The sequence below is a fragment of the Bufo gargarizans genome, chromosome 6, assembly GCF_014858855.1.
Source record: "Bufo gargarizans isolate SCDJY-AF-19 chromosome 6, ASM1485885v1, whole genome shotgun sequence".
Taxonomy (NCBI): domain Eukaryota; kingdom Metazoa; phylum Chordata; class Amphibia; order Anura; family Bufonidae; genus Bufo; species Bufo gargarizans.
In genome coordinates, this window is record NC_058085.1 from 326,506,804 (window position 1) to 326,795,161 (window position 288,358).

The 288,358-nt window shown below is 45.7% G+C and overlaps 2 protein-coding genes across 2 annotated transcripts; one reads left to right on the top strand and one right to left on the bottom strand.

Annotated features, from left to right (window-relative positions):
* Positions 1–42,657: 42,657 nt before the first annotated feature.
* On the bottom strand, positions 42,658–137,463 carry SFXN2 (sideroflexin 2). The gene is made up of 12 exons (XM_044297511.1): positions 137,328–137,463; positions 123,190–123,360; positions 105,523–105,693; positions 89,366–89,464; positions 75,582–75,657; positions 73,040–73,125; positions 71,381–71,441; positions 52,463–52,529; positions 50,424–50,473; positions 49,013–49,062; positions 45,353–45,400; positions 42,658–43,532 (listed from the first exon to the last, which is right to left on the bottom strand). The coding sequence occupies exons 2-12, from the start codon at positions 123,348–123,350 to the stop codon at positions 43,433–43,435; spliced, it is 969 nt and encodes a 322-aa protein (XP_044153446.1). The 5' UTR covers positions 123,351–123,360; positions 137,328–137,463; the 3' UTR covers positions 42,658–43,432.
* A 126-nt stretch (positions 137,464–137,589) lies between these two features.
* Positions 137,590–183,628, top strand: ARL3 (ADP ribosylation factor like GTPase 3). Its single transcript, XM_044297916.1, has 6 exons — positions 137,590–137,708; positions 150,072–150,215; positions 151,813–151,929; positions 156,849–156,899; positions 161,126–161,311; positions 179,011–183,628. Exons 1-6 carry the CDS (start codon positions 137,706–137,708, stop codon positions 179,056–179,058), a joined length of 549 nt encoding a protein of 182 aa, XP_044153851.1. The 5' UTR covers positions 137,590–137,705; the 3' UTR covers positions 179,059–183,628.
* The last annotated feature ends 104,730 nt before the right edge of the window (positions 183,629–288,358 follow it).

The following is a 288,358-nucleotide window of genomic DNA, read 5'->3' on the forward strand; positions in this document are numbered from 1 at the left end:
CGCACAAAAACGGAACACATACGGAAATGTCTTTTGTATCCTTTCCGTTTTTTGCGGAACCATCTATTGAAAATGTTATGCCCAGCCCAATTTTTTCTATGTAATTACTGTATACTGCATAGGGCATACGGAAAAACGGAACCCAAACGGAAACAAAAAACAGAACAACGGATCCAGAAAAAACGGCCCACAAAACACTGAAAAAGCCATACTGTCGTGTGAAAGAGGCCTTAGGCTTAGGGCTCTTTCACACCTGCGTTCTTTTCTTCCGGCATAGAGTTCCGTCGTCGGGGCTCTATGCCGGAAGAATCCTGATCAGTTTTATCCTAATGCATTCTGAATGGAGTGAAATCCGTTCAGGATGCATCAGGATGTCTTCAGTTCCGGAACGGAACGTTTTTTGGCCGGAGAAAATACCGCAGCATGCTGCGCTTTTTACTCCGGCCAAAAATCCTGAAGACTTGCCGCAAGGCCGGATCCGGAATGAATGCCCATTGAAAGGCATTGATCCGACGTTTAGCTTTTTCTGAATAGTTACCATGGCTGCCGGGACGCTAAAGTCCTGGCAGCCATGGTAAAGTGTAGCGGGGAGCGGGGGAGCAGCATACTTACCGTCCGTGCGGCTCCCGGGGCGCTCCAGAGTGACGTCAGGGCGCCCCAAGCGCATGATCACGTGATCTGACGTCACTCTGGAGCGCCCCGGGAGCCGCGCGGACTGTAAGTATACCGCTCCCCCGCTCCTACTATGGCAACCAGGACTTTAATAGCGTCCTGGCTGCCATAGTAACACTGAAAGCATTTTGAAGACGCTTTCCGTACACTTGCGTTTTTCCGGATCCGGCGTGTAATTCCGGCAAGTGGAGTACACACCGGATCCGGACAACGCAAGTGTGAAAGAGGCCTTAGTTCACACGAACTTTTTTTTGCGAGTGTACGGGCCGTTTTTTTTGTGTTCCGTATACGTTCCGTATACGGAACACAAAAAAAACGGCCCGTACACTCGCAAAAAAAAGTTCGTGTGAACTAAGGCCTCTTTCACACCATTCATTTCAATGGTTCCGCAAAAAAACGGAATGTGTTCCGTATGCATTCCGTTTCCATATTTCCGTTTTTCCGTTCCGTTGAAAGATAGAGCTTGTCCTATATTTGGCCGTAAATCACGGGTCGTGGCTCCATTCAAGTCAATGGGTCAGCAAAAAAAACGGAACACATACGGAAATGCATCCGTATGTCTTCCGTTTCCGTTCCGTTTTTTTGTGAACCATCTATTGAAAATGTTATGCCCAGCCCAATTTTTTCTATGTAATTACTGTATACTGTACATGGCATACGGAAAAACGGAACAGAAACGGAAACACAATGGAAACAAAAAACGGATCCGTGAAAAACGGACCGCAAAACACTGAAAAAGCCATACGTTCGTGTGAACTAGGCCTTACCCTCGCGAAAAGCTGGCCGCTGCTATCTTGATTGAAGATCTAGCGCACACAGGCTTTTGCTTGGGATCTTCAATCAAGATGGTAGCGGTCAGCTCTTCACGCACAAACGGATTAGATAAATATGATTGTTTAGTTTTTTTACCCTATTTCAGGTCGTTACCATGAAGCATGAGAAAATTCTGCTTTGCGGCGAATGGAATTTTCCCTGAAATTCGGATCGAATTCCACTTTGTGGAGTTCGATTTGCTCAACCCTAATAGCAACCAGATTCCAGCTTTCATTTTTCAAATGAAAATGAAAGGCGAAATCTGATTGTTTGTCATTGGGAAACTAAGGCAGTTTTCCTGTGCACCAATTTGATAAATCTCCCCCAACAGGTGCTATTTTTTTACATCTGTTATTCAGAAAAACTGCAGTTTTTATTAAAATGGCCGTTGTTATTAAAACGATGTGTGGTGGCCACTGAAAAAACGTCCATGCAAGGAATTTTTTTTCGTCTAAAATAACGCAGCTCAGATGGAAATGGCTAAAATGAATGCCAAATGTGCATAAGGCCTCATGCACACGACCGTTGTGTGCATCCGCGGCCGTTGTTCCGTTTTTTTCGCGGACCCATTGACTTTCAATGGGTCCGTGGAAAAATTGGAAAATGCACCGTTTGGCATCCGAGTCCGTGATCCGTGTTTCCAGTCCGTGAAAAAAATATGACCTGTCCTATTTTTTTCACGGACAACGGTTCACGGACCCATTCAAGTCAATGGGTCCATGAAAAATCACGGATGCACACAAGATTGTCATCCGCGTCCGTGATCCGTGTCCGTTTTTCCTATCAGTTCAAAAGCAAACTTGACTTAGATTTTTTATTCATTTTTCATGTCCGTGGATCCTCCAAAAATCAAGGAAGACCCACGGACGAAAAAACAGACACGGATCAACGGAAACCGTTTTTGCGGACCGCCAACTTAAGGCCTAACTGATCAGTTAAGGCCTAACAGGATCCGTTTTTTTTTTTATGTGAACCGGCCTGAAGTTTGTTTAGAACTGTCCACATTTTCTAGTACAATTATATAAGCCTAGGGAGTAGGAATGAACGAACCCAATGTGCTCAGGTTCGGGTAGAATTCCGTTATCACGGAATAGAATGGAATGCAATACAGAAACCTTTAACCCCTTATCGACATATGATGTACTATTACGCCATAGAAGTCAGTGCGTTCCCGCATCTTGACATAATAGTACATCATGGTGATCGGGCGGGCACCGGAGCGGTGCGCGCCTGATCATTGCAGGGGCCCGGCAGTCCAATACCTGGGCCCCTGCTGTATCAGCCGGCATCGCTCTTAAAGCCGATGCCGGTGGATTAACCCCTTCTATGCCATGGTCAGCACTAACCGTGGCATAGAAGGTGCATGCGGCGGGTGAGGGAGCCCTTCGGGTCCCAGCGCTGCTGTGGCGGGGACCCAATGGGTGACAAGGCAGCCCAATGCCTAGCACGGCATTGGAACCTGCCTTCTACGGGGGCCGAGGAGATCCAGCCCCAGACTCATCTCCTAGGCAACCTGTTAGGCCCCTTTCACACGAGCGTGACAGATTAGGTCCGGATGCGTTCAGCGAAACTCGCACCATTTTGCAAGTAAGTTCAGTCAGTTTTGTCTGCAATTGCGTTCAGTTGTTTAGTTTTTTTCCGCATGAGTGCAATGTGTGTTGATTTGTTTTTCACGTGCGTGATAAGAAACTGAAGGTTTACAAACAACATCTCTCAGCAACCGTCAGTGAAAAACACATCGCACCCGCACTTGCTTCCAGATGCAATGCTTTTTTCACTGAAGCCCCATTCACTTCTATGGGGCCAGGGCTGCGTGAAAAACTCAGAACATAGAACATTCTGCGTTTTTCACGCAACGCACAACTGATGCGTGAAAAACAACGCTCATGTACAAAGACACATTGAAATGAATGGGTCAGGATTCAGTGCGGGTGCTATGCGTTCACGGCACGCATTGCACCAGTGCGCCAAACCCGCTTGAGTGAAAGGGACCTTAGGCTAGGTCTACACGATGACATTTGTTGCGCGACAAAAAGTCGCGCGACAAATAGGGCGCAACATTTGTCGCACAACATTTTGGTGCACTAATGTCGCGCGACAATTTTTATAATGGCAGTCTATGGTGTCGCAATGCAACATGCGACATGCTGCGACTGCGACGCGACAGTCGCAGAAAAATCCATCTCTAATGGATTTTCAGCGACTGTCGCAGTCGCAGTGCGACACCATAGACTGCCATTATAAAAATTGTCGCGCGACAAATGTCGTCGTGTAGACCAAGCCTTAGGCCCCTTTCACACGGGCAAGTTTTCCGTGCGGGTGCGATGCGTGCGGTGAACGTATTGCACCCGCACTAAATCCTGACCCATTCATTTCTATGGGGCTGTGCACATGAGCAGTGATTTTCACGCATCACTTATGCATTGAGTGAAAATCGCAGCATGCTCTATATTGTCCGATTTTCACGCGACGCAGGCCCCATAGAAGTGAATGGGAAGCGTGAAAATCGCATAGCATCCGCAAGCAAGTACGGATGCGGTGCGATTTTCACGCACGGTTGCTAGGAGACGATCGGGATGGAGACCCGATCATTATTATTTTCCCTTATAACATGGTTATAAGGGAAAATAATAGCATTCTGAATACAGAATGCATAGTAAACTAGCGCTGGAGGGGTTAAAAAAAAATTAAAAATAATTTAACTCACCTTAGTCCACTTGATCGCGCAGCCAGCATCTCCTTGTGTCTCCTCTGCGCTGAACAGGACCTGGGGTGAGCTTCTGCATTAAATAGAGGTTAAGGACCTTTGACGACGTCACTCCGGTCATCACATGGTCTTTTACCATGGTGAATCACCATGGTAAAAGATAATGTGACGTACCATGTGATGACCGGAGTGACGTCATCAAAGGTCCTTAACCTCTATTTAATGCAGCAGCTCACCCCAGGTCCTGTTCATCAGCAGAGGAGACACAAGGAGATGCCGGCTTCGCGATCAAGTGGACTAAGGAGAGTTAAATTATTATTTATTTATTTTTAACCCCTCTAGCGCTGTTTGACTATGCATTCTGTATTCAGAATGCTATTATTTTCCTTTATAACCATGTTATAACGGAAAATAATACAATCTTCAGAACATCAATCCCAAGCCCGAACTTCTGTGAAGAAGTTTGGGTTTGGGTACCAAACATGCGCGATTTTTCTCACGCGAGTGCAACGCATGACAATGTTTTGCACTCGCGCGGAAAAATCGCGCATTTTCCCGCAACGCACCCGCCTCTTATCCAGGCAAAAAAACCTGACGCCCGTGTGAAAGAGGCCTTAGTGTTTAACTCAGTGTAATACACTAATAGGCAATTAATTAATTACAATACAGATGTATTGTAAAGCATTGCAGAGGGGATCAGACCCCAAAAGTTGAAGTCCCAGAGTGGGATAGAAATAAAGTTTAAAAAAAGCTATAAAAGTGATTTTAATAAAAATAAATTACAAACTGGATTCCAAAAAAGTTGGGACACTATACAAATTGTGAATAAATACTGAATGCAATGATGTGGAGGTGCCAACTTCTAATATTTTATTCAGAATAGAACATAAATCACGGAACAAAAGTTTAAACTGAGAAAATGTACCATTTTAAGGGAAAAATATGTTGAATCAGAATTTCATGGTGTCAACAAATACCCAAAAAGTTGGGACAAGGCCATTTTCACCACTGTGTGGCATCTCCTCTTCTTCTTACAACACTCAACAGACGTCTGGGGACCGAGGAGATCAGTTTCTCAAGTTTAGAAATAGGAATGCTCTCCCATTCCTGTCTAATACAGGCCTCTAACTGTTCAATCGTCTTGGACCTTCTTTGTTGCACCTTCCTCTTTATGATGCGCCAAATGTTCTCTATAGGTGAAAGATCTGGACTGCAGACTGGCCATTTCAGTACCCGGATCCTTCTCCTACGCAGCCATGATGTTGTGATTGATGCAGAATATGGTCTGGCATTATCTTGTTGAAAAATGCAGGGTCTTCCCTGAAAGAGATGACGTCTGGATGGGAGCATATGTTGTTCTAGAACCTGAATATATTATTCTGCATTGATGGTGCCTTTCCAGACATGCAAGCTGCCCATGCGACACGCACTCATGCAACCCCATACCATCAGAGATGCAGGCTTCTGAACTGAGCGTTGATAACAACTTGGGTTGTCCTTGTCCTCTTTGGTCCGGATGACATGGCGTCCCAGATTTCCAAAAAGAACTTTGAATCGTGACTCGTCTGACCACAGAACAGTCTTCCATTTTGCCACACTCCATTTTAAATGATCCCTGGCCCAGTGAAAACGCCGGAGCTTGTGGATCTTGCTTAGAAATGGCTTCTTCTTTGCACTGTAGAGTTTCAGCTGGCAACGGCGGATGGCACGGTGGATTGTGTTCACTGACAATGGTTTCTGGAAGTATTAATGAGCCCAATCTGTGATTTCCTTTACAGTAGCATTCCTGTTTGTGGTGCAGTGTCGTTTAAGGGCCCGGAGATCACGGCATCCAGTATGGTTTTACGGCCTTGACCCTTACGCACAGAGATTGTTCCAGATTCTCTGAATCTTCGGATGATGTTATGCACAGTTGATGATAATAGATGCAAAGTATTTGCAATTTTTCTCTGGGTAACACCTTTCTGATATTGCTCCACTATCTTTCTGCGCAACATTGTGGGAATTGGTGATCCTCTACCCATCTTGGCTTCTGAGAGACACTGCCACTCTGAGAAGCTCTTTTTATACCCAATCATGTTGCCAATTGACCTAATTAGTGTTAATTGGTCTTCCAGCTCTTCGTTATGCTCAAATTTACTTTTTCCAGCCTCTTATTGCTACTTGTCCCAACTTTTTGGGGATTTGTTGACACCGTGAAAATTTGAATCAACGTATTTTTCCTTTAAAATTATACATTTACTCGGATTAAACGTTTGATCTGTCATCTACGTTCTATTACAAATAAAATATTGACATTTGCCATCTCCACATCATTGCATTCAGTTTTTTTTCACAATTTGTTTAGTGTCCCAACTTTTTTGGAATCCGGTTTGTAATAAAAACACATATTAGGCATCGCCGTGTCCATAACAACCAGTTCTTTAAAAATATCACATGAACTAACCCCTCATCTGAACACCGTCAAAAAATAAAAAAACAGTGCCAAAAAAAGCCATTTTTTGTCAGCTTACATCACAAAAAACACCAAGCGATCAAAGGCGTATGCCCCCCAAAATAGTACCAATCAAACCGTAACCTCATCCTGAAAAAAATGAGATCCTACCTAAGACAATCGGTTAAAAAATAAAAAAGCTATGGCTCTCAGACTATAGAGACACTGAAACATCATTTTTTTAATTTAAAAAATGCTATTATTGTGTAAAACTTAAATAAATAAGAAAAAAGTATACATATTATGTATTGCCACGTCCGTAATGATCTGCTTTATAAAAATGTCACATGACCTAACCCATCAGGTGAATGCTGTAAAAACTAAATAAATTAAAACTGTGCCAAAACAACCAATTTTTTTGGTCACCTTAACCCATAAAGTGTAATAACGAATGATCAAAAAAATCATATGTACCCAAAAATTGTACCAATAAAAACGTTAACTCTTCCTACATAAAAAAGAGCTCCTGCACAAGACGATGGGCAGAAAAATAGATAAATATGACGTTCAGAAAATGGAGACACAAACATAATCAAAAATAAAAAAATGGTTTATTATGTAAAACTGAAACAAACAAAGAAAGTAGACATATTTGATATAATTCTGTCCGTAACAACCTGCTCTATAAAAATAGCACATGATCTACCCTGTCAGATGAATGTTGTAAAAAAAAAAAAATGGTGCCAAAACAGCCATTTTTTTGGGTTACCTTGCGTCACAAAAAACATAATATAGAGCAATTAAAAATCATATGTACCCCAAAATAGTACAAATAAAACTGGCACCCCTAGTTTCCAAAATGGGGTCACTTTTTGGGAGTTTCTACTGTAGGGGTGCATCTGGGGGGCTTCAAATGGGATATGGCATCTAAAATCCAGTCTAGTATAATCTGCCTTCCAAAAACCATACAGTGCTCCTTTTCTTCTGCGCCCTGCCGTGTGCCCTTACATCAGTCTACGACCACATGTGGGGTGTTTCTGTAAACTGCAGTATCGGGGTAATAAATTTTGAGTTTTGTTTGGCAGTTAAACCTTGATGTGTTAAAGAAAAAAAATGGATTAAAATGGAAAATCTGCCCAAAAATTAGAAATTTTGAAATTTCATCTAAATTTTCCTTTAATTCTTAAGGAACACCTAAAGGGTTAACAAAGTTTGTAAAATGAGTTTTGCGTAACTTGAGGGGTGTTGTATCTACAATGGGGTCATGTATGGGGGTATCCACTATGTAGGCCCCACAAAGTGACTTCAGACCTGAACTGGTCCTTAAAAAGTAGGTTTTGGAAATTTTCTTAAAAATTTTAAGAATTGCTTCTAAAATTCTAAGCCTTCTAATGTCCTAAAAAATGTAAATGACATTTACAAAATGATGCCAACATAAAGTAGACATATGGGAAATGTTAAGTAATAAATATTTTATGAGGTATCACTTTCTGGTTTAAAAGCAGAGAAATTACAATTTAGAAAATTGTTCTACATTTTTGGTAAATTTGAGATTTTTCATAAATAAATGTGAAATATATTGACACAAATTTATGACTATCATGAAGTACAATGTGTCACGAGAAAACAATCTCAGAATGGCTTGGATAAGTAAAAGTGTTCCAAAGCTATTTCCACATAAATTGACAGTGATTTGCAAAAAATGGCCCGGGGTAGAAGGGGTTAGAGGCATTCTGTTTTGCATAGAAGTCTATGGGAATCATAACGGATCCGTCTGGTTCCCGTTATGCAGAACACAAAACAAAGTCCTGTCCTGTATGATGGAAACCAGCCGGATCCGTTATGCTGCCCATAGACTTCTATTATAATGGAATGCAAAATGGAAGCCTTTAAAGAGGACCTTTTACCGCTCCTGACTTTCCTGTGACGTCACAGAGCCGGAGATGCTGTCACACAACACCAGTTTCCACTACATGCTCTTTTTCCTTGCTTTACATCCACTCCTGATGATTCTTTGATGAAACGCGTCGAGCAGTGACGCAGCATATTTTGTTAGTGGTGGGCAGGTGGTGAGGTGTTTTGAGAGTACTCCCATTTCAGCTGTGTGTTGTCATATATAACCAGCCGGTGGGTAACATATATAAGGGGTCAGTCTGTAGGAGCTGGTTATATTCCAGTGAGCAGAATACTGACCATCAGGAGCTCTCGCACTTACCTATAGACACCATCCACCCTATTTTGTTTTGTAATCCACCTTAATATCGGCATTAGGCGTGTAAAATAGACCCAACCCGATTATTAGGTATCTACGTTAGAAGAATTTACATATGAGTGAATTATGTTACACAATTCCCTTGGTTTTTAACTAGTTTTAATAAAGTATATTAGTTTTAGCGTCTCAGAATTCCGTGATATTTAGTTTCCACTGAGACGTATACCCCAAAAGATTTTTTTACAGACAATAAATTATTGGTGTGTACCTGCACAGTCTGAAGATGGCAGCACTGATTGGATAGAGTCAGACTGTGCAGGTACACCCCCCCCCCAACTTGTTACCTCCCCCTGTGCCCTTACTGCAGACTGCTAGCAATTCATTCAAAACTTCTAGTGCAAATAATAAAGAAATGGCACAACATAGAACCATCAGAATAGATGCTCTGAAATTGTTATTACAGGGGATGCATGGAGCTATTAAATCAGGAATGTCAGGAGAGGTAACATAGTAACATAGTACATAAGGCCGAAAAAAGACATTTGTCCATCCAGCTCGGCCTGTCATCCTGCAAGTTGATCCAGAGGAAGGCAAAAAAACAAAACCCTGTGAGGTAGAAGCCAATTTTCCCCACTTTAGGGGAATAAAAAATTCCTTCCCGACTCCATCAGAGTAACTCCCTGGATCAACGACCCCTCTCTAGTAACTATAGCCTGTAATATTATTACACTCCAGAAATTCATCCAGGCCCCTCTTGAATTCCTTTAATGTACTCACCATCAGCACCTCCTCAGGCAGAGAGTTCCATAGTCTCACTGCTCTTACCGTAAAGAATCCTCTTCTATGTTTGTGTACAAACCTTCTTTCCTCCAGACGCAGAGGATGTCCCCTCGTCACAGTCACAGTCCTGGGGATAAACAGATGATGGGATAGATCTCTGTGCTAACCCCTGATATATTTATACATAGTAATTAGATCTCCCCTCAGTCGTCTTTTTTCTAAAGTGAATAACCCTAATTTTGATAATCTTTCAGGGTACTGTAGTTGCCCCATTCCAGTTATTACTTTAGTTGCCCATCTCTGGACCCTCTCCAGCTCTGCTGTGTCTGCCTTGTTCACTGGAGCCCAGAACTGTACACAGTACTCCATGTGTGGTCTGACTAATGATTTGTAAAGTGGTAGGACTATGTTCTTATCACGGGCATCTATGCCCCTTCTGAATCAACCCATTATCTTATTGGCCTTGGCAGCAGCTGCCTGACACTGGTTTTTGCAGCCTATTAGTTTGCTGTTTATTAAAATTCCTAGATCCTTTCCCATGTCAGTGTTACCGAGTGTTTTGTGTTTTATCATTTAGTATGTACTGGTGACTTGCATTATTCCTTCCCATGTGCATAACTTTACATTTGTCAGTGTTAAACCTCATCTGCCACTTATCTGCCCAAGCCTCCAATCTATCCAGATCCCTCTGTAGTAGTATGCTGTCCTCTTCAGTGTAAATTACTTTACACAGTTTAGTGTCATCTGCGAAAATTGATACTTTACTATGCAAGCCTTCTACAAGATCATTAATAAATATATTGAAGAGAATATGGCCCAATACTGACCCCTGGGGTACCCCACTAGTGACAGTGACCCAATCTGAGTGAGTACCGTTAATAACCACCCTCTGTTTTCTATCACTCAGCCAGTTACTTACCCACATACAGACGTTTTCTCCCAGTCCGAGCATTCTCATTTTATATACTAACCTTTTATGCGGTACAGAGTCAAACGCTTTCGAGAAGTCCAGATACACGACATCCATTGATTCGCTGCTGTCAAGTCTAGAACTTACCTCCTCATAGAAACTGATTAAATTAGTTTGACATGACCGATCCCTCACGAAGCCATGCTGATATGGCGTTATTTGCTTATTTCCGTTGAGATACTCTAACATAGCATCTCTCAGAAAACCTTCAAACAGTTTACCCACAACAGATGTTAAACTTACCGGCCTATAGTTTCTGGGCTCTGTTTTTGGACCCTTTTTGAATATTGGCACCACATTTGCCATGCGCCAATCCTGTGGGACATTCCCTGTCAATATAGAGTCCGCAAATATCAGAAATAAGGGTCTGGCTATGACATTACTTAATTCCCTTAGGACACGGGGGTGTGTGCCATCCGGTCCTGGCGATTTGTCTATTTTAATCTTTTTAAGTCACTGTTGTACTTCTTCCTGGGTCAGACAGGACACTTTTAATGGGGAATTTATTTTTACATTCTGCATGTCATCTGACAGTTTATTTTCCTCAGTGAATACATTGGAGAAAAAAATATTTAACAGCTTTGCTTTCTCCTCGTCGCTCTCTGCGACTCCCCCCTCATTACTCTTTAAAGGGCCGACACCTTCAGATTTATACTTTTTAACATTTATATAATTGAAGAACATTTTAGGGTTAGTTTTACTCTCTTTGGCAATTAATCTCTCGGTCTCTAGTTTGGCCGTATATATATATTTTTTTTTTAAACCAAATTTTATTCATTTTGATTTATCAATCAGTTACATTGTACATAATCCAATGTTTACAAAATCATATTGCATAGATCCATTGATAATTGTTACAAAGGATTATTTAACAGAGCCCGTTACATCACAGTTCAAACTCCCCCCCCCCCCCCCAGCTTCAAGAAGATCAGGTACCATCCCTCACTAGCCTAACTTTAACTCCCCTAGATTCCATGATAATCGACTTCCTATTGAGGCTAATAGAGGTCTTACTGTTCCAATTTACCTAAAGTACCTTTCATTTGCTCCAGTAAGTACCAAGATGTTTGTTTTAAAGGATTCATTAGCGCTCTGATCTCAGTGGGTCCTAGAACATTAATAATAAAGCCCTTCCATCTGGCCATCAGTCTTTGCAGAGCTTTATCTGTATTATTTGTTTTTTTACATGTGAAAGGTCCTCTTTAAAGGCTTCCGTTTTGCATTCCGTCATAGAATTCCGTTCTATTTCGTGATAACGGAATTTAACCCGAACCTGAAAACGCCGGGATCGCTCATCCCTACTAGGGAGTCTTTGTTTACACAACAGCAAGTCAGATACATGTGGTGCAATCAAAAATGCGTGTGACTAGCTATCATTTCATGGTGCAATCTGGCTGGGTGTTAAGTGTGATTTTGGATTTGCAACACCTATTAATTAGACAGTAATATAAAATGCAGACATGTTGCAAGTAATTCACAGTTGCATGTCATTACATTGAAGTCTATGCTAACAAAGTCACATGTGACTTCAGAAATAAACCCAGAAATCCAGCAGGTGTGGATTCTTTGCTAATGTTGAGCTACAGTGGCCGTATGCTACATACTGCAATGCGACCACGTCCACAATCATTACTGGTCATCAGTGATGGCCAGTTCGCATTGTTCGCCCGTGAACACATGCGGGCTGCCATCTTTTCTCACAAGTCCAGCGAGGCGCAGGTAAGTCCTTACCTGTGCCTGTGCGCGAGACGGTCTGAAATCAAATGTGGTCACCGGGAGCAGGCAGTTCCGAGAACAGCCCAATGAAGGCCCCCGCTGGCTGTTCTCGGAACTGCCTGCTCACGGTGACCGGATTTGATTTCAGACCAGCTCGCGCACAGGCACAGGTAAGGACTTACCTGCGCCTCGCTGGACTTGTGAGAATAGATGGCAGCCCGCATGTGTTCACGGGCGAACAATGCGAACTGGCCATCACTGCTGGTGATGCTGCAACACTGCAATATACAAAGTGCAGTGCAGCCCCAGTCTAAGGGCTCATGCACACGGCTGTTGCCTGTTTTTGCGGATCTGAAAAACACGGATACCAGCTGTCTGCATTTTGCAGAACGGAATGGCCCCTAATGCAACAGTCCTATCCTTTTTAGCAATGCAGACAGGAATAGGATATGTTCTATAATTTAGCGAATGCCACGGAACGGTCCTGTGGATGCGGACAGCGCGCGGTGCACAGTACGCATATTTTGCGACCTCACTGAATTGAATAGGTCCGCATCAAACCCGCAAAAAAATTTGTCTTGGATGTGGACCCATACCACGGAATTGTGCATGATTTTTAGCCTGGAAACCAACCATACTTTTGAATGTATTTATACCAGAAAACCTGTGTGAAGTTATTTTCACACATAGTCCCTGATTCTGTCACGAGGGTGTCAAGAGCCACATCTGACTCCGTTATACCCGGGGTCAGGAAGTCGCAGCGGGTGGCTGCGCACTCTATGTCTAAAGATAGTGCTGTTTCTTAATGGTAGCTTTCTGGGTTTGCCTTGCAATCCTTTTTGTCTCACTCAGGGATCCGTAGCTTCTTCTCCTCAGCTGTTTCTTGTCCAGCACTCCCAACATCCTTATATTCCCCTCTCCCACTTCTCTGGTTGCCAGATATAGAGCTTCCTGCCTGGACTTCTATACTGACCCCCTGGAGCTGTGTAGCTGTGATTCCTGGTTGTTGTTCCAGAACGTTACCCTCCGGATCCCTTGTTGTCTGCTGTTGTCGCCCACCTGGGATTATATGTATTGTCTGTCCTCTCCTTGGTGTTTTCCTTTAGAGTTAGTGGTGCGGACTAGTGTTCCCACCGCCCTATTCACTATGTAGGGCTCATCTCAGGGAAAGCCAGGGTTTAGGCACGTGATCGGCGTACGGGTGAGGAACCCGTCTAGAGACGTCAGGGCAGTCAGGTGCCAGCCTCAAGGTGAGTTAGGGGTCACCACCTTTCCCTCTCCCTTGGACAGGGCCTTCCCATTTCCCTCCCTTTGCGTCACGTATGTGATCGGCACGCTGGTCCCTGAGCTTTTTTTCCATTCAATATACCGGATCAGTCCTTCCAGTCTGCGCATGCGCAGACCTTTAAACATAGAATGTGTTGGCAGATAAGAACCATTTGGCCCATCTAGTCTGTATACTAAATACTATGGATAGCCCCTGGCCCTATCTTATATGAAGGATGGCCTTATGCCTATCCCATGCATGCTTAAACTCCTTCACTGTATTTGCAGCTACCACTTCTGCAGGAAGGCTATTCCATGCATCCACTACTCTCTCAGTAAAGTAACACTTCCTGATATTACTTTTAAACCTTTGCCCCTCTAATTTAAAACTATATCCTCTTGTAGTAGTTTCTTCTTTTAAATATTCTCTCCTCTTTTACCTTGTTGATTCCCTTTATGTATTTAATAGTTTCTATCATATCCCCTCTGTCTCGTCTTTCTTCCAAGCTATACATGTTAAGGTCCTTTAATCTTTCCTGGTAAGTTTTATCCTGCAATCCATGCACCAGTTTAGTAGCTCTTCTCTGAACTCTCTCCAAAGTATCAATATCCTTCTGGAGATATGGTCTCCAGTACTGCGCACAATACCCCAAATGAGATCTCACTAGTGCTCTGTAGAGCGGCATGAGCACCTCCCTCTTTCTACTGGTAATGCCTCTCCCTATACACCCAAGCATTCTGCTAGCATTTCCTGCTGCTCTATGACATTGTCTGCCTACCTTTAAGTCTTCTGAAATAATGACCCCTAAATCCCTTTCCTCAGATACTGAGGTTAGGACTGTATCACTGACTTTATATTCTGCTCTTGGGTTTTTACGCCCCAGGTGCATTATCAACATAAAATTTTAGATGCCAGATTTTTGACCATTCCTCTAGTTTTCCTAAGTCCTTTTTCCATTTGGTGTATTCCTCCAGGAACATCAACCCTGTTACAAATCTTTGTGTCATCAGCAAAAAGACACACCTTACCATTGAGGCCTTCTGCAATTTCCCTGATAAAGATATTAAACAATATGGGTCCCAGAACAGATCCCTGAGGTACCCCACTGGTAACACAACCTTGGTCTGAATATACTCCATTGACTACAACCCTCTGTTGCCTGTCCCTCAGCCACTGCCTAATCCATTCAACAATATGGGAGTCCAAGCCCAATGACTGCACTTTATTAATAAGCCTTCTATGTGGGACTATCAAAAGCCTTACTAAAATCTAGATAAGCGATGTCTACTGCACCTCCGCCCTCTATTATTTTAGTCACCCAATCAAAAAATTCATTAAGATTAGTTTGACAAGAAAAAAATACCGGATCTGTTTTGCCTGATGACTCCAGAAAAACGAATCCGGTATTGCAATGCATTTTTCAGACTGTTCAGGCAACGGAACTGCCTGCCGGAATCAAACAACGCAAGTGTGAAAGTACCCTTAGGGTACTTTCACACTTGCGGCAGGACAGATCCGACAGGCTGTTCACCCTGTCGGATCAGTCCTTCTGCTATTTCGCCTATAATAGGGACTGGGGGCGGAGCTCCGGCGCAGCACTGCATGGCGAAAGGCTGCCGGACTAAAAGTCCTGCATGTTCGACTTTAGTCTGGCGGCCTCTCACCGTGAACTGCAATGGAGCTCCGCCCCGTCCCCATTATAGTCAATGGAGACGGAGCGGCGGCATGGCGAAATAGCGGAAGGACGGATCAGGCAGGGTGAACAGCCTGTCGGATCCGTCCTGCCGCAAGTGTGAAAGTACCCTAAAGGGCCTCATGCACACGACCGTTGTTTCATTCCGTGTCCGTTGTTCCGTTTTTAATGATTTTCTGCGGACCCATTGACTTTCAATGAGTCCGTTGAAAACTCGGCTAATGCACTGTTTGTCATCTGCGTCCGTGATCCGTGGTTCCAGTCCGTTAAAAAAATATAACCTGTTCTATTTTTTTTCACGGAAAACAGTTTGCGGACCCATTCAAGTCAATGGGTCCGTGAAAAAACACGGAGGCACACAAGATTGTCGTCCGCGTCCGTTTTTTTCCTATCATTTGCATGGCAAACTTGACTTAGACTTTTTTTTTTACTTTCCTTCATGTCTGGTGATCCTCTAAAAATAAAGGAAGACACACGGAAACAAAAACGGATCACGGAACAACGGAACCCCATTTTGCAGAACGGAACAGAACAACGGTCGTGTGCATGAGGCCTAAGACAGGCTGTCTATAGATGTGGCAGATTTATCCTACAACTTGAGCCACTGTGATAGTTCTAGTGAATTTAAAGGGGATTTCCAGTTTCTTAAAATTGATGGCCTATCCTCAGGATGAGCCACTGATATCTGGCTGGCGGGGGTCAGACATCCTGCACCTCGCCAATCAGCTGTACTGCAGTAGCCCTGGAAGTCAGTGTCAGAACAACAGCTCTGTCCTTTGTGTGTAGTGGACGGAGTTGTTACAGTAGTGCTGCTCCCATTGACTTCGCTCGCTTTGGGGTAAATTTGCACAAACCTATCCCCTTTCCCGAACTACAGGTCCTTCTAAAAAAATTAGCATATTGTGATAAAGTTCATTATTTTCTGTAATGTACTGATAAACATTAGACTTTCATATATTTTAGATTACACACAACTGAAGTAGTTCAAGCCTTTTATTGTTTTAATATTGATGATTTTGGCATACAGCTCATGAAAACCCCAAATTCCTATCTAAAAAAATTAGCATATCATGAAAAGGTTCTCTAAACGAGCTATTAACCTAATCATCTGAATCAACTAATTAACTCTAAACACCTGGAAAAGATACCTGAGGCTTTTAAAAACTCCCAGCCTGGTTCATTACTCAAAACCACAATCATGGGTAAGACTGCCGACCTGACTGCTGTCCAGAAGGCCTCAAGCAAGAGGGTAAGACACAGAAAGAAATTTCTGAACGAATAGGCTGTTCCCAGAGTGCTGTATCAAGGCACCTCAGTGGGAAGTCTGTGGGAAGGAAAAAGTGTGGCAGAAAACGCTGCACAACGAGAAGAGGTGACCGGACCCCGAGGAAGATTGTGGAGAAGGACCGATTCCAGACCTTGGGGGACCTGCGGAAGCAGTGGACTGAGTCTGGAGTAGAAACATCCAGAGCCACCGTGTACAGGCGTGTGCAGGAAATGGGCTACAGGTGCCGCATTCCCCAGAAACAGCGGCAGAAGCGCCTGACCTGGGCTACAGAGAAGCAGCACTGGACTGTTGCATGTCATTCGGAAATCAAGGTGCCAGACTCTGGAGGAAGACTGGGGAGAGGGAAATGCCAAAATGCCTGAAGTCCAGTGTCAAGTACCCACAGTCAGTGATGGTCTGGGGTGCCATGTCAGCTGCTGGTGTTGGTCCACTGTGTTTTATCAAGGGCAGGGTCAATGCAGCTAGCTATCAGGAGATTTTGGAGCACTTCATGCTTCCATCTGCTGAAAAGCTTTATGGAGATGAAGATGTCATTTTTCAGCACGACCTGGCACCTGCTCACAGCGCCAAAACCACTGGTAAATGGTTTACTGACCATGGTATTACTGTGCTCAATTGGCCTGCCAACTCTCCTGACCTGAACCCCATAGAGAATCTGTGGGATATTGGGAAGAGAAAGTTGAGAGACGCAAGACCCAACACTCTGGATGAGCTTAAGGCCGCTATCGAAGCATCCTGGGCCTCCATAACACCTCAGCCGTGCCACAGGCTGATTGCCTCCATGCCACGCCGCATTGAAGCAGTCATTTCTGCAAAAGGATTCCCGACCAAGTATTGAGTGCATAACTGAACATAATTATTTGAAGGTTGACTTTTTTGTATTAAAAACACTTTTCTTTTATTGGTCGGATGAAATATGCAAATTTTTTTAGATAGGAATTTTGGGTTTTCATGAGCTGTATGCCAAAATCATCAATATTAAAACAATAAAAGGCTTGAACTACTTCAGTTGGTGTGTAATGAATCTAAAATATATGAAAGTCTAATGTTTATCAGTACATTACAGAAAATAATGAACTTTATCACAATATGCTAATTTTTTTTTAGAAGGACCTGTATGTGTATAAGGATAGGGTTCTTTTACATAAAGCAATTTCAGCTCCAAACAAGTGCCAATCGACGGTATACAGAAGAAAATACGCCTTCTGGAGTGGCCCAGTCAGAGTCCTGACCTCAACCCGATTGAGATGCTGTGGCATGACCTCAAGAAAGCGATTCACACCAGACATCCCAAGAATATTGCTGAACTGAAACAGTTCTGTAAAGAGGAATGGTCAAGAATTACTCCTGACCGTTGTGCACGTCTGATCTGCAACTACAGGAAACATTTGGTTGAAGTTATTGCTGCCAAAGGAGGTTCAACCAGTTGTTAAATCCAAGGGTTCACATACTTTTTCCACCTGCACTGTGAATGTTTACATGGTGTGTTCAATAAAAACATGGTAACATTTAATTCTTTGTGTGTTATTAGTTTAAGCAGACTGCGATTGTCTATTGTTGTGACTTAGGCTACTTTCACACTTGCGTTCGGAGTGGATCCGTCTGGTGTCTGCACAGACGGATCCGCTCCTATAATGCAGACGATGGGATCCGTTCAGAACGGATCCGTCTGCATTATATTTCAGAAAAAATTGTGAAAGTTAGTCAGACCGATCCGTCCAGACTTTACATTGAAAGTCAATAGGGGACGGATCCATTTGAAATTGAGCCATATTGTGTCAACCTTCAAACGGATCTGTCCCCATTGACTTACATTGTAAGTCTGGACGGATCCGTTTGGCTGCTGCGCTGTCTGTGACCGGCCGGGAGCTCCTCCTACTGGTAAGTGACAGGTCTGTGCGGCGCATTGCTAAATGTACTGTCACTTACCAGTAGGAGGAGCTCCCGGCCGGTCACAGACATCGCAGCAGCCAGCAGGTAAGCATGATGCTTCTAATTTTGCTAAGTAACCATGGCAACCAGGACTGCAGTAGCGTTCTGGTTGCCCCATGGTTACCGATTGGAGCCCCAGCGATTAAACTGGGACTCCGATCAGAACTCTCCGCTGCCACCAATGATCGGGGGGGGGGGGGGGGGGAGGCCGCACACTGCCACCAATGATATAAATACAATAGAGGGAGGGAGGGAGGGGGGCCGCACTGGCCACCAATGAAATTGAAACTGGGGAGGGAGGGGGGTCTGCCCCCTGCTGCCTGGCAGCCCCGGATCTCTTTCAGGGCGCTATGATACGCACAATTAACCCCTTCAGGTGCGGCACCTGAGGGGTTAATTGTACGGATCACAGCCCCCTGAAAGAGATCAGGTGCTGCCAGGCAGCAGGGGGCAGTCATGTACACAGTTCTCAGTATATTCTAACTAGAAGCATCCCCATCACTATGGGAACGCCTCTGTGTTAGAATATACTGTCGGATCCGAGTTTTCACGAAGTGAAAACTCAGCTCTGAAAAAGCTTTTATGCAGACGGATCTTCGGATCCGTCTGTATGAAAGTAACCTATGGCCACGGATCACGGACACCGATGCCAATCTTGCATCCATGTTTTTTCACGGACCCATTGACTTGAATGGGTCCGTGAACCGTTGTCCATCAAAAAATAGGACAGGTCATATTTTTTGGACGGACAGGATACACGGATCACAGAGGTGGATGACAAACGGTGCATTTTCCGAGTTTTCAACGGACCCTTTGAAAGTCAATGGATCCGCAGAAAATTATGGAAAACGGAACAGCCACGGGTGCACACAACGGTCGTGTGCATGAGGCCTTAGGCTGAGTTCACACGGGCGTGACGGATTAGGTCAGGATGCGTTCAGTGACACTCATACCATTTTGCAAGCAAGTTCAGGCAATTTTGTCTGCGATTGTGTTCAGTTTTTTTTCCGCACGGGTGCAATGCGTTTTGATGTGTTTTTCACGCATGTGATAAAAAAACGGAAGGTTTACAAACAACATCTCCTAGCAACCATCAGTGAAAAACACATCGCACCCACACTTGCTTCCGGATGCAATGCATTTTTCACGCAGCCCCATTCACTTCTATGGGGCCAGGGCTGCGTGAAAAACTCTGAATATAGAACATGCTGCGATTTTCACGCAACACAGTGTGAAAAACAACGCTCATGTACACAGACCCATTGAAATGAATTGGTCGGGATTCAGTGCGGGTGCAATGCATTCACCTCCCGCATTGCACCTGCACGGAAATCTCGCCCGTGTGAACTCAGCCTTATACAGGTCCTTCTAAAAAAATTAGCATATTGTGATAAAGTTCATTATTTTCTGTAATGTACTGATAAACATTAGACTTTCATATATTTTAGATTCATTACACACCAACTGAAGTAGTTCAAGCCTTTTACTGTGGCACTGCTGAGGTGTTATGGAGGCCCAGGATGCTTCGATAGCGGCCTTAAGCTCATCCAGAGTGTTGGGTCTTGCGTCTCTCAACTTTCTCTTCCCAATATCCCACAGATTCTCTATGGGGTTCAGGTCAGGAGAGTTGGCAGGCCAATTGAGCACAGTAATACCATGGTCAGTAAACCATTTACCAGTGGTTTTGGCACTGTGAGCAGGTGCCAGGTCGTGCTGAAAAATAAAATCTTCATCTCCATAAAGCTTTTCAGTAGATGAAAGCATGAAGTGCTCCAAAATCTCCTGATAGCTAGCTGCATTGACCCTGCCCTTGATAAAACACAGTGGACCAACACCAGCAGCTGACATGGCACCCCAGACCATCACTGACTGTGGGTACTTGACACTGGACTTCAGGCATTTTGGCATTTCCCTCTCCCCAGTCTTCCTCCAGACTCTGGCACCTTGATTTCCGAATGACATGCAGAATTTGCTTTCATCCGAAAAAAGTACTTTGGACCACTGAGCAACAGTCCAGTGCTGCTTCTCTGTAGCCCAGGTTAGGCGCTTCTGCCGCTGTTTCTGGTTCAAAAGTGGCTTGACCTGGGGAATGCGGCACCTGTAGCCCATTTCCTGCACACGCCTGTACACGGTGGCTCCAGACTCAGTCCACTGCTTCCGCAGGTCCCCCAAGGTCTGGAATCGGTCCTTCTCCACAATCTTTCTCAGGGTCCGGTCACCTCTTCTCGTTGTGCAGCGTTTTCTGCCACACTTTTTCCTTCCCACAGACTTCCCACTGAGGTGCCTTGATACAGCACTCTGGGAACAGCCTATTCGTTCAGAAATTTCTTTCTGTGTCTTACCCTCTTGCTTGAGGGTGTCAATGATGGCCTTCTGGACAGCAGTCAGGTCGGCAGTCTTACCCATGATTGCGGTTTGGAGTAATGAACCAGGCTGGGAGTTTTTAAAAGCCTCAGGAATCTTTTGCAGGTGTTTAGAGTTAATTAGTTGATTCAGATGATTAGGTTAATAGCTCGTTTAGAGAACCTTTTCATGATATGCTAATTTTTTTAGATAGGAATTTGGGGTTTTCATGAGCTGTATGCCAAAATCATCAATATTAAAACAATAAAAGGCTTGAACTACTTCAGTTGTGTGTAATGAATCTAAAATATATGAAAGTCTAATGTTTATCAGTACATTACAGAAAATAATGAACTTTATCACAATATGTTAATTTTTTTAGAAGGACCTGTTGGCCAGCAAAGGCATGCAGAAATCAGGAGACATGGGATGGCTGTATTTGGGACCATGTAAAACCCTTTTGGAAGGCTCTTTAAAGAAATGGTAGAATTTGGCCACCCAAAACAGAATGTTTCTGTAATTCAAGGCACCAACAAAACAGACCAGTGAAGATGAAGTCAAGGGGTTTATAAACAAAGTCCAGGCAAAACTTCACTGGAGCTAATATCAGGCATACAAAACAAAGGGAAGCCAGGAGTAGTCCCAATCTGTGCAGAAGTCCTTGTGTAACTTGCCAAGTGAACGGATGCAACATGGAAAATCCCGGGTCCTGGGTCCCACTGGAACGGACGGAGTCCAAGCAAACTTCAGTCAGCAGCAAGCAGTACTGACCTGCACCTGGATGAGGGAAGATAACAGTGGGCACTGACCAACCTGGGAGGCCACCTTTTATGTGCCTGCTAACAAATCCCAGGGCGCCAAGTGTCCACTCCCCATAGGTCATGATCCTGCCCTACACCTGTGTACAAGGCTTTGGTCGGTCATTAGTCAATTAGACCAATGCCGTCCCCCTAATCTGCTTTGAACTTGCAGCCAGGTGCTATTCCCTTCGCTGGTCGGCGAAGCGCATAGGAAGCACGTACACGCGACCGTGTATCCCCTTGCGAACCCGTTTTCGCACGTAAATGCGGAGGCACGTCAGGCTCTTCTAGAGTGCGTGAGCGCGGCGACATGGACACCAGAATGGAATCCGCAACAGGCACCGGAGACAAGCTCGGCCGCAGCATACTGCCACTAGCCTGGCCAAGCTATCCCCGAAAGCCATGCGATTTTCCCCTCCGGCGCACATGCGAACACATCCCCGCGTCGGTTTGCAAAGGGGTCGGAGCTGGTGTATCAATGGAGACACGCGTAACCTGTCCCGCAGCTCCACGAGGACCGTTTTTGGTCACACCGGAGTGCGAGACAGGTGAGGATCTTACAGTTTAGTTGGAACTGTTCTTTGAGGCTGATTTTTTTATTTTTCGCAAAAGTGACTATATAATATATAACCCCATGGTGGCAACAATAACGCAGCAAACAACATTTACGGTAATATTTATTGTAAAATGATTTAAAAGAATTGTTTTTTTTTTACTTTCCTGTGCAATCATCCAGTTATGACCTCAAAAATGATATGTAAGTCGGTATCTATAGAGGTTGCTTGTCTGATGTTTATTTTCACCCGGTTGTGTTTTGGCTTGTTTTTCGGCAGTGTTTTTGCTCTGATAACAGTGATCTGTGACTACAGTTTAACTACAGAACACACAGGGAGTCAGAGGTAGTCGGAGACATACCTCCTGCTGCCTCATCTTCAGGTTGCTGCTTTGCTATAAACTAGAGTCTATGGGCAATCGCCTGCTCGTCAGCGGAGGAGACCGCTGCTATTACATGCAGCAATCTCCTCCACAATATAGGGAGGAGCGATCACTAATGCCATTGCTCGTCCCCATACTGACTTATTGTTTGCCGGCAGCAGATCGTGATTAGACACCACAATCTGCGCCGCAAACAATGATTTTTAGGCTTGCTTAGAAATTCTGATTGCCTGATGAACGAGCGGGTAATCGGCGGCACTATCACACTGCCAGACCATTGCTGATGAACGTTCCTAAGAACGACTATCAGTCAGTGTAATACAGGCTTGCCTCAGTCTCCAGGAAGTCAGTGCATAGAGGTCAGAGAAAATAAGCCTGGGCAGGGAGAGTAGGTGGTGAGGTTGGTCACTTTCTGAAAAAGTCTCAAAAATGACATAAACTTGTGAGCACTGTCCTCCACAGCTCATGGATTCTGCCATCTTGATTGCCATGGATGTGGCAGCCACCAGCATCCACCATTTAAAAACGTAATCAAAGTGAATCGGGAGCCCTGGATCAAGGTGCTTTGCTAGCGTGGAATTTCCTATGCTAGTGCCCAAAAATGTATGGCATTTTAGAGAAAAGTAGCCATAAAAGTGGTGAACGCCTTGGGCATATGTACTGAGTGCCCTCCAAATAATCTGGCTCTGTATTTGGGTTATAGGAACAGATGTTAAAGGGGTTTTCTGGGCTTCAGATATTGATGACGTTTCCTAAGGATAGGTGATCAGTATTGGATTTGTGAGGGGTCTGACACATGGCACTCTCACTGATCAACTGTTGACTTCTGGTGTCGGAATTACAGCTCCATTCAAAGTGTAGTGTCATTGACTGGTTACTGTAGCTCAGCTCCCATTCAAGTAAAAGGTAGTTCTGGGCCGGAGGATGCAGGGAACAGCTGATTGGTGGGGGTGCTGGGTGTTGGCATCCAAGTATCTTCCTCTTTTGCTTCCTCTTCCTTTTCACAGAATCTCAGTCTCAAAGAGACTGCAGAATCATCTCCCTCCTCCCTCTTCTGTTTGTCTCCAGGTACTGTTTGAATCTAGACAAGTGTGTGGTTATTACAAGAATCCATCCCAATCACTTCAATCACCTGATCACTGGTGCGATGTCAACAGCGAGTAGGTAAGCAATGAAGGGAAGGCTGGCGCTGGCACGGTGCGCGGCATTCTCTTCAACCAGCCGGCACTGATCCGGTATTGATGACCTATCCTCAGGATAGGTTATCAATAAAAATATCTCGGAAAACCCCTTTTAGAAATTCCTTCAAAGTTAGCCCCTCATTTTGCACACAATAGAATAAACATTTTAAGGGCAAGAATAGGTCATCAAAATGCATTGTGTTGGGTAATTTCTATGTATTTATACTTTACGGTCTCTACATATGTCACTAGTGTTTGCTAATGTCTTCATTAAAGGGAACCTGTCATCAACTTTGTGCTGTCCATACTAACGGCATCATAAAGTAGAGACAGGTGAGTTGATTTCAGCGATCTGTCATTTATAAGTTAAAAGTAAGTGGTTGCTGAGAACCAACATCACAATCATTGCAGACTGGGCCTGGAAAAGAGTCACGGCCACCAGAGAAGAGTCCTGGTTATCCATGAATTCCTGCTCTCCTGCCCACCTGCTGATGACTGACAGTCTTCTACCTAGTTTTCTCCCTTTCTCTCTAGGAGAGAACTGCCAATCATCAGCAGATGGGCGAGAGAGCAGGAGATTATAATAACCAGGACTCTTCTCAGGTAGATTTGACTCTTTTCCAGGCCTGGGCTGCAATGGTTACGATCCTGGTTCTCGGCAACCACTTACTTTTAGCTCATGAGGGACACACCGCTGACATCAGCATTTCTGTCACTATTTTATGCTGCCCACATTGAGATCAGCATAAAGTTGATGACAGGTTCCCTTTAAAGATTCCAGCACTGTGATTATACACTCAGACCTACTTTGCTAGAAACTTGATAGGACACTTTATTGGAAACGTGATAGTTATTTAGTCTGCAACATTGTGTAATTCTTTAGTGCAATGTGCTGCTTTTTTTGCCAAACACCATTTCACATTAAGATCACTGGATATTTATATAGCCGAGGCTGGGAAGAGGTGGGGGGCGCCTGTTCATGCTGCTGAGCCAGTTTCCTTAAATGACAAAACATTAAATAAATACACAAGTCACATATAGATAAAGGACAACAAATAGGGGACACCACTGGAACCTGAAATCTTGCACTTTGTTAGGTTTTTATTCTCTTTGGTGGATTGCAATTTTCCTTTTTTATCATAATGAAATGAGAAGTCACTCCAGAGTCATACAGTGCAGTTTTTCATGTGTACCTTTTAGGCCTCATGCCCATGACTGTGTACTGGTCCACATCCGTGATATGGAGAGCACATGGTCGGTGCCCATATATTGGAGACGAGCAATGACTGTCTACATGAGCCCTTAGGCTGAGTTCACACTTTTAGTTATTTCCATCAATTATTGGGAGCCAAAACCAGATGCAGGTCAAAAACACAGAACAAGAGGAAATCTTTCCATTACACCTGATCTCTGTGGAGGCTTCACTACTGGTTTGAGCTCACAATAACTGATGGAAATAACTGACCAAACAAACAAGTGTGAACTGGGCCTTACCTGCTTCCTGACAGTGGCTCTCGGCTCCAGTGCTCTCCGACCCCTGCTCAGGTCCCTGGATGTCATCATCCATTTTGACGCTGCCTGCAACCAATCGTGGGCCACAGCGGTGACTTCTCCCCTTGCGTCGAGTGAATAAATGTGACTGTTTACAGCCGTCGACGAAATTAAAAGCGGGACCCAAAGTTCTTACAGTACTTCCGAACTTTGGGCCCCGCTTTTAATTTCGTCCACGGCCACATTTTGTCTAAAACCGGCCCTGGATGGCACGCATGCGCAGCGTACTATTCATTCACATCAGGGCCCTGTTCCTGCAGCAGGTCACATAGGTGGGAACTGTACCTATTGGACATATACGGCATATTCTGTCGATATCTCATAAATGTCTAGATCGGAATATCAGTTTAAGGGCTTGTTCACACGACCGTGGCGTTTTTTTGCGGTCCGCAAAAAAAAACGGATGCCGTCCATGTACCTTCCGCAATTTGTGGAACGGAACAGGAGGCCCATTATAGAAATGCCTATTCTTGTCCGCAAAACGGAAAAGAATAGGACAGGACTCATAATTTTTGTGGGGCCACGGAACATAGCAACGGATGTGGACAGCACACAGAGTTCTGTCCGCATCTTTTGCGGACCCATTGAAATGAATGGTTCCGTATACGGACCGTATGCAGAACGCATAAAACGGTCCGTATACAGAACGCAAAATACGTTCGTGTGAACGAGTGTTTGACCGCCTTCTGTCACTACAATCAGTTAAAGGGATTATCCAACTATTTGTAACTGATGATCTATCCTCTGGATAGGTCATCAGCATCTGATTGGTGGGGGTCCAACGCACGGGACCAACGCTGATCAGATGTTCGAGAAGGCCCCAGCGCTGCTGTGAGTACCACATCCTGATTACCCTAGGCGCAGGCACAGCTCACAGTAGCTCTGGGGCCTTTTCAAACAGACGATTGGCGAAGGTCCCCGTTGATCAGATGCTGATGACCTATAAACAGAATAGGTCATCAGTAACAAACAGTTGGATAACCACGTTAAGTTCACATCCAACAGAAAAATAGCTAAGGGTCTATTCACACGACCGTAAGTTTCTTTCTAAAGTCTATCTCTATCTACAGAATTCAAAGCGGGCTATTAACGCTTCTGTAATCCCTAGGCTGAGGGGTACAGATGTAAGATACAGCTGGCCATACTGTCTCAATGTGTGGAAGGGTGCATTGACAATATTCCCTCTCACAGCAGCAAAGTAAGGTATCTATCAGCCTTAAACAAGCACAGTACCTTGCTGTCTGACTCCAGTTTATGGCCTTGCAGATTCTGGACCTTGTAATCTTCCTACTCTTTCTAGAGCACTTTGGATAAAGTGGCGTCTTCAGCTATAAATGTCTTGGAGATGATGGTTCTCTGAACTCAGGCCTAGTACTGAAGAGCAAGCACATGTAGAACCTCTAAGTAGCTCTGTTTCTTTCTAGACTAGTAGGAACCCTCTCTAGGGTTGGACCCAGGTCCATCTCCTGACAATCTAAAGGGTAGCATCTTTTGCATTGACACTTTTCTGGGGTACTGCACATGCTGGTTTCAGAAGTGTGTCATTTATGAGCTAAAATTAGCAGTTGCCGAGAATCAGCATCATAATCATTGCAGCTTGGGCCTGGAAAACAGTCACGGTTATTCATGGGTCCCTGCTCTCCCTGTGCTCCTACTAATGATTGACACACTTCTCCTTAGTTTACTCTCTAGGAGAGAACTGCCAGACATTAGCAGGTGGGCAGGGAGAGCAGGAACTCATGAACAACCATGACCCTTTTTTCAGGCTTAGGGCTCATGCACACGACTGTATGTATTTTGTGGTTTGCAAAATGTAGATCCGCAAAAAATACAGATGACGTCTCTGTGATGTCTGTGTTGCGTATTGTTTTTGCGGACCCATCGCAACAATGCCTATTCTTGTTTGCAAAGCTGACAAGAATAGCACATGTTCAAATTTTTTGCGGTGCTGCGGAACGGATATACGGATGCGGACAGCACATAGTGTGCTGTCTGCATCTTTTACAGCCCAATTGAAATGAATGGGTCCGCAAAAAATGTGAATCGGATGCGGACTGTTATAAGCTGCTCACAGACATAAAAGTAGTTCTAACGCTGACTGGTCGCACCTGAAATCACCTTTCCACAACTCTTTTGTTTGTGCATTGCTGTTTTTCTAGTAAATTGTACCTCGCAGGGATCCAGCCGTCATACTGCATTGTTCAGTATCCTCAAATCACCTGTACAGCCCATTGTTCATGAGTCATAAAGAAAAAACAGCATCCTCACCCAGTCACCTGTCAGGCAGTGCCTGCCGCCAAGCCATTAAGACGGAAATCAGCCACCAACAATTACTGGATGTTTGCGGCAGACTGCCTATGGAAAAAATGGGTTGGTAAAGATAAAAGATCTGATGTATTAAAATCTCTTGATTTATCACGCATACTTGCTTCTTCACAATGGGGTGCAGCTTTGCTATCAATTATGTGACTATAAAATATAAGAGAGTCTTCCATTGTTATCATAGTAATATATATTCTGCACTCATCTGTTTGCTCATAAAGGGAATCTGCTCCAAAGCCCCCGAAAACTAATGTGCATAGTGTAAGTGGCGCTGAGATCGGGTATGTCATTTTAATCTTCATACTCACTTGCGTTCCGTTGCTCTGCTCCCACAAACCAGCAGTTAAATGCACTTTAAATCCTCTCCATTATGTCCTCTTAATGTATTTTACTACTGGTTAGTTCGTCATTCAGACAACCATATCTGTTTTGCGGTCTGCAAATTGCGGATCTGCAAAACACGGATACCAGCTGCGTGCGCTCCGCATTTTGCAGAATGGAACGGCCAGGCCTATCATAGAAATGCCTATTCTTGTCCGGACAAGAATAGGATATGCTCTATTTTTTTTTTGCGTGGCCACGGAACGGAAGTACGTATGCGGACATCACGTGGTGTGCTGTCTGCGTCTTTTTCAGACCCAATAAAATCAATGCAGACACAAATATACGGTCGTCTGAATGAGCCCCTAGTCTGAGCACAACTTCGGAATGGGGTTGTGGAGCTGACAGATTCACTTTATATCTTATACTGTATGTAGTCAATCCTTACTTGTGTCCATTACTTACATTACTCTTCTCCAGGTTTCATCATCGATTAACCTAAATGTGGACATTTATGGAAGCCCATGGAGTGGCCAGTAGTCTCCATATAGAGCATGGGCCCCATAGCTAAGTTCAAGATTTAATCACTTTCACACTCTGCATTTAGACTATGCGAGGAACAGCCAAATGTCGGGAAGGAAGCGTTCCTTCCCTACAATCGTCTGCTCGTTCAGTGAAGATGAAGAAGACCTGAATTTACATGCAGCGATCACCTCCACAGTATGAGGACGAGCAATCTCTGCTGCTATCGTTCATCCCCATACAAAATCTTTGCTCCTGGGTATCAGACAGCGCGTTCTGCTGCCCGGGAACGATGATTGAGGTGTCCGCACTTCAGATCATTTCACGGCACCTTTAGTCAGGCAGATTATTGGGAATGAGCGTTCGTAGGAACGTTCATTCCAGAAAACAGGCCCAACTATCGGGCCATGTAAATCCACCATAACTGTATGGGCAAGTGCTCCTCATCTCCAGTCCTCAGGGACCACCAGCTGGTAATGTTTCCAGGATTTCCTCAGTATTGAGCAGATGATATAATTAGTGTCCATTCATGAGGACTTACCACAGGTATTAATTCTTTGGGATATCCTCAAATCATGACTGGCAGGTGGTCCCTGAGTAATGGAGTTGAGGAACTCTGGTACAGGGGATTATGGTTCCTCCATCCCATTGTCATGACTACATTTTCCACTTATGAGCGCCCGTTACACTATGTATGGCCTTGGGTGTAGATATGTTCCCACGTATATCCATCGTATGTTATTTATCCCACAGGTGTGGGCAATATCCTTTGTCATCTGTTACATGTTAGAAGCACCTATTTTCTTGCACCAATACTACACATTTTAAGAAAACCCCCTTCTACTCCAAAGTCAAATACATCTGGACTTTAGCACTTCTTGTTTACAAGCCATGTTGTCCTGGGGTGTCAAGGACATATCATATGACATCAATGTATTAAAGGTCTTCTACCAAAATCAATAATTCTAAAGTCAGTCTGGTATTGCAGACCACAGTACCATATAAGATTAGTATAATTTTCTACCATATGCTAGTTGAAATGAAATAAATAGGTGATAAAAAAAGACTTTCCAGATGTCATAATATACAAGCGCTATAAACATGTTACACCTATTATTCAAAAATTGAGCTATTTTTAGGTAGGATCATTTAGAAGAACCCATTATAAAGAGAGAAAATTACCTTATTGTATGTTTGGATTTTTATTACTGCACGGAACAAAGCGTTTCAGGACTCGGATACCAATAAGCTTAGAGGCATGCTCCACAGAGCTCTATTGATTTCCCATAATTTGCTGGGCTGCACGATCAGATTCCACCGTTCTCAGTGTTGTTCGTAATGGCGTCAGCCATTCTGTGGCCTGGAATAACATTGGGTACAACTTGCCAGGTGAAATGACTCCTGAATACATCAGTGTCAGCCATGGAGAGGTCTAGCCATGTCATCAGACTGTCTGTCTCTCTGACAACAGTCCTGACTTTTTAATGGAGAACATTTTTCAAGAAATGGTGATCATTTTACGGCAATAGTAGTATATTTCGCGATCACGGTCTATTTAGGATCGCTGGCGGGTATGCCTACATATTTCCTGTGCGGTACTGTCCTCATATAGTTATACAAAGCAGGACCCGGTATAACAAGTAATCATATGTTACAAGATCAAAATGTAGGGGCTGTGTATATCTTTGCATCCAAATCTTATAACTCAACGAAACAAGTTTACAAATAGTCTTCAATAACAGATACAATACAGACTGATTTGTCGTCATGGTTACAGACATCAAACAAACCCTGTGTAGTCTGATCCTGTATTAGACAGGCAGATAGTCTGCCAGATAATCGCTAACGGGCCTTCATAGTAATGATCGTTAGCGATGATTCCACAGTGTAAGGCCTCATGCACACGACCGTTGTGTGCACCCGTGGCCGTTGTGCCGTTAGACGTTTTTTTCTGCGGCTCCATTGACTTTCAATGGGGCCGTTGAAAACTCGGCTTGTGCACCGTTTTTACACCGCGCCCGTGACCCGTGTTTCTAGGTCGTGAAAAAAATATGACCTGTCCTATTTTTTTCACGGCCAACGGTTCACGGGCCCATTCAAGTCAATGGGTCCGTGAAAATCACGGATGCACCCAAGATTGTCATCCGTGTCCGTGATCCGTGTCCGTGATCCGTGTCCTGTTTTTTCCTATCATTTCAATGGCAAACTTGACTTAGAATTTTATTTCATTTTTCATGTCCGCGGATCCTCCAAAAATCACGGCAGACCCACGGAAGAAAAAACGGGCACGGATCACGGTACAACGGAACCACGTTTTGCGGGACGTTAAAAAATACGGTCGTGTGCATGAGGCCTTAGGGTCCATTCACACGTCCGCATGAATGGGTCTGCATCTGTTCCGCAATTTTGCGGAACGGGTGCGAACCCATTAATTTTCAATGGGGCCAGAAAAGATGCGGACAACACACAGTGTGATGTCCACATCCGCACCTCCATTTCGCGGCCCCAAACTTCTGGTCCGCGGCTCCACCAAAAAATAGAACATGTCCTATTCTTGTCCGCAATAGCGGACAAGAATAGGCATTTTCTATTATAGTGCCGGCCATGTGTACATGGCCGGTGTCAGTGTTTTGCGGATCATTCACACGTCCGTGTCAGTGCTTAAATCCATGAAAAGGTGGTCAGTGATGCCTCTGTGAAAATGTCTGTGATGGATCCGTGTCTGTTTTTTGCTGTCCGTGTGTAATCCATGTTTCACTGACACTGAACAGCTATTAGCAGCGTTCTCCTCCGCTAATTAGCAGGCGATTGCTGGGAAGGAACTCCTCCCTCCCGACAATCACCTGCTAATCCGCAGGTCTAATACAACCTATACTCATTTATTTATTATCCCCACTTATATAGCGCTGACATATTCCACAGCCCTTACAGACATTAGCATCAAGCTGTCCCCAATGGGGCTCACAATCTAAGTTCCCTATCATTATGTCTTTGCACTGTGGGAGGAAACCGGAGAACCTGGAGGAAACCCTCGCAAACACGGGGAGAACATACAAACTCCATGCAGATGTTGTCCTTGGTCGGATTCGAACCCAGAACTGCAGCGCTGCAAGGCACCAGTGCTAACCTAAACTGATAAACTGAGGATTTTGTGACTGCTCATGCCCTCTTGGATATGAGGGGTTGGGAGTAGTTTTTTACTTCCTCCTTGCAGGGTACATGGGCACCATATGTGATTAACCTGTCTTATGTACCATGATTTATTCTGCTGACTACAAGAATTGTTTGTTTTTCATTTTCTTCTTTTCGCCGAGGTGTTATGGTCAGGGAAAGCTGCAGCGGGCAATACATTTGCCATGCAGTGCCTGCTGCTGGTGAAATGTAGCATGACAAACTGGCCGATTAAATGAATGGTTGACCATGTAATACGTGGCTCCACCAAAGCACTGATCTCACTGATAAAGCTGCCTCACAGTACAGAGATAATTTACTGATGAAATGTTACGTCAAACATACACCAGTCTGGCTAGTACTTCGGACCCGAAGCAGAGTTCCGTTTCAAGCTTTAAAGGGAGTTTTTCACCAAATATGACCATTACAGGCCACTCAGATCAGGCTCTCCATTACTTTCCCCAGATTACTATGGTATCTTTCATATTGCAGTTCATTGCCGATTTGCTCCAAAAAACACTTTTATACCATTTGGTAATTAGGTTCTGAAGGTGCCCAGGGGCGGCGTTCATGCGGCCGGTGCCAAGGCCCCTCTGCACTTTGCTTACCAAACCCCTTCTCTTTCACCCCTCTGGCCCGCCCTTGTTTAATCTGATTACCTCCTCCTCTCTGTCTGAAATCCCACGTCCTCGCCGCTCCACACATTCCCGGCGCGTGCGCACTGCATTGCCCATTATGGGCAGAGGAACAGAGGTTGTCAATGCGCAGTCATCAGCCTGCGCAACCTGATCTAGCCGGCGGAGGCACAGGATTTCAGACGGAGAGGAGGAGGTAATCAGATTAAACAAGGGCGGGGTTTTGTAAGCAAAGCGCAGAGGGGCCTGGGCACCGGCCGCATGAACGCCGCCCCTGGGCACCTTCAGAAACTACCATATGGTATAAAAGTGTTTTTTGGAGCAAATCGGCGATGGACTGCAATATGGAAGGTACCATAGTAATCTGGTGAAAGTAATGGAGAACCTGATCTGAGTGGTCTGTAATGGTCATATTTGGTGAAAGAGACTCCTTTTAAAGTGGTTTTCCATTTTAAAAATCAACTACTGAAGTTATTTAACAAAGTCACGCGCGACTTCGTGAATAACTTACTTCAGCTCATCGGAGCCTATACATTTTAATACTGTACGGAGACGAATCTACATACAGTATTATTCCGAAGTTTTGAACGAAGCGACTTCGTTCAACACTGGACCTAATGATGTCACGGCACAAAGAGAATGTACCCAGCCCATGTTGTACCCATGTCGTAGTTTTATTCCGGCCGCCTCTCGGCATGTTTGCCGTGCTGCTGCCAGAACTCCGGCCCGCCACCATTATAGTCAAAGGGTCCAGAGCGGACCTCCGGTGGCATGCGGGCACTAATGGCAGCAGCGAGAAGGCTGCCGCTAGTGTGAAAGTAGCCTAAGCCGGTCATCATAAATTAAGCACATCCACCAGCAGTCCATGTGCTTAGATTGCACAGGAGTTTGCAACTTTTTCACGCCAGAAAACCAGAAAAAGGGTCTTGGGGGGGGGGGGGTGATAAATCTCCCAACATGTGTCAGCTGTATTTTTCATTGCTTCTTTTAGTAGAAAAATGCTAATTTTGTGCTCTTTTGGCTACTAGTAGTATGGAACTGTTAATATAATATGCCATCCTGCTGCCTGGAGTGTGGGAGGAAACCGGAAAACCTGAAAGAAACCCACGCAAATATGGGGAGAACATACAAACTCCATGCAGATGTTGTCCTTGGTCGGATTCGAACCCAGAACTGCAGCGCTGCTAGTCACCAGTGCTAACCTAAACTGATAAACTGAGGATTGCCCTCTTGGATATGAGGGGTTGGGAGTAGTTTTTTCCTTCCTCCTTGCAGGGTACATGGACACCATATGTGATTAACCCCTCTGATGTACCATGATTTATTCTGCTGACTGGAAGAATTGTTAGTTTTTTCTTTGCTTCTTTTCGGCCGAGGTTTTATGGTCAGGGAAAGCTGCGGCGGGCAATACATTTGCCATGCAGTGCCTGCTGCTGGTCAAATGTAGTATGACAAACTGGCCGATTAAATGAATGGTTGACCATGTAATACGTGGCTCCACCAAAGCAGAAGCTGCTCATTTCTAGGGTCACAGAGATGGGTCTTGTACATGGAACTCCCCTCTATGATGTCCTCATAAAGCAGGTGTGCAAAGGTGGTCATCAAGTATTTTCTTGTGCTCTACATGCAGTAGTGGACAATGGGGGAGATTTATCAAACTGGTGCAAAGTACAACTGGCTTAGTTGCCCATAGCAACCAATCAGATTCCACCTTTCATTTTTGACAGCCTCATTGGAAAATGAAAGGTGGAATCTGATTGGTTGCTATAGGCAACTAAGCCAGTTCTACTTTACACCAGTTTGATAAATCTCCCCCAATGTCTTGTATAATTCATCTACAATGGAGACAGCATTCTCTTTCTCATGGTCGAGCTACTACTTGTACTAACTAAAAATAATTTGTGGCAGCCATCCTGTGCCTGGGGTTTTCTGGATATTTAATACTGATGACCTACCCTCATCAATATCAGATCAGTGGGGGTCTGAAACCCAGCAACCCCACCGCGAGGAGGCCGCAGTGCTCCTATGAGCACCGTGGCCTCCTTGCAGTTTACCAAGCACATCCTTGTACATTGTATATGGTCTATGCTTAGTATTGCAGCTCAGCCTCATTCACTTGAACAAGCTTCGCCTAGACCAGGGGTGCACAACCTTTTTCTGGTTTGGGGCCACATTGTCAGCCTGAACCAATTTCAAGGGCCGAAAATAAAACTTAAATGGGTATTACCAACTGAAATATTATATTTATGGCATAATGAACATACAGTATATACACTCACTTAAAGAATTATTAGGAACACCATACTAATACGATGTTGGACCCCCTTTTGCCTTCAGAACTGCCTTAATTCTACGTGGCATTGATTCAACAAGGTGCTGATAGCATTCTTTAGAAATGTTGGCCCATATTGATAGGATAGCATCTTGCAGTTGATGGAGATTTGAGGGATGCACATCCAGGGCACGAAGCTCCCGTTCCACCACATCCCAAAGATGCTCTATTGGGTTGAGATCTGGTGAATGTGGGGGCTATTTTAGTACAGTGAACTCATTGTCATGTTCAAGAAACCAATTTGAAATGATTCGAGCTTTGTGACATGGTGCATTATCCTGCTGGAAGTAGCCATCAGAGGATGGGTACATGGTGTACATGAAGGGATGGACATGGTCAGAAACAATGCTCAGGTAACCCGTGGCATTTAAACGATGGCCAATTGGCACTAAGGGGCTTAAAGTGTGCCTAGAAAACATCCCCCACACCATTACACCACCACCACCAGCCTGCACAGTGGTAACAAGGCATGATGGATACATGTTCTCATTCTGTTTACGCCAAATTCGGACTCTACCATTTGAATGTCTCAACAGAAATCGAGACTCATCAGACTAGGCAACATTTTTCCAGTCTTCAACAGTCCAATTTTGGTGAGCTTGTGCAAATTGTAGCCTCTTTTTCCCGGTGGGGTCTTCTGCTGTTGTAGCCCATCCGCCTCAAGGTTGTGCGTGTTGTGGCTTCACAAATGCTTTGCTGCATACCTCGGTTGTAACGAGTGGTTATTTCAGTCAACGTTGCTCTTCTATCAGCTTGAATCAGTCGGCCCATTCTCCTCTGACCTCTAGCATCAACAAGGCATTTTTGCCCACAGGACTGCCGCATACTGGATGTTTTTCCCTTTTCACACCATTCTTTGTAAACCCTAGAAATGGTTGTGCGTGAAAATCCCAGTAACTGAGCAGATTGTGAAATACTCAGACAGGCCCGTCTGGCACCAACAACCATGCCACGCTCAGAATTGCTTAAATCATCTTTCTTTCCCATTCTGACATTTAGTTTGGAGTTCAGGAGATTGTCTTGACCAGGACCACAACCCTACATGCATTGAAGCAACTGCCATGTGATTGGTTGACTAGATAATCGCATTAATGAGAAATTATCTAAATTACCTTCTGGCCCTTAATTAAGAAATCACCAGCGCAAGTTAAAACAGAAGTGTTCCCTAGTGCTGGAGATCATTCAACCCAGATCGCCTGAGGACTACTTTTTAATAATATAATTGGCTGAGAGGGCATCTTTTCTTGACTTCAACTAGCGAGACTGGCTAAACTTGTTTATAGACTTGTTTGTTGCCACTACGGTTGGTGAAAACCACACAGTCCTTACGAGGAAAAACAGAAATACTTTCAGAGCCTACAAACTTCATACATTCACAAATTCTAAAATAAAATCTATAGTGATATACCTCTTTGAGCATCAAGCTTTTTTTGTTGGTCTTATATTTGATCCCCGTCGCCCATGGTGGGTCAATGGTAGAGGGTCTGCAGCTGCAAAATCCCCACCAAATGCTGCAGGTTTTCTGCAGATTTCATCCTTCTGCATCGCAAAAGGTGAAATCGGTAGCAGATATACGCAACATAAATGACAAACTCCACCTGGAATATAACTAATAATCATGGGTCTCATAGCAAAATCTTCATTGGAACCCCCCTCCACCATGACAGCCTTTAGTAGGCGGTTCAAAACAGTTTCTGATTATGTTAGTCTGTGGCTTTTCCTAATGAACACGGATCATGCATACAGTGATGTCACAGTACAACAATAATACCCAGTAGAGATACAGGGGGAAATTTATTAGAACTGGTGTTTCATATGCCAGTTTTGATGTATTTCGGCTGGAGTGTGATGCGCCTAATTTATTAAAAGGGATTTTCCGAGATTTTTTTAACTGAAGACTTATCCTCGGGGGAAGATAATTAGTATCTGAACGGTGAGTGTCAATGGGGCTGTCATACGTGACATCATACGGCCTAGGCTAAGGCTACTTTCATCTATGCGTTTTGGTTTCAGGTTTTTAGATCCAGCAGAGGATCTAAAAACCTGACCAAAACGGGTCAGTTTTGATTACACATCAGTATGCATCCATTCTTGTCGGACGCGGTTGTGTGAAATCGAAACGGAACAAACCAGATCCGTCACTAAATACATTGAACGTCAATGGGTGATGGATCCGTTTTTTAGGATCCTAAAATACAGATCCGTCAGCACTGACTTACATTGTTATTAGTGACGGATTCGGTTTGTTCCGCTTCGATTACCGGACACTGCAGCTTTTGTGACCGGACATAAAACGGAATGCTGACGGAATGGAAGGCATCTGGATGCATCCTCAACAGATCCCTTTCCATTCAGAATGCATGGGGACAAAACAGTTTTGGCCTGGTTTTGAGATCCTCTGCCGGATCCCAAAACCGGAAGGCCAGAACGCATATGTGAAAGTAGTCTAAGCTGCGAGAGTTGGTGCCTTCTCAAACAACTGATCATTGGGGGTTCTGGGTGTCAGACCCCAACCGATCACATACTCATGACCTATCCAGAGGAAGCCCTGAAAAACCCATTGATAAAGCTGCCTCACAGTACAGTGATAATTCACTGATGAAATGTTACAGCAAACATACACCAGTCTGGCTAGTACCTCGGATCCGAAGCCGAGTTCCGTCTCAAGTTTTAAAGTGGTTTTTCGTTTTAAAAATCAACTACTGAAGTTATTCAACGAAGTCACGCGCGACTTCGTGAATAACTTACTTTGATTCATCAGGGCCCATACATTTTAATACTGTACGGAGACGAATCTACGTACAGTATTATTCCGAAGTTTTGAACGAACCGACTTAGTTCAACACTACACATAATGACGTCACGGCACAAAGAGAATGTACCCAGCCCATGTTGTACCCATGTCGTCGTTTTATTCCGGCCACCTCTCGGCATGTTTGCCGTGCTGCTGCCAGAACTCCGGCAGGAAGTGGTGGTCATAAATATGAGGGACTCCTGAGCTTGAGCACTGTATCAAGCAGACTTACTGTATTTTTCACACTATAAGACGCCCCCCTAAAAGTCGCATGAAAATGACAGTGCATATTATAGGGTGAATACTAATAAGCAGTTCCATTATGGAAGCGCTCATTAGTACAGTAGGACTGGGGAGCAGTGAATACAGCGCTCAGCGTGCCTTATGCTGGCTGTACTCACTGCTCCCTGGTCTTCTGCCAGCTCCAAATGCTGTGCCGTGACCTGCACACAGCATAGTCGCACTGTGACCTCACTCCGCGCAACATCTGGTCATAGCACAGCGCGGCAGGAAGAGCACTGGATTTCCTGAGTGGCGGAGACATCCGGAACAGGAGAGGTGAGGTATATTTATTTTGTCTGAGCTGAGATATGATTAACATTGGGGTTAGAGCTGACCTCTGACTAACATTGTGGGTCAGAGCTGAGTACTGATTAACATTTGGGTCTAATTGGGGATATGAGCTGTCTGATGAAAAATATTTTATTAAATCCAGATGCGTCTTATGGACAGGTGTGTCTTATAGGGTGAAAAATACAGAAAGTGCTTGGCATGCTGGTGCTATTCAACAGTGGTTTTAGCAAAACAACTGGTGAGAGATTTTATTTAACCTGATACATCCGCTTTAAGAAAACAAAGCTATGAAAATGTCTGGAATCTTTTTTTGCATATATTTTTTTTATACTTTGTGCTGTGCTATAGTTGATGTCCATGGATGCTTGCATTCCTAACAACATTGGCTACAGAACCAGTTGTACTGGTGAAGATATTCATTTTAGAGATTTACAGAGGGCAGCGTCCCTTACTTTAGTAGACTCATGTAATACCACATTTCACCTGTGGTCGATGTCAAAGAGGAAACATTCTCCGTAGTGCTTCCGTTCCGCACCATTCCACATCTCCGGACCCATTCAAGTGAATGGGTCCGCATCCGTAATGTCCATGGAACGGCGCCCGTGTATTGCGGGCCGCACACGCCAGTGTGAAAGAGGCCTAAGAGTGACAGAATCTAAAGATCTTACCCTCCTCCCGAACTCACGTCCCAAATCCCGCGCATGTGCAGAACCAGTAACCTCACTCACTGCTGAAAAAAAATCTAGAATATTCGCGATTACGAAGTGCCGATATTCGCGCGATTAGAATATTTGCGATCAACACTACTGCTGATCATATAATGTATACTGCGCAGCTACAAGACTTGGAAGAGAAGGGGTGGAGATGAGCAATCGTAGAGAGTGAGAGAACGCTGGACTCATCTCTGAGGCATGGAGGAGACAGGACTCATCTAAGGTGCATTTACATATATGGCAGGAACATTTATTTTAGGTTTTTCTCTGAGAATTGATTTTTAATATCATTATTAACATATTTATATAAAAGTGAGTGGATAAATAGGATTAGAAAGTGATGACAGGTTTCCTTTAATCTCTGCCCAAAGAACATGGCCGACTTTGCTACGAAATGTAAACCCGTTCATAGATCTTATTTGAAATATTCATGTTAAAAAAGGATTTCTGATTTGTAGCAACCACAAAAGACTTCTCCAGCAGTATGTCATTTAATATAAATCTAGTATTCCATCCAGGGTTCTATAGATGCCAGAAGAAAGATAGCGAGTTCAAGGCGAGTTATTTGATGTGGAAGCTAACAAGCTACACGCTTGGCTGAGAGGGAAGATCTTAGTGCTGGATAGGGAAGGTCATTCTCTGAATACATTTAGGAGCCTCTTATTTCAGATAATGGGGAATGGTTTCTTTCTGTGGTCCATGTCATGAAGTCTTTACTTAGCCAATCTAAATATATAAAATCACAGGCAGGTCGCTTTCATCAACTGGGTTGTTATGAACTAGCACAAGGAGAAAAATAACAGGAATAACCTATGATTGGTTTCCACTATTCTTCGGTCTCTTCCCATGTCCGTGACAAGTCTGCAACAAGACAATGAGGGCCATTTACTACAGTGTTTGCGCCACTATTGTGGCTTTAAAAAGTCGCAAATTATGGCGCATGCTATAATTGCGCAATTATTTGTGACTTTCAGTCTTGTCACTTTTTTCAAATTAAGAGGCCTGCACCTATTAATAACTTTGGCGCATTTTGTGCCAGCGAACTTTCTAAGATTGGCGTAGTATAGTCTTAGTATATCTCCCCCCACTTTCTGTGAAGGGTTCATGTTCGGTGAATATATATATTTTTTGTCCTCCGCGTGACATCCGTATGCCACGGTGCACTGCAAGGCTGAAATTAGATTTCTGGAGCATCTGCTACCAATGGTCCGTGAATACGGACGCCATCAGTATTCAGGCAATGGTTTTCATGGACTATAGACTTTAATGGGTGTGTTTGGTTCTCATCATTTGTAATGTAGAGCTACCTGACCACATCATATGATAAATTGGAGCCATTTTGAAATTATTCCCTACGAAAACTTTTCTGCTGCTGTGCCAGCTAGATGCACACCATGGGGGTCATTTACTATTTGCCTAATTTAGCCATATTTTAGGCACTATCTGTGACTTCGCCCCGCTCACACCAGGTCTAAAACCGTGTGAGTGGCGTAGGCAGCCCTGCCTGTCTCATTCACCGTTTTCTATGCCTGTTTTAGGCATAGAAAATGGTCTAAATGTAAGACAGCAAGGAAACTGTCTTACATTTAGACCGTCAGTGGATGCGCCGAAGTTATGGAGAGGCCTGCGCCTCTTCATAACTTCGGCGGAACCACCGCCAGAGCAGGGGCTTTATTAAGACCGGTGTCTAAAACGACGGTCTAAATAAATGTACCCCCATGTTTATATCCTAAGGCAGACATAAACCTAATAAAAGTAGAGAGATGTATACTGAACTTTAACCATAGGCTTCTATTAAGAAGATGTATGCCATAAAAGAGTGATTTGGAAGAAATTCATATATATATATATATATATATATATATATATATACACATATATATACACAGTACAGACCAAAAGTTTGGACACACCTTCTCATTCAAAGAGTTTTCTTTATTTTCATGACTATGAAAATTGTTGATTCACACTGAAGGCATCAAAACTGTGAATTAACACATGTGGAATTATATACATAACAAAAAAGTGTGAAACAACTGAAAATATGTCATATTCTAGGTTCTTCAAAGTAGCCACATTTTGCTTTGATTACTGCTTTGCACACTCTTGATGAGCTTCAAGAGGTAGTCACCTGAAATGGTCTTCCAACAGTCTTGAAGGAGTTCCCAGAGATGCTTAGCACTTGTTGGCCCTTTTGCCTTCACTCTGCGGTCCAGCTCACCCCAAACCATCTCGATTGGGTTCAGGTCCGGTGACTGTGGAGGCCAGGTCATCTGGCGCAGCACCCCATCACTCTCCTTCATGGTCAAATAGCCCTTACACAGCCTGGAGGTGTGTTTGGGGTCATTGTCCTGTTGAAAAATAAATGATGGTCCAACTAAACGCAAACCGGATGGAATAGCATGCCGCTGCAAGATGCTGTGGTAGCCATGCTGGTTCAGTATGCCTTCAATTTTGAATAAATCCCCAACAGTGTCACCAGCAAAGCACCCCCACACCATCACACCTCCTCCTCCATGCTTCACGGTGGGAACCAGGCATGTAGAGTCCATCCGTTCACCTTTTCTGTGTCACACAAAGACACGGTGGTTGGAACCAAAGATCTCAAATTTGGACTCATCAGACCAAAGCACAGATTTCCACTCATCTAATGTCCATTCCTTGTGTTCTTTAGCCCAAACAAGTCTCTTCTGCTTGTTGCCTGTCCTTAGCAGTGGTTTCCTAGCAGATATTCTACCATGAAGGCCTGATTCACACAGTCTCCTCTTAACAGTTGTTCTAGAGATGTGTCTGCTGCTAGAACTCTGTGTGGCATTGACCTGGTCTCTAATCTGAGCTGCTGTTAACCTGCGATTTCTGAGGCTGGTGACTCGGATTAACTTATCCTCCGCAGCAGAGGTGACTCTTGGTCTTCCTTTCCTGGGGCGGTCCGCATGTGAGCCAGTTTCTTTGTAGCGTTTGATGGTTTTTGTGACTGCACTTGGGGACACTTTCAAAGTTTTCCCAATTTTTCGGACTGACTGACCTTCATTTCTTAAAGTAATGATGGCCACTCGTTTTTCTTTACTTAGCTGCTTTTTTCTTGCCATAATACAAATTCTAACAGTCTATTCAGTAGGACTATCAGCTATGTATCCACCTGATTTCTCCACAACCCAACTGATGGTCCCAACCCCATTTATAAGGCAAGAAATCCCACTTATTAAACCTGACAGGGCACACCTGTGAAGTGAAAACCATTTCAGGTGACTACCTCTTGAAGCTCATCAAGATAATGGCAAGAGTGTGCAAAGCAGTAATCAAAGCAAAAGGTGGCTACTTTGAATAACCTAGAATATGACATATTTTCAGTTGTTTCACACTTTTTTGTTATGTATATAATTCCACATGTGTTAATTCAGTTTTGATGCCTTCAGTGTGAATCAGTGGTGAGTCAAGGAGACCTTCAAAGGGTGAGGCTAAGTAGCCCACAAGACCCCTGCTGTAGGGCAAAGTCACCCTGGCTTTGGGTTCCACCAAACCACAAATCTCAAAAGCGCACCTAACATCTAGTCTGAGAAACTAGACTGCTCCCCAGTAGGTATTAACTTTTATACGATCTCCTGCTAACAAAAACACCTGCGTCTAGTTTCTGAGACCACATGGATCTGTTCACATTGGGCAGTAATGTATAGTGGCTGCTGTTGCTGTGGGTTAGTGGGGCCCAGTGCCAGGGTGGCTTGCATCAGGGTTGTTGCAGGGGCTGCTGGATCTTCCCACCTGCAGGTGCTATGTTGCAGAGGTGGTGGTCACCATATGGCGCTGCGCCAAAGTAAAGTAGGGACTCACTCAAAAAAGGACACCTTGACGTGGTGAGTGGACTTCTGCCTTTTGATTAAAATGTATACAAAGTGCCCAATGTACATGTTTATGTTAAGAAGCATTAGATCAATGCATGTGGATGTGCAATCCATGTTTCTTTTTATAACAATGTGTCAAATTAATAGATGTTGTTTCCACAAGAATGTTGATATCCACCTTTGGTTTATTGCTCTGCAATACAATGAATGGAAAGGAGAGACCATAAGCAACACTTTGTCTGTAGTTACCACACTTCTAGTGGTCTACTGGTGCTCTGTTCATCACACCATACACACAAAGCATTTCTCACTGTGATCAGTAAATGGATTGCTTAGATCATGTACATTTTTTACCACAAATCTAAAAAATATCAATGGTTCAAATATCTGTGTTCTCCACGCGTGCCCATTCATTTTAATGTGTGTGTATTCACACATCAGTATTTTAGCGCGGTCCGTGGGTCCGTTATTTTTAGCACTGATGTTCTATTTTGTCCGTGTTCACGGATCCATCACGTCCATTATAGTCTATGGGTCCGTGAAAACTACGGATGACATCCGTGTTGCATCCGTGTTTCACGGATCATTAAAAAGAGATGCTTTGAAAATTATTTTTCAGCTGTGCAGTGTCAGTAAAACACGGATACAACACGGACAACAAAAACTGACACATGGACCCAACACGGATCCTTCACGGATGTATCACTGACACCTGCTCACGGATTTGAGCACGGACACGGATGTGTGAATGAGGCTTAACTGTATACAAATGCACTGGGGACTATCAGTCAGCTTTAAAAAAAAAAATGTCTTTTCCTGTATTTTTGCATATTCAAGGTTCATCTCCTATGATAAGACTGTAACATCATTTTCTCTTCAGAATGCAACTGGTTTCCAAGGGTTTACTTCCAATGGTTACAAGCCTTTATTAAAATAAACATATTGAACTTTGTCTCCATATTGGTTCCTGATGGAATCTCGAAGCTCAGGTTCCAGACTGTTCACGGCCATTGAACTGAAAAAAACAGAAAGATAATACAGAAGGTTGTCAACCTATTCCAATTGTATTAACCCTATTAAGGGCTCATTCATATGACTGTATCCATTTTTGTGGTTCGCAAATTGTATGCTCTATCTTTTTTGCAGGCCCACCGAACAGAAATATGAAATGAATGGGTCTGCATTCATTCTGCAAAATTGTGAAATTGATATGGGCAGAAATATACGTGTGAATAGGCCCTAAAATTTATATTTGGGGTCTCAAAGGGGTATTCCCATCTCATCTATTCATGGCTGAGATCGGAATATCTGTTTTACGTAGAGGCAAGAAACCAGTGTAGCACTGTGAGCGATGCGGTTTCTCGGCGGAGATGTTGAGCATGTACAATAAAGCTTTCTCAATCTCTCTTCACTTGCTCAGAGAAGCAGCTAGCTCCCTACACCAGGCATCCCTCTCTATACCCAAAGGAGCAGAGAATTTTTGTTCCGATTCTCAGCCACCTTAAAAAGGGCCCTTAAGCTTTAATTACCGGTAATTGGTTCCACAAAGTAAAACTATTCCAGAAGGCACACAGAGTACTGGCAAATTTATACCACACAATTGTCAGAGGATCAAATGTTATTATGAACGTGTTTCGGATAATATGCCCGTGTGAAGGTGCTGCAGATCACCTGAAGAATGAGTAAAGCGCTCGTTCATCATTTCTGGGCAGCAGATCGTGCAGTGTGATCAGCCGTCTGTTCCCAGAAACAAGGAATCTGTTTGAGGACAAGTGATAGCAGAAGCCACCGCTTGTCCCCATACAGTGGAGGTGATCCCTGCAATGTAAAAGCAGCTCTTTCCTCCACTGACGAGCAGAAATTTATCAGGAAGGAAGGGTCCCTTTCCGATAATTGCCTGCTCCATCTAAATCCACAAAAAATGCACTAAAACAGCAATAAATAGTGTGGATTTATGTGCAGTTTTTTGTATGGTTTTGTTGCAGATTTCATGTGGATTTTCTCCACCAATGTGCAGGTACCCCGAGTCAAACAACAAACGCTGAGGTGCGATTCTGACACCACGACACTGCACGTCATCATGGACCATTACACTGAATTTGTCAATGAACGGGTGCAATGCAAATATTAGCGGCAATAGGCTCTTGGAGCCAACGGCAATAGGTTTCTAGGGCCACATGAATATCTAGTAATGCTTAAAGGGGTATTCTGGTTAGAGAACGGACAGGTGATAACTATTAGTTCGGTGGGGATCCTACCACTTGGGACCCCCACTGATAGCCATTTCCCTATCCTTTGGATAGGGGATAACTTTCTGTGACCGGAATATCCCTTTAAATTACACCCATTATTAGCTATTCAGCAGATAACTCATAAGTAGCTATTGAATATATAAAACTTTTTATACAGTTTTGATTACTACAAAGCTTACTATTCAATTTAAAGGGTTTGTCTAAAATTGTTATAAATTTGCCTATTGCCACACAATGCTTTATAATAAAAAATCATTGTATCCTCACCATCTTCTCCTGTGCCGCTCGTTTACAGACTGCAGCAGTGGCATACAGATATACAGCATGTGACCGCTGCAGCCAATAACTGTCCTCCTTGATCTCGCGCTGTATACTGCAAGGACAGCGATTGGCTGCAGTGGTCATGTGCTGTGTGGCAGCGGGAGAAAGATCGGCGGCACAGATAATGATGCTGGAGAAAGAGGTGAGGATATAATGATTTTTTTTTTATTTTGAAGCTCTCTGTGAAATGGGGCAAATGTATAATTTTCTCGGACAACTCCTTTAACACACAGTCTGCTGAGTTATTAGGGAAAAATCTTACCATCGTTGTGGAAACAATGAGCAGGCAACGGGAACCATGAATAGCAAGCTGTAAAACAAATAGCAGGTCATTACACAGTGCGAGGCCAGCTCGGACAAAAAAAGAAATCTTGAAATCCTCTCTGTGACACAATAAAGAATCCATAAAATGACAAAAAGTAGCTACCAAATACCCTCAGTGCCTGGGATAAAAGTCTGCTCCCGCTGCTTACAGCCACATACTGGAGACATTTCTTGGCCGCGTTCACATACACGCTGTTGACTGTATCCGGCGTAGCTCACTCTCACCAATCCCCCACTGCTGCTGGTCTGACACTTACAGGGTTCACACTGACCCCCTGCTTTCAGGCCTGGGCTTAATACACAGGAAATAATAAGGAGATGACTGCGGAGCCGGACACTGGACAATCTTGTGGGAACTGGTGAGGAATTATAGATATTTTTTTTACACCATTTGAACTTGGCTAATTTTGACCAGCTGGCCAACCCCTTTTAAAGGGAATCTGTCAGCTCCAACCCCCCCCCCCCCCCCCAACCACAGTAAGAGGTGTATATTGCAAGTGACGACTAGTCCAGTTATGTAATTTTTATCTTCATAGTCACTTGAATTCCGACACTGCTCTCCCACAAACAGCAGTAAAATGTATTGAGAGGACTCCTCTTTGAGTTCTCTCCTCTATGTAACAATATAATAACATTTGCAAAGACAGGTGCACTCTGCGGTCTTACTAAACCCTCATACTGATGTTAAAATTGAGAGATTAGCCAACATATCCTACTGTGGAGGACATGTCTGAGCCCGAGCACCGCGCCAAGGTTTCTCAATTAGCTCGGGTCCTAACACTCACCTACCTGTGCCATATGGGCAAGTAATGTAATTTGCCCACTGGCTCCTGGTATTGCCCATATGGCACAGGTAGGTGAGTGTTAGGACCCGGGCTACATGAGAAACCTTGGGGCGGTGCTCCGGCTCAGACATGTCCTCCACAGTAGGAAATGTTGACTAATCTCTCAATTTTAACATCAGTATGAGGGTTTAGTAAGACTGCAGAGTTCATCTGTCTTTGCAAATGTTATTATATTGTTATATTGGTTATCACATCCACATAATTGCCATCTTGTGTAGGATGTCTATTGTGGTACTTGTGGTCCGCTGCGGGCATCCTCCACTGTATGCATTTTTGCTGGGGATCACCATTAGCAACGGGCTACAAGTGCAGGATTTGCTCCCCTGTATACACATGCACAACTGCATATGGGTTTGAGCACTTTCTGCGTGTTTAACACCACGCCATTTTTCAGTTGGTTTCCTCTCCTCTATGTGCGTGAGCTCAGGAGTCCTCTCAATGCATTTCACTGCTGGTTTGTCAAAGCATAGCATTGGAGTAAAAGCGAGGATGAAGATAAAAAATTACATAACTGGACTCATCTTACACTATACACCTTCTACTCTAGTTTGGGGGTATTTTGGAGCTGACAGATCCCCTTTAAATTTCCCAAAACTGGCCTGCAAGAACCATACAGTAAGTGGAATATGGCCTGCCTGTGATTTTTACAGGATTTTTTTTTTAAAGACAGCATATAGCATCCTGCAGTTTAGGGCTTATGCACATGACCATATGTATTTTGCGGTCCGGAAAAAAACCGGATCCGCAAATAATATACGGATGGCGTCCGTGTGCATTTCGGAACAGAACAGTTGGCCTCTAACAGAACAGTCCTATCCTTGTCCGTAATGCGGACAATAATAGGATATGTTCACTTTTTTGGCGGAACGGACATATGGAATCGGAATGCACATGGAGTAAAAAAAAAACACCCAAAAAAAACGAATGGACACGGAAAGAAAACACGTTCGTCTGCATGAGCCCTTACAGTCAGCTGATGAACTCATCAGGGTCGCCAACTGTCCAGAAATTTCTGGACAGTCCGTAAAAATAGGCGACTGTTTTCCCTGTGTCTGTGAAAAAAAATAGATGTGTCTGAGATAAAAAAAAAAATTTGAGGCTGGTTGTTTTGGAAGTAGTGCTCATCATTTTACAGCTCACAGTAAATGCTGGTAATGAGGTCTCGTCAGTATATTTAGCTATAGACCTGTATAATCTTCATCATTCATTATGGTTTTCCAGTTTTTTTTTTTTTTTTATCAGATCTTTTTTTATTTAGAAAATGTACTTGTCATACAATATCAGACAGTGCCAATCAATGTACCTTTGAGATGATAAGTACAGGAACTTCCATATCACATTATATGATACCATCAGGAAATCACAAATAAATGACAATACAACTGATATAATCTCCCCCCCCCCCCCCCCCCTAGTCCAGTGTCGGTTAACTAGTTATTACTACCAATAGAGGACACATGTTCCTTCCAGGAATCCCATAATTTTCCATATTTGGCGGGGCAGCCTCTTTTCTGGAATATAATTTTTTCATATGAAAGCATAGTATTAACCTTGGACAGGTATTCTTGAAACCCTGGCGGTTCAGCTCGGATCCAATGTTGCGTCACTAATTTCCTTGCCACATATAACAATCGCCCAATTGCCACTTTGCTAACATCATCTGTACTTAGTTCTGCGGTGTACCCCAATATACAAACTTTAGGGTCTTTTGATATATGCACCCGGTACGCTTTCCTAACACTCTTCAGTACTTAGGAAAGCGTACCGGGTGCATATATCAATGGTTTTCCAGTTTATCAGTAAAAAATGTTGGCTGTCTGTGATTTGGGGATAAGAAAAATTCGGGTTGGCAACCCTGGGACTCATATGGTGATAATTCATGTACCGCATACATGTACAGCATATTTACAGTTGTAAGAAGTGCTAGGTAACAGGCAGGGACAAATCAGTTAAAAGAAGAAAATCTAATAATAGACAGTAAATATACAGAATGACAAAAGAGTAGTATAAAGGCAAACACAATACTGAGGAGGTACAAAGTCTATAGATATGGATTTCAAAGGTGAGCGTTTCTAGATGCTCATAGAAGGAAGGACACTGAGGGTGCAGAATCCTAGAATGAAGGGGGTTTCCCGGCTTTCAATCGGACATGTCGTAACAGGGGTTTGTTTCTAGGCAGTGTATACATAGAATACAGAATATACACGGAAGGTGAGAAAATATTGTAGCGTTTATGTTCAATCAAATGATCAATAAAATTTAAAAACTCCAGGTAAAATGTATGTAATGTGTTATACGTAGTGAAGAGCCTGAAGCGTTAGTGCATCGCTTCCATTCTTAATGTTTTTACTGGACTATTCATTTACGAGAAAGTTCAGAAAGCAGAAAATGAAAAATATGGGGATCATTTATTAAGGCCGGCGTTTTAGACGTCAGTCTTAATGAGCTCTTGTACTGGCCTCTCCATAACTTCAGCGCATCCAGCGCCGGTCTAAATGTAAGCCAGCTTCCTTGCTGTCTTCCATTTAGACCATTTTCTACGCCTAAAACAGGTGTGGAAAATGATGAATGAGATGGGCCTGCCGGGCCTGTCCCCTTCCCCGACCATGTAGACCTGCAATGAGCGGGGAAAAGTCGCACATTGCAGTGAAAATAATCTTTGTGCCACAATCTGTGCCAGAATTAATCCTATATAGGCATATTTCTGATCATAAATGACACCCTATATATAAAGTAATATATAATTGACTTACAATCCACCAGCCAATGTAACTTGTAGAGGAGCATGGAGAAAATGGATTCTCTGCAAAATAAAATAGAGAAAATATGCAAAAATGGAGAAATACGTTCAGCATTGTAAAATTTCAATCACCATACAACCAACAGAGACGAATAAAGAGCTCTTTTGGACTTCATTGGGCTGGTATACATTGGTATAGCATTCTTAGTGTTGCTGTACAGAATCGCATAATCTACAGTATGTGTTTTTGGTTTTGTTGTAATGGGGGAGGCTATGGGCATGCAAGTCAAGGTGTGTTGACCACATCTTTTGTAGCCCCATTGAAATTATTGGGTCCGCATCCAATCCGCATAAAAAATGCGGATCAACTGTAGACCGAAAATACGGTCATGTGCATGGGACCTTATGCTGTGGTTTGGCAGAGAAGGGAGACTGGAGGTGCTGTGTCTCTCTATCAGAGGGTTTTTATAAAGGCTATGAACATTATATTTTTTTTTATTTAAAGGGCTTGTTCAGGCTTTTACTATTGATGACCTATCCTCAGGATAGGTCATCAATATCAGGTCGGTGGGGGTCCGATGCCCGGGACCCCCACCAATCAGCTGTATGAGGAGACAGCGCACAGACAGTAAGAGAGACGGCAGGTGCGCACTGCACACGCAGTCTCCTCATACAGCTGAATGGCGGGGTGCCAGGTGTCGGATCCCCGCTGATCTCATATTGACGACCTATCCTGAGGATAGGTCATCAATAGTAAAAGCCCGGACAACCACTTTAAGTTTACTCATTTTGGGCGAAAATCTTTTTTTTTCAATTTTACTAATTTTCAGCAGTTTTTGTTCTATATGGTTAAGTTTCAGTCTATCTGCAGAGTATTTTGCTTTCAGGTTCACAATGAGCGTCAGGTCGCTGCTCTGATGGCTTGATGTATAGCCCTTATTTCTGAACCCCTGACAGCTCATAAACACTCATTTAAGCCATATTCTTATCAGTCTGATAAGAATTTAGCTATAATTAGTGCTTAGCCATAAGATGGGGGGGTGCATAGAAAGGGCACCAACAGGGCTGCAACCAACCTAAAGGTAGCCATACAAGTTATATAGAAGCTGGTTGATGGTTGAACAGAAGTTGAACAAACATCTGATGAATGTTTGTATTGCAGATCTTGTGGGAGCGTTCCTTCAAGAATATTTTTCTTTGAAAAAAAAAATTCTTTCATGATGAAAATATTAACCTTAACCTCTAAAACAATCGTTTGCTGTTAGGTTTTACCCAGCAAATTATCTTTTTGGTTCAAATTTGTTTGTTTTAATCAACTTTAGACCAATGTGTACGGCAATTAAAAGGCCCGCTCTATCCGCTAATGAAAAATACGTTGCTCAGAAATTCAGAATATCAGCTATACAGTGGGGTTTACCACTCACCTTCATAAAGGGAAATGCCTCCAGTCTTTGCATCAGAATTGGCAGCAGTACTGAAATGAAACAAAAATATTAATGACTATATTCTAGAAAAGTGTTTTTTTGGGCCATCAGTCCTATTCCTATGTGAGTTGATGTTGGCACACTTTCATGCATGTTGGTAATGAAGTCCAACCAATCATTCATTTAGCGTTCAACATAATATTTTGTAATATGTAAGGGAGTCTGTCACCAGCATTTCACTTTTTTTAACCCTTCCCACAGCTCCCTAGCATTCTTACAGTTAATAAAAACGTTACCTCTGGCATCAATCCTGGACTTATAGAACCATCAAAAACGATCTTTATAAGATATGCAAATGAGGGCTCGCAAGTGCCCAGGGGCGGCGTTACTCTCTTAGGTGCCTTGCTTGCTCAGCCTTTTCATTGCGTCCCCCCCCCGCCCCTTCCTACCCTCCGCCCGCCCATCCTTTCCCCTTTCTACTAACTTGTTAGTCTGCCGATATCCCGCGCCTGCGCACTCATTCCTTTGGCTGTCGCATGCGCACTGCGATGCCCATTCCTTGTACGGCATCACAGTAATTAATGCGCATGCGCCGATGGACCGCCTCCTTTGTTGTGTTTTTGTGTCATTAGCCAGCGCATTCGCAATAGTTACTGTGATGCCGTACAAGGAATGGGCATCGCAGTGCGCATGCGCCGGCCAAAGGAATGAGTGCACAGGCGCGGGATATCAGCAGAATAACAAGTTAGTAGAAAGGCGGTCAGAGGGTAAGGATGGGCGGGCGGAGGGTAGGAAGGGGCGGGGGGGACGCAATGAAAAGGCTGAGCAAGCAGAGCACCTAAGAGGGTAACGCCGCCCCTGGGCACTTGCGAGCCCTCATTTGCATATTTTATAAAGATCGTTTTTGATGGTTCTATAAGTCCAGGATTGATGCCAGAGGTAACGTTTTTATTAACTGTAAGCGTGCTAGGGAGCTGTGGGAAGGGTTAAAAAAGTGAAATGCTGGTGACAGGCCAGGTTTCATCAAGTGTGTTATACAGCTTCTACAGAGACCCAAGTGCCTCCACAGTTACCCAACACAATAAAACCCTGTGCAGTGTCATCCTGCAGTCATACAGCCATCAATCTGTCCCCTAATTCTCTCTAATCTACAAAATGGAAGCAAGGAATGGATGGAAGTGGATCAGACTACACAGTCTGTTACCACAGAGGCCCCTAGGTTTGCACAGGAACAGAAGACACATAACATAGGACATTTTTTAAGAGCATGTCACCTGTCATCAGATTATATCGTTGTGGTGAAAGTCTTACTTTTATTCTTATGGAAAAAAAAGGTGCCTGGAGCACCAAGGGGCTGGCCTAGTCCCTCAGAGTACCACTCTTCTCCCCTGTCGCCACTCCTCCTCATGACCTGATTGACAGGGCAAGACAACCTCACTCTTTGGATCATTGACCCTGAAATCTCTTAAATGCATGAAAAAAAGGAGACTGGCATCATTGGGGATTGCACAATGCAGATCTCAAAATAGGTATTGCTATATGAGATCTACTGCACATATGCCATGTGAACCCTCGCCGGCACATACGTGAGGTTTCAGGCCCACGCACCCCATCAGTCAAGGAATGACACAGGAGAGAAGGAGGAGGTGAAATGGTGCTCCATGGCGCTAGTCCAACCCCTCGGTGCTCTGAGCGCCTGATTTGCATAAAAATCAGAATTTCACTACAAATGGTATACTAGTTTGCAGCAACAGAGGGCTCAATTTATTCACCGATGCAGACCTATGGGCCTCCATGATAATACACTCTGTAGTTTGTCCGGTGACTCATGCTCTTTAAATCAGTTGCGAAAGTGGGCCATCCCTTTTAAAAATGGGTGTGTTTAAAATGGCAGATTCCAAAAAGTAAAAGGTTGTTTATAATTATTATAATTTTTTTTACAACAGACTTTAAAATGTTATATATTTTTTCTCTTACAATACACAAATGAGCCAGCAGTTTATTTTCTTGTGTCTCACTGTGCCATTAATCATACTCACTCATCCCAGGAGCAGCCATGGCAATTCTGGAGACAACCACCTGACTAATACCCTTGATGGCAGCTTTCTAAAGTCACAAATGAAATGAAGACATAAAGTTAGCACAAATGTAGAAATACATACTGTACATAAATTACGGTGTACAGCAAAATGTATTTTTTCCCTCTAGGGGGAGGGGAGGCAGCGTGAATACAGAATAATCTATTATATTCTTTTTTAGCGGCTATTATGCATAAGGCACATTATTTGTCTGTGCCATGTGGTACAACAGTACAGCGGACCTGTCCATATAATATGCTGCCCTTGTATAGAGCAGAATTTTTTTGTGATAGATCCTATTTAATTGTTGGTATTGAACATGAAAAGGATATTGCAGTTGTAAGGGCTGTGGCTGGCACTGTTATATGGATCCAGCAGCACCCCGGAAAATAGCTGTGGCCGTACAATGAGCTGTATACATGTGTCCTCCTTTGTCATCTCCTAAAAGGTGGGAGTTGAGCAGTAGAAATTCTTAAAGGTATATCCCAATCTTAGATAATTATGGCATATCTACAGGCTATGCCTTAAAGGGAACCGTTCATGCGATTTTAACCCCACAAAACTACACTCTCGCATCAATCAATGTAGTTTATTAGGTCCCTTAAAGGGAACCTGTCACCTAAAAAATGCCTCCCAAACCGCCAGCATTACCTTAAAGTAGCCAGCAGTATGTTCCTAAAGATCCTTTTCTTCCTCCGGCCAGATACACCAAAATCTTGAAAAACAAACTTTAATCCCCTGCACGCGCTATGTAACAGCAGAGTTTGAAGTCAAGGGGGCAGCGGCCTCCTCGCTTTAAATCAAGCTAAGCCCGTTCCTTACCCGTCCTCTATTCACTGTGATTGACATCCTGCTGTGAGGCTGCAATCGTGCAAGTCTCGCACATACGCGGTGTGCGCTCCTTGTCACTGTGCAATCCCGTCTCCGGCTCCCACACTCAGCTGGCTGCCTTCCTCTCGCTGCACATGCGCCAGGCTTTTCCATCGTGCGCATGCGCAGAGGGAGAAAAGCGGCCAGCTGAGTGCGGGATCCGGAGACGGGATCGCGCAGTGACAAGGAGCGCACCGCAAATGCGCGAGTCTTGCACGATCCCAGCCTCACAGCAGGATGTCAATCACAGTGAAGGGAGGACGGGTAAGGGGCGGGCTTAGCTTGATTTAAAGCGAGGAGGCCGCTGCCCCCTTGACTTCAAACTCTGCTGTTACATAGCACGTGCAGGGGATTCAAGTTCATTTTTCAAGATTTTGGTGCATTTGGCCGGAGGAAGAAAAGGATCTTTAGGAACATACTGCTGATTACTTTAAGGTAATGCTGGTGGTTTGGGAGGCGTTTTTTTTTTAAGGTGACAGGTTCCCTTTAAGTCAAAATATTATCACAGTGCGGAATGCTTCCCTTCAAAATTGATCTAATTACATGTCCCGTGCTGCATGACCTTAAAAAGAGTCTAGTGTTCCAGGGTGAATCAAGTCTAACCAACGCCCATGAGCGCTTGATTGACATATGACCTGACCCCCTTACTTCCTTCCAAATCCTGCACCTGCGCAGTATATGCATTTGTTTGCACAGTAATACAATGAGGCTGCAGAAGGACGAGAGCATACTGGGAGGAAAGCACACAGAGATTATAAGCAAGACTTTGAAAGGTCTATTAGGAGGTGTCATTATTGAAGAAAGAGGATGGGCTACAATGCACAAATGATTGCGATTGTGACGTCAAAAGATCATTTACCGTATTTTTCGCCCTATAAGACGCACTTTTTTCTTTCTTATAGGGCAAATACTAATGAGCGCTTCCATTATTAAAGCGCTCAGTAGTGAAGTAGTACTGGAGAGTGGCGAATACAGCGCTGTTTGTTTTCAAAAATGAAAATGCATAGAATATCGGCACCTGAGGGGTTAACTGACGCTGATCGTAGCTTCCTGTAATATAGGCTGGGCACCGCCTCCTGTATTTGTATAAGACGTTAATTATCATTGGTGGCGCAGTGCGCCTGCTCCTCCTCCTCCCGTCTCTCCTCATTGGCAGCGCGGCACAGGGGGAGAGAGAGAGAGCCTACTTCTCCCCTGTGCTGCTGAGGGAACGTGAGCGCGCTGACATGTTCTGTGATAGCGCGCTGGACGCATTATCGGCAAGGTTAGATGCCAATACCGATAACTTTAAAAATCATGAATATTGGCCAATAATATCGGTAACTCTGATATAATCGGTCAATCCCTACAAACTAGTACAGAAGGAGAGAGAACCCTTCTCGCGAGGGCTTACATTCTACAAGGTATGGGGGAAGGACACAGTAGGTGAGGGTAAAGCTAGTCATGGCGATATAGCAGCAGCAGGCTTGTCTGAAGAGGTGGTTTTTCAGGTTTCTTTTGAAGGACTCCACTGTAGGTGAGAGTCTGATATGTTGAAGTAGGGAGTTCCAAAGTATTGGGGATGCAAGGGAAAAATCTGGGAGGCGATTGTGGAAAAATATGGTAAGAGGAGAAAAAGTCTTGTGAGGATCGGAGATTACATGTGGGGATGTATCGGGAAAGTAGCACAGAGATGTAAGGTGGGGACAGGTTATGGACGGCCTTATATGTATTTGTTAGTATTTTAAACTGAATTTGCCGGGCAATGGGGAGTCAGTAAAGGGACTGGCAGAGGGAGTGTCATGGTCTTACCTTCTTACCACTCTCCTTCGTTTGACATGTGCTGGCGGCCATCTTGGTTTCTGGGTTTCTTGTAGCCTCCCACCCTGCGGCTTCTCCTTCCCACTGGGAGGAGCTGGATGCCTAGCTCATATATATAGGAGGTCTGTGGCTTCAGTTCCTTGCTTGGTCCTCCTGTGTTCACATACTTCTAAGACTGCTGCTGCTTCTGGTTCCTGATCCTGGCCTCGTCTGACTACCCCGTTGGTTCCTGATCCTGGCTTCGTCTGACTACCCCGTTGGTTCCTGATCCTGGCTTCGTCTGACTACCCTTCTGGTTCCTGACCTCTGTCTCCGCAAGACCCTGCTTCGGTTTAGCCATCCGTTTGGACTTTTGCTTACGGCTTGCTTTTCAATAAAACCTTCTTATTTTCCACTTATCTCTTGTTGTACGTCTGGTTCATGGTTCCATGACACTAGGACCAAGCCATGAATTCTGACGGTACAGGGCCATCCTCGCTACCTACGCTGGTTGCCAGACTTGATCAGCAGGATCACCTGTTGGGTCGGTTCGCTGTGGCGTTGCAAACCCTGCTTGAACGCACGGCTCATTTAGCTTCCGTTGCCGATGGGTCGGTTGTCGCTCCTGGGCCCGTTCCTACTGCCGCTCCGGTTGTTGCGCCAGAGTCTACCCCGACACCTGTTGCTGCGCCTGCGGTGTCTCGTGGTATGACCGGTTCTGCCCCCCTTCCACAGCGCTTTGGGGGAGAGCCAACTCAGTGCCGAGGTTTCCTTAACCAGGTGGGCATTTATTTTGAGTTGCTGCCACATGCCTTTCCTACTGAGAGATCAAAGGTGGGCTTCTTGATCTCGCTGCTCTCGGACAAGGCCTTGGCCTGGGCCAGCCCTTTATGGGAGAACAACAATCCGGTGGTTGCCGAGTTTTCCGGTTTTGTTGCTTCTCTTCGGAAGGTATTCGATGTGCCGGCTCGTGCTGCCTCTGCTGCGAAGCTCCTTATGTCCATCAGACAGGCCATTGAGTTTCGTACCCTGGCAGCAGAGGTGGGCTGGAATAATGAGGCTCTGGTCGCTGCTTTCTCTCATGGTCTTTCGGATGCTTTGAAGGATGAGGTTGCAGCTAAGGACCTACCAGTGGAGCTCGAGTCTCTTATTTCTTTCCTGATTTTGATTGACACCAGACTCAGGGAGAGACCTTCCTTTAAGGAGAGCCTGCGGAGGTCTTCTAACAGATTGGCGCCTACGTTTGCTGTCCCACCCGTGCCTCCCTCTCCTCCCACGCCTCCTGGGGATGACTTGTCTGGGGGTGAACCCATGCAGCTGGGGTTTGCTCGCCTGTCCGAGGGGGAGAGGGTACTCCGGAGACGCGAGGGCCGATGCATGTACTGTGGTCTCGGTGGGCATTTTCGGTTGGCATGTCCGAACCGTCCGGGAAACGCTCGCACCTGAGATCCTGTCGGGGGCAGATCTTGGGTGGAGTCTCCTCGTCCCCGGTTTCCCGTGTTGACAAACCACTGATCACTGTTGTCCTCTCCTGGGTCGGGGGCTCGGTGACGACCCAGGCGTTGGTGGACTCTGGTGCTGGTGGTTTGTTCATTGATAGTGTGTTCGCTGCCGCCAATTCCATTCCTCTGCAGCCTCGAGGTTCCCCACTGGCTCTTGAGGCGATAGACGGCAGACCCCTTCTGCCGCCACACGTGACTCATGAGACCCTTCCAGTGGGGATAGCCATTGGTGCCGTTCACAGAGAGTCGGTCTGTTTCCAGGTGATTTCGTCTCCACACTACTCGGTGGTCTTGGGGTACCCCTGGCTCCAGAAGCATAATCCGACTTTCGATTGGAGATCGGCCGAGATCCTCTCGTGGTCACCGCAGTGTGGGGCTAGTTGCATCCATGGGCCTGTCAAGTTGCTGTGTACTTCCTCGGACTCTCTGTTGCCTCCTGAATACGAAGAGTACCGGGATGTATTCGATAAGGGGCGCGCGGTTGCCCTACCTCCGCACCGCCCATACGATTGTGCCATAGAGTTACAATCCGGTGCCGTTCCTCCTCGTGGCAAAGTCTATCCACTGTCGGTAGCGGAGAATGAGGCCATGGAGGAGTACGTGAGGGAGGCGCTTTCACGCGGACACATTCGCAAATCCTCGTCCCCGGCAGGGGCTGGATTTTTCTTTGTGAAAAAGAAGGGCGGTGAGTTGAGGCCTTGCATCGATTACAGGGGTCTCAATCGCATCACGATCAAGAACGCTTACCCGATACCCTTGATTTCCGAGCTGTTCGATCGCCTCAAAGGGGCCACGGTCTTTACCAAACTCGACCTGAGGGCGGCCTATAACCTGGTAAGGATCAAGGCGGGCGATGAGTGGAAGACCGCGTTTAACACCAGGACCGGTCATTATGAATCCTTGGTTATGCCCTTTGGGTTGTGCAATGCGCCCGCAGTCTTCCAGGAATTCATCAACGATGTTTTCCGTGACCTGTTGCAGCAGTGTGTGGTGGTCTATTTGGATGACATCTTGGTATATTCTGAATCCATGGAGGCCCACATTATGGATGTCAGACGAGTGTTGCAACGGTTACGAGAGAACAGGCTGTTCGGTAAGCTTGAGAAATGCGAATTTCACCGATCCCAGGTAACCTTCTTAGGTTACATCATTTCCGCTGAGGGGTTCTCCATGGATCCTGAGAAGGTTTCGGCTGTCTTACAGTGGCCCCAGCCCAGTGGTCTCCGTGCCCTGCAGCGCTTTTTGGGCTTCGCCAATTATTATCGGAAGTTCATCAGGGACTTTTCTATGCTAGCCAAGCCGCTCACGGATCTGACCAGGAAGGGCAGTAATTTCCAGGTCTGGCCGCTCGAGGCCATCCGAGCGTTTGAGGCTCTAAAGTCCGCCTTTGTGTCGGCTCCGATTCTGTCGCATCCCAACCCTGGGTTGCCCTTTGTCCTCGAGGTGGACGCGTCTGAGACGGGAGTAGGCGCCCTCCTGTCTCAGAGTAGAACACCAGAGGGTCCTCTGCTTCCTTGTGGGTTTTACTCCCGGAAACTGTCTTCCGCGGAGTGCAACTATCAGATTGGTGACAGGGAGTTATTGGCCATCGTGCAGGCCCTTAAAGAATGGAGGCACTTGCTCGAGGGTTCGGTGGTTCCGGTTCTCATCCTGACGGACCACAAGAATCTGACCTACCTTTCTGAGGCCAAGAGATTGACACCACGTCAGGCCAGATGGGCTCTGTTCTTGTCACGTTTTAATTACGTGGTCTCCTACCTACCCGGTTCCAAGAACATCAGAGCGGATGCCTTATCACGGCAGTACTCCGAGCTGTCCGGGGAGGAGTCGATTCCGACTTCGGTCATACCTCCGAATCAGATCCTGGCCGCCATTCGCACCAGCCTGACCTCTCCCCTGGGTGAGCAGATTTTGGCGGCTCAATCTGGTGCTCCCTCTGGGAGACCCAACGGCAGGTGTTTTGTGCCTGAGGAGTTGCGCATTCGGTTGTTGCGAACCTACCATAACTCCAAGGCCGCGGGGCATCCTGGAAAGAATCAGCTGTCCTGGGCTGTTTCACGTCTGTTCTGGTGGCCTTCTCTACGTTCCGACATCGCCGCATATGTAGCGGCATGCTCCGTTTGTGCCCAGAGTAAGTCCCCTCGGCACCTTCCGTTGGGCCTTTTGCAACCCATAGCCACCGGGGAGCGCCCATGGTCACACCTGGGGATGGATTTCATTGTGGACCTCCCTGCATCCCGAGGCCATACGGTCATTCTCATGATTGTGGATCGGTTTTCCAAAATGTGCCACTGTGTTCCTCTCAAGAAGTTACCCTCTGCACAAGAGTTGGCCACGATTTTCGCCAGGGAGGTCTTCCGGTTGCACGGTTTGCCCAAGGAGATTGTGTCGGATCGGGGGAGTCAGTTTGTGTCCAGGTTCTGGCGCGCCTTTTGCTCCCAGTTGGGGATTCATCTCTCTTTCTCCTCGGCCTACCACCCTCAGTCCAATGGGGCCGCAGAACGATCCAATCAGGCCTTGGAGCAATTCCTTCGTTGCTATGTCTCCAATCACCAAGACAATTGGGTTGACCTCCTGCCTTGGGCTGAGTTTGCCAGGAACACGGCAGTGAACTCTTCCTCTGGGACGTCTCCCTTCATGGCCAATTATGGGTTCCAACCTGCCGTGTTACCGGAGGTATTCTCTCCCCAGGATATTCCGGCTTGAGGTCCCTTGAGGTCTCTGCACAGCGCCAGAGACTCCAGGCTGATCGCAGACGAGCGCCCGCTCCTTCCTACCAGGTCGGAGACCGTGTATGGTTGTCCACCCGCAACCTCAACCTTCGAGTGCCCACTCCCAAGCTGGCGCCTCGTTTTGTTGGTCCCTTCTGAGTGCTTCGCAGGGTAAACCCGGTAGCCTATGCCCTTGCGCTTCCTCCTGGCATGCGGATCTCCAACGTGTTTCATGTCTCCCTGTTGAAGCCATTGGTGTGTAATCGTTTCACTTCCTCGGTTCCTCGGCCCCGTCCGGTCCAAGTGGGCAATCGTGAGGAATATGAGGTGAGCAATATCCTGGACTCACGCCTGGTCCGCGGTCGGTTGCAGTTTTTGGTCCATTGGCGTGGTTATGGTCCAGAGGAGCGTTCCTGGGTTCCCTCCGCAGATGTCCATGCTCCTGCTTTGCTCCGAGCCTTCCACGCACGCTTCCCTCAGAAACCGTTCCTTACTCCGCGGAGGAGGGGCCCTTGAGGGGAAGGTACTGTCATGGTCTTACCTTCTTACCACTCTCCTTCGTTTGACATGTGCTGGCGGCCATCTTGGTTTCTGGGTTTCTTGTAGCCTCCCACCCTGCGGCTTCTCCTTCCCACTGGGAGGAGCTGGATGCCTAGCTCATATATATAGGAGGTCTGTGGCTTCAGTTCCTTGCTTGGTCCTCCTGTGTTCACATACTTCTAAGACTGCTGCTGCTTCTGGTTCCTGATCCTGGCCTCGTCTGACTACCCCGTTGGTTCCTGATCCTGGCTTCGTCTGACTACCCCGTTGGTTCCTGATCCTGGCTTCGTCTGACTACCCTTCTGGTTCCTGACCTCTGTCTCCGCAAGACCCTGCTTCGGTTTAGCCATCCGTTTGGACTTTTGCTTACGGCTTGCTTTTCAATAAAACCTTCTTATTTTCCACTTATCTCTTGTTGTACGTCTGGTTCATGGTTCCATGACAGGGAGTAAGCAGAGGAGTGACAGGATGAGAGGTGGAATAGTCGGGCAGCAATGTTTAGGATAGATTGGAGGGGTGCAAAAGTGCTAGATGGAAGGCCACAGTATGTTACAGTAGTCTAGGTGGGTGATGATGAGAGCATGTACAAGCATTTTTGCAGACTCCTGGTTAAGGAAGGCGCAGATGTGGGAGATATTTTTGAGTTGGAGGCGGCAGGTGGTGAAAAGGGCTTGACCGGGCAGAATCCAAGTGTCACAACCAGACATCTGAGAAGCTCTAACAGATGCCTTTCAGAACCTCCTCCTTGAGTTTTCTTTGTCTGGGTTTTCAGTTCCTCATCTCGTTAGCCTCTCTCAGCTGTCTTGTAGTTGGACTGATTGCATCCCTTTAAATTCCTCCCCATAATGCATTAGTGTGCGGCTTATACAACTTCCTGGAGTGTGTGTGCATGCTGATCCTATTTCCCAGTCTTCTACAAGCTAAGTGTTGTACATTAATTTGTGATTTTCTGTTTGCTGGATCCCAGGTGACCCTGACTTCCTCCGTGTCTAGTGTAGGGAGCCGGTGGTCGTGTCCCCTCACTATTGTAGGGTGTTCAGGTGTTATATAGTCGAGGTACGTGGATATGCGATCATCCACCATTGGGGTGTTCGCATAGGCTGAGCAGTCAGGGAGAGTGCCAGGTCTTATGCAGGGGTCTCCCTTTATGTTCCTTAGTTTTGGATCCAGTGAGTCTCATATTCATTTTGCATTGTCTTGTTTCCTGTACACCTTTCCGTGACATTATAAGCCGCCAAAACCGTCTCAAGCATGGATCCGGTTTCACTTTTGACTGAACGTTTCCAGGGTCTTTCATTGGAGGTAGCTGATCTCCGTAAGACTCTTTCTCAGTTTCTAGTGACCGGTTCAGCTTGCGTTCATGGAGTTTGTTCTGAACCTAAGATCTTGCTCCCGGATACGTTCTCCGGGGGTAGTGAGAATTTTGTGCGTTTCAGAGAGGCTTGCAAACTCCATTTTCGCCTTCTTCCCCATTCCTCTGGTGATGAGGAACGGAGGGTGGGGATCATTATATCGCTGCTCAGGGGTAACGCTCAGTCGTGGGCCTTTCCGCTGCCGGTGGGGGCACGGCCCCTCCGTTCAGCGGATGAATTCTTTTTAGCCCTGGGTCAGATGTATGATGATCCGGATCGTGTTGCTTTGGCTGAGTCTAGACTACGTCTATTATGCCAGGGTAAACAATCCGCAGAGATATACTGCTCAGAATTTCGGAGATGGGCAGCTGATACTGGTTGGAATGATGCTGCACTTCGAAGTCAATTTTGCCATGGTCTTTCAGAGGGATTGAAAGATGCATTTGCCTTTCATGAGAGGCCTATCTCCTTGGACTCCGCTATGTCTCAGGCTGTTCGTATTGACAGGCGTCTTAGAGAGAGAGGAGAGATCTCTCCTCCCTGTCATACTCAGTCCCAGGACAGTGCAGCGGTCTCATTCTGGGCGCAGGGGTCTCAGTCGCTGTCAGCCCCTTCTGAGCAGGAGCCCATGCAGCTGGGGTTGATTGCCTCTGACAATAGAAGATTCAGCCCGCATGGGAAGGTTTGTTTTTGTTGTGGAGGTATAAATCATTTGGCAAATGTTTGTCCCTCTAAGAGATTCAGGCAATTTTCTGGGAGTAATAAAGAAACAAAAAGGAAAAAATCTTTTAAAAATGTTCCATCTGTTACTATTGGCGGGGTTGAGGCGGAAATTGAAGGTTTTCCGTTTGCCTGTAGTTCCTGTTTTGTCCTGCCTGCCAGGGTGGCGCTAGAGAGCAAGAACATTTTTTGTGAGATTTTTGTGGATAGTGGAGCAGCTGTCAATCTCATTGATAATCATTTTGCGATAACTCATGGTTTCCAGGTATGCACTTTGGGAAAGGATATTCCTGTTTTTGCTATTGATTCCGCTCCACTTTCTCAGAAATCATTAAAGGGCATAGTTCACAATATTCGTTTAATTGTGAGTGATGCTCATGTTGAGGATGTGTCATGTTTCGTTCTTAGCGGATTACCTACTCCTCTTGTGTTGGGGCTACCCTGGCTCACTAAACATAACCCCACCAATGATTGGCAACCGAGGCAAATAAATGGTTGGAGTGACTTTTGCAGAGAGAATTGCCTCCAGACATCTGTTTCTGAGGTTTCTACTAAGACTGCACCACCTTTTCTCTCTGAATTTTCGGATGTCTTCTCTGAGAGTGGAGTTCAGGATTTGCCCCCGCACAGGGAGTACGATTGCCCTATTAATCTCATCCCAGGCACCAAGCTGCCTAAATCTCGTTTATACAATCTTTCCCAACCTGAAAGGCTCGCTATGCGTGCTTATATCTCTGAAAGTCTGAGAAAAGGACACATACGACCCTCGAAGTCACCTGTTGCCGCTGGTTTTTTCTTTGTTAAGAAAAAAGATGGTTCTTTAAGGCCTTATCTGGATTTCAGGGAGCTGAACAGTATCACTATTCGTGACCCTTATCCGCTTCCTCTGATCCCGGACCTGTTTAACCAGATTGTTGGGGCTAAAGTCTTTTCCAAATTAGATCTTGGTCAGGGTCAGAGAAGGAGACGAATGGAAGACAGCCTTCAATACCCCTGAGGGCCATTTTGAGAATTTGGTTATGCCTTTTGGTTTGATGAATGCTCCAACCGTTTTTCAGCATTTCGTGAACAGCATTTTTTTATCATTTAATGGGAAAATTTGTATTAGTGTATTTGGATGACATTTAGATTTTTTCTCCTGATTTCAAAACTCATAAGGAACACTTACGTCAGGTCTTGCTCATCCTGCGCGAGAATAAATTATACGCGAAACTGGAAAAATGTGTGTTTGCGGTTCCAGAAATTCAATTTCTGGGGTTTCTTCTCTCCGCTTCCGGTTTTCGCATGGACCCCGAGAAGGTCCGCGCTGTGCTTGAGTGGGAGCTTCCTGAGAATCAGAAGGCGCTGATGCGTTTTTTGGGCTTTGCCAATTATTACAGGAAGTTTATTTTGAATTATTCCTCTATTGTTAAACCACTCACTGATATGACCAGAAAGGGGGTAGATTTTTCTTCCTGGTCGGTAGAGGCGCGTAAGGCCTTTTCTAATATCAAGGAGAGTTTTGCTTCCGCTCCCATCTTGGTACAACCTGATATTTCTCTACCCTTCATAGTTGAGGTTGATGCTTCTGAGGTGGGTGTGGGTGCGGTCTTGTCTCAAGGTTCCTCTCCTGCCAAATGGCGACCGTGTGCCTTTTTCTCGAAGAAACTCTCCTCCGCAGAGAGAAATTACGATGTGGGAGATAGGGAGTTGTTGGCCATCAAGTTGGATTTTGAGGAATGGCGCCATTGGCTAGAGGGAGCCAGACACCCTATTACCGTGTTTACTGACCATAAAATTCTGGCCTACTTGGAGTCAGCCAAGCGTCTGAACCCGAGACAGGCCAGATGGTCTTTGTTCTTTTCAAGGTTTAATTTTGTTGTCACGTTCCGCCCTGGGGTTAAGAATGTGAAGGCAGATGCCCTGTCACGTTGTTTTCCTGGAGGTGGGAATTTTGAAGACCCGGGTCCCATTTTGGCTGAAGGTGTCGTGGTCTCTGCTCTTTTTCCTGAATTGGAGGCAGAGGTGCAGGCAGCCCAGTCAGAGGCTCCTGATCTTTGTCCTCCTGGGAGGTTGTTTGTGCCTCTCGCTTTAAGACACAAGATTTTTAAGGAACACCACGATACGGTCCTTGCTGGGCACCCGGGGGCAAGAGCCACAGTGGATCTCATCGCTCGGAGATTCTGGTGGCCTGCGCTTCGTAAGTCGGTTGAGGGTTTTGTGGCAGCCTGCGAGACTTGCGCTCGTGCCAAAGTCCCTCATTCACAGCCATCAGGTCCTCTCCTTCCCTTACCCATTCCTTCCCGTCCTTGGACACATCTGTCCATGGACTTCATAACGGACCTGCCTCGTTCCTCGGGAAAGACTGTGATTCTGGTGGTGGTGGACCGTTTTAGCAAAATGGTGCATTTCATCCCTTTTCCTGGTTTGCCCAATGCTAAGACGCTGGCGCAGGCATTTATTGATCACATTGTCAAATTGCATGGTATTCCTTCAGACATAGTCTCTGATAGGGGCACGCAGTTTGTTTCCAGATTCTGGAAGGCTTTCTGTTCTCGCTTGGGGGTTCGGTTGTCATTCTCTTCTGCTTTCCACCCGCAGTCGAATGGCCAGACTGAGCGCGTCAATCAGAATCTGGAGACATATCTGCGCTGTTTTGTGGCGGAGAATCAGGAGGATTGGTGTTCTTTTTTGTCCCTTGCTGAGTTTGCTTTAAATAACCGTCGTCAGGAGTCCTCTGATAAGTCACCATTTTTTGGTGCATATGGGTTTCATCCGCAGTTTGGGACTTTCTCGGGAGAGGGGTCTTCTGGTTTACCTGATGAGGACAGATTCTCCTCGTCATCTATTTGGCAAAAGATTCAGGATAATCTAAAGAGCATGAGTGAGAGATATCAGCGTGTGGCAGATAAGAGACGTGTGCCTGGTCCGGACCTGAATGTTGGTGATTTGGTGTGGTTGTCTACCAAGAATATCAAATTGAAGGTTCCCTCCTGGAAGTTGGGTCCTAAGTTTATTGGGCCTTACAAAATCCTGTCTGTCGTCAATCCTGTTGCCTACCGTCTTGATCTTCCTCAGACTTGGAAGATCCATAATGTTTTTCATAAGTCCTTATTAAAACCTTATGTTCAACCCATTGTACCCTCGCCTTTGCCTCCTCCTCCGATTATGGTTGATGGGAATCTTGAATTTCAGGTCTCTAGGGTTGTGGATTCTCGTGTTGTCCGCGGTTCTCTCCAGTACCTCGTTCATTGGGAGGGTTATGGTCCTGAGGAGAGGATGTGGGTCCCAGTGACGGACATTAAGCCCTCTCATCAGGGCTTTCCATAGGTCCCATCCTGAGAAGGTGGGCTCTGAGTGTCCGGAGTCCACTCGTAGAGGGAGGGGTACTGTCACAACCAGACATCTGAGAAGCTCTGACAGATGCCTTTCAGAACCTCCTCCTTGAGTTTTCTTTGTCTGGGTTTTCAGTTCCTCATCTCGTTAGCCTCTCTCAGCTGTCTTGTAGTTGGACTGATTGCATCCCTTTAAATTCCTCCCCATAATGCATTAGTGTGCGGCTTATACAACTTCCTGAAGTGTGTGTGCATGCTGATCCTATTTCCCAGTCTTCTACAAGCTAAGTGTTGTACATTAATTTGTGATTTTCTGTTTGCTGGATCCCAGGTGACCCTGACTTCCTCCGTGTCTAGTGTAGGGAGCCGGTGGTCGTGTCCCCTCACTATTGTAGGGTGTTCAGGTGTTATATAGTCGAGGTACGTGGATATGCGATCATCCACCATTGGGGTGTTCGCATAGGCTGAGCAGTCAGGGAGAGTGCCAGGTCTTATGCAGGGGTCTCCCTTTATGTTCCTTAGTTTTGGATCCAGTGAGTCTCATATTCATTTTGCATTGTCTTGTTTCCTGTACACCTTTCCGTGACACCAAGGTTACTCCAAGGCAGCGGACTTGGTTGACCGGGGAGAGTGTGCAGCCATTGATCTTGATAGATAGGTCTGTTGGGGTGGGGTTTAGCAAGATGGGGGAAAGATGATAAATTCTGTTTTATCCATGTTAAGTTTTAGAAAGTGAGAGGAGAGGAAGGAGGATATAGAAGATGGGCATTGTGGGATTCTGGATAGTAAGGTGGTGATGTCTGAACCAGAGAGGTAAGTTTTTGTGTCATCAGCATAAAAGTGATACTGAAAGCCATGGGACTCTGGGAGCTGTCCCAGGTCAAAAGTGTAGATTGAGAAGAGACAATTGGGGGTCTGAACTGAGGTCTGATTGGGCGTCTGATTAACACTGGGGGTCTGGTGTGAAGTCTGATTTGGTTCCTATAAATATGGTCAAAATGAGCCCTGTGGAAAACATTGCATATTGATTTTTAAGTATAGGTCATGTTAGTTGACAGGGTTAAAATCACAAGCAAGGTTCCCTTTAAATGAGATGCAGGCCCCACATAATGAGAGGACCGAGAGATCCAGTTGGGGATGAACAGAGAGGTCACTTTCATGGAAACAGAGCTGTAAATCCTATAGAAGTGCACAACTCTATTCATTCCTGACCTGGATCTGGCAGCTGGTGGCGGCTGGGTATAGCTATTCCCATTAGGAGGCGGACACTAAGCACACAGTGTCCTCCCCTTCAGCTGTACCCTTCCTACAGGGACTAAGCTAAATCAGTTAGTGCAAAAGCAGTAGGAGAAGTAAGACAAAAAACAGGAAAACCACACTATGTACAAACACAGAACCACACAGGCCAGAAAAGGCCCGTAAACAAGAGAACGGGTGGGACCTGTGTCCCCCAATGAACGGAAGAGAAACAGATTTTACGGCAAGTACAAAAATCAAGTTTTCTCCTCCGTATTATTGGGGGACACAGGCTTGACCATAGGACGTTACAGAGCAGTTCCAAGGATGGGCATAACCAGAAAGCCTCCTGCCAATCAGAGAACCGCCATCTGGAAAACTCTACGCCCCAGAGAAGCGTCAGAAGACGCAAAGGTGTGAACTCTGTAAACCATGGCAAAAGTGTGCAAAGACGACCAGGTAGCCGCCTTGCATACCTCAAGGGCAGAAGCCCCGTGATGCACTGGCCAAGATGCCCCCGCTGCTCAAGCAGAATGAGCAGTAACCCGGAAAGGTGGGGCCCGGTCACTGACGTGGTACTCTTCCACAATGGCCAAACAAATCCATTGGTTAATGGAAGTTTTAGACGCAGCCAGCCCTCGTCTTGGCCCCTCTGGAATGACGATCGTCCCTGTAGGAAGGGTACAGCTGAAGGGAGGAGCTCACACCTTTGTGCTTAGTGTCCGCCTCCTAGTGGCAACAGCTATACCATGGTCAAGCCTCCGTGTCCCCCGATGATACGGATGAAATATAGGAGTACCTCTTTAAACCCGGTCTTCATTAGAAACACCATACCACAACTCACATCTTATCAATGGATTGTAAAACTTGCCATAGAGACTGCAATGAGCGGCTAGCCATCTGTACATGTGGCTCACAGTATATTTACAACCAAGTGAAAAATCTAAAATCCCTATCTGCATTGCATATTTAGGCCTAAAATTCCATCCTTATGGGGAGCTTAAAGGGGTTGACCCAGTAGGATATTTAGGCCTATTGGGGGATATGGACTTCACACAGGAGAGTCCCCTCTCTGAGCTGAAGTGGGGAGCCTCTAAGTAAGCAGTGACCCCCACTCTGGCAGACTCATAGAAGGCCATTCACCTGAAGAACAGCCATTTCATACTACAGTACATGTCCCTTGAGCAGTCACTACAGGAGAAATGCCCGGCCATGGAAAAATAAGCTGTTTGCTCTTATGAGCTGGACCCACAGCTACTATATGAAAGTCTCTGTCATCATAGACAACCCCTCCTAGCTTTCAAATAGCACTTACTGGTCCACCTTTTTGTCCCGGTCATTACACATGTTCTATGAGCTTACAATTTTAAAATGTGATTCGTATAGGTGTGAAAGAATCTGCATCTCGCATGTTTCGGCATCAGATCAGGTCATATTTGCAGACATGTTCCTCCTTCAATTACATTAGTTGCACTTTTTGCAGGTATGTGCTGCCCTCTATCAGCCGACTGCTGTAATGACACAGCAGGTACTCTACACCAGCACTTCAGTTGGCTGCACTGCAGTAGAAATGTAGGTACTTCTCTACAGAGCGAATTGTCCGCATTCCCTAACCTAACTCCATCGCCATATAACGTATCGAAGCTACACTGCAGGCCGACATAACATTATGCCGATTATAGTAGGAAATGTAATTGATTATGAAAAATTAAATTTAATATGATAATAAATAATACATTTACCGATAGAAAACTCTGGACATTTTCCCGATTCTGGAGAATGCCTAAATCTGACTTTTGCTCCAAGAAGCTTGGCATGGGGGAAAGCATTCCAGTGCCATTTTGTGGACTGCTTTGTAGACCCCCACACCATGCCTTTGAGCAGGTCAAGATCATTTTCCTTCTCTTTCATGGTGGCCTTCTTCTGCAGTCATATGTGTCATTTCCTTTACAAACAGAAGTTTTACACGGAAGGCGTTCCACCATACAAAATCCATCTACCCCTCTCAGGCCCTACTAAAATTAATCCCGTACCTTCTTAGCTGAGAGGCCGAGTTATAAAATCAACATTGGCGCTATGTACCATTGGAGACATTAGGACATTGGTAGCTGGTGGCAATTGGAAAGTAGTAAGCCAGGGGTTAAAATTTAGGAAAGATGACCTGTCCCCTCTCCTGACATGTCTATTTTAGTAACTAATGCATTACCCGTGTAATAACAATCCCAGAGCATCTATTTTTACGACTCTATGATGTGCTATTCCTCCTTTATCCTTACTAGAAGTTTATGAATGAAGTTTACAATAAATGTCCCACTTGGACCTTCTGGGAATATTTTCAAAAACTTCTAGTTTCTAGTAGGAATAATACAGAAATGGCCCAACATATGAAATGATTAGTACTGAGCGGATCAAAGTTCACAAAGTAGCTGTAAAAAAAAAAAATCATACTCACCTCCTCCATTGCATGCAAAGAGTCTGCAGTGGCCACCTTGATTAAAGATCCAGTGTGAAATCTCATGCGCGGTGACGTATGACATCACCACGCCGCCAGAGTGATGATGTCATCACGCATGCGCAAGATTACGCGGTGGATCTTCAATCAAGATGGCCACAGAAGACTCTACACGATCAAATAGATAAGGTGAGTATTTTTTGTTGGAGATACAACATCTTACAGCTTAGGCTACTTTCACACCTGCGTTGAAGGGGCTCACAAGCGGCCCTGAACACAGCCGTCTGGCCCTAATGCATTCTCAGTGGAGGCGGATCCACTGAGAATGCATCCGCCTGCCAGCGCTCAGCCTCCGCTCCGCTCAGTGAGCGGACACCTGAACGCTGCAAGCAGCGTTCGGGTGTCCGCCTGGCCGTGCGGAGGCGAGCGGATCCGTTCCGACTTATAATGGAAGTCAATGGGGACGGATCCGCTTGAAGATGACACCATATGGCTCAATCTTCAAGCGGATCCGTCCCCCATTGACTTTCAATGTAAAGTCTGAACGAATCCGCTCAGGCTACTTTCAGACTTAGAAAATTTTTCTAAGTTATAATGCAGACGGATCCGTTCTGAACGGAGCCACCGTCTGCATTAATATGAGCGGATCCGTTCAGAACGGATCCGCTCGAACGCTAGTGTGAAAGTAGCCTTAGTCTATTGCTATATTGACTGCAGTTCATAGTTATAACACTAGATGTCACTGTTACTAATGCTTCACTTGTAATCTCTCTCTAATGCATTTCTATGATGTGTTGTATTTCCTGTACATTGAGGTGAACTCGCTGATTTTTCCTGTCTGTGCCGTTCACCATGTAAGGTTATTGCACGCATGTTCCCATAAACCCAATTCCTGTTCCTCCACAACGTCTGATCTGAATTGACTCCGCTGCACCCAGCAATCCTACTCTGCAATATCTCTAATTTTTAACAGATTAAACCCAGACAGCTGCAATGGTCATCTCAGATGCCGTGACCAACGACGAATGCGGCATCTGAGGGGTTCAATGACGGGGTGCGGCGCAATTGCTGTTTCTTGCCATTGCGTCTGCTACTCACAAAGAAACGCGCTTCGTGATGAAGTAATTTATCACAAAGCGAATTTCTTTGTGAAATTCGGCTAAGCAGCCACATAGAATTTTTGAGAATTTCGCTCATCTCTAGAAATGATGCTCCAGCATTGTTATTACATGGGGAAAGCTAGTAGCTGCTTACACAGAAGAGTCAGGAGAAGTGACAGTGACATGTGACTTGCCATCAGGTCACCTTTGCGTCTTGTCCTAAGGCTATGTAGTACATTAACACCAGGGGCCCAGTTGGGATCATCCCCTCTTCTACTGGGGGGTAAAAACTTGGTCAAGACTCTACCCTCTAAAGGAACAACTTTTAGAAAACAAGGCAGTGGAAAAAATGGCCCAGGTGTCTTTGAAAAGGGTTTAGGCAGAAACCCTTCTGTCCTGTGTGCGGGGCCTGGTTTGATCCTTGCCATGGGGCCCTTACTTCTCTATGTACGCCACTGATTAGCACTTTATAAGCACCTCTCCCCAAAGGTACTAACCAGAGGAAGAAATATGGTAAGAATTTGGCTTGTATATATTTACATAGAGCAGCATCCGTCCATGCCATAGCCCCTTTGGCCTCTCAGCAATTCAACGTTCTTTGAGCAAGACCTAATCTAAAGGGAATTTGTCCTGGTTACACGCTCCATTCAAAACTTTTGATTCTTTAAAGGGGTTTTCCCTTTAAAGAATCAAAAGTTTATATTGATTGCCCATCATCTGGACAGGTCATCAATATCTGATCGGCAGGGGTGCGGGGTGTCAGATATTGATGGCCTATCCTGATTTGCAGTAGCTCAGGTGCCATAAGTCAGGGCCAGAACTACACAGCTCGGTCCATTGTGTAGGGATAGAGATGGTAAGTGTATCTCTGCTCCCACTGAAATGAACGCAGTAACCAGATCCATACACTACACAATGGACGATGCTGTGTCATTCTGAGTGCTGGAGCTACCACAGGGCATCTGAACAGCGGGGCTGTGGGGTGTCGGACCCTGCTGATCTGATAGGATATGCTATCAATATACTGTAAAATTAGTAGACAACCCCTTATAAGAGGTTGTCAGTGAGTAGAAAAAAAAAAAGAGCTGGCTATTTTTCCAGTAACAGCGCCACTCTTGTCCACTGGCAGTGTCTGGTATTTCAGGTCAGACTCCTTCTGCTTGAATTTGGCTGAGCAGCAATACCAGACGGACCATGGCCGACTGTGGTCCCGTTTCTGGAAATATAGTCGGCTGTTTTTTGTTTCCTGGCTCATCTGTCAACATTGCTTAAAGCTGTGAATGTCTCAGCAGGACGTTCTTACCCTTGAGTGTCCGAGCTTGTTATCATTTTCATCCGTGACTGCAATACCATTAAGAATTTCTCTAGATAAAAACACACAAATTCATCAGCTAATCAAACACATATCTCAAAAAATATAATAAAAAACCTAAATAAGCTAAATAGCTAACTTTGATGGAGAGACAAGCAATATCTACATTTATCGACTTGGTCATTATCAATGTTCTCCTTAAAGGGGTATTCCGGTTTTGCAATTTTCAGCATCAACTGACAGGAAACAACACATGTTATCACTTACTAATACAGATTATTTATCTCATATGCCATTTTCCCCGCATATCATCGTGGTCACATGACATTTTCCGCCAATGACATCACGTCTACATCTGAAGCATGGCAAGGTTTGTAAGGCTCTGTCCTGTAGACACAACATTATCAGTGACCTTGCCTCTCAGGGCAGTGTTCTGCTCATTCTTCTGGAACCTGCCCTGTAGACGTGAAGTCAGCAATGACGCTGTGTCTTAGGGCAGGGTCTTTCCACCAGGGCTTCAAGCAGGCTTGGATCTGTGACATTAGAGCTGGCAGGGGAAGGAGAGGCAGAGACCTGATGGTACAGACAGTCCCCGTGAGTCTTGTGTCGGGCTGTAAACACAGGGTGCGGGTCACAGATCGCATTTTGCTGGAGGAGTCAAAATGCACTCAGAACGTCGTAGTAAGGTAGAATGCTAGTTGTTTTTTTGTGTAACCGGAAAACCCCTTTATCAATGATAATTGATGTAACGGTGTTGAACAGATTTTTCTTCTTTTTTTCACATGTTCACCTTTGCAACCTTTTTTTTTATTTCTCTAATGAGATGCAATTATAAATATCCTACCATTTTGTGTATACAGCTCCTCTACAGACCTATGCGTTTCTATGTTTACAGACTGCATACAAACCTGTGTGATCCTGCAGTAATGTGTGAACATATGCACATTAAAGATGGCTGAATTCACCAATATCGGCCAAAGATCTTATGTGTATGAGGGCCTACCAACTGGCCTCCAATGATGGATATTGACTGCTGTCTCTTGGTTAAGCCACCAGCATCAGTTTTGAGGTTCGCACGGTCACAGTCGGCCAAACCAGAAATGCACTGACTATGTAATGTGTATATTGCCTTCTGAGCCCAGGTGGCAGACGTCAGGCAATATAAGGATCGGGCGGTTGGATTTCAACTTGCCCGATTCTTCTGTTCTCTACAATTATTATTAAAGGCAATGTACACATTTGGGGAAAATTTTTTTTTTAAGATTCCAAGATGCTGTTTGATCAATAATGTTCTCTAACAAACCTCTGAGGCCTTCACAGAACAGCTGTAGTTATATGGATTTACTAATTGGGTCATTTCTGTAGGCAATTGGTCACACTGGATTTTATTTAGGGGTATCAGAGTACAGGGAGCTGAATACAAATGCATGCCACACTTTAGATTTTTATTTATTAAAATTTTTGAAAACCATGTATCATTTTATTTTCACTTCACACATACTTTCTATTTTGTGTTGGTCTATCACATAAAATCCCCAAAAAATACATTTCAGTTTGTGGTTGTAACGTGAAAAAATTGGGAAAGTTCAAGGTTACTAGTTGTAATTGGCTGAACAAGTGAAGGAAGATATAGCTTTGGCATAAACTTACTGTTGTCTCATCATAGGAATGTTCACACAATTGGCAGCAGCGACAGCAGCAAAAGGAACCCAACGGGCAACCAACGGTGGCGCTTTCTGAAACAACAACAGTGAATCCAAGGGCCTTAAGCATTGGGTCTAGTAATGATAATACTGTAATATATTGTCATTATATTTTTCAGTTATTTACTTGCAATAAAACACTCCTACAGCTCACTACCACCATAAAAAAGTTGCTGTTGACAGATCCTCTCTTCTTATTAGGTGTCTCTATGTTGTCCTGTTGGGAATAGGCTATGGCTCTGATTGCCAGGTGAGTGGCATATAACAGCGCTTAAATGTGATTTGAGCTGAACCAATTTTTTTTTTTTTACTAGGAAAGGCACAGTACATCTTTTAAAGACTGTCACAGCACATTTCAAGCGACTGAATTGTGCTTTTAGTACGCTCCTCTGGCTATCAGAGAGGAACGAAACCTGAGAGAAGAGAATGGAAGTGAGAACCGAAGCAAACGTATACTATCATGTAATCCACTTTCCCAAGCGAACTTTGCTACCCTAGAAGACAACGCCGAAGATCAGCAAATGAGGAGGATTCATACAACCTGTATAGAGGTCGCTTTTGAAACTATTGTGTGTTAGGGTCCATTCACACATCCGTGTGTGTTTTGCGGATCCACAAAACACGGACAGCGGCAATGTGCGTTCCGCATTTTGCGGACCGCACATTGCCATCACAAAGAGAATATGCCTATTCTTGTCCGCTATTTTTTTCAGGATCGGAATTGCGGACCCGGAAGCGCGGGTCCGCAATTCCAGGTTGGGGCCGTACATCGTGCGGCCCCATAGAAATGGATGGATCCGCAATTCCGTTCCGCAAAATGCGTAATGGAATTGCGGATGTGTGAATGGAGCCTTACTCAAATGTAAAAGGGGTTCTCCATCATTTAAAAATTGATGACCTATCACTAGTATAGCCCATACATATCAGATCGTTGGAGGTCCCAACACTGCAAAACCCCCCCCAATCAGCTGTTCGGGAGTAGCTCCGTCGACAGGATTATTCATTATGTATGTGGATGGATCTGATTACTGCAGCTCATTGAAGTGACTGGAAGCAGCGCTGCAGTAACAGTGGATGGAGCGGTGTAGTTTCTGCACCAAAGCTACTCTCAAACAGCTCTATGGTTGGAGTATGTGGTGTTGGACCCCTGCCGATATAATATATATGACCTATTCCAGGGATAGTTCATCAATTGTAAAATTTTGGGAAACCCCTTTAAGTTATCTTTTTAGCGTCCCTATACAGTATACAGTAGGTTACTTGGTTATGCATTCAGGGTCTTGTTAATATGCTACCTACACAAAAATGTCTGGTCTGGTTAAATTTTAGTGAATGCGAAATGTATGTAAGTAAGCAAAACCTAACCTGAGGATAAACAGTGTACATAGATTAAAAGAGGGAGCCACATAACAGCACTGGCGACTACCACATACTTCATACCAAGACATTAAAGCCTGACGTCTTAGAAAAAAAGAAGAACTGAAGAAGAGGAGTCTGTGAAGGTTTACACTGGCCATAGGGACAGGCCTGAGCTGTAGCCCCCATATCCATAGAGCTCAAAGCAGCTGCAGAGGCTACTATGTATATTTTTGGGAGAAACCCTTCCCTTTCCAAGGGTCTCCTGCTTCCTGGGTTCACTACTGTTCATCATCAGCTCAAACTGTCCCTCATCGTTGGTTGTAATTTCTTTTGTTTTGCATTGCAACCAGTATAGAGGTGGCCATTCACCCTAGTAGCTGTAAGCTAACAGCCATTCCTCCTACCTAGACCCCACACATGCTTGCTTGGCCCATCATGCATGTTTTCTGAATGGGGAGAGGACAGTGAACCAACATTATCTGTTGTGGAGAATCGGGACACCCTCAAATATATCAGATAGTCAATGTTTTGGACAATATAAGTCTAATGTGTATGGTCATCTTTAGTTGATGGAAGTCCCCTAGATAGGTGTACCCAGAGGCAATTGTCCCTTTTATCCAAGCTCTAATCTTGCCATGATTACACCCGGCAGGTATATTTGAGCTTCTCAAAATCTTCATCATAACCGATAAACACTACAGACACAAGTATAGTTAGCATTACACTTGTAGATAATTAGCAGAAGGCAATGGTGAGCACGAACCTGCACTGGTCTTAATGTAACTGTATACAGATAGCTCATGAAAGCTGTTTCTGTAGGGCCAACTAGTGGAGGTAATATCCTTTAGTCAATATCTGGCCCTGCAGCATGACTAAGGATATCAGCCCCGCCAAAAGTCCTTTCCAAAATGAAAGGGAGACTATCTGCAGGCAGTTGATTCAGAGTTTGTGCTCTTTATCAGTACAGAGCAGGGTGCTTGGTTGGCTTGATGTACGTCTCCAGGTCTTAAGGGGTCACTGTTTCTCCTCGCTCTGGCGGGTACATCAAGGAGCTGCAGTATCGCCCCCCTTCCACCCGAGAACTATATCCTTTAAGGTGAAAGCACACACATGCTCTTCATGTTCCGTACCTTAGTATACAGGTTAAGTCCAACTGCAGTGGCTAGAGCAGTTCCAGTGGCCGTCACGTAGGCAACTCCAATCTGGCTGCAAGTTCAAAACAGAACAATTTCATATAAGATATAATATGCCTTTAACCCCTGGCAAAATTTTTGCAAAAATAGCCGAACACATACACATAAGAATGTCAATTTTGGTCAATTGATTCCATCAAAACTGACTGACAATGAGGTCTATGGGGACAACTTGAGATGTTTCTGGCCGCCTTATCTCACTCACTCTGTAGTGGGCCAAACAGGCTTATTAATGGGGGAGTTATGGCTACTGTGGTGTTAGCTATTAGTTAGCACTGAATTGAGGATATTCAGTCCTGACATTTTTTCTCCTGTAGGATTGCAATGGTAGCATTAAAGTGGTAGGCCACTTTCTGGTTAATGTTGACCAGTGTGTATGTAAAATAACTTTATGGCACTTATTAATATATCCTTTCTGATATTCTGAACCATTTGCTATATTTCATAAGCCATGCCCCCAGGGGCAAACTGGCCATAGGCCCTACAGGGAAATTTGCCGGTGGGCCGCCCGAGCGCTCCTCACGGCCACCAGATGGGGACATAAAGATCTGATGCTCTCAGCCTTAATTAATGCTCGAAGTATTAGCTACTTATGCAGCGGCTGCAGGTGCCCTCCTGAATTCAACTGTATTGCCATCCTCCGAATGGCGATATAGTTGAATACCGCGGCGAGGGTGGGAGGATTATGTGCTGCCGTATGGTATGTGGTTCTGCAGGGGCAATATTTTGTGCTTGTCATGGAACCATGAACCAGACGTACAACAGAGATGAGTGGAAATAAGAAGGCTTTATTGGAAATCAAGCCGTAGCAAAAGTCCAAACGGATGGCTAAACCGAAGCAGGGTCTTGCGTAGACAGAGGTCAGGAACCAGGAGGGTGGTCAGACGAAGCCAGGATCAGGAACCAACGGGGTAGTCAGACGAAGCCAGGATCAGGAACCAACGGGGTAGTCAGACGAAGCCAGGATCAGGAACCAACGGGGTAGTCAGACGAGGCCAGGATCAGGAACCAGAAGCAGCAGCAGTCTTAGAAGCATGTGAACACAGGAGGACCAAGCAAGGAACTGAAGCCACAGACCTTCTATATATATGAGCTAGGCATCCAGCTCCTCCCAGTGGGAAGGAGAAGCCGCAGGGTGGGAGGCTACAAGAAACCCAGAAACCAAGATGGCCGCCAGCACATGTCAAACGAAGGTAAGACCATGACAGTACCTCCACCTCAAGGGCCCCTCCTCCGCGGAGTAAGGAACGGTTTCTGAGGGAAGCGTGCGTGGAAGGCTCGGAGCAAAGCAGGAGCATGGACATCTGCGGAGGGAACCCAGGAACGCTCCTCTGGACCATAACCACGCCAATGGACCAAAAACTGCAACCGACCGCGGACCAGGCGTGAGTCCAGGATATTGCTCACCTCATATTCCTCACGATTGCCCACTTGGACCGGACGGGGCCGAGGAACCGAGGAAGTGAAACGATTACACACCAACGGCTTCAACAGGGAGACATGAAACACGTTGGAGATGTCATGGTCTTACCTTCGTTTGACATGTGCTGGCGGCCATCTTGGTTTCTGGGTTTCTTGTAGCCTCCCACCCTGCGGCTTCTCCTTCCCACTGGGAGGAGCTGGATGCCTAGCTCATATATATAGAAGGTCTGTGGCTTCAGTTCCTTGCTTGGTCCTCCTGTGTTCACATGCTTCTAAGACTGCTGCTGCTTCTGGTTCCTGATCCTGGCCTCGTCTGACTACCCCGTTGGTTCCTGATCCTGGCTTCGTCTGACTACCCCGTTGGTTCCTGATCCTGGCTTCGTCTGACTACCCCGTTGGTTCCTGATCCTGGCTTCGTCTGACTACCCCGTTGGTTCCTGATCCTGGCTTCGTCTGACCACCCTCCTGGTTCCTGACCTCTGTCTACGCAAGACCCTGCTTCGGTTTAGCCATCCGTTTGGACTTTTGCTACGGCTTGATTTCCAATAAAGCCTTCTTATTTCCACTCATCTCTGTTGTACGTCTGGTTCATGGTTCCATGACATTAGGACCAAGCCATGAATTCTGACGGTACAGGGCCATCCTCGCTAACTACGCTGGTTGCCAGACTTGATCAGCAGGATCACCTGTTGGGTCGGTTCGCTGTGGCGTTGCAAACCTTGCTTGAACGCACGGCTCATTTCGCTTCCGTTGCCGATGGGTCGGTTGTCGCTCCTGGGCCCGCTCCTACTGCCGCCCCGGTTGTTGCGCCAGAGTCTACCCCGACACCTGTTGCTGCGCCTGCGGTGTCTCGGGGTATGACCGGTTCTGCCCCCCTTCCACAGCGCTTTGGGGGAGAGCCAACTCAGTGCCGAGGTTTCCTTAACCAGGTGGGCATTTATTTTGAGTTGCTGCCACATGCCTTTCCTACTGAGAGATCAAAGGTGGGCTTCTTGATCTCGCTGCTCTCGGACAAGGCCTTGGCCTGGGCCAGCCCTTTATGGGAGAACAACAATCCGGTGGTTGCCGAGTTTTCCGGTTTTGTTGCTTCTCTTCGGAAGGTATTCGATGTGCCGGCTCGTGCTGCCTCTGCTGCGAAGCTCCTTATGTCCATCAGACAGGGTTCACGATCCGTAGCTGAATACGCCATTGAGTTTCGTACCCTGGCAGCAGAGGTGGGCTGGAATAATGAGGCTCTGGTCGCTGCTTTCTCTCATGGTCTCTCGGATGCCTTGAAGGATGAGGTTGCAGCTAAGGACCTACCAGTGGAGCTCGAGTCCCTTATTTCTTTCCTGATTTTGATTGACACCAGACTCCGGGAGAGACCTTCCTTTAAGGAGAGCCTGCGGAGGTCTCCTAACAGATTGGCGCCTACGTTTGCTGTCCCACCCGTGCCTCCCTCTCCTCCCACGCCTCCTGGGGATGACTTGTCTGGGGGTGAACCCATGCAGCGGGGGTTTGCTCGCCTGTCCGAGGGGGAGAGGGCACTCCGGAGACGCGAGGGCCGATGCATGTACTGTGGTCTCGTGGGCATTTTCGGTTGGCATGTCCGAACCGTCCGTGAGAACGCTCGCACCTGAGGTCCTGTCGGGGGCAGATCTTGGGTGGAGTCTCCTCGTCCCCGGTTTCCCGTGTTGACAAACCACTGATGACGGTTGTCCTCTCCTGGGTCGGGGGCTCGGTGACGACCCAGGCGTTGGTGGACTCTGGTGCTGGTGGTTTGTTCATTGATAGAGTGTTCGTTGCCGCCAATTCCATTCCTCTGCAGCCTCGAGGTTCCCCACTGGCTCTTGAGGCGATAGACGGCAGACCCCTTCTGCCGCCACACGTGACTCATGAGACCCTTCCAGTGGGGATAGCCATTGGTGCCGTTCACAGAGAGTCGGTCTGTCTCCAGGTTATTTCGTCTCCACACTACTCGGTGGTCTTGGGGTACCCCTGGCTCCAGAAGCATAATCCGACTTTCGATTGGAGATCGGTCGAGATCCTCTCGTGGTCACCGCAGTGTGGGGTTAGTTGCATCCATGGGCCTGTCAAGTTGCTGTGTACTTCCTCGGACTCTCTGTTGCCTCCTGAATACGAAGAGTACCGGGATGTATTCGATAAGGTGCGCGCGGTTGCCCTACCTCCGCACCGCCCATACGATTGTGCCATAGAGTTACAATCCGGTGCCGTTCCTCCTCGTGGCAAAGTCTATCCACTGTCGGTAGCGGAGAATGAGGCCATGGAGGAGTACGTGAGGGAGGCGCTTTCACGCGGACACATTCGCAAATCCTCGTCCCCGGCAGGGGCTGGATTTTTCTTTGTGAAAAAGAAGGGCGGTGAGTTGAGGCCTTGCATCGATTACAGGGGTCTCAATCGCATCACGATCAAGAACGCTTACCCGATACCCTTGATTTCCGAGCTGTTCGATCGCCTCAAAGGGGCCACGGTCTTTACCAAACTCGACCTGAGGGCGGCATATAACCTGGTAAGGATCAAGGCGGGCGATGAGTGGAAGACCGCGTTTAACACCAGGACCGGTCATTATGAATCCTTGGTTATGCCCTTTGGGTTGTGCAATGCGCCCGCAGTCTTCCAGGAATTCATCAACGATGTTTTCCGTGACCTGTTGCAGCAGTGTGTGGTGGTCTATTTGGATGACATCTTGGTATATTCTGAATCCATGGAGGCCCACATTATGGATGTCAGACGAGTGTTGCAACGGTTACGAGAGAACAGGCTGTTCGGTAAGCTTGAGAAATGCGAATTTCACCGATCCCAGGTAACCTTCTTAGGTTACATCATTTCCGCTGAGGGGTTCTCCATGGATCCTGAGAAGGTTTCGGCTGTCTTACAGTGGCCCCAGCCCAGTGGTCTCCGTGCCCTGCAGCGCTTTTTGGGCTTCGCCAATTATTATTGGAAGTTCATCAGGGACTTTTCCATGCTAGCCAAGCCTCTCACGGATCTGACCAGGAAGGGCAGTAATTTCCAGGTCTGGCCGCTCGAGGCCATCCGAGCTTTTGAGGCTCTAAAGTCCGCCTTTGTGTCGGCTCCGATTCTGTCGCATCCCAACCCTGGGTTGCCCTTTGTCCTCGAGGTGGACGCGTCTGAGACGGGAGTAGGCGCCCTTCTGTCTCAGCGTAGAACACCAGAGGGTCCTCTGCTTCCCTGTGGGTTTTACTCCCGGAAACTGTCTTCCGCGGAGTGCAACTATCAGATTGGTGACAGGGAGTTATTGGCCATCGTGCAGGCCCTTAAAGAATGGAGGCACTTGCTCGAGGGCTCGGTGGTTCCGGTTCTCATCCTGACGGACCACAAGAATCTGACCTACCTTTCTGAGGCCAAGAGATTGACACCACGTCAGGCCAGATGGGCTCTGTTCTTGTCACGTTTTAATTACGTGGTCTCCTACCTACCCGGTTCCAAGAACATCAGAGCGGATGCCTTATCACGGCAGTACTCCGAGCTGTCCGGGGAGGAGTCGATTCCGACTTCGGTCATACCTCCGAATCAGATCCTGGCCGCCATTCGCACCAGCCTGACCTCTCCCCTGGGTGAGCAGATTTTGGCGGCTCAATCTGGTGCTCCCTCTGGGAGACCCAACGGCAGGTGTTTTGTGCCTGAGGAGTTGCGCACTCGGTTGTTGCGGACCTACCATAACTCCAAGGCCGCGGGGCATCCTGGAAAGAACCAGCTGTCCTGGGCTGTTTCACGTCTGTTCTGGTGGCCTTCTCTACGTTCCGACATCGCCGCATATGTAGCGGCATGCTCCGTTTGTGCCCAGAGTAAGTCCCCTCGGCACCTTCCGTTGGGCCTTTTGCAACCCATAGCCACCGGGGAGCGCCCATGGTCACACCTGGGGATAGATTTCATTGTGGACCTCCCTGCATCCCGAGGCCATACGGTCATTCTCATGATTGTGGACCGGTTTTCCAAAATGTGCCACTGTGTTCCTCTCAAGAAGTTACCCTCTGCACAAGAGTTGGCCACGATTTTCGCCAGGGAGGTCTTCCGGTTGCACGGTTTGCCCAAGGAGATTGTGTCGGATCGGGGGAGTCAGTTTGTGTCCAGGTTCTGGCGCGCCTTTTGCTCCCAGTTGGGGGTTCATCTCTCTTTCTTTCTCCTTGGCCTACCACCCTCAGTCCAATGGGGCCGCAGAACGATCTAATCAGGCCTTGGAGCAATTCCTTCGTTGCTATGTCTCCGATCACCAAGACAATTGGGTTGACCTCCTGCCTTGGGCTGAGTTTGCCAGGAACACGGCGGTGAACTCTTCCTCTGGGACGTCTCCCTTCATGGCCAATTATGGGTTCCAACCTGCCGTGTTACCGGAGGTATTCTCTCCCCAGGATACTCCGGCTGTGGAGGATCACCTTTCCGTCCTACGTGCTTCTTGGGTACAGATCCAGAGGTCCCTTGAGGTCTCTGCGCAGCGCCAGAGACTCCAGGCTGATCGCAGACGAGCGTCCGCTCCTTCCTACCAGGTCGGAGACCGTGTATGGTTGTCCACCCGCAACCTCAACCTTCGAGTGCCCACTCCCAAGCTGGCGCCTCGCTTTGTTGGTCCCTTCCGAGTGCTTCGCAGGGTAAACCCGGTAGCCTATGCCCTTGCGCTTCCTCCTGGCATGCGGATCTCCAACGTGTTTCATGTCTCCCTGTTGAAGCCGTTGGTGTGTAATCGTTTCACTTCCTCGGTTCCTCGGCCCCGTCCGGTCCAAGTGGGCAATCATGAGGAATATGAGGTGAGCAATATCCTGGACTCACGCCTGGTCCGCGGTCGGTTGCAGTTTTTGGTCCATTGGCGTGGTTATGGTCCAGAGGAGCGTTCCTGGGTTCCCTCCGCAGATGTCCATGCTCCTGCTTTGCTCCGAGCCTTACTCCGCGGAGGAGGGGCCCTTGAGGGGGAGGTACTGTCATGGTCTTACCTTCGTTTGACATGTGCTGGCGGCCATCTTGGTTTCTGGGTTTCTTGTAGCCTCCCACCCTGCGGCTTCTCCTTCCCACTGGGAGGAGCTGGATGCCTAGCTCATATATATAGAAGGTCTGTGGCTTCAGTTCCTTGCTTGGTCCTCCTGTGTTCACATGCTTCTAAGACTGCTGCTGCTTCTGGTTCCTGATCCTGGCCTCGTCTGACTACCCCGTTGGTTCCTGATCCTGGCTTCGTCTGACTACCCCGTTGGTTCCTGATCCTGGCTTCGTCTGACTACCCCGTTGGTTCCTGATCCTGGCTTCGTCTGACTACCCCGTTGGTTCCTGATCCTGGCTTCGTCTGACCACCCTCCTGGTTCCTGACCTCTGTCTACGCAAGATCCTGCTTCGGTTTAGCCATCCGTTTGGACTTTTGCTACGGCTTGATTTCCAATAAAGCCTTCTTATTTCCACTCATCTCTGTTGTACGTCTGGTTCATGGTTCCATGACAGGAGATCCGCATGCCAGGAGGAAGCGCAAGGGCATAGGCTACCGGGTTTACCCTGCGAAGCACTCGGAAGGGACCAACAAAGCGAGGCGCCAGCTTGGGAGTGGGCACTCGAAGGTTGAGGTTGCGGGTGGACAACCATACACGGTCTCCGACCTGGTAGGAAGGAGCGGGCGCTCGTCTGCGATCAGCCTGGAGTCTCTGGCGCTGCGCAGAGACCTCAAGGGACCTCTGGATCTGTACCCAAGAAGCACGTAGGACGGAAAGGTGATCCTCCACAGCCGGAGTATCCTGGGGAGAGAATACCTCCGGTAACACGGCAGGTTGGAACCCATAATTGGCCATGAAGGGAGACGTCCCAGAGGAAGAGTTCACCGCCGTGTTCCTGGCAAACTCAGCCCAAGGCAGGAGGTCAACCCAATTGTCTTGGTGATCGGAGACATAGCAACGAAGGAATTGCTCCAAGGCCTGATTAGATCGTTCTGCGGCCCCATTGGACTGAGGGTGGTAGGCCGAGGAGAAAGAAAGAGAGATGAACCCCCAACTGGGAGCAAAAGGCGCGCCAGAACCTGGACACAAACTGACTCCCCCGATCCGACACAATCTCCTTGGGCAAACCGTGCAACCGGAAGACCTCCCTGGCGAAAATCGTGGCCAACTCTTGTGCAGAGGGTAACTTCTTGAGAGGAACACAGTGGCACATTTTGGAAAACCGGTCCACAATCATGAGAATGACCGTATGGCCTCGGGATGCAGGGAGGTCCACAATGAAATCTATCCCCAGGTGTGACCATGGGCGCTCCCCGGTGGCTATGGGTTGCAAAAGGCCCAACGGAAGGTGCCGAGGGGACTTACTCTGGGCACAAACGGAGCATGCCGCTACATATGCGGCGATGTCGGAACGTAGAGAAGGCCACCAGAACAGACGTGAAACAGCCCAGGACAGCTGGTTCTTTCCAGGATGCCCCGCGGCCTTGGAGTTATGGTAGGTCCGCAACAACCGAGTGCGCAACTCCTCAGGCACAAAACACCTGCCGTTGGGTCTCCCAGAGGGAGCACCAGATTGAGCCGCCAAAATCTGCTCACCCAGGGGAGAGGTCAGGCTGGTGCGAATGGCGGCCAGGATCTGATTCGGAGGTATGACCGAAGTCGGAATCGACTCCTCCCCGGACAGCTCGGAGTACTGCCGTGATAAGGCATCCGCTCTGATGTTCTTGGAACCGGGTAGGTAGGAGACCACGTAATTAAAACGTGACAAGAACAGAGCCCATCTGGCCTGACGTGGTGTCAATCTCTTGGCCTCAGAAAGGTAGGTCAGATTCTTGTGGTCCGTCAGGATGAGAACCGGAACCACCGAGCCCTCGAGCAAGTGCCTCCATTCTTTAAGGGCCTGCACGATGGCCAATAACTCCCTGTCACCAATCTGATAGTTGCACTCCGCGGAAGACAGTTTCCGGGAGTAAAACCCACAGGGAAGCAGAGGACCCTCTGGTGTTCTACGCTGAGACAGAAGGGCGCCTACTCCCGTCTCAGACGCGTCCACCTCGAGGACAAAGGGCAACCCAGGGTTGGGATGCGACAGAATCGGAGCCGACACAAAGGCGGACTTTAGAGCCTCAAAAGCTCGGATGGCCTCGAGCGGCCAGACCTGGAAATTACTGCCCTTCCTGGTCAGATCCGTGAGAGGCTTGGCTAGCATGGAAAAGTCCCTGATGAACTTCCGATAATAATTGGCGAAGCCCAAAAAGCGCTGCAGGGCACGGAGACCACTGGGCTGGGGCCACTGTAAGACAGCCGAAACCTTCTCAGGATCCATGGAGAACCCCTCAGCGGAAATGATGTAACCTAAGAAGGTTACCTGGGATCGGTGAAATTCGCATTTCTCAAGCTTACCGAACAGCCTGTTCTCTCGTAACCGTTGCAACACTCGTCTGACATCCATAATGTGGGCCTCCATGGATTCAGAATATACCAAGATGTCATCCAAATAGACCACCACACACTGCTGCAACAGGTCACGGAAAACATCGTTGATGAATTCCTGGAAGACTGCGGGCGCATTGCACAACCCAAAGGGCATAACCAAGGATTCATAATGACCGGTCCTGGTGTTAAACGCGGTCTTCCACTCATCGCCCGCCTTGATCCTTACCAGGTTATATGCCGCCCTCAGGTCGAGTTTGGTAAAGACCGTGGCCCCTTTGAGGCGATCGAACAGCTCGGAAATCAAGGGTATCGGGTAAGCGTTCTTGATCGTGATGCGATTGAGACCCCTGTAATCGATGCAAGGCCTCAACTCACCGCCCTTCTTTTTCACAAAGAAAAATCCAGCCCCTGCCGGGGACGAGGATTTGCGAATGTGTCCGCGTGAAAGCGCCTCCCTCACGTACTCCTCCATGGCCTCATTCTCCGCTACCGACAGTGGATAGACTTTGCCACGAGGAGGAACGGCACCGGATTGTAACTCTATGGCACAATCGTATGGGCGGTGCGGAGGTAGGGCAACCTCGCGCACCTTATCGAATACATCCCGGTACTCTTCGTATTCAGGAGGCAACAGAGAGTCCGAGGAAGTACACAGCAACTTGACAGGCCCATGGATGCAACTAACCCCACACTGCGGTGACCACGAGAGGATCTCGACCGATCTCCAATCGAAAGTCGGATTATGCTTCTGGAGCCAGGGGTACCCCAAGACCACCGAGTAGTGTGGAGACGAAATAACCTGGAGACAGACCGACTCTCTGTGAACGGCACCAATGGCTATCCCCACTGGAAGGGTCTCATGAGTCACGTGTGGCGGCAGAAGGGGTCTGCCGTCTATCGCCTCAAGAGCCAGTGGGGAACCTCGAGGCTGCAGAGGAATGGAATTGGCGGCAACGAACACTCTATCAATGAACAAACCACCAGCACCAGAGTCCACCAACGCCTGGGTCGTCACCGAGCCCCCGACCCAGGAGAGGACAACCGTGATCAGTGGTTTGTCAACACGGGAAACCGGGGACGAGGAGACTCCACCCAAGATCTGCCCCCGACAGGACCTCAGGTGCGAGCGTTCTCACGGACGGTTCGGACATGCCAACCGAAAATGCCCACCGAGACCACAGTACATGCATCGGCCCTCGCGTCTCCGGAGTGCCCTCTCCCCCTCGGACAGGCGAGCAAACCCCCGCTGCATGGGTTCACCCCCAGACAAGTCATCCCCAGGAGGCGTGGGAGGAGAGGGAGGCACGGGTGGGACAGCAAACGTAGGCGCCAATCTGTTAGGAGACCTCCGCAGGCTCTCCTTAAAGGAAGGTCTCTCCCTGAGTCTGGTGTCAATCAAAATCAGGAAAGAAATAAGGGACTCGAGCTCCACTGGTAGGTCCTTAGCTGCAACCTCATCCTTCAAGGCATCCGAGAGACCATGAGAGAAAGCAGCGACCAGAGCCTCATTATTCCAGCCCACCTCTGCTGCCAGGGTACGAAACTCAATGGCGTATTCAGCTACGGATCGTGAACCCTGTCTGATGGACATAAGGAGCTTCGCAGCAGAGGCAGCACGAGCCGGCACATCGAATACCTTCCGAAGAGAAGCAACAAAACCGGAAAACTCGGCAACCACCGGATTGTTGTTCTCCCATAAAGGGCTGGCCCAGGCCAAGGCCTTGTCCGAGAGCAGCGAGATCAAGAAGCCCACCTTTGATCTCTCAGTAGGAAAGGCATGTGGCAGCAACTCGAAATAAATGCCCACCTGGTTAAGGAAACCTCGGCACTGAGTTGGCTCTCCCCCAAAGCGCTGTGGAAGGGGAGCAGAACCGGTCATACCCCGAGACACCGCAGGCGCAGCAACAGGTGTCGGGGTAGACTCTGGCGCAACAACCGGGGCGGCAGTAGGAGCGGGCCCAGGAGCGACAACCGACCCATCGGCAACGGAAGCGAAATGAGCCGTGCGTTCAAGCAGGGTTTGCAACGCCACAGCGAACTGACCCAACAGGTGATCCTGCTGATCAAGTCTGGCAACCAGCGTAGGTAGCGAGGATGGCCCTGTACCGTCAGAATTCATGGCTTGGTCCTAATGTCATGGAACCATGAACCAGACGTACAACAGAGATGAGTGGAAATAAGAAGGCTTTATTGGAAATCAAGCCGTAGCAAAAGTCCAAACGGATGGCTAAACCGAAGCAGGGTCTTGCGTAGACAGAGGTCAGGAACCAGGAGGGTGGTCAGACGAAGCCAGGATCAGGAACCAACGGGGTAGTCAGACGAAGCCAGGATCAGGAACCAACGGGGTAGTCAGACGAAGCCAGGATCAGGAACCAACGGGGTAGTCAGACGAGGCCAGGATCAGGAACCAGAAGCAGCAGCAGTCTTAGAAGCATGTGAACACAGGAGGACCAAGCAAGGAACTGAAGCCACAGACCTTCTATATATATGAGCTAGGCATCCAGCTCCTCCCAGTGGGAAGGAGAAGCCGCAGGGTGGGAGGCTACAAGAAACCCAGAAACCAAGATGGCCGCCAGCACATGTCAAACGAAGGTAAGACCATGACAGTGCTGCATTACAGTATTGCTTCCCTGCCTACTTCTGTTGGCCCTGTCTTCTCTCAATTAAAACCAGCCTACAACATGGGGCCATTTTTTTTTTCCAGGGCCACTTGAAGTTCCCAGTACGCCCCTGCAAATCTGTGCTGTCCGCATGGAGGTCCTGTCCATAAGATGGCCGCTAATGGAGGGTCATGTGACCAGACATCACTCAGTTTCCTCTATTCAAACATACTACACCTGCACTAAACTCTGAACGGTGCATACGGCAGGTGCAGTGCAGATGAATGGAGGAGACATCACATCATGGAGGTGATTTGCTTGGTCACATGACCCACAATCAGCAGCCATTTTATGGACAAGACCTCCACGTGGACAGCACAAAAGACATTGCAAACAAACCTTATGAAACATAGAAAATAGAGTAGAATATCAACAAAGGATATATTAGTAAGAGCCATACAGTAACCATATGGGAGACAGTGGTTGACTGAGACTGTGCCAATGTGTGTAATGACATGTTTGCACAGTCCAAGTAAAAGGGGTGGGTGGACAAACTGGTGACGTCACTCAACCACAGGGGGTGAAAGGTCAGGTGAATATTTTTTTTTATATGCATCAATGTTAGTAATGTTATAGCGAGTCGAGAGTTATGGTCCGAGCAGAAGACTGGACAGCTGGTTGAATCATCTATCTAATAAGGTACCGTATAGCTGTACTCTATGATTTGCTCTTTAATTATGTGAAAATACCTTTGCAGGCTGATATTATGTTAAAAAGATCATTAATCTGTTTATTACTAACATATCATTTTATGGTTTTAATTTATTATTTTCCCAGAGAAATACTGGATGTGGTTTTCCACACTCCCCCACAACTTGTCTTTCCAAGAAACCCAACACCTCTTTCCAAGAAAACACAGATTATGAGATTCTTTACAGAAGCCAAGAAGTTTGGTAAATTGTTTTCTTTCATTCTTATCTGGTTTCTGAAAAAAAGCTGCAAATGCTATAAAATGTTTAAAAAAATACACTGTTCACATCTTTGATCCCCACAGATCCAGAGCAGATGATCCGGCGGTCCCACCGTACTTTGTTTATAAGTAGGCAGCACGTGACCACTGCAGAGGATCAGTGGCCTTAGTGGTCATGTGACGTATTACTGGCATAACCACCCAGCGATGGGAGCCATGATGCCCGCTGAGGCCACTGACCGACTGCAGCAGTTACATACTGGCTGCTAAACTGCATCTAGTCGCGGAAAAATTTGCCCCAACATTTTGGAGAATTTTTGGACTAAAACTAAATCAACTTATAGGTGGCGTAAACTTAGACTAAACAGTCTAAAGATGAGACAGATTTGTCAGTCAGCATCAGTCACTGAAACATCTGGGGCAGATTGGGACTGTCTAAATTTGCACTCTCTTACTTTTAGACATCATTAGTAATCTGTTTCTAATGTTATGTGTCCTTCTTCGGAGTTGTCCTTGCTTCTGTCATCCACAGCATTCACAATTCCTAAAGCAAATTTATGTGGTGTGGAACCCCCATTTGATTGGGCCGTATGAGTGGTGAAATATTTCATGTGGTCCAAATTTACTCCTAATAAACTCCTCAAATAAGACATATTTGCCAGCATGAATACATTGTGAGCGTTAGGCTCCAGGCGCTTCACCATGACCATTTCCCTTCTGTCTCATCAGTTATTGGTAAAGGTACCATGAAACTTGGACAAAATTTTGGTGCACTGACAGAATTCTGGTGCAGGATTTAGGATATGCCAATAAAGATCCCTGTGCCTGTACTATAAACATGTCTAATATTAAAGGGGTGGGGGATGTTGGCAACCAGACCTGCAAAGGGAAGCATACTTCCCGGGCTGGCTCCCGACATCTTTGCAACCTGGCCTCAGCTGCTCCGCTGAGCTGCCTGGACGTAGACTTTCTGTTTGACAGTGCTGGAGCCAATCACTGGCCACAGCGGTGACCTGCTCCCCTTGCATCATGACAAATGGTCATGTGACGCAATGGTAGCAGATCAACGCTGCAGCCAGCAATTGGCCGCAACGGTGCCCAACAGGAAGTTTGCTTCCAAGGAGCCCAACGGAGCAGCCGAGGCCAGGGAGCAAAGGTGCCAGGAGTCAGCGCAGGGAAGCAGGTAAATATACTTCCCTTCGCAGGTCTGCCCAGGAGGGGTGTTTGCCAAATCCTCCCACCCCAAAGGTGCACAACCCCTTTAAGACAGCGATTCATATTCTTCAACAGTGCAAACTTCAACAGTATTAATAAATCTGCCCCATAGTCTTACAGAGGTAAGAAATAAGGTAGAGGAGGACTTACCCAGGAGTGATGGGAGAGGCGGCATTTCGGTTGGTATAGTTTACAAGTGCGTTAAAAGACTGGTTAACCCACTGCCAAAACACTACTGCGGGAACCGTCCTGTTCAAATATACAACAAAGAGTTACAAAAACACATACAGCTAATAGTAAGAAATAGATGCAAATGTTATACAAGGTAAAAACAGATGAGAATGGGATGTTTTACAACATATTGTGAAAATACACATTAAACCTATGCATATAGCCAGGTCTGCCAACCATCAAGTGTGGTCACCAGCGGTGCATACTGTATGCAGCCGACTGCGTAGAATATATAGAAAAGCTCCTTACGAGTTCATTGTCTCGCAGGCCGTCTGTAAAGAAATGTAATAATGTAATAAATTGTAATATATAATGTGAATGTAATAATAAAAATGTAATCAAATGGGTTAAAGGGGTTTTCTGAGTGTTTAATATTGATGGCCTATTCTCAGCAGAGGTCATCAATATCTGATTGGTGGGGGTCTGACTCCTGAAACCCCCGACAATCAGCTGTTTAAGGATACCATGGTGCCCTGCCAGCGGCCTCTTCCTGGGCATGTGATGTCACGGCCTAGGTGCAGCTCAGCCCCATTGAAATGAATGAAGCTGCTTGGTGAGCTTCACACATCTGATCAGCAGGGTTATCAGGAGTTGGACCCTTACCATTCAGATATTGATGACCTATCTTGAGGATACGTCATCAATATTAAAAAGCCCATATTTGTGAACATATTTTGCCTGAAATTCACACTATGGTCAAAGTTATAGAAGGCAATTATCCAATATTTTTGCACTGTGGGTGGAGGAACATTACATGAACACTAGGAACATATAATGTGTGGATATAATGTGTGTGGATGTCACTCAACTCTAATCTACCAGTCCTGACAACTGCAGCCATGTCAGAATAGGCAGCACGATGCCAGTTGTCAGCACTGGCACCCTGCAGCGCCAGCGTTCCGAGTCCATATCCAACCAAAGACAACATATGGTTTCCTCCCATTCTCCATAATGGTAGGATATTTGGCTTTCTACTAAATTGGACCTAGAATGTCTGATAATTTAGACTGTAAGCCCCGTAAGGGAAAGGGGCTGATGTGAATGATGACAAACTGTGTACAATGCTACAGAATATGATAAAGCGCAAAGGCCAAATATGAGGTTCATTATGTATACGTTAATGGAGCAGATTTATGAATCTGTCAGTGTCATGTAAGAAGGTACAAGGAATCATCGTGGAGGATAGGTACGTGTCACCAAGGTTCCTGGCCTCGGTGGAGTAAGAGCCAGTTTTTATGTGTCAGCAGCAGTTGCCGTTTGACATCTGATACTTAGTATGGCTGTATAGCCGGGACGGCTTTTACTGGGAGTAATCAAAGTTCTGGGTGGGCGACTACCATGTTCCAGGCCGGGTTTTGCCAGGCCTAAAAACCAGCCAGCACTGCCAGGTGAGGGGGATTACCTCAATCTGACAGTGGAGCTCAGGAGGTGTGTGTGTGGGAACTGAGGCTTGTGCCGTGCTGGAGGGCTGAGACCCGTCTGAAAGGGAAACGGGCCCCCTAAAAGCCTGCTATGGACTGCTTGAGGCAGAACTGCCAAAAAGGTGATTTTTGTTATGTGGACTTTCCATCGTGTGTGAACTAAGGCCCCTTGCAGACTAGCGTTCCTCCTGCAGCGAGTCCGCAACGCAGCTCCCGGCCTGACCTCCCAGCGCTGCCGGGGGTCACATAGCATTATATTGATTTATGATGCTATGTAACCCTTAGGCCCCTTTCACACGGGCGAGTATTCCGCGCGAGTGCAATGCATGAGTTGAACGCATTGCACCCGCACTGAATCCGGACTCATTCATTTCTATGGGGCTGTGCACACGAGCAGTGATTTTCACGCATCACTTGTGCGTTGTGTGAAAATCGCAGCATGCTCTATATTCTGCGTTTTCCACGCAACGCAGGCCCCACAGAAGTGAATGAGGCCGCGTGAAAATCGCAAGCATCCGCAAGCAAGTGTGGATGTGGTGCAAATTTCACGCATGGTTGCTAGGTGACGATCGGGCTGGGGACCCGATCTGTATTATTTTCCCTTATAACATGGTTATAAGGGAAAATAATAGCATTCTGAATACAGAATGCAAAGTAAAATAGTGATGGAGGGGTTATAAATAAATAAAAATTAACTCACCGAGTCCACTTGATCGCGTCGTTGCGGATCTCTGTCTTCTTCTGTAATGTTGAGGTGCCGGCTAAGGACCTGTGGTGACGTCACATCACATGATCCAATCACATGGTCCCTCACCATGTGATTGGACCATGTGATGAGCACAGTGACATCAAAGGTCCTATTCCTGTGCACAGCAAAGAAGAAGACAGAAGAGATGCCGGCTGCGCGATCAAGTGGATTAAAGTGAGTTAAATATTTTTTTTTTAACCCCTCCAGCCTTATTGTACTATGCATTCTGTATTAAGAATGTTATTATTTTCCCTTAAAACAATGTAAAAGGGAAAATAATACAATCTACAGAACACCTAACCCAAACCAAACATGCCGATTTTTCACACGCGTGTGCAAAACGCATTACAATGTTTTGCACTCGCGCGGAAAAATCGCGCATTTTCCCGCAACGCACCCTCATCTTATCCGGGCAAAAAATATGACGCCCGTGTGAAAGAGCCCTTACAGTTCTGGAATGTATTGGATAACACTGACAGCATTATGCCAGGGTTATCCAATACATTCCAGAACTGTAAGGGTTACATAGCATCATAAATCAATATAATGCTATGTAAATACCGTCAGTGCTGGGAGGTCAGGCCGGGTGCTGCGATGTGGACTCGCTGTGGGAGGAACGCTCGTCTGCAAAGGGCCTAACACCAAGACTGCCAAAGTGATGTTTTGTTTTTGCTTTATGTGTGAATAAACACAGAAGTTTGATTTAAGAACTGGTAATTTGCCTCTGTACTGTGTCCGCACACCCTGTCTACCAGAGCGAATCCCCAGAATTGGTGGAGGATACGGGCAAGAGCAGTGAGGCTGGCGTGAACGCCGATATTTTCGGGTTCTGCATTTTTCCAGTCACGGTTGTATGTGTACATTAAACCAGCTGTATTATAACCAGTGCCCCACGACAAAATGGAGGCTGTTGTGAAGGCCCTTATGGAGGCTAATCTGCAGCAGCGAGAGACAAACCTGCACCAAAGCAAGGCTAATAAGCAGCAGCAGGAGACCAACCAGTTACTGCTACAACATGTGATAGCTTTGCAGACAGCAGGACCAACCCCAAACGTCCACGATGCCCGGAAAGCAGTCCGTGCCGCGATTCCTAAGATGATCTCCGCAGACTACATCGAAACCTACCTGGCGATGTACGAGAAAGTGGCCATCCGGGAGAAGCTACCCCGAGACCAGTGGGCTGAGGTCGTCGCTCTCTCTAGCACTGGATCGGCCAGGTGTCTCCTGGAAATGGTGGACCTGGTGGAGTGCTACGAGGCTATTAAGAATCTTACACGGGGTTCTTTTGTGAGGGGGGCAGTCAAACCCCGTAAATCTCCATCCCAGACCCGGTGACTTGTACTAACCAAACCCACCCTACAAACCTGGCTCCGATAGTCTGCTGGCGGTGTCAGGAGCCTGGCCATTTAAGAGCTGACTGTCCACATCAGGTGGAACCAATGGATACTAACTATGACTACCGTCAGTCGTTATATGCCAGGAGGCTGTGTGCAGCAGGTACCCCAGAAACACTAAACCACTTGTGCCAGGGGGAAGTGGGAGACACTCCAGTGGAGGCTCTGCTGGACTCAGGGAGTCTGGTGTCCCTAGTAAGGGCTCCCCTGGTACGGTCCACGGAGTATACTGCCCGGAAAGTTGGGGTCATGTGCATCCATGGAACTTATAATAGGGAGAGACTTCCCGACACTGTGGCCTGCTACAAGAGTGACTGATACCTATGAGACAGGGGTAACCCCATCATAGTGGCCTGACTCCAGGGGGAGGCCAGAACCCTGGGAACCCAAGGCCGAAGGGCCAGCGGTAGGGGTGACCGCCACGTTGGTGGAAGAGGGGGGGACAACCCCAGTGAATGTAATGGTGGGAGATGTAGAGAACTTGCCGCCGAGGCCTGAGATGTAGAGAACTTGCCGCCGAGGCCTGAGCTGGCCGACCTTAAAGGGGTATTCGCATCTCAGACAATGGGGGCATATCGCTAGGATATGCCCCCATTGTCTGATAGGTGCTGCTGGGACCTGCACCTACAACGAGAACAAAGCTGGGAGCGCTGTGGCTGGTTTTCCCGGGGTCTGTCCACCACCAAGCACTGCTCCCATAGAAGTGAATGGGAGCACACCGTGCATGCGAGGCCCATGCTCCCATTAATTTCTATGGAGCAGACAGCAATAGCCGAGCCAGCGCTCGACTATTTTCGGCGGCCCCATAGAAATGAATGGAGGGCAGCTGCGCATGCGCAGTGCACCCTCTGTTCATTTCCCGGCTCCGTTCTCTTTGTAGGTGCGGGTCCCAGCTGTGGGACCCGCACCTATCAGACAATGGGGGTATATCCTAGCGATATGCTCCCATTGTTTGAAATGGGAAAACCCCTTTAATGTCTCTGGGGATAATTTTGGTACTGCACAACACCGAGACCCAACCTTATCCCAAGCTTGGGGAAATGTATTAATAGTAGATAGTGAACCACAACAACCAGGGGCAAAGTCAGTGTTTCCCCGTTTTGTGGTTCATCAGGATATGTTGTATCGGGTAAACCAACTGCGGGGTGAACATATTGAACAGTTAGTGCTGCCCCAGGCTGATCGCAAACTCGTGTTAGAGTTAGCCCACCAACATGTTCTCGGGGGGCATCTGGAAATGCAGAAAACACAGGACCGGATACTACAACGGTTTTACTGGCCCAGTGTGTTTAGAGAGGTGGACGAATTCTGCAAGTCTTGCCTGACCTGCCAAGCAACTACCCCACAGCACCTTTTCCGCAGTCCCTTGGTACCTCTCCCGATTATCGAGGTACCGTTTGAGCGAGTCGCGATGGACCTAGTAGGCCCAGTACCGAAGTCCGTTAGAGGACATCAACACATCCTGGTCGTCCTAGATTACGCCACTCTGTACCCGGAGGCGGTGCCACTGCAACATACATCGGCTAAACTGATAGCTTAGGAGCTAATGGAAATGTTCTCCCGAGTGGGGCTACCTAAAGAGGTTCTGACTAACCTGGGGACCCCTTTTATGTCCAAAGTCATGAGGGAGCTCTGTAAGTTGCTGCATATCCAACAGTTAAGGACGTCTGTTTACCATCCGCAAACGGACGGTCTGGTTGAAAGGTTTAATAAAACATTAAAAACCATGTTAAAAAGGGTGGTGTCTAAAGATGGGAAGGACTGGAACCTTCTTCATTCCTATCTCATGTTTGCTGTGCGAGAGGTGCCCCAGGCCTCTACTCGGTTCTCGCCCTTTGAACTGCTATATCCGAATAGAAGTGTCCTTGAGTATGTTACCAAGATACAACAGCGGATAGAGACCGTTTTGCCTCTTGTCATGGAGCATATGGAGGCCGCTCAGCGAGCCCGGAGTCGGATCTATAATCGGCAGGCTCGGGTCCGGATCTTTAACCCGGGTGATCGGGTTTTGGTTCTGGTGCTGACCATGGACAGTAAGTTCCTGGCCAGGTGGCAGGGGCCCTATGAGGTACTTAAAAAAAATTGGAGAGGTAAATTACAAGGTACACCAGCCAGGGAGGCAAAAGCCGGAGCAGGTGTACCATGTGAATCTACTCAAACCGTGGAAAGATAGGGAAACCTGTACTGAAGACAGCCCGCGGCCAGGTTTTCTAGGGAAAGCGGTTTCGGCCCCTCTGTCTGAAGCAAGGGAAGCGGCTGCCACAGTAAGAATTGCTGACAGCCTCTCCTCTAAGCGGGCTCATGAGGCCAGGGAGTTTATTAGCCGGAACACAGATGTGTTTTCGGATCTCCCTGGACGCACTTCCACAATTTGGCATGACATTGTCACTGAGCCTCAGGCGAAAGTCAGGCTAAAACCATACCGGGTACCCGAGCCTCGGCGTCAAGCCATCTCAGAGGAAGTTGCAATGATGCTGTGGGCTAGACGTCCTTGAGGAGTTTAAAAGTGAGTGGGCTAGTCCTATAGTGCTAATACCAAAGCCGGACGTGACGTTGCGGTTCTGTAACGATTTTCGTAAACTGAACAAGATTTCCAAATTCTATGCGTATCCCATGCCCCGGGTGGATGAGCTTATCGAGAGGTTAGGCCAAGCTCGGTATTTTTCTGTTTTGGACCTCACAAAAGGGTACTGGCAGGTACCCTTAACGGAGGCTGCCAAAGAGAAAACTGCCTTTATCACACCTGAAGGGCTGTATCAGTACAAGGTGCTACCCTTTGGTCTGCATGGTGCCCCCGCCACTTTTCAACGGATTATGGACATTGTGCTGGGTCCACATCGTTGGTACGCTTCGGATTACCTGGATGATATTGTCATCTACAGTACCGATTGGGAAAGTCACCTACCCAAAGTGCAGGCTGTAGTGGACTCCCTTCGGAAGGCGGGACTAACCGCTAACCCCAAAAAATGTGCGATAGGGTTAGAGGAGACTAAATACCTGGGGTATGTCATTAGGCGCGGAGTGAACAAACCCCAAGTAAACAAAATAGAGGCGATAAGAAATTGGTCCCGACCTGTCACCACTAAACAAGTAAAGTAATTCCTAGGAATGATAGGCTATTACATTAAATATATTCCCCACTTTGCTACTGTAGCCGCGCCATTGACAGGGTTATTGAAGGAACGCAAGTCAGTGATCGTTCACTGGAATGACCAGGCGGAAGAGGCTTTCTCCGCTTTGAAGTCGGCCCTGTGTGGGTCCCCGGTTTTGGCGACGCCCGACTTCAAGCAGGAATTCATAGTGCAGACAGACGCCTCCGAAGTAGGCCTCGGTGTTGTACTGTCTCAGGAAGTCAACGGGGAGGAGCATCCTGTTGTCTTCCTAAGCCGCAAGCTCACCCCAGCCGAGATCAGGTACAGTATAGTGGAGAGAGAGTGCCTGGCTATCAAGTGGGCACTCGAGTCTCTCCGCTATTATTTGTTGGGGAGAACATTCCGCCTGGTGACTGACCACTCCCCTCTCAAGTGGATGAGCCAGGCCAAAGAGAGAAATGCCCGAGTCACCAGGTGGTTCCTGTCCTTTCAAAACTTTAAGTTCTCCGTAGAACACAGGGCAGGCCGGCTGCAGGGAAACGCGGATGCCCTGTCTCGAGTATACTGTATGTCATGTGCTTACCCCCTCAGGGTTCAACAAAGGGGGGAGATATGCAAGAAGGTACAAGGAATCATTGTGGATGAAAGATACGTGTCACCGAGGTTCCTGGCCTCGTGGAGTAAGAGACGTTTTTAATGTCTCAGCAGCAGTTGCTGTTTGACACCTAATACTTAGAATGGCTGTGTAGCTGATCTGGGATGGCTCTTACTGGGAGTAGTCAAAGTGCTGGGTGGGTGACTACTCCCCATGTTCCAGGCCAGGTTTTGCCAGGCCCAAAAAACAGCCAGCACTGCCAGGTGAGGGGGATTACCTCAGTCTGACAGTGGCACTCAGGAGGTGTGTGTGCTGTGAACTGAGGCTTGTGCCGTGCTGGAGGGCTGAGACACGTCTGTAAGGGAAACGGACCCCCTAAAAGCCTGCTATGACGTTTGAGACAGGCAACCAGGCGGGGAAATTGCTCGCTCACATAGCGCGTGCCAACACCATGGCCCCACCAGTCCTTCGTCTTCGGGGGACTGATGGTCGCATAGTGGAATCGGTTCAGGGCATTTTGCAGTGTTTACATAGCTTTTATGCGGATCTATATAGGTCGGTGGCCACGTACCCAGAAAGGGAATTAGAGACATATCTAAGTGAGGTATCCTACCCTAGGCTGAGCAGTTTGGATAGAGGCATCATGGAGGAAGATATCACCCTTGAGGAAGTGGAGAAAGCTATCATGGACTTGCCGACAGGTAAGGCCCCTGGCCCGGACGGCATTCCAGTGGGAGGTGTACTCTAGGTATAGAGAGATCCTAGGCCCACAGCTGCTGGAACTGTATAGGGCTGTGCACTCCCACGGCACTTTGCCGGAATCCATGCATGACGCCTCCATTGTCGTGATTTTGAAGCCTGGCAAGGATCCGCTGGACTGCGGATCTTATCGTCCAATTTCGCTTTTGAACTTGGACTATAAAATCCTGACTAGGATACTGGCCAACAGACTGAACAAGGTGATAACGTCTGTGATACACTCTGATCAATCTGGTTTCATGCCCGGAAGGTCCACCTCGGACAATATCAGGAGGGCGCAAGTGATCGCCCAAGTTGGAGCTGCCCAGAAAGAAAGGTGGGCTATGGCCTCTCTAGACACGGCTAAGGCTTTTGACTCCCTAGAATGGCCCTTTTTATCAGCCGTGCTGAGGGAATTTGGCTTTGGTCCCAATTTTGTTAGGTGGGTTAGTATACTGTATAATAATTCCTCTGCACGTATTCAACTCAATGGTTCATTCTCTGAAAAAATCTCTCTGCTTAGAGGTACGAGGCAGGGGTGCCCACTCTCACCTCTCTTGTTCGCTATAGCGATAGAACATCTGGCAATAAGAATTAGGCAGGATCCCGTGTTCATGGGGGTGACTGTGGGAGGCAGGGAAGATAGAATTGGGCTGTACGCAGATGATTTGATTCTGTTTATGTCTAGCCCAGAAGCATCTCTCCCGAGAGCGATTGAGGTCATTGCGTCCTTTGGGCGATTTTCTGGGCTGCATATAAACTGGGGCAAATCGGCCATTATGCCGTTATGGGACCATGACTGGCCGGATAACCACTGCAATTTACCTGTAGTGGATAGGTTCAAATATCTGGGGGTAATGATCACCAGGTTGCCACAGCTCTCATATACGTTGAATATTGATCCCTTAGAGTCGCTGTTCCAAGAGAAATTTAAAACGTGGGAGTCCCTCCCATTATCAGTTATGGGAAGACTGAATCTGGTGAAAATGGTACTATTGCCCAAGGGTTTGTACTTGCTGTCTCATGCCTGCACCCCGATCCCCCGGGGATTCTTTAGGCGCATTCACGCCATGACTGCGGCCTTTGTCTGGGGTAAAGCCAGAAGGAAGCTTTCGCTCCCAGTTCTTCAGAGATCAAAGCTGCAGGGGGGCGCTGCCCTACCTGACTTTTTCTTGTACTTCATAGCCAGTCAGTTGCGATTTCTGAGGTGCTGGGTTACCGAGGCTCCTCGGCCTAACGCTGAGGTCTTTTTGCATGAGCATCTTAAACTCCATACGCTATGGCCTGTACTAGAAGGCTTTAGATTACTACAACAGGGCGTCCTCCCGATCCATAAGCTGGCCCATCAAATATGGCAGGCGTCAAAATTAAACTCATAAGGGTTTACCCAGCGAGATTCCCATATGGGATAACTGCATGTTCCCCCATCTATCTCGGCTAGAGGGAGTATCAGAGTGGAGGAGGCATGGGATTTGCGTTCTAGGGGATGTGTTTGAGGGAGGGCAGCTGATCTCATTTTCCCAGGTACAAGATAGGTTTAGAGTACCGCGCACCCTCTTTTATAGATATCTCCAGTTGCGGCACACATTACAGGCCCAATTTCGAGGGGACGACAGGGGTATATCCAAGTACCCCATCATTGGTGTTCTGAGATCCCAGGGCCCTAGAGGGATGATATCGGCGCTTTATACTCACCTGCTAGATTGTCACATGCGCGCGACCCCTCTTGCTGTGGAGACCAAATGGAAACTGCACATACCCTCTCTGACTTCTGAGGAGTGGGAGGAGGCACTTATGGCCCCAACAAGGGTATCCCCTTCGATCAATAACAGAATGACACAGCTCTTTATTTTACACTATAGCTATCTGTCCCCCACCAGACTCCATAATATGGGGAGGCTGGATCACTCTCGGTGTCACAGATGCAGTGCGGAGGGCGCAAATTTTTGGCATATGATTTGGGATTGCCCGGGCATACACCAGTTCTGGGTGTCGATTTCGGAGGTTCTCAAGACTTTGGTCCCGCCGACACTGCAGCTGTGCTCCAAGATGTGCATTTTGGGTATAGTAGACGAAGAATCCTGGTCGCATTAGCACAGGATCTTCCTGGAAAGGACGCTGTTTTTGGCTAGAAAAGCGATTGCTCTGCGCTGGATGGGAGAGTCTCTTCCCTCGAGGGGTCAATGGCTCTCGCTGGTAAATAGTGCGATCTCCATGGAAAAGGTGGTCTATAAACACAGGGGATGCCCGCAGAAGTTTGATAGGGTCTGGTCTGAATGGTGCTCCTCACCGCTTACTTTGCACGCATCGCGCCCATAGAGGTCGACTGGGGATCCCCTGGGGCCTGCTTGGTCCTTAAGATTTTCCCCGGTGTCTAACGCGTCCTTTGACGCAAGCTGTTTTCTAGGAGCGTGTACTAGGGTTCCCTCACATCTGTAGTATATGTGTTATTGTCGTGTGTATCTCATATATGTACCCCCAGACTTGTGGAATTGCAGCATTTGTGTTACTCTGTCTATGCATTTCTGATAAGCCCCTGCATGGGCCTTTGTGATGTCATGTGTATGCCATACTTGTTTTGCTATCCTTGAATAAAACGAGTTTAAAAAAATAAATAAAAGCCTGCTATGGACTGCTGGAGGCAGAACTGCCAACAAGGCGAGTTTTGTTCTGTGGACTTTCCATTGTGTGTGAACTAACACCAAGACGGCAAAGTGACATTTTGTTTTTGCTTTATGTGTGAATAAACATGGAAGTTTGATTTAAGAACTGGTAATTTGCCTCTGTACTGCGTCTGCACACCCTGTCTACCAGAGCGAATTCCCACAGTTGCTACATGACAAAATAACGTGGTCTCAAATAGCAGGAAATGCTCAACCCCGTATGCAGTTATGCATCTATACCCGGGTGAGCAAATCCTGCACATGTGGTCCATTGCTAATGGCGATCCTCAGCAAAAAATGCATGCAATGGAGGATGCCTGCAGCGGACCACAAGTGCCACAAAAACATCCTACATCAGATAACAAAATATGTAGATGTAATTGACTATATGAAATAAACTTTTACACGAATAGGTGCACTACTGTAGTAGATGCAATCAACACAATCTGACTAAACCCTCTCACTGATGTTAAAATGAGACTTTAGCCAATATATCATTATATGAAGGACATACCGGAGCCCGCGCACCACGTCAAGGTATCTCAGGTGGCACGGGACCTAACGCTAACCTACCTGTGCCGTATGGGCAGTACCAGGGGCCAGTGGGCGAATTACAGGAGCTTAAGGTCCGACTCACAGCAAACAGCTCCCCGTTACCTCCAGTGTGAAACCACACATACAATGGGAGGAGGAAGGAGGCTGTGAGTCCCACCAAAGGCTGACTGATATGACGCAGGCCTCACAGGTGCACCAAATGTAGCCTATAGATGAAAATCAAGGCACATTCAAATTTGGAGTTTATTCACCTTCAAGCACACATATACAAACTACATAACAAAATAACGTGGTCTCAAAAAGCAGGAAATGCTCAACCCCGTATGCAGTTATGCATCTATACCCAGGGGAGCAAATCCTACAAATGTGGTCCGTTGCTAATGGCGATCCCTAGCAATGGAGGATGCCCGCAGAGGACCACAAGTGCCACAAAAACATCCTACACCAGATAACAAAATGTGTGGATGTAATTGACTATATGAAATAAACTTTTACACGAATAGGTGCACTACTGTGGTGGATGCAATCTATCTCCTCCCATTGTATGTGTGGTTTCACACTGGAGGTAACGGGGAGCTGTTTGCTGCGAGTCGGACCTTACGCTCCTGTAATTCGCTCACTGGCCCCTGGTACTGCCCATACGGCACAGGTAGGTTAGCGTTAGGTCCTGTGCCACCTGAGATACCTTGCCATGGTGAGCTGGCTCTGGTATGTCCTTCATATAAAGGATATATTGGCTAAAGTCTCATTTTAACATCAGTGTGAGGGTTTAGTCAGATTGTGTTGATTGCATCCCATACAGTAGTGCACCTATTCGTGTAAAAGTTTATTTTATATAGTCAATTACATCCACACATTTTGTTATCTGGTGTAGGATATTTTTGTGGCACTTGTGGTCCGCTGCGGGCATCCTCCATTGCATGCATTTTTTGCTGTCTTTGTTGCCAATAACAACCAATCACAGAGAAGCTTTCATTTTTGAAGAGCAGAATCTGAAATGAAAGCCGCGCTGTGATTGGTTGCTATAGGAGACAAAGACAGGCGCTCTCTGATAGTCTATCGACCATATGTATGTAGCCTCCTAATGAAGATATGGACAGAAAACAGATTGTCAGCAGGATTTCCATTCCCAAAGTTAAAATATTACACATTTTGGTTAAAGTCAACACCACTAGTAAATGCTGAGATCGCTACCAGACAATATGGCCAATGATTAACTGTGCCGTGAGAAGGGAGCTGTGGGCCGACATCTGATAAACAGCTGGGTATACATGGAGGACTCGCATAACATGTCTTTATCCCATAACCGACCCCGTTAGGTCAACATATGACAGATATTGATTTAATTAGCAAATTAGACAGCGCCGCAAGCAGCTAGAAAAGGCGCGCGTCTGGTCAACTAGACTAGACTAACAGGAATACGAGCAGTGAAAAGTTTTTTGCACTGAAAGTGGCCATTTACAGTATGAACCGTAGAACCCATCCCCCTTATACACCCATGTTAAAAACATATACCACATGGTAAAAAAGTTTACTGGATGCTTATATGGCGCTATTACATGCTGCTAAAAACGTGAAGCCCTACTAGACATGGCGAACATGGTGTTGAACTGTTCATCAGGCAAAAAAGAGGCTATGGGTCTATTTAACGGATGCGTTGGGAGCTTTCCTAAACAGACACTAATGATACAGTGTGAAAAGACCCTGAGATTTTAGGGAATATATGAAAGTGATGGCATATCACAGCAATATGCCATCACTTCCTAATTGGTGGGCAATGAACTACTAGGATCCTCACAGATCCTCAGAAAGAAGCAGGCGCAGGGATGCTAAAAGGGGTTGTACAGAAAAAGAGAAACATGGCTGCTTTTTCCCCACACAAAGCACCAGACCTATCCACGGGTTGCCTCTGGTATTAAAGGGGGTTGTGTCACTTCAGCAAATGGCATTTATCATGTAGACAAAGTTAAAACAAGCCACTTACTAATGTATTGTAATTATCCATATTGTTTCCTTTGCTGGCTAGATTAATTTTGTAATTTTAGTACTTTTAGTACTCACCCTCCCCGGTCTTCCTTGCTGGAGCCGGCGTTTCACTGTCCTGATCTGAGGTCTGATGGGGGTCTAACATTGCAGGCTGATCTGAGGTCTGATGGGGGTCTAACATTTAAGGCTGATCTGAGGTCTGATGGGGTTCTGACAATGTGGGCTGATCTGAGGTTTGATGGGGTTCTGATATGGAGGGCTGATCTGAGGTCTGATGCGGTTCTGACATGGAGGGCTGATGTGATGTCCTGATAAGGGAGCCTGATCTGTTGTCCTGATATTTATGGGGGTCTGATCTGAGGATCTGATATGAGGTCTGATGAAAAATATTTTTTTCTTATTTTCCTCCTCTTAAACCTGGGGTGCATCTTATCATCGGGTGCATCTTATAAAGTGAAAAATATGGTATATAAAAGGATGAACAAATTGATTCTACAGGTTCAGAGAGAGAGAGACCAGTATGCTACTCAGTGTTTCTTCACAATATATGAGTTGTCTGGGGGGAGGGGGGTCTTTCTCATTTTGGAGAGCGCCTAGTATCCAGATTACGTGTTTGGAGTATTGTAGACCAGGCAATGCCCCTCTGGGTTTCGAGGAAAGATATTTAAACTAACTTTCCTAAGCCTATCTGATGGCAGCAGATGTAAGAGATGCTAATTTTCATATATTTTTCACAGAAATCCAGAGGAACATTGGGTTACAATACTCCTCATGGATACTACCCGTATGCCCTCCATAAGAAGAAACTGTACCCAAACCAAGGCCTCTCAGACAAAAAAGCTAAGATTCTTTGCTCAGCTCTGTTAAAGGGTAATGTCTCACTCTCTCTGTCTACATATACACATTCACCCACCCATATAGACAGTGCTACAGATACACTACCATATAACGTTCACCTTTCACCAGTATACAGTAGAAAGCATTATATACAGACCATATACTGCATGTAACACAAGCCAGAGGAGGCGAGCAGTGCAGATGAGCCAGGAGTAGTTGCGGCACAAGGGGGAAGTTTTAACCATGTTCCCCCCGCTGCACCCTGTCTTGTGTGCAGTGGGTGTATAATTCTTTACAGCTAAGGGTTTGCTGCAGTTGTGTCCAGTATATACATTCCTTTATAAGCCAAATATATCAGCATCCCTAGGATTGCTAAAGCTAAAATGTATCACAGTAAGTCATGTCTATCAGTTTAGAGTCCAGACTGTTTCACTTAAAATTGCCTAGACTGGTTACAATGGTAACATACCTTCAGCTATGAGAAGTATTAGCTCTCAGGCTACATTCACATGGTGGATTTTGACTCAAATTACGCCGTGGTTTCTGCCACAGTTGCTCAACTTCAATGCTGCATTGAATGGAGCTGAACTGCAAGCAGACACCCGCCGTGGCTTCAAGCGGTGTCCTTTTGGACACCGTGCCAATAAGGGACATATCTATTCTTGCGCTGGTTGTAACTTTAATCCGCTTGCCCACGGACTGCAGCACTGCCTCACCGTGAAAACAGGTGGACACCACACGGCTGCAGCTGGAATTTTGATGCATATCCACGCCAAACTTCTGGCAGCAAATTCCTCCCTATGAAGTGGCTTTCAAGGAGTTTTTTGGCATCTTAATGTAGACAAGAATGCTCTAATAACAGACAGCATGAAAATGGTGAAAGCCCGAAATGGCATAAAAAATTACACAAAGACTAAGCATTCTTTACATAGAAACGGAAAACCATTTTACAGATGTAGTAGAGTTAACGCACATGCTTAACTCACAATGAGTTAAGAAATTTGAGTTAAGAGTTTAAGTGTTAACTCTGCTACATCCATAATTCCCCCTTACTCATACTAGTACTACCTTTGGCTTGTCATATCTAGAGACTCTAGGATGAATGTAAGTCCCTGACCCTCCTAACACAAATGTTTCTGAGGAATTGTTGGGTTTTCTTCAGAAACTTGCCCTTTAGATGATAGTAGCCACCGGTATGATGGAGGAATGGATGGGCAAATAATTTGATAATAACATAATAACCAAAAACTTGATAACATTCATGAAATTAGTTGTAGGAGAATAGAAAACATGTCTGCTTTCTTCCAGAAACTGCGCCACTGTGGTCAGTGGCCAATGATGTGGTATTGCTGCTAAGCCCTATTCACTTGAATTGGAGTTAAAGGGGTTGTCCCATCTGGACATATATGGCACATCGACAGGATATGCCCTAAATGTCTGATAGGTGCGAATCCTACATATGTGACCCACTCATACCTCAAGAACTCCACCATGAATGGTGGATCCTCTCTATTCACTGCTATGGGATTTTCATAGGTAGCCTACCTAGCATGCTTGGCTATTTTTGGAAGGCCCATAGAAGTGAATGGAGAGGCCGTCCTACCTGTGCAGCCATCCCTCCATTCACGGCTATGGGACTTCTGAAAATAGCCAAGGCAGTTCTCAGCAATTTCTGAAGTCTCACTGCAGATAAGAGAGAGAAAGCCATTATGCACAAGCAGCTTGCTCTCCATTCACCGACCCCATTCTTTAGATAAAAGCGGGTACCAGAGGTTGGACCTACAGCTATCAGACATTTATGACATATCCTATTGATATGTCATAAATGTCCATATGGGACAACCTCTTTAACTGCAATACAAGGCACAACCCATGGACAAGAATGGTGCTGTCTCTAGAAAAAAGTAGCCATGTCTTTCCTATTTCATACAACCCATTCAATCACATGCACCATTTATGATTTCATGTTGGCCAAACTGATTGACAGTTCTGGCTATAGTCATTTCATGTCATGGTAGAATGGGTGAATCCATAAAAATGATTGTACCTGTAAAACTGTAGCATGCATCCGGTGATCGCCATCCCTCCTGGAACCTGGAAAGACATTCTTCCGATTAGGTTCATCTTGTCGCCAGTGTCAGGGTGGAAGGCAGAGTCGTATAGCTTCTTGGCGTAATGAAGTTGCTCCACGCTGGTGCCGGGTGGCGTGACACCTGCTCTGAACACAGAATACACTGTCAAATCTAGTCCAAGCACAGCAATAAATCAAGAATCTACCGTATATCATGAATAAATTAGGTGCATTTGGAAGTTGCCACTCCATTTTACCCCCCTAAGGTGGAACCAAAAGTGGTAACAATTTGCAGGAAGACAATATAAAAACTTGTATTGCTAGATATATCTCTTATATATATAAAAATGAGTTTCTGTCTGTCCCAACGTCTGTCTGTCTGTTCTTTATGCGCGACCAAACAACAGATCCGATCTTCACCAAATTGGGCACACATTTACATCAGGTGTCCAGGAAGGTTTTAGCCCGTCTCAGCTCTCTAGGATGTGCCGTTTCTGAGATATTCCGAAAAAATGACCTGCATTAGCCAAAAAAAAGTCTCTCTCTTCATATCCCAACTGCCATACATACGGTCACATGTCTCTTATCAGCCAATAAAAGCTCACAGGCTCTTAGTCTACACATACACACAGTTTTGCTCCAGGTTTCCATAACAACCCAGCCATTTTTCTTCACTGCTGTAGGGCAGCTTTAGGCTAGGGCTACACGACGACATGTGTTGTGGGACAATATATCTCACGACACATAGGGCACAACTACACTGAGACAGTGAATTTTTATAATGATAGTCTATGGTGTTGCACTGCGACATGTGACTGTGACGCGACAGTCATAGAAAAAATCCATCTTGGATGGATTTTTTGCGAGTGTCGTATTGCAGTCGCAGCACGTCGCAGTGCGACACCATAGCCTATCATTATAAAAATTGTTGTACAACATTGGTGCGACAAAATGTCACGCGACATATGTCGTCGTGTAGCCCTAGCCTTAAAGGGGCAGGGCGCTGTGGAGGTCACTGTTAAGGGGGCAGGGGCCACTATTAAAAGGGCAGCTGCTGTGGAGGTCACTGTTAAGGGGGCAGGGGCCACTATTAAATGAGCAGCTGCTGTGGAGCTCACTGTTAAAGGGGCGGGCACTGTGGAGGTCACTGTTAAAGGGGTGTTCACTGTGGATGTTACTGTTAAGGGGGCAGGCCGATGTGCAGGTCACTGTTAAAGGGGCGGGCACTGTTAAGGGGCAGGGGCCACTATTAAAGGGGCAGCTGCTGTGGAGGTCACTGTTAAGTCAGCAGGGCACTGTGAGGTCACTGTTAAGGGAGCGGGGTACTGTGGAGGTCAATGTCAAGGGAGTGGGGTACTGTGGAACTCACTGTTAAAGGGGCGGGCTGCTGTGAAGGTCAAAGTTAAGGGTATGGGCTGTTGTAGAAGTCCCATTTTAAGGAGGCAGGGCACTGTGGGGGGGGGGGGAGTCAGTGTTAAGAGGCAAGGGGCTGTGGAGTTCACTGTTAAGGGGGTGGTGTACTGTAGAGGTCACGGTTATGGGGGATAATGTCGATATCTTTTAACGACACACAGAAATATTAAATGAATATATATTTATTATATATACAGACTAGCTGAAGGACTAGCTTCGCTCAGGTATATTTAATCTATTTAATTTAATGTTTGTGTGTGTCGTTAAAAGATATCAACACTATCCACTATAACTGTAACATCTACAGCACCCCGCCCCCTTAACAGTGACCTCCACAGCCCCCAACCCTTAACAATGACCCCCCACACAGTGCCCCATCCCTTAAAATTGGACCTCCACAGCCGCCCACCCTCTTAACTTTGACCTTTACAGCAGCCTTCCCCTTTAACAGTGAGTTTTTACAGCACACCACCCCATTGACAGCGACCTCCACAGGGGCCCGCCCCCTTAACAGTGTCCTTTACTGGATTGGGGGCGTGTCCAGCTCACTCTAAGACAGCAGCTCTGAACTATCTGAGTGTGAGCTGCAGGGAGAAAGTCACCCTCCCTCCCACCTCTGCAGCTGACAGAAGTTGATTTTTACCTTCATTTTTTCAATCCCCGTCGGCTCAGGAGTGGGGGCATGGCCTAACCGAATAAGGGGCATAGCTTAGCGGGACCTGAGGGCGTGGTTTTACATCTTTTGAGGGTGGACACATTGTGGCAGGGGGCGTGTCTGGGCTCCTTCCTGCAAGAGTGAGGCCCCTCTGGGCACCTTACTGGCTCATTTGCATACCAAATAAACTGGATTTTCAGAGGATAAAAACATCTATTGATGGAACAAAGGCACATCTGGAAATAAGGTACTAAGTGCTATTAGGCCATGGCTTCACTTCAATAGCGATTATCTTGGTGACAGATTTCCTTTAAAGCTCTCCTATAGCAGTGAAGATAAATGGCTGATGGAGACCTAGAGTAAAACTGTATAAGTGGAGGCTGGAGGACCTGTGAGCTTCTATTGGCTGATAAGGGTCATGTGACCAATCTTCTATTGGCTAATGCATTTTTGGGGGAATCTCTCGGGAACGGTACATCCTAGAGAGCTGAGACCTGGTCTAAAACCTTCCCGGACACCTGATGTACCTGTGTGCCAAATTTCGGGATTGTAAATGAGACGGTGCAGATTCCTTTAGCGGACATACATGTATACACACACTCAGCTTTATATATTAGATGGTAGAAGTAAGGCAGCAAGTTTGGGGACCCTATGGATTAATTGCTTTCTTCTGGCCTTTTCATTTTATAGGAGTTACAAAAAGCCACCTACTACATCACATATGTGATGCAAAATGAATCTTAAAAACTAAATGGAAGGAGAGAAGCAGCCTTAAAATTATTTCTAGAGAGCTATAAGCCTAAAAACAAGCCGTTCCAGAGGGATAATTTTTGGAGGGTTGTCTGACAGCGTACATTTTTTTGATAAAGGGCAGAACAGTATAAACATTTTTTATAAAAGCATTACCTCACCAATCCCCCACGGCTGCCTTTCCTAAGCTTACCGTGTCTTCACTGGTTTCCTCTTCCTGGTTCGGTCCGCCATAGGGTTAGCGAGGGTCTCCTGCCATTTCCTGTAGATATCCCACCGGACAACCCTTTTAACCTTCTAACAGTCAGGTTAAAATTGGAAAAACCCTTCCAAAAATGTAACTTTTTTATTGTAGATTTTTAATGTGTGTCTGCAGTAAATCTTGTTGGCTCACAACTCAGGGGACACTTTTTCATTTTTAACCCCTTTGTGACATAATTAATTTTAGCCTTAAGGACCAATAATATTTCCCCCCTTTGTTTTCTAGCAGTCATAACTTTTAATTTTTTTCTTATAATTTTTTTTTTTTTTTACTTTGCAGGATTAGTTGTATTTTTTTTTTTTTTTAGGAACCATATTGGGGTGTATATATATATATATATATATATATATATATATATATATATATAGTGATTAAATAACTTATTATTTTATTTTTAGGGGGGGGGATAAAAAAAACCTGAAATTTTTACATTATTTTGGGGAAATTATTTACGGCGTTCACTGTGTGGTAAAAATAACATAACTTTATTATGCAGTCACCATAATGATGATAATGCCACATTTCTATATATTTTCACTATTTTTTTACTGCTTTTCCTTGGGCAAAACGGTTAGGTGGTTAAAGGGATATTCCAGGATTGTCCTATTAGTAGCCTATCCTCTTTATAGGACATGAATATCTGATTGGTGGAGGTCCGACTCCCGCACCCCTGCCAATCAGCTGTTTCAGGGTAGTTCCAGTGCTGGAAGTTGGAGCCGGGACTACACAACTCTGTCCACTGTGTAGTGGATGATGCTATTGCATTGCTGCTCCCACTGAATGGGAGCAGTCCTGCAGTTACCAGCGCCATACATTACACAACGGACAGCTGATCAGCAGGGGTGCGTGGTGTCAGATATTGATTACCTATTTTTTTTTATTACTTATTTATATAGCGCTGACATACCGTATTCTGTGGCGCTTTACAGACCTTATCATCCCGCGCTGTCTTTGGAGAATGGGAGGAAACTGGAGAACCCGGAGGAAACCCACACAAACACAGGGAGAACATACAGACTCCATGCAGATGTTGTCCATGGTTGGATTTGAACATAGGACCCCAGAGCTGCAAGTCACCAGTGATAATCTCAGAAAACCAAACACACACGTATGACACAATCTTGCAATTGTATATTTTATCTCCAGCTTCATGAATAAAGAGCAAACAATCCCATTTATTACATTAAACCCAGCGTAGAATTCATAAAGTGCAAAAGTCCGTAGAAACAAATATTTAAGGCCTCATGCACACGACCATTGTTGTGTTCCATTCCGCAAAATGGGGTTCCGTTGTTCCGTGATCCGTTTTTGTTTCCGTGTGTCTTCCTTTATTTTTGGAGGATCACCAGACATGAAGGAAAGTAAAAAAAAAAATCTAAGACATGTTGGCCATGCAAATGATAGGAAAAAAACGGACGCGGACGACAATCTTGTGTGCCTCCGTGTTTTTTAGCGGTCCCATTGGCTTGAATGGGTCCGCGAACCGTTTTCCGCGAAAAATAATAGGACAGGTTATATTTTTTTGACGAACTGGAACCACGGAACACGGACGACAAACCGTGCACTAGCCGAGTTTTCAACGGACCCATTGAAAGTCAATGGGTCCGCAGAAAATCACGAAAAACGGTACAACAGACACAGAATAAAACAACGGTCGTGTGCATGAGGCCTATAGGGGTTTTCTGAGACTTAAATACTGATGAGCTATCCTCAGGATAGGTCATTAGTACCTGATCGGTGGAGGCCCGACACCCAGGACCCTCGCCGATCAGCTGTTTTAGAAGGCACCGGTGCTCTTGTGAGCATTGCGGCCGTCTCCATGCTCCCGAAGCACAGCGCCGTACATTTGATAGCAGCTTTGCTTGGTATCACGCACATCCCCATTCACTTCTATGGGGCTGAGGTGTGCCTAGACCATGTCACACGGCCTAGGAAAAACTGGAAAAGGCCGCGGCGCTACTTTGAGCACCGGTGCCTTTTCAAATAGCTGATTGGTGGGGTCCTGAGTGTCGGACCCCCACCAATCAGATACTGATGACCAATCCTGAGTATTAAAGTCTAGGAAAAGCCCTTTAACAGTACAATGTAAGGAGAGACAGTTCACATGGAGGTGGAGGGCAGGCGTGCCCACATGCTGTAACGTTTCTGGGACCATGCCCCCTTTCTCAAGCAAGTGAACTGACTCTCCATGTCAACTGGGCAGCACAGTGGCTCAGTGGTTAGCATTCGGGTCCTGGGTTTGAATTCGACCAAGGACAATATCTGCATGGAGTATGTATGTTCTACCCGTACTTGCATGGGTTTCCATTGGGGACAGTGTGATACAAATGTCTGTAAAGCGCTGTAAAATATGTCAGCGCTTCATAAATGCGTAAAATAAATAAATAAACCGTCTCCTTACATTGAACTGTTAAAGGGATTGTCCCAGGAAAAATATTCTACAGTTTTCAAACCAGCACCTGGATTTGAATACTTTTGTAATTGCATTTATTGCATGTAGGGCTGCAGTAAACGATTATTTTAGTAATCGAGTATTCTATCGATTATTTTTTACAATTAAATCGAGTAATCTAATAAGAAAAAAATGAATTAATAGACTGTTTTCCTTTATAAAAACTCATCAGACCCCCTGCCATCAGTCCCCAACACCCTTTGTTCCCCTCTGTGCGATCATTCCAAGTGCATCAGTTCCCCCCAGTGCCATCAGCTCCACTATCCCCCAGTGCCATCAGCTCCACTATCCCCCAGTGCTTTCAGCTCTCCCCCACCCCAGTGCCATCAGCTCCACTATCCCCCAGTTCCATCAGCTCCCCCCTATGACATCAGCTCCGTTCCCCCAGTGCCTTCAGCTTTCCAACCCCAGTGCCATCAGCTGCCACCCCAGTGCACAGCTTGCCCCACCCAAGTGCCACCAGCTTGCCCTACTCAAGTGCCACCAGCTTGGCCCCCACAAGTGCCACCAGCTTGCCCCCTTAGTGCCACCAGATTGCCCCCCCCAGTGGCTCCAGCTTGGCCCCCTTAGTGCCACTAGATTGCCCCCCCCAGTGGCTCCAGCTTGGCCCCCCTAGTGGCTCCAGCTTGCCCCCTCAGTGCCATCAGATGTGAATCAGCCCTAAGTGGAGATGTTTAGTAGCATTCATTACTGCACAAGGGGGGTCACGTTCTATTGAATCATTTTCCTCAAAAATATAAATGACCAGACTTCCGGACGCGGGACATTGCATATGGCCGCATCTTAAGAGCGCTCCTCATCCAGTTCTGGTGAATCCACTCACACAGGGGCATTTCTAGCCAATCTACCTAGCTGTTTGCTAGGCGTTTGTTGGAGTGTGGGAGGAGGCGAGGAGAGCTCCCCACTTCATATTCCTGGGACCCAGGGTGTTGTGAAGAACACGGCCACACTGACCCACTTGAAGACGCCATTACCTCTCTTATTTTTGGAACTACTATGTATTTATTGGTATCTTCACTGCTTCTGGTCACCATCTCCAGCGCGACAGTACTTACCTTTCCTGTAGGGGCACCGCTCCACAGCTCCTCCATCTTCTTCTCTACGCGCTGCACTGTTGTCCTGACGTCACACAGTGTCACAGTGCGCGCTTACGTGCAATCGCTTCACTCCCGCTCCGTGGTCACATGACAAACCAATCCTCAATGCAAAAAATTTGCATCGAGGATTTTTTGTGTCGAATTACTCGATTTAAATTGAGTAATCGTTTCAGCCCTAATTGCATATAATTAAAAATTAACATAGCCACTGAGTTATTCAATAAAATGTATCTGTATAGCGCCACCTGCAGTTTAGTTTTTTTTATTTCTTTGACCTGCTCACTTTCCTCCTTTAACTGCCTCCTGAGCTGTGATAGGGCCAGATCTGCTGCAGAATGGACACGCCCCCTGAGCTGTGATAGGAGGAGCATGGACACACACCCTGAGCTGCAGCAGAGAAGACACTCCCCTGAGCTGTCAGCTTGATCTAAATCTAGCAGAGCAATGAATGGGGAGATCTCTGGATCCATGTGAGGTACAGGGCTGGTTCTAGCTTTGTTAGAAAGAGGTTGTCATGTCCTATATGATGTCTGATTTTCATTTTTTACATAAGTCATGGGATAAGACCCTTTAAGTACAGGGGCAGACTGGGAAATTAAAATGGCCCTGGAAAAAAACTAAAAGTGGCCCCCATGTTGCAAGCAGGTTCAAATTGATAGAAGGCAGGGCAACAGAAGTGGGCAGGATCAGCTACACCATAGTGCAACACAAATGACTGCCCCAGTAGAAGTAAATATCACAGTGCAGAGCTAGATACTGGCCAAGAAGCTGTCTCTCTGTGGTGGCCATGAAAAGCTACACAGACTGTCCTCCTCCAGTTGTCTCCAATTGAGATATGGAGCCTCGGAACAGTATTTCAAAGGGTTTTCCGAGAATTTAATACTGATGACACTCGGGACCCCTGCTAATCAGCTGTTTGAGAAGGCACCGCTCAGCTATTTTCAGCAGCCCCATAGAAATGAATGGAGGGCAGCTGCGCATGCGCAGTGTGCCGTCCGACACCTTAGGCTACTTTCACAATAGAGTTTTGGCTTTCCGTTTGTGAGATCTGTCATGGGCTCTCAGAAGCAGATCAGTTTTGCCCTAATGCATTCTGAATGGAAAAGGATCCGCTCAGAATGCATCAGTTTGTCTCCGTTCAGTCTCCATTCTGCTCTAGAGGCGGACACCAAAACGCTGCTTGCAGCGTTTTACTGTCCGCCTGATGAAGCAGAGCCAAACGGATCCGTCCTGGCACACAATGTAAGTCAATGGGGACGGATCAGTTTTCTCTGACACAATCTTTCAATGGTGTTTAAGACGGATCCGTCATGGCTATAGAAGACATAATACAACCGGATCCGTAAATGACGGATGCATGCGGTTGTATTATTGTAACAGAAGTGTTTTTGCAGATCCATGACGGAGTGTTTTTGCCTTACCCGCTCCGTTCTCGGTGTAGGGACCTGAACCTATCAGACAATGGGGGCATATCCTAGCGATATGCCCCCATTGTCTGTGATGGGAATACAGCTTTAAGTATTTGTTTCTATGGACCACAGACTTTTGCACCTTATGAATTCTATGCTGGATTTAATATATGAATCCAAATAGGATTGTTTATGCATTTTATATATTGTTTATATTATTGTATAAAATATATAATTACAAGATGGTGTCACACGTGTGTTTGGTTTTCTGAGATTGCTGCATGAGATACAGCGGATCTCTCATTACACACGGAGCGCATTTATGTCCATTCTCCATTTTGGTGGTTTGACAAGTGAGACACCAGTGCTAACCACTGAGCCACCCTGAGGATAAACCATGAATAACAGAATTCTGGAATATCCCTTTAATAGCCCGCCATTATTCCCAAGTGGTTAGATTTAGATCTACGGATCCCATCGCCGTGCATTCGAATAGCAAACTGATGAAATGCTGGTTCCTGCTCCCTTTCTGCAGTGGCGAGGGTTAACTGCTTTCTGTTAATATGGCTATGCCTGAGAAGGGGGTTTGTTCCGTGATTTTAATTAGCTGAAAAGTGAATTTCTAAGTGACACAGCCTCTTTAATGGATTTCACACAAAAAGCCGATCATTAAAATCTGACAGGTTTATTGATCTGTCCCAGCGCTGGAGATGTTTGATACCCAGCTGTCCTTGTGTTGCCTAGCAACGCGCTACCTGCCTTTCATTAACTCTAAAAAGCCCAGAGCAGATTCATTTCATACCAGTCGCTGCCACGCTCTTTCCATGTACAAAACCGGTTTCCTTTGTTTTCTAGCAATTTAAAGAGGAATCTCCCTCCGTTCATTGCAGATTTCACCATATACATGATGGAACGGATCTACCATTCTTAATGCGCTAGAATTCGGGCTTATAGAGCGCCAAAAAACTAGCGCACATGTCAGGCGCAACATTTATTATCTGTTTTAAACATTTTCTATGCTTAGCTAGGCTAGAAAAGGGGGCGTGGCTTTGCCAAATATAAAAAAGAAACGCACCAGATTTATTAATGGTGCCCGCCGGTTCTTGCTGTAAGATAATAACCAGCCTTGAAATGACATAAGGAAAACATCTTTTATCAAGATGTGCCTTGTCTAAAGTAAATCTGCTCCCATATGCCTTGTACAAATGTATCGGCCGTTCCATGCATTGGGAACCGCAAATTGCATGGGCAACAACTTGAATGGGTCCGTGGTCCGTCCGTACTGCAAAAAACTAGTGCATGCACTACTTTTTTGATGTGCAGAGGCACGGACAGAAACCCCACGGAAGCACCACGGAGTTCCGTGCTTCTGTTCCGCACCGACCTTCCAGATTGCAGACCAATTCAAGTGAATGGGTCCACATCTGTGATGCGGGGTGCACGCGTCCGGTGCCTTGCATATCGTGAATCCCGCTGTCTGTGGGCTGCAATACGGGCATGGCTGGGCCCTTAAGCACAGATTCCATGACATGTCTATGCCACAGGTCAGGATGCTCAACCTGCGGCCCTCCAGCTGTTGCAAAACTATAACTTCCAGCATGCCCAGACTGCCTACAGCTATCAGCCTACAGCAGGGCATTGTGGAAGTTGTAGTTTTACAACAGCTGGAGGGCCGCTGGTTTCCCTGCTATCCCTGCAATATGGGAATTCCCAATAAAATATCAATTCTGGATCATCCATCTTAGAACAACATTTTGCCGTTCCTCTGTTATTCCTCCGAGAATAAAATGACAATTCGGTGAGGGGATTGGGCAAGATTAGAGACACAGCTCATTGTAAAAAAAAAAATATATAAAAAATGTGATTACCCTTACCGGTAATCTTTTTTCCTTGAGCCTATGACAGCACCCTTGGATAGTGTCCGTCCCCTCCTCAGGACAGGAAACAGGAAACCACAACCACTTTAAAAGGAGGGATCAACCCCCTACACGCCAGTACTATTCCAAGAACTAAGGAAACACAAACCTCTCATAACAATAAACAACTTTTCTAAAAAAATAAAATTTTCTATTTTTATAAATAAATATATATTTTTATTTTATTAATTTTTTTTATAGGGAAGGGAATTAAGCGGGTGCTGTCATAGGCTCAAGGAAAAAAAGAAGATTACCGGTAAGTGTAATCACATATTTCCCCCCTCGCCTATGACAGCACCCTTTGATCTATAAGCGAGATCAGATTAGGGAGGGACAACTGCCTGAAGGACCTTACGTCCAAATACTAGACCCTCATTAGAGGGTAACTGAAGCCTGTTATGCCTAAAGAACGTGTGAGGAGAACTCCAGGCAGCTCTACAAATTTGCTCTATGGAGGCAGAGGCCCTTTTTGCCCAGGACGTGGAGACCGCTCTAGAGTGGGCTCCAAATCCCGTAGGCGGGGAAACTCCCTTGGAGGAAAACGCTAAATGAATAGCTTGCCTTATCCATCTAGTTATAGTCTGTGAGGAAGCGGCCAAACCCTTTATTTTGCCCTGAAAGGAAATGAGAAGCTTAGAGGACAATCTCCAAGGTTGAGTAATCTCCAGGTACTGCAATAGACACCTCCTAACATCTAGACAGTGGAATTCTGACTCCTTCCTATTTTTTGGAGAGGCACAGAATGAAGGTAAGATGATGTCCTGAGAACAACGATAGGAAGAAGACACCTTCGGCAAAAATGAAGGATCTGGTGAAATTATCACCCGATCCTCCAAAATATTCAAATACGGCTTTTCAATAGAAAAGGCCGAAATCTCACTCACTCTCCTAGCTGATATAATAGTCAGTAAAAAGGCCAATTTTAATGTTAAAGGGATTCTGTCACCTCTCATAACACAAATTCAGATTTTAAACCAGTCATGCTCCACAGATTACCTTGAATCGGCTTTGCTGTTCTATACTGTAATCCGTCCAGTAGTTTTGCTGAAAAACGACTTTTATAATTATGCTAATTAATCCTGAAGGTGCCCAGAGGGGCGTTATGTTCCACTTTGTGTGCCCAGTAACTCCCCCCTGCAGTGCCCAAAACGCCTTCCTCCTGAATCCCTAACCGCCCACAGCGTCTCATCCCTCTCCCCCCCCTCTCTGACGGCCGAGCGAAGTCTGGCGCAGACGCAGTACCCACTGAGGGCTGCGCCAGTGCGATTTACTGGAGACTGAGGGAAGAGCGAGCATCGGACGTCACTGGGCTCGGCGCATGCCCAGTGACGACGATGAAGCTCCTGCCCTCTGTCTCCAGCAAATCGCACTGGCGCAGCCCTCAGTGGGTACTGCGTCTGCGCGAGACTTCGCTCGGCCGTCAGGGAGGGGGAGGAGAGGGATGAGACGCTGTGGGCGGTTAGGGATTCAGTAGAAAGGCGTTTTGGGCACTGCAGGGGGGCGTTACTGGGTACAAAAAGTGGAACATAACGCCCCTTTGGGCACCTTCAGGATTAATTAGCATAATTATAAAAGTTGTTTTTCAGCAAAACTACTGGACGGATTACAGTATAGAACAGCAAAGCCGATTCAAGGTAATCTGTGGAGCATGACTGGTTTAAAATCTGAATTTGTGTTATGAGAGGTGACAGAATCCCTTTAAAACCTTTATGGAGATCTCCTTAATGGGTTCAAAGGGATCTGACGTAAGGGCAGAAAGTACCAGGCTTAGATCCCATGGTGGAATATTAACTTTATGGACTGGAGCTAACTTTGAGCTTGAACTCAAAAAAGAGCACTTAAGGCCGAAATTTGCACCTTTAAGGTACTGGGCCTAAGCTTCCTCCTCCAACCTTCCTGTAGAAAATCTAACACTAGAGGTAAATCGGGCGCTTCCAGTACATTTACTGGTTTATTTGCGAAAATACAAAAAGGCCCTCCAAACACGTAAGTAGATCTTGGACGTGACTCTTCCGACTTGCCAATAGAGTGTTCACTACCTCCTCTGATAACCCTTTCTTCCTTAAAATCTGCCTTTCAAAAGCCAGGCAGTCAAATGAAGATTCTCTACCGCTGGGTGAAGGATGGGACCCTGAGCTAGAAGTCCCGGGAAGACTGGGAGAACCCAAGGGGAGGCAACTGACATTCTGCGGAGCCAGGAAAACCAAACCCTCCTGGGCCAGAAGGGAGCTATCATGATGACTAGAGCACTCTCCTCCCTTATCTTTTTCAGGACTCTTGGCAATAATTTTAATGGGGGAAAAGCATAAAGAAGTCCCTCTCTCCATGATTGAGCTAGAGCATCCACCGCTGTTGGATGCTTTTCTGGAAAAAGAGAGAAGAACCTCTTTACCTTCCTGTTGATTTTGGTGGCAAAGAGGTCTGTCACTGGAAGACCCCATAATGGAACTATCTTGTTGAATATCTTCTGGTCCAAAGACCATTCTCCTTGATGCAGACGATGGCGGCTTAAGAAGTCTGCTGTCACATTGTCCCTTCCTCTCAGATGTACTGCAGAAATTGACAAAAGAGAATCCTCTGCCACACAAAAGATCTTTTGACTGAGGGACATTAGACTCTGGGATCTGGTACCTTCCTGTCTGTTGATGTATCCCACCGCAGTCATGTTGTCTGAATACATTTTTACATTCCTGACTCTTATTACTTGGAGACTTACCTTCAAGGCTATCCAGATGGCGTATAGCTCCCTGAAATTGTGAGATTGGGACTGAATCTCTGGATCCCAAGATCCCTGAAGAAGAAGGAATTCTATATGGGCCCCCCAACCGTAAGGGCTTGCATCCGTGGTCAGGAGTAAGACATCTTGTCTCTGCCACGGAACTCCCCCGTGGAGTTCGATAGATTCATCGACCACTCCAGCGAGGAAAGCGCCTGGGGCGATAAATTAATCTCCGAGTCCAGAGACAAAGGACTCCTGTCCCAGACTTCCAGAATTTGCAGTTGGAGTGGTCTCGAGTGGAACTGGGCCCACTCCACCCCCGGAATGGCAGCTGTCATAAGCCCTAAAACTGACATGGCTTGTCTTAGGGAAACGGACTGATGGAAAAACAGGTACTGAACTCTGGATCTGATCAGATAGGCTTTGTGAAGTGGAAGCAGGCACATCTGTGACATGGAATCCAGGGTCATCCCTAAAAAGGTGCACACTTGAATTAGACTGGACTTCTCTCTGTTTAGATCCCATCCTAATATGTCCAATACCTTCCTGAACCATGAAATCTGTTCTTCCAGCTGTGTGAAATGTCTGAGAGAGAAGGAGAAAGTCGTCCAGATATGGGATAACAACCAAATCCTTCTCCCTCAAATGGACCATCATTTCTGCTATAATCTTTGTGAATACTCTAGGGACCTGCGACAACCCGAAGGGGAGCGCTCGAAATTGCACATGCAGGACCCTGTCCTCTAACTGTATAGGGACATGGTAGTAGGCATCCCTGAGATCCAGTGATGCCATAAAACAATTTTGAAACAGATTTAAAATCACTGACTTGATCATTTCCATACGAAATCTCTCATACACTAGAAATTGGTTCAGAAGTTTCTTATTTATTATTGTACGATAGGAGCCGTTCGGCTTCTTTACAAAAAAGAGGGTTGAATAAAACCCTTTTGCTCTTTCTTGCACTGGCACTTCCAACAGAACATTCTTTTCAAATAGGAAAGATACCTCTGAAACTATGGCTGCCTGTTTCTGAGGACTTGAACGATAATCTGTTATAACAAATCTTTCTGACGGCAACCTCTGAAAATGTATCCTGTAACCTTCCCTTAGGATGGATATTATCCATGCGCTGTTTGATATTTTTTGCCACTGTTCTGCAAAGTGAGAAAGCCGACCTCCTACCAGGGTCCTGGCGTCATTGTGGCTGCTTCTTTGAGGTCTCTGCTCTGGAAAAAAGACCTTCTGGTAGTACCTGAAGTTTGCCTAGACACCTCCTTTCTCCTATAACCACCCCTATTTGTCTGAGAACGGAAGGGTCTCTTAGGGGGTTGTTGACTGGTGGAAGGGAACCCCTTCTTTCTGTCTGAGGCCTTCTCAAGCCTACTCCAATAGTTTGGCCTTGGAGGTAGAATCTCCCTTGCAATCCTTCAACCAAATGGCTCTACGTGCTGAATTAGATAGGGCGGAATCTGTAGCAGAAAATTTTAACAAATAAGCCGACGCATCGGCTAGAAAATCAATGGCACTAAAAATAGTGGGAAATGAAGACAACAGCTGCTCTCTAGGGGTTCCTTCCTTTATATGATTCTCAAAATGTTTTAGGGATCTAGCCAAGGAAGTGGCCGCAATGGCAGGTCTAAAAGCTCCTGCCGTAGCCTCCCAGCTCTTTTTTAAATAAATGTATGCCCTTCTATCCATGGGGTCTTTTAGGGAGCCTGTGTCTTCGAATATAAGGGCCGCTTTTTTGCTAATCTTTGCGACTGGGGCATCTAGTTTTGGGGCCCTATCCTAACAAGCAGAGATTTCCTCATAAAATGGATATTTACATTTTAGGGAAGAGGGAATAAAAAAATTCCTATCTGGTTTACTCCATTCCCTATTGATAACAGCAGCAATATTTTCATGTACATCAAATCCCTTAAAAAAATGGAGTCCCGTACAGACTGTGGCGCTTTATAATCGTCTAACCCCATGGTGGCTCTGACAACCCTGAGCAGAGAGTTAATATTCTCGGGCTAAAAAAAGCCGTCATCCCGCTACATGATCATCAAAGGATTCATCTGATGACAGTCTTTCTCCCTCTTCCTCCAATCCTGACAGTAATTCCTGATCGCTGGGGGGGGGGGGGGGGGGGGGGCTGCAGAGGTGCTGGGGCGACCTTCTAAGAGGCTGTTAACCGACTCCTTTACTGACTCTTTAACTTCATCCCGGATCATCTGTTTTAGACTGGTCATAAGAGACGGGGCCTCATTCTCCAATAACTTGCTTACACAGGTCTGACAGATAGGCTTTCCCCAGCCCAAGGGTAAGTTTTTCTTACATATAGCACACCCTCTATCTTTAGACCTGGAGCCCCTTTTACTCTCCTTGGAGACCTAGATACAGAAAAAAAGGCTCATAAGAAACTGCAATCTAGAGTTTATGGGGTATTCACCCCTCTTACCCCACCCTGGTACCGAAGATTCATTGGTTGTTTCAGTGGGATCTGCACGCAGTGTCTGCTCCATGATCACACGCTGCAGTACGCAATATGGAGAAACAGACTGCTAGCCTCTTCTCCGGCTAGCAGTAGGAGCTGGCTGAACTTTAACTCTGCCGGGAGCGCACCGGCTCCTCCCACTTCAGGTCTAAAGCATTGTGCTTTCCCCCTACTGCCGGAACCCGTAAGTGCGTCAAACGCCGGCAGCCGAACATGCGGACACGGCCGCAGAGGTCCGCGCGGCCGGGAGGCACGCAAACCTCCCGAACCGAGAAGGGACCGGAGCGGGAGAAAGAGTCAGAGGATCAGTCTCTGCAGCGGCTTCCTCAGAAGTCTTACGCCGCCGGGTGTAAGCCCTCCTTATAATTCAATACACGGGGCGCCCGCAACTCCTTAGATTCCTCTTGGCTGTGATATATCCAACCCTGTCCCTGTGGTTTCCTGTCCTGAGGAGGGGGCGGACACTATCCAAGGGTGCTGTCATAAATAAAGTATCGCTGGTCTTGTCCCTTTTTACATCTTTTATTTGGGCTTGGACCTTCATCCGACGGCACAATCAGGTATATAGACCTCTACAAAAAGTACTTAATTTCCCCTGGACTAGTGTAATGTCGACCAAAGCCAATGATTTTGGCAGGTCTGGCCGACCACCTAATGTCCAACTGCAGATGTCAGGAGAATAAAGAATTGAGCTGATCGATTTAAACATGCCTGATCCTTTTGTTCTCCGAGGAGATAAGCCACCATCAAAAGTGTCTGACTCCTCATTGACAACTCATACATGCTTGACTGAAATAAGCTGTAGGTGAATGGGACAGTCGGGAAAGATCACTGGTGGCCAAACGAGTGTTCTGCCAACAGCTTTTGAAGGTGTATGACCCTTTACTGTCTTCTCCCCATTTAGGAGCATTCTTTTATAAATGGGGAGTCAGGAGGAACAATTGGTGGCCCAAAGAGGCATCCGACCAACAATTATTTAATGTGTATGGCCAGCCATATGTAGCGATGTGTGTTGTACAATGCATTCGGAAAGTCTTCAAACCCTTTCACTTTTTTCACATTTTGTTATGTTGTAGCCTTGTGCTAAAATAAAAAAAATAATCAAGTCTTCCAGCATGAATCTGTACTTAATACCCCAAAATGAGAAAGTATTTAGACCCTTTGGTACAACACTTGACATTTAGCTCTGGAACTTCTTAATTCTCTTGATCATCTTTGAGATGTTTCTACACCTTGATTTGAGTCCACCTGTGGTAAATGTAGTTGATTGGACATGATTTGGAAAGACACATCCCTGTCTAACAAGACTATGACCCTAAGCACACAGCCAAAGCAACACAGGAGTGGCTTAGGGAGAACTCTGTGCATGTCCTTGAGTGGCCCAGCCAGAGCCCTGACTTGAACCCAATTGAACATCTCTGGAGAAACCTGAAAATAGTTGTCCACTGATGGTCCCCATCCAACCTGACAGAGCTTGAGAGGATCTGCGGAGAAGAATGGCAGAAAATCCCCAAATCCAGGTGTGCAAATCTTGTGGTGTCATACCCAAGAAGACTGGAGGTTGTAATAGCTGCCAAAGGTGCTTCAACTTAGTCCTGAGCAAAGGGTCTGAATACTTATGTCAATGCAAGATTTTAGTTTTTCCTTCTCCAGAAATTATCAAAGATTTTGAACATTCTGTTTTCACTTTCTCATTATGGGGTATTGAGGGCAGAATGATGGGAAACACTTGATCTTTTTTTTCTTTTAGCACAGGGCTGCAACATAACAAAATGTAAAAAAGGTTAATGGGTCTGAAAACTTTCTGAACATATTGTATCTTTTCCTAGAATTCTACATTGTGACCTTCCCCTGCTACTCCTCCTAGAAATGTAGGAATAAACTGACAAATGGATGTTACCAGTTGGGGGTGTATCCCTACATAGTCTGACATTGTTCACAGTGCTGACAGTGCCAGACTGTATAGGGACACACTTCTTTTACAAAGGGAATGGTAATACCCAGCTGGCAATTTATTCTTACATTTCTAGGTCGAATAAACAAAATGAAGAGTTTTAAGAAAAGATGCTTGAAAATTGTGGGGAATGTGAGACATTAAATATTAAAGAGGTTTTCCAGGATTTTTATATTGATGACCTACCCTAAGGATAGACAATCAATATCTGACTGATTGGCATCTGAAAGCCAACACCCCTGACGATCAGATGTTCCCAAATAGCTGCAGAATTGGAAATAGGCACCAGAACTTGGAGCTGATTACAGCAGCATCGCTCCCATTCACATGGGAGCTGTAATCAGTTCCGTCTACTGTACAATGGATGGAGCTGAGTAGTTCCAGCACTGGAAGATACTTGGGAACAACTGTTCGGCCGAGGTGCGCGGTGTTGGACTCCCCACAATCAGATATTGATGGCCTATCCTAAGAATAGGTCATCAATATAAAAATCCTGGAGAACTCCTTTAACAGTCTGTGACTCTCTGAAATTACCTGCATGCTTCAACGAGAATTTTGGCTTTGTCCAGCTCTTGCTCTGACACAACCACCGTCCTGGGGTCCGTAATGTTGAAGAAGTGCTTCAGCCTGCCCATGAACGTACTCTGGTCCCATCTTGGGGCATCAATGTTAAACTTGGAAACGTCAACTTCCATTTTTGTAAACCTGGTTTAAATGAAAAGGAATAAGATATAATATGGAATCAGGCAACTGATAGATCAGAATAAGGCCTCATGCACACGGCCGTTGTTCGGCTGTTCCGTGCATTGGGGACAGCAATTTGCAGTCCCCAATGCACGTGTAACAGCTGTGCGGTGGCAGAGATGGATCGAGACCCATTCAACTTGAATGGGTCCGTGATCCGTCCACACCGTAAAAAAATAGAACATGTTCTATTTTTATTGCGGTGCGGAGGCACGGACAAAAAAACCATGGAAGCACTCCTTAGTTCCGCGGGCTTCCGATCTGTGCTTCCATTCCACACCGCATCTCCCGGATTGCGGACTCATTCAAGTGAATGCGTCCGCAACCGTGATGCGGGGTGCAAACGGCCGGTGCACGTGTATTGCGGATGCGCTGTATGCGGGCCGCAATACGGCCCGGGGCTGGGCAACGGCCGTATGCACGAGGCCTAAACCGGATATCTGCAGGCCGGCTCCATCACTTCATCCTCCTCGTCCATTGCCAACAGGTCCATATAATCAAACATACAGCCATGTAATTTCCAATCAGATGCATTCACATAAAGCAGCATGGTCCAAAAACAGTTTTACCTTTATTTATTTATTGGAGCATATTTATCAAGCTCGTCTGTTTTTTAGACTGCAATTAGACTGGAGTAGTGGATTTAGGGTACTTTCACACTTGCGGCAGAGAGATCCGGCAAGCAGTTCCGTTGCCGGAACTGCCTGCCGGATCAGGCAAAATGTATGCTAAGGGCTCTTTCACACCTGCGTTCTTTTCTTCCGGCATAGAGTTCCGTCGTCGGGGCTCTATGCCGGAAGAATCCTGATCAGGATTATCCCAATGCATTTTGAATGGAGAGAAATCCGTTCAGGATGCATCAGGATGTCTTCAGTTCAGGACCGGAACGTTTTTTGGCCGGAGAAAATACCGCAGCATGCTGCCCTTTTTGCTCCGGCCAAAAATCCTGAACACTTGCCGCAAGGCCGGATCCGGAATTAATGCCCATTGAAAGGCATTGATCCGGATCCGGCCTTAAGCTAAACGTCGTTTCGGCGCATTGCCGGATCCGACGTTTAGCTTTTTCTGAATGGTTACCATGGCTGCCAGGACGCTAAAGTCCTGGCAGCCATGGTAAAGTGTAGTGGGGAGCGGGGGAGCAGTATACTTACCGTCCGTGCGGCTCCCGGGGCGCTTCAGAGTGACGTCAGGGTGCCCCACGCGCATGGATGACGTGATCGCATGGCACGTCATCCATGCGCATGGGGCGCTCTGACGTCATTCTGGAGCGCCTAAGGGAGCCGCACGGACGGTAAGTATGCCGCTCCCCCGCTCCCCACTACTACTATGGCTACCAGGACTTTACTAGCATCCTGGCTGCCATAGTAACACTGAACGCATTTTGAAGACGGATCCGTCTTCAAATGCTTTCAGTTTACTTGCGTTTTTCCGGATCTGGCGTGTAATTCCGGCAAATGGATCCGGACAACGCAAGTGTGAAAGAGGCCTAACTGATGGCATTAGTAAGACTGATCAGGATCCTGATCAGTCTTAAAAATGACTGATCAGTCGAAAAAATGCATTGAAATGCCGGATCTTTCCGGTGTCATCCGGCCAAACGGATCCAGCATTTATTTTTTTCACCTTTTTTTCAGTCTGCGCATGCGCAGAACGGAAGGACGGATCGTAGCATGCTGCGGTTTTCTCTTTTGCCTGATCAGTCAAAACGACTGAACTGAAGACATCCTGATGCAAGCTGAACGGATTACTCTCCATTCAGAATGCATGGGGATAAAACTGATCAGTTCTTTTCCGGTATAGAGCCCCTAGGACGGAACTCTATGCTGGAAAAGAAAAACGCAAGTGTGAAAGTACCCTTACCTGTCAGTATTTTGCAGGCTATTTATTAAAAGTCACAAAGCAGTTGATGAATGAAGCGAGGCATCTTTGTGTTAGTCAGGTCTCTGGCGGTTCAATTTCAATTAGACAGGTCTAATAAGTATTCGCATGAAAAAAAAGGCACAAATGTGCTGTGAAAAGTTGCAGGTCTACCTGAAAGTGCGACTTTTAATGCAAAAAAATCCACACTTCTCTACTCAAAAAAGGAATAAAAATAAGCTAGCTCTTGAGCGGACTAAAAATGAGACTGTTTTTGCTTACATCACAGTCGTTACAAAGGCGCTTCTATATAAATAGAATGAAAAAAGTTGCAAAAATGAGACATCTGCAGAAGTAGTCTAAAACTTCTAAATCGTCGAACAAGGCACAAATGTCTCCAAAACAGGTTCAGTAGTAAATGGGCCTAAAAAAGCAGACACAAGCATAATAAGTGTGTCCCATTGTATTTTTGGTTTTTGCAGTATGGAGGCTTAAGGGGTTTTAAAATGTTACAACTGTTTATGTCGCAAAACCCAAAAACATGTATAACATTTTTTTTTTTTAAAAAGGTGGAAAAACTGCACGAAGTAGAATGAGTTAGAACATTAGCTAAGTGACTTTCAGAGGGGAGACTGTAATACTGCAGGATATCCCCTTTTCAAGAGCGGATAAAGTAAGGGCATGCAGAACCGCACTACCGACTTTTGAAGTGCAACAGCGTTCAAACCAGGGCTGTGGAGTCGGAGTCGGAGTCGGAGTCAATTTTGGGTACCTGGAGTCGGAGTCGGCAAAAAATGGACCGACTCCGACTCCTACTAAATTTAAATTGGAATAAAAAATAAAAAAAAAGCAAGTTTAAATGTCCGAATTCATAAACAGTTATAATTAATGACTTCTCTACTGTAAGAATAAAGGCCAATGCATGCCTCACGTAACCGCAAAACAAACGCGTTCAGTGATGTGAAGAAGCATGCTTTTCATATGCTTCACTATATGGCACGCAATGCACAATTTGGAGTGGCAATACATATACTTTCCATTGTGTTGTGTTCTGATGTTACAGGGAACACAATGCCCATGGTTTACCTAACCTCTCACTGATAAGGGATTAAGTAAATATGTGTTTTGCAGGACTAGAGACACTTGTATAAGTGAAGGGACTGGAGGGTCAATAGTTCAAGACTGAAGCTGTAAACCATTGGAAAAACTGCTGTCATTCAGCTAAGGCCCCATGCACACGGCCGTGTTTCACGGCCGTGGAACCGCGGCCTGGATCCCTCCTGAGAGCAGGAGCGCACGGCGTCACTGGTTGCTATGACGCCGTGCGCTCCCTGCTGCCGGCACAGTACAGTAATACACTGGTATGATCTATACCAGTGTATTACTGTACTGTGCCGGCAGCAGGGAGCGCACGGCGTCATAGCAACCAGTGACGCCGTGCGCTCCTGCTCTCAGGAGGGATCCAGGCCGCGGTTCCACGGCCCGCACACGGCCGTGTGCATGGGGCCTAAGGCTATAAAACGTGTAAACTCAGAATGTTATCTTAAACTTTAAACATGACTATGGGATTCTTCTAGGGAAATCATGTTTTAAAATAAATGTCCCTTCCTGGATCCTCCCACTGCCCGATGTTCAGCAGAAGATCAGCACACAAAGGAGAAGGTAGCAGCTTCTGCCCAACTACCTCTCTGTGCTAGAAGAGCTTAGAAGAACTTCTTTCTTTCCTTCAAGGAATGTATAAAATACATTTGCATATTAAATACAGAGGAGTCGGAGTCGGGGAGTCGGAGTCGGAAGTACAAAAAACTGAGGAGTCGGAGTCGGAGCATTTATCTACCGACTCCACAGCCCTGGTTCAAACAGTGTCTAACCCAGTGACACAGAACAAAACTACCATAATTCTAGGTCTGGCATGTGCCAGATACGTCAACGGGGTGCGACTCCGCCAGCGGACATGTTATCAGCCACGTTGAAAGTCATCAGCTGATTGCGGACTGACAGGTTGTTCATAATACAGACCCATAGGGACCTAATGTGCCAACAGACAGGGTCTGCACATATCATACTGGACATGAAGGCCAATACATTTTTGCTTTATTTCCTAACATTGTTCTTAACACATTACATATAAAACTTTCCAATTGGGACTGGGGAGTAACGGGGTCATTATTAGGCGTATCTGTGGTGCATATTGCGGCGCAAAGGTCCTTTGCGCCGCAATCTGTGACTTCTCCCCGCTCACGCCAGGTCTAAAAAAGGTGACACGGAGTGGGCGTGGAAGGGCACGGGCCGGCAGGTCTGTCTCATTTACCATTTTCTACGCCTGGTTTAGGTGTAGAAAATTGTCTAAATTTAAAGGGGTTATCCAAGAGTATAAAATGTCCCCTCATATGCCGGGCCCCCCACATCGGCTGCTCTCCCCCCCGACACTGGATGTTTTCATCCGTCTGTGTGCAGGGAGAAGCGGCAGTGCGGGGACCAGGAGCGCCACGGGGAGCAGGGTAAGTGTATTCCATGTGGGGGGCCCGGCATATGAGGGGACATTTTATACTCTTGAAAAAAATAAAAACTTTAAGCCAGCTAGGAAGCTGTCTTACATTTAGAAGCGACGGTGGATCCGCGGAAGTTATGAAGAGGCTGGCGCCTCTACATAACTCCGGCAATCCACCGCCAGCACAGGGGCTTATTAAGACTGGCATCCGTATTGCATTAATTTTTTTGCAGTTCCATTGTTACAATGCCTATCCTTGTCCACAAAACGGACAAGAATAGGACATGTTCTATCTTTTTTGCGGGGCTATGGAACGGACATACGGATGCGGATGCACACGGTGTGCTGTCGGCATTTTTTGCGGACCCATTTCAATGGGTCCGCATCCTATCTGCAAAAAATTTAACTAACACGGAAACAAAATACATTCGTGTGCATGAGGCCTAACACTGACAGCATTATGTCAGTGTTGTCCAATACATTCCAGAACTCTAAGGCTGGGTTTACACGGGCATTGCGGGTGACGTGCAGGAACAGATGCGGGTGCGTTGCGGGAAAATGCACGATTTTTCCCCGTGAGTGCAAAGTGTTTTAATGCATTTTGCACGCGCATGAGAAAAAATCGGCATGTTTGGTACCCAGACCCGAACCTCTTCACAGAAGTTCGGGTTTGGGTTAGGTGTTTCGTAGATTTTATTATTTTCACTTATAACATGGTTATAAGAGAAAATAATAGCATTCTTAATACAGAATGCATAGTACAATAGTGATGGAGGGGTTAACAAAAAAAAGATAAAAATTTAACTCACCTTAATCCACTTGTTTGCGCAGCCGGGCTTCTCTTATTTCTTCTTCTTTGAGGAAAAGGACCTTTGGTGACGTCACTGTGCTCATTACATGGTCCATCACCATGGTGATGGATCATGTGATGGACCATGTGATGAGCGCAGTGACGTCACCAAAGGTCCTTTTCCTCAAAGAAGAAGACAGATGAGAAGCCGGGCTGTGCAAACGGATTAAGGTGATTTAAATATAAATATATTTTTTTTTTAACCCCTCTATCACTATTTTACTAAGCATTCTGTATTAAGAATGAGAATAAACCATGTTATGTTATAAGGGAAAATAATAAAGATCGGGTCCCCATCCCGATAGTCTCCTAGCAACTATGCGTGAAAATCGCACCGCATCCACACTTGCTTGCGGATGCTTGCGATTTTCACGCAGCCCCATTCACTTCTATGGGGCCTGCGTTGCGTAAAAAACACAGAATATAGAACATGCTGCGATTTTCACGCAACACACAAATGATGCGTGAAAATTACCGCTTATGTGCACAGCCCCATAGAAATGAATAGGTCCGGATTCACTGCAGGTGCAATGCGTTGACTTCACGCATTGCACCCGTGCGGAAAACTCGCCCATGTGAAAGGGGCCTAAGGGTTACATACAGTGCCTTGCAAAAGTATTCACCCCCTTGACTTTTTCTCATGTTTTGTTACATTACAGCCTCAAGTTCAATGTTGTTTTGTTAATCTGATTTGTATGTGATGGATCAGAACACAATAGTCTAAGTTGGTGAAGTGAAATGAGAAAAATATATAAATAAAACTATAGAAATAGAAAACAGAAAATTGGCATGTGCGTATGTATTCACCCCCTTTGTTAGAAGCCTATAAAAAGCTCTGGTGCAACCAATTGCCTTCAGAAGTCACATAATTAGTGAAATGATGTCACCTGTGTGCAATCTAAGTGTCACATGATCTGTCATTACATATACACACCTTTTTTTTGAAAGGCCCCAGAGGCTGCAACACCTAAGCAAGAGGCATCACTAACCAAACACTGCCATGAAGACCAAGGAACTCTCCAAACAAGTAAGGGACAATATTGTTGAGAAGTACAAGTCAGGGTTAGGTTATAAAAAAATATCCAAATCTTTGATGATCCCCAGGAGCACCATCAAATCTATTATAACCAAGGAAAGAACATGGCACAACAGCAAACCTGCCAAGAGATGGCCGCCCACTAAAACTCACGGACCGGGCAAGGAGGGCATTAATCAGAGAGTCAGCACAGAGACCTAAGGTAACCCTGGAGGAGCTGCAGAGTTCCACAGCAGAGACTGGAGTATCTGTTCATAGGATGACAATAAGCCGTACGTTCCATAGAGTTGGGCTTTATAACAGAGTGGCCAGAAGAAAGCCATTACTTTCAGCTAAAAACAAAAAGGCTCGTTGGGAGTTTGTGAAAAGGCATGTGGGAGACTCCCAAAATGTATGGAGGAAGGTGCTCTGGTCTGATGAGACTAAAATTGAACTTTTCGGCCATCAAAGAAAACGCTATGTCTGGCTCAAACCCATCACATCACCCAAAGAACACCATCCCCACAGTGAAACATGGTGGTGGCAGCAACATGTTGGGGGGATGTTTTTCAGCAGCCGGGAGTGGGAAACTGATCAGAGGTGAGGGAAAGATGGATGGTGCTAAAGACAGGGATATTCTTCAGCAAAACCTGTACCACTCTGTGCGTGATTAGAGGCTCGGACGGAGGTTCACCTTCCAGCAGAACACACTGCTAAAGCAACACTTGATTGGTTTAAGGGGAAACATGTAAATATGTTGGAATGGCCGAGTCAAAGCCCAGATCTCAATCCAATAGGAAATCTGTGGTCAGACTTAAAGATTGCTGTTCACAAGCGCAAACATCCAACCTGAAGGACCTGGAGCACTTTTGCAAGGAGGAACGGGCAAAAATCCCAGTGGTAAGATGTGGGAAGCTCATAGAGACTTATCCAAAGCGTCTTAGAGCTGTGATTGCTGCAAAAGGTGGCTCTACAAAGTATTGACTTTAGGGGGGTGAATAGTTATGTACATTGACTTTTTCTGTTATTTTGTCCTATTTGTTGTTTGCTTCACAATATAAAAAAAAAAACATCTTCATAGTTGTGGGCATGTTGTGTAAACTAAATGATGCAAATCCTTAAACAATCCATGTTAATTCCAGGTTGTGAGGCACCAAAATACGAAAAAAAGTCAAGGCGGGTGAATACTCTTGCAAGGCACTGTAGCATCATAAATCAATACAATGCTATGCGACCCCGTCATTGCCGGGAGGTCAGGCCGGGAGCTGCCACATACTTACGCTGCGAGTCAGATGCGTGGAACTTGCTCGTCTGAAATGGGCCTAAGGCTCCCTGAACACAGTGCGGATTCTGTGTGGAAAAACTGCAGCGTAATACAGCACCGACAAAGTGAACGAGATCTAACAAATCTCATGTACACTTTGCTTTTTCATTCTGGGCAGAAATTGACCTGCTGTGTGGATTTAGAAATTTGCAACATGTCAATTGGTGCTGAGATTTTTTTGGTGCAGATTTCACCCTTTGCAATGCTGTGAGTTCAAGCCAGGGGAGCAGTGTCCAGTCTGGGAAATGTGCCAGTCACACGGACCGAACGCGCTTGCGTGAAACTGGCCTTAGGATACGTTCACGTAGGACAGAAATGCTGCAGATTTTCTGCAACACTACTGCTGGAAACCGGCATCAAATGATGCACTTTTTGCTGCAGATTTCATCTTGGCTATACTGCGTATATTGTGCAGATTTTAGTCTTTGCACTAAAAAGGGTGAACTCAACAATGAAAATCTGCAGTATAAATTGACACGCTGCGGATTTAAAATATGTGCATCAGCGTGCGGGTGAGATTAAGTAAAATCTAATTCAATTTTTAGATAAGGTAGCATGGTGGCTAGTAAAGTACTAGAGGGGGTGTATATCTCATCCAGAATGCTTAGATGGGTGAGGTAAAAGAATCCAGGAAAGCTGGGTAGTTTCAGAAAAGTGTAGTTTGCTGAGACACTTTTCTTTATAGTGTTTTAAAGAGGACCTTTCACCTAAAAAAAAAAATGTAAACTAAGACTATAGCGTTACTTACATGCCCCCATGATTTCTTGAACGTTAATTCTTTTTTCATTCTGTGCCCCCGTTTGTCCGCTATGCCCCCCGGAATAATTCCCGCCGTCTATGCTAATGAGCCAGCCTCAAATGGGCTGGCTTTAAAAGTTCTCCTGGTCGTGATAGACGAAATCGCTCCAGTTCTCTGAAGTCTCGCGAGAACTGGAGCGTCTTCTCCCTGGCTAAGAGCGGAGCGCGCTGATTGGATGCGCTCCGTGCCAGGGAGAAGATGGAAGGCACGACCGGGAGAACTTTTAAAGCCAGCCCATTTGAGGCTGGCTTATTAGCATAGACGGCGGGAATTATTCCGGGGGGCATAGAGGACAAACGGGGGCACAGAATGAAAAAAGAATTAACATTCAAGAAATCATGGGGGCATGTAAGTAACGCTATAGTCTTAGTTTACATTTTTTTTTTAGGTGAAAGGTCCTCTTTAAGGGCCTGGATTTTTATAAAATGGCATATTGGTGTTGGCACATGCCATTCCCTCCCCACTCCAGTACACCACTTTTCCCTAGCCTGAGGTGTAGCTGCTGGGCTCGTTACTGTGGGCAGAAATACAGAGCTGAAAGCCTCATTTAATGTCTGGAAGCTGCATGATCTGTTGGCTGAGGATAGCCTGGTCTCCCTGTTTATGTTAACGTACCTAGGTGAGTTAAACTTCTGTATAGTTAGCGCCCAGACAGCCAAGGACTTTTCTTGTTTACGTTCTATTTTGGTGTCAACTGTATATCTAGGCTGGAAAATAAACTGCTGAATCCTGGACTTTTAAACTGCTGAATCCTGTGAAGTCTGTCATTGTTGACCCCATCTACAAGCACATACCCTCAGTTAAAACTAAAACTAAGGGCTGTTCAAAAAACCAGAGGTGGTAAAATAATGTACATTTGTATATAAGTTAAAGGGTTTCTGAACCTGAAGATATCGCCATTTTCACCCAGGCATCCCCCCTGATATGAGCATGCCCCCCTCATATGAGATACTCCCCTTTGCACTGGCGCAGGGCATGGGCTTTTTCTGGAGATCTGATGACATTCCGGGCTCTCCATGGGGAAAGTGAGGCGGAGGCTTCCACCTAGCAGTGTTCCCGGTGATGTCACTGGCACTAATGGGGGGCTTTAGCACTGCCCTAGCCTGTAAAACGGATAGGGCAGCACTAAAGCCCACCCATCTGTGCCAGTGACATCACCGGGAACACTGCTAGACGGAAGCCTCCACTTAAAGGGGTTCTGCAGTTTGTTTAAACTGATGATCTATTCTCCGGACAGATCATCAGCATCTGATCGGCGGGGGTCCGACACTCGGGACCCCCGCCGATCAGCTGTTTGAGAAGGCAGCAGCGCTCCAGCAGCGCCGCGGCCTTCTCACTGTTTACTGCTGGCCGAGTGACGTCACGACTAGTATCAACTAGCCTGGGCGGGGCTAAGCTCCATTCAAGGGAACGGAGCTTAGCCCCGCCCAGGCCAGTGATACTAGTCGTGACGTCACTGGGCCTGCGGAAAACAGTGAGAAGGCCGCGCCGCTGCTGGAGCGCTGCTGCCTTCTCAAACAGCTGATCGACGGGGGTCCCGGGTGTCGGACCCCCGCCGATCAGATGCTGATGATCTATCCATAGGATAGATCATCAGTTTAAAAAAACTGCAGAACCCCTTTAAAAGTGTAAAAAATATAAACAAACAGCCCTTGCCCTATGTGATCCAGCACAGGGCAAGGGAGAGCATCAGAGCATTTAATGCTCATGTAAGAGGAGCCGGAGGGGTGAAAAGTAAGATATATCCATGTTCAGCTCTGAATCCGGAAAACCCCTTTAAAAGGTAAGCTAAACTTCCATAGAAATGACGTTGCCCTTGGTTTGCGTTACAAGCACTGACCCAATTAGCCATCATGCTACTCAAAGACTGATCCGCTGTTAAAATGTGCGGTCATGTTTTATAAAGATTATCCACCATAAAGGTGTGTCTAATTTATGTAAATGAAAGCTCAATCTCTGTATAATAAAAAGTTCTGCATGAAATTTCTCATGCTTGTCAACAATCCATACAACCCTAAAGCAGTGCATACATGAGAGCTTGTCAGCCCACAGCTATCTCTCCTCGCCCTCCCATGCACATGCATGACTGGTTTGTCCTGTGAAAGGGAGAAAGCCAGCGTCAGGCACCTCTGTCAGGTGGCTTATTTCCACAAAAATGAAAGGATTGGGGAGGTTGAAATCCAACATGCACGATTTTTCTGTCCCCTGCCATCTGGGTGTACCGACAGGTAGGGAACAGCGCAGCCCTGAACTCCACCCACACCACTGTATCTACCTTCTTGCACAAACTGCCCTAAAGGACGGCCCACAACTTGGCGACGGTCCCTGACTTGACTAAGTGCATGGGTTTAAATTTAATGGGGTAAAAGAGTAGTCAGCCATGTTCACAGTGGGGAGCTGTTGCAAACAGAGGCTCTCACTTTGGCAAACCTGGCATGTGTATTAGACCGTTGGACATTTTTTTTTTGTACATATCCTTTGCCGCAGTTGCTTTGGGAGCCTCCTCTTTTTTGATTAATTCCTAGTTAGGGTTACAGAAAGGGCATAAAAATATAAAATATAATCTGGTCCTAGTTCTATTCTCTCTGTCCTATATCATGTGTGGTTATGGAAATTATATTCATATCCAGCATACAAATATGAAAGGGACCAATAATTGAGGATGACCAGACTAGGGCTGAAACGATTCCTCGAATTAATTGATTAACTTGACACAAATCCTCGAATCGATGATTTGTTTGTGCCATGTGACAACAGAGTGTGAGTAAAGAGCTTGCTATTCGTGGTCACCCGCCTGCTCGCACAACGCTGCACTGAATCCTGACGTACACACATCGTCAGGACATTTTAGTTCACTGGCGCTGCGGCTGGGCACTGATGGCTAGGAGGGGGAGTGGGGGAGCTGGTGGCATTGGGGGAGAAGCTGATGGCATTGGGGGAGGAGCTGATGGCACTGGGAGGGGGAGAGCTGATGGCACTGGGGGGAGCTGATGGCACTGGGTGTGGGGGGGAGGTGATGGCACTAGGGTGGGAGAGAGCCGATGGCACTAGGGTGGGAGAGAGCCGATGGCACTAGGGTGGGGGGGGGGGAGCTGGTGGCATTGGGGGAGGAGCTGATGGCACTAGGGTGGGAGAGAGCTGATGGCACTAGGGTGGGAGAGAGCTGATGGTATTCAGTTGGGTGAGAGCTGATGTCACTGTGGGAGTGGAGCTGAAGGCACTGGGGGATGGTGGAGATGATGGCACTGGGGGATAGTGGAGATGATGGCACTGGGGGATAGTGGAGATGATGGCACTGGGGGATAGTGGAGATGATGGCACTGGGGGATAGTGGAGATGATGGCACTGGGGGATAGTGGAGATGATGGCCCTGGGGGATAGTGGAGATGATGGCACTGGGGGGAACTGATACACTTGGGCTGATCGCACTGGGGGGAATGAAGGGTGTTTGGGACTGATGGCAGGGGGTCTGATGAGTTTTTATAAAGGAAAACAGTCTATTAATTCATTTTTTCTTATTAGATTACTCAATTAATCGTAAAAATAATCTGTAGAATGCTTGATTTCTAAAATAATAGTTTACTGCAACCCTAGACCAGACGACCTACGCATCATGGCTGTATGGTCTTTTAGGCCTCATGCACACAGCCGTGTCGGTATTTCATGCCTCAAAATACGGATACCCTGTGTGTATACGCCTATCAATAAAAAAGGGCTATTCTCGTCCGCAGTATGGACATGTTCTATCATTTGCAAAATGGCGACATGGATCCACAAAATATACGGCTCAGTGGGTGACCCCATAGAAATGAATGTATCGGTGTGGATAGCACATTGGTGATAAATACTGTCGTGCGCTTGAGGCCTTACTTCGCAACTTAATTCATATTGAATGAGCAAATACTAAACTCAAGAAACAAGAAAAAAATATTGTAACATTGACCTCGGGGCAATCATTACCCAGATAAATGACTGTAAAGTCGATAGGACGGCATGTCGAAATCGTGCCCTTGTATAACTGGTGAGATGAACGAATTTCCGGTTATAAAATTAGTTTGCGATTTGTTTACTGGCAAAAGGTGAATTGCGTTATGGATTCCGTTACCACGGACCATAACGCAATTCTATGCCTTTAGAGGCATTCCGTCATAATAGAAGTCTATGGCTGCATAATGGATCCTTCCCGTTTCCGTTATGCAGAAGAGGACTCCCCTGAATAACGGAAACGCAACGGATCCGTTTTGCAGCACATAGACTTCTATTATGACAGAAGAAAAAACAGAATGCCTCTACAGGTATTCCCTTATGCATTCCGTCATAGAATTGCGATATGGTCCGTGGTTAACGGAATCCATAACGCAATTCACCTTTTACCAGTAAACGAAGCGTGTACGAATTTCTAAATATGAAACTCGCTCATCTGTATTAACCGGTTATACATCTGTGCGATTCAGAGACCAACCTGAACAAGGCGGAAGCTGGGAAAGTGAGTTCATGTTTCACTGTAAAAAAATAAAAATATACCATGATCCCAACTCTACCCAAAAAAAAAACGAAATCCGACAAACAAGGGCAATACAACCCGAACGTGGCAGCTCTGACTGGGTGCTCTCACCCTTTTTCATCTATTTAAGCAAATGGCAGTAAGCTAAGTAAAATATTGTCACAGCGGCGCTCCTATATGCCATTAATACCAAAAAGACAGCAAGGGGGCACACTGAAAGTAAGCTAGAGTGCTAGCCGCGGTATTAGGACTAAAGAGTCAAAGATTAATAGAAGAAAAAACGCACACAAAGGCTGCACATCACTATGTAAAAACAAATACCGGTACTTATATTTTATTGTACAACACAGAAAAGGGTTAAAATCATTGTATACAATAAAGACCTTGTGCTGGACAGAAACATATGTCCAATGCACAACCCTATGTACACCAAGTCCTAGATGTGGACAAATGTAAGCCGCCAGAAAACTACTGAGTACATAATATGTAAGAAATATGATATCAAATAATGCTAAATACTTATCAAAATGTAGATACAGGCAAGAATGGTGCATAGGTAGAACGTCCCACGCGTATCGCTGTAAACACCAGCTTTCTCAGGGGTCCCCTGAGACCCCTGAGGAAGCTGGCGTTACCAGCGATACCTGTGGGGTGTTCTACCTATGCATAGGGTTCAATACACCTATCCTTTCCACTTGGCTTGCGTATGGACACAAACAATCCTGACGCAGCAGTATACAGTATAACAATATATAGATATTAATATATATTAGATTACATATGTACACTACATGCACTTTGATGAACATTTCCATATAGATTGATAGAGAAAGTATTCACAGCTCCTATTCTTGGAAATCCAGGACAAAAATGAAAATAATGACACACGTTACTGACGGATCCCTCCTTGCAGCATACACACATATACTATGTTTAATGCCATGCAAAAAAAAATTAAAAAAATCACACATAGAAAATTCCCCAAAAAATAGAATACACCCATTGTCCAAGCAGGAATCTGTAAACGGGATGTCTATGGCTTGCATTGCGCCGTGCCCTGTATGTAGTAATCCAGGTTAGTACTGTACCTGCACCACCGCTCCAGCACTGTCTCCAAACAAGCATGCGCTACTACCCATTCACTCAGCCCTTCCGTCCACGCCAGCGACTTGAAGCCTCATAGCCAATCAGCAGACAGGATTTGCCCCTCGATCCAATGAAATGACGGCGCCGGGCAACGCCCAATTTTTCTACATTTCTTTCACAGCGACCAATAATATATTTTTCGCGCATGCGCGCAAGAGATCCCCGGTCCCATAAGGTAAGTCGTATGAGGGTAGTGGGCGTACTTGGAGCGCGTGTTTAGGCAACCAGCGTACGCGACGTGACACGCCCAGCGTCGTTACGCGTTACCAGCGGCTTGGGTGACGTAGTTGCCCCTGGTAACCTGGAGAGTCGTGGAGAGGATGGTGAGTGATGCGGAGCGGCTTGTCGGTGATCGGTAACGGTAGATCGGGATGGGGTGGGAGGAGGAGGATTCGGTGCAGGGGAGGTAGAGGCTGATGGAGGTGTGTGGATGGACGGTATCAGGCTCTCCAGCCTGTGGTAGAGGAGAGGGCTCTTCCGTTGCTGGGACGCCATGATGCTGAGGAGGGACGCCGCTGGCCGCTCATCCTGGGTGACTCATAGTAAGGGGATTAAGTCCTGCGGCTCTGAGCCGGGATTTGTCCCGGTAACCGGCTCTGCTCTCTGGAGCTTCATTCATGGCTGCCGGTGTATAGGGGGGTATACACAGCAAACTTTACAGGGCATGACCAGAGGCCGAGCATCTGATCACAGACCAGAGAGGATTACCTGATCTGATCCATAATGATAACGGATCGGCACAGATCGTTAGGAAAGGGATCGGTTGTCGGATCTGACCGTGACTGGCAAAAAAAAAAAATAATAATCCAGTTTTTATTACAAAATTAAGTTTTATGGTTTCTGCCTATTAATTCTGCAGCAAATGTGCTGATCCATAAAATACAGTCCCGAAAATATGCTAATTACAGGTTATGCCCCTTCAGGGATCCTCTCCGATCAGACTGTGGGGTAACCCAGCAGCAAGTCTTTAGTTTTCCTGCAGGGCCACCCCTGGGGAAATGATGATGGGTGGGGGGGTGTCTGACTAGTTTAGTGCCGGATTAGTGCTGTGTCCGAGGGTGCTCAGGCTTCCAAAGGCCTAAATTTGGTCCGACATTAAGGGCTCTCAGGCACATGAACTTGTGCCAGCCATGCCCAGATTGTGATCCGCAATATATGGGCATCGCCAGTGTGCGCCGTATGTCATGGATGCAAACGCATTCAATTGAATTGGTCCGCAATCCGAAAGTTACTGAGCAGAAGGCCACAGAGGTGCTAGGAGCGTGCCTCCGCACTGCAAAAAAAAAAAACAGGCTCTTTTATTTTTTGCGGTGTGGACCGATTGCGGATCCATTCAAGTGGAATAGGTCAGCATCCACCAACGCCGGCCACACAGACGGTGCCCATTCGATTTGTGGTCCCCAATACACGGCACGGGTGGCACATGTTCGTGTGCAGGAACCCTTAGGCTAATTTCACACAAGTGGATCAGAACGGAAAACTCATGTTGTGAACAGACAGAATCTGGACTAAATCCTGACCTGTTACACTGAGCATCTATGCGTTCAGGATAAATCGCAGCAGGTTCTGTATTGTACGTTTTTCACACAGCACCGACTCCATAGAAGTGAACGGGGCTGCGTGAAAAACGGAAGGCATCCGGATGCTTTGTCACTGATGGTTGCAGGAGATGTACATTGTTATTCTTCCGTTTTTCCTCACGCGCGGGGAAAAACGGATAAACTGAACACAATCGCAGACAAAAATGATTTAACTTATGCGTGAAGCAAGTGTTTTTTTCAGTGAACAGAGCCTGGCATGTTCTGTGTCGTGCATGTTAAGGGTCCATTTACACGTCCGCATCCATTCCGCAATATCGGGAATAGGTGCGGACCCATTCATTCTCAATGGGGCAGGAATGGTTGCGAAGAGCACACAATGTGCTCTCCGCATTTACGGAGCACGGCCCCGAACTTCTAGGCCGCGGCTCCGCAAAAGAAATAGAACATGTCCTATTCTTGTCCGCAGTTGCGGACAAGAATAGGCAGTTCTATGGGGGGAAGGGGGTGCCGGCTGGGTGTATTGCGGATCTGCAATACACTACGGCCGTGTGAATGAACCCCAAAGAGAACCTTTCATGGGTCCAGACTTTATAAACGAAGTATCAGGGTATGTAGGGCGTACAGTGGGGATCAAATAGCGCTTACTATTTTTTTTCTGGGCGCCGCTCCGTTTTCCCGCTGTGGCCCCTGTTAAATTCTCTCGCCAGTGATTGGCTGCATCGGTCACATGTTGGCGACATGATGTCATCACTGCAGCTGGGTAAAGAGATCCAGAGAACCAGAGTAGCAGCGCTGGATCTGCTAGGTAAGTACTTCTATATTATTTATTGTAGACGATTCCCCAGCGTTGAATGGTTTCTTACTGAAACCTGAGAACCCTCTTAAGGCCTCATGCACACAAACGTATTTTATTTCAGTGTCGTTCCTATCCGCAAAAAAAAAAAAAAAAAAAGATGCTGACACCATGTGCTATCCGCATGTCCGTTCCGTAGCCCCGCAAAAATATAGAACATATTCTATTCTTGTCTGTTTTTCAGATGATTTAAAGAGACAGGGGGCACACCAAATAGTTCAGGGAGTGCAAGGGGTGGTGCAACTGCATGTAACAAATAACCTGACCCAAGAGAGGGTCAAAAAGAGCCACCCCATAAATGCACATCCAACAATAAGAGAATATTAAAAATATATATAAAGTTTATTAGACACAACAACAGACACGCATTAAAAGATTGTATACAATATAGAACAAAGTGCGGTATGCAATGAGGTAAATGTAACAGACACACACAGGGCCACTGGATTACCATGAATAAATGTATGCGTTATCAACCAGAATATACAGCAATACAATGAATCCCATAAAGCAAATGTAAGGTAAGACCACTAGAGATCTAGATAACGCATACATTTATTCATGGTAATCCAGTGGCCCTGTGTGTGTCGGTTACATTTACCTCATTGCATACCGCACTTTGTTCTATATTGTATACAATCTTTTAATGCGTGTCTGTTGTTGTGTCTAATAAACTTTATATATATTTTTAATATTCTCTTATTGTTGGATGTGCATTTATGGGGTGGCTCTTTTTGACTCTCTGTTGGGTCAGGTTATTTGTTACTTGTCTGTTTTTCAGACAAGGATAGGCATTGTTACAATGGATCCGCAGTTTGTGGACCACAAAACACATATGGTCGTGTGCATGTAGCCTAAAGGGCATCTGTCAGCAGATTTGTACCTATGACACTGGCTGACCTGTTACATGTGCACTTGGCAGCTGAAGGCATCTGTGTTGGTCCCATGCTCATATATGAAAATGATGAAAAAAATGATGTTTTAATATATGCAAATGAGCCTCTAGGAGCAACGGGGGCGTTACTGTTACACCTAGAGGCTCTGCTCTCTCTGCAACTGCTGCGCCCTGAGCACTTTGATTGACAGGGCCAGGCAGTGAATACATCTTCACACTTGGACCTGTCAATCGAAGGGTGCATCAGTTGCAGAGAGAGCAGAGCCTCTAGGTGTAATGGTAACGCCCCCGTTGCTCCTGGAGGCTCATTTGCTTATTATAAACCATAATTTTTCTCAGCAATGCGGACACACATGAACATGGGAGCAACACAGACGTCTTCAGCTGCCAAGTGCACATGTAACAGGTCAGCCAGTGTCATAGGTACAAAACTGCTGACAGATGCACTTTAATATTCTATTATCATCTGATACAGGTAATAGGTGGCTGTGTCAAATTTCATGTTTAAAGGGAGTCTGTCACCTCATTTTTACCAATATAAGGCCTCTTGCACATGACTGTATACCCTCCGAGATATACGGTCTGTGAGCGGGCCATATGTCCCGGAGCGGCATTGATCGTGTGCACGGGAGCGCACGGCATTATAGATTACACTGATGCCGTGCACGTCGGGCCGCCCTCATAAGATCATATGACAGCGGGAAAATTGCCCTGCGGGATGGCCGACGTGCACAGCATCAGTGTAATCTATAATGCTGTGTACTCCCGCGCGCACAATCGATGCCGCTCCGGGACATATTGCCCGCTCACAGACCGTATATCTCGGAGGGCATACGGTCGTGTAGAAGAGGCCTAACTAAGAGCACTGCCCCACAGAAGATTGCAGACACATCCCAGATATACCTGTGTGCACTGTGTGTCTATTCCATGTCCAGGAAAAGCACTTTTATTCTGCTGGAAAACTGCTCCCCAGCGCCCGGCTCTGCCGCTCCCCAGCGCCCGGCTCTGCCGTTCCCCAGCGCCCGGCTGAAAGTGAAAGTTAAAACGGCTTTCACTCCTGACTCGATTTCTAACGGCTGTATCTTCTGATATAGTGGATATAATGCTATGATTCTGGTATAGTTTGAAAGGTTGGAATGCAATGTCAAACAAGGCCCATATTTCTAGCTGGTACCAATCCGTGGCCGTGGCACAGAGCAGCTACGTAGCCGATCTCTCTCCTAAAACCTCTCCGAGTACTTAATACCTTTTCTGGTCACGTGAATTGGATTTCAAGATCAGACAGAAAACAAAGCCATTGTATGTTTTACAGCCAAGCGCCGGTCACAAAAACAAGCTGCTCTTAAAGGGAACGTGTCATCATGAAATGACCTATTGTTTAACCACTTCACATCCCCCTCCTGACAGAGCCATTTTTTGCCAATCTGACATGTGTCACTTTATGTGGTAATAACTTTAAAACACTTTTACTTATCCAGGGCATTCTGAGATTGTTTTCTTGTCACATATTGTACTTCTTGACAGTGGTAAAAGTGAGTCAAAAAATTTCATTTAATTGTAAAAAAATATATATGTTTACCAAAAATTTGGAAAAATTAGTAAATTTCCAAATTTAAATTTCTCTACTTTAATAATAGATAGTAATACCTCCAAAAATAGTTATAACTTTAGATTCCCCATATGTCTACTTCATGTTTGGATAATTTTGTGAATGTAATTTTATTTTTTGGAGCCGTAGAAGGCTTAGAAGCAAATCTTGACATTTTTCAGAGAATTTCCAAAACCCACTTTTTAAAGGACCAGTTCAGGTCTCAAGTCACTTTAAGAGGCTTACATAATAGAAACCTCCCAAAAATGACCCCATTTAAGAAACTACACCCCTCGAGGTATTCAAAACTGATTTTACAAACTTTGTTAGCCCTTTAGGTTTTCCACAAGAATTCATGGAAAATGTAGACGAAATTTCAGAATTTCACTTTTTTGGAAAATTTTCAATTTTTCCAGTAACAAAGCAACCAAACAAAACTCAATATTTATTGCCCTGATTCTGTAGTTTACAGAAACGCCCCATATATGTGGTCATAAAGCTGGACTGGTTTTTTGACACCATGTCACATTTGAAGCCCCCCTGATGCACCCCTAGAGTAGAAACTCCAAAAAAGTTACCCCATTTTGGAAACTACGGGATAAGGTGGCAGTTTTGTTGGTACTATTTTAGGGTACATATGATTTTTGGTTGCTCTATATTACACTTTTTGTGAGGCAAGGTAACAAAAAATAGCTGTTTTGGCACAGTTTTTATTATTTACAATGTTCATCTGACAGGTTTAATCATTAAACCGTAACGGATGCGACAATACCAAATATGACTACTTTTTTTGTTTTCAGTTTTACATAATAAAGCATTTTTGAAAAAAAAAAAATAAGTGTCTCCACATTCTGAAAGCCATATTTTTTTATTTTTTTTATTTTTTCGGTATGAGATGACTGGTACTATTTTAACCACTTCAGCCCCGCTAGCTGAAACCCCCTTCATGACCAGAGCACTTTTTACACTTCGGCACTACACTACTTTCATTTTACATATACTTTTATATATTTTATATATTTTTTTAGAGCAGGTTCTTACGGATGTGGTGATACCTAATATCTATACTTTTTTTTTTATTTAAGTTTTACACAATAGTATTTTTGAAACAAACAAAAAAAAAATCATTGTAGTGTCCCCATAGTCTGAGAGCCATATTTTTTTTTTTCTGGGTAGGGTATAATTTTTGCAGGATGAGATGACTGTTTGGTACTATTTTGGGGTGCATATGACTTTTTGATCGCTTGCTATTACACTTTCTATGATGTAAGGGGACAAAAAAATGGCTTATTTTTTTTACAGTGTTCACCTGAGAGGTTAGGTCATGTAATATTTTTATAGAGCAGGTTCTTACGGATGTGGCGATACCTAATGTGTATACTGATTTACTTAAGTTTTACACAATAACAGCATTTTTGAAACAAACAAAATGATATTTTAGGGTCTCCATATTTATTTTTTTGGGCGATTGTCTGTCTTGGGTAAGGGCAAATTTTTTTGCGGGATGAGGTAACTGTTTGGTACTATTTTGGGGGGCATGCGCTTTTTTGATTGCTTGGTGTTGCACTTTTAGTGATGGAAGGTGACAAAGTGTTTTTTAGCACCGTTTTTATTTTATTTTTTTGACTGTTCACCTGAGGGGTTAGGTCATGTGATATTTTTATAGTGCCGGTCTTTACGGACGTGGCAATACTGAATATGTATACTTTCTTTTATTTATTTAAGTTTTTTGCATAATATCATTTGTGAAACAAAAAAATAAATAAATAAAATGGTTTTAGGCTACTTTCACACTAGCGTCACGGACCTCCGGCAGGCTGTTCCGGCAAGTGAACAGCCTGTCGGATCCGTCCTGCTGCTAGTGAACGTTTGCCCCCGGACTGCCGCTCCGACCCTATTGACTATAATGGGGGTGGGGCAGAGGCACGGCGAGAGGCTGCCGGAATAAATGTTGGACATGTCGTTTTATTCCGGCAGCCTCTCGCCGGAACTCCGCCCCCATTATAGTCAATAGGGACGGAGTGGCAGTCCGGGAGCACGCGTTCACTAGCAGCAGGACGGATCCGACAGGCTGTTCACCCGACGGAACAGCCTGCCGGAGGTCCGTGCCGCTAGTGTGAAAGTAGTCTTAGTGTCTCCATATTCTGTGTGTTTTTTTTATTTTTTATTTTTTTTTATTTTTTTGGGGGCGATTGTCTGTCTCATGTAGGGTCTCATTTTTTGCGGGATGAGATGACTGGCACTATTTTGGGGTGTGTATGACTTTTTGATCGCTTGCTATTACACTTTTTGTGATGCAAGGTGACCAAAAAAATGGCTTTTTTTTGTGGCACAGTTTCTATAAAAAATTTTTTAGAGCGTTCACCTGAGGGGTTGGGTCATGTGATATTTTTATAGAGATGGTTGTTACAGACGCGGTGATACCTAATGTTTGATTGATTTATTTCACTTTAAGGCTACTTTCACACTAGCGTTCGTCGGTCCGCTCGTGAGCTCCGTTTGAAGGGGCTCACGAGCGGACCCGAACGCCTCCGTCCAGCCCTGATGCAGTCTGAATGGATGCGGATCCGCTCAGACTGCATCAGTCTGGCGGCGTTCAGCCTCCGCTCGCCTCCGCACGGACAGGCGGACAGCTCAACGCTGCTTGCAGCGTTCGGGTGTCCGCCTGGCCGTGCGGAGGCGTGCGGATCCGTTCAGACTTACAATGTAAGTCAATGGGGACGGATCCGCTTGAAGATGTCACCATATGGCTCAATCTTCAAGCGGATCCGTCCCCCATTGACTTTACATTGAAAGTCTGAACGGATCCGCGCAGGCTACTTGCGCACTTGCGAAATTTTTTAAAGTTATTAATGCAGACGGATCCGTACTGAACGGAGCCTCCGTCTGCATTAATATGATCGGATCCGTTCAGAACGGATCCGATCAAGCGCAAGTGTGAAAGTAGCCTAACACAATAATAGCATTTTTTAAACAAAAAATGTTGTTTTAATGTGTCCATGTTCTGAGAGCTATAGTTTTTATATTTTTTGAGCGGTTTTCTTATGTAGGGGCTAATTTTTTGAGGAATGAGGTGACTGCTTTATTGGTACCATTTTGTGGGACATAAGCCTTTTTGATCACTTCGTGTTGCACTTTTTGTGATGCAAGGTGACAAAAATGACTTTTTGACAGTTTATTTTTTTTATGGTGCTTATTGGACAGGGTGGATCATGTGATATTTATAGAGCTGGCCGTCACGGACGCGGCAATACCAAATGTCTAGTTTATTTTAATTACTTAATTGGGGAATATATATATTTTTTCTACATGTAGTGTGTTTTTTTTTTTTTTTTTTAAACACTTTTTTTTTATTTTACACCTTGTGTCTCCCATAAGGTCATACAAGACCTCTGGGGGACATTTGACTTCATTTTTTTTTTTTCACTATTGATTTTTCCTGTAACTGGCTGACATAGTAGCCCTAGTTACAGGGAAAATACACCCCCCAGAGAGGCTGTACAGCAGAATACAGCTCTGTACAGCCTCAGTGCAGGGCTGATCGAGGTCTGTGAAAGACCTCCCACAGCTCCTGCACTCTCCGGTCCCTGCGATCACATGACCACCGGGCCGGAACAGGAATCGCATAGCGCTTCTTGATCTGTATACACAGCGCTCGCTGAGCACTCTGTATACAGCGATCTAGAAGGCAGGGACACCTGGGAACTGTCCCTGCCTTTCTCTCTTTCTCTCTCTCTTCCTTCCCCAAAGACCGCTGTTGATTTCGGCGCCTTATATTCTAATTAGCCGACTAGGTTATACTAGGCAGAAATTCGAGCGGTTCTCTTCTCCCTGGCTGTGAGCACATCCAATCAAAGCGCATCGCTCATAGCCAGGGAGAATGAGCTCCTCCCTGACTGAGAGCGGTTCTCTGCCTAGTATAACAGAGTCGGCTCATAATATAAGGCGCCGAAATAAACGGGGGGGGGGGGGGGGAGTGCCATGGCATCAGTGGGGGCCGCCCTATAAGGCAAAACCATAATTAGACTATTGCTAAACTGATGAAAGGTCCTCTACGGCAGGGCCAGAAGGGAAGTGCAGAAAGAAAAATAAGTAAAGGTGTACCCTATGTCTGTGTGTTTCATAGCTGGGTGTGCATGTAGCAGTGCTGTTTTTGTTGTGTGCATATAGCATTGCTGTATTTGTTGTCTGCAGCTAGCAGAGAATTTGGAGACTGCTTATGGTAGAGAAATGAACATTCATTGCACGGGCAACAGCTCTGATAGGCATTCCTGTAGCCAGCATGCCAATTGCACGCTCCCTCAAACGTTGCGACATCTATGGCATTGTGCTGTGTGATTGAACTGCACATTTCAGAGTGGCCTTTTATTGTGGGCAGTATAAGGCACACCTGTGCAATAGTCATGCTGTCTAATCAGCACCTTGATATGCCACACCTGTGAGGTGGGATGGATTATCTCAGCAAAGAAGTGCTGAATAACACAGATTTAGACAGATTTGTGAATAATATTTGAGAGTAATGGATCTTTTGTGTATGTAGAAAATGTTTCAGATCTTTGAGTTGAGCTCCTGCAAAATGGGAGCAAAACCGAAAGTGTTGCGTTTTATATTTTTGTTCAGTGTAGAACATGCTGCCATTTTCACGCATCTGCACAGCCCTATTGAAGTGGATGGGTCCGGATTCAGTGCGGGCGCAGCACCCGTGCGGAATTCTCGCCAGTGTGAAAGGGGCCTAACCGCATCAGCGGACCTGGGTGGTAGGATGGCTTATACCAAGGAAACCTAGGACCCTGATAATCCCTCAAAAAGAGGGGCTGAGACATGTTCATCCCAGACACAGATGAACAGTAGTCTCGCTGGCCTAGCTGCCAGAGAAGGGACAGACAGTGCACCGCTACTAAATCGGCAGGCAAGAGCCAACAGACAACACCACTTACCTGCTGAGACAACAACGGCAACTGGACCCCAATGCAGACAGGATGCATGGCTGCCCCCGGCAGAGCTGCACACCTACTTGTGGTTCCCCATGCGGGGAATCCTGAGACCCCCTTCCGGAGTTACACTTAACAGGGAATATGTCTAGAAAACAAGCTGGACTACAGACACCAACAAACCAGACATGTAACAACCACCCATACATAAACCTCACCAAACATATGCAAGGGTAGTGAAGGGAAGGTAGACAAACGGGATGACATTGAAGACATAGGCGAGACATCAATGTTTCACTAGGAGGCCCTCAAGGACTGGGCAGATAAAAAACCCAGGACAGGAGCAAGCTCCAGCACCAACAAAGGCTGGAGTAAAACTTACTCCAGCCTGGAAGCCACAGGCAAGATAAGCACCAGATGGCCACACCCAGCCAGGTAGTTAACTCCTCCAGCACAAGACAGGGAGGAACCATGATATGAGGGGCAGAGCACATACATGCTGTATAAACACGTTGCCCCAGGCAACAGCATGCACAGCAAACGTGTCATGGCGCACAACGCCGAGGCCGTGACAAATATTTTCATCATTTTATGTCATTTAGTTTTTCCTCCTTCCATCTCCGTTGTGTGGTACGCGGTATTAGCCCGTTACCTGCTCAGCCATTCTTTATATGCAGAGATCGTATCAGCTTTTCAACTGAGCACATCGAATAAGAATTGCTTTGTGGCGAGCATAAATTTTACACTGAGCTGCAGCTTTTTTTTCTTGTTTACTCGTCATTTGTATAATTACGATGATGGACAGCTTTTACATTTTTATAGAGAGAAATTCGCGGAATTGGGATAAAAGTGTTTTTTTTTTTTTTTTTTAACATTCACTGGTGATGTTTACTCTAAAAGGTAATATGGGGGCTGGATAATGAATAAGTAAAACGATCTGTTCTGACATTCCTGATTTGGTGAAAAGGATTCCCGTCCTATATTATATGTATTTTTATTTTATATTATATTGTGTGGACAAAGGGGCAGATTCTCAAGACCGGCGTTTCATGCGCCATTCTTAGTGGAAAGCCAGTGAAAGGGCTGGTGTAGATTCAATCTATTAAAAGGCTATTCCTGTGTCATATCATTAGGATATGCATCTAATATCCGAGGGCTGCAGGTCCCAACTCTGGGACTTGCTCCTATTTCAAGTACATGTCCCCAAAATGAATGGAGAGGACGCCACGCATACATGGCTTTTAATGATATTGAACTTCTGAAAATAGCCAGGCAAGCACTGGCGCACCTATTTTCGGAACTCCCATAGTTGTGAATGGAGAGGTAGGCGCTCATGCGTTGCCCGCTGTCGGTTCATGTTGGGGCCCTGTTCATGAGAATAAGCAGGTACCAGAATTGGGACCCTTACCTATCAAACATTTATGGCATATCCTATCAATATGCCAAAAATGTCCAGATGGGACAACGCCTCTCTTTTTTGCCACTTTCTGGTGTGCTTTATAGAAATGCCCCCCACCTGCTAAGTACCACCCTTTCTTCTTGCCACTGAGAAGTGTGAAAAGTTGTAATTTGAGAATTTTGACACGCCATAAAAGTGACGTAGAAACAATGAGAAATCTACCCCATCGTAAAGGTTTTCCAGCCTTTATTAAGTAATGGCCTATCTAGCTGATCGGAGGTGGTCCAACATTCCCGGCGCCCGCCGATCTGCTCTGTGGTTGAAATATGAGAGATCAGTGCTGTAGTAAAGACCTCCCTCCTCTACAAGGTTGACAGTGATGTGTAGTTCCAGAGATGGAGCTGCACCCAAAGAGCTGAGGATAGACCGTTATTTAGTAAAGGCTTGGACAAACCTTTTGATCTTGCACTAATAACGGTACCATCTGGGCAGCAGTGATGGCAAGTTCGCATTGTTCGCCCGCAAACCCATGCGGGCTGCCATCTTTTCTCACAAGTTCGGCGAGGCACAGGTAAGCCCTTGCCTGTGCGCGAGCCGGTCTGAAATCAAATGCGGTCATCGGGAGCAGGCAGTTCCGAGAACAGCCTGCTCCCGATGACCGCATTTGATTTCAGACCGGCTCGCGGCACAGGCACAGGTAAGGGCTTACCTGTGCCTCGCCGGACTTGTGAGAACAGATGGCAGCCCGCATGTGTTCGCGGACGAACAATGCGAACTGGCCATCACTGTTGGGCAGCCTCTGAGGTCCATGGAGAACAGGACAGCAGCTCAATCTCTCCCTATGAAGATGTACTCCCTTTATGGGTGGGTGGGGGTTGGTTGCATCCATTTTTAGAGTACTTTTGTCTTTCTTATAGAAGTGAACAGGATGGGGGATAGAGATGGGGGCAAATAATTGCCTCTGGATATTTTAGTGGTAAAGGGATGCCACCATTGGTTTAAACGGGATGTGCAAGAATGTTTGTTTTTATTTTTTTTTGCAAAATAGTGGGACCAGGAGGGAGCCAGTTCCAGGAGGTAGGCAAGTAAACTTCCCTTTACAGGTCTGGTTAAGTGGGAGGGGGGTGTTGCCAAATGCCCCCCTTATTTTTGCACAACCCTTAAGTCTTACATTTGGCTGTCCAGATTGAAGGTCGACCAACTGTTGACCACCTTGGGCGTATAGGGCAGATCCATTTCTTTGTGCTAAAAACTCACAAGAGCCATGTTTGTATGGTTATTATGGGACAGGAAATATTTGAGTCAAAAAGTTGTGAAGAATCAGGTCACTGGTTCCCAAGGACCTCTGATTTGAGTTGACATTTGATTGGCTGCTATGGGCAGCTTTTCCACTTTTTTTTTTCTGTAGTTATAATAATGGCATAAATCCTAAGAACATTTGATTCATTGGCTCTAATTCTCCTTCTTTGTCCCTTTAAGGGTCTGCTGTCTATCTTGCGTAAATTGAAAAGTGCTCCAGATCAGGAGGTACGAATCCTGCTCTTGGGCCTCGATAATGCAGGAAAAACCACACTGTTAAAGCAATTGGCATCGGAGGACATAAGTCACATCACTCCAACACAGGTAAGTAGCCGGTGACGTTTTGGTGAACCATTTCATGCAAATGTAGACCTCCTTAGCTTATCCTAAAATCGTATGTTCACATTTGGTTGTGTCGAGATGCAGGGAATTCAAAGGCATCCGTTGCCTCAGGAATCTATCTGACTTTCGACTGACTTTAAAGGGCTTGTCCGGGATTTTTATTTTGCTGGCTTTTTGTCAGGATGTGCCATCAGTATCTGTTCAACAGGTTTCTGACTCCCGCACACCCATTGGTTGGTTGTTCCCAAGTAGCTTCTGTAGGGGAACTACATCCACTATGTAGTGGAAGGTGCTGGTTATTGCAGTGTTGGTACCATTTAGGTGAACTACTGCTATTGAGCATGCATTTAGCTGGCAGAGAGCAGTGACCCTTTAATGGTTAATTTGAACGCTAGATGGACACTGCTGGCAGGTTTAAAATTAAAGGGAGATCAGTCACACCGTAGATGCCTTATCTCAGACTACGTTATGATTCAGGTTTTTACAGACAGTGGTTTTGAGGACGTAACAATACCATCGAAAGCAGCTACATCTCCCTCCTCCATCTCCTTCCATGTGCCTTGAGGCAGAGAGGCTGCAGCTACATCTCCTTCCACCAGCTCCTCTTGTGTGCCTCGTGGCAGAGAGACTGCAGCAACATCTCCTTCCACCAGCTCCTCTTGTGTACCTCGAGGCAGAGAGACTGCAGCTACATCTCCTTCCACCAGCTCCTCTTGTGTGCCTCGTGGCAGAGAGACTGCAGCTACATCTCCTTCCACCAGCTCCTCTTGTGTGCCTCGTGGCAGAGAGACTGCAGCTACATCTCCTTCCTCCAGCTCCTCTTGTGTGCCTCGAAGCAGAGAGACTGCAGCTACATCTCCTTCCTCCAGCTCCTCTTGTGTGCCTCGAAGCAGAGAGACTGCAGCTACATCTCCTTCCTCCAGCTCCTCTTGTGTGCCTCGAAGCAGAGAGACTGCAGCTACATCTTCTTCCTCCAGCTCCTCTTGTGTGCCTCGAAGCAGAGAGACTGCAGCTACATCTCCTTCCTCCAGCTCCTCTTGTGTGCCTCGAAGCAGAGAGATTGCAGCTACATCTCCTTCCTCCAGCTCCTCTTGTGTGCCTCGAGGCAGAGAGACTGCAGCTACATCTCCTTCCTCCACCCCCTCTTGTGTGCCTCGAGGCAGAGAGACTGCAGCTACATCTCCCTCCTCCAACTCATCCTGTGTGCCTCGAAGCAGAGAGACTGCAGCTACATCTCCTTCCTCCAGCTCCTCTTGTGTGCCTCGAGGCAGAGAGACTGCAGCTACATCTCCTTCCTCCACCCCCTCTTGTGTGCCTCGAGGCAGAGAGACTGCAGCTACATCTCCCTCCTCCAACTCATCCTGTGTGCCTCTAGTTACTATGTTACTGAAGACAAACTTCTTAGTGACTTGGGTGGTTTGTAAACATTCAGAGCCTGCAGGACTCCAGGGCCACTGGAAGGAGATGGCACTTTCCCATAATAAGGATATATTACCACATTTCATGTATTCATGTGTACTGCTGTTCAGCTTTTGTAAAATGATCATCATTGATTTTATTTTATTGCTTTGTTCTTTAGGGATTTAATATCAAGAGTGTACAATCTCAGGGGTTCAAACTCAATGTATGGGACATAGGCGGACAGAGGAAAATCAGGCCGTACTGGAGGAACTATTTTGAGAATACTGATGTACTTGTAAGTGTTTTGGTTTGATAATGGTGTATGTATACTGTCAAAAGCACCTTTTTGGAGGCAATTTTTTTATTTTGTTTGTATTTTACTCATGTTGGGTTAAATTATTTTTTAAGTGGTCTTTTTAACAATTTTCATATCCCTTTTTGTCTGAATTCCCGACGGCTCATAAACACTTATTTTAGCTACATTCTTATCGAACTGATAACAATATGGCTTAAGAGTCATAGATAAGGGCTGTCTATACATTGAGCTGTCAGAGCAGCTCAATGGTGGGTTCAGTGTGACTCTGAAACTAAGACAATCTGCAAGTAGACTGACACTTAAAGGGTTTGTCAGCAGGAAAATGGTATTAACCTGGCTGACATTAGTGATGTACTAATGTCAGCTAAACATAACTATATTAGTGCCATCTCACTGCGTGTCTGTGTTTATTGAGAAAAAATAACTTTAATACTATGCAAATTAAACTCTAGTTGCAGGGGGGGGGGGGGGGGGGGCGGGGGGCGTTGTTCCTGCTCCTAGAAGCTCCGTTCTCCCACCTCTGGCCACGCCCTGCTACACTTAATTGGCGGAGACCAACACTGCCTGGCCCTGTCAATCAAAAGTCGTTAAAACCACAATGCAGTAGGAGGACGTAAAACAGACTATTGCTGACCAGGTTTTTAAGGGCCTTGGCCCTAAGCACCATAGAGGTGTTTTTTTTTTGTTTTGTTTTTTTCTGTTCATAAGAACATAGAAGCATTGATTAGGAAAGAATGGGAAAACCCTGACAATTTTTTTTGTTTATACCGAATTCTGTTAAAAGAAAATATCTATTTAAAGAGTCAGTGGCGGGCGTATGGGACAGAGCTCCGGCTGTAGATGCTCCTGTAGCCAAAATTGCCAAAAAAAATCGGCTCTTCCGTTTGATGATTTGGGCTGTTTAGGAGAGCCTTTAGATCAAAGAGCTGATGTTTATCTTAAGCGTACTTGGGAATGTGCCTCTACAAGTCTCAGGCCGGCCATTCCCACCTCCTGGGTCTCCAGGCCATTAAGGCTATGGTTAGGTTAACTAGATTCCCATATTGGAGACAAAACCCCTAGAAAGGACTTACTATCCTCCCTCCCAACTTTCCTCAAGGCAGCAGACTTCCTTGTAGACGCTTCTACTGACGTGGTCCGTTTTTCTGCCAGAGCAGCCGCTATGTCAAATGCAGCAAGGTGTGCTGTTTGGCTTAGATCATGGAAAGGGAATTCAGGGTCTAAATCTAGACTTTGCTCTCTCCCTTGTGAAGGTTCTAAATTGTTTGGTTCCCAGAGAGAGCCTCTGACAAAAAGAAGGGGTTTCCGGTTCCCCAGAAAACTTATTTTTTTCGTAAACCACAGGCCAGTTTTAAAAGACAAAGGGGTAGGCAAAATAATAGAAGTGAGAGAGAAAAATTTCCTAAAAAAAAATGTTTTTTTTTTTGGTTTAAAACCCAGGAAAACAGATCAAAAGACAAATTCCAATGACGCCAAAAGTCAGGTGGGAGGAAGACTGTCTCAGTTCTTCCCAGCCTGGGGGTCCATTTCTCAGAACAAATGGATCCTAAGTGTAATAGAAAACGGATTCCGGCTGGAGTTCCTTTCTCGCCCCAAAAATATTTTTACTAAGACAGTTCGCCCCAAAAATCAGGAAAAAAAGGAAAGCATTGGAAGCAGAGATTTTTTTTCCCCCCTCTTAGACAAGGGAGTAATTTGTTCAGTTCCAAAGACAGAGAGGGGCAAGGGGTTCGATTCACCGTTATTTTTGGTGAAGAAACCAAATGGTACGTTCAGGGTTATTTTAAATGTAAAGAAACTGAACAAATGTCTGGTCTACAAGAAATTTCTAATGGAGACGATAAAAACAACTGTGAGCCTCCTCTTCCAGGATTGCTGGATGGCAAGCCTGGATCTGGAAGACGCGTATTACCACGTCCCAATCCATTCCTCCTCCCAAACGTTTTTAAGAACAGCAGTTTGGGTTCAGGGGAAGTTGCTGCATCTCCAATACAGAGCAATTCCCTTTGGTGTAGCATAGGCTCCAAGAGTCTTCACCAAAGTGGTAGCAAAATTAGCGGCCTTTTTAAGACAGTCAGGAATTACTCTGGTGCCCTATCTGGACGATTTTTTGATCATCTTTCAGTCAAAAGAAGGACTAGAAAAAGATATGAAATTCCTCTGCTCCACTTTAGAAAACCTAGGATGGATAATCAATTGGAATAAATAAAATCTGATTCCTTCTCAAGTTTGTGTTTTTTGGGGAATTCAGTTGGACTCTTGTTTACAAAAAAGTTTCCTTCCACATCAAAGGAGAGAGGCAATTATGGAGCAAATATGGTCAGTCTTCCTGTCCACTGTACTCTCAGGAAAGTGATGGCGGTGCTAGAGCATATGATATCAGCAATCCCAGCAGTACCTTATGCACAGATCCACTCCAGAGATCTTCAAAGAGACATCCTAAGATCCTGGGACGGCTCCCCGTATTCTTTGGATCAAAAATTCCACCTTTCCTCAAAGGCAAGACGATCCCCGTTGTGGTGGATGATACCAAAAAATCTATCAGCAGGAGAGAGCCATTTCCAGACCACACCATGATTACCACAGACGCCAGCCCTTGGGGTTGGGGAGCCCACTCCCAAAACAGATACTGGCAAGGGAGGTGGGATCTGAATACGAGGAAAGCATCCTCCACTTTCAAGGAGTTAAAAGCAGGAGGGCACTGACGGTGGCGCTTCTGGAAATAATAAACAGAAAGATTGTGTTCTATTCGGACAATTCAACAGTGGTGGCCTACATAAACCGTCAAGGAGAAACGAGCGTCTCTTCCCTCCTACATCTATGCCAGGAGATCTTTTGTATAGCAGAGAAAATAATGCTTTTCCTTGCAGCGGTACATCTGAAGGGGAAGGAGAATGTTATAGCTGACATCCTCAGTCGAGTTTCCATAAGACAGGGCGAATGGTGTCTTAACAAAGAAGTTTTTTTTACAGATAGTCCAGAGGTGCGGTCTTCTTACAGCGGACCTTTTCGCCTCAAGAGCCAACTGGAAGGTAGAGAAATTTTTCTCCCTCAATCATTTGGACTGCCCATCAGCAGTGGATGGGTTAGCTCCGGACTGGAGCCAAGAATTAGGGTATGCCTTCCCTCCAATTTGCCTCATCCCACAAGTATTGAATAAAATATAGAAAGAGAATGCCTCGGTTTATCCTGATTGCTCCAAAGTGGCCCAAGATGTCCTGGTATTCGAATCTTCTGAGGTTGGTAGTACAGCCTCCGTGGACCTACCATTGAGAGAGGACCTTCTTTACCAGGGTCCGCTAGTTCATTCCAGCCTAGAAGTTCTTCAGCTTTCGGCATGGATTTTGCAAGGGAGGTCTGGTCAGGAAGGGGATTGTCAGACAAGGTGGTTTCCACCTTGCTAAAAAAAAGTAGAAAGGCGGTTACCTTTAAAAAAATATATTAAAAATGTTGAATATTTTTTTCTACATTCCTAGGTCACACCCCAGATCCCTTTAAATCTCCACAAATACCAATAATCCTAGATATTTTTTTTTTTGCAAGCAGGGCTAGATAGGAATCAGGTAGCTGCCTCTAGGGTACATCCTTCCTTCCTTAAGGCCATTATCTCCTCCCTGGGATTTGAATACGTTCCTTCGGCCCTATCTCTGAAGCCGTTTGAACCATTAAATGAGATTTCTATTAAAATGCTCTCCTTTAAAATGGCCTTCCCTCTAGCAATAACCTCTGCTAGACAGGTTTCTGAGATTCAAGCTTTTTCTGCTTTCCCTCCCTATACCACTTTTTTTTTTTTTTTTGGAGGATAAAGTTATCATCAGACCAATTCAATTTTTCCAGCCGAAGGTGGTCTCAGATTTTCACAGAAGTCAGGATGTGGTTCTTCCCTCCTTTTGCCCAAATCCAGCTAATCCATCAGAAGAAAAATGTCACTGCCTAGATGTAAGGAGGTGTCTGCTTTTTTTTTTTTTTTTTTTTTTTTTTTTTTTTTTTTTAAACCTAGATTCCTCATTGGAGAGTAGATGAAAATCTCCTAATCCAGTTTCAGGGAAAGTGTAGGGGCCGCAAAGTTTCCACTAGTGTTATTGCTAGATGGGTAAAGAATGCTATTTCTCTTGCCTATTCTTCCCTTAGTCTGCCCCCTCCAAAGGGGTTTGGGGCTCCTTCTACCAGGGCCATTGCGACCTCTTGGGCAGAGAGGGCAGATGCTTCTCTGGCCCAGATATGTAGGGCCGCTACTTGGAGCTCTCCCCATACTTTTTTCAGACATTACAGGCTGCATCTTGACTCAGATGCCACCTTTGGGAGGAAAGCAGGGTGAATAAAAATCACAGATTAAAAAAAAAAAAAAAGGGGAATATATTTCCTTGGAAATTTGGAGGAACTACCGGATGGATTCTCCTCTTTCCAATATTAATGTTGTGTTCTGTCCTTTAATCCGTCTTGCTTGGTGGTTGGCATGCCTCCGGAGTTTGATTTATTATAATCACTGAGGTGTGGTAGGGGTGTGAAACCATTTTATCTCTCAATCTTTCCTGCATGAGTGCCGTCATTGGTTTCAAGAAAAACAATTAAGAGCAATTATTGTTTTCTCCCCATCCGCCCTGCCCCCCCCCCCCTCCTTCCCAAACCACTCCATGGTGCATTCCCTTATGTTCCTGTGATTTTACAATGGAGAGAGCATTGTGGGGTATATTGCATGTAACCGCTGTGGGAAGCTCCTATGGACAGGGCGGTGTACGCTGTACTGTCACTTTTAGATCGTGTGAATTTCTTGTAGTTTTTGTCTTACAAAGTACAGCTCTATGATGGTTAATGACCATACATAAACCAGTTACACCTGGCAATGCTTTATATCTGTAGATGGTGATGAAGGCATCTTATACCTCCCTCCCTTTTAGATATACGTCATTGACAGCGCAGATAGAAAACGGTTTGAAGAAACGGGTCAGGTTGGTATTGTCTTTCCTTTTTCTCTATTATTTGTAATGCTTATGCTTTGGTTTCATGGTTCTGGATAAAACCCCCAAATGAAGAAGGACTTTCCACGTGTCATGTAAGGTCTTGCTTCACATATTTTGCGCTGTGTTTTTGTCCCCATACAAATATTTTTGTGTTGTCTGTCCTGTGTTTTTTTTTTTTTCTTTCTTTAATTTATTAATTTTTATTTATTTTTTTCATCCATAGATTATCAATATTTCCTCCCATATCAAAGCTACAAGCTAGGACGCAACCTGCGGCCCTCCAGCTGTTGCAACATTTAAATTGATTGGGGAGGGGGGGGTTTGACACCCGGGACCCCTGCCAATCAGCATCTCGCCAAACACAGCACCTTACATTGTTTAGCTGCTATGCTTAGTATCGCAGCTCGGCCTCTTTCACTTGAATGGGGTTGAGCTTGCGTCTAGGCCACATGAAAGATGAACTTGACGTTGCTGGCCTAGACTAAGCTACGAGAAGGCCACGGCGCTCCTCATTTAGTGGATCGTAGGGGTCCCTGTGTTGGACTCCTTATCAGATACTAATGACCTATCTAGAGAATCGGAAGTATGTCACACTAAACTTACGGTACCAGGTCGTGGCTGGGGAGAGCAGAGCAAACTTACCTTTTGTGCCGCTTTTATCATGAATAGTAGCGTGACATTGATCTTTTTCTCTGCTCCTGTAAGACCACTGGATGCGTACTTTCACGTAAATTGCTCTCTCCATTAAATGGCTTCACAGCCCCTCACGCCTGCTCGTAATGACACCTGTAGTGGTCTCCTGGTTGGATGCTGCAGTTGCCACTAGGGTTGTTGTGGGAATCGAAATTTGGATACCCAATCGATACTTTTGTCCCGGTATCGATACGATACCGGGATTTCCATTTTTTTTCGATACTGGGCTGCGCTTCTGCGCAGTCTAGTATCACAGAACATGAGCGCGCAGTCTTCATTCGGCGCAGGCACTCTGAGAGAAGGAGGCTCGCCTCCTCAGCACTCCCTCAGTGCGCCTGCGCCGATGACGTCTTCTCTTTCGGTGACGTCATCGGCGCAGGCGCACTGAGGGAGTGCTGAGGAGGCGAGCCTCCTTCTCTCAGAGCACCTGCGCAGAATGAAGACAGGCGCAGGATTTTTGAAATGCTGACAGGGCCAGCCGGAGGAGGAGATCGCTTCTGGCCCTGTCAATCAACAAGAGAAGGGGACGTTTTTTTTGTGGCGGCTACCAGCAAGTAGACGCCCTACTTGCTGGTAGTGAAGCGATTTGCATATTTTAAAAGATCGTTTTTTCATGAAAAGAAGCCACAGACAAAGGTAAGATCCTTATATAGGGAATAGTCGTTAAATAACGATTTTAACAAGCCCCAAAAAAAAAAATGGGTTTTGGGGGTGACAGAAGCCCTTTAACAAAGTCCAAACCCATATAAAGTCGTCTTTAACTTTTAATACAGGAGGCAGGTGCCGGCAGCAGAATCGCATAGCCGACATCCTGCCTCTCACAGGGAGCTGTGATCAGCGGCAGTTAGCGGTTAACTGCCGCTGATCTGCTGCCAGTACCCGCCTCCTGTATTAAGGGTTAATTATCATTGGTGGCGCAGTGCACCCGCCCCCCTCAACCCTCCCAGTATTATAATCATTGGTGGCAGTGGCCACAGGGGTTCCCCCCCCCTCAACCCAAGTAATTTCATTGGTGGTGTAGTGGCAGCTTCTGATCCAGCAGTGTAATCCTGGGTCTCCGATCAGTTACCATGGCAGCCAGGACGCTACTGAAGCCCTGGCTGCCATAGTCGGCTGCCCTGTGCACAAAGCACAGTATTAAGTCCTATTCACCCTAGTAGAGCTCTATTAGGGTGAATAGGACAAGGGATTAGAAGATCCCAGGATAGTTATTAAATACACTGTAAAAAAACACACCAAAATATTAAGTATAAATCACCCAATTTCCCAATTTTACATATAAAATATATAAACAATAAATAAAGAAACATCGCCACGTCTGAAAAGTCCAAACTATTAAAATATAAAAAAAATCTGCGCGATTCGCCATTTTTAAAAAAATGCGGAATGCACGTGACTTTTTTGTTTTATTTTTTTTCCGCGTGGTATCGAGTATCGCAATACTTTTTTTTTATGGTATCGAAACTGAGTAAAAATTTTGGTATCGCAACAACTCTAGTTGCCACTCGGAGCAGATGGTAGGGGGCTGTACCAGTTCAGTGCAAAACGCATTTCACAGTGAAGTTGCTCCTCCACTGAACTTGCAGGAGCAGAGTAAAACATCATATTCACACTGCCCCTGGTAATAAAAGCTCCACAAAAAGCATGTTTGCTCTGCTCCCCATCCTTTGCCTAGTGATGTTGACAGTTGGTAGCATGGTCAAAATTGCTGACCAACTTCCTTTAAGAAAACATACTGAGTTACATGTCACCTGTTGAAATTAGCAAGCTTTCTATGTCATGTGCAGTTGTCCCCATCCTTTTGTCGGCCATGTACCACTTTCAGATATAACAGAAACAGATGGTGTTTAGCCAAGCTGAGTCGTGAAAAGGAAGTATCCTCTTAAATGGTTTATCCAACCCCTTAAATGCCCCCCACCCCATATGCCCAGGGCCCCTCACACACAATGTACTTGCATCGCTCCTGGTCCCAGCACGGCCCCTGCTGCTGCTTCACCCCATGAGCGGATGAAAACCGCTAATAGCAGGCGTTGACGAGTGAGCCTCCCTAGCGTCACCCGCGATACTAGGGAGGCTCATCTGCGTCACCGCCTGCCATTGGCTGCCCCATAAAGCCACCCCCACCTGTCACAACACCGGATGTTTTCATCCGCGCATTGGGAGAAGCAGCGGCGTCTGTGCAGGGACCAGCAGCGACGCGGGTGCCGGGATCCAGGTAAGTACATTGTATGTGAGAGGCTCGGGCATATGGGGGAGCATTTCAGGGGTTAGATAACCCCTTTTAACTCTATGGCCCAGCGATATGGATTTTACCCTAGTGTTATGTGCCAGTGCTATGACCAGTTCAGTCAGATCCAGTTTTCTACACATTTTCAGAAGTCATTTGTCATTTACTTTTTAGAAATGTAAAACTGTCCACTGTTCCTGCTGTGACCACGTCCTGAGGACGTCTATTCCACAGATTCACAGTTCTTACAGTAAAGAAGCTTTGACGGAGGCAGTCCCCCTTGTCTTTTGAGGGGATTTTACATGGAACAGCTGTTTTTGAAGGGATTATCTGACTCTTTTTGTAACTGATAACCTATCCTCTGGATAGTGCATCAGCATCTGATCGGTGGGATTCCAACACCTATAGAGAAGCCGTACCCAGATCCTGCAGCATTTTGAAAAAAAAACAAAAAACTCTGCAATGCCAAAAACGCAACAAAACACACTTTATAGACTTTAAAGTAACATTTAGTCACAGCATTTTTGACCTAAAAATCACTGTGTGTGTATCCGGGCCAAGTCAGACAAGCCCTTTTAACAAGGAGACAAAAAACATACAAACATGCCGCCAACTCTACCAAGACCTCTGGACTGGGTTCACATGAGGCATTTGCATTGCAGTTTTTTTCCCTGAGGCGGCCTCATCCACTCCACAGCTGTGCATGCCTACTGCAGGAGGAAGGGGATTAGCGACTGTCAGATACCCGGTGAAAAGCTTTTCTCCTGGTTGGCATGTTGAAACCCACCACGCCCGATCCTGATTTCCCACCATGTCTGCTGATCTGACATCATTCCAAGCCAGGGGTCAACAACTTCCGGCACGCCAGCTCTTGTGAAACTACAACTCCCAACATTCAATTCTATGAGAGTTCCAAGAACAGCCAAGCAAGTGTACCTGCTGGGAGTAGTAGTTTCACCACATATGGAGTGCCGAACATTGCTGATCACTATTCTAAGCAAAGAACTATGCAGATCTGTCACATATCTCAAAGCTGGGCCAGGGGGGTTTGAGTGGCCTATTGAGACCATTCTGCACATCAGCGGTGGTCCCAGACTTCACTGGTGTGATCTTCCCACATGTATCTATGACCTGTCAGAAAATCCTTTGATATCACTCTTAAAGCTTGTCCCTACAACTAATCTCCAGGTCATGCCGTCAGATCTGTACATGTGATGATATAATGGCGGGGGTATCTGGTACGTGGGCAAAAAATAATATCCTGTTACCTCTTATCTGTTTTCCTATATTTAAGGAATTGGCTGAGCTGCTGGACGAGGAGAAACTGAGCGGAGTCCCTGTGCTGATCTTTGCAAATAAACAGGATTTACTGACGGCTGCACCGGCCTCCGAAATAGCTGAAGGCCTGAATTTGCACACGATTCGAGACCGAGTCTGGCAGATTCAGTCATGTTCAGCCCTCACAGGAGAGGGAGTACAGGTGAGTGACACAGTAATGTGCAGCTAGCTGTATGAAGCCAAAGCTTAGTGAAGAATGTAATGGATGGAGAAATGTTTTTTTTTTTTTTTTTTTTTTTTAGGGCATCTGTACCTATGACACTGGCTGACCTGTTACATGTGCACTTGGCACCTCAAGGCACCTGTGTTGGTCCCATGTTCATATGTGCCCGCATTGCTGAGAAAAGTAATGTTTTTAATGAGACTCTAGGAGCAACGGGGGCGTTACCATTACACCTAGAGGCTCTGCTCTCTGTACAAGTGCTGCACCCTCTGCACTTTGACGGGGCCAGGATTGATGATGTTTTCGCTGCCTGGTCCTGTCAATCAAACTTGAAAGAACGCAGCAGTTGCAGAGAGAGCTGAGCCCTTAGGTGTAACAGCGACGCCCCCGTTGCTCCTAGATGCTCATTTGCATATATTAAAACATCATGTGAACATGGGACCAACACAGACGCCTTCAGCTGCCAAGTGAACAGGTCAGACAGTGTCATAGGGACAGATCTGCTGACAGGTGGTGCCCTTTAATTCAGCACCCAATTTTTCTCAAAAACATTAAAATATTGTCTTGAACTGGAATTTTCAGGCCAGAAGCATCAAGATGAGGAGGAAAAATGTCTTTTGAGTGTCTGATAAATCTTACCCACAGTATTTCTTGGTCTCTTTTGCTTCTTGCAGACATCTTACACAGATTTCTTTAAAGCTATATACACCGTCGAGGCAATTCTTTTATGATTTGTATTTTTACCAATTTTGGGCTAGCAATTACTTTTTACTTGTGTGTGTGTTTTTTTTTTTTTTTTTTTTTTTTTTTTTTAATTAAAAATGCTCTTTTGAGATACTAGGGTTAAAAAAAAAATATATATATATATATATATATAAAATTGCCTATTTGCAGATTGTTACTCCTGAGTTCTGTCAACCGATGGCTCATGTGAAGCCTTATCTTCGACCTCCTGACCTTTTTATAAAAACAAATTATAGCTAAACTCTCATCAAACTGACAGTCATGGCCAGTTCGCAGTGCTCGCCAACTGAATATATGCAGGCTGCCATCTTAACTCACAAGTCTGGAGATGCACAGGTAAGCCCTTACCTGTCCCTGCGCCGTGAGCCGGTCTGAAACAAATGCGGTCACCGGGAGCAGGCAGTTCCGAGAACAGCCCGATGAAGGCCTCCGGTGGCTGTTCTCGGTACTGCCTGCTCCCGGTGACCGCATTTGTTTCAGACCGGCTCGCGGCGCAGGCACAGGTAAGGGCTTACCTGTGCATCGCCGGACTTGTGAGTTAAGATGGCAGCCCGCATATATTTGTTGGCGAACACTGCGAACTGGCCATCACTGCAAACTGATAAGAATATGGCTTATATAAGTGTTTAGGAGGTCAAAAGATCACAAATAGGGCTTCACATGAGCAGTCGGCTGATGGGACTGAGAAGTGATACTCTGCAAACAGTTTTTAAGTAAAATGCAATAAAAAATTGCCCCAAAGATGTATATAGCCTTTAAGGCATCTTTATGTTGCCCCCTAACACCAACCTATGGGTGCATAATGACACTTTACGTCCTGCCTTTGCCCCTTGAAATGCTGATAATTGTGGGCGGTTTAAAGCTCCAAGATATAGGTTGTGTCATATGATTATTCTCCTCTCATTTACTAAGTGATCACTGACGTAAGGGAATTCTCGAGGAGAACCGGTCACCTCTCCTGACTTGTCTGTTTTAGTAACTACTTGCATTTGTTGTGTAATAACAGTCCTGGAGCGTGTATTCTTAGGACTCCGATGTGCCGTTCCTGTATTATTCCTGCTAGATGTTATGAATGGATTGCTAGCAGTTTGCAATGAAGGTGCAGATGGGTGTTACCAGTGGTAGGGGTGTCCCTGCACAGTCTGACACTATCCAGTCAGTGCTGCCAATATCAAACTGTGCAGGGACACACCCACAACTAGTAACACCCAGCTGGACCTTCACTGCAAACTGCCAGCAATTCATTCATAATGTCTAGCAGGAATAACAGATGAATGGCACAACACGGAGCCATAAGAATAGATGCCCCAGAATTGTTATTACGTGAGGAATGCAAGTAGTTGTCAGGAGAGGGGACAGGTCCTCTTCAAATGGGTTATCCGCAGCATAGTCTGATCACTGGAGGCCAACCCCCCCCCCTTGCTGGGACCCCCATTGTTCACTAGAACAATGGTCCAGAGCTCCTCCTCACTGCATGACTGCACTGAGAAGATTGAATGCAGTGGTGTTCATTCATTTAGCCAATGGTTCATTTTTATTATCCTGTGGATTGGTGATAATTTGTTTTTTTGCGAGACAACCCCCATCGGGTCATGTCTCAGGGCACCCTCTATGAGCCAGAACACAGAGAGCCTGTCCATATGTGCAGTCCCTGATTTGGTGGACTGGAGCCGCCTCCCTTCATGTGAATGTTCACTGTGTAATGCCTTATTCACACACTCAGTGTTTGGTCAGTGTCTGATCAGTGATTTCCAAAATCAGGATTGGAGCCTCCACAGACATAAGGTATAAGGGAAAGATCTGCACCTGTTCTGTGTTTAGAGTCGCTCCTGGTTTTGGCTCAAAATCCCCGACCAAACACGGACTATGAGGATACCAGGCTGACCACTGCTACCCCTGGTGAAATCAGCAGCTGTATTTTAAAGGGATTCTGTCACCAGGATTTCACTTACTGAGCTGTTAACATAACCACATCAGTCTCCACGATTTATATTACAATCTACTAGTATTACTGCCCTGTGTCTTGTAATTTGTCTATAAAGACGCTTTTATTAATATGCAAATTACCTAAATAAGGAGCCCAGAACCGCCCCACTGCTAATTTATTCACTCCTCATCGCCGACCTCATATGCCTGGTGCGCCGTAATCTCGCGAATGCGCCGTGGAAAGACCAGTCAGCGCATGCGCTATGTGTTCTGTGAGGCCGATGCCAGGAAACCGCGCGGGCGCTGACAGGTCTATCCACGGCGCATATGAGGTCGGCGATGAGGAGTGAATAAATGAGCAGTGGGGCGGTGCTGGGCTCAAGGAGAAGGGGTGCGTCTGGGCTCCAACGGACAGAGGGACAGCCCCTTGGGCTCCTTATTTAGGTAATTTGCATATTAATAAAAGTGATTGTATAGACAAATTACAAGACACAGGGCAGTAATACTAGTAGATTGTAATATAAATCATGGAGACTGATGTGGTTATGTTAACAGCTCAGTAAGTGAAATCCTGGTGATAGAATCCCTTTAAATATCCCATAGGTCTTGCTCGCTTACAGCTCTTTGATCAGGACCAGTGTGCTCATTAGTTGGCACTATTGGGGCAGATGGTGTCATTTATTGGGGTGTTTGGACACTTGGGGTGCTCTCTGTACTATACTATATATGCAAACCAGCTTCCAGAATAGCAAAGTCTGGCCTCAAGTCTTTTTATTCATCCAAGACCTCTAATTTAAAATGGATATCCACTTTAAAGGGTTTGTCCAGGATTTCGATATTAATAGGCCATCAGTATCAGATCGGCTGGTGTCAAACACCCTGCCTCCCCACTTATTTAGTTGTAGCTTCGGCTCCGGAACCACACAGTTCCATCCGTTGTGTAGTGGACGGAGCTGACAACTGCAGCACTGCTTCATATCACTCCAATGGTTGCAGACCTTTACTAGGCCGAAACGAAAACTTGTGCTGCTCATGACAGAGCGGTGACGGGGGCCACTCGGGAGACAGTAGCGAAAATATGGCAGCCAATGGACGCTAAACTGCGGAGTGGGTGAACAAAATGCGGTTAAAAGGGCACTCCTAACATAAAGGGCTTGACTGAAATTCTGAAGAGGCCGCTGAGCGCTGTGGCCTCCTCACATTGTAGAACGGCTGTGCTTGAATGGAACTGGCCTGCTCCTAGGCCATGTGCCCGATGAACGTGACTTGAGCAGTCTCGTAAGAGGCCGCAGCATTAACCAGGAGATATCCCCTTTAAAGATTTCTGACGTATCCACATAAATGCCAGAAATTCCTCCTAGATGTGTGGAGAACGGGGATGTACAGTGACTAATGGCCACCTCACCAGGTGGGACAGGGGACCTTCATTCTGCACATGGGTGCCGTACCTGGGGTGGCAGCTGCATCGATCAGTTATGGCATATTCTATGGAATTCCATCGGAATACTCCAGCCTGGAAGAAAACTAGAAGCTATTGAAGCAGTGTCTGAGTCGATGTGCAGATAGCACCTAACCTCTTTACTTCCAATATTGTGTCAGTCAGAAACCCGCTATCTAGCGTCAAGAAAAAACCTTCTGAAGCCTCAATTATCTGATCTAGTATAGCAGATAGCATTGGCATGTTTCAGACCTGCTGTTTCACACCCCCCAAAGTGCAAAAGCGAAGATATATACATTTCAGCCCACTCAGGACACACTCTGTTCCGATCAGGAAAGCACAAGCAGCGGGGGAAACATGCGGGAGGTAGTTTACCTACGTAATGTGCAGGTGTAGCAGGGAATGTGATTGATACGAGTCTGTAAATTGTATATAATATCCAAATCTGTCCACGGCGCCGGCCCCATTAGGGGAGGGTCGCCCAGTCGTCACTGGTTTCATACATATTTGAATGCAGAATTCAGTATCTTGTCTTAGTGTCCTTTTATGTGTATCTTTCTCCTAACCTATGACATACATGTTATATTGAGCTTTGCGGTACTATGTGATATCGGCATAATACCGTAAAATGACCTATTGTCAGTGCAGAGAAGATTACTGTCCTCAGTTCCAATACTCGATCATTTCAGAGAACGTGGAAATCTCTGTTCGTTTTCCAGCACGCTGGACCTGAATATTCATCCCTCTGCATCTTCCCATTATCCTCCGTCTGCCTGCCTCCCCTGGGTTGCAGTGACCTGTGCGCCGCTTGCCTGTCTCTCCCGCTTCCCATTGTTTTCAGCCACTCTCGCCCACATCAGTGGTGCCTGCGCATCTCCTTGTATTGTTTTCTTTGTTCAGTTCTGGGCTGCCTCTCAATGTGACCAGTGAACAGTCTACGTCGTTTTCCTTTCTGACCCGGCACGTACGGCTCCTTTAAGCTTCCCCGCATCCCACTCCTTTTTTTTTTTTGTTTTTTTGTTTTTTGTTAGGCTCATATCAATCAGAGGAACAGCTGGCTGTCTCTTTTGAGCCTGTCACTGTGACTGCTTCCCTTGCTTTCACTGGCTCCACAGCTGTCTGCGTGTCTCTTTCTATCACGCTCCCTCCCTTTCTCACCCAACCTCTCATCATCCCCCTTCCCTTTTCACACACAGTCTGTCTCTGCGCTCCAAATAGGTTTACCATATTGATAAAGGGTTCTAATGAAAAATACATACAGCCCGACTGCATCGCGGCTCCCTGGCAGGATGCATTTTTCATAAGTGTCCTCTGTTTAAAGGAGCGGCTTTATACTGGAAGCTTCGGTGTGCGCTGAATCCCAGCTAGGACGACAGGCGGCTTATTGGTCCCCAGTGGGCACAGGGAAGAACCGCCATTGCCTGTGGTGAAACTAGAACTCACTGGGCCCCACAGCAAATATTTGAACGGGGCAACCCTCACTCCTACGGCTAGTTAAGATCGCTCTCTCAGGCCCGGCAGCCGCTCCATCCATTTCCTACACGTATATACTGTCATTGTATGATACTATTGAGGGGTCTCTGACAATAAGATCTTTTAGTCCCTTCTGAGTTTGAGCCCCCCGTAGCTGCCGCTTCCCCTGCTACCCACTATACCAGGGATGGCTAACCTCCGGCACTCCAGCTGTGGTGAAACTACTACTCCCAGCATGCTCCATTCATTTCTATGGAGTTCTGAGAACAGCCAAGCAACTGTGCATCTTGGGAGTTGCAGTTTTATCACAGCTGGAGTGGCGGAGGTTAGCCATCCCAGCCCTATAGCTACGCCTCTGGGCATTGCTGAAGTTGGGAGAGGTCCATCAATCTGTCGCCCCTTATTTTATCTTGTGCGCAATCTGCAGTTAGTCGTAACTGGCGTAGTGCAATCTAGTTAGACCATGAGGGCTAATATCCTCTCTATTATATCTTTAGTCATGTCATCTGGTTGTAGTACACTGGAAACATTTGGCCATTGCTTTATGGCATTTTTTTTTTTTCTTTGCTTGTTTTTACTTTGTCTTCTATAGGAAGTCTAAAACTGACCCTCTGTAGCTGTCGGCCTTGAGCTACACCCCCCCCCCCCCCCCCCAACCCGACTTCTCCATACCACTGCGTGCTTGGTTTGGCCGAGTGTGCATGTGTTCTTAATGGGGAAGTAAGCCACTGAAAGGCGCCTCCGGCGTCTGCTTATCTCCCTTGAACAAAGGATCAGGCATGTTGACCCCTGATGTCATCTGTTGGGGGGGGGGGGGGTCGTTAACACATTGACATAAGATAATCAACCGGTCTTGCCAAAATCTGCAGGTTGCTCTTATGTTTATGAGGGCCTTTCTTGTCTGGCTACTAAAAAAACTAACGAATAGTTAAAGGGCATCTGTCAGCAGATTTGTACCTATGACACCGGCTGACCTGTTACATGTGCACTTGGCAGCTGAAGGCATCTGTGTCGGTCCCATGTTCATATGTGCCCGCATTGCTGAGAAAAATGATGTTTTAATATATGCAAATTAACCTCTAGGAGCAATGGGGGCGTTGTCATTACACCTAGAGGCTGTGCTCTATCTGCAACTGTTGCGCCCTCTGCACTTTGACAGGGTCAGATAGTGAAAACCTCATTGATCGTGACCCTGTCAATCAAAGTGCAGAGGACGCGGCAGTTACAGAGAGAGCAGAGCCTCTAGGTGTAATGACAACGCCCCCATTGCTCCTAGAGGTTAATTTGCATATATTAAAACATCATTTTTCTTAGCAATGCGGACACATATGAACATGGGACCAACACAGATGTCTTCAGCTGCCAAGTGCACATGTAACATGTCAGCCAGTGTCATAGGTACAAAACTTCTGAATTTTACAGCGACTTGCCCACCACTGGTTACACGTAGTATGTTGGCTCACACAAGTGCTGGCACACATTTATGCTTATTTTCTTGGCCTCTCAGGTTCCCAAGCTTTCTATAGAATATTTGACTTCAAAGTTTTGCATGTTTGGCTCTGACCTGAATGTCGTGGATTTTCCCATTCTGTGCATTTATCTGTAACCCCGTGAACTTTGGTATCTAGGTCGATCTGCAAATGAGCTCTTAACAAGCTCTGATGCCACCAGATGTAAGGCAGCTATCCTATAAGTCAGCGTTCCACCCTTTAAACAGGCCTTAAGACACGACTCAGATATTAAGTAATCCAGCACCTCATCTGCAGACAGCTGTTCTGGGGTGATTGCCCTTCATCAGTGCAGAGCAGAGAACTGGCTTAACCGGGTGACTTAGGCCTATCACCCAGTTAAGCCAGTTCTCTGCACTGATGAGGGGCAATCACCCTGAAACAGCTGTCTGCAGATGGGGTGCTGGCTTATTTAATATCTGAGTCATGTCTCAAGGCTTATTTTAAGAGCTGAACATTGATTGACTAGCTGCCTTACATCTGGTGGCACCCGAGGCAGAGCTTGTTAAGAGCTCATTTGCATCCCTTTCTTCCCAGAATTCCAGAGGAGCATGTATGGCCTATAAGTCTCCTCACGACGATTAAGGTGCCCTCCCCAAGGAGAGATGGCACGCCCCAGGTCGATCTGCTGCATTTTCATCATTTTCAGGTATTTGACCATATTGGGCACCAAACATAACTGGTAGACCTGGCCTATGTGGACAGATTTCACCAATCCCCTACAAATGTCACACGTACTGACCTCTAGAAACCCTGCCATAGCTGACTGGGTGAACGTTGGCACAAATGCACTTATATTTGGGTGCATCCATTATGGCCATTGCATGAGGTGAATAAGAAACATTCCCGGCAATGGCTCTTTCTGCAGAATTGCTTGCACTTTCTTCCTGCAGCAAAGGCTTCTTTATAAAATAAGATTCAGCCAAATGGGAGCGTTCCCTTTAAGAACCTGGCTTCCGTGACCTCTTGGGAGGAGCTGCACGGTGCGTATGTCAAGTAAAATGCATTGCAGGCCCTTACTAGGTAACTGCCGAGAGCGGGCTCTGTACGTGCCGCTTATTTCAGCTCCTCTGCTGTAGCAATGGGATTCTTGCCTTGATATCTCCTTGCACAGAATGCTTGCTGCTGACTCTCTCCCTGGCTGCCGTCCACGCTCTCCCAGCTGCCTCTTCCACACGTCCTCTCACAATCCATCCTTCCTTCATTGCCAGTGGGGCTGCCTCCTCCCTGGCCTGCTCCAGGCTTCCTATCAGGTTATCTAAGGGAAGCCTGCCTTTGCCAGTCTTCTGATCCTCCCTATCATACCCGAATAGTAGGAGACAGCCGCAGAGAATTAACCCCTTCCATTCCAGTGCCTCCCACATGACACTTGCTTTTCTCTCTCATGTTGCATGCTGTTGTCGTTCAGTCGCATAGACCTTGATTGCCACTAGGTGGCAGGGGAGATGCCCTTTTTTTTTTTTTTTTTTTTTAATATAGAGTGCAACCTTCTCGGTCACTTCCAGCTTGCAGGTTTCATTGTAGTGTCTGCTCCTTGAAGTCTGAACAGCAAGTTGAAGCTTGTGGGGTTCCTGAGAAATTTCTTTGCTAAAAAGCAGCTTGAGTTTTACTTAACTCAACATAGAAGTCCAGTGCTCTCCTTTTATCGACGGGAGCTCTCCACAACTATTGACGTCTCTGCGGGGTATTATTCTTTTTACCAGCTCTTGCTTTAGGCTATAGATTTAGATTATGTTATGGCATTTTATAAGCTAAGGGAGGTACTACCTTTTTGGTTTGAGAGCCGCTTGGTCAGATTGTACTGCTGAGAGGGGCAAATTTCAATTTGACATAACGTATATCGCAAATGTAAAAAACGGGGTATTATGGGAGTTACATAGTGATATCCTATCCGTCAGGATAGGTCATCAATATCTGATCATTGCTTTCCAAGCACAGCGCCATACAGCGTATAGTGGCTGTGCTTGGTATTGCAGCCCAGGCCTATTCACTTGAATGGGACTGAGCTGTGTCTAGGCTATGTGACCCATGACTTCACTGACCTAAGAGTGCCATGGTTGTTCAAACAGCTGATCGGCGGGGGTGCCAGGAGTCAGGACCCCCCACCACCACCACAACTCATCATAAATAGATGGGCCATCAGTATTAAACGCCTGGAAAACACATTTAACGCTCTGAAAAAAGCTTGAACCTACAGGAGAGGAGACGGAGTCCATGTAGTAACATGTGACTACAGGATCAGACTACAGGAGGTTTTATTTGTAGTCTGTAACCATGGAGATGCATTGGTCTACAAAGGGACTGTACACATAGAACAGTAAGCTTTTTAGTTTTTTAAATTTGAGACTCTGCAAAATTGCTTAATTTAAAATAAAATGTGATAAATGGTGATGAGCAGTACATAATGGTTATTGGAGGGTGTCCGGTCTTTAATATTGGAATTCACTCCAGATAGTTCACTTCAACATAGCAGTTGTTTTAAAGCGGACCCTTCACTTCTCCTGATGTGTTTATATATTTTAATTACTGCTTATATTCACCATTTAATATGAGTACTGGAGCATTGTTTTATGCCTAGTATTGCAAGTCCTCTGATATTTCTCTTGGAAATGTATTCTCTAATAAACTGGCCCGTTTCCTTAATCTTGTCAATAGGGTGTGTCCCTCCACCGTCTTGGGGTATGTTCACACGTGGCAGGTATCCTGTGGCTTGTGCTGTGAGGTTGCATGCAGAAAGTCTGCAACGTATTACAGTACCAGCAATGTGAAGGAGATTTTACCAGATCTCTCCCATAGGCTGCAGAAAAGACCTGTGGTGCAGATGTTAAATGGGTTTTCTGAGTGTTATATATATATATATATATATATATATATATATATATCCTAGATCGTGGCGAGCCAACACCCCTCCCCCCTCCCTCCCATAACCAAGCACAGTGCTATACTACGATTCCCCATGTAAATTATGCAGATTTTGTTGCAGATTTTGCGCCGTGTGACTATACCCTTACCCTTTTAAGACTGCTGGGACAGAGCCAGACTATGTAGGGGACACGCCCAGTTGTATATTTATTAATGGGTAGAATAACTGAGGGATGACCCAATGCAGAGTTATGAGAAAATATGCTCCAGAATTATTTCATGGGGAGTAGTTACTAAAACAGACATGTTGGGAGCAGCGAAGAAGTCCCCTTCAAATTAACTTTTAATAAAAAAAAAAACCCTATTGAATAAATCTCTCTGGCTGCGTCCCTGATCTGTGCATATATATATATATGTGGTTATTTCTGTGGCCTGGCACTGACGTCGCACTGAACTCTGATCCTATCACCGCTTGAGATGTCATTAGGGCTGACAGATATCGAGTGCTGGAGACATCACGCGTTTCAAGCCTGCTTGCTATTCCAGGATCTTATTGCAGCTCCCCCCCCCCAGTTTGTCGTGATGGAGTCTGCTCGGTGTGATGCTTGGCTTCTTAATCTCGCTCTGCATTTACTGATGTGGTTCAAGTTCTAACATTTTAGTCGTCCGGTCCAGGAAACGATTGGCCAGTAAACACGAGGCAGGTTCACGAACACGAATATCCTCTACAGGTTCACAGATCTCCGGCCCTGTCCTTGCTTATGTGTTTTTGTACAAGCTTTGTTAAAATGCCGATGTGCAAGCCTCATCCTGGCACCATGCCGTTCCCACGCACTTCACGTCCCCCTTTGAATGACTGCTGATTACTCCCCTTTTCTCACACTAATGTGCAGCACTCCATAGATTTCAGGCTATTTGAGCCGACGTTATTGTTTAACAGATCTATGTGATAGATGAGCCGACTACACCAAAGGTTTCGGTGGTGCAGACCTATCGGACGAGGCAGCGGGGAAGGTGTCAGCTGATCTTTATTGTTTTTTGCGCTGCCTCAGCTGTTCTGGTTCAGCCAATAAACCCACATTGAAAATTTAATGAAGGGCCGTGTCTCATGTTTGGCATGATGGCTCCTGATATGGGCAGATAGATATCAGGCTTCAGTAGCATGGGATGACTTCATTCCAGAGACACATCTGATACTTTAGCAGATTTCACTGCACTCGCATTACTCTCCGCAGTCAGGTGGTGGATGGGAAGATGCCTGGAGGATAGATATTTTATTGATTAGAGTGCTGGTTAATGGCAAATGCAGATAGTGTGATGTCACCATTTAACCACTTAGGAATCCAATTTCAGTTTGTGGATCACTCAGCCCAAACAACCTGCCTACCAGATATTAAAGGGTCACGCCGTGATTGGTAAAAAAACAAAACAAAACACAGACATTATAGAGTACAGGACAATCTCTTTCTAACAGCTAGAACCAGCCTTACCTGGATCCAGAGATAGGTCATCGGTGGGAGTCTGACACCCGGGATCCCCACAATCGGCTATCTGCGTAGGCCACTCGCCAAGGACAGCGCCGTACATTGTATAGTGGCTGTGCTTGGTATCGCAGCTCTGCGCCTAAGCCACTTGACCAGTAAACATGATGTTTGCTGGCCTAGGGAAATCTGTGAGAAGGCCGTGGTGGTCACTGGAATGCTGTGACCTCCTGAAACTGCTGATTGATGGGGTCCCGGGTGTCCAAACTCCTCCGATCAGATACTGGATAGGTCATCAGTCTAAAACACTCACAAAGCCCCTGTAAGAAACCTTTTATTTGAAAGTAATAAATCTAAAGTTTCTGATTGTCTCCGAGTCAGTTTTTGAAAACCCCATCTATATGATGCAGAAAAAATCCAAGTGAATTTCATGGTGCGCTGCAGATCTTGATATTTTCTGCATGCTCTTTAGGAATCGTGATATTTTCTGCATGCTCTTTAGGAAGCTTCATATTTGCTGCATGCTCATTATGAATTTTGATTTCTGGCTCGTATCATTGGGGGACACAGAAGACCCATGGGTATAGCTGCTGCCACTAGGAGGCGACACTAAGCAAAAAAGTGTTAGTTCCTCCTCTCAGCTATACCCCTCCTGCAGACACCGAGCTAATCAGTTTTAGCTTCGTGTCCGTAGGAGGTAGACACTTTATTTTTTTTCTGCAGGTCTGCCAAAGCTTTTTTATTTTTCCGATCAGACTACAGGCGGCCTTCAACCACTTGTTTTCCCCACACTTGAGGGGGAGACCAGTGGGTCCTCAAGCCTGCTGCTCGTTCCTCACCTCTAGAACACAAGGGGGAACAGTGGATCTCAAATCCTGTTAACCCACCAGCTACAGTGTCACCTTGCTGCTACTTTCAGAAGTCCCCCCTGTTACCAGTGTAGCCGCCCTCCCCAAGGGTTAGCACACTAAGGAAGGTGACACTTCTGGAATCGGGTTGGGCAGAAACAGTCTAGGTAAGTATTACCTACCTTTTCCCTGCTATCACCCTATAGCAGTGTGTGACCAGTTTGTTATCTTAGTGCTTGTAGTGCCCCACGTTCAGGCTTACACTGTGTCCTCTTTACAGCTACAGTGGAGCCAGTGTCGCAATGGATACCGCTAGCTACTTGCGACTAGGATACTGTAAATCCTGTAGCATTACCCCCTTCCATAGGCGGAGTACTTGCACTTCCACTGGATACCGTACATCCTGTCGCATTACCCTCCTTTCTTAGATGGAGTATTTGAATTACCACTGGATCCTATTCATTTTGTATCATTGCTCTTTTTTCATAGGCAGGGTATTTGCCCATGGGACCCTCTCTTCGTGTCTTGAGTCCCCATGCAGCAGATTCTAATTTTGTTGCTTTTTCTTGGCACGCTCGGTGTCCACACTCCTTCAGTAGGTGGAACATCTGCACGGGTTGCCAGTTTTCTTCTTTCCCCGGTGGAGTATTGCACTACCAACAGTTCATCTTGGCTACTGCTGTTGGACCTCATTTTCAGGTGGAGTCTCCCCTCTGGAGAGGCCATGGGTGCCGGTATGGCCTCCCCCTATGAGACAGTCTTTGCACTTGCCTTAGATTTTTGGGCTACTCCTGTTTCGTGGCTAGTAATGTGTGACCCCTTCCCAGGGGGAGTTTTTGCCTTCTGCCTTCAAATGCTGACAGTCACTGGTTCTGGCTTACAGGACGCATTGTCAGAGGGCGCGGCACCAGAGGTTCTTGCCACATCCCCTTCCTCCATGTGGGGGATCGACCCTGGCATTTCGTGCTGTTTTCTGCAACACATTTGCCAGGCATGGTATGTATGGTGTTCCTGAGGCGATAGGTTCACTTATTCCTTTATGGCGCTGGTCAAATGCCCATACCAAGCCATGCTACAGGTGATGGGTTTGCTCACTTCTGGTGGGCACTAGTGCGGTTTTCTGTACCTGGTATAACCTACCGATTTTCTGTGGCTCTGGTTTAGTCCCTTGTTCCCTTCACATGTCGTGCATTGCCTCTACCATCTGCTACGGTAACAGCATCAGTGTTCCCACCTTGTGGAAGTTTGGGTATGCACTTATCCAGTTTGCCTCTGTGAATTGTCTGCACTGCTTCCCTCACCATGTACGGCGGTCGTACATTGCGTTCTTGTAGGCCCCATTTCTGCTGTGGAGTATCTGCGTGGGTAGTACTGTTCCGTTACAGTTTTTTTTTTTCTGGGACTTTGTGGCGTTCGACATCCGCACTCCCTTCCTGGCGCAGTATTTATCCCATATCTGGTTCCCGTCTGGCCGTTTTGTACATTCCTCTCATAGCCTCCTTTTCTTCTTTAGGTAGAGTTTGGTCCGCAGTGGGGATCGATGGTGTCTAATGGGTTTACGCAACTTTTATGTTTTCAGACATGTACGTTGCTTCTACCCATTCCCTTGGCCTCTGTTCTTTTTCTTTAGCTTCCGGTTAGGTCTGCCAGTTCAGGCAGCCCTCCATAGGTATCAGATGGCTTCTCTTTTATCTTGTTATGGAGCTCAAGGTTCTCCTCTCCATGTTTCTGCATACCACATTGTCATTCTGCTTGAGGAACATTCTTAAAGGATAACTCATATTTTATTTTTATTTTTTTGGAGTATTGGATTGTGATGATTAATATCTCTTTGGTGGCCCCATTTCAAATTTTCACTGTGTATTCAATTACCCCTTAATTCCTCATTTTTGTTCCCTGTACTGCCTACTTTTACCTGTGCTTACAATCAGGTTGCTATGCAGGGTCCGTCTATGTGTTGGAGGACGCAGAAGCACGCTGCTTGCAAGGTCACATTGCTGACAGCCAGGGACTGTGTGTAAATGCTTAAAGCCAGGTCCTCCCCAGCAGCTGATAACAGTGCCTGGGCTGTGTGCACTTCTCCCTGTCCCTGCGCTTGGCAGACGCTCCCTCACTCAGCAGACTGGGACAATGCAGAGTTGAAGCAGCGCAGACCAGGGAAGAAAGATCTTCCGTCTGCTCAGTGTATAAATGAAAGCAACATGTGGTAAGAGGACCCTTTGTGCTGCAGGAGAATAACCCTTTAGGAGGGAGGGCTCTGGTTACTGACACTTTTGGGGGGGCTATTGTTACTGGCTAGTGAGAGCAGGTGGGATTAGCCTCAGGGTGAGGGCAGTGGTGGCCATCTTAACTGAATAGTGAGATTGCAGTTTTATGCAGACTGGTTGCTAAGGGCTAAATCTTATTAAATATAGGGTAAGTCAGTCTAATAGTAACTGATTCTGGAATATCATGTTATTAGTAACTACAGATATGAAAATTGAAATTAGGGACTAAGTATGACAGTTATCCTTTAAGAGACAAACCCCTTGGCTGTAGGTCTAAAGGGGATGTTTTTTTGATCCCGGAGGACACTTTTCCTACCAGGTGACTCCCCAATTTTTAGAAATTGTATTTATATTTTGGGTTGGTTCCACTGCTTTGTTCCCATTGTGTCTTTTCTCTCCCTCGATATTCTTTTCTTGTGGGCCATGGTCATGCCCGACATTCAGGTTCTCTAGCCCTGATTTGTTAATAGTTCTGCTCGAGAGCTCTTCTCCTTTTGGTCCTTGGGTATCACCTTCCTTAGAAGTCTTCTGGGCCCAGACTATGTTTTCTCTCTCCGGTATATTCCGAAGTCGGTCTGTTGCTCTCGCGCCTGACTTGTTTTCATTCTTGTCCATTTTGTCGATATTCGGTGTGCTCTCCACTTCTTCCAAAGTCTCCTAAGCGTGGCTTATGTCCCCGGGCTGTTCTTCTGCCCAGCTAGGGCATCTGGGTATTCAGACGCTCTCTGGCTTGCCTTCCTGGGAATGGCTCTTCCTGTCCTTTTTCAGGGGCCCGGGTTTGTCCTCCCCCCGCAATTCTGTGCAGGGCCTTATGACAGGCCTTGGATTCGTTATGGTCTTGTTCCCTCCCCATGGTACTGCTCCTTAACGTCCCATGGTCTTCTGTGTCTCCCCCCCCCCCCCCCCCCCCAATGATACGAGCCAGAAAGTAGGATTTTTTTTTCTTGCCTGTGAAATCCTTTTCTCGCTGAGTTCATTGGTGGGACACAGCTCCCACCCCGTTAGTACATTGATGGCTCTCCCTGATGGGTCCCTCCGGATCTTGATTCTGACCCATCTTCACCTTTCTTACTTTTTATTATTTTCTGTTGGCTTCTCCTGGCTGCTCCTGCTGCTTTCGTACAAACTGATTTAGCTCAGTGTCTGCAGGAGGGGTATAGCTGAGAGGAGGAGCTGACACTTTTTTTCCTAGTGTCTCCTCCTAGTGGCAGCAGCTATACCCATGGTCTTCTGTGTCGTCGTCGTCTCCCCCCCCCCCCCTATTTGCTGCATGCTCTTTAGGAAGCTTCATGTTTTCTGCAAGCTCATTATGTTGCAGATTCCTACAGCGTATTTCACCCTCCGCAGAAGAACTCTGCCACGTCTTAACCCACCCTAAAAGTGGATCGATGTCCTATACTGCCCTTAGATGGGGAAACAAATACACCGTATCGAATACCACCATATTGATAGTATAACTGCACTGTGTTTCCATCGATTTTATTAACCTGTATCTTTAGGTGATATTTGTCTCCATGTAGTGTCGTCTTCTCTGGTTTATCCCTACAGAACCTGCTCGGTATAATAATATCATGTTACTTCTCCTTTAAGCCTGTTACCTGTTCCAACCTATAAATCCACTTTATGGGACAAGCAACCAGCATTAACATTAACACAGCAACGTCTTTACTGAAGCACCATCTGTCACCTCCTACATCCATCCGCCTCCATAGTGGCTGAGCCCGTATTGTGCAGTATAGATTAACGTTTAGAAACCCAGTCCTTTGATTTAATAGAATCTTTGCTGAGTGATAAAGGGCAAGTTTTATCCTATGTGACCACGGCCATCGCCTAGTAATGTAATGCACCCAGCTTTGTGCTTATGCCTTATAAACCCTGGGTGATATTCCAATGGTTTTATGTGAAGCCGTAGACTTTGGTGTTCCCCGCACTGCACTGACTGCACTTACTATGCTTCAACTGTTTTATTTCCTACATGTCGCTTATATTTTATGGGCTTTGTTATGGAAACTGTGGACGTAGGCAGATTTTTTAATTTTTTAAATAGTTTTCCCCTCTAACTGTACCATAGTGTTTTACAGTATAAAACTTAAAGGGAACTTATCATCAGAAAATAATATATTGGTTAAATCACATCAGTGACGAGATTTTAAAAATGTAAAATCCGCCTACAGCAACATTTGCGGAAGTGAAAACCGTTCTAAAAAAAGCAGTAAACTTCAATGCAGTTATACCAAAAAACGATCCACATGGGTCATGTAGCAGATCCACCTCCAGGTATAGGGGTTATTAAAGGGGTTGTCCGGGTTCAGAGCTGAACCCGGACATACCCCTATTTTCACCCAGGCATCCCCCTTACTCGGGCATCGGAGCAGTTCATGCACTGATGCACTCCTTTGCCCTGCGTTGCATCGCGCAGGGCAAAGGAGTGCATAGGTGCATGAACTGCTCCGATGCTCAAGTAAGGGGGATGCCTGGGTAAGGGGGGACGCGCAGGGCAAAGGCATTTTCTGGAGTTCCGGTGACAAACCAGGCTCTCCATAGGGCTGCCAGGAGGAGGCTTCCGCCCAGCAGTGAGCCCGGTAACATCACAGGCTCTGATGGGCGGGCTTTAGCTCTGCCCTAGCCTGTAAAACAGCTAGGGCAGCGCTAAAGCCCGCCCATCAGAGCCGGTGACTTCACCGAACACACTGCTGGGCAGAAGCCTCTGCCCGGCAGTGTGTTATGGTAAATAAAAGAGCCCTTGCCCTGCACGATCCTACGCAGGGCAAGGAAGCGCATTGGAGCATGATATGCTCTGATGCTAACATCAGGGGTGCTGCCTGGGTGAAATTATGGGTATGTCCAGGTTCCGCTCTGAATTTGACTATTTCATTATGCATTGACTTGTCTGTCTTTACATAAAAGTTTGTAATTATCATTTTTGTTCAAGGATATGACGCACCGTAGTTCCCACATATGGTACATACCTACATATTGCTCAAAGTTGTCTTGTTCCATGGCTAAACTAGAACCTATCTGTGCCTGATATAGATTAATCTCAAAAGCCTTAAAAAATATAAATTTAAAAAAAAGCTGCCGAATCGGGAGGAGCCACACAGTCCCTTCACAAATTTTCCTTTATTTTGTAGGATGGAATGAACTGGGTCTGCAAAAATGTTAACGCAAAGAAGAAGTAATGGACTGAAAACAGTAATGGATCCACTCAAGACTGCTACACCAACTTTCTATTCACCTGCAAAGGACTCTGAGGTCACAGCTAACTTGTCTTTTTGCACCAATTCCCAATTAAACAGAAATAAACACTATATGCTGCCGACCAGGAGTAGCTCATTCCAGGCAAAAGCATGTCCTACACTCGTTTAGCCTACCTGCCATGTATTTAATCTTTTCAATGGAAGTCATGTATCTTTAGACTCCAGTGTAACTGAAGATCTACTGTAGTTGTAGAAAAGGGTCTTTGTTCAATGCCTTTTGTACCATTCATTGGCATCAGTAGGTGATGTAAGAATGCTTTATAATAGTAGCTGCTCTGTATTAATGCCCAGGTGACCTCTATTCACTATACACCATTGGAATGCAAGGGAATGGATGGAAATGTAAGAAAATATGTTTACTACAAGAGACACTTTAGAAATTTTTGTAGCCACGGCTGTTTGTCATCCCAAGGAACATTTATGAATGGTCAGTAGCTTTCTTCCTGCTCCTCATCTTTGTGTTTAGTCGCTTTCTGCTGGATAATGAGCAATACTGGTCATTGGAGTAGACCTGGTATAACCTACAGCAGCCACTTAGACATCCTATCAGATTCTTCATTGGGTTTCTTTCCAATAGTGACAGAATCGGATTTGACGCTCAAAGGTCACAGAGTTTTGAGAAAACTTTCGATTCAATGCATTCGGAAAGTCTTCAGACCCTTTCACTTTAGTCACATTTTGTTATGTTGTGGCCTTGTGCTAAATAAAATCAAATTCAAGTTTTCACCTAATCATTCTGCCCTCAATAGCCCAGAACATAAGAACAGAATGTTAGAAACCTTTGCAAATGTATTGAAAAGGAAAAACTAAAATCTTGCATTGACATAAATATTCATACCCTTTACTCAGGACTTAGTTGAAGCCCCTTTGGGATAAATTACAGCTTCCAGTCTTCTTGGTTATGGTGCCACAAGGTATGCACACCTGAATTTGGGGATTTTCTGCCATTCTTCTATGCAGATAGTTGGTGGCAGACATTTTCAGGTCTTTCCAGAGATATTTGACTGGGCTCAAGTCAGGGCTTTGGCTGAGCCACTCAAGGACATTCACAGAGTTGTCCTTAAGCCACTTCTGTGTTGTCTTGGCTGTTTGCTTAGGGTAATTGTCTTTCTGGAAGGTGAACCTTTGTCCAAGTCTGAGGTCTACAGCACTCTGGATCAGGTTTTTATTAAGAATATCTCTGTACTTTGCTCTATTCAGCTTTCCCTCAACCCCAGCCAGTCTCCCTTTCCCAACCACTAAAAAACACCCCACAGCATAATGCTGCCACCACCATGCTTCACTGTAGGGATGGTATCGGGCAGGTGATGAGCAGTGTCTAGTTTTCTCCAGACATGTTGCTTAGAATTGAGGCCAAAACGTTTAATTCTGGTTTCATCAGACCAGAGAATCTTGTTTCTCACAGTCTGAGTCCTTTAGGTGCTGCAGTGATGGAAGTTTCTCCTATCTGTACACATGATCTTTGGAACTCATCCAAAGTGACCGTTGGGTGCTTATCAATGACCTTCTCCCCTGGCTGTTTAAAACTTCTCCCATTTAAGAAATATGGAGGCCACTGTGCTCTTGAGAAATTTCAGTGCTGCAGAAATATATTTGTACCCTTCTCCAGATCTCCCTCTACACAATCCAGTCTCTGAGATCTACAGGCAGTTTTTTTTTCCTCCTCATGGCTTGGTTTTTGCTCCGATATGCACTGTCAGGTATGACACCTTATATAGGCAGGGCTGTGTCTTGCCAAATCACTTCCAATGAACTGAATTTACCACAGATGGACTCCAGTCAAGGTGTAGAAACATCTCAAAGATGATTAAGAGAAACGGGAGGCCCCCAGAGATAAATTTCAAGCGTCATAGCAAAGGGTCTGAATACTTATGTCCGTGCAAAATTTTTAGTTTTTCCTTTTTAATAAATGAGCAAACATTTCAAAAATTCTGCTTTCTGTCACATTATGGGGTATATAGTGCACATTGGTGGGAGGGGACATGATTTTTAATTTATTTATTTAACATTTTTTATTTTAGCACAAGGCTGCAACATAACAAAATATGAAAGTCCGAATGCATTGTATGTCATAGAGACATCAAAAGGTTTGCTTGCTGAGGGTCAGACAACCAAACAATTGTGAAAATGAGGAGACAGAAGTGCTCACATATCGCGCTCTTTTCTTTTTGTTGCATGAGAGGAAGCGAAACATAATAGTAAGTCTGTTGGCCCGTCCTGATTCCATTCCCTGCAGTGAGAAGAGAGGGCAATGTGTGAGCACTTCTCTCCCCTCGTTCTAGCTAACTATCTGTGAGGGTCTTGGCACTCTGATATATCAAGTGTTTTCTCAAAGCACAGTGACCCTTTAACCAGTTTTTATAATTTACAGGTTTTTTTTTTTTTTTTTTAAACAATAAAATGCTATCAAATTTTAACAAATTGAAATACAGAATAAAAACCATAAAGGTAATTGGTTAATAATCTGTTGCAATTCGCTATGAATGGGTCTTAGTAACCAATTAAACTATGGTGATAAATTTCGTGACAACAGCTTTGTTCACATAGGGATAGATCTGTAAATAGGTCTGTGTGATTTTGAATTATCAATTGGCAACAAGCTTTTGATTTATAGATTTGTCTCATTAACCCAAACGGAACATGTGCTACATCAAGAGGTTTTTAAGCAATTTTTGATGTTTGGCTGTTCCATAAAATTTACATTAAACTCTGCACCTAAGGCTACAATAAATATTAAAACTACTTAATGTACTGTAGTACTTTTTTAGACACACTTTTTAGATAGTTTTTTGACATTGTGTACATGAGTTAAAACCTAGAAAAAAAACAACTTTTATTGCCGTTGTCCAATCTCATGCCAGTCATACTTTCTAGGGTCCAAGATGCTGTTTTACAGAATCCTCAACTGACACAGAAGGTTGATCAAGGGAGAATTTCTTTCCCTAACATTAATTTGAATGTTCTGAGTAAAGGAATCACATTATTTTTTGCTAACAGTGTATTGATAAGGAGATGCATTCATAGGTTACCTCCTTTTTTAGGTCAGTGTACAGGGGATGGAGGTAAAGGGAACAAGCTCCTTTGTACCTTTTTTTTTTTTTTTATTGTTCCAATGCATATAACGTTTAATTTGACATTTTTTATTGCTATGGAGGTCCATGTTTCCATGGTAACAGACAACAAACAAACACTGTGTAGTCTGATTCTTCAGTCAAGCTCTTTGATCTGTTCCCTATTTCTTCCTGACCCTCCAAATGTTAGTGGATTGTTTTTTATTTTATTTTTTCATCAGAAGAATTGTTATCCTAGAACAATTTAGAGGGATTTTCTGGACGTTTAAATATTGATAGCCAATCCTCAGGATAGGTCATCAATATCAGACTGGTGAAGGCTTGACTCCTGCCGATCAGTAGAAGCGATCTCTGTGGCCGCTTCATAGTATACCAAACACAGTGCTGGGACCACAGATTTAGCTTGAGCCCTCAAGCCCCTTTTGACAGCTAATCGGCCTAGTTTGCGGTTGTCTGGCCCCCACAAATAAGACATTGATGACTTGGCCTGAGGGCAGATCTTCAGTAACCCTTTTAAGCAATTCTTTAAAGAAAATCAAGCAAGATCTCCTGGACCCCCTTGAGTATGACTTTGAGAAATGGTATATTGGTTTTAACTTCAGTTACACCTTGACTTTTAGGTCTTGGGTGGTTAGATTTTAGGGGCATTACTTGGGACATTTCCTAAACGTGACCAAAGTTTTTCCAGTGCTAGATGTTAAGGCAAATTTTCAATAATGTCAGATGATAGACAAAAAATGTGCAGTAGAGAGATGTCAAAAGTTCATATGAAAAGATGAATCTTAGGCTAGGTTCACATCTGAAAAATTCTGGTTTTCTGCTCTAGCATATGCATGACGCCGCAGGAGCCTGATGCATCCCCTTGACTGTAATGGGGTCCATCGGGTTTCCAGCATTGATACCAGCATTTTGCCAGACAAAATACCTTGTTTTGCTCCTGCATTTTTGCCAGAATTTGCGATGAAGGCGCCTACTTAAACCCCCGCTGCCGATGTGAATCTAGCTTTAGCTGATGGTACCAATTCCAGGAGCTATGCAAGTTTCATTAGTGCTATTGTTGTAGAACTATGGGGCCATTGTTCCCCTGGCAAAGTGATGAATTTTGATCAGTTCTTGGGATCATGACAAATTTACATAAATCTTCCTACTACACATCCCCTGGTCTTCACATTTCTCTGCCCCTTCATACTCTGTCGGTACACCGCAATGATGCACATTCTGATTGCTGTTTTTTAGAGTATACTGTATAATAATCACAATAAAAGTTGGCTCTGTCTAGTAGGAGACAATTTACATATTTATTATATTGTTTTTTTGTGTGTGCGTGCTGAGAGGAAAGTTATTCAAATCAAGTCATTTCCAATATGCACGTTTTGTGTGTGTCATCATTTCCATGGATTAAAGCTTAAATATTTCCAATATTGGTGTTGCCATTCTTTGTAGATTTATTTCCAGATTTCGTCTTCCAAACTGCATACGTTACTAAGCAGATCTTTTTTAAGCCCCTATTAGACCGAACTATAATTGGGCCAATTAGTGGGGACAAGCGCTGACAGGAACGCTCGTTCCTGATAACTAGCTCTTATGATCAAGTAGTCAGTAGTTTTTAATAGTTTTATGCATTCCCCATGTAAAAACAATTCTGGAGCATCTATTCTCTTGGCTCTATGTTGTGCCATTCCTTTTATTTCTACTAGAAGTTAGGAATGAATTGCTAGCAGTCTGCAGTAAGGGTACAGAAGGGGTGGTAACAAGTTGGGGGGGTGTACCTGCATAGTCTGAAAATTGAATCATTAATTGGATAGAGTCAGACTGTGCAGGGACCCCGCCCTTTGCTGGTTACCGCCTCTCTGTACCCTTACTGCAGACTGCTAGTAATTCATTCATAAATTCTGGCAGAAATAATAAGTGAATTGCACAACATAGAGCCATAAGAATAGATGCTCCAGAATTGTTCTTACAAGGGGAATGCATGACGCTATGAAAACAAGCATGTCTGGGGTGGTGAAAGCTCCTCTTTAAACCACCAACTTGCAAACTGTAGCACTGCCTCCTATTAAAAATCAATGTTCCCTGGAAAATTTCCATGGGCAGAGGCCCTAAAAGTTTTCCTGCCTGATATTCAAATTAACATTTTGTGAGTCCATCTAGCGGTAGGATTCTATCGCCGAGCTCGCCGAAGTGAGCTATCCAGTGCGTTCACACTAAATTGCACCATGAATTAGGGATGCGTCTAAAATCCCTGAACTCAGTGTAAAGAAGTGTTTAAAGACCCAATGTGATCCGATACTCTTCTGGAGAAAAAAAAAAGGGACAATGGAACAGTCTATATGTGAACCCACTTGATGGATTGGTGGTTATATGAACAGTTATTGGAACGAGGGGAGAAAAAAACTAAAATGCAAAACCAAAAATGGGCCGGGTACTTAAGGGATTAAACAGGCTGAATGTTCCTACAGGCTCTTACCCATTTACCCATAGTCATATAGGTTGCTGTCACAGTTACTACTAATGCTGTCTTGGCATTAAATAGCTTGATAGGGGTTTTATACAGTTCTTTGAGACCCCAGTGTTATACACAACTTTTCAGAACAATTGTGTACTTTGAATTCGGGGTGAATTTTAGCAGATTTGCTCATCTGGAGCACTGGTCTGTTGGTTTATATACACCAGTTAGCTCACCTCCATAAGGGTCCATTCACATGTCCGCAAAATGGGTCCGCATCCGTTCCACAATTTTGCGGAACGGGTGCAGACCCATTAATTTTCAATGGGGCCGGAATGTTCTGTCCGCATTCGCATTTGCATCCGTGCTTCCGTTTCCGCAAAAAATTAGAACAGGTCCTATTCTTGTACGCAATGCGGACAATATTAGGTATTTTCTATTATAGTGCCGGCGATGTGCGGTGCTCAAATTGCAGAATGCACATTGCCAGTGTCTGTGTTTAGCAGATCCGCAATTTGCGGATCCACAGAACACTTAGACGTGTTGTAGTGACAGTGGCAGACAGTTGTAGTGACAGTATTCTTTAAGCAGTCACTGCCCTTTCACACTTTATTTCATTTAACAAAGAATGGTGTAAATAGCAAACTCCCAAATTACTTCATTTAAAAAATCTACCTGCATCCACCTGAAAAAAGCTGTAAATTCATGGACATTAGGGCCCTTGCACGCGACTGTATGCCCTTTGAGACATAAAGTTTGTGAGCGGGCCATATGTCCCGGAGCGGCATTGATTGAGCGCACAGCATCATAGATTACAATGATGCTGTGCAAGTCGGGCCTATTGTAGAAGTACTATTGTCCCGCACTTCTATGATCTTATGAGTGCGGAACAATAGTCCTGCGTGCGGCCCGACGTGCACAGCATCAGTATAATCTATGATGCTGTGTGCTCCCGTGCGCACGATCAATGCCACTCACGGACCGTCTGTCTCGGAGGGCATACGGTCGTGTGCAAGGGCCCTTAGGGGTTTCACATCAACCTAATTTGCAGTCCACTGCCTGTCAGGCAAGATCCAACCTTAGTAACAGACGGCAGAGAGGAAATGGGGGCATGTCAGAGCTATCTGAAGTCCTGAGCCTGATAAAAAGAACTGTTTCTACACAGCTTCTGAATTCACAGGAGCCTCCTGTGTGATCTCCTCCCCCTTATCTCTTCTGTGAACTCCAGAACTGGAAGCAAACAAAGTGGGAAGTAAGGGAAAGGCTGTCACAGCAGTACAGTGCTGGGAGATTTCACAGAATGGAGCCGCCCACTGCTTCTGAATGAAATGTATGTGGCTGTGCAGTTAAAGGGAATCTGTCACCTGGTTTGAGCATATTAAGGTGTTACTACTTATGCTGGAAGAGGCGTGCTTGGACTCTAAAGGAAAGCAGGCTGGGCACTGTACTAGGGAGTTGCTGGGCTCCAGAAAAGGATAATAACGCCCCTCGGACACTCATTTGCATTACATATAAAATTGATTTGATCGCTAATTAAACCATGAAACTTAAAATGAAGACTACAGCTGGAAATAAGGTATTTTATTGTACATGGCAGTAGTAACACCTTAAAATATGCTCAAACAAGGTGACAGATTCCCTTTAAGACCGGGAGTTATAGGTCTGAAAAAGACTTGAGGCACAAAAATACCTGTTCCTTTACAGTTATGATTGTCCAAAGAAACACAGCCATGATGCAAACTTTTTGGGGGAAACTCAGGTGCGCTTTAAGGGGGCCAAAGATGCCTGTAATAGTGGTAGTAATTAGAGTTGAGCGAACTGAATCCAATGAAGTTGAATTTGATACGAATTTCAGGATAAATTCGATTCACTGTGAAGCCGAATTTCCTTGTGCTTCGTGGTAGCGAATCGTTTTAACCTGAAACGGTGTAAGAAAAACAAAATGAATCATATTTGCCTCCTCCGTTTGATCGGAATGGGCCCGCTGCCGCCATCTTGATTAAGACGTATGATGCGTCGTGAGCAAATGGGGGCAGTAAGTATTATTTTTTATTTTTTTTCAGTTAATTTTACATAGTTTTTGCTCTGATACTGCAATCATATATGAACGCGGCACCTGTGGCGTACAATGATGGGGAGGATGGGGTGGCGCTTTCGCCTCTCCCTCTGATTGCCCCTGCTACTTACAAAGAAAATGCACTTCATCACAAAGCAACATTTGTTGTAAAATTCGGCTAAGCAGCCGAATCGAATTTTCCAAAATTTCATTAATCTCTAGTAGTAATATCTACTTACTACCTGACTTAAAAAAAACTCCCCTTGTGATAAATCTCTCCCATAGTATCGATAGTCATCATAATTAGATGTTTGGATTTGGGTACTTCATCGAGGGATTTATTGCTATTGCAATATTTGAAGTGAGAAGAAAGAATTCCTTTCCCCATGAGGGCAGATTATAATCTACCTCCATGTTGACCAGTTTTGTGCAGATTGGAGGTCCCCAACCTTTTGTAGGTCATGGACTGTTTTCAAAGGGTGTTCTGGGACATAAATATCAACAACATCTCTTCAGTGTCTGAGCTGCACAAAGGCCACGTGACCGATGGCCATGTGCTGTGGTCCCTTCCAACAGCTGAGCAGCGGGGGGCTGGGAGTTTGCCCTCCCATCAGTCAGATATTGATGACCTTGGCCTATTCTGAGGTCATCAATAGTGAAGTCCTAGAAAACCCCCTTTAAAGACGACAGGTGGCATAAGTCACACATGATGTTAAATAGGAATATGTGACCAATATGGCTTTACCCTAGTGTAAACTACAAGTGACCCTAGCATCAACATCTAATAATGCTATGACCTCCCTGGTATCACTAATGCGTAATAGAACTGGCAGCTGCCCACAGCTGGGGGGCCACATCCAGAGGGCCGAGGTTTAGGAACACTGGTACGGAGATTTCCATATCTGGAACTCTTGTGGGCCTTCACTTACTGCTCTCGCTACAGCTGTGAAACTTTACTCAATGCATCTTCAGACATAATCCCTGCTTCCATTAAAACCAGTCTTTGATTTGTAGATAATTGCAGTTTTAATACATGACTGTCTCTCACAGTTGAGGAATTCGCGCCTGCTTACAACAAACCTAACAATAAACCAGTTTAATCTGTAGGATCTATGCCTTTTAAAGCATGACCTACTTGATTAATTTGAAGCGCATAGGATAACATGTTGTTACAGTGGGATTCCTGCCTTTATGGCGGCTGCATAAGGATAACAGACTGCTGGGGCCTCCCTTTGCCTTCCCTGCAGATATTTTCACTGCAGAACAAATAAAAACCTACCTAGGTTTGTTCAGATGTGACCTGCTGCTTTCAACTCTATAAACAACCCTAGTTGGTAAAGCCTTGTGTGGTATAGGACCTGTAATTTGTCTGACAAGTTGTGTTTTGTTAACGTGCTTTTCAATATCAGGTTGGTGGGGGTCCAACACCTGGCACCCTCACTGATCAGCTGTTTCCTCCAGCCACTGGTGCCAGAAGTAGTACTTTGAATAGAGGCGGAAGCACAGTGTGGTGGTCGTGCCGGGTGCCTGCAGCTTAGGCTACTTTCACACTAGCGTTTTTCTTTTCCAGTGCCGAGTTCCTAGGGGCTCAAATCTCGAAAATAACTGATCAGTTTTATCCTAATGCATTCTGAATGGAGAGTAATCCGTTCAGGATGTCTACAGTTCAGTCTTTTTGACTGATCAGGCTTTTCAGAAAACCGTAGCATGTTGTATTTTTTCCTCCGGCCAAAAATCCTGAACACTTTGACTGATCGCCGGATCCGGCATCCCATTGACTTGCATTAACGCCAGATCTGGCGCCGTGTGTTCAGTCAAACCGGATCCGGCTTTTGCATGTTAAACCCGAAAAATGTGAAAAAAAAGTTAAAGTCCACAAATGGCGGATCCGTTTTTTCCAATGGATTTTTCCATTGTGATCAAAATCCTGATCAGGATTCAAATGTAATCCGTTTTCACAAGTTTTTCTGGATCCGGCGGGCAGTTCCGGTGTCGGAATTGAACGCTGGATTTAAACAACGCTAGTGTGAAAGTAGCCTTAGCCCCCACTACTCTAGAATGTTCCAGAGCGCAGGAGCCCATTCAAACAGCTCATCTGTGGGAGTGCTTGGAGTCAGATCCCCGCAATTTGAATGAGTGGGGGTCTTACTCCTTTGTTTCAATGCTGTCTACTCACCTGTAACAATAGTATTGATATTTCAAATAGGCTTGATTAAAAATGTAATGGTTATGGTCTAAATCTCCTATACCTACCTATATGTCTCCATGGTAACAGACAAAAAGCCAACCCCGTGTAGTCTCATCGCCTTCCACCTATCCCCTACTTCCCGCATATCTACTAAATGTATGTTAGTAAAAATGAGGGTAATAATGTTAAGCAGTGTGACTTGAGAATCAGACTACACAAGGTTTTGTTTGTTGTCTGTTACCATGGAAACATATGGCTGTACAGAGGCGACAGAAACAAAATGATAGGAAATGTATAACTGATATTACTTGTAATTGCAATGCCATCATTTTAGGTTGGTAGCTAGCAGCTGGCCTTGGTATCCTATTATGCCAATATGTGTTAAATGTCAATATCTACATGACTTGCTGTATTGGTTCCATATGGATAGAGTTTTGCGCCTTATGGCTTTTGTGTGTGCTCAGTATATCTTTCACAGGGCTGCCATCTGAAAAAGTTTCAGTATGAAATGTAGCACCACCTGCAAGCTGCTCATCCTGTATGGTTTATATAGATCTTCATGTACAGATCTGAACGATTAGACCTCCACTGACTTTTTCTTTTTCTTAGGCTACTTTCACACTAGCGTTTTTTGTGGATCCATCATGGATCTGCAAAAACGCTTCCGTTACAATAATACAACCACATGCATCCGTCATGAACGGATCTGCTTGTATTATGTATTTTATAGCCCTAACGGATCCGTCATGAATACTATTGAAAGTCAATGGGGGACGGATCTGTTCTGGTTCTGATCAATGGTCAGGTAGGTTGATACACTGCTCCAAATTAGATAGATGGATAGATACGTGCATGCACGGCGAGAGAAATAACACTGACACTAGATAAGGTCAAAGCATAACTCTAATTTATTAGGTGGGGGCTTCACATTATATACCCTCCATATTAGGGAGGAGTGGGCTCACATGATTGGTCTTTTAGCAAGAAGGAATGTAAACAGGAAATAAGTTTAAGACATATGTATGATAGACTCCTGACAGTTTCAAGTCTTTGCTGCAAATAGTCTCAATCATAGAATGCATACTGGGGGTTGTCTCTCGGACAGACACCATTTTGTAAGTGACAAGCAAGGGTCCATTATATTCCATAACAGTCCCCCCTTGGATTCTTGATTGTAGAACTTTCCCTGTCTAGTGAACCCATGGGAATACCATTCGCAATCCTCTTCACCCACAGTGGCGACAACCTACCCCTTTTGGGTAGACTCCCAGTTAATCGGACTTATGGGATTCATCATTCCCTATCTCGATACGACATTGTAATTGGTGGGGGAACTTGTGTTGAATTCTTTGGTTTCCATTTCTTCTTCACCATATAGCAGCATGATGGGCTGTTCAGTAGTTGAAATCACAATTTTTTCACATATTTTTCGGACACGGGGTACAATGCAACATAACACTACTGATATTAATACTAGCATCAAGACTATCACCATACCTATCTGGGTGAGGAAGGATATCCAATTTTTGAACCATCCGTTTTCTATTGTGTCAGAGAAAACCGATCCGTCCCCATTGACTTTCATTGTGTGCCAAGCCGTTTGGCTCTGCTTCGTCAGGCGGACAGCAAAATGCTGCAGGCAGTGTTTTGGTGGCCGCCTCCGGAGCGGAATGGAGACGGAACGGAGGCAAACTGATGCATTCTGAGCAGGTTATTTTCCATTCAGAAGGCATTAGAGCAAAACTGCTCCGTTTTGGACCGCTTGTGAGAGCCCTGAACGGATCTCGCAAACGGAAAGCCAAAATGCATTTTGGACTTTTCTGTTAGGAACTCTTGAGGCACTTCCAGAAATAAAAATTGTTGCCCACTTTTACTGTTTGCAAGTGAGCTGGTACCCATAATGTACCCATAATAGTGTTTTGATCAGGGAACCCTCCCAACCATTCTCACCGAGTGACAGGAAGTCACTTTCTCTTTTGATTCCTATATCACTCTCATAGGAATGAATAAAGAAACTGACTTCCTGTCCACACAGCAGATAAATGGGATCCAGCGAGTCTCATCAGAGGTCACATGATCTTGGAGGCTGTACATTTTTTAAATAAAATATTAAGTACACTACTATGTCTACAAATGGGGTGTTTTTTTTTTTTCTGAGAGTGCCTCTAACTGCTGAAGAATGCCCTTCAAGGATGGATCATGGAAAGCACACCTATATATAATATCTGTTCATCCGTAGCATATAAATCAGCCCGTTTTTCAGAAATTCCACAATTTTGTGCCTACTTGAAAATGCTATTTTAGGGAAAGCGCCGGTTCCATAAACTATAATTAGCAGTTAATGTTGTTCATTAATCTAACATTCTACACTGCTGAAAGCTGATACCTGTTGGGAACGGAAAGTTATAATGGTGGCACATCAGCCGTCTGTGATCCTTCTCATTATACAGACCATATGATGGGATTGGCTGTTTACATATTTAAGAATGCAGCCATCTAACTATTAAGGCTTGTTCACATCTGTGGCAGAGGCTCTATTTGGGGCCTCCATCAAAAATTTGGCCAAAAAGTGCAGACAAGAAATTTCCGCATGCAGCACTGTTTTTTTTCGGCAACAAAAAAAAGCAGACTTCTGAACAGAAACCTCACAAACCCAATTATAGTCAAGGGGTCTGCTCCATTCGGTTCAGTTATGTGCCTTCAAGACCTTTTGCACACGACTATATGCCCTCCAAGATATACGGTCCGTGAGCGGCCCATATGTCCCGGAGCGGCATCGATCGTGCGCACAGGAGCACACAGCATTATAGATTACAATGATGCTGAGCACGTCGGGACGCCCGCGGGACTATTGTCCTGCAGTCATATGATCTTATGAGTGAAGGACGATAGCATTTCGGGCGGCCCGACGTGCACAACATCATTGTAATCTATGATGCTGTGTACTCCTGTGCGCACGATCAATGCCGCTCCGGGACATATGGCCCGCTCACAGACCGTATATCTCGGAGGGCATACGGTCATGTGCAAGAGGCTTAACGGAGCAAAACAACAGAAAAGGTTATCATGATCTTCATATTGCCCCATATGTTCTCCTTGTTTTTCAACATTTTCATTCTCTCTAAGAGGGCACTGCCTCCATCTGGAGAAGAAAGTATGATAACTCGGGTACAGAGCTTCAGATCAACAAAGCTATGTGTCTATGCAAACAGTTTAATAGGGAGGTCACTGGTGACAGGTTCCATATTTGAGGCTACATTCACATCTGCGCTTTCCCTTTCCGCTATTAATACCCGTCATAGGATCTCAATAGCAGAAGAAAACGCTTCAGTTTTGTCCCCATTCATTGTCAATGGGGTCAAAACTGAACTGAACAAAACAATGCTCCAAAATGCATTCCGTTCCGTTTGGTTGCATCCCCATCACGGACAGAATAACGCTGTAAGCAAAGTTTTTTCTGTCCACGATGTAGACACAATAGAAAACGGATCCGTCCCCCGTTGACTTTCAATGGTGTTCATGACGAATCCATCATGGCTATTTTCGAGATAATACAACCGGATCTGTTCAGAACGGATGCATCCGGTTGTATTATTATGACGGAAGCGTTTTTTGCTGATCCATGATATTTGAAATACATTTAGCCAGATAACTGGCATTAAGGGCACCACCTCATGCGCATTGCATTTGTAAAGACTTTCCTTCAAAACTCTACCATTTGTGCTACAAGAGATCTTCTTCCTAATTTCCAGCATGAAGCTAGTAGTAGATCTGCAAACCAATTATGGTCACTGTTTCTACCAGCCTGCTAGCTCATATTACACTTGCCACTCTTCTCCCTTGCCATTTTTTATGCTAGTACACTCTTACCAGATTTCTAGACTCAGTGCAGAGGCTGCTGTAATCACAGGACTTTATTAACTAGTAGGTTCCTTCACACACAGCTTGGATTGCTGTTTTGGTAAGATATTCAAGTCTGTCTATCTCTCTAATCTATTTACTATTGCATCTGACGTAAGCAGGGAGGAAGCAACCTCCGGCACACCAGCTGTTGTGAAACTACAATTTCCAGCATGCATTATTGCTCTGCTCTTCTAAGAACTCACATAGAAATGAATGGAGCATGCTGGGAATTGTAGTTTTTCAACAGCTGGCGTGCTGAAGGTTGCTGATCTCTGGGCTAGAGTAATGCACATTTCCCCTATACTGCCCCATATTAACATAAATGGAGTGTTCAGCCTGCAAATTAATGAAGCTACCAAACTGCATAGAGCACTCATTATTTTAATTCTTGATTGCAAATGTGAAATTCCCACCTGGGGGAAAGGTTGTTCTAAGGCTACTTTCACACCTGCGTTTAACTTTTCCGGTATTGAGATCTGGCAGAGGATCTCAATACTGGAGAAAAACGCTTCCTTTTTGTCCCCATTCATTGTTAATGGGGACAAAGCTGAACTGAACAGAACGGAATGCATTTTAGAGCCGTTTGGTTACTGTACATTCCCATACCGGAGAGCAAACCACAGTAGGATAACTGGAGATACTCTTTCATTTCATTGATACATGACACCCATGCGACTGCCAGCCTGCATAGGGCTACCTGGAAAAGCATTGCCATCTGTAGGTTGGGTATGTATTAGGGCTGCAGTAAACGATTATTAATTTTTTACGAGTAATCTAATAAGAAGAAATGAATTAATAGACTGTTTTCCTTTATAAAAACTTATCAGACCCCCTGCCATCAGTCCCCAACACCCTTCCCCCCGTGCGCTCAACCCAAGTGCATCAGCTGCCTTCAGCTCTTCCCCACCCCAGTGCCATCAGCTGCCACCTAGTGCCATCAGCTTCCCCCCCAGTGCCACCAACTGCCCACAGTGCCACCAGCTGCCCCCCAGTTGCACCAGCTTGCCCCCAGTGCCACCAGATTGCCACCAGCTGCCCCCAGTGCCCCCAGCTGCCCCCAGCTTGCCCCCTAGTGCCACCAACTGCCCCCAGCTTGCCCCCAGTGCCATCAGCTTGCCCCCCAGTGCCACCAACTGTCCCCCAGTGCCACCAGCTGCCCCCAACTTGCCCCCTAGTGCCACAAATTGCCCCCCAGTGCCACCAGCTTGCACCACCAACTGCCCCCCCCCAGTGCCACCATCTCCCCCTCCTAGCCATGTCCCCAGCGACAGTGCTTACCTTTCCTGTAGGGGCGCCGCTCTACAGCTCCTCCAACTTCTTCTCTGTGCGCTGTCCTGACGTCACACAGCGTTGGGTCATAGTGCGCGCTTACGCGACGATGTGTCAGGAAGAAAGTGCAGCGCGGTGCAGGCCGGCGGGTGACCGCAGAGCGGTAAGTAATAGCAAGCATTTCACTTCCGCTCCGTGGTCACATGACACAAACAAATCCTCGATGAAAATAATTTGCATCGAGGATTTTTTTGTGTCGAATTTCTCGATTAAATCGAGTAATCGTTTCAGCCCTAGTATGTATACATTAGGCATAGAGGAGGGAATTATAGCTTTTTTCCTGTTTATAAAGCAATGTAACAGTGACAATCATTTTCCAACAAGTTTAGACTACTTTCACACCAGCGTTTTTGCTGGATCCGGCAGGGTTCAGCAAAAGCGCTTCCGTTACTGATAATACAACCGTCTTCTTCCGTTATGAACGATCCGGTCGTATTATCTTTAACATAGCCAAGACGGATCCATCATGAACTCCATTGAAAGTGAATGGGGGACGGATCCGTTTTCTATTGTGTCCGAGAAAATGGATCCGTCCCCATTGACTTGCATTGTGGGTCATGACGGATCCGTTTTGCTCCGCATCCCAGGACGGAAAGCAAATCGCAGCATGCTGCGGTTTTCTCTCCGGTATGGGAACGGAATGCATTTTGAAGCATTCCATTCTGTTCAGTTACGTTTTGTCCCCTTTGACAATGAATGGGGACAAAACGGAAGTGGTTTTTTTTTTTCGGTATTGAGACGGATGACGGATCTTAATACCGGAAAATATTAACGCTACTGTGAAAGTAGCCTTAGAAATTCCCCTTTCTCTTTAGTCATGTCCTGTGTAAAACTCTCCAGGATGCTGGTGTTTTATTGTATTGTGGACTGGACCCTATTACGTCTCCAGCAATTCTGTTTATGAAAAGATCATGCGGTTTTTGTATCTTGCAGACCTTATTGCTCAATGAATCACAGTTTATGTGCATCTGCTAGCTTGTAAAGAAGGAAACCAGATTGATTTGACTTTTGTTGTTATGCTGCATTATGGTTTGATGTTCAATATCTGATTTCTGGAGCTCCGCCATTTATTCCAGCTGTCAAAGCGGTATATTGTTACAGTGCACAACTTAATGTGCTAGTTGGGTTTTGTTGGGGAAAAAAAAGGGGGAATATATGGTACTTAATGCAGATATTAGATTTGATTCTGGTTTTATTCTTCTTCAGCAACTGCTTTAAGAAATCATGAATGAAATGAGTTACTGGTTTTATTCTTGCAAAAGGGGTTTATGTTTTGGGCACAGTTTGGAAGTAGACAACTAGGTTCATAAAAGCAATAGGAGGATAAATTTATATGAGGATATCTAGATCGTGCAAGAGGAAGCATGTTCAGTCCCGAGTTTCAGCAGGAGGTGCTACTGATCACTGAAGAAACACAAGCACTCAGCCAAGAGTACGTGTTTGTGGTGGAGTCGGGAGGGATCGCTGTTAGCCCACACTCATTAAGGTCAGATGAACTTGCAGGAGGAATCAACCATCAATCTCAAACGTATGTGGAAGAGAGGCCTTTCAGCTCCCCGGGCACCAGGTCCCAGATGCGACTACAGTTTTGCACTCCCATTGACCCTGTAATAAGGGGCAACCTTACAATCCCCAATGGCAGATGCCAGAGGAAAGAATTAAGCAATTTTTTTTGATAGGGAGAAATAACTGATGGCTATCCAATGCACTGTGTATAGTTGGCATTAGAGAAATAAATATATACAAGGCCTAAAGCCACAATACCCCAATAATACAGTGTGTGAATGGGAAAGCTGCAAAACCTTTTGTGTAACTATAGTTTGTAATTTCTTAAATTTCTGAAGGACCGTGTCCAGACAGTGGTGGTCAAAGATTACTATTCTGAATGGTCCCCGGTTATAAGTGGTGTACCTCAAAGTTCAGTGCTGGGTCCTATATTATTTATATAAATATATAAATGGGCTGTACAAACAATATGGTGAAAGGCTGTTGCATATGACGTCCTCTCAAAACGCAAGAGGACACTGCCTCCGCCTGGAGAAGAAAAAGTTAAGTCTCCAGAGGCGACAAGACTTCTTCACCGTGAGAACTGTAAATCTATGAAATAGTCTACCTCAGGACGTGGTCACAGCAGGAACAGTGGGCAGTTTTAAAATGAGCTTAGATGAATTCTTAAAATGAAATAACTGTTAGCCCAGCTCCCCGTACCTGCAATTCTGTCCCCACTCTCAGGTACGGGCACCTGGCTTTTTCAGTCCTTCCCACGGCTGCACGTTGTGTTGACCGGCACGGGCAGCGGGGTTATTAGCTGTGGTCTGCATTCCTACCACCAGCATTTGCCTCCTGGCTCTGAGCAGCTTGCGCTCTGGCTCAGAGTTCCTTGTGTGTATTAAGGATGTGTGCAGGCGTGTCTCTCCTCCCTTTCTGAGGCAGCCTGTGCACACCCTCTATCTTCCCCAGCCTATGGCTGGTCTGCAGGAGGTATTTAAAGGCGCCTCCTTCTACAGGAAGGTGCCTGAGCAACTTAAGTTCCTAGCTTGTCTAGTTTCCTGTTTAAGCTAAGGTGTTCTTGTCATTCTGTGTACCAAACTTTGGATTACTTATTACAGATTTTGCCTGATTGTCGCATGCCCTTACCCTGATCTACGTTCACGGACTTTGCCTGACTGCCGTCTGCCCTGACTTCTGCTTTCGTACCCTGACTATGCCTCCGTCTGATCAGCCTCTGGCGTCAGGCATCCACTGGGTGTATTGTGTCACCTGGAGGTCAGTCAAGTGGGTTCACACTCTGGTCCCGATTCCCTTGTGTTCCAATTCCCCTCTTAGGTAGCACCTAAGACTCCCCTCGGGAAAGTCTCTCCTCACCTTCAGAGGTATCGTGTAAAGAACGAGGGGTGTGATCAGACATTGTCCTCAGAGGGAGTTGGTCACGTGGGGCAGCAGGTTCCGACCCGCTGGTCATAACAATAACATTAATGCTTGTAAAAATGTGAGTCTCACTCCACGTTCCTAAGATTCAAATTCCCACCCATTCCTTGGTTGAACTTGATATCTATTTTCAACTGTACTAATTATGTAACTATGGAAGTTCACATGCTACAGATTTGTTCTGGATAAAATTGTCAGCAAATTCTCAAGTAAAGCTTTAAAGGGGTTGTCCGGGTTCAGGGACGGGCAAGGGCTCTTTTATTTACCATAACACACTGCTGGGCGGAAGCTTCCGCCCAGCAGTGTATTCGGTGATGTCACAGGTTCTGATGGGCCGGCTTTACAGGCTAGGGCAGCGCTAAACCAGGACAACCCCTTTAACACTCCTGTTATTTGAGGATTTACCATATTTTTCAGACTATAAGATGCATTTTTTTCTCCCAAAGGCGGTGGGGAAGTAACAGTGTGTCTTATGGTGCAAATGCAGGAATATTAGTATGCAGGAGGTGGGGGCAACAGTGAGTGAAGCACTGCACTGGCTCTACTCCCTGGTCGTCTTCCTGGCGCAGCTCTGTACTGTGTCCTGACTGAGTACAGCATCAGGACATATTTTTGTATCTGATGGAGCTTGGGGGTCTGAGGAGGAATGAGGGTATGATCTCAGGTCTGAGAAGGAAAGGATGGTCTGATGGGGTCTAATGAGAAATGGGAGTCTGAGGAGGAATGGCGGTATGATGGGGGTCTAATCTGAGGAAGAATGGGGGGTCTGGTCTGAGGAGGAATGGGGGTATGATGGGGGTCCGATACAGAGGGTCTGATGTGGGTCTGATCTGAGGTCTGATGGAGGAATGAGGGGTTCTGATCTGAGATCTGGAGGCATGGGGCCATGATGGGATCTGATACAGAGGTCTGATCTGAGATCTGATGGAACTTGGGGGTCTGATCTGAGGTTTGAAGAGGAATGAAGGGTCTGATCTGAGGTATGAGGAGGAATGGGGGTCCAATACAGAGGTCTGATCTGAGGTTTGAGGAGGAATGGGAGCCTGATCTGAGATCTAAAAAGAATTGGGGGGTCTGATCTGAGGTCTGATAGAGCTTGGGGGTCTGATCTGAGGTCTGATGAAAAGTATTTTTCTCTATATGTGCATCTTATGGTCCGGTGCAACTTATGGAGTGAAAAATAGGGTAATTGCAGGTCTAAATTCTATAGAAGTTAGTGGAAGAAATCCGGTATTAATTCACCAACAATTCACAAGATAATGGGCATGCTGCGAATTTCAAAGTGTGATCTGCTTGAAAAAAATCTGAATATAAAAATCCACAGCATGTAGGTGGGGATTGGAAAATCCCAAAGACTTGTACTGTATTGTACCTGGCTGTGGATTTGTGGTGCAGAATCTTCACCACAAATTTCAGCATCTGGGTTTGAATACTTTTGTATTTGCATGTAATTGAAATGTAGTATAGCCTCAGAGTTATGCAATAAAATGTATCTGCTAGGTTCTTACCCTTATTCTTCTGTTCACCTCAGTAACAACGCTGAGGTGGTTGCACATGCTTAGTCCCTTCCTTCTACTGCCATAATCTGTATCTACTGTTAGAAGCTGTGACAGTTACAAGGAGAGAGCTACAGCACAAAGGACACGCCCCATGAGCTGCAAGCCTGACATGAATCTAGCACAGCAATTTGATGAATGTGGAGATCTCTGGACCCATGTGAGGTACAGGGCTGGTTCTAACTTTGTTAGAAAAATATTGTCATATACTGATTATAATATTTTACTTAAAGGAGTCCAGAGCCCTATTTTTTATTTTTTGCTACTGCCCCTGGTTCCCACGCTGAACTAAAATACACAGTCTGGACTGCTGTGCTGCTTTAACATAATGGAGAGGACTCATTGCAATGCAGCTTCGAGCTCTGACAGTGAGAGAATGGCAGGCAGTAGGAAAATAAAAAATAGTGATCTGTATTCCATATCTGCTGTTCTATTCATGTATTTTAGTAGATGATGGTCCACAATCGGGGTGAAAGATTATCTTCAAAGAGGTTGTTAAGTAGTACTTAAGATAGGTCAACAGTATCTGATTGGTGGGGGTCCCAACACCTGGGAACCCCACCGATCAGCTGTTTGAGAAAGCACTGGTGCTCCTGTAAATGCACGGTGCTTCTGGTTGTGCTTGGTCTTGCGTTCAGCCCATTCAACGCTATGGCGCTGAGCTGTGTCTATGTCACATGACCGATGAACGTGACATCACATAGCCTAGGAAAAGATGACAGAAAGCTGCGGTGCTACTGTAAGTGCCGCTGTCTTCTCAAACAGCTGATTGGCAGGGGCCCCAGGTGACGGACCCTCTCAGATCAGATACTGATGACCTATCCAGAGGATAGGTCATCAGTATTAAAGTCTCTAAAAACGCCTTTAAGTTTTAAGCAAAGCCCACAGCTTGGCTTTTTCTGTCCAAGGAACCATTCTTACCTGCTCCCCGCCACTCTGGTCCTGCACACCGCAAGATACATGTCACTGCTGAAGCCAGTGGATCGCTGCAGTAGACCATATGACAATGCCCATGTGGGGTGGAAGTTAACAGGCCTCGGACCAGAAAATGGATACGTCGGAGCCGGCATGCAGGACCGGAGTGGCAGGGAGCAGGTAAGTATGGTTCTTTTCAAAGCAGAGGCAATGGAGCTGAACCCGGACATCCCTCCGTTTTCACCCAGGCAGCCCCCCTGACATGAGCATCGGAGCAGTTCACGCTCTGATGCTCTCCTTTGCCCTGCGCTAAATTGCACAGGGCAAAGGCATTTTTAGGAGTTCCGGTGACGGACCGGGGCTCTCCATGGGGCTGACAGGAACTGATGAGCGGGATTTAGATCTGCCCTAGCCAGTAAAACGGCTAGGGCAGAGCTAAAGCCCGCCCTTCAGATCAGGTGACGTCACCGAACACACTGCCGGGCGGAAGTTACCGCCCGGCAGTGTGTTATTGAAAACAAAAAAGCCTGTGCCCTGTGTGATTTAGCGCAGGGCACGGGAGCGCATCGGAGCATGAGATGCTCCAATGCTAGCCTCAGGGGGGCTGGGTGAAAATAAGGGTATGTCCGGGTTAAGCTCTGAACCCGGACAACCCCTTTAAGGGTTCCATGAATTTCTTCTTGGTAATGATGGAAATTTCTTGCCGGAGACCTTGCCACAGAAGTGTAATAATTAGTAAAAGACATATAGGTATACATGTTTAGGCATCTTTAAGGGGTTGCTTCATAAAATATCTCTAAAATGTAACATATAATGTTAATTCCTATGCATTTTGAGAGCATTATTCAGAAGAAACTAAAACCTCAACCTAAACATACAACCAGTTCCACCACATGCCAATATGTACAACTATTTCACTTGCAACCCCAGCCCTACAGTGCTATACAGTGTGTACCCTTGCAGTGATATTTATTCTGATAACAAGACTAACACTGTGTCGGAAAACCCAGGTGGACCCCCTTATAATCAATGGGATCCATTGAGTACCATTGATGTCTGTCACATGAAGGTGATTTTTTTCCTTTTCTTGTGACAGAACAGAAATACAAACACAGAAGTGAATATAGCCTAACCATGTTCAGCCCAGTAATAAAAGAAATAGTATAGGAAGCCCCTATAATGCATGTCCTCTCCAACCCTCCAATTCTGTATGGGTGGCCATTAGGGCTGTCGAATATAATCGATGCAGCGATGCATCGCGATTCGACCCCCGGCGATTCTGCATCGATGCGGTTGCTTTAAATAATCGATGCATGTTAATGACGTTAGCGACGCGTCCGCCGTGCAGCCGAGTCGGAAAAAAGTTTTTGGGCGCCTTCTTTCCCGCCTCCCGCTGACGTGTCAGAGGGGGTGGCCACAACATTGAGTGAGCCGGGTCTGACTGAGTGAGGAGGAGCCGGAGGCGTGGTTTCCGCGCATCTCCGGCTCCCAGTCAGACACTCAGAAGCAGGCGGCAGTGCGGACGTGCGGTGGCTGGCGGCGAGGTGAGTTATCTACCTCCAAAGCGCCTGCCACCTACACAGCATATACACCTACCGCCTGCCACCTACACAGCTCATATTGCCGCTTCTCATACCTTTGCCGCCCGCGCCATGTTTCTTCTTTATTTTTCCGGTTGTGTATCTTCTTATTCTTCCCCTCCGTCTACAGTGGACGGAACTTTAGGTTCCGGGTCTATGAAAGGCGGTCAAACAGCGGCCCCTAGTGGCCAGTCTGGGAATGTCTACATTTATCTCACACTATTCAGGAGATTGCTCCCAGCAGGAGGTGATCCACACTGACAACTCTCAGCTAAGGGCAGGGATCTGAAACTGCTGGGGTGTCAGATTTACTGACAGTTACTGATCCTGCACCATCAGAGCCCCTTCACACGTGTATCAGTCCCTACTGAGAGGATGGTGATTGTGGATACACAGGATCTATCAACCTGAAACCTCCAGGACTAAGGCTACTTTCACACTAGCGCTTGATCGGATCCGTTCTGAACAGATCCGATCATATTAATGCAGACGGAGGCTCCGTTCAGTACGGTTCCGTCTGCATTAATAACTTAGAAAATTTTCTAAGTGCGCAAGATGCCTGAGCGGATCCGTCCAGACTTTCAATGTAAAGTCAATGGGGGACGGATCCGCTTGAAGATTGAGCCATATGGTGACATCTTCAAGCGGATCCGTTCCCATTGACTTACATTGTAAGTCTGGACGGATCCGCTCGCCTCCGCACGGCCAGGCGGACACCCGAACGCTGCAAGCAGCGTTCAGCTGTCCGCCTGGCCGTGCGGAGGCGAGCGGAGCGGAGGCTGAACGCCGCCAGACTGATGCAGTCTGAGCGGATCCGCTCCATTCAGACTGCATCAGGGCTGGACGGAGGCGTTCGGGTCCGCTCGTGAGCCCCTTCAAACGGAGCTCACGAACGGACCGACGAACGCTAGTGTGAAACTAGCCTAATACTGATGGTCTCTCAGGTTCTTTCACACTTGCGTTTTTCTTTTCCGGCGCTGAGTTCCGTCCTAGGAGCTCAATACCGGAAAAGAACTGACCAGTTTTATCCTAATGCATTCTGAATGGAGAGCAATCCGTTCAGGAGGCATCAGTTCAGTCCCTCTTACGTTTTTTGACCGGAGAGAATACCGCAGCATGCAGCAGTTTTCTCTCCGGCCAAAAATCCTGAACACTTGCCGGATCCAGCTTTAAACTTATATTGAAATGTATTAGTGCCAGATCCGGCATTAAAATTGCTGCATTGACGGATCCGTTCTTCCGATCTGCGCAGACCTTTAAATCTGTGAAAAAAATAAACACCGGATCCGTTTTTCCAGATGACACCGGAGAGACAGATCCGGTATTTCAATGCATTTGTCAGACGGATCCGCCTGACAATAGATACAAATAAATATTTTTGTGCAATTTCTGACTGATTGAATTAATTTTTTGATGTAAAATTGAAAAACAAGGGGACTTGGGTAATAATCTTGATGCATCGTGATGCATCGCCGAATCGAATCGAATCGTGGACTTGATAATCGTAATCGCATCGAATCGTGAGACGAGTGAAGATGCACAGCCCTAGTGGCCATGCTAACAAATTAGGAAGCAGTCACAAGCGGTTCGATAAAAATGGCAAACGCCTATCAAAAAAGTCATTTATAAATCTGCTTTCATGTTCTCAATGTGTACATAAGTTTTCTGCTAATCATTACACTCATAGCTGTCACCTCTGAGTCCCCCAATAACATCCCTGATATCTGACAAACATAGGAAGCGCCTGCACAGTACAATAAAATCCAACATCCAAATAAAATGCTTAGAGTTAATCAAACAAGATAAGAAGGGCAACAAATCGGGTCACAGTAAAAATAACCCACCACTATTATGTAATAATCTTCTGCTATATATAAGCTCTACATCCTGCTCGTCACGTTTTTTTAGATGTGTGTAAATTAGGATTTTGACCAGATGTTATTCCACTAATTACAACATTCCAGCTCGTCACCACATAGCACCACATTTTGCCCATGTAAAACACTCTATCAAGTTCTCAAACACCTCCATCGCAGTATATCGCCATACACTCATGTGCGTGGTACACCCTACACCTGTTAATTGCTGGGGGGATCGGCTATACACTGTTTGCACAGATATTCCTCTATGACAGAGTGGTAATTGCTTTATATTTAGAGTTCACTTATAAAATCTGGAATAAGTCCCCGTATATAGAGACATCGTCATTCTCTGCAGATTTTAAGGTATTGCATTACATCCATTACTTATTATCTATAGATTGGTCTTTCCATTCATTTGCAATAGAAAACTCAGAATAGGCTTCACTCACATCACTCCCAATTTGAATCAAGGAGATACATAGATAGATAGACAGACAGGTAGGTAGATAGATGGATAGAAAGACCCCCTTGTCTCCTGATTTGTATTATGTTCTCTCTCCTGGTGAACTGACCTTGGCTTGTCTCTGGATTAAACCCTTGTTTACTGATTTGGCTCCCACCGACTTTTCCTAGCTTTTACTTCTCTCCTGCTACTCCTTGGCACTTGATAGGTATGTTACCAGTAAACTCACACCTGTTTTCTGCCACTTAACTCCTCAGATATGATCTGGGTCTCTAGTAACCAAGTCCAACTGGGCTCTGGTGAACACCCTGGGGTAACCTTACATCTACCAGAGAGAGAAGGAAGATAGCAGATTTTGATGATTGTGGTCCTGGACAGGGACCCTATATGCTTCCTCACCTCTGTTTCTTTATATTCATTCTTAAATTTTAACCTGCTGAAATGCAATAACTATGTATGTATTATGAGCTCCATGTTGGTGTGATTCATGATAGGGCCTAAAAAAGTTTAAATCTTAAGGAACATTTTTGTGTATGTTTATGCAGGGACCCTCCCCCACCCCATTTATTAGCCATCCAGCTCATTCTCTTAGACTTGCAACATTACTCACTGTCACAGCTACTATCCATTGATTTGAATGGGCACTTTGTCATGCACAATACAAAACCCTCATGGCAAACAGAAGCTTCTCAGCAGTAAAACTCCCACAATCACTTTCTGGAGGGGAAGAGGCATGGGGTCAAGAAAATGTGTCAACCCCTATAAATTGAAAAAGCATTTCTATATTTCATTGAACCCTTTTAACAGGAGTGTGCATTGTGGTGGAGGAGTTGGAATGCAGAAAATAAAAGGGGCTTTTTAATAGAAACCAACTAGGAAGCAGAATATAGAATGCACATTTCTGTGCTAATAAAAAAAATATGCTTTAGTCCTGACAAACACCTGAACACAGTCAATGCTGACCCTAAAGGAGTCATTTCATGAGGGCATCTCTGTCCATATGCTCTGTTAGGGCAAATGGACATCAGAGAGATGGTTTCTGCATTGGAGAGCTGCTTAGAAGTGGGACTGATTGGCCATATTATAAATGGTCGCCTATACATTTGCGTGGAAGCCACATAATACTACAATTTCCCCTTCACTTTACTCCCCACTTATTGTGTCATAGACAATAAGACCATGTATGAGCGCACAGCTATGGTAATATTAAAAGGGGTTTTCCTGCATTTGGATTAGCCCCCGATGGTGTATTTGACCTAATGAAGGAATCAAACTCGCCTGCTTCCCCGATTCAGTTTGGTCTTCCGATCCCTGGCTTGTTTACTGCTGACTGGGGTATGGACAGCGTCACATGTGCCACTGCAGCCAATGACTGAGCTCAGGAGTGACCTGTCCATAAGCAACACATGATCCAGTAGAGAACACGTCACCACTGAGACCAATCTTTGGATGCCGAGGCATGTGACCCTGGCCATATTCCAGCTAGAAGTAATCAAGCCAGGAATCGGAAGATTGCTGAACGAAGCCAAGGCGCCAGACTCGAGGGATGGGGAGCAGGTGAGTATAATTTCATGGGGCCTAACTAACAACCGACCAAATTCTGGAAATCCTTTTAAAGTTCCAGCTACGTTCGGCATTGCACGGTATTAAAGAAAAATCTTTAATAGAGGTAGATACTTCCACACCCTTAAATCAATTAATGGGGAATGTAGGCCACAAGGTTAAGATTTCTCAACTTTATACATTTTTAGTTAAAACACTATTTAATAACACATGCTCTCCTGGACAAAGGGCCTGGGGAGCTGAATGTTCAACTTTACAAGCAGATGATTAGTCATGGACAAACATCGGCCGGGACGGTTCATGAACGCGATCAGATGTTCGTGAACCGCAAGTTCCCGGCGGGCCCCATTCACTTTAATGGAAGACAAACCTGAAAAACCTTCAACTCATATTTGCAGCCACCAAATACTTAGTACAAGTGCACAAATAGTCCCACAACATGGACAGTGACATGCTAAAGGGGATCAATGACAAAAATTCCAACAAAAAATATGTGTCTTAATCAGGGGACATTTTGTATGCGTCTTAAAGGGAAATTCTCTTAAATGTGCCCTGTTGCGCTACCTAAACGCACTATATAGAAAGTATATTATTGGTATATACCACCCCTGCTTCAATCACTTTTTTGGGGGGGGCAACTGGTATATCACACCAGTAGAAATTATTTGTTCCAATAACGCTTGTCTCTCTATATACCTGCAGTATCGCAGCAGAACCGCACACAACTGCCGCACAATACAAATGCACTATAATATACTTTCTATGTTAGAAAGTATATTATAACATTGTACAAGGAAGGCAATCCATTAGAATATACATAAAGATAAAACGTAACCTTTAATAATGTTACTATTAAAAGATATCCCTCAAAATGAAAATAAATCATATTATTAAAGTTAAGCAAAAAGTATACAGTTGCAAGAAAAAGTATGTGAACCCTTTGGAATGATATGGATTTCTGCAACAATAGGTCATAAAATGTGATTTGATCTTCATCTAAGTCACAACAATAGACAATCACAGTCTGCTTAAACTAATACCACACAAATAATTAATTGTTACCATGTTTTTATTGAACACACCATGTAAACATTCACAGTGCAGGTGGAAAAGGTATGTGAGGTGAAGCAAAAAACATCCATCCCTGGGCTAGATGATGATGAGGTATTGAAGGACAGTGTGGGCAAAGAACTGTCCCTGATATTGCCCTACAGGGGGTGCTATTCTGGCCATGATAGCCTAACCACAGACCACCCGCCCTGATAAGAGCGACCCCGTCCGGAACCTTACCCTATATAAAAATGGCCCTAGTAAGCCCCTAGCCCCTAAGCCCCTGACCTCCAGGTGATCACTATATAGATCTATGTGTTTTTGACTCATTATAAAAGTATATTATAAGTATATCGCACCCCTCTGTGTATCACACCTATCGATAGCACACCTATACCAGTCCTTAAAAGGACTTTTGTGGTCCTATTATCTAGCATTTGGTGTCCCTAACAGTCTGTCCCTGCTCCACACAGCAACCTCTCCCTACACTGGCAAAAGACTGAATGTAAAATGGCGACCAGATCGGGTTTATTTATAAGCTAGAGGGTATGTCTGAAACGTCTCAATATGCTGTCCTGTACCACCTGATGGATGTGTCATGGGTCAAAGTTCGTCACAATATAAAAGAATATGGCGGGCACGAATATCGCCATATGTTCGCATGTTCGGCGAATCGCGAACGGGCAAAGTTCGCCGCAAAATGACCGCCGGGTGAACCGCCAGGCCATCTCTACCTAAAATTTGTGTCTCACAATTTTAATCACATTTTAGTGCAATTTAATATTTACATAGACTTTATGTTACGCCACTGTGGCCTAATAAATGGAGTACATCTAATTGCCCGTGTTGTGATGCACCAGGAGCAGATTTTAGCCATATGTTCTGGCTTTGTTCAGAACTAAAAGGTTACTGGGTAGCGATCGATGATTTTATTAACCAAAAATTGAAAATTCTGATTCCTTTTATGGTGGAGTGCTGGATATTCTCTAGGGTGAACTGGTATAAATATAAGGCTACTTTCACACTGCCGTTTCAGGGTCCGCCTGTGAGATCCGTTTCAGGGCTCCAATGCATTCTAAATGGATGCAGATCCATTCCGAATGCATCAGTTTGGCTCCGTTCTGCCTCCATACGGATCCGTCCTGACTTACAATGGAAGTCAATGGGGACGATCCGTCTACATTGACACAATATTGGTGCAATTGTAAACGGATCCGTAGCCTATTGATTTTTAATGTAAAGTCAGGACGGATCCATTTGACTTACACTTAGCCTTAACTTTTTTTGACTAAGTGTATGCAGACGGATCCGTACTGAACGGATACCATAGTTTGTATTTATAGGTGCGGATCCGTCTGTGCAGATACCAGACGGATCCGCACCTAGCGCAGGTGTGAAAGTAGCCTAAAAGGATTCTTCTGATAAAGGTACTCTTCTTGGCAAGACTGTTGATTGCACAGGTGTGGTTTTCACGGGATATGCCAAATGTGACTACCGTATATGGCTTAATTTGGTAAATAAGATAAAAAGATACAAAAAGGTTCTTTATAAAAAATAAATATTATGGAAAATGGATCAGGATATGGGGGGACTGGAAATTTATAACCTTTTTTCCTCTTGACGTCCCGCTTTTTCTGGAGAGACGCACCACAGAGGGAGGGTAGGTAGGGAGGGCATTATGAGGTTGGGTTAAAAAGCTATAAAGTAATAATGATTTTGATATGTATTTGTATGGACGTTATGTGGGTAAGTAACTGGCTCAAAGATAGAAAACAGAGGGTGGTTATTAACGGTACACACTCAGATTGGGTCACTGTCACTAGTGGGGTACCTCAGGGGTCAGTATTGGGCCCTATTCCCTTCAATATATTTATTAATGATCTTGCAGAAGGATTCCACAGTAAAATATCAATTTTCGCAGATGACACTAAACTGTGTATACCCCCAGTAGATACCCCTATAGTGTCACCCATGATGTGCCAGTATAACTGCCCCCCAGTAAATGCCCCCATAGTGTCCCCCATAATGTGCCAGTATAAATTCCCCTGAGTAGATAGCCCAGATGTGCCAGTAAAAAAAGCCCCCAGTAGATGTCCCATGATGTGCCATTGTAAATGCCCCAGTAGATGCCCCCTTAGTCCCCCATTATGTGCCGGTATCATTTCCCCCATAGTGCCCCCATGATGTGCCAGTATAAATGCCCCCATAGTGTCTCCCATGATTTGCCAGTATAAATGCCCCCATAGTGCCCCCCATGATGTGCCAGTAATGCCCCTATAGTGTCCCCCATGATGTGCCAGTAGATGCCCCATAGTGTCCCCCATGATGTGCCAGTAATGCCCCCAGTAGATTCCCCCATAGGTTTTCCCATGATGTTCCAGTAATGCTTCCATAGTGTCCCCCATGATGTGCCAGTAGATGCCCCTATAGTGTCCACCAGGTTGTGCCAGAGTATTTCCCAATAGTGTCCCCCACAATGTGCCAGTAATGCCCCCATAGTGTCCCCATGATGTGTCAGTAATGTCCCCATAGTGTTCCCCATCATGTACCAGTAATGCCCCATAGAGTCCCCCATCCTGTGCCAGTAATTTTCCTATAGTATCCCCCATCATGTGCCAGTAATGCCCCCATAGTATAATCCATCATGTGTCACTAATGCCCCCATAATATCCCCATCATGTGCCATAATGCCCCCATCATGTGCTAGTAATGCCAACATAGTGTCCCCATCATGTGCCAGTAATGCTCCCATAGTATCCCTCATCACGTGCCAGTAGTGCCCCCCATAGTGTCCCCCATCATGTGCCAGTAATTTCTCCATAGTGTCCCCATCATGTGCAAGTAATGCCCCCATAGTGTTCCCCATCATGTGCCAGTAATGCCCCCATAGTGTCCCCCATCACGTGCCAGTAATTCCCCCCCAGTTGATGTCCCTATAGCGCACCACATAAAAAAAAAAAACACGAATGCTTACCTCCATGCTGGCAGCAATGCAGGCCTCTTCCGGCCTGTGTCCCGCGCATTACAAATACCCGCTCAGGCGGACGTGATGATGTCATTGCTCCGCCTACACCAGCCTCTAATAGGCTGCAAGCCTAGTGCCTGCAGCCTATTAGAGGAGCAGGAAAGGGAGACGCCTCTCCCTTGCTCTGCTGCTGCCACCGCTGCCGAGCTCCGGATCGGGATTCAGCCAGCAACACGGTTCTCCGATCCGGCTGTAATTTTAACAATCGGATCTGGAGAATCGGAGGGAAGAGGCTGAATCCCATGCCTGGTTCCATCCTTCAACTGCCACCAGCTGCAGCAGAAATGACACCCCCTGGGAAAATGATTCTCCCCCTGGACTGCCATCAGAACAATGAATGGGGAGAGCTCTGGACCCATGAGAGGTACAGGGCTGGTTCCAGTTTTGTTAGAAAGAGGTTGTCATGTACTAGATTATATATATATTATTATATATATATTATTATATTTTCATTTGTTAAATTATTAATGGAATAACCCCTTTAAAGGTAATGCGTCATCAGAAAATTACCTATTGTAATTTATTGTAACTCCGCATCTAATTGTGTGGAATTTGGTAGCGAGTTGAATTGAAATGATAATGAATATAGGTAGAGGTCAATGTGCAAAATTTGCAGTAAGTCAACATTTCCATGGCAGAAATTGACATACTGCGGATACAAAAATCTGTACCGCTGGTTAATTTCCGCATTTACACGGTGTATGGATGTTCTTTCTACCATTCTCATTCACTTTGCTAATACTTTTCTCCGCTATGTATCTTTCCTCCACAAGCCAATTGTTTGTTTCTCGGTCACATGACCGCCGGGTGTCTCGGGGCAGGAGCAGAGCTGCAGGGTCTAAGGAGACTCTGATCAGCTCTGCCTGCGTGTAAGGCCTGTGGCTGCCCCAGTTACAGTGGAAACAGTGCAAGTAAAAAAAAAAAAAAGTCAGTGTCCTTCAGAGGTCTTTTAATGACCTTTTGGAGGACAGATTGTGCGCCAAAATTAAAAATTATTAAAATATAAGTAAAAAAAATACAAATAACAAAAAGCTGTCGCTAAGGGAAACCATCACAATAGTCGCCCCATTCAAGCAAACGCAAACATGTTATATATCAAAACAATTGTCGAAAAAAAGGGAACCCGTTGCAATAATTAATTTTTGTGTCAGAAATAAAAAGCTATAATTTAAAAATATATATTTAAGAAAAATTTGCAAATTAAACCTAAAAAAAGGAAAAAAATATCTCTGAAAAAAACATGCTAATAAAAAGTCCTCAGTGTCAAGTAAAAAAACATAGCAAAAATTAGGGTCACTAAACCATCACGTGCACATGGTCACTGTCTTGGAAAATCAACCTTCAGCCCAGTCTGGGGTCGAGAGCACTCTGGATCAGGTTTCATTAAGGATATCACAACAAAAGAGCGAGTGGAAATAATGTATCAAAAATAATATCAACTTTATTGCATATTAAAATCTGAAGAAAAAAAGGCAGGCTGAAAATGGGGACGTACCTGAAAACACGATCAAGCCCAGGAGAGATGTGAAAGCCCTAAGCGCAAGACCTCGACGCGCGCTTCACCTCAGCGGCTTTGTCGCATTTCGTTCTGTTCAGTTACGTTTTTATTCCTATTGACAATTAATGGGGACAAAATGGAAGCATCCTATGACGGATCTCAATACCGGAAAATGTAAACACAAGTGTGAAATTAGCCTAAGGTAAATTATTGTGTTGCTGTTCCATGACAAATGATAAATGACAATGATGTTGCTTATCAGGAAACTATCATTAAATGAGGAGAAGGAATAGTCTCCAGATGCAGTGCAACTGAAAGTCTGTACAGGAAAATGTTTAATATGTTCTAATGTTTAAAAAAATTATTTATAGCCCAAAATAAGTAGGCTGCAAAAAAAAAATAAAAAATACCCCAAAAGTGTCCGTTGCCTTCAATTGATCAATGCTGATGAGAAGCCTCCTCTAGAGCACTACTCCCTGCTCATGAACGAGACAATCAGGGCAATGGGATTGAACTACTAGGCATGTGTAGAAAGCAACTACAAGTCTCAACATCTCTTACCAGGCGTTGATATTAGTGTTTTCATGGCCACTGAGGAGCCGCTGCTTACCTACAATGCCTTTAAGGCCTCTTGCACACGGCCGTTGTGCGCCCGCGGCCGTATTGGCACCGGCCCGTGTGCACTCTGCATCACGGATGCGGATCCATTCACTTGAATGGGTCCGCAATCACAAAGATGCGGAACGGAAGCACGGATCGTAACCCCACGGAAGCACTACGGAGTGCTTTTGTGGTGTTTCTGTCCGTGCCTCCGACCCGCAAAAAAATACAACATGTTCAATTTTTTTGTGGTGCGGACGGATCACGGACCCATTCAAGGTGAATGGTTCTCAATCTGTCCTGGCCGCCGCACGGACGTTGCCTGTGCATTGGGGATTGCAAATTGCGGTCCCCAATGCACGGAACGGACCCAGAACGGCCGTGTGCAAGAGGCCAAATACTGGATTATTAAATCAGGCAGACACACTGTTCCTCCATAGCTATTGTTGGACAGCCTGAGACACAGCCTGCTGCTTCTTTCCTGAGCAATGTTTGAAAGTTCTGACCTAAATTCAGTCTTTTTATCTGAGCTGTAATATAAAAGAAATTAAATCTAATAGATTTTGGCTGACGGGTTACGCCATGAAATAGTTAAGAAAGGCACAATAAAAAAAAACTCCATTGCAGCCCCATTTATGAAAATTGCTGACCTGTGGTTTTACTAGCTTATATGTTTGACTAGGGGACAGACGCCAACATTCTTGGGCCTGTATGAGAGAGTTCAGGATAACTTTAACCACGGAGTGCACAGCTCATCTGGCGTTTCACAGGCACCCTAAACTTTTCTAAAATAATACCTTGCTGACATTTAAAAAAAAAATATAAATTGCTGGTGTTAGAAAAGAAATATACTTTATACTGATTTTTCATGACTCTGTAGAACATTATTTTAAGATAGGGTGGCCATTTACATACCTGGGGCAGTGGGTGATGATACAAGACACAGAATGGAAACCATAATCTATATACCAGCATCAGAGGATATAACAGGGAGGAGGTATAAGGAGGAGAGGACTACAACTCTCATTATGCCTAGGGAATATAAGAAGACAATTCTGAGAAGGAGTATAAGAGGAGAGGACTACAAGTTCCAAGGTTTCTCAGGCTCACCACTTTTCCACTGTTGAGCTCTGCTCCTGCCTGCACTGATCATATGACGGTGACATCATCACAGGTCCTTACTACTTCTCCTCTTCACTGCTGAGCTCTGGCCCTTCCTGCACTGATCATATGACGGTGACATCATCACAGGTCCTTACTACTTCTCCTCTTCACTGCTGAGCTTTGGCCCTTCCTGCACTGATCACATGACGGTGACATCATCACAGGTCCTTACTACTTCTCCTCTTCACTGCTGAGCTCTGGCCCTTCCTGCTCTGATCACATGACGTGACATCATCACAGGTCCTTACCACTTCTCCTCTTCACTGCTGAGCTCTGGCCCTTCCTGCTCTGATCACATGACGTGACATCATCACAGGTCCTTACCACTTCTCCTCTTCACTGCTGAGCTCTGGCCCTTCCTGCTCTGATCACATGACGTGACATCATCACAGGTCCTTACCACTTCTCCTCTTCACTGCTGAGCTCTGGCCCTTCCTGCTCTGATCACATGACGTGACATCATCACAGGTCCTTACCACTTCTCCTCTTCACTGCTGAGCTCTGGCCCTTCCTGCTCTGATCACATGACGTGACATCATCACAGGTCCTTACCACTTCTCCTCTTCACTGCTAAGCTCTGGCCCTTCCTGCTCTGATCACATGACGTGAAATCATCACAGGTCCTTACTACTTCTCCTCTTCACTGCTGAGCTCTGGCCCTTCCTGCACTGATCACATGACGGTGACATCATCACAGGTCCTTACTACTTCTCCTCTTCACTGCTGAGCTTTGGCCCTTCCTGCACTGATCACATGACGGTGACATCATCACAGGTCCTTACTACTTCTCCTCTTCACTGCTGAGCTCTGGCCCTTCCTGCTCTGATCACATGACGTGACATCATCACAGGTCCTTACCACTTCTCCTCTTCACTGCTGAGCTCTGGCCCTTCCTGCTCTGATCACATGACGTGACATCATCACAGGTCCTTACCACTTCTCCTCTTCACTGCTGAGCTCTGGCCCTTCCTGCTCTGATCACATGACGTGACATCATCACAGGTCCTTACCACTTCTCCTCTTCACTGCTGAGCTCTGGCCCTTCCTGCTCTGATCACATGACGTGACATCATCACAGGTCCTTACCACTTCTCCTCTTCACTGCTAAGCTCTGGCCCTTCCTGCTCTGATCACATGTCGTGAAATCATCACAGGTCCTTACTACTTCTCCTCTTCACTGCTGAGCTCTGGCCCTTCCTGCACTGATCACATGACGGTGACATCATCACAGGTCCTTACTACTTCTCCTCTTCACTGCTGAGCTCTGGCCCTTCCTGCACTGATCACATGATGGTGACATCATCACAGGTCCTTACTACTTCTCCTCTTCACTGCTGAGCTCTGGCCCTTCCTGCACTGATCACATGACGGTGACATCATCACAGGTCCTTACTACTTCTCCTCTTCACTGCTGAGCTCTGGCCCTTCCTGCTCTGATCACATGACGTGACATCATCACAGGTCCTTACCACTTCTCCTCTTCACTGCTGAGCTCTGGCCCTTCCTGCACTGATCACATGACGGTGACATCATCACAGGTCCTTACTACTTCACCTCTTCACTGCTGAGCTCTGGCCCTTCCTGCACTGATCACATGACGGTGATTTCATCACAGGTCCTTACTTCTTCTCCTCTTCATTGCTGAGCTCTGGCCCCTCCTACATTTGTCAATCCCGGAGATTTTTCGTAATTTATAAATCCTTACATAGTTACATAGTTAATACGGTTGAAAAAAGACATAAGTCCATCAAGTTCAACCAAATCCTGGCCTGACTATTTTTGTAGGTCCCAGAAAAAGGACATGTCTGAAATACCCATATAGGCTCACCATACATCCTCTTTTTCCCAGTCATATCACTGGGGTATGCTGTCATTTACCAATCAATGGTGGTCCCCAACAGTTGGAAGATTTAATGGGGTGGGACATCATGCAAATAGGCTGTGTGCTTTGTGAACGTAAGTGCACAAAAATTTATTTTACCTGCATTACAGTGAATTGAACCGTAAACTGCATATCGAACACAATGCAGTTCAAGAAAACCTTTATAACATGTGAAATACTGTACCTGTATATTGGCTGCTATGGCCCATACTACTTCAGAGGCTTGGCAATCAGGGAGGTATCTACAGTGGGTGCAAAGGTATTAGCTGCATCGGGGGCTGGGGCTTATGTGGCTCATATGCCCCTCTGTCACATAAGATGACACCAGTATTATAAAGGGCACATGTTAGATGGTGTTGGGGGGTGGGGGGGGCCTGCCTTTTACAGATTTTGCATTGGGGCCAAGAAATTTAAAACTACGTTTATGCTGCTAATGTTACGGGTCTAGATAAAGTGATAGGACACGTTGCATATGAGCTGGATTTCTGGCTGGTTACTGTGCAGGCTCCTTAATAAAGGAGCTATTAATACCATTCTTAGATTTACATGGACTTTACAAGTACACATACCTTGGCAGAGGTTGTGTTGCTTCTCACTACATTAGCATGAACCACATAACCAAATGCAATTGAAATCATTTTTTATGCTTTTATCTGCAGAGCTGTGTGGGGGCTTGTTTTTTACAGGGCCAGTTATGGTATGTATTGGTACAATTTTTTCATCAGTTTTTATTACATTTTATGAGATGGGCAAAATGACCAAAAAATGTTGAATCGCACAATTTTATTTCTTCTATGGAGTTCACCACACAGAAAAAAATATTTAAATTTTTTAATACTTTGGTAATTTTGGATAAGGCAATACTTATTGGCGGTCATTTATTAAGTCCAGCGTCCAGCGTCATTTATTAAGTCTCATAGTAATGGATCAAGCCCCATAATTTTGCCATTGGGGCCCCGATTGGAGGGCAGTGGGATCCTTCTCACGCTGTCTAACCACTTAGTTGCCCTGGTTAATAGCAACCGCGGCACCGGAGGGGGTTATATGATTGGGATCGGAGTTATCCTCGATCACATTTTTTGCGACTGGGTGTATAATACAGCTGTCACCTACTGCGTATGGAGTGGGATCACCTGATGACCATGTTCCATTCACCTCTTGTGCCCCAGTATTAGGCCTTTTGCACATGAACGCAATTTCATTCCGTGTCCGTTCCGTTTTTTTTTTTTTTAAAGGACCCTATATGGAACCATTCATTTCAGTGGGTCTGCAAAAAAAACAAAAAACAGAAGGTACTCTGTGTGCATTCCGTTTCCGTATTTCCGTTTCACAAAAAAATAGAACATGTCCTACTATTGTCCGCATTACGGACAAGGATAGTACTGTTCTATGAGGGGCCAGCTGCTCCGTTCCACAAAATACTGAATGCACACAGATGTATTTGCGGATCCGTATCCGTATTTTTTGCGGATCTGTTTTTTGTGGACTGCAAAATACATACGGTTGGGTTGCAAAAGGCCTTACTATTACTATTATGCCGCTAAGAGCTTAAAGGCAGTCTGTCACCCGGAAATTCGTTGGCACGGTGCCATGTAAGGCTGGCTCAGCTGAATTTAATGATTTTGTTTAACATTAGGGAGAAAAAGTACTTGTAGGCCATATACAAATGAGCAGTTAAGTGCACAGAGGGTGGACCTAAGCCACTCTGAGCACACTTACTTCTTCTGCTTCCTCAGCCAGCACCTCTCTCTGCTTCTTGATTGGGAGGGTCAGCTTCCTGGTCATCTTGCCTGGCCTGTAAATCAAGAAGGAGGGGGAGGGGGCTGGCTGAGGAAACAGTAAGGGTGCACAGAGTGGCTTGTGCCTGCCCTCAGTGCACTTAACCGCCTATTTGCATATGGATTAAAAGTACAATATCAGATTAGCAAAAGTGCGACAAGGAACCTGGGGAACCCCGTTCTTGTGATCGGGTTTGTGACTGTGCCCAACCAGTGGCAAAACTACAACTCCCAACAGCCAGAGGCTAGATAATAATATTTGCAAATTTAACACAGCATATCGTACAGGTTTCATTGATGTGATGAAGCTCTGATTTAGCTATCATATATTTTTCTTTTCTTCTTTTTATAATTTAATTTATCTTCAGTTTTCCCCCTCAGATGCTGCATGTGGCCTGATTTATGTATAACTGCCTTCTCATGTACTACGGCAGTTCAGGCGGCTTAGCTACCGAAATGGATACAAAACCACAAAGAGAGAAAATAGCTGTTACAATCTATCATCAACTGACTGAAAGAACAATGCTGAGAGTTTTCCATCTGGCACATACGGTACATCTAGCTGCATGGAGGCACAGGCCCAAGGCAGCACCAGGGTTCAGGCAATGGCGAATTCCAGCTTTGTTTTGCTTTTCTCATTTGTCTTATTTTATCTCTGTATTTTTCGGTACTTTTAACCAATTGATTGATTTTTCCGTGAACAGACCCTGACTCACACTTCAGTTATTGAGATAGTTATTTCCATCAGTTATTGTGAGTGAAAACCCGGTGCGGCTCAAAAACACAGAACAGGAGTAAATCTTTCCATTAGGGATCATGCACACGACGGTGGCCGGTGGCCGTACAGCGGGTCCGCAACATACAGGCAATGTTTGTTTGTGCGCCGCATCACAGATACGGAACCATTCACTTGAACAGAGTCACGGAACTTGTTCTATTTTCTTTGCGGTGCGGACAGATCATGGACCCTTTTTAAGTTGAATGGGTCTGGATCCGTTTGCGCCAGCCAATGCACAGACCGGCTTTGTGTGCACGAGCCCTTATACCTTATCTCTGAGTAGGCTTCACTGCTGGTTTTGGCTTCCAGTCACTGAAAAAATAACTGAAGTGTGAATTCGGCCTAAATCATAGATTGGACCAATGCTCAAACAATAAGGGCTCTTTTACTTTTGGATGCGATGCGTGTTGCAAACTAATAGCATCCGGACTCAATCTTAACCCATACATTTCCCATACATTTCAATGCGTATGTGCACACTTTTCACGCATCATCTTTGCATTCAGGAAAAATTGCAGCATGTTCTATATTGTGCGTTTTTCACACAGCTCCTGCTCCATAGAAGTGAATAGGACTTAAAAAGAGTCAAATCTACTTGAGAAGAGTCTTGGTTATTCATAAGCTCCTGCACCCCCTGCCCACCTGCTGATGATTGGCAGCTCTATTCTAGGGAGAAAACTAGGTAGAAGACGGTCAGTCATCAGCAGGTGGGCAGGAGAGCAGGAATTCATGAATAACCAGGACTCTTCTCAGGTGGCCGGGACTCTTTTCCAGGCCCAGTCTGCAATGATTGTGATGTTGGTTCTCAGCAACTACTTACTTTTAACTTTTAAATGAGAGGCCGCTGAAATCAACTCACCTGTCTCTACTTTATACTGCTGTTACTATGGGCAGCATAACGTTGATGACAGACCCCCTTTAAAAGCAGAAGACATCTGGATGCAATGCTTTTTTCACTGATGGTTGCTAGGAGATGCTGAGAGTTATTCTTTATTTTTCTTCATGCACGTGAAACACGCAACAAAAACTGATTGCATCTGCATGAAAAAAAAACTGACACAGTCACAGACAAAACTGATTACACTTGCATGAAAAACGATCAGTTTTTCCGTGAACAGACCCTGACTCATTCTGTATATTACTTGTGTGAAATAAGCCGACCTGGGACCCCCACCCATTCTGAGAATAAAGAGGCCGCAGTGCTGGTTTAATTCTGCATCCCCTTCAGTATTTCTCTCTGCCAAGCTGTGTAGTAAGATGCAGCAAGACACCAGGTCAGGTAGCCAAAAGCACGGCTGTGCAGGATAAACGTATCCTTCACAAAAGGCATCGTTTGTAGAGAAGAAATAGAATGAACCTTTTTGATAGCGCTGTCAGCAGGAGTCAGAGACAGGTAGGTATTGTTAACACAATACTTTTTTATTTTCAGTCAACGCGTTTCAGGGGCGGAGGGCCCCCTTCATCAGGACAATATACAACATAAAGCCACATTCACATGTGGCAGTTATTTAAACTCAAAAAAGGCGCGTGAGGCCAAGGGGGGTGGAGCAGGGGGAGGGGGAAAGGGCGGGGGGTAAGTAAGCATCTTAAGATCGTGGAAAGCTGTCATCTAGTATTCAGTCCCTTGTTAAGTCCCTTACTGATCCCTTTAAAATTATATATAGTGTGGACCTCATTCATTTTAAAGAAGGGGAAATAAATAAGATAAAATGGTTATATATAGGTATAGCTACAGTGGTTGAATTTGGTCATCTTTTAAAAAAGTTAGAGATGGATTAGTCTAGTATTAAGACTTTTTTGAGGGAGAGAGAGAAAAAAAAAAAAAAAAAAAAAGGGAAAAGGAAGTGTAAAGTATGGTGGTTATTTGTGGTGGGATAATGATAAAAACAGAAAAAATAATGATTGGTGAATAATAAATGATAATGTAAATGCTAGTAAAAGGTGCGTGGAATGATATGATGTTTGATAGTTATATTGCTAACGGATAAGAGATTTTTTTTATAAGATAAAAATATAAAATGCATATATATATATATATATATATATATATATATATGTCTCTGTAGATAGAATGATAAAATAAAATATAATAAAATATTATAAAATATTTATTTAATCATTCTATCTACATATATGCATTTTATATTTTTATCTTTTAAAAAAAATCTCTTATCCGTTAGCAATATAACTATCAAACATCATATCATTCCACGCACCTTTTACTAGCATTTACATTATTAAGAGGCTCCATAGTAAAACTTAGAATGACGTAGTACTACATTTTCCATGGCACCTTATATGCACATTATGACGAGTGGAGATGAAAGTATGGAGACTTATTGGGAAAGGTAAATGCAAAGAGGTATCCCCCCAAAAAAGAGATCCATCTTACCAGTGCCACCTATTGTAATATGCTCCCTATGAGTCAAGATCGGATCCCAGAGCTCATAGGGAGCCAATTCCAATATGTTGCACTCATGAGATGGTTCTCTTTCTTGGGAGATACCTCTTTGCACAGATATTGAGTCTGATATACCATTAGAAACCAAGCTTTTATCCATGGTCTCCTATACATTTGTAATGCCTGACTAGATTGTGTAGCACCAGAGTTTCCCTTTTCTTACCTGACCTCCATACTACAAAATGAAGAGATCTACAGCTTTATTCTCTATGCTCCAATTTCTACTACAAATTTACTTTTATAACTCGGTGATTCAGTACCTTCCAGTGCATAAGAAATCAGTGTTATCTTGTCTCCTACGGAGGATCTTGGAAACATTGAGATGCAGGCAGCACTACTCAAGCTTTCATATCCTTCTATCTTCTGTTAGGTCTGAATTATTCCTCACAGCAGCGGTTAGATTTCTGAGAGCTCTAGCTATAGAAGAAGATAATTCATGATACAATTAGTCATTGGTAGACGTTTTTAGGCAATTCACTATATATGTGCAGGTTGCTTTCCATGAATACACTGGTCAGTAAGGGGTTAAAGAAGAAGGGCATTGATAATGCTAGACTCCGGATTTCTGCATAATCAGGTTCCTTCTGAAAGGAAGAAGGTGACACGGGGATCAGACCCTGGCATATGCTGACAGCTGAGGTCAGAACACTGGTCGTCTATATATCACTCAAGCACCATCTTCAAGGTCATCTATATGCCTAGTTGGAATTCCAGAGATGTCCATCGCTCATACATTGTGATTACTATGAATCAATGCTGCATATTAAGTGTCAGTACTGGAGGATATGAGCAAAAAAAATGGATTTTCTTATATACAAGCAACCTTAAATCCTGTGCATAGCAGAAGCTTGGTAGATCTTCAAAGCTTCTCTCCGGTTCCCCTTTTATCTTCTCTTGTGCAAGACTGCAGCCACTGCATAATGAAGAGACTCTGAATACATTGGTGTCACTGTCTCTACAGTGCTGGGTCCAGGAAGCAGTGAGATCCAGTTATTGTATTTGCTGGGCCAGACCATCATGCTGAGCCTGAAATATTTTCTTGCCACATAAGTGCTGTGTATTGTTCCAGGGTTTTGTTATGCAAAAAGAATAAAAAACAAACAAAAAAACAATAACAAAATGCATTAATAGCAGCAAAGGAATTTTCATTTGACCAGAGAATGGGTTACACAGTTGATATACCTAAAATGGGCAAGAGAAGTCATGATTCTGATGAAACATTTCAAAGTATTACTTTACAATGAATAAAGAGCATTTTAAATTAAGTATTATTGAAATATATGATACATGCAATAAAAAATTAAAATAAAATAATATATATATATATATATATATATATAAAAAAAAAAAGTAAAAACGGGCAGCACTCTAGGAAATAAACAAGGAAGGCTCCTGTGTAGAGCCGAAATGTCGCATGATCCTTGTGGGTGAATGAAGAATTTTTCTATTTTTATTTCCTGGAGTGCTGCCCGTTTTTACATTTTTTGTATATCTGGATTGGCTTGTATCCACATTGGGCCGGTGCACCCTCCATACATTTTTATCTAAGATGGTGGTCCCATAGTTTCTCTTTTTTCTTTATATATATATATATATTATGCTTTTTTTTAAATGCACACTACATTTCCCACATCTTTTGCTTTATAAGATGCACTGGACCATAAGACGCACCAAGAATATAGGAAAATAAGAAAAAAAACTAATTTTTCATCAGCCCTCAGTAACCTCCGGCACTCAAGCTATTCTGAAACTACCCCGTGGTCTACCCCGGGCATGTTTGGCTCCCGACCTCCCACTGCTGCGACCCTGTTGACTCCCGCCCACCCTAGTGACTTGCTGGCTCACGGGCAAGCTGCCACCCTCTTCTCCTGTTGATGATGAAGCCCCTTCTGCACCCAGCTCCCAAGTTCGATCGGCTTCATCATCATCGAGTAGTGTCTGCACGTCACTGATGTCCTCCTAACAGTCTCTAGGTCAGGAGCCTCACCGCTTGCAACACCACCACCCACGCCACTCTCCTCATCAATACTTTCCCGCTTAGCGGAGGAAGCGGCGGATGTCTCCTCCAGATCTTGGCCGGGCAATAGCTGCTGACTGCCCTCTAGTCGCTCTTCATCGCTGAAAAGGGGAGCTGAGCCTACAGCATATAATACTTCTCGAGGAACAGAAAATGTTTTTCCCTTTTCACACCATTCTTTGTAAACCCTAGAAATGGTTGTGCGTGAAAATCCCAGTAACTGAGCAGATTGTGAAATACTCAGACCGGCCCGTCTGGCACCAACAACCATGCCACGCTCAAAATTGCTTAAATCACCTTTCTTTCCCATTCTGACATTCAGTTTGGAGTTTAGGAGACTGTCTTGACCAGGACCACAACCCTACATTTATTGAAGCAACTGCCATGTGATTGGTTGACTAGATAATCGCATTATTGAGAAATAAAACAGGTGTTCCTAATAATTCTTTAGGTGAGTGTATAAGCCACTAAAGGCTTTTCAACATAGCACTTGCACCCCAAGAACAAATTGCTGGAATGAAAGAGCTGTACAATGGCTATTTGGATCCCCATATAATCTTCCCTGCACTTGTAAATCGCTTTTCTAGCACTGTCCCTAGCGCCTTCTGACGTCTCTCCCTGCACTAGGATTCTGTGAAATCTTTCCTCCCTATCCTTTCCCTGCACTTATAAATGGCTTTTTCAGTTTCTTTGTTCGCAATGAGGTGTTTCCTATTGCTGTCCCTAGCGCCTTCTCGTGTCTGTCCCTGCACTCAGAATGCTGGAAAATGGCAGAATCTAAAATGGCTGGCGTATTTATAGGGCTGTGACATCACAGGGCTGGCTGGCTGGCTGCATGCACGCATGTCAATCTGGGTGATCCCACCTTCCCAGACTTCCTTGCCCCATGTCCTCAGTCCTCCCACTGTAGCTGCCATTTTAGGAAAAATTGTGATTTGTTACCACGAAGCGCGAGGAAATTCGCATTTGTTGTGAACCAAAATGTTCCTGAAATTTGGATTGAATTCCACTTCGTCAGCTTCGATTTGCTTATCTCTAGTCTGCACCATGCCTTAAAAGGGTTTTCTAGTTTGCATTAGCGTCCTTTAAAAAAATCATTTATGAAGATATCTCTATATCTCAAATTACATTACATAGAAATGCTCTTTATGTTTTTATTTGCTGTCTTATACAACATATAAGAATGTATAAATTGATAAAAGCATAATTAAATATTGAATATGTTGAATTTGTATCAAAAGACATAAGTCCATAAAGTTCAACCAAGGGATAGGAGGGGGTGCAAATTTTAGAAAAGGGAGAGAGACTCAGATTTCTACACATTTTCATAAGCATTATTGTCATTTACTTTTAAGAATTCATCTAAACCCTTTTTAAATCTGTCCACTGTTCCTGCTGTGACCACGTCCTGAGGACGTCTATTCCACAGATTCACAGTTCTTACAGTAAAGAAGCTTTGACGCTTCTGGAGACTGAACTTATTCTTCTACAGTCGGAGGCAGTGCCCCCTTGTCTTTTAAGGAGATTTTACATGGAAGTTTTTTTACCATATTTTTGTACGGCCAATTTACATATTTGTATAGGTTAATCATGTCCCCCCTTAGAAGTCTCTTCTCAAGACTAATAAATATAATTCTTTTAATTTTTCTTGTCCATGTCCCTTATCAGTTTGGTCGCTCTCCTTTGTACTCTCTCCAGCTCCAGGGCATCCTTTCTATGGACTGGTGCCCAGAACTGAACTGCATATTCCAGATGTGGCCGCACCAAAGCTTTGTAAAGTCATAATATTACATCCCTGCCCCTCGAGTCAATGCCTAGTTTAATACATGACATTATCCTGCTAGCCGTAGAAGCAGCTGATCTGTCACATTACAAAGAAAGGACAGTGCTGCACTTGTTTTGTAAAAAAATCATAATTTCCATATTCTCCCCCCGTTCCAGTGCTGCTGCTTCTCTTCTTCCTGCTGGACTTTGTTGTTCTGACTGCAGCAGTGACATGACTGTATACTACCCATGACTGCTGCATTCAATTACTGGACAATTTTGTGCTTTAAACTGCTGTGGCCAGTGATCGGCTGCACTGGTCACATGTAGTATATGGCACATGATCACTGCAGCCCAAAATTTTTGTCATGGCTACAGTGGCTGGGAGAAGAGGAGCAGTGGCGCTGGAATGGACTAGGATTTGGGATAGTAAGTATAAATCATTTTTACAATTATTATAGAAATTCTATAATATATATATATATATATATATATATATATATGTATTAAGGCAGATTGCCTGGATTTGTGGGAGGGGCTGAGGTCCGCCTCCAGCCTATTTAGGGCACTCCCCTTACCTGGCTCCTGCATCATTGAGGTCTGAGCTTTTGAGAGAGGAGGTCGCTTGTGGAGTGTCTGGAGAGTTGCCTGCGAGTCGCTGAATTTCTGGGAGTTTTTCGTTGCCATCAGTTCTGGATTTGGAGCATTTCGGTTCTATTTTTCCGGCTTTACTCAGGTTCACTGGGGGTCACGTTTTGCCCGTTAAATTGCGAGTCATCCATACGGTGCAGCCGGGGCCTCACGGTTGCCCCCTGTACCGTTTCAATTCATTTCACCAAACGCTGCACCATGTCACTGTGTTCTCATACAAGTCACCAGTATTTCATTTCTGTCACGCCTTGTTCATGCACAATTTGTCTACACCGTACCACTATTCCGGTCAGCACCCCTGCGGCAAGCATGCAGTCGTTTCCTGGGCAATCCCCCATTTCTGTTAATTTCATTTCACCAAACGCTGCACTAATGTCACAGCTTTCTCGCCCAGGTCACCAGCATTTCATTTCTGTCATGTCTTGTTCATGCATAAATTTACCTACACCGTATCACCACTCCGGACAACACCCCTGCGGCTGCAGGCAGTGGTTTCTGAGTCATCCATACGGTACAGCCGGGGCCTCACGGTTGCCCCTGTACCATTTCATTTCATCATACGCTGCACCAATGTCACGGTTTTCTCATACAAGTCACCAGTATTCATTTCTGTCACGCCTTGTTCATGCGCAATTTGTCCACACCGTACTACCATTCCGGTCAACACCTCTGCAGCATGCGGCATGGTTTCTGGCCTAATCCCCCATTTCTGTTTCATTTCATTTCATAGACGCTGCGCTAATGTCACGGCTTTCTCACAGTCACCAGCATCTCATTTTGTCATGTCTCGTTCAAGCAATCTTCCCACAGGCAACACTGCGGTCAGCACCCCTGTGGTTTCCAGGCTCGTTCCCCATTTCCTTTTCAGTCCATATCACCCCACAATCATCCACATTCATGCCCCCCCCCCTCCTCATGTTCATGTGCACGGCTGCAGGAGCACAAATGCGTATGAGTTATTTCATACGGTACAGCAGGGCCTCACGGTTGCCCCTGTACCGGTTCATCTCATTTCATCAATGCGCACCAATGTCACGGTTTCATACAAAGTCACCAGCTTTCATTTCTGTCGCACCTGTTCATGCGCATTTGTTCACAAACCGCACCACCATTCCGGGCAACAGCTCTGGCAGCATGCGGCCAATGGTTCCTGGATTAAATCCCCCAGTTATGTTGTTCTTTTCACACACGCTGCACCCATGTCACGGCTTCTCGCAGCAATCACCGGCAGCTCATTGCTCTCATGCCTATTCTGGCGTCTCCCCACAGGACCGACACTCCGGTCGGCACCCTGCTGGTTCCAGCCCCATTCCCCATTTCTGGTTTATTTCATTTCACCCCTCAACATCCAACATTCATGCCCTCCCCCCCCCCTCCTCCTCGTATTCATGTGCACTGCACAGGGGCTAGCTGCGGGCACCCGGAACACCCCCTATTCATTTCAACCTCCACTCGGCTTACCGCTGCACAGACATCCCCTCCCCACCGCCTCCTGCCTGTTTTGCCGCTCCTCCTGCCGCGCGGCCGATGGCGCCCGGCCGCATCCTGGTGCCGGGTCTGCGCATGCACGGCGATTCCGTCGGCGCATGCGCGGTGCCCCGGCGGCCGTGGTGGGACTCCAGACGGATGGGAACAGAAATAAATGGCATTTCATTCTTATATGCTCTAAGATGTTACTCTTCATAAACAATCACATAAACTTCCAAGCATGATCCACATGATTCACACAACTTCGCCAGCAACGTTCATGCCCCCCCCCCCCCCCCCGTATTCACGTGCACAGCTACAGGGGCCAGCGGCGGTGCAACCGGCACACCCCCTATTCATTGCAACCTCCTCTGGGCTGACCGCTGCACAGACATCCCCTCCCAAACCGCCTCCTGCCTGTTTGCCGCTCCTCCTGCAGCGCGGCCGATGGCGCGCGGCCGCGTCCTGGTGCCTGGTCTGCGCATGCGCGGCCGGGGTTCTACGCATGCGCGGCGATTCCGTTGGCGCGTGCGCGGTGTCCCGGCGGCCGTGCGCGCCGCATCTGATGCGGGGGGCCGCCGTCGGACGGTCCGGCCCGGCTGGTCGGCTGAGCTCAGGGGGCTCCGGTCACACAGGGGGCCCCTCCTGCGCAGGTTGCAGGGGGGCCTCCCAGCACGCCCCTCCAAAGTCAAACATCACCACAGCAGCCCCACACTATTAAAAAAAAAAAAAAAAAAAAAAAAAAGCTAATTAAAGGACACAGACCAATACGTTCCATTGGATTGCAAAACGCACATTCCCACTTGTGCATGGCCATGCGCCACGCGCTGGTCTCTTCTCACTCCAGGCGCAAGCTATCATTTCATGAACAACCGTCATGATCCTCCGGGTCATGCATATGTACCATGTACATTGTCACATTTCATCACACTATCTTATGTCTACCCTCCCCCTTTTTTTCAGGCGGTCAACCTATATTGTATTTTGCACTACCATGTATCCGGAGAATTTTTTCTTACCACCAGATATGTTCACCTGCTCATTAACAAAAGTCTTCCTTACATTTCGAATAATCCCGTTAGGGTCAGCGTGCTGGCTTTAGGGACACCATCATCCCACTAGGTACCCCCTTCTTGGCTTCGCCAGCAGTTAGTGGTCCCGCGAGGCCGACACCCCGCCTCAAACGTACAGAGGCACCCGCCCAACGCGCCACCTCGTTAGTAAGCCGCCTCGCGTGTTGCATAGAGAGGGCCTCACCTGTCACTCCCTTCCCCTAGTCCTGTCTTACAGTCACCGAGAGGCCAACGCTCCTGCCACTACCACAAGTGGCCTCATTAACCCCTCGCGCCAAATCATAGGTAGAGCCTCTCAAGCCGCTTGGCAAATTAGCAGGGCCTCATCTGTCACCATGCAAGTATAATTTTTCGCCATCCGGCCTAGCTAGCTTGCCAGCACGATCCTGTGTTTCCCCAAGCTAATCAACCGTTTTGTTTTACCATGTCTCTGGAAGGGATAGAGAACTTCTCCCTACCTGGCACCCCTGCTAGATCCGTCACTGCTACCCAGGGAGACGGTCTAACCAGTCCAGCACCCATCAGATCCTGGACAATCCCGCGCATAACGACGGAGTTAAGGTGACGGCATGTTCCCTTCCCCGCCACGGCGAGGGAAGCAGAGCTTTTCCGGCTGCTGCGCACGCCAATCGATAACAGGGAGGCAGGGGAAGGACCTAGCCAGTCCAGCACAGGGGATATACATACCATGCTGTCCTCCCTAAATGTCATCCATGTCTAAAGTCAACGCCAGGTTGGAGAGGCTGGAATCAGTCACCGCGACCCTCTCCTTGGCAGGGCCACCACCGGCAGCGTCACCGGCGCCGGCCGGATTGCCAGTGATCACGTCGACCGTTAGCCTGGAGGACCAAGAAGTCAGCCCGGCGTACATAATACCGGAGGAGGAACCTGGGGTACCCATCACCACCAAGAAGACAGAAGGGCCAGACACGGTCATCACCTTTCCTGGGTACCCAGTTGGATTCAGCCTCAATGCAAGCCAGTTTGCCATCCGGGAAGATCCAGGACATTCTCGCCCACATAGACAACTACCTTCAACTCAGCACCGGCAACCGCAAAGAACTGCAGTCCCTGTTGGGCTCCCTGATCTTTGCCATGCGCATCCACCTCAGGGTCGCTCATTTATATCACGGCTCCTGCACCTCTCCCCTTTCTCCTACACGACTCGCACGGGGTGTCCCTGGATGCCCACGCTGCAGGCAGCTCTGGGCATGTGGGGGAGATTTCTGTCCACCTGGAGTGGCGGGGGCTGGTTTCTCCCTCAGCCGTCGGACTCTTCCCCCTCTATCTGGTCAGATGCGGCATCTACCACAGGCTTCGCGGCCATTTTTGGGAACGATTGGCTGTGGGGCAGCTGGCCTCCTGCGGTCCGGGGTTTGGAGGGATTCTCCGCTGCCTCAGCGCTTTTCAAGTTCTACCCCATCGGGGCGGCTGCCATAGCGTGGGGTCATTCAGGGGCAAACATGTCGGTCCGGGGCTATTCAGACAACCATACGACCTGCCAGTTCATCAACAGGATCGTTCCAAATCTCTCACAATCGTGAGGTTTCTGCAGAGACTTCCTTGGTTGGCCGCTTGCAATAATTTCTTCTCACATTGTTTCCATGTCCCGGGGGTGGGCAATACGGCAGCTGACAGTCTGTCTCGCGTCAAATTTCAGGCATTTCATCAAGCTCTCCCATCAGCGTCACCCACGGCCTCCATCACTCCATCATTTCAAACAGCTCATTCCGGATTAGAAGGCATCATGCGGCATAGCCAGTCTTTGTCCCGCTTAAGCACTATCAGACGATACACATAGAACACACGACAGAGCGTTCACACTATTCAACAGGTCCTGTTGGAACACAACATCACGCACCCTTTTGTCATGACGTCTCTTCCGGGGTTGGCTTCTTTTTGCCACCTCAAAATCATGTCATACAACACCATCAAACTATATCTCACTGGCATTTCAACATCATATGCTAATCACACACCCCAATAACATCAGCTTCATGTCCTCGCACCAGATCAAATCCATACTCAGAGGTATTCAGGAAACGGAACCCGCACGTCCAGCCCAGAGGCTACCCATAATCAATCATATCTTCAAAGCATTATCCGACTTACTGGACGCCACGCCTCTTGAAACAGATACCAACTCCATCATCAAAACTGCAATTTACTCGGCCATCTACGGATTCCTGAGTTCCTGGAAATTCACTACAGCCTCCACGACCCGAACCTCACCTTGTCTTCTTGTCTCCCACTTGTCAAAACACATGGTTCACTACATCCTGTCCTTACCTCACTCCAAGAATAGTCAGCACTTACCCGTCAACATTTCATTACCCCACGCACAACAGATGGTGTCCAGTCAGGGTCCTGGATGCTCACAATCAGCGTCACAAGTTCTACCCTCTCAACCGCTACTTCAACTACATGGTTCGGTACTCACCACCACCACCACCTTCATGACCCATGCCGGGTCATCCCTCACACAACTAGGCCTCAACGCAGCCAACTACTCAGGGCACTCCTTTCGCATTGGAGCCACGTCCACGGCCTCCAGTGCCAACATCCTCACTCATGTCATCAGGGGATTGGGGCGCTGGGAGTCATCCGCTTACGCGCAATACATTCCCAATCCAACACAAGAGTTAAGAGTGGCTTTCCAAAACATGTCGGGTTAAGCCATTGATACATCAATTGGTTACAATAAACTGGTTATTTCCATTTTTGCCCTCTTCTTTCTCAGGCCTACCTCATCCTCGGTTTCGGCACACCACAACCGACTGCACTCATTCCCTGCTTTCCCAGGGCTCTTCACTGTACTACCGTAAGCCCCTTACACAAGTATTAAGGCAGATTGCCTGGATTTGTGGGAGGTGCTGAGGTCCGCCTCCAGCCTATTTAGGGCACTCCCCTTACCTGGCTCCTGCATCATTGAGGTCTGAGCTTTTGACCCTCCCACCACTCCACTCATTTACAACTCATTTCTTCCATATCTTTTCCTTGGGTAGGCCCTCTTCTTTCTCAGGCCTACCTCATCCTCGGTTTTGGCACACCACAACCGACTGCACTCATTCCCTGCTTTCCCAGGGCTCTTCACTGTACTACCGTAAGCCCCTTACACAAATATATATATATATATACAGGTCCTTCTAAAAAAATTAGCATATTGTGATAAAGTTCATTATTTTCTGTAATGTACTGATAAACATTAGACTTTCATATATTTTAGATTCATTACACACAACTGACGTAGTTCAAGCCTTTTATTGTTTTAATATTGATGATTTTGGCATACAGCTCATGAAAACCCAAATTTCCTATCTCAAAAAATTAGCATATTTCATCCGACCAATAAAAGAAAAGTGTTTTTAATACAAAAAAGTCAACCTTCAAATAATTATGTTCAGTTATGCACTCAATACTTGGTCGGGAATCCTTTTGCAGAAATGACTGCTTCAATGCGGCGTGGCATGGAGGCAATCAGCCTGTGGCACTGCTGAGGTGTTATGGAGGCCCAGGATGCTTCGATAGCGGCCTTAAGCTCATCCAGAGTGTTGGGTCTTGCGTCTCTCAACTTTCTCTTCCCAATATCCCACAGATTCTCTATGGGGTTCAGGTCAGGAGAGTTGGCAGGCCAATTGAGCACAGTAATACCATGGTCAGTAAACCATTTACCAGTGGTTTTGGCACTGTGAGCAGGTGCCAGGTCATGCTGAAAAATGAAATCTTCATCTCCATAAAGCTTTTCAGCAGATGGAAGCATGAAGTGCTCTAAAATCTCCTGATAGCTAGCTGCATTGACCCTGCCCTTGATAAAACACAGTGGACCAACACCAGCAGCTGACATGGCACCCCAGACCATCACTGACTGTGGGTACTTGACACTGGACTTCAGGCATTTTGGCATTTCCCTCTCCCCAGTCTTCCTCCAGACTCTGGCACCTTGATTTCCGAATGACATGCAACAGTCCAGTGCTGCTTCTCTGTAGCCCAGGTCAGGCGCTTCTGCCGCTGTTTCTGGTTCAAAAGTGGCTTGATCTGGGGAATGCGGCACCTGTAGCCCATTTCCTGCACACGCCTGTACACGGTGGCTCTGGATGTTTCTACTCCAGACTCAGTCCACTGCTTCCGCAGGTCCCCCAAGGTCTGGAATCAGTCCTTCTCCACAATCTTCCTCAGGGTCCGGTCACCTCTTCTCGTTGTGCAGCGTTTTCTGCCACACTTTTTCCTTCCCACAGACTTCCCACTGAGGTGCCTTGATACAGCACTCTGGGAACAGCCTATTCGTTCAGAAATTTCTTTCTGTGTCTTACCCTCTTGCTTGAGGGTGTCAATGATGGCCTTCTGGACAGCAGTCAGGTCGGCAGTCTTACCCATGATTGCGGTTTTGAGTAATGAACCAGGCTGGGAGTTTTTAAAAGCCTCAGGAATCTTTTGCAGGTGTTTAGAGTTATTAGTTGATTCAGATGATTAGGTTAATAGCTCGTTTAGAGAACCTTTTCATGATATGCAAATTTTTTGAGATAGGAATTTGGGGTTTTCATGAGCTGTATGCCAAAATCATCAATATTAAAACAATAAAAGGCTTGAACTACTTCAGTTGTGTGTAATGAATCTAAAATATATGAAAGTCTAATGTTTATCAGTACATTACAGAAAATAATGAACTTTATCACAATATGCTAATATTTTTAGAAGGACCTGTATATATATATAAATATATCCAGAAAATGGACGGCACTCCAGTTAGATGAAATTAAGTGATTCCTTTATTCAACCATCCAGTGCAACGTTACGGCTCAAAAATGAGCCTTTTTCAAAAATGAGCCCCCACTTTTTTTTACAACAATGGAGATTGCTATCAGGAGGGAAGGTGGTCTTTGGTAAAAGAAGGTAGAAGTAGGGGTCCTTACACACCTTTTTCACACCTTCATCGCCCACACAGTAAATTATCTTTTAGTATAAATGCAACTGATTGCCTGACGATTTATTACACTATCGCACAAATTTTTGCACATTACTCTACGTGCCTCTAAAGGGTTTTCGCTTAAATGTTAAAGAGCTTGTCATGTCCCAAAATCTAAATTCTTTTTATGTGCTCCTAACACCCCTCACCATGCACATATACATCTGTTTTTCATGTCTGTGCTTTATTTCCCCCTGTCTAGGCATTAGACTATCCTGCTAGATCTGTTTACATTCCTAGTTTGATGTTTCCTGTTTTGTTGAATAGGTACCTTTATTGATAAAGCCTGACTGCACTGTAGAGTGATGAGTCACAGGCTGCCCTGCCCCCCACTGTTCAGTCTGCACAAGCTGCTAGAGCTACTCCCACTACATGTGGCCATCTTACTACACCTGCAAAAAAAAAGAGTCAGTCAGCACATCCCAATGCACAGGTGCACGCTGCCATGGCTAGAAACACAAAGAAAATTAAATATCTGAATTAGACTTGCCGGTAATTCGGTTTCCATGAGATCACCATGACGGCCCGTTATTACTATAGATTACTCCTTGTGGCCGTCATGATGATGATATGGAAAAACACAATGCAACAGCACTCTGCAAACCAAATAAAGTACAATAAAGACCATAGTTATAGAAAATATTCTGGTGCTAATGTTTTGTAAATTTGAGATTCTTGGCAAATACACTTTGTACAAATTATTTGGGCCCGTCTGCCAAATGTCAAGGCAATCTCTATAAGGCTACATGCATACAACCGTATGTGTTTTCTGGTCCGCAGGAAAAAAATAAAAAAACGGATGACATCCATATGCCATCCTTTTTTTTGCGGATACATTGTAACAATGACTAAAACGGGCGGGGGGGGGGGGATTGGGGGGTTACGAAACGGACATACTGATGCGGACAGCATACTGTGCGCTGTCTGCATTTTTGGCGGACCCATTGAAATGAATTAGTCTGCGTCCTATCCTCAAAAAAAAACAGTACTGACACGGAAACAAAATACGTTCGTGTTCATGTAGCCTAAGATGGGAACCTAAAACTAAATCCTACCTTATGTGCCATAAAGGCCGCCATAAAATTCAGGGCGTACAGGTTCCACATGCATGCTGGGTCCAGTATAAAGCGGTAGCCTGCTCTCATTGCAATCATTGGAAGCTGGCTGGCACCAGGAGAGGTATAGAGTTGGTTCGGCATGCATGTTGGTACCTGCATTCCCTGGATTTAATGGATGCCATTATGGCACCAAAAATGGTAAAAGGCAGGGTAGACCCACCATGCATGTGGAACCTGCACTACCTGAATTTTATGGTGGCCATTATGGCACATAACAGGTAGGATTTAGTGTTAGGTTCCCATCTTATAGAGATCGTCTTGACGTTTGGCGGACGAGCCTAATTAATTTTGTACAAAATGTATTTGCCAATAATCTCAAATTTACAAAATAAACGTAGCATTAGCACCAGAATATTTTCTATAACTATGGCATTATTGTACTTTATTTGGTTTGCAGAGTGCTACTGCATTGTGTTTTTTTTCTTCATCTTACTACACCCACACATGAATCCTGCTAGTCTATTACTCACTCAGTGTCAAAATGACATCACTAACAGGCCATAGGCTCTTCCCTCATCATCTCAAAAATGTAATAAACAGCTTGAATCAGCAAGCCCATCATATTACATGTGTATCTAATCCCAGGCTCGGACTGGCCCACCGGGGAGCCGGGGAAATCCTCTGTGGGCCCCTGAACCAGTAAGCAGTGGTGTAGCGGCAGGGCACAAGGAGATGAGTGCTTCCATTGTGGAATCGCTCATTTCTATAGTCATCTGTATCGCCGCCCTCAGGGCAGCGATACAGATGGATGCTGCGGGGCAGGGGAGAGCCTGCAGGGCTCAGTGCCTGCAGCCTATCAGAGGCCGATGCTGCTGGCACCATGACGTCATCGCGCCGCCTGAGCCGTACAGCAAGGGACACAGGCCGGAAGAGGCCTGCATCACATCGCTGCCAGCATGATGGAGGTAAGTATAGGTGTTTATTGTTTTTATATGGCACAATACAGGAGAGGAGCGCTGTGGGGGGCACTTTTTACTGGCACATGATTGGGGGGAAATCTATGGGGAGGCACTTCTTACTGGCACATGATTGGGAGCATCTATGGGGGACTTCTTACTGGCACATGATTGTGGGACATCTATGGGGGGAACGTCTTACTAGCACATAATTGAGGGGCATCTATGGGGGGGGACTTCTTACTGGCACATTATTGGGAGGCATCTATGGGCCACTTCTTGCTAGCACATTATTGGGGGGCTTTATGGGGGCACTTCTTACTGGCACATTATTGGAAGGCACTATGGGGGCACTTTTTACTGGCACATTATTGGGGGGCACTGTGGGGGCATCTATAGGGGCATTTCTTACTGGCACATTATTGGGGGGCACTTTTTACTGGCACATTATTGGGGGTACTATGGGGGCATTTCTTACTGGCACATTATTGGGGGGCACTTTTTACTGGCACATTATTGGGGGTACTATGGGGGCACTTCTTACTGGCACATTATTGGGGGGCACTATGGGCGCACTTTTTACTGGCACATTATTGGGGGGCACTATGGGGCATCTATGGGGGGAATTACTACAGGCACATTATTGGGGGCACTATGGGGGCATCTACTTTATACTGGGACACATTATGGTGTGTACTATGGGGAAGGGGGGAGAGTACTATGAGGTCACCTATGGGGGGCGCTAAGAAGGGGTATTTTAAACTTGCAAATTATGGGGGACACTGAGGGCATCTACTGGGGCACTATATATGGGGCATTGTATACTGGTACATTATGGGGGCACTAGGAGGAAGGGAGGAGAGGAGCACTATGGGGGCATTTACTGGGGACACTATATAGGGGTATTTTATACTGGCACATTATGGGGGCAGTATGGGGACATTAGATCAACTGGGGGCCATCAAAAGGGGGTATTTTTTGCACTGGCACACATTATAAGAGGGCATTTTTGTACTGTCACATTATAAGGATAATTATTACTACTGGGGGTCATTATGGTGGGCTTTATTACTACTGTGGGTCTATGGGGAACATGATTACTAGTATGGGCACTATGGGAGCATTATTACTTATGGGGCACAGTGGGGACATGTTGGGGGCACTGTAAGAGCACTATTACTACCATGTGTGCTCTAGCAGAGAATTTTTCATATTGGTGGAACTTTTGGGATCACTATTGCTGTAGGGGCACCTTGGCACAGTATCAGCTTACCACAATTATTTTTGGGGGACGTTATGTTTACACTAATTATATGTCAGGGGCCCTATTTGCTGGGCACAGTTATTTTAGGGCACTGTGTGCCAATAATTATTGAAGGGGGCATTATCAGGGGGGGGTACTAGTATTATCAGGGGATTTATCTGTTTCTGCAGTATAATATTGGGGAGCACAGCGGCACAGTATTGGGGGTGGTAGAATGATTTGTCCAGACGATGGGAGGATGATGGAAAAGTAGTAAACTAAGATTTTTTTTGTCAAACTGCAGAAACGAGAAATGGCTGAAAAATGGTGGTCATGTCTGAAAAGAGAAGATGAGGAAAGAGAACATCTACATCAAAGGAGACGTCACTGGATGTAAGAGGTATGGGGTGCTGTATTACCCTGTATGTTCTGTAGTGATGGGAGGGTGGATATAGAATTTGGCCCACCCTGGCCCCAGACTTCAGGTCACACTGTGTGTGTTCTGAATTCTGGGGGCTCACACCCATCTACTACATTATCTGTACTCAGACAGTTATTACTGTGTTATCTGTGGTGTTACATAGGACTGCAAGTAATATCTACTACATTATCTGTAAAAAAAAGGGGCTGGCCACAAGTTGGGGGGGGGGGGGGGGGCGCAATACTTGGCTTGCCCCGGTTGGCAACCCACGCTACGCCACTTCATTTATGGTAGCTGTACGGTGGGCCCCCAGAATTAATTCCACTGGTGGGCCCAAGGCACCCCAGTCCGATACTGTCTAATCCTATCATGCATGGTACAGCCTGTTGTGCCTAATATACTGCCTGCTGAGCTGTGTATGTAATACTATAGTGTATGATACTGCCTGCTGGAGTGTGTATCTAAAGCCTCGTGGTCTGCAAGTTGTGGATCCACTAAATAAGAATACTGTCTGTGTGCGACCTACATTTTTTTGCAGAGCCATTGACTTCTATTGGCTCGAGGTCTGCATTTTGACGATTAGAATAGGACATGTTCTATCCTTTGTGCAACTGACATATGAATGTGGAAAACACACAGACGGGCAAATTGGCCATAGACCTTACAGGGAAATTTGTCGGTGGGCCGACGCCCCAGTGGGCCACCAAAGTCCTCGTCACTGCCGCTGACCGGGTACATATTGAGCTCTCAACAGTAATTAAAGGGTAACTGTCATATTTTTTATTTATTTTCTAGTTTATTAGAGCTAGGCATGTATACCTGAGTTAGTCTGTCAATGATTGTCAAAAGATCTGTAATTACCTTATAATACCAGCTTTCATTAATGTCCTCTGTCCCTTTCCACTGGTCCCTTAAAAGACAGTTGCTAGGGCTTGTCTGTCTCTGGCTAAGAAGACAGGAAGACGGAGGGGCGGGCCTTCACACTGCATGCCTGCATTATGCTTCAGAGTCAGGAGGCGTGTCTCTCAGTAATCCAATCTGATTGGCTGGCAGGGAGCTGCTGGCTACAGTAAGTGTGTATAGGAAGTGAGGGAAAGCAGTTTTGGCCTCAGAAAACTGGCAGAAGAGCCATCTTGAGAAGGTCCTCATATTGTAAATGTTTGAACAGCTGTAACTAAGGGAAAAACTCAAGGAAAACAGTTGTAATGCTACGAAACTAAAGATTGCTTTATGCATAATGCTGCTGCAGCAGTAACATATGGTAAAAAACATATGGTTTTTAATGAAAACATGACAGTTACCCTTTAATGCTGTGAGAATCAGGTACTCATGTATCCGGCCAGGAATGTCCTACTGAATTCTACTGTTGTGGCCACATCTCACCTCCTAAGCTCTCTGCTCCATATCTTAATAAAAGACTACTGGAGGAGAAGGACAGAAAATGGTAGCTATTGATGGCCAACACAGAGGGCCAGCATTTGGGGCAGTATATTGTGCTACACTGTGTTATTTGTTTGTGCTGGGGTGGTATTTTGCACTATTGCAATGTTGACCCCACCTACTTGTGTTGCCCCTTCTTCTGTTAATTTGGACCTGCCTACAACATAGGGCCACTTTTAATATTTTTTTCCAGGGCCACTTTAAGTTCCCAATCCGCCCATGACACACAGATGACGTCATCCGTGTGTTTTCTACATCTGTATGTCAGTTCCGCAAAAGATAGACCATAACAGTGGCATCCACAGCGCCCCCATAACAGTGGCATACACAGCGCCCCCATAGCAGTGGCATACACAGCGCCCCCATAACAGTGACATCCACAGCGCCCCATAACAGTGACATCCGCAGAGCCCCCATAACAGTGACATCCACAGCGCAAACATAACAGTGACATCAGTGACATCCACAGCGCACCCATAACAGTGACATCCACAGCACCCCCATAACAGTGACCTCCACAGCACCCCCATAACAATGACATCCACAGTGCACCCATAACAGTGACATCCACAGCAGCCACATAAGAGTGACATCCACAGCACCCACATAACAGTGACATCCACAGCGCACCCATAACAGTGACCTCCACAGCATCCCCATAACAGTGACGTCCACAGTGCACCCATAACATTGATATCCACAGCACCCCATAACAGTGACATCCACAGTGCCCCAAATGCTATCCAGAGTGCCCCCATTGACATCCACAGTGCCCCCAAATGCCATCCATTGCCCCCATTTCCATGCACAGTGCCCCCAAATGCCATCCAGTGCCCCTAGTGCCATCCACAGTGCCCCCAAATACCATCCTAGGCCCCTAGTGCCATCCACAGTGCCTCCATTGCCATCCTCAGTGCATCCCAAGTGTCATCCTCAGTGCCCCCCAAGTGTCATCCACAGTGCCCCCAGTGACATGCTCAGCATAGTGCCTCTGTGGCTGATCACTATGCTGTCACTCATACACAGCGCTTACATTGCGCTGTATATGAGTCAGTACAATCTGTACTGTCTGTACAGAAGCATGTACGCTCAGAAGACTGCCAGCCGTCCTGGCACATATGCAGTAGTGTGCAGGTGTCATGAGCAGGGAAGGCCTGCAGGAGGCGGTGACGTCAGTGATGACACGCCATATCCTGGCTCTGAGAGGAAAAGAAGAAGATGCGCTGGAGCGGAAAAGCTGAAAACCCAACAGAAGCAGTCAAGTGACCGTGAAGATGATTGTGGAAACGCTTCTGCTGCTGGGGGTAAGTATGGCTGCCCTCATCTTCTCTCCACAGGTCAGATGCCTCATTTTCTCTCCACAGGTCAGATTTGGCTCTCATTTTTTAGGTAGAACCGGAGAACCCCTTTAATTACTCGAATGACGACTTGTTCATCTCTTGATTACATCAATTATCTACTAGTGTAAAAGGGGCCTTTAAACAATAGTTTATTTTCCGATGACACTTTCGTTAAGGCTACTTTCACACTTGCGGCAGAGTGATCCAGGAAGCAGTTCCATCGCCGGAACTGCCTGCCGGATCCGTCAAAATGTATGCCAACTTATGGCATTTTTAGGATGGATCAGGATCCTGATCCGTCTTACAAATGTTTGAAATGCTGGATCCGTCTTTCCGGTGTCATCTGGAAAAACGGATTCCGCATTTATTTTTTTCCGGCATTCCTATGGAAAAAAATGCCAGATCTGGCACTAATACATTCCTATGGAAAAAAATGCCGGATCTGGCATTCAGGCAAGTGTTCAGTTTTTTTGTCCGGAGATAAAACTGTAGCATGCTGCGGTTTTGTCTTTTGCCTGATCAGTCAAAAAGACTGAACTGAAGACATCCCGATGCATCCTGAATGGATTGCTCTCCAATCAGAATGTATGGGGATAAAACTGATCAGTTATTTTCCGGTATAGAGCCCCTAGGACGGAACTCAATGCCGGAAAAGAAAAACGCTAGTGTGAAAGTACCCTAACTGACCTGACATCTATTGTTCTTCCTTGAGACAATGTGTATTTGCAGGACAACATCAGTGTGATAACCGTACCTACCACAGCTGTGTTTGTGGACAGACGAGCCCCATTCACACAAACGTATTATGGATCCATATTGTATAGATATGCAATACGGCACTTAGTGTTTCTGAATAACTCCGGGAGGATACATAATCCTGTTTTCTGTATGGGTTTATGAAAAAAAATGTGGCCCATGCACCATCAGATTCTGTATTTTTTCCATATAAACATTTTTTCTAGAGTCTATAGGATGCCTCACAGACTGTGTGATCTGCTGCGCACGGACACGGTCCCTTTAATGACCAGGCAACTCTCATTAGCATTTGAATGAATGAAACTTGATTAAAAAGATTATTAGACCTTTTTTTGTTTCCAAAAGATAATTTTCAACCATGTAAATGGGGAAGAAATGGCAAGAATTAGTAACATACTGTAAGAGAAAATCGGCATTATATCTATGTAGGCTGTGCACCTTATTTTAGACTTTCTTAGTTAAAACAGTAGGAAAAATGATGTGGTAGAATTTTACAATTATTGCAATCAATCTTTGATTATTACAAGTTACAGGTCATTCATCTTCCTGTCATTTTACGCTTCTACGTGTTATCACTGATTAGCTCTCCCCTCCAAGCCCGAATATCAACCCTATTTATAACTCCTAAATCCAATGATGTGCTAGTATTAAATGTGAAATTAATATTTCATTGCTAAAAGGATAATAATTATAAAATAGATCCATTGTGTGATCAGATTATAACAATTTCTGTATTTTAATCAAATATAGTGGCTGGTCTGTGGTTGCTAATGTTTGCTTCTTTAACCATAATTGGGAAAGAGTTGCTATAATATCTGTAGGACAGTAATGCCCTTACGGAGCTAAGATGCAGTGTAAAGCAGGACAATAAAATGTGTCTCTACATTAGGGGATAAAGCTGACACAGCGACACTTACTGTACCTGAGTGCACAGAGCAGGGCATGGTGGCGTTACACTGTGTCAGTGACTGAGAGGGTGAAGATTCAGGTTCACCTGCAGAGCTGAGAGAGTAGAACTCTGCATCAGAACTGGGTGCTCAGCACTGGAAATGAGGGGTTCACTTTACACCCACATATTACTGACAGCACAGTCACTTCTCACCTAAAGTCATTTCTGTCACTTGTAAGTTGCTTGCAGAGGAATGAAATCCTGACTCCCGTGGCACAGGACACTAAAGTTTCTCTTCTGGGCGCTAGGTAAGCCTATCAGCAGCAGGCTCTGCGAGTGTAAGGTATGTCAAAATCAGGTACCCTATAAAAAAAAATAAACTAATACATATTACATTCCCAGCTTCAGCAATCTAGGAGTATAGTTGTGGTAATAGAAAACTCAAACTCATGGCATTTCTATTAAACCACCATTAGATGGCAGCAGAGTGTTTAAAGCCTGAATGACGAGCACAGTTCATATAACACTGCTAAATGCAGGGGAAACTAAAAGACAGACCTTTTTTTCCTGGTGGGACAGAATACACAGTTGCTCTTCTGCCTACCTGACTGAAGGTCATGCTGTCATTGCAGGTAAGAGAACACATATTTAGATGTAGATGTAATTCATATCCCTGTAATCAGCAAAGGCTGCTGGTGATGCTGTGTGAGTAAATAACACACTGCACAAATGTTAGTGGAGTACACTGACATGTCACATGGCGCCAGTGTATGGTGAATGTGATTGCTATAGAATCTTATGTTAATATATTATATTATACTGCACTATTTGCCTACTGTGATGCAGATTGAGTAATAAGAGATCTGCACATGGTTAATCGTTTATTATTTTATATAAGGACGTTTTACTTGTATATGAGAATGTTATTATTAAATAGATAGATGTGTATTAATGTGTATAGACAGAATACACAGTTGCTCTTCTGCCTACCTGACTGAAGATCATGCTGTCATTGCAGAACATGTTTCAATAAAAGCACTTCCGGTTTCACCCAGCTCGCTCCCTTCGCACATTGGAATTATTGACCATACTTTCAGCATATGTGCAACACAAGCGCTGCTAATGCTGATTGGCCAGCCCAGCGCCCAGCAGCGAGACAACATAGAGAGCTAATCGGGACTCCAGCGGGTGCAGTGGTAGCCACTGATGATGTGCTGAGTAAAGGGGGGCCCAGAGGACAGGACAGGAAGCAGGGAGCTGGAAAGCAGAGCCTGAGCCCCGGAGAGGGACTCAAGACAGGATCGAGAACTAAGTGTAATTAGGAGACAGGGCCTTTTGTCCAAGACCGGGCCCCCTTTCTCCAGGAGCCCCATAGCAGCTACATGGTCTGCCTCCGTTGGAGGTGCACTGCGGACTGTACCTCTTTATTTTTTTATTTTATTTTTTTCCAGTAGAATCTGTATAAGGCCCCGTGCATACAACCTTATCCGTTTTGCGGTCTGCAAATCTCGGATCCGCAAAAAATATGGATGTGATCCATGTTACATCCATATTTTTTGCGGACCCGTTGACTTCAATGGATGTGTGGTACAGAGATAGTTTCTGTCAATACAAAATATCTGGAACCACCACTGATCACGAGAACTGAATCCCCTTATGAAAGTGACAGGTCAGAGCGTGCACATAGCTACTCTGTTCACTCTCTATGGGACTGATGGAGATAGCTGAGTACAATGCTTAACTTTTTCAGAAGTCCCATAGAAATTGAAATAAGCAGAAGGGAACATGGTTGACCTACCATTCCATTTCTTTGGGGACACAGGAACCCCATTCTCATGATCATGGGGGACCCAGCACTCCCCACCGATCAGATACTTATCCCCTATACTGTAGGTAGGGGATAAAAAATAAGCTGAACTGTAAAACCAAGAAAACCCATCACTATGTGATCAGCAGGGGTCTGACAACCTCCACCCCTAGCCAGTTGACTATGAAGATTCATAAAGAAGCTTAGACACACTACTACTTAATATACACTGAGTTCTTTATTAACTGCAAGGTATCAAATATACAGGGAGTGCAGAATTATTAGGCAAATGAGTATTTTGACCACATCATCCTCTTTATGCATGTTGTCTTACTCCAAGCTGTATAGGCTCGAAAGCCTACTACCAATTAAGCATATTAGGTGATGTGCATCTCTGTAATGAGAAGGGGTGTGGTCTAATGACATCAACACCCTATATCAGGTGTGCATAATTATTAGGCAACTTCCTTTCCTTTTGCAAAATGGGTCAAAAGAAGGACTTGACAGGCTCATAAAAGTCAAAAATAGTGAGATATCTTGCAAAGGGATGCAGCACTCTTAAAATTGCAAATCTTCTGAAGCGTGATCATCGAACAATCAAGCGTTTCATTCAAAATAGTCAACAGGGTCGCAAGAAGCGTGTGGAAAAACCAAGGCGCAAAATAACTGCCCATGCACTGAGAAAAGTCAAGCGTGCAGCTGCCAAGATGCCACTTGCCACCAGTTTGGCCATATTTCAGAGCTGCAACATCACTGGAGTGCCCAAAAGCACAAGGTGTGCAATACTCAGAGACATGGCCAAGGTAAGAAAGGCTGAAAGACGACCACCACTGAACAAGACACACAAGCTGAAACGTCAAGACTGCGGCCAAAAAATATCTCAAGACTGATTTTTCAAAGGTTTTATGGACTGATGAAATGAGAGTGAGTCTTGATGGGCCAGATGGATGGGCCCGTGGCTGGATTGGTAAAGGGCAGAGAGCTCCAGTCCGACTCAGACGCCAGCAAGGTGGAGGTGGAGTACTGGTTTGGGCTGGTATCATCAAAGATGAGCTTGTGGGGCCTTTTCGGGTTGAGGATGGAGTCAAGTTCAACTCCCAGTCCTACTGCCAGTTTCTGGAAGACACCTTCTTCAAGCAGTGGTACAGGAAGAAGTCTGCATCCTTCAAGAAAAACATGATTTTCATGCAGGACAATGCTCCATCACACGCGTCCAAGTACTCCACAGCGTGGCTGGCAAGAAAGGGTATAAAAGAAGAAAATCTAATGACATGGCCTCCTTGTTCACCTGATCTGAACCCCATTGAGAACCTGTGGTCCATCATCAAATGTGAGATTTACAAGGAGGGAAAACAGTACACCTCTCTGAACAGTGTCTGGGAGGCTGTGGTTGCTGCTGCACGCAATGTTGATGGTGAACAGATCAAAACACTTACAGAATCCATGGATGGCAGGCTTTTGAGTGTCCTTGCAAAGAAAGGTGGCTATATTGGTCACTGATTTGTTTTTGTTTTGTTTTTGAATGTCAGAAATGTATATTTGTGAATGTTGAGATGTTATATTGGTTTCACTGGTAAAAATAAATAATTGAAATGGGTATATATTTGTTTTTTGTTAAGTTGCCTAATAATTATGCACAGTAATAGTCACCTGCACACACAGATATCCCCCTAAAATAGCTAAAACTAAAAACAAACTAAAAACTACTTCCAAAAATATTCAGCTTTGATATTAATGAGTTTTTTGGGTTCATTGAGAACATGGTTGTTGTTCAATAATAAAATTAATCCTCAAAAATACAACTTGCCTAATAATTCTGCACTCCCTGTACAGTAGTTGTTCTCATTAGAGGTCAGGGCACTAGTCTTAAATGTGGCCCTGTTGATGATGGGCCTTTGACTCATGAAGAGTCGGGCCTTCAGCACTCAGGAGAGGAAAAACCCCCAGTGGAGGAAACCTCTCCCTAGGCGGTGGAGGAAAACTATAGCAAGTGACAAGAACGGTAGTTTTTTTTCTTTGAATCAGTGGTTAATGTCAAGTGCGTTGCCTTCTGCAGAGTCCAAGCCTGGAATCTGCCTTTTGATGCAGCAGGAAACGTACTTCTTAGATGAATATATCTGACTGCGGAAAGTCCGGTAAATGTCAAGTCCTGTGGTTTTTGCAGAGACCAATCCCAGAATCTGCCTATAATGCAGCAGGAAACTTCTTTGGTGAAATGTCTGACTACAGAAAGTCCGGTGGGTGAGTGCAGAGATCAAGCCTGGAATCTGCCTCTTGCTGAAGCACAGGTCAACTGATCCTGACACGGTGGCCACAATGTCATTGACTTGTGGCAGTGTCATCACCTCCAGCTGTATCCCATATTTATTGCCTGGACACAGTGAGACCCCCACTCTGGTACAGTGATCTGCAGATGCAAAAAATATAACTAATTATGAGTGAACACGAAGCAGCAGAAAATTACATGTAAGTGACACACAATTTACTCCCGGTGATTGTAATCCCTATAACTGTATTAAACTTGGGCCCATGTTTCTAACAGCGATACCAATGCTTATCAATTTAATTGACTGTTATAGATGTTAATCTTGTTCTGGGACCCACTGCTGTATCCAACATAAACATAATATCTCTTATATATATAAAAATTGTCTGTCTGGCTGTCTGTCTGGACGTTCTTTATGCACGACCAAACGACTGGACCGATCTTCACCAAATTTGGCACACGGGTACATCAGGTGTCCAGGAAGGTTTTAGACCAGCTCTCTAGGACGTACCGTTCCTGAGATATTCCCCAAAAATGACCTGCATTAGCCAATAGAAGCCAGCAAGCCTTTCACTGAAATCCGAACTGCCAGTTACACGGTCACATGTCCCTTATTAGTCAATAGAAGCTCGCAGGTCCTACTCCAGGTTTCCATAACAACTGATCACAGGTTTTAGCAGTTTGCAGGTCCTTAAATATTCAGTCATATGAGGTGTGTCAGTCAATATAAGTTCATATTTAATTTATTCAGGTTTTCATAACAACACAGCTATAAATAGACTGTAGACACGGGTCACATATGCTTTATCAGCCAATAGGTCACACTTAGAGGGGCGGTCACAGTTAAAGGGGTGGCCACTGTTAAAGTGGCAGGCACTGTGGAGGTCACTATTAAAGGGGCGGGCACTGTGGAGATAACTATTAAAGGGGCAGTCACTGTTAAAGGGCGGCCCTTATTAAGATCACTGTTAAAGGGGTGGGCAACATGTAGATCACTGTTAAAGGGGAGGCACTGTGGAGGTCACTGTTAAAAAGGTGGTCACTGTTAAAGGGGTGGGCACTGTGGAGGTCACTGTTAAAGGGGCGGGCACTGTGGAGGTCACTGTTAAAGGGGCGGCCACTATGAAGATCACTGTTAAATGGGTGGTCAATGTTAAAGGGGTGGGAACTATGGAGGTCAATGTTAAAGGGGCGGGCACTGTTAAAGGGGCAGGCACTGTAGAGGTCACTATTAAAGGGGCGGCACTGTGGAAGTCACTGGTAAAGTGACGGACACTGTGAAGGTCACTGTTAAAGTGGCAGCCACTGTGGGGGTCGATGTTAAAGGGGCGGTCACTGTGGAGGTCACTGTTAAAGGGGCGGGCACTGTGGAGATCACTGAAAAAGGGGTGATCAATGTTAAAGGGGCGGGCACAGTGGAGGTCATTGTTAACGAGACGGGTGTTGTTAAAGGGGCAGGCACTGTAGAGGTCACTATTAAAGGGGCGAGCACTCTGGAGGTCACTGTTAAAGGGGTGGACACTGTAGAGGTCACTGTTAAAGGGTCAGTCACTGTGGAGGTCAATGTTAAAGGAGCGGCTACTGTGGAGGTCAATGTTAAAGGGGCAGCCACTGTGTGGGTCAGTGTTAAAGGGGCGGCCACTGTGGGGGTCAATGTTAAAGGGGCGTGCACTGTGGAGATGACTGTTAAAGGGGTGGGCACTGTGGAGTTCATTGTTAAAGGGGCGGGTACTGTAGAGGTCACTGTTATGGGGGATACTGTTGATATCTTTTTACGACTCATGGAAACATAAAATGAAATAGATTAAATGTACCCGTGCGAAGCCGGGTCCTTCTACTAGTACCTTATAATTATGGGCTGATTAATTTTCATATATCTTTATATGGTTTTGAGCTCAGTTTTCCTGATACAAATCACCAAAACCCCTACTTTCTTACACACTTCCATAGTTATAATTCTGGGATCCATTGCTCAAGGTGATCTACATATCAAGATCAATTATCTAGTGGTGACTGCAGGCAATTAGAATTTTTTCATACTTATATGCCATGTATCAGGCGATTTGCATGATTTTCCACTAATGGCCACTGCTCTGCTCATCTTCATGGAGAATCTAAATCCTAAATTATTCTGTGGCCTCCCTCTGGTGTCTCCAGAACTTGGCATTAGAGATGAGTGAATTTCATATTTTAAAATTCGTTCACGCTTTGTTTGGTGGTAAAAGGTGAATTGCGTTATGGATTCCGTTACCACGGAGCATAAAGTAATTTTATGACTGAATGCCTTTACAGGCATTCCGTTATTCATTCCGTCATAATAGAAGTCTATGGGCTGCAAAACAGATCCGTCCCATTTCCGTTATGCAGGGGAGTCCTCTCCTGCATAACGGAAACGGGACGGATTCGTTATGCAGGCCATAGACTTCAATTATGACAGAATGAATAACGGAATGCCTCTAAAGGCCTTCCGTTATGCATTCCATCATAGAATTGCGTTATGGTCCGTGATAACGGAATCCATAACGCAATTCTGCTTTTACCAGCAAACGAAGCGTGAACGAATTTCATAACATGAAATTCGCTCATCTCTACTTGGCATCATCCCAAACATCTCTATTAAATAAGGGCCTTAAATTTGCCCCAAGCTCACGGTTAAATAAATTCGATACCTATGTGGGCATAGACAAATTCGTAAGAAAAATCTGTCTTAAAAAGTATTTTATGAAGAATCCCATTGCACCGAAACCTCAGGAAGCATCTGGCTTCACTCATACGGAATTAAAACCTAGGTCGACTAAAAATCCTAGGAATGAAATTAGCCCAGAGATAGAAGCATTCAGAAAAAATATAGAAAAGGATATTAGAACTCTAGGTGGTACAAATAAGAAAAAATTAAACCTTTCCAATCAGGAGATTGCAGCAATCAAACAGCTGCAGAAGGACGATGGGATTACTATACGCCTTGCCGATAAAGGCGGAGCGATAGTAATTCTAAGTACCGACGATTATAATAAAGAATGTCAGAGACAATTGAATGATTTTCCTAAAATATGACGTAAAGTCATGATTTTATGAAAGACACGGAGGCTCCTATTGCTTAACCCTTTCTTTACTGACACACAATAGCAGCAAAGAATTCAACAAGAAAATCAGCCAATGGGCACACGACCCTCCCCCTTAGTCCTAGTATAAAGGGAACACCCCTACAGCCTGTCTTCCTCTTTCGAAGACTCCATCCACCGAACACACTGGAACAACCGGCACCAGGAAACTCCAACGAAACGAACACCTCATCCTCGAAGAACGACCCAGGAAAAGATGACGTCAAAACCAGAACCTGACGAATGAAACGCACAGCAGTCCAAGCGACTCAATGAGGTCCACCTTAAAAAGAAAACAAAGAAAAGAATAACAGCAACGACGTCAAAGCCGCGTACATTATAACATTATACCTACGTCCGGAATCAACCGACAAGTCAATATGATAATAATAAATTAACATTAATCCAATAAATAACAAAACACGAACAACGTGAACAACACCCCAACAGAGCACATACGAAAGACCCCCAGGGAGGGAAAAAACTAACGGGTGGGGCAATACTCGCCTCCGTGTCTTTCATAAAATCATGACTTTACGTCATATTTTAGGAAAATCATTCAATTTTATATCAAGACACGGAGGCTCCTATTGCTAGTTCAAAGCCCATCAACAATAGAGGCGAAAGGATGCGGACCCGGACGGAAGTAAACCTCCCTAAACGTGGAGACCCGTGACCAATCTGCCAACCTCATGACGTCCTCCAGGCGAGCACCGGAAAGAGTCAAGGAGGTCGCAGCCGCCCCCCGAACAGAATGTGCCGTGAAAATTGAGGTGTCAATGCCAGCGAGGGACAAGATCCACTTCACCCAACGGGAGAGGGTAACAGTAGCTACCGGGGCAAAGGGCCTCCGGAAGGAAACAAATAATTGAGGAGCCGAAGAGGACCGCAAGGAAAGAGTCCTAGACTCGTACTCCCGCAGACAGGCGACCGGGCAGAGCGCCACCGACGAAGGAAAGGCGGGGTAAGAAACCAACGTAATGTTAGTCTTAGTACGCCGCGAGATGTTGAACGTGACGCCCTCCGGAGTGAACGACCGGGCGTCGTGATCCAAAGCCCGAACATCGGACACCCTTTTACAAGAGACCAGGCAAAAAAGGGTAACCAACTTCGCCGACAGCTGGCGAAGGGACAAATCCTCATTGGCGTGCCAGGCAGAAAGGAAAGACAAAACTGAAGAAACATCCCAAGAACTAGAAAAACGAGGTCTAGGAGGCCTCGCAAAACGAGAACCCCGAAGCAAACGGCACACCAGAGGATGACGACCCGCCGGACAACCGTCAAAACCCATATGTCCAGACGAAATAGCCGACCGAAAAACGTTTAAAGTACGATAGGCTTTTCCGTCCTGAAAAAGGGAACTAAGAAATTGAACTATTTCGCCTACAGAGGCCGTAGTGGGATCCACGTGCCGAAGGAGGCACCAACCAGCCCAAGATCTCCAAGCTGCCCTGTAGGCTCTTCTGGTACCCGGGGCCCACGCACTTTCCAACAGGAAAACAGCCGTCTCCGAAAGTCCTTCGGTCCGCCACGACAGCCCGACACCCTGCAGGCCAGTAGCCGAAGGGACCCGTCCAGTATCAGCGGATGAGGTAGGCTCCGAGGGTCCAGCAGCAGCGACATCCGGGATGGAAGTAGAAGGGGGATCTCCACAAGAAGGTCCAACAGCTGCGGGAACCACGACTGAGTGCCCCAGAAAGGAAGGATCAACACCATCTCCGAGGCTTGCAGGCGGATCTTGGCCAAAATCCGGGGAATCAGCGAAAACGGTGGGAAAGCATATAACACCCCCTCCGGCCACGGTTGAAGAAGAGCATCCACCGCCTCCGCGGCTGGATCCGGCCTCCAGCTGAAGTATCTGGGAAGTTGGGCGTTCCAGCGTGAAGCGAAGAGGTCTATCGAAAACGGGCCCCAAAGAGACTCTATGGAAGAGAAAACCACCACATCCAATCTCCAGTCGCTCGAATCCGAGATGTAGCGCGAGTTCCAATCGGCCAGCGTGTTGTGCAATCCCGGAAGGTACTCCGCCACCACCGACACGTCGCGGGACAGACAATAATCCCAAAAGTCTCTGGCCAGGTGCGTCAACATCCTCGAGCGGGTACCCCCCATGGAATTGATGTAACGGACCGCCGAGATGTTGTCCATACGGAGGCGAACACACGCCCTGGCCCTCCCGCAGGTGAAGCTGCGAATCGCGAAAGAACCAGCCAGGAGCTCCAGGGCATTGATGTGCAAGTGGGACTCCGCAGTGGACCAAGGACCTCCCGTGGACACCCCCTCGCAATGGGCGCCCCAACCGTGAAGGCTGGGGTCCGACTCGATCACAACATCCGGCTGTGGGCCAAACAAGGCCCTGCCATTCCAGGCAGAAAGATTGGCAATCCACCACTCCAGCTCGTCTCTGGTCTCCGGATCCAAAGATACCAGATCCGCATAAGAAGCACCGGCCTGCAGATGAGCGATCTTGAGACGCTGGAGGGCCCGATAGTGAAGAGGGGCCGGAAAGATAGCCTGAATGGAAGACGATAGGAGACCGATCACCCTGGCTAAATGACGCAGGGAAACCTGCGACAGAGACAGGGAGTGACGCAGCTCCTTGCGAATCGAACAAACCTTCGCCGGAGGTAGACTGAGAGTCAAGGATAGGGAGTCCACCCGGAACCCTAGAAACTCCATGGACTGAGCAGGAACCAGACAAGACTTCTCCCGGTTGAGTATGAACCCCAGGGCGGAGAGAAGGTGAACCGACATCCGCAGGTGAGACAGCAAGGAGGCACAGTCCTCGGCCATGATCAAAATATCGTCCAGATATATTATCAGTCTCACCCCTCGACAACGAAGCCACGCCACCACCGGGCGCAACAGCTTGGTGAAGCACCAGGGGGCGGACGAAAGTCCGAAGGGGAGACAAGTGAAGCGCCATATCGCCCCTTGCCAGCGGAAGTGAAGAAGATCCCTAGAAGAACGCGCTATAGGAACCGTCAAGTAGGCATCCTTGAGGTCCAGTTTGGCCATCCAGTCCCCGGGAAGTAGCATGTCCCTGAGGAGATGGATGCCCTCCATTTTGAAATGCCTGTACCTGACAAAGGCATTGAGGGCCTTGAGGTTGATGACTGGACGGAACTGACCGCCCTTCTTCTCCACCAGGAAGATACTGCTGACCACCCCACCCTGATCGTGAGGAGGGGCCCGTTCCACAGCCCCCTTGAGGTGCAATTTCCTTAACTCGGCGTCTACGAGGTCCTGAGACAACCGGGACCGAAAAGAGGGGGGGAGAGGGGGCGGGACCACCGGGCGATCCACCAGTTCTATATGAAACCCCTGGATCGTGGACAACACCCAGGGATCGCTGGTAATGAACATCCATGCATGCAAAAAATGTCGGAGTCTGCCCCCTACACAATTTTCCGAAAAAGGGAGACGTGGAGGTAGACTTACCAAATGGGCGTCTGAGATTTTGGTTTCCTCTGTAAGATCTTCCACGTCCGGAAGCACCACGGGAAGGGAAGAAGGACGGTTGGTGTCGCTGCTCATGGGTGGGCTGGCGGTAGGACGTGAAGGAGCCTCGGCCCGAACCACGGGTCTGGAATGAGGAGCGGCCGGACAGACGGCCCCTAATACTGCCGGCCCTAGCGGAAACCCTACTACTAAACACCCTACGCATCAATGCATGGGCTTTATCCAGGGCGGTAAACGTCCCAACAAACTTCCCCAGCTCCTTAATGAAGGGATCCCCAAAGAGGAATCCTTGGGCTTCCTTCCCCGACTCTGACAGAGCCATATTAGTCAGTTTCGGCTCTATTTTTAGCAAAATAGCTTTGCGTCTCTCAATGCTCAAAGAGGTGTTTGCATTACCTGCCATGCAAATGGCTCTCTGCGCCCAACCACGGAGCTCCTCCGGGTCGACCATTTGACCCTCCGCCTTGGCAGACTCTGCCAGATCAAAGATTCTTGTAAGGGGCCCCATAATGTCCAACAGCTTGTCCTGGCAAGCCTTGAGAGCCGAGTCCAGGCCTCTCTTTGGACTAAAACCTGTCTTGGACAGAAACTGGACCATCTTTGGGTCCACGACCGGAGTCTCGCAAACCTTATTAGGTATCGCTGGGCGGGGGCATTCTGCCCGTAGTTTAGTCCGTGTCTCCTTGCTAAGGGGTTTACGGACCATGGATTCCAGATAATCAGACACGTGAGGGGCGGGAAGCCACTCCGCGGACCTGGGGTGATGCAGGGAATCCGGGTCAAATAACGGGACCCCCGTCGGATCCACCAGAGCGGTGGAAGGGTCAGGAACCGCCGGATCGACCTCCGCCGGTCGCCTGGGTAACGAAGAAAAAGAGACGGACGTCCCCTGGACGGGGGACCCATCAATGTCCAAATCCTCTATATCATCATAGGATTCGAAAAACCTCCTCATCAGATTCCCTATTGGAATCAGAATCCAGCTCGGGTTGAGACCGGGCAGACTTCCAATGCCGTGCTCGTTCTGCCTGGCGCGGACAGGCTCTTTTGCGCGGCCGAAGCGCGCCGTCATTGGATGGAACAAGGCCATCATTCACATTAATTCTGGAGGCATCAGGGGCGGGCATAGGAGCGTTGCTAGGGGACACCGTGGTTGAGGTATTGGCGCTAAGCGCTAAAGAAATAGAGTGCGTCAGGACAGAGGACATGGATCCCATGGCCGAGGCAATGGCCTCAGAAATAGATCTTTGCAGGGACAAAGCCTGAGCGTCCTGTGGAGCAGAAGTAGTGCTCCCTGAATGTGGGATGATCCCCAAATTCTGAGGGGACAAGAGAGAGTCCCCAAGGGAAGGGGTCCCCTGGGCTGAGGGGGTGGCATTGTGAAGAGACATAGTGTAAAATATTACCCACTGACAACGGTAGCCTAATCTGACTCTGAATAAATAAATAAACCCCAGATAGTGAGCAAACCTAACGCTCCACAGAGAGTAAGTCACCCTGTGCAGAGAGGGGGCCGCCGTCCCCTGCTGCCACCGGAGAGAACTGACACCAGAATCGGTGCGTCGCTCAAGATGGCGGCCGAAATCTCGCGCGGATTCGCGAGATTTCGCGCGCAGGAGCGCAAGCGGCGGGAAGCGGCAGCCGGCGACGGGAAGAAAAAAGAGCGCCCGAGATCTTGCGCGAAGCGAGATCTCGGGTACCCGGCGCGCAGAGAAAAAGCGCAGACGCGAACAAGGAGCCCCGAACTCCGGTAAGGATCGGTTGAAGGGAGGAACGGGGAAGGGGGCACAAAAGCCACCAGAGGCAAGAGGAGCAGAGGCAGATGCGGAGAACGGACCGCAAGGGGAAATGGAAGAACCAACAGAGGGGAATAAATAGAACCCTATTACCTAATAAGGGGAAGAAACGGTATCCCAAGTAAACCACAAAGAATTACATCATATCAATGCAAAAAAACGCAAATCAATATTGAGATAATAAAACCACCAGCCCTGCAGGCAGGGAGGTGGGGTACTTAACTTAGTGTGCAACAGCAAAGAAAGAGGAAGACAGGCTGTAGGGGTGTTCCCTTTATACTAGGACTAAGGGGGAGGGTCGTGTGCCCATTGGCTGATTTTCTTGTTGAATTCTTTGCTGCTATTGTGTGTCAGTAAAGAAAGGGTTAAGCAATAGGAGCCTCCGTGTCTTGATATAAAATTGTCGGATACAAATGTATACACCAGATTGAGGACGGATCCTACCAATGATTTTTATCCACAGCTGATACAGCTATGTGAGAAGGGTACAAGGGGAAATATTTTATATTGAGTACACAGTGTAGACTTCCTGTATTTTATTATTTGCCGAAGATACACAAATGCCTCAAAAATCCCCCAGGCCGCCCTATAATTTCGGGGATTAATTCCCTTACGGCCAACCTTTCTCAATATGTCGATCATCAGCTGCAACCGGTAGTCAAAAAAAAAAATTTTATTTGAAAGATACCACACAGATAGTTTACATTTTGGAGGAATTAACAGTAGAGGAAAATTGGGCATTGGGGACTCTTGATGTCCAATCTCTCTACACATCCATCAGGCATGATCAGGGACTTGAGGCGTTGAGATCCCAACTTGACAAAAGTGGTTATTTTAAACTAGCACAAATAGAGTATATTTTAGAAGCAGTACATTTTATATTGAAGCACAATTATTTTGCTTTTAATACAGAGTTCTTTCTACAGGAATCTGGTACCGCGATGGGCACCAGGTTCGCACCCAGTTATGAAAATCTTTTTATGGCCAATTGGGAGGACGAATATATTCTGCCAATACTGGGTGCGGATCTGGTGCTCTGGAAGCGGTACATAGATGACGTGATTTTTATCTGGAGGGGTGCAGATTCGGCACTGGGCTCCTTTTTATCTAACATAAATTCAAATGATCAAAACCTCCAGTTTACAGCAAACATAAGCAAAACAGGGATCGAATTTTTGGATCTGAAAATTAATATTGATAAGGATAAGGTTAGTTGTAGCACTTATCACAAGCCTACAGCGAGGAATAACTTCATTCTACACTCAAGCTGCCACCTTCCTAGGTGGCTGCTGAATGTACCAACCAGCCAATTCAGGCACCTCAAAAGAAATTGCACTATAAACGAAACATTTGAAAATGAAGTTGAAATTTTGAGGCAGCAGTGTGTTGAAAAAAATTATCCTAGTGAATGTATTGAAAAAGCATTGAGTAAGTTGAGGAATTTAGACCGGCAGGACTTTTTTGCAGAAAAAACAGTTGCATCTAGCAGTGATGGGACGACATGTGGGGAGTTACAGGTGATTCTGCCCTTTAATACCCAATATAAAAAAATCTAAACCATCATTGCTAGGCACTGGTCATTGCTGCAGAAAGATAAAATTATAGGACCACTGATGCCGGCAAAACCAAAAATAATTTACACTCGTGCGAATAATCTGGGTCTAAAAATAGCACCTACGATAAAAACATCTAGAAATAATAATAAAAAAAGGATAACCAATGGTTGTGTTTTGAGGGCTTTTTTAGGTGTAGAACATGCTCAAATTGTAAAACAACGAATTTCCCGAGGAAAACAATGAAAGCATCTTCGACCAGTAATGAATACTCGTATGAAATTAAAACTTTTTTGACATGTAACAGTAAGAATGTAATTTATCTGTTAACCTGTCCCTGTAGAAAGCAGTGTATTGGTCGCACTAAGAGGTGCCTGAAGACAAGGATCTCGGAACATGTAGCAAATATTCGCAAAGGTTATGAAAAATTACACTGTTTCAAAGCACTTTAAGTTATGTCACAATAAGGACCCAACAGGTCTTATTTATACAGCTTTAACAACGGTGATGCCATAGTGGAGGGGAGGTGATTTGATAAAAAAGATGTCAAGGGTGGAATCCAAATTCATATTTTATTTTGGTTCCCTAGTTCCAAAGGGACTGAATGCCGACTGGGAACTTTTTGGCTTCTTGTGATCCCATGACTCTCGATTCTCCCCTCCCCTCCTTTCTAACCGAGATATTAATTCATCAAAATATTCTAAGTTATTACACTATTGATGAATAGGAATAGAAAGAATTGTTGACTTTGTGATATAGTTGTGTTTTTTAAATTTTTAATTTATTTTAAAAATTATATTGTAATAAAAGTTATATGGTATACTATTTAAACATCAATGGAGCATAAAATGCAATTTCTCAATTTCTAAAAAACCGCACTCCAAAAAACCGCACTTTAAGAACTGTACAAGAAAAATCGCATACAATGACTATACCGGATAATCCGAGTTTTCCATGTTTTTGGTATGACGAGATCCTTGTCCGGACTTTGCCTTTTTCCACGATTTTATATAAAAGGATGTGGGGAAGCACTTCAAGGTTACCACTGAGGAAGGGGTCATCCAAAAAAAACCGAAACGCATATGGTTAATACCTTGTACCGGCATGCTGGGACAGTAGCTCCCCTGGACTTTTAAACCAAACAGCTGTGATCGAGAGCGACGAACACCGGAGGAATCCCTGCACAAAAAGCCACAAACATAGTTTCGTGAGCGGATATCCAGGTGACATCGTGCCCACAGCGCATCTCCTTAGGTCCGGACGTAGGATAAGGACATACCGGCCAAGTAAAACAAAGCAACATAGTTGCTCAAATAGGTGGGACACCACCTTGGTGCACAGTTGCACTTTGTGACTACCGATTTAAGACCGGCAAATGTTCCTAAGACTTTTTACAATATATGGAATTGCGATTTCTTCCAGACTGAAATAAGGGTTGCGGTATTTAAAATCCAAGCCGCATCGCTGCCTTAAAGTATATGACTACCATTGCTGCTATTGATCAGTGTTTTCTCTCATGTGAATTTATGTGATTTTATGGTATTTTATATTATTTTATTGGTACATTTTATTGTTATTGTGGGAACCTTCCCTTAATAAATAGTTTGATCAATTAACTCCACATTGAGTGCCTGGTTTAACCTTGGTATTTCTCTACTTGGCATCATGTCTGTTAATATTATGAGCTTCTGTCATAAATCACATTACATTTTATGACTCCAGTAACATGGATCTTACCTTATTTAGGGATCTTTTTTGTTTTTAAGACCAATACCTTCTAGCAGAGGTCACTGGTGAAGATCAGGAGATAGTTTATTCTGTGCCTCATTTTGTCTCAGACCTCTGGTGATCCGATCTGCTGCAGTTGCCTTCTTAACCCCAGGCAGTTTTTTTTTCCAATGATGAACAGTGGATACCGCTGTATACAGAAAAGAAAACACCATGAATATCAAGAAGATGAAAAATCACAAATCATTAATATAGCCAATGATTATACAACATCTTTTCATGGATACGGTCCCTATCATCTAATAATCTGACACATGTTCCTGGGACACAACTGCCTGATAATCAGGTCTTTAGTAGAGATGGCCTTGCGGTTCGCCTAGTGGTTGTTTCACGGCGAACTTTGCGCATTCGTGATTCGCCGAACAGGCGAACATATGGTGATGTCCGCCGGCGCCATATTCTTTGGCATTGCGTCGAACTTTGACCCATGACACATCCATCAGGTGGGACAGGACAACCAATTGAGACTTTTCAGCGCATGGACACCCCCCACCCTATCACAGAACCCGATCTGGCAGCCATTTTACATTCTGTGTTTTGTCAGTGTAGGGAGAGGTTGCTTTGTGGAGCAGGGACAGACTGTTAGGGACACCAAACGCTAGCTAATAGAGCCACAAAAGTCCTTTTAAGGACTGGTATAGGTGTGCTATCGATAGGTGTGATATACTGAAAGATGTGATATACTATCTTATACTAACATAGAAAGTATATTATAGTGAATTTGTATTGTGCAGCAGTTGTGTGCGGTTCTGCTACAATACCGCAGCTATATAGAGGGACAAATGCTATTGGAACAACTCAATTGCAACGGATGTGATATACCGCAGCTATACAGAGGGACAAACGCTATTGGAACAACTAATTGCAACGGATGTGATATACCTGTTGCCCAATAAAAACTGATTGAGGGGTGTGATATACCTATAAAATAATTTCTAACATAGAAAGTATGTAGTGCATTTGCATTGTGTAGCAGTTCTGTGCGGTTCTGCTTTGATACCGCAGCTATATAGAGGGACAAGCGCTATTGGATACTAATACTGATTGAGGGCTGTGATATACCTGATACCCCAAATAAACAGGGTGGTGTGAAATAACTGTGGTGTCAAATAAAATAATTGAGGGGTGCGATAAACCTGCTTCCACAAAATACTGATTAAGGGGTTCGATATGCAAACTTCCGCCAAAAATTTATTGAGGGGTGCGATATACCTGCTTCCACAAAATACTGATTGAGGCCTGTGATATACATGCTTCCACAAAATACTGATTAAGGGGATTGATATACCTGCGTCCGCAAAAAAATACTGAATGAGGGCTACGATATGCCTGCCACAAAATACTGATAAAATGGATTGAGATACCGGCTTCAGCAAAATACTGAATAAGGGCTGAGATATACCTGCTTCCACAAAATACTGATTAAGGAGTTCGATATACCTGTTTCCACCAAATATTAATTGAGGCCAACAAGATACCTGCTTCCACAAAATACTGATTAAGGGGAGTGATATACCTGCTTCCACCAAATATTGATTGAGGCCTAGGAGATACCTGCTTCCACCAAATACTGATTAAGATGTTTGATATACCTGCTTCCACAAAATACTGATAAAGGGGATTGATATATCTACTTCCACAAAATACTGCTTGAGAGCTGCGATATACCTTCTTCTACAAAATACTGAAGGGGATAGATATACCTGCCTCCACAAAATACTGATTGAAGCCTGCGAGATACCTGCTTCTACTTAATACTGATTATGGGGATTGATATACCTGCTTCCACAAAATATTTATTGAGGGCTGCAATATACCTGCTTCCACAAAATACTGATTAAGGGGATTACTATACCTGCTTCTAAAAAATAGTGATTGAGGCCTACGAGATGCCTGCTTCCACAAAATACTGATTAAGGGGCTTGATATACCTGCTTCCACAAAATATTGATTAAGGCCTACGAGATATATGCATCCACAAATTACTGATTAAGGGGTTTGATATACTTGTTTCTACAAGAAATTGATTGAGGCCTGCAATATACCTGCTTCCACAACATAGTGATTAAGAGGATTGATATACCAGCTTCCACAAAATACTGATTAAGGGGATTGATGTACCTGCTTCCACCAAATATTGACTGAGGCCTGTGAGATACCCACTGATTAAGTGGTTTGATATACCTTTTTCTACAAAATTTTGATTGAGGCCTGCTGACGGGAACGCCTGGCACCCCGACTGGGCACCTTCCACTGACTGATGCTCCTAGCACTTTCCGAGGGCTCCAAGCAGTCCACCGGACACCATAACCACCACAGAACCCACGAACCGCCGCAGCTTGGTTGGGGTCTCGCCGTCCTCCACCCACTCTGGACCCAAGACCGGGATTCAGCTTCCAGTGGGAGAACCTCTCCTGAATCCAGAGAGCAGGAACCAGGAACAAGCTCTTACAAGAGCTTATACTCAGGGGAGTATTGTGATATAGAAATCCCCAAGAATGTAGTTATCCCATCCCCCAGACATGAGCCAAGACTTCATGAAGGGGTAAAGCAGGACTGTTTATTGAGCACAAAGGTATTTTTTATATAAGGTTTTCCCCAAAAGGTTACTACTCACGTGGACCTTGTGGAGCACAGGACACAAAGTCACAACAGCCAATCATCACAGTATTGTACAGTTAGACACTCCCAGCTAATGTACACAAACCCCCCTCTGCCTGTGATACAATTAACAAAATACAATGCGTAATCAACAAAATACAATATGCATTGTCTGTTACGCAGTCAACAAACACAATGGGCATTGCTTGTGACACAATTAACAAAATACAATAGGCATTGCCTGTGACACAATTAACAAAATACAATGGGCTCTGCCTATGATACAATTACCGAACACAATTAACTTAATCACTCACAGGCAGAAAACACACATTTTTCCTAACCACAGAAAACACCCCAAAACACCACATATCCCCATTATACATCCATGGATAGATCTGATCTGGGCGAACAACATATCCAAAAATCACCCAGATCCATGCAGGGGTTCCTGAATTCCACGGAAGTCACATTTGACCGACCACAAGCATGGATTTCCTGAACAAAACGGTTCCACAGATTTAGGCTGTGAGGCCGGACTATCTTCTTCTTCAAAGTTAGTATATGGGCCATAATCCTGAGGCAAGAGGCTGGCAAACAGGCCCCTCCAAAACCCAGTGGCGAGGTTATTTTTGCCACACGTGCTATTAACCTGCTTCCACAAAATACTGATTAAAGGGAATGATATAACCGCTTCCACAAAATACTGATTAAGGGTATTAATATATCTGCATCCACAAAATACTCAATAAGGGGTTTGATATACAGTACAGACCAAAAGTTTGGACACACCTTCTCATTCAGTTTTCTTTATTTTCATGACTATGAAAATTGTAGATTCACACTGAAGGCATCAAAACTATGAATTAACACATGTGGAATTATATACATAACAAAAAAGTGTGAAACAACTGAAAATATGTCATATTCTAGGTTCTTCAAAGTAGCCAACTTTTGCTTTGATTACTGCTTTGCACACTCTTGGCATTCTCTTGATGAGCTTCAAGAGATAGTCACCTGAAATGGTCTTCCAACAGTCTTGAAGGAGTTCCCAGAGATGCTTAGCACTTGTTGGCCCTTTTGCCTTCACTCTGCGGTCCAGCTCACCCCAAACCATCTCGATTGGGTTCAGGTCCGGTGACTGTGGAGGCCAGGTCATCTGGCGCAGCACCCCATCACTCTCCTTCATGGTCAAATAGCCCTTACACAGCCTGGAGGTGTGTTTGGGGTCATTGTCCTGTTGAAAAATAAATGATGGTCCAACTAAACGCAAACCGGATAGAATAGCATGCTGCTGCAAGATACTGTGGTAGCCATGCTGGTTCAATATGCCTTCAATTTTGAATAAATCCCCAACAGTGTCACCAGCAAAGCACCCCCACACCATCACACCTCCTCCTCCATGCTTCACGGTGGGAACCAGGCATGTAGAGTCCATCCGTTCACCTTTTCTGCGTCACACAAAGACACAGTGGTTGGAACCAAAGATCTCAAATTTGGACTCATCAGACCAAAGCACAGATTTCCACTGGTCTAATGTCCATTCCTTGTGTTCTTTAGCCCAAACAAGTCTCTTCTGCTTGTTGCCTGTCCTTAGCAGTATTTTCCTAGCAGATATTCTACCATGAAGGCCTGATTCACACAGTCTCCTCTTAACAGTTGTTCTAGAGATGTGTCTGCTGCTAGAACTCTGTGTGGCATTGACCTGGTCTCTAATCTGAGCTGCTGTTAACCTGCGATTTTTGAGGCTGGTGACTCGGATGAACTTATCCTCCGCAGCAGAGGTGACTCTTGGTCTTCCTTTCCTGGGGCGGTCCGCATGTGAGCCAGTTTCTTTGTAGCGCTTGATGGTTTTTGTGACTGCACTTGGGGACACTTTCAAAGTTTTCCCAATTTTTCGGACTGACTGACCTTCATTTCTTAAAGTAATGATGGCCACTCGTTTTACTTTACTTAGCTGCTTTTTTCTTGCCATAATACAAATTCTAACAGTCTATTCAGTAGGACTATCAGCTGTGTATCCACCTGACTTCTCCACAACGCAACTGATTGTCCCAACCCCATTTATAAGGCAAGAAATCCCACTTATTAAACCTGACAGGGCACACCTGTGAAGTGAAAACCATTTCAGGTGTCTACCTCTTGAAGCTCATCAAGAGAATGCCAGGAGTGTGCAAAGCAGTAATCAAAGCAAAGGGAGGCTACTTTGAAGAACCTAGAATATGACATATTTTCAGTTGTTTCTTACGTTTTTGTTATGTATATAATTCCACATGTGTTAATTCATAGTTTTGATGCCTTCAGTGTGAATCTACAATTTTCATAGTCATTAAAATAAAGAAAACTCTTTGAATGAGAAGGTGTGTCCAAACTTTTGTTCTGTACTGTATATAATTCCACATGTGTTAATTCATAGTTGTGATGCCTTCAGTGTGAATCTACAATTTTCATAGTCATGAAAATAAAGAAAACTCTTTGAATGAGAAGGTGTGTCCAAACTTTTGGTCTGTACTGTACCTGCTGATACAAAATACTAATTAAGGTGATTGGTATGTCTGCTTCCACCAAAAATTGATTGAGGGGTTTGATATACCTGCTTCTACAAAATATTGATTGAGGCCTGCGAGATACCTGCTTCCACAAAATACTGATTAAGGGTATTTAATATACCTGTTTCCACAAAATACTGCTTGAGGGCTGCGATATACCTGTTTCTACAAAATGCTGAAGGGGATTGATATAACTGTTCCACCAATTATTGATTGAGGCCTGCGAGATACACGCTTCCACAAAATACTGATTAAGGGGTTTGATATACCTGCTCCCACAAAATACTGATTGAGGCCTACGAGATACCTGCTTCCACAAAATACTGATTAAGGGGTTTGATATACCTGCTTCCACAAAATACTGCTTAAGACCTACAATATACCTGCTTCCACAAAATATTGATTAAGGGGTTTGATATACCTACTTCCATAAAATATTGATTAAGGCCTGCGAGATACCTATTTCGACAAAATACTGATTAAGGGGTTTGATATACTTGCTTCCACAAAATACTGATTGAGTCCTGCGAGATACCTGCTTCCACAAAATACTGATTGAGGGCTGCAATATACCTGCTTCCTCAAAAATCTGATTAAGGGGATTACTATACCTGCTTTCTAAAAATAGTGATTGAGGCCTACGAGAGGCCTGCTTCCACAAAATACTGATTAAGGGGTTTGATATACCTGCCTCCACAAAATACTGATTGAGGCCTGCGAGATACCTGCTTCCACAAAATACTGATTAAGGAATTTGATATACCTGCTTCCACAACATATTGATTGATGCCTACGATATACCTACTTCCACAAATTACTGATTAAGGGGTTTTATATACCTGCTTCCACAACATATTGATTGAGGCCTACGATAAACCTGCTTCCACAAAATACTGATTAAGTGGCTTGATATACCTTTTTCTACAGAATTTTGATTGAGGCCTACTGACAGGAACGCCTGGCACCCCGACTGGTCACCTTCCGCTGACGTATGCTCCTAGCGCTTTCCGAGGGCTCCAAGCACTCCACCGGACACCGTAGCCACCACAGACCCCACAAACCGCTGCAGCTAGGTTGGGGTCTCGCCGTCCTCCACCCACTCTGGACCGAAGACCAGGCTTCAGCTGCCAGTGGGAGAACCTCTCCTAAATTCAGAGAGCAGAAACCAGAAACAAGCTATTACAAGAGCTTATACTCAGGGGAGTATTGTTATATAGCAATCCCCAAGATTGTAGTTATCCCATCCCCCAAACATGAGCCAAAACTTCAGGAAGGGGTAAAGCAGGACTGTTTAATGAGCACAAAGGCATTTCTTATATACAGTTTCCCCCACAAGGTTACCACCCACATGGACCTTGTGGAGTACTGGACACAAAGTCACAACAGCCAATCAACACAGTATTGTACAGTTAGACACTCCCAGCTAATGTACACAAACCCCCCTCTGCCTGTGACACAATTAACAAAATACAATGGGCATTGCCTGTGACACAATTAACAAAATACAATGGGCTCTGCCTCTGATACAATTACCAAACACAATTAACTTAATCACTCATAGACAGAAAACACACAACTTAATCACTCACAGGCAGAAAACACAAATTTTTCCCAACCACAGAAAGCACCCCAAAACACCAAATATCTCCATAATATTATACCATGGATAGCTCTGATCTGGGCGAACAACATATCCAAAAATCACCCAGATCCATGCAGGGGTTCCCGAATTCCACGGAAGTCACATTTGACCGACCGCAAGCATTGATTTGCGGAACAAAACAGTGCCACAGATTTAGGCTGTGAGGCCGGTATATCTTCTTCTTCAAAGTTAGTATATGGGCCATAATCCTGAGGCAAGAGGCTGGCAAACAGGTCCCTCCAAAACCCAGTGGCGAGGTTATTTTCACCACACGTGTAATAAACCTGCTTCCACAAAATACTGATTAAGGGGATTGATATACCTGTTTCCACAAAATACTGATTGAGGGCTGCGAGATACCTGCTTCCACAAAATACTGATTAAGGAGATTGATATACCTGCTTCTACCAAATATTGATTGAGGCCTGCGAGAAACCTGCTTCAACAAAATACCGACTAAGGGGTTTGAAATACCTGCTCCCACAAGATACTGATTAAGGGGTTTGATATACCTGCTTCCAGAAAATACAAATTAAGGCCTGCAAGATACCAGCTTCCACAAAATATTGATTAAGAGGTTTGATATACCTGCTTCAACAAAATTTAGATTGAGGCCTTTGAAATATCTGCTTCCACAAAATACTGATTAAGTGGATTGATATACCTGCTTTCATAAAATACTTTTTGAGTCCTGCAAGGTACCTGTTACCACAAAATACTGATTAACGGGATTTATATACCTGGTTCCACCAAATATTGATTAAGACATGCAATGGACCTGATTCCACAAAATACTCATTAAGGGGTTTGATATACCCGCTTCCACAAAATACTGATTAAGGGTATTGATAAATCTGCATCCATAAAATACTCATTAAGGGGTTTGATATACCTGCTTCTAAAAAATACTGATTAAGGGGATTGATATGTCTGCTTCCACCAAATATTGATTGAGGCTAGCGATATACCTGCTTCCGCAAAATACTGATTGAGGCCTACGAGATACCTGCTTCCACAAAATACTGATTGAGGCCTACAATATACCTGCTTCCAATAAATACTGATTAAGGCGTTTGATGTACCTGCTTCCACAAAATACTGATTGAGGCCTGCGAGATACCTACTTCCGCAAAATGCTGATTAAGGGGTTTGATAAACCTGCTTCCACAAAATACTGATTGAGGGCTGCAATATACCAGCTTACACAAAATACTGATTAAGGGGATTTATATAAATGATTTAAAAAATAGTAATTGAGGCCTGCGAGATACCTGCTTCCACAAAATATTGATTAAGGGGTTTGATATACCTGCTTCCACAACATATTGATTGATGCCTACGATATACCTACTTCCACAAAATACAGATTAAGGGGTTTGATAGACCTGCTTCCACAACATATTTATTGAGGCCTACGATAAACCTTCTTCCACAAAATATTGATTAAGGGGTTTGATATACGTGTTTCCACCAAACAGTGATTGAGACCTGCGATATACCTGCTTCCACAAAATACTGATTAAGGGGATTGATATACCTGCTTCCACAAAATATTATTTGAAGCCTGCAAGATACCTGCTTCCGCAATATACTGATTAAAGGGTTTGATATACCTGCTTCCAAAAAATATTGATTAAGGCCTATGAGTAGAGTTGAGCGAACACCTGGATGTTCGGGTTCGAGAAGTTTGGCCGAACTTCCCGAAAATGTTCGGGTTTGGGATCCGAACCCGATCCGAACTTCGTCCCGAACCCGAACGCCATTGAAGTCAATGGGGACCCGAACTTTTCGGCACTAAAACGGCTGTAAAACAGCCCAGGAAAGAGCTAGAGGGCTGCAAAAGGCAGCAACATGTAGGTAAATCCCCTGCAAACAAATGTGGATAGGGAAATGAATTAAAATAAAAATTAAATAAATAAAAATTAACCAAAATCAATTGGAGAGAGGTCCCATAGCAGAGAATCTGGCTTCCCGTCACCCACCACTGGAACAGTCCATTCTCAGATATTTAGGCCCCGGCACCCAGGCAGAGGAGAGAGGTCCCGTAACAGACAATCTGGCTTCATGTCAGCAGAGAATCAGTCTTCATGTCATAGCAGAGAATCAGGCTTCACGTCACCCACCACTGCAACAGTCCATTTTCATAAATTTAGGCCCAGCACCCAGGCAGAGGAGAGAGGTCCCGTAACAGACAATCTGGCTTCATGTCAGCAGAGAATTAGTCTGCATGTCATAGCAGAGAATGAGGCTTCACGTCAGCCACCACTGCAACAGTCCATTGGCATATATTTAGGCCCAGCACACAGGCAGAGGAGAGAGGTCCCGTAACAGAGGATCTGGCTTCATGTCAGCAGAGAATCAGTCTGCATGTCATAGCAGAAAATCAGGCTTCACGTCACCCAGCACTGTAAGAGTCCATTTTCATAAATTTAGGCCCAGCACCCAGGCAGAGGAGAGAGGTCCCGTAACAGACAATCTGGCTTCATGTCAGCAGAGAATCAGTCTTCATGTCATAGCAGAGAATCAGGCTTCACGTCACCCACCACTGCAACAGTCCATTTTCATAAATTTAGGCCCAGCACCCAGGCAGAGGAGAGAGGTCCCGTAACAGACAATCTGGCATGGGCGTGTCTGTTTCCTGCAGCTGAGGTGGAAAGGTGTGCGTGCAGCAGCTCCAGGAGACTTCCACCTCGTTAAGGCCCCAGGGAGATTTTTCATCACCTTAATCCCCTGGGAGGGACCAGGCTTGTGGGGAGGTTTTCCACCTTTCTCCCCAGCCCAGGCCCTGCCTCTCCCTAGGGAGCTGGTAAGGGCCTGGGCTATGCGCTCAGGCAAGGCCCAGGATCCTGCTTCCCGGGGTAGGCCGGCGGGAGGTAGGGGAGGTGAGTTACCGGCCTCTGCTCCATCTTCCGCTCCAGGGGTCAGAAGATCAAGCAGGGGTCATGTGGAAGTGTCCCCTGTGGCCCCCAGGGGCGAAGCCGTGAAGATCGCCGGCAAGTCCAGGAGAATGGAATCTCCTAAAGGTACGCAGGGTGCTCCTGGAGGTGGGTCGGGAACGGTGGAGGCCGACTGGGGCTGCATGAGGCCCAGGGAGCCTGTCGCCATATATAGCTCCCGTATAGCAGCCTATCTCCAGGAGTACGAGGAGGCTGGAAAAGCCTTAAAGAGGCTCAGAGGCGAGCTAAAGTGTGAAAGGCGAAAAGCGGACAAAGCCTCTAAGGTGAAGAGGCCAGAAATATCGGCTAAGATTAGAGTCCTAAAAGACGAAATATGCATATTGGAGGACAGGAGGGCCGCTATCCTCAAGAATAGTGGTCCTTTTGAGGAAAAACTTAAAAATGAGAAAAGGTTTAAAGGAGAACTGGAGGAGGGAAAAGCAATGGACCCCTCAGATAATGAGGAGGAAAGGTCTGTGGTGAGCCTGGGGGGTCAGTCTGCAGGGCCTGCGGACTCAGGGATCCGGCCTGAGCAGGTCTGTCTCCCCCCCACAAGCTCAGAGGAGGAGGAGGATAGTGAGAGCAGTGGGGTAGGGGGGCAATTAATGGAGCAAATTCGTAACCTAGAATCCCCCCGGGCTCACCTTGAAAACTTTGTTTTTGGGAATGAGCTCCTGGAGGACGAGCCTGCAAGAAAAAAGAAAAGGAAAAAGGCAAAGAAACAAGAAAAGAACAAAGAAATGAAATTGGTCTATGTTTCTCACCCACTGCCCTCTGGACTGACTGCAAAGTCAGTCCAGGGGGCTAACCCCACTACCCCCCCTAGCCTGGTTTCTGAAGTGAGACCAGAGCGTGGGAGTGGGGAAAGTATAGCTATTAAAAAGATGGCACAGGACACCGTCCTTGTTTGCAGTAACAGGGGCGGTTTGATGTTTGTGGGTGGAGCGGCCGAACAGTGAGGAGTCAGTGACGAGGGGAGATGGCGTGGCTACATCCGGTGTGGCTCCGCCCACCGTCGCATCAGCTATAGCACTGGAAAAGTGCTCGGTTGAATTGCGGCGGTGTGGTGGGGTTACCTCCTCCTCCCCTGTGTCTGCCCGCAAATTGGAGGATGGTTCTGCGGCTCCCGCTGTGGCTCCCGTTGCCCCCTCTGCTCCTGGGGTCCCCGGTACCCCTCCCCCTGCTGTGTGTGGGCGGGTGGAGGGGGTTGGGGATGAGGGGGTGGAGCGGGGTGTTGGGGGTGCATCGGGGGAGATCGCGCCGCCGGGGGCGTGGCCGGGGGCGTGGCCGGGGGCGTGGCCAAGAGCGGCGACGTGGCTGGAGCAAGCATGGAGCACTGGCTCATAGGAACTGTTAAGGACGTGATGAAAACACTGCAAACACTAAATTAAGTGAAAAAAAGCTAGCTAAGCTAGCAATGAAACACCAGAGGTACAAGGTTCTCAGGGCTGTGGACGCCGCTGCATCCTCTCTGTCCTCCTCTGAAGAGGGGGGGAGGGGGGTGATAGTGGCGGAGGCCATGGTCCACCACAATGCAAATAATGCCAATGAAGCCAAGGAAGTGGTGACAAGGGCTACTGAGGCTGAGGCAAAGAATGTGAATATTAATAATAATAAGAATGTTATGGTCCCAGCTGGCCCAGCTGAGTGTTTGGGGGTGGGAGAGGAGATGGAGGTGGCTACTGAAAAAGTGGTTACCCAAAAAAATGGTTACAGAGGGAATGTTAGGTCAGGGGTCACTCCGGATCCTGATGGGGGGGTGAATGCGGGGGGTTGTCCTGCTGCTGGAAAAGTGGCGGGGTCCCCCCGTATGGCCTCCTCAGAGGGGTCCGGCGTGACAGGTAGGGGGGGGGAGCCGGTTCTGACTTCTTTGGCTTCCTCGCTCTCAGGGTCTGGTAACGGTGACTTGCAGCGGCGACTGCTGGAGGCCCTCAAAAAGGGGGAGAGTTCCTTTTCCGTAGAGGGAGAGAAGGTGGAATGTTCATTCTGGTTCAACAGACATGGCGTTCGGACCTTCCGAGAACAGAACGGGGGCGAGACCGCCTGGTCTTCACCCACAACCGGCCCTGGAGCCAGACGGAATGTGGTCTGTCTCAAGTGGAGTAGCGATGAAGCTTGCCCTACAAGAAAGAGGGTAGTGGAGCTCCTGCTTGGGATGGGTTTCAAGGCTACTGACATTTTTGCCTTGATCCATCCTTTTGGCTCCAAGGAGTTTGACATCAGCTTTGTCCGGCCGGAGGGGCTTGAGCTCTTCTGGTCCGGATATGAGCTGGTGAAGAACATGCCGGACTGGCGTGGTTTCGTTGCAAAAGCGATAACCCGCCAAAGTGAGGTCAAGAGAGTGACTGTGCTGACCCGTAACGAGTCTCTCTCTTGTATTGACATCATGACCTGGCTGGGAAGGTACGGAGAGGTCCAGGGAATACCAGCTAAAAACCTGGACGAGTTTGGCATTTGGTCGGGTGCCTGGACGTTTAATATCAAGCTTAGGCGTCTGGGTAGTACAGTTTCCCACATTCCATCATCTGCCTTTATCGGCCGAGACAGGATCTTGGTTTTCTACAGGGGGCAGCCTAAGCTCTGTCACAAGTGCGGCAGCCCCACACACTTCAGCGCCAGCTGCCAAGTGCAGAAGTGCGCGTTGTGTGGGGGGACAGGTCATCTTGCTGCATCTTGTGAGGAGATAAGATGCAACCTGTGTGGGGAGCTCGGGCACCCCTTCAGTCGCTGTCCTCTCTCTGAGGCCAATGCGGCCCGAGCTCATGCAGGAGCGGGCCGGGAGGTCCCTTCGGCTGAGGCGGGTGCTGGCAAAGGCAGTGGAGTTAAGGGGTCAGTGAGGAACCGGAACAACCCTGTCCCGGCAGAGGACGGAGAGAGAGGCGTCAGGCGGAGAGGGAGAGGGAGGAACCCCGTCCTGGGGTGATGCCCGCTCCTTCCCAAGCGACTGCCCCTCCTGAATCCGAGACCCTAGGGGGCAGCGAGCTGGAGGAGGAGATTGAGAGACTGGATCGGGCCGAAGAGACTCTGTCCTCGCACTACGAAAGTTCTGCAGAGGGTAGTGGGGCAGAGTCCCAAAGTAGACGGAAACGGCGTACTAAAAAAAGATCTAGCCCGACCAAAGTTGCCAGGGAAGGTGTAACCGGCTCCCCTCTGGAGCTCTCCAACCGGTACCTCATCTTGGATGAGACCTCTGCCTCCTCTGCTGAGGAGGAGGTTGAAGGTGAGGGGCCGGAGGCGAAGGAGGGAGGGCCTTCAGGGGGCCCCGCGCCCCCCTCTGGTGGGGATGCAAGGTCCTCAGGAGGGGTGGCAAAACCGGGCCCTGAGACTGAGAAAGCCAGGAGTGGTGCGCAGAGGGAGGTGGTGGTGGCAGAGATGGATACCACTATCTCCCTCAAGAGAGGTCGTGCTGCTCTAGAAGGCAGCCCCGGGAGGGGGGAGAAGGATGGGAAGAAGGCCGTCTAATTTAACTACTCTTTATGGCGGTACCCGCTCTGCTGACTCTGGCGACCATTAATGTCGCCAGCATTAAGTCGGATGCGGCTCGTTTCACAGCCTTCGATTTTCTCAGCCGTGTTGAAGCTGACATTTTGTTTTTGCAAGAGACCAGGCTGCCAGATTTGGCAGCGATTTATAAAGCCAAGAGGGAGTGGAGACCAGGGCCCTCCTACTGGTCTCTTGCGGCTGAGCCGTATAGCGGAGTGGCGGTCCTTTTTACCGCACCGGTAGAATGCCGACGAGTAATTGAATTAGAAATGGGGAGGTGTTTGATCTTGGATGTCCTCATGAAGGGACAGGAACTGCGCCTGATTAATATCTACGGGCCCCAGTCCAGGTGGGACAGGAAATGTCTCTTTATGAGGATTAAGCCTTTCCTTTTTACAAGCCGGCAGGTGGTTTTTGGTGGGGACTTTAATACTGTCACAAGGCCCCAAGACAGGGGAGGCACCAGAAACCAGCTGACTTATGATAGTATTTTTCTGAATAGAGTAGCTAGTGAGGCTCGTCTGGAGGATGTCCACATTAGGCATACCCCAGGCCACGGGGGTTTCACTTTCTATAGAGGTAGTCAGGTAAGGTCTAGAATAGATAGGTTTTATTTGAAGGAGGAGGCTACCTTTTCGCCCTTAAGGGTTGTGGAGGTGGAATTCTCCGATCACTGTTTAATTATGTTTTCTCTGAATATTTCAGAATCCCCCCAAATGGGAAGAGGTTATTGGAAGCTGAATTCGGGTGTCTTGGTGGAAGCGGAGGTGAGACAATCCTTTGAGGACTTCCTTCAGAGTCAGGTACCTTTACTGGATCTCTGTGATACTAAGTCAGAGTGGTGGGAGATATTCAAAGATCGGGCTGCAAGGTTCTTCCGCCGGCTCTCGAGCCTCAGGTCCCTGGACAGGTACCGCCTGTATCAGGGTCTGAGGAGGAAACTCGAGCATCTGGTCTCGACTGGTGGTAGCCGCGAGGATATCTCCAGGGTGAAATCTTTGCTCAAGAGGTGCCAGTATGATAGGCACACATCTTTAGTTTTTGAGAGGGACTTTGGGAGGTACCGCTCGCCCGACCCCTACAGAAATTGTAAGATGTCAGTGAAGAGTAATTAATAACAGGACTGGTCGATAGTACGGGATCTCTGAGCAGGTCCAGATCAGGGATCCTGGAAGTCGTTAGATCCTTTTACTCGTGCCTCTTGGGGAGGAGGGATCTGGATCGGGACAAGATGTCGGCTTTCCTGGCTGGGGTCACCCCTGAGTCAGGAGCTCACCTCTCTTTTGACGGTTTGGTAGAAGAGATCAGGAAGGAGGAAGTTATCCTGGCGGTGGAAGGGTTAGCTCTGAAGAAGTCGCCAGGCCCGGATGGCTTAACATCTGAGTTTTATAAGACCTTTAAGGACTCTTTATGTCCCCTCTTGACTGAGGTATTCAATGAGTGTTTATCCTCGGGCACTCTGCCTCGGTCAATGAGGAGGTCAGCTCTGATCCTTCTATCAAAGGGTAAAGATCCGAGCCGTATTGAGAACTGGCGTCCCATAGCACTTCTTAATACGGACAGAAAGATTCTGGCCAAGATACTTTTTAATAGGCTGGTAAAATTTGCACCCCAACTCCTTTCGGTGGCCCAGCATTGCTCGGTTCCAGGCCGCAGCACTTTTAGTGCTGTACTCGGTGTCCGAGAGGCAGTGGAGCAGAGTAGAGCGGGCTACTGGAAGGGGTACATGCTGTCCTTAGATCAAGCAAAGGCGTTTGATCGGGTGAACCATGAGTACCTCTGGTCGGTCCTTCTGAAGTATGGCCTGCCGGGGGGGTTTGTCGATTGGTTAAAGATCTTGTATGCAGGGGCAGAGAGTTTCCCGCTTGTGAACGGTTGGTCTGGCTGCTCTTTTGAGGTTGGGTCTGGCGTCCGCCAGGGTTGTCCTTTGAGCCCGCTTTTATACGTGTTCGCGATTGATCCCTTTCTTAAACGGATCGATCGTGGACCGTTGGCGGGAGTCGGGATGGATCGGACGGCGCCGGAAGCCACTCTGAGGGTAGTAGCGTACGCTGACGATGTCACCATTTTCGTATCCTCGAGAGGGGAGGCGGAGTACGTGATGTCTGAAGTGGATCGCTACTCGGAGGCATCCGGGTCCATGATCAATCGGGATAAGTGTGAGATTCTCTGGCTGGGAGGGGGTGATCCAGTTTTTGATCTCCCGGACACCCTCCCAGGGCCCAAGTCGTCAGCCAAAGTCCTAGGCATCCATTTTGGCCATGGGGACTATCCCACTCAAAATTGGGACGACAGGCTTAGGATCGCCGCTCAGAAGGTCGACCAGTGGAAGGGTTGGTCTTTGACCCTCAGGGAAAGGGTAAACCTGATCAAGGCCTACTTACTCCCTTTGCTTATCTATTTGGGTAGCGTGTGTATCTTGCCAGAGCCTCTCTGGACTCGGGTTTATAGTCTGTTCTTCCAGCTCTTATGGGGGAATAGACTGAACCTGATCAAGAGAGAAGTGACTTACCGCACGAGGAGACTAGGGGGGTTATCTATGGTCAACCCCGTGGTGTTTCTTGTAAACACCTTTGTTAAAGCGAATCTGGCGAACCTCTGGATGGAGAGGGCTTCTCCGTGGGTAGTCTCCTGCCGGGGGTGGTTTCGGCCTTTCTTCCAGGAATGGGAGACAGGAGGGCAAGTGAAGGACTTGCGTACGCCTCACGGATATCTTCCGACTTACGTCACCCCGATTCTGAAGGTGATCCGCCGGTGGGGTTTGGAGGTGAGGGAGATCAGGACTCTGTCAAGGAGGTCCCTTGACGAGAGGGTCTTGTTGTCCCACTTCCAGAAGCCCCTGGCCCTCAGGGATTGCCCAAGCCGGGATCTAGACAAGGGGTTGCAGTTGCTAAATTCTGCAAGGATCCCCTTGAAGTTTTGGCTTGGCGCTGCTTTCACGGGAGGCTGTATGTGAGGGACAACTTGAAATACAGGAACTCTGATGAAAGGGGTTGTCCCCGGGAGGAGTGTGGCTCCATACTGGAAAGTATGGATCACTTCCTGATTCAGTGTCCCTTTAATACAGAGGTTTACCAACGGGTGGGAGCTTCCATTGGCTGGCCTAGGCTAGCCAGCCTCTCCTATGCGGAGTGGGCTTATGGAGTGCTCAGAGACATTGGTAGAAGGGACCTGTGCACATGTTTTTTAGTCAGTATAGTGGTTAGGTTCTACACGTGGAATGCACGGTGCTTAGTTTCAACGCAGCAGAAAGTCCTCCCAGTGGACGTGGTATGTAGGAACATTCTGGGTGACCTGGTGAAGGTGCGTTCTTTGGAGTATGAGAGACTGGGTACCAGTAGGGCCTCTCTCCTCTGGAGAGGCTTTGCTTTTAGCGTACCCTAGCCTAGTCATACGTTTCCTGGTGGTGGGCTGATGCTTTCACCGTAGATTTTTGTTTTGTGGGATGTTGAGCTTTGAAGAAAGGCTTACAGAGACCGAGCTTGGGCCTTCGGGTAGTTCTGTATATTAAAATATTTTGCAGTGTGTGTTAAATAGTTATGTTGTTTATGTTGTTTATTAGGATAGAATGAGTTGGGGCTAGTTAGGTTAGGTGGGTGTGGGAAGGGGTCTTTTATTTGTGCTTTTAAGTGTTTTATGTGTGTATTGAAGTGGGAGGCCTGCATCTAGCCCTGGACTATGCGGACATGGGTGGACATGGGGCGAGGGGCTAGATGTGGGTGGTGGAGGTAGGGCTGGCCTCGGACTATGCGGACACGAGAGAGACGTGAGGCGGAGGTCAGCCTTGGGTGAAGGGTGATGGAGTAGGTAGTGGGGGTTAGGGCTAGATTAGCGAGGTGAGGTTTGTTTTGCCTTATGTGTTATATTTAAAAAAATAAATAAATAAATAAAAAAATTAAAATAAAATTAAAAAAAATAAATAAAATGGTGATGGAAAAAAAAAAAAAAAAATTTTTTTTGTTTGTTTTGTACTATTATTATTATTGTTATTATTGTTTTATTTGTCTTATTTGCGTTTCTGTTTTATTGACGAGTAGTCAAGTTTTTCTTTCTTGGGTTTTACAGCTGAACCGGCTAAGTAAGTTTCATTTCTTTTTTTAGCGTTTGTATATAGTTTTTATAGGGTGTTGGTATGAATGTGAGTATGAGTGAGGCTGGGCCAGCTGAGAAGCTGTTCTGTTTTGTCTTGTTTTTTTTTCTTGTCTGTTAAGTTTTGTATTTTTCTAATAAAAAAGAGTTCCCGTAACAGACAATCTGGCTTCATGTCAGCAGAGAATTAGTCTGCATGTCATAGCAGAGAATCAGGCTTCACGTCAGCCACCACTGCAACAGTCCATTGGCATATATTTAGGCCCAGCACACAGGCAGAGGAGAGAGGTCCCGTAACAGACAATCTGGCTTCATGTCAGCAGAGAATTAGTCTGCATGTCATAGCAGAGAATGAGGCTTCACGTCAGCCACCAATGCAACAGTCCATTGTCAGATATTTAGGCCCAGCACCCAGGCAGAGGAGAGAGGTCCCGTAACAGAGGATCTGGCTTCATGTCAGCAGAGAATCAGTCTTCATATCATAGCAGAGAATCAGGCTTCACGTCACCCACCACTGCAACAGTCCATTTTCATAAATTTAGGCCCAGCACCCAGGCAGAGGAGAGAGGTCCCGTAACAGACAATCTGGCTTCATGTCAGCAGAGAATTAGTCTGTATGTCATAGCAGAGAATGAGGCTTCACGTCACCCACCACTGCAACAGTCCATTTTCATAAATTTAGGCCCAGCACCCAGGCAGAGGAGAGAGGTCCCGTAACAGACAATCTGGCTTCATGTCAGCAGAAAATCAGTCTGCATGTCATAGCAGAAAATCAGGCTTCACGTCACCCAGCACTGTAAGAGTCCATTTTCATAAATTTAGGCCCAGCACCCAGGCAGAGGAGAGAGGTCCCGTAACAGACAATCTGGCTTCATGTCAGCAGAGAATCAGTCTTCATGTCATAGCAGAGAATCAGGCTTCACGTCACCCACCACTGCAACAGTCCATTTTCATAAATTTAGGCCCAGCACCCAGGCAGAGGAGAGAGGTCCCGTAACAGACAATCTGGCTTCATGTCAGCAGAGAATTAGTCTGCATGTCATAGCAGAGAATGAGGCTTCACGTCAGCCACCACTGCAACAGTCCATTGGCATATATTTAGGCCCAGCACACAGGCAGAGGAGAGGGGTCCCGTAACAGAGGATCTGGCTTCATGTCAGCAGAGAATTAGTCTGCATGTCATAGCAGAGAATCAGGCTTCACGTCACCCAACATTGGAACAGTCCATTGGCATATATTTAGGCCCCGGCACCCAGACAGAGGAGAGGTTCATTCAACTTTGGGTAGCCTCGCAATATAATGGTAAAATGAAAATAAAAATAGGATTGAATGAGGAAGTGCCCTGGAGTACAATAATATATGGTTAAGGGGAGGTAGTTAATGTCTAATCTGGACAAGGGACGGACAGGTCCTGTGGGATCAATGCCTGGTTCATTTTTATGAACGTCAGCTTGTCCACATTGGCTGTAGACAGGCGGCTGCGTTTGTCTGTAATGACGCCCCCTGCCGTGCTGAATACACGTTCAGACAAAACGCTGGCCGCCGGGCAGGCCAGCACTTCAAAGGCATAAAAGGCTAGCTCTGGCCACGTGGACAATTTAGAGACCCAGAAGTTGAATGGGGCCGAACCATCAGTCAGTACGTGGAGGGGTGTGCACACGTACTGTTCCACCATGTTAGTGAAATGTTGCCTCCTGCTAACACGTTGCGTATCAGGTGGTGGTGCAGTTAGCTGTGGCGTGTTGACAAAAGTTTTCCACATCTCTGCCATGCTAACCCTGCCCTCAGAGGAGCTGGCCGTGACACAGCTGCCTTGGCGACCTCTTGCTCCTCCTCTGCCTTGGCCTTGGGCTTCCACTTGTTCCCCTGTGACATTTGGGAATGCTCTAAGTAGCGCGTCTACCAACGTGCGCTCGTACTCGCGCATCTTCCTATCACGCTCCAGTGCAGGAAGTAAGGTGGGCACATTGTCTTTGTAGCGTGGATCCAGCAGGGTGGCAACCCAGTAGTCCGCACACGTTAAAATGTGGGCAACTCTGCTGTCGTTGCGCAGGCACTGCAGCATGTAGTCGCTCATGTGTGCCAGGCTGCCCAGGGATAAGGACAAGCTGTCCTCTGTGGGAGGCGTATCGTCATTGTCCTGCCTTTCCCCCCAGCCACGCACCAGTGATGGACCCGAGCTGCGTTGGGGGCCACCCCGCTGTGACCATGCTTCATCCTCATCCTCCTCCACCTCCTCCTCATCCTCCTCGTCCTCCAGTAGTGGGCCCTGTCTGGCCACATTTGGACCTGGCCTCTGCTGTTGCCAAAAACCTCCCTCTGAGTCACTTCGAAGAGACTGGCCTGAAAGTGCTAAAAATGACCCCTCTTCCTCCTCCTCCTGGGCCACCTCCTCTTCCATCATCGCCCTAAGTGTTTTCTCAAGGAGACATAGAAGTGGTATTGTAACGCTGATAACGGCGTCATCGCCACTGGCCATGTTGGTGGAGTACTCGAAACAGCGCAACAGGGCACACAGGTCTCGCATGGAGGCCCAGTCATTGGTGGTGAAGTGGTGCTGTTCTGTAGTGCGACTGACCCGTGCGTGCTGCAGCTGAAACTCCACTATGGCCTGCTGCTGCTCGCACAGTCTGTCCAGCATGTGCAAGGTGGAGTTCCACCTGGTGGGCACGTCGCATATGAGGCGGTGAACGGGAAGGCCGAAGTTACGCTGTAGCGCAGACAGGCGAGCAGCAGCAGGATGTGAATGCCGGAAGCGCGAACAGACGGCCCGCACTTTATGCAGCAGCTCTGACATGTCGGGGTAGTTGTGAATGAACTTCTGCACCACCAAATTCAGCACATGCGCCAAGCAAGGGATGTGCGTCAAATTGGCTAGTCCCAGAGCTGCAACGAGATTTCGCCCATTATCACACACCACCAGGCCGGGCTTGAGGCTCACCGGCAGCAACCACTCGTCGGTCTGTTGTTCTATACCCCGCCACAACTCCTGTGCGGTGTGGGGCCTGTCCCCCAAACATATGAGTTTCAGAATGGCCTGCTGACGTTTACCCCGGGCTGTGCTGAAGTTGTTGGTGAAGGTGTGTGGCTGACTGGATGAGCAGGTGGAAGAAGAGGAGGAGGAAGCCGAGAAGGTGGAGGTGGCAACAGGAGGCAAAGAATGTTGCCCTGCGATCCTTGGCGGCGGAAGGACGTGCGCTAAACAGCTCTCCGCCTGGGGCCCAGCTGCCACTACATTTACCCAGTGTGCAGTTAGGGAGATATAGCGTCCGTGGCCGTGCTTACTGGTCCACGTATCTGTGGTTAGGTGGACCTTGCTACAGATGGCGTTGCGCAGTGCACACTTGATTTTATCGGATACTTGGTTGTGCAGGGAAGGCACGGCTCTCTTGGAGAAGTAGTGGCGGCTGGGAACAACATACTGTGGGACAGCAAGCGACATGAGCTGTTTGAAGCTGTCTGTGTCCACCAGCCTAAATGACAGCATTTCATAGGCCAGTAGTTTAGAAATGCTGGCATTCAGGGCCAGGGATCGAGGGTGGCTAGGTGGGAATTTACGCTTTCTCTCAAATGTTTGTGAGATGGAGAGCTGAACGCTGCCGTGTGACATGGTTGAGACGCTTGGTGACGGAGGTGGTGGTGGTGTTGGTGGTACATCCCCTGTTTGCTGGGCGGCAGGTGCCAACGTTCCTCCAGAGGCAGAGGAAGAGGCCGAGGCGGCAGCAGCAGAAGAGGTAGCAGGGGGAGCCTGAGTGACTTACTTGGTTTTAAGGTGTTTACTCCACTGCAGTTCATGCTTTGCATGCAGGTGCCTGGTCATGCAGGTTGTGCTCAGGTTCAGAACATTAATGCCTCGCTTCAGGCTCTGATGGCACAGCGTGCAAACCACTCGGGTCTTGTCGTCAGCACATTGTTTGAAGAAGTGCCATGCCAGGGAACTCCTTGAAGCTGCCTTTGGGGTGCTCGGTCCCAGATGGCGGCGGTCAGTAGCAGGCGGAGTCTCTTGGCGGCGGGTGTTCTGCTTTTGCCCACTGCTCCCTCTTTTGCTACGCTGTTGGCTCGGTCTCACCACTGCCTCTTCCTCCGAACTGTGAAAGTCAGTGGCACGACCTTCATTCCATGTGGGGTCTAGGATCTCATCGTCCCCTGCATCGTCTTCCACCCAGTCTTGATCCCTGACCTCCTGTTCAGTCTGCACACTGCAGAAAGACGCAGCAGTTGGCACCTGTGTTTCGTCATCATCAGAGACATGCTGAGGTGGTATTCCCATGTCCTCATCATCAGGAAACATAAGTGGTTGTGCGTCAGTGCAGTCTATGTCTTCCACCGCTGGGGAAGGGCTAGGTGGATGCCCTTGGGAAACCCTGCCAGCGGAGTCTTCAAACAGCATAAGAGACTGCTGCATAACTTGAGGCTGAGACAGTTTCCCTGGTATGCATGGGGGTGATGTGACAGACTGATGGGGTTGGTTTTCAGGCGCTATCTGTGCGCTTTCTGCAGAAGACTGGGTGGGAGATAATGTGAACGTGCTGGATCCACTGTCGGCCACCCAATTGACTAATGCCTGTACCTGCTCAGGCCTTACCATCCTTAGAACGGCATTGGGCCCCACCATATATCGCTGTAAATTCTGGCGGCTACTGGGACCTGAGGTAGTTGGTACACTAGGACGTGTGGATGTGGCAGAACGGCCACGTCCTCTCCCAGCACCAGAGGGTCCACTAACACCACCACGACCATGTCCACGTCCGCGTCCCTTACTAGATGTTTTCCTCATTGTTATGGTTCACCACAACAACAAAAATATTATTTGGCCCAATGTATTGTATTCAAATTCAGCGGGATATAAATTTGAGGCCTAGTATTTAGGCGCTGGGTGACCGGTATGGATTTAGTGACAGAATTAGACTTGGAAATGCACAGTAGCGTGTGTGTGAAGTTATTCTGAATGACCCTATGTGCACCTTGAATATTATATACCCTTTTAGGGATAGATTTCAAATAGCTCTGATATAGCAGAAACCACTAAATTATGAAATTGCTAAATTGGGAATTGTATTTCAACCCAGAACAAAAAATGTGCTTTGGCGGACACTAAATAACTTGCCCATCCACAACAGGACAGCGGTAACGACAGATTTAGCGGGATATAAATTTGAGGCCTAGTATTTAGGCGCTGGGTGACCGGTATGGATTTAGTGACAGAATTAGACTTGGAAATGCACAGTAGCGTGTGTGTGAAGTTATTCTGAATGACCCTATGTGCACCTTGAATATTATATACCCTTTTAGGGATAGATTTCAAATAGCTCTGATATAGCAGAAACCACTAAATTATGAAATTGCTAAATTGGGAATTGTATTTCAACCCTGAACAAAAAATGTGCTTTAACGGACACTAAATAACTTGCCCAGCCACAACAGTACAGCGGTAACGACAGATTTAGCTGGATATAAATTTGAGGCCTAGTATTTAGGCGCTGGGTGGCCGGTATGGATTTACTAACAGAATTAGATTTGGAAATGCACAGTAGCGTGTGTGTGAAGTTATTCTGAATGACCCTATGTGCACCTTGAATATTATATACCCTTTTAGGGATAGATTTCAAATAGCTCTGATATAGCAGAAACCACTAAATTATGAAATTGCTAAATTGGGAATTGTATTTCAACCCTGAACAAAAAATGTGCTTTAACGGACACTAAATAACTTGCCCAGCCACAACAGTACAGCGGTAACGACAGATTTAGCGGGATATAAATTTGAGGCCTAGTATTTAGGCGCTGGGTGACCGGTATGGATTTAGTGACAGAATTAGACTTGGAAATGCACAGTAGCGTGTGTGTGAAGTTATTCTGAATGACCCTATGTGCACCTTGAATATTATATACCCTTTTAGGGATAGATGTTAAATAGCTCTGATATAGCAGAAACCACTAAATTATGAAATTGCTAAATTGGGAATTGTATTTCAACCCAGAACAAAAAATGTGCTTTGGCGGACACTAAATAACTTGCCCATCCACAACAGGACAGCGGTAACGACAGATTTAGCGGGATATAAATTTGAGGCCTAGTATTTAGGCGCTGGGTGACCGGTATGGATTTACTAACAGAATTAGACTTGGAAATGCACAGTAGCGTGTGTGTGAAGTTATTCTGAATGACCCTATGTGCACCTTGAATATTATATACCCTTTTAGGGATAGATTTCAAATAGCTCTGATATAGCAGAAACCACTAAATTATGAAATTGCTAAATTGGGAATTGTATTTCAACCCTGAACAAAAAATGTGCTTTAACGGACACTAAATAACTTGCCCAGCCACAACAGTACAGCGGTAACGACAGATTTAGCGGGATATAAATTTGAGGCCTAGTATTTAGGCGCTGGGTGACCGGTATGGATTTAGTGACAGAATTAGACTTGGAAATGCACAGTAGCGTGTGTGTGAAGTTATTCTGAATGACCCTATGTGCACCTTGAATATTATATACCCTTTTAGGGATAGATTTTAAATAGCTCTGATATAGCAGAAACCACTAAATTATGAAATTGCTAAATTGGGAATTGTATTTCAACCCAGAACAAAAAATGTGCTTTGGCGGACACTAAATAACTTGCCCATCCACAACAGGACAGCGGTAACGACAGATTTAGCGGGATATAAATTTGAGGCCTAGTATTTAGGCGCTGGGTGGCCGGTATGGATTTACTAACAGAATTAGACTTGGAAATGCACAGTAGCGTGTGTGTGAAGTTATTCTGAATGACCCTATGTGCACCTTGAATATTATATACCCTTTTAGGGATAGATTTCAAATAGCTCTGATATAGCAGAAACCACTAAATTATGAAATTGCTAAATTGGGAATTGTATTTCAACCCAGAACAAAAAATGTGCTTTGGCGGACACTAAATAACTTGCCCATCCACAACAGGACAGCGGTAACGACAGATTTAGCGGGATATAAATTTGAGGCCTAGTATTTAGGCGCTGGGTGACCGGTATGGATTTAGTGACAGAATTAGACTTGGAAATGCACAGTAGCGTGTGTGTGAAGTTATTCTGAATGACCCTATGTGCACCTTGAATATTATATACCCTTTTAGGGATAGATTTCAAATAGCTCTGATATAGCAGAAACCACTAAATTATGAAATTGCTAAATTGGGAATTGTATTTCAACCCTGAACAAAAAATGTGCTTTAACGGACACTAAATAACTTGCCCAGCCACAACAGTACAGCGGTAACGACAGATTTAGCGGGATATAAATTTGAGGCCTAGTATTTAGGCGCTGGGTGACCGGTATGGATTTACTAACAGAATTAGACTTGGAAATGCACAGTAGCGTGTGTGTGAAGTTATTCTGAATGACCCTATGTGCACCTTGAATATTATATACCCTTTTAGGGATAGATTTCAAATAGCTCTGATATAGCAGAAACCACTAAATTATGAAATTGCTAAATTGGGAATTGTATTTCAACCCTGAACAAAAAATGTGCTTTAACGGACACTAAATAACTTGCCCAGCCACAACAGTACAGCGGTAACGACAGATTTAGCGGGATATAAATTTGAGGCCTAGTATTTAGGCGCTGGGTGACCGGTATGGATTTAGTGACAGAATTAGACTTGGAAATGCACAGTAGCGTGTGTGTGAAGTTATTCTGAATGACCCTATGTGCACCTTGAATATTATATACCCTTTTAGGGATAGATTTTAAATAGCTCTGATATAGCAGAAACCACTAAATTATGAAATTGCTAAATTGGGAATTGTATTTCAACCCAGAACAAAAAATGTGCTTTGGCGGACACTAAATAACTTGCCCATCCACAACAGGACAGCGGTAACGACAGATTTAGCGGGATATAAATTTGAGGCCTAGTATTTAGGCGCTGGGTGACCGGTATGGATTTAGTGACAGAATTAGACTTGGAAATGCACAGTAGCGTGTGTGAGAAGTTATTCTGAATGACCCTATGTGCACCTTGAATATTATATACCCTTTTAGGGATAGATTTCAAATAGCTCTGATATAGCAGAAACCACTAAATTATGAAATTGCTAAATTGGGAATTGTATTTCAACCCTGAACAAAAAATGTGCTTTAACGGACACTAAATAACTTGCCCAGCCACAACAGTACAGCGGTAACGACAGATTTAGCGGGATATAAATTTGAGGCCTAGTATTTAGGCGCTGGGTGACCGGTATGGATTTAGTGACAGAATTAGACTTGGAAATGCACAGTAGCGTGTGTGTGAAGTTATTCTGAATGACCCTATGTGCACCTTGAATATTATATACCCTTTTAGGGATAGATTTTAAATAGCTCTGATATAGCAGAAACCACTAAATTATGAAATTGCTAAATTGGGAATTGTATTTCAACCCAGAACAAAAAATGTGCTTTGGCGGACACTAAATAACTTGCCCATCCACAACAGGACAGCGGTAACGACAGATTTAGCGGGATATAAATTTGAGGCCTAGTATTTAGGCGCTGGGTGACCGGTATGGATTTAGTGACAGAATTAGACTTGGAAATGCACAGTAGCGTGTGTGAGAAGTTATTCTGAATGACCCTATGTGCACCTTGAATATTATATACCCTTTTAGGGATAGATTTCAAATAGCTCTGATATAGCAGAAACCACTAAATTATGAAATTGCTAAATTGGGAATTGTATTTCAACCCAGAACAAAAAATGTGCTTTGACGGACACTAAATAACTTGCCCAGCCACATCAGTACAGCGGTAACGACAGATTTAGCGGGATATAAATTTGAGGCCTAGTATTTAGGCGCTGGGTGACCCGTATGGATTTAGTGACAGAATTAGACTGGGATATGGCCAAAAAATAACCACACTATTGCTGGTTAAATGCACTTGGTGTGACAGCTTGACCAACCACACTACTGAGGGTTAAATGCACTTGGTGACGGGCGCAGCTTGCCCCTGATGTAGTATATGGCCAAAAAATGAACAGACTATTGCTGGTTAAATGCACTTGGTGTGACAGCTTGATCAACCACACTACTGAGGGTTAAATGCACTTGGTGACGGGCGCAGCTTGCCCCTGATGTAGTATATGGCCAAAAAATTAACAGACTATTGCTGGTTAAATGCACTTGGTGACGGGCGCAGCTTGCCCCTGATTTAGTATATGGCCAAAAAATGAACAGACTATTGCTGGTTAAATGCACTTGGTGTGACAGCTTCACCCTGATGTAGGCTTTAGCCAAAAAACAACCACACCATTGAGGGTTAAATGCACTTGGTCGCAGCTTGTGCTGGCGCACCACAAGACACAAAATGGCCGCCGATCACCCCAGAAAAAAGTGACTGACAAACGGTCTGGGCAGCCTAAAAACAGTGAGCAATTGAATTTCAGCAGCTCAATGATGCACAGCTGCAGATCGATCGATTAATCAAGTCCTTTGGAGAAGTTAATCTGCCTAATCTCGCCCTACTGTCGCAGCCGCAACCTCTCCCTACGCTAATCAGAGCAGAGTGACGGGCGGCGCTATAGTAGGCATGGCTGTGACGGCCTCTTGGGGAAAGTAGTATGACGCTTGTTGATTGGCTGCTTTGCAGCCTTTCAAAAAGCGCCAAGAAAGCGTCACAAACGCGCCAAGAAAGCGACGAACACCGAACCCGGACTTTTACGAAAATGTCCGGGTTCGGGTCCGTGTCACGGACACCCCAAAATTCGGTACGAACCCGAACTATACAGTTCGAGTTCGCTCATCCCTACCTATGAGATATATGCTTCCACAAAATACTGATTAACCACCTCAGACCCCCTAGCTTAAACACCCTTAATGACCAGACCACTTTTTACAATTCTGCACTACACTACTTTCACCGTTTATTGCTCGGTCATGCAACTTACCACCCAAATGAATTTTACCTCCTTTTCTTCTTTTCTTCTCACTAATAGAGCTGTCATTTGGTGGTATTTCATTGCTGCTGACATTTTAACTTTTTTTGTTATTAATTGAAATTTAATGAAATTTTTGAGAAGTAGTTTGAAATCCAAATGTGTTAAAAATGCCCTGTGAAATACTAAAGGTGCTCTTTAGAATGTGGGCCCCTTTGCCCACCTTGGCTGCAAAAAAGTGTCACACATCTGGTATCACCGTACTCAGGAGAAGTTGGGCAATGTGTTTTGGGGTGTCATTTTACATATACCCATGCTGGGTGAGATAAATATCTTGGTCAAATGCCAACTTTGTATAAAAAAATGGGAAAAGTTGTCTTTTGCCAAGATATTTCTCTCACCCAGCATGGGTATATGTAAAATGACACCCCAAAACACATTCCCCAACTTCTACTGAGTACGGCGATACCAAATGTATGACACTTCTTTGAAGCCTAGGTGGGCAAAGGGGCCCACATTCCAAAGAGCACCTTTAGGATTTCACCGGCCATTTTTTACAGATTTTGGAAAGAAGACACCCCAAGGTATTTTGTGATGGGCATAGTGAGTTCATGGAAGTTTTTTTTTTTTTGTCACAAGTTAGTGGAATATGAGACTTTGTAAGAAAAAAAAAAATCATCATTTTCCGCTAACTTGTGACAAAAAATAAAAAGTTCTATGAACTCACTATGCCCATCAGTGAATACCTTAGGGTGTCTACTTTCCGAAATGGGGTCATTTGTGGGGTGTTTGTACTGTCTGGCCATTGTAGAACCTCAGGAAACATGACAGGTGCTCAGAAAGTCAGAGCTGCTTCAAAAAGCGGAAATTCACATTTTTGTACCATAGTTTGTAAACGCTATAACTTTTACCCAAACCATTTTTTTTAATCAAAGACATGTAGAACAATAAATTTAGAGAAAAATTTATATATGGATGTCGTTTTAAAAAAAAAAAAAAATCACAACTGAAAGTGAAAAATTTCATTTTTTTGCATAAATTTCATTAAATTTCGATTAATAACAAAAAAAGTTAAAATGTCAGCAGCAATGAAATACCACCAAATGAAAGCTCTATTAGTGAGAAGAATAGGAGGTAAAATTCATTTGGGTGGTAAGTTGCATGACCGAGCAATAAACGGTGAAAGTAGTATAGTGCAGAAGTGTAAAAAGTGGCCTGATCATTAAGGGTGTTTCAGCTAGGGGGGTTAAAGTGGTTAATATATACCTGCTTTCACAAAATACTGATTTGAGGCCTGCGAGATACCTGCTTCCACAAAATAATTAAGGGGTTTGATATACTTATTTCCACAAAATATTGATTGAGGCCTGCGATATACCTGCTTCCACAAAATACTGATTAAGAGGATTTATATACCTGTTTCCACCAAATATTGATTGAGGCCTTCAAGATATCTGCTTCCACAAAATACTGAATTAGGGCTGCGATATACTCTCTTCCACAAAATACTGATTAAGGGGATTGATATACCTGCTTCCACCAAATATTGATTCAGGCTTGCGAGATACCTGCTTCCACACAATACTGATTAAGGGGACTGATATACCTGCTTCCACCAAATATTCATTGAGGCCTACGAGATACTTGCTTTCACAAAATACTGTTTAAGGAGATTTATATAAGGGGATTGATATAACTGCTTCCACCAAATATTGATTCAGGCCTGCGAGATACCTGCTTCCACAAAATACTGATTAAGGGGTTTGATATACCTTTTTCCACAAAATATTGATTAATGCCTGCGATATACCTGCTTCCACAAAATACAGATTAAGGGGATTGATATACCTGCTTCTACAAAATACTGTTTGAGGGCTGCGATATATCTGCTTCCATAAAATACTGATTAAGGGGATTCATATACCTGCTTCCACCAAATATTGATTGAGGCCTGCGAGAAACCTGCTTCCATAAAATACTGATTAAGGGGATTGATATACCTGCTTCCACCAATTATTGATTAAGGGGTTTAAAATACCTGTTTCCACAAAATATTGATTGAGGCCTGTGATATACCTACTTACACAAAATACTGATTAAAGGGGGGGGGGGGGCGGAGCCAGCAAGCCATGGTGTAGGACATCTTCACCAGAGCTCCTCACCGCTAGCCCAGCTTTTTCAGCATTAATCAGTGGATAAAGACCCCAAGATGGGAAAAACCCTCAGGGACAAAGATGGAGCCTCGGGGATCGCTTCTAAGGCGAAGAAGACTCAGGGAGACCTGAATAAATTCCTTAATAGGAGATCTTCGTCTCACCCGGAGAGTGGCAAGATGGCGCGCGAGGCGCGCAACAACTCTGAGCGGGAAGGCGCCGATTCAGATGCCGACAGCTCTGACAATGAAGCATACAGCAGAGGTGAGTCGGACTCCCTTCCCCTCACCAGAAGCTTCCTTCAGCAGTCACTGGCTCAGGCGCTTACGCCAGTGATGAAAGAATTGTCGGACATTAAAGCCGAGTTCCAGCAGCTCGGCCTCCGGGTGGAAACCCTGGAAGACAACCAGGACCTCCTAGTCCGCCACGGCGCGGGTGTTCAGCACCATCTATCAGCTATGTCCAAGATGGTTAATACAGCCTACCTGAACCTAGAGGATCAGGAGAACAGAGGACGGAGGAAGAATGTCCGTCTGAGGGGCATACCCGAAACGGTGCAAGCAGAAGATCTGACTGACGCTGTATGTCGCTTATTTTCCTCCTTGGTAGGAGAAGAGCATGCCGCCACCATTATTATAGAAAGGGCCCATAGGGCTCTCAGGCCCAAACCAGCTAACGGCAAACCGCCTAGGGACGTTGTGTGTGCCCTAATGAACTTTCTTGATACCGCGGCCGTCCTGCATGCAGCCAGAGAGAAAGAGGATATCTCACTAGATGGCCATAAAATACTCTTATTTCAAGATCTGGCGGCGAGCACTTTGGCCAAGCGAAGGAACTTACGCCCGTTAACCGCGCTGCTTAGGAACAAGAAACTGCCGGTCCGTTGGCTGTTCCCCTTCGGCCTCAGCACGGCGATCGGAGGGAAGCAGTTCACTATAAGGTTCCCAGAGGACTTACCACCTGTATGGGAGGCCTTGGGATCAGAAGCCCTGGACATACCATCATGGCTTCCCTGTAATCCGTCGTTGGATCTCCCATGTCTGCCGCAGTCGGAGGGCTGGCAGCTTTCACAGAGGAAGAGGACCCCGAAGAAAAGAATCCCCTGATTTGATCCTTACAAAGGGACTTGAGAACCTTTGACCACTGAGACTGCGGCCATCATCGCGTCTCCGTCCTGCAGGTTCCAGGCTCCGTAACTCAGCCTACTTCCTATTTGTCTCCAGATTTCATCTGTTTCATCCTTTCACTGTCTCTCTCATCTTCTCCCTTCCCTATTTTTTCTTGCCTCATCTCATTCCTACTGATCCCCCCCCCTCTTATCTCGCCACTACTCTCTCTCAGTAGCGCGAAGTGTTGCACCTGATCATTTTTTCTGCCATTGCTTGTAGGATCCAGTTCTGTTTATTTTAAAATGGCGGCGGGTGTAATGTAAGATGTCCTAGGGGGTTTGTCTCTGCTCTCTTGTTCACTTTTTACAACATTTATCTACTGTCTGTTATAGCGACACTGGGCTTAGTGTGTGAGACCTGGATTTCGGGTGTTTCCACACTAATCCCCCACACAGGGTTCTGTGACCCTATAGGTAGATACTACCCTTTCAATATGAATCTTAATTCCATATATAACAGCAATGTTTATATATTGTTCTTCTATGTTGTTGCCCTATGTCAACCTGCATCTGTTTTTCTAGCTTATCTGCAAGCCTACAAGCTATTGACATGTCTGATTTGAAGATCCTTTCCTGCAATGTAAATGGTATGAATACTCCGCAGAAAAGGAGTCAGATTTATCAATTGCTCAGGAGGGAGTGTGCTGATTTGGTGCTTATACAGGAGACCCACTTTAGGCACTTACACATACCCAAAACTATGAGCAAACACTTCCCTGAATGGTACCATGCCTCTTACTCTTCAGCGGCTAGGGGAGTTTCAATAGCGCTAGGACAGAACTTTCCTTTCACACTGACGTCTAAACTGACTGACCCTGATGGTCGGTACCTGTTTTTGAAAGGGAAATTGGCAAATACTATGTACACTCTGGTGAATTTATATGCCCCAAATAACGGTCAGATCTCCTGGCTGATTAGCACCCTGGAGATTCTCAAAACCTTTAAAGAGGGTTACCTCATTATTGGGGGTGACCTCAATCTTACGCTTGACCCCTCCAGGGATTCAACATCCACCGGTCGGCCACACTCTAAGAGGCAGATGAGGAGACTTCTCATCACCCTCAGGGACTTAGGGGTCTCGGATGCTTGGCGCCTTCTACATCCTGAAGATAAGGATTATACCTTCCACTCACGGTCGCATGATACCTACCAGCGTCTGGACTACATTTTCTTATCTAGCCATCTGTTGTCCTCGATCACTGAGGCCAGCATTGGGAATATTGTAATTTCGGATCATGCGCCGGTGAGTGTGAGGGTTAGGTTCCATGCTCTACCTCCGAGATCCTGGGTCTGGAGGTTAAATGAGACACTCCTGGAGGAGGAATCGCATAGGCAGGAGGTCGAGAGGTTTATAAATAACTACTTCAGGGAAAATACTAGAGACCTTGCCAGTGGGACATCACTATGGGAGGCTCACAAGGTTGTGGTCAGAGGGGAGCTCATTAGCTTAGGATCTAGAGTCAAGAGACGCAGACAGAAACAATTAGCTTCCCTCCTCCAACAGATCTCTACGCTTGAAATCCTCCATAAGAGAACGAGATCGGATGAGATATTAGGGTCTCTTAAGAAATTGAGGTATGAGGTCGCTGATCTTCTGAACATTCGTTCAGCAAAGGCGCTAAAGATCTTACGTTTTAAACAGTACTTACATGGGAACAGAGGATCCAAATTAGTCTCCAATCTTCTTAAGGGCCAGAGGAACAAGTCCTTCATTCAAGCCATCAAAACTCCCTCGGGGGTCCCGACTTATTAACACGCCAGCGATAGCACAGGAGTTTTGCTCCTTTTACTCGTCCCTGTACAACCTCCCGCTTCCCCTCCCTAAGCAACAATTAGATGATCGAATAATGGAGTTCCTGGGCTCTATATCTATCCCAAAACTGTCTGTGGAAAACAGACACAAACTGCTTTCGCCATTTACAGTGGAAGAGGTAGATAAAGTCCTTACCTCTATTCCTCCTGGCAAGAGCCCCGGACCAAATAGATTCCCGATTTCCTATTATAAAAAGTTTAAGGATATACTAACTCCCCATTTCACTGATGTTTGCAATCTTCTTCTTACAGGTGGCTCTTTGACTCCACAAGCCCAGGAGGCACACATAACGATTATCCACAAGGGCAAAGACAAGGAGAGCTGTGGTAGCTACAGACCAATCTTGTTGCTAAACACAGATCTGAAGTGGTGGGCTAAACTGCTGAACAGTAGGATGTCGGAGTTGCTTCCTGGGCTTGTGGGAGAGGAGCAGGTAGAGAGGGCAGACACAATATCAGCAGAGTGATCCATATGATCACCCATGCCATCAAAACTAAGTCCCCCCTTGTGCTCATTGGCACAGATGCTGAGAAGTCGTTCAATAGGGTCAGTTGGAACTACATGGGGAAAGCATTAAGAGCCTTCGGATTCCCGGAAGACTTTATAAGAGCTGTTTATACTCTATACTCCGCTCCGTCTGCAAGAGTGATGGTCAATGGCACCCTATCGAACGCCTTCCAAATCAGAAATGGTACCCGCCAGGGGTGTCCGTTATCCCCCTCCCTATTTATCCTTACCCTTGAGACGCTTTTACTTAAATTTCGCCAATCTCCCACGATTAATGGAGTAAAAATAGGAGGTTACACCCATAAGATGGCCGCATTTGCGGATGATTTGTTGCTTTGGATTACGAACCCTGTGATAGCTTTACCGGAGGTTATGCGGATTTTTGAACTCTTTGGGATGATCTCAAATTTTAAAATAAACTTTGATAAGTCGGAGGCCTTAGGAATTTCACTACCAACGGACCTACGTGCCAG

Excerpts from the sequence above, each read along its gene's own strand:
- SFXN2 (XM_044297511.1), bottom strand. The coding sequence starts at position 123,350 with ATGGAAGTTGACGTTTCCAAGTTTAACATTGATGCCCCAAGATGGGAC. Across the intron at positions 73,126-75,581 it reads GACTTAACCTGTATACTAAG|AAAGCGCCACCGTTGGTTGC; the intron begins GTACGGAACATG and ends TTGTTGTTTCAG. Across the intron at positions 45,401-49,012 it reads GTTACATTGGCTGGTGGATT|CTTGCTATTCATGGTTCCCG; the intron begins GTAAGTCAATTA and ends TTTGTTTTACAG.
- ARL3 (XM_044297916.1), top strand. Across the intron at positions 151,930-156,848 it reads TTGAGAATACTGATGTACTT|ATATACGTCATTGACAGCGC; the intron begins GTAAGTGTTTTG and ends CCTCCCTTTTAG. Across the intron at positions 161,312-179,010 it reads TCACAGGAGAGGGAGTACAG|GATGGAATGAACTGGGTCTG; the intron begins GTGAGTGACACA and ends TTTATTTTGTAG.